The sequence below is a fragment of the Parambassis ranga genome, chromosome 5 (genome assembly GCF_900634625.1).
Source record: "Parambassis ranga chromosome 5, fParRan2.1, whole genome shotgun sequence".
NCBI classification, from domain to species: Eukaryota; Metazoa; Chordata; class Actinopteri; family Ambassidae; genus Parambassis; species Parambassis ranga.
This window is the reverse complement of record NC_041026.1, coordinates 26,758,688-27,020,589: the sequence shown is the minus strand read 5'-3', so window position 1 is coordinate 27,020,589 and position 261,902 is coordinate 26,758,688. Positions and strand designations below refer to the sequence as shown.

Below are 261,902 nucleotides of genomic sequence, written 5' to 3'. Positions count from 1 at the left end.
TTCTCTGCTGCCGACACAGCAACAGTGACAAAAAAAAACTAATAATGTTACTTCATAGTAACAGTGACAAACAGGAAAATACATCTCCAACTATTTCCTGTTGCTTAACTCTTACATACATACATACACACATACAGACCTTATTGACAATTAAAGAAAACACCAGAAAATCAACTGATAATCTGATTTACTTAAAGGAAAACAGGACTTAAATACATAGAATGTATGTTTAGGACAGAGTTCCAAAGTTTGTGTTTAGGTGTAATTTGCATTCTATGTGTAGCTGCCATTATTTCTTCTGTACTGTATAGTGTATGAGTTGTAGCAAGCAATATGAAAACACACAGACACATCCGTCACTGTTTGACCTACATCCACAGTGTTGCATTCAATGACCCCTTGGCTCTCCAAGCCATTAGACTGATAGGTCCAAAGCTGCATACAAATACTGGGTTGCACCTTTACACACATCGTCATCACATTTGGCCACAACTGCAAATAATAAGAATATTAAAAAACTTTAACTGAAATTGAAATTAAAAATTGAAACTAAAAATACATTCAGAATTATAAAAGAAAAACTTTCTTCTGCTTATTGTTGCTTTTTTTTGTGTAATTGCATCATCACCATAGTTTTCCTAAAGGATTTGAATCTTCAGTGTGAGCTGTATATTCTCCATCCTTTCATAGGATTATTGCAGCTTTTTCTATACTGTTGTAAACACAATTGTCTGCTTTAATTAATGAGGAAACCCCCAAATGTATGTGCAGTCTTATGAAGGTAATCTAACACATAATCTGAGCTCTTTCTCATTCTTTACTGGCTTGATCTGTATGTCAATACCGGATCTATGAGCTCAGCGGAGTCCGACAGCCATGTGTCTGAATGTATTATCCTGTTTTGTTGGTGTCACGGTGATGTGTTGTGTGGATTAAGGCCCCTGACTTGATGGTGTGTAGTTACAAATTAATTGAGGATCACTATCAGTTACGTAACAGCCTCTCCACACATACCCATGCACACAACAAAGTAATTAGCTTTCTGTTAATTAGGTAATTAAGCAAATGAATAGGAGCTCCTCTTGATTTCCAAAGGGGGGATGGATGGCTTTCATACGGTGTTTTTTTCCTCTGACTGCTGGAGGCTTGTAGCATTCAACACGTAATGAAAGGAAAGGGACTTGTGAGGGAAGTATACAGATAATGACCAGTAAAGAACCGTTAAATGAGAAAGGAAAAAAAAAAGTGGGACGGCACTAAAGTTTCTTTTTTCAAACTCCAAATGCGAATGTCTTACAGTAAAATGTAAATTTTTGTGAAAACTTCCAAAATAACTACCTCTATGTTTCTGTTTGTCCATGGCTTATTTTAAACACATTTCCACACTGCTTTCAGACTCTCTGATCCAATTTCTTTTTTAAATAATGCATAATATTATCTTACTCTTAAGTGAATGTTATATTGTGCAATGATAGAACATAACTGAGCCTTTCTATGAGAGTGCTGTACCTCGCTTTCCGTACCATCCATAGCGTGCAGCCATGAGTCACACTTTAGATAAACAGATGATTTTCCCTCTGAAATCCACACACACTCATTTTAAATAATCATTTCTAAAAGATCAAAGATCTCCAAAACAGTCAGGACTAATTTGTGTGTTTGTGATTCTTTCTTTTTCCATTAATCGGCCCTTCAGGTTTACCTCTTTAGAAAAGTGCACATAAAGTGGTTCATGTTATATTTTCATTACATGATCAATACTTCAGAATCTTTCAGTTGTCACACTAAATATGTACACTAATATTAAGCCATCTTACAGCATTAAAAGACAGAAATATTCTACTTTTTTATTTTAAAATTCTACTTAATTGTTTTACAATATTATTCACGGGGCAGCAAAGAAAAAACACTTTACATATTTTAAGTGAAATAAAAGTTGAACCACAAATTCTGTATGTTTTTAGAACTTTAAAGCGTGTTAATTTACAGTGCCTATGCACATGAATAGGGTGTTTCTCATATAATGTCTGTTTTATGTTTTGTTCAGCACAGTTCATGTTAATTGGGAACAGATCTTCAGGACAGATGTGCAAACAGGACAGTTTCTTAATGCCAGTGTTTATAACAAACAGGTTTGATGAAGTGCTTGCTTTGACCTGCATCTTCTTTTTAGTATGCGAGTTGTGCAGTACAAAACCACAACTACCTCATTAGATGTTTTATTGAGATAGTGTTGTAGAAATAATGATTGTGTAGAAAATTATTTTTTGATGGTCATTAAAAACACACATTTAGAGCAGTGAGTTTTCATGCAGCAGTTTGTCTAATTAAGGTTCCAAGTCTATCCCATGGAGATGACTGGTGTCAGCTTAAATTAAAGAAGAACAGAAGCTCTTCCCCAATCAAGTGTTTTTTTTTCCTCTTTGTAGCTGCTGCAAACAGGGTCAGCTATTCTTCCCTCTGATCATTACAGCAACGTTTCCAAACTGCACAAACTGCCAGCTGCTGAATAATTATCATGTTTTGACAATGGATGCAATCACTTTTGTGAGATGGTGAGTCCATACCGGCAATTTGTCTAACCGCTTCAATTGGCCATGCAGCTCAGAGCAGAGGCAGATTTACTCTGTGCCGGTTTTTTTAAATTTCTCACTAGTCCTGTGAATGTATTTTATTACCCTAGGGGACACACAGGCACTCTATAAAAACTAGGCAAAACTGTTCATGTACGGTAATAGCTCATCCTCAGGTACTGCACATCAAATCTTCTGTATTAGACGGTGATGTTTGGAGATCATAACTTATTTTGTGTGTTTCAGCTGCAGCTTATAATACAGAGATCTCTGAGGACGGTAAAAGCATTGTTGCTGGGTATTTATGTGTTTTCTATGTGAATATAACGTGTTTGTGAATGAGACTGTAATAGTTGGCTGTTTAAATTCCTCAAATCATTTAGTTGTTTTCTTGTGTTGTAGGTATAGAAGTCATCCTGGTTCCCTTGACAAAAAGCCAAAGGTTAAGATTGAAGTTTAGTTAAATGTATGAAGGGGGTTAAGCAATATTCACCATGGGTAAATATTTTAAACAAACTTACTTGGAAAGCCACTACTGCTCTGTTTTCCTAACCTTTACACTTACTGTTTGAGAGGTATGTTCCATACTGCCTTAGTTGAGACAGCGTTACTGTACAACTGAAATGAATCAGCACAAGATCCTATAAGACTGCGACATATTATACTGTATATAAGACAATATGCAAAAAGAATCCCAATAATATGAAGTGTGTTTTCAGCTCCATTTTATTTATTTTGCCTATCTCACTGCAAAAAAATCATGTTTACAAGGAAATAATGTCCCCTTTTAACTATCAACCAGTCCAAAGTTGAACTACAAAAGTGACATGACACAATAATACCAGAAGCACTGAGTTTACTGTAGCCTACACTGCAATAAAACAATATGTTAACAGGGTTAGTGAAGATTCAGTGATACAGTTGCAGAAAAATGGCCTCATTTTAAAGGGATCTGAAAAAACAGTACTATTTATCCACGATGGGATCACATTTTTAAAGTAACAGTACATCACGACTGTTAAAGCATGTCACGTCCATCTCGCAGGATGTTTTTGAAACATACAGCATCAACATAAACTGCTAAATACGGGCATGGCGTGACCCTACATGACCCCATTTAAAGCGAATAATGCTCCATTTTCTCAGCAGTTATTGTTGTAAGGACACAGTCCAGTAGGCAGGATGTAATAGAAGGAGAAACGAGTAGAGACAAGTACTAAAGAGCACCACTAGTTGAGCCAAAAATGTGCAGTATCTCCTCAGAATAATACAGCGAATAATCCTTGCCTCTGTTTAGGAGAGCAGGGGGTCTACTTTCAACACGTGTTGTGAGAGAAACATCTAACATGGTGAGAACATTCCTGGAGGCACCTTTCAGGACGGGTTTTGCTTTTCACATAAAGCTGTAAAAAACATTTCATCAAGCAAATGTACAGTTTCTGAGGGCCATATCTGTGCTGGATTGTGTTCTGATCCCCTGTGATGGCTTTATAACTGAAGGACATTTGAGACTGGAATAGGTAGTCATGTGCAATACTTTCAAGTGCTACCCTGATTTAAGTTGATGTACACTTGACGAACTTTGAAGAAACCGAATGGGACATTCACGCCATCCTAATGGAAAAAGTCCAGCTGAATAAAACACTTTTATCGTTAAGAAATATACGGCAAAAAAGTGCTTTGGCACTGAAGAAGCTGATTAAATTAAAACAAGATGTATATGACAGACATCTCAATTTAACAGTTAAAACATACTAGGTTTTGCTGTTATCTGTACATCAGGAATAAATTGGGAGGTCCATAGACTGTGCAGAGGACAGGACCATGACAGTGCAGTTCAGTATAGCAGGAAGTTAAATCCAACTAATGAACTTGGGATGAGATTTACGATGGATATACATTCTCTGAAGATTTCAGAGCTTTAGGACGCACGAGAAATGAAACAAGGCATCAGTCATTAAAAGTTATAAAAATATATTGGTAACCTTTTCTTGTTGAAAGCAAAATAATATCCTAGATACATTTGTGGACAGCGCCTTTGCCTCAAGGCAGGTATAGAGTTCAGGTTTTTTTGTTGTTTTTTTTTGTTGAAAAAAAGTGCAATACAATCTAATGTCTTGAGCGTCCCCCCTCAAAGGCATGATGTTCCATGTGAGCTGAAAAAGTCAAAGTGATTGATGGTCATTATAAACTTTTGAACTGCTTGACATAAATACAGTCCATTATGTATTCAGGACAGTTAGACCTTGACTACAGAAATAAGACTAAGTCTAATACTAATAAATAAAACCATACCCATCAAATATTCAGTTATTAAGAATATAATTGCAACAAGCTTATTTAAAAGGCAGCGACAACACTAGCGCACCATTTATGCAATGTGAAGCAGGTATGAATGCATAAATCATCCTCTGGTATGCCACTTAAAATATGTGAGGCTAATTCATTACCTACAATCTGTCATGACAGTTTCATCATTCTGCAATATCATATCAAACTATGCAAGTAGAAAAATAGTTATACTTACACTTATAAAAAACAGCTTTAAAAGATATGTATGGGAGCAACTCATAGACTTTCCCCAAGATATTTGCTTCGTTAGCAAGAGATGCATCTCTATTCCACACTTGTACAACGTCTTCCCGATCTCGGACGCTAACACTGACGCCAACGACCTCATCATCTAGAACACAAGAGAGGAAGCAAAACCAAGGCAGGTGTTGAAATACATCTTTCTGTATGGAGGCAGTACCAACATCTTTGAAAGAAAGCAAATTGTACCTGAGGCACAGTAATCTGCAAACTGCTCCCCAATAGTAGCAAGTAACAATTCTTTCCAAACTGCAGACTGAAACACAGAAAAAGCTCATTAGGAATACAGATAAGATATTTTTGTAAAACAGACAAACAGAACAGCACCTACACTGTTTTCTTTTGGAATTTTCATCTTCCATACTCCTCCTTTTGCATTACTTTCTTCTTCCCTGTTGGAGTACAAGACATCGAAGGCAACAAAGGAGAACAGAGTTGTGTCAGTTAATGACAAAATTACAAACATGGATAAATGTCCATCCTAATGAACTTTAAATGTAGTAAACTACTAAAGACTAACAGCATTTGTTAATATATACACCACAAATTATTACACAGCATAACATGTCATTACAAGGCAGATTCTGTATGCACTACAGTTTTAACTGTCTTCTGTTTATGCCACTGACAAAGAATATAAATTTAACGATAATAAACTTACCACAGTGGCCTCCGTTCTCCACGCATTAAGTGGTAGCTACATCTCAAAGGCAGGGCTGTGACTGGTGGGATGTTGTTATATACACTCCAGAACGTCTGCACAAAGAAAAAAAACAGACATGTCATTCTACTGTCTGATCCCTACTGTATTGTAGTTGTACAATAACAATATGCCAGGTAATGTACAGATCAATTACAGCTTTTATTTTCAAACTGTGAATTATCATCCATACTGAAAATCAATCTGTCTGTGCTCTCTGCTGGACAAAATATGTAATCACACTGAAGCCTGGTTTGGCAGTTCTGTTCTGTTTTTGTTATTTGTCTGCTGCCACATACACCAACATGTTAATCAGGCCAACACATTAGCCTGTCTGTGTTAAGCTGTAGTGCACAAGGAGCAGCTGTCTGTGAAAGTCAGTTTTTTGTACTCCAATTTTGAATTTTTTTTTTTTTTTTTGCTGCATTTTTGTCCTTTCGGAACAATCTGAACATTACTTTCTCATTTTATCCAAAACCGCATATTCATTTTACAATCACATGTGGAAAAACACTATAAGAACCACAAAATGAAAATAAACGTATGAGTTGTCGAAGTTACTTCCTTTTTAGATACACTTGAATCATTTCTGCAGCTTACAATTTTAAAAATGCCAGTTCCACTACAAAACCCATGTTGTGTCAAATTTTGCCAGTTTTTCTGGTTGCATTATGCTCCATACAAATACACCACAAATCAGTTTTATTGTTTAGCCTTAATGCTCAGTCCATTAAATAAACACATTAGCAGTGGTATTGTATCTATCTAATACATTAAAGCTGAAAATATAACCTGATTCACAAACCCTAAACATTGCAAGTTACATTAATGAAAGGTTCGCTGAGGAAATCTCTATCAAACAAATAGTAGGGATGTCCCGATCAGGTTTTTTTGCCCTTGAGTCCGAGTCCGAGTCGTGTGTGTGTGTGTGTGTGTGTGTCACACACGCAGCGGCTCATCGAGGTCTCGAACCAGGACCTCTCGTGCCAAAAGCGACTGTCATACCCCTACACTACAGGACACAGAACCACCCTGCACAGAAGGCGTTAACTTTGAGAGTCCTAATAAATATATATTCGGGTGGTAATGTCCGATTCCGATCGAAATCACGTAATCGGGCCCGATTTCCGATCACGTGATCGGTTTGGGACATCCCTAACAAATAGTGTGACCTACCTTCCATTCAATACAAAGGATCTGTGCATTATAGTGTGTTTAATATACTGTACCATGTGAGAAGCTGCTACCAACGTTCATCTACAACAACATACAAAAGCTATACATATGCCAGAAAAGATAAATAGCAGTCCAGTTTAAATTTCACTAGCACAAGCAGATTTATGTTATCATTAAACTTTGCACTGGATCCTCATGTTTCATGATAACAGGGTTTTGCTTTTTCCCACCAATTAAACTGTAGCTTTAAGCTCCAGTGACATGCTCATTCCCCTGCATCATGTAAGCTCATCTCAAACCAGTCTGACTTTTAGCCAAGTCATGTGCTTGATCTTTCTGCTATTAAGATGATGAAGATCTCTAAGCTCACATCGAAGCTCACCTGAACAGTTTGCACTGTGTAGATCTTCTTCAGATTAGATTCACATTCAGCAGCCGTCGTGCCCGGCAATGACCTTAAAGGACAAGAGAAAACGGTTTTAGCCAACACTAGAAGACACAGCAGTTTGTCTCTTTCTCTCTCTCACACACACACACAAAACATGGTCAAGGTTTCTGATTTTAATATGAAAATGACCTTTATGTAGTATATCAAATCTATACTGATTGAATAGTTTGCAGTGTAATTACACTACAGTGTTAACAATATATCTATTGAGTAAAATTACCTTTGATATTAGCCAATCACAGATACCAGTGTGTATACGCTGATGCAGAAAAAGATGCTTGGGTAATTTAGAAATATTATTATTATTATTATTACTATTATTATACGGTTTGCATGACTCCACTGCTTAACAACAGTAGATTGTCTCACCATTGTACCATGTTGGAGCATACGTATATATCCACAAAACCAATTGCTTTTCTTTCATAGAATAAAAACCATTTAGTTTGTTTTGGCATGTTAGCAAATGCAGCAACGTGTCAGCACAGAGCAGCAGGAGTCACATTTCACAAGTGACAAGAAAATGGCAGAGGATATGTTGTCCGAGAGAAATAAAAAGGAAACCCAATAACATTAATGAACTGTCTGATGAAGACCAAAATCAGGCCTGTAGTGAAATCTGCATCTGAGTTATTGGAAGACCTGCTGTGAAAGTAAGCACTAACATTATTGCTAAATATCTTTCCTTGTAAAATTGTAATAGGTACCACTGTTGTTGATACAAGTTCATTAATCAGCGGGACAGTTTCCTCACAGAGGGCATCCCCCTTTTAAGCCCTGTAGCAGCATCACAACTATTTTATGAAGTACAATCCATGATGAGAGTATAAAAAACAATGAGCCCATGGCTTTTAATAACACTGTCCCTGACAACCATTATGTCCTCCTGCTTATCACATCAGTTATATAGTGAGCTAGCTAGCTAGCTTGCTAGCAGCACATATTTGTGTGGTCGTATTTTTTCTTCATGGGACCATTTCTATATGAGCTCATTAAGAGTGAGCTTTTGGGTCAGTCTGAGTAAACAAATGTTTTTTTAACCAGCATTATCATGTACAACTTGTACAACATGTTTAATTAGATCCCATCAGGGGAAATCCAAGTATCTGGTAGCATCCAAAAGAATCAAATTCAATAAAAACAATATTACAACACACAGTTAATGATTATTAATGATCTAATATGTAAAACGTTTCAGTCCTAATATAGAATGATTGTTGACAACTTGGTCTCTGTGCCATTCAATGTTGGAAACCTTTACAAACAATAAACAAAGCATGTCATGACCTCATTATGTTTAGGATGCATTTTAATGACAGCTGGAGAGGCACTTTGCACCACGGAAGGACTCTGAATAGATGACAGTTTTTTAGAAAATGGAATCATGTCACTTTCACCCTTAAACCCTCACGACCCCGCTGCTGCTGGGAAACTAACTTCAGTCGCCTGTTCGCTGAAGAGGGAAACTTTTCCCCTCCGAGTCATTTCTTAGGGCCACAGCGCAGCAGCGAAAATATGAGCTGTCCTGTCCGCGCTGTTAGGATGTGCAAATAAAAGAAGGTCATGTTAAACGCAAACACTTCTCCCGCTACATTTAGCTCCTGGAGGCCTTCGGAAAAGCTGTGGCCTTGAATGATATATTTCCCTGCATCGTCCCTGCTCGTCCCGGGGCTCGAAATTCAAAGACAATGCGGAAGAAAGAGAAAATACCACCTGTCCAGCCAAAACGTCCAAGGTGAGTGCAGGGGGAGCGTTGTCGTCTCGTCTTCTCGGTGTTTCTTTGTGATGTTTTCCAACTCTTTCTCGTCGATGTCAATGCTGTTTTCAGAGGAAACTGTCTGGCCGCTCAGGCCTCCTCTGTCCATCTGGACAGCGTCTGTGTGACCCGCGGGAACCGCCATTTCAGCAGGCACGAAGCTAAACCTTTACCTGGTCCTGTATGAATCCCCTTAATAAAAACACCCGGTTTGGCTTTATCTCCAGATACAGAAACACACTACCGCTTTTCCGCCCACCAACCGCTGACGTCTCTGCGTCACTGCAGAGAGACGCCGCCGTTGGTCCACCACACAGATCAGGAAAAAGAAGTGACATCTCACTCTGAGTAGATTTAGGAATACGCAAAGCGATCTGCGTCCCAAATCACGGAAGTGCAAAGGATATCTAGATCTGCAGAGATACACGTAAAGAACTGCGAGGCCAGAGCACGGCAGGGTGTGGATTTAAAACGAATTAAAAGATGAATCATGAATTGCAGTAATATTTTATTATGTATTATTGTTCTAACTGATATCATAAAATAATTATTGTGCTTTTTTTGTTTCCAACAAAAAAAAATGCAAATATACATGGAAATTAGCATAACTTGTTCAAGGGATGACACTAAATATCACCCATCATCTTAGATTTGTGTATATTCAAATCATGTTTTGTGTGTCTATGCTTTTTGTCTGGATTAACACAGCAATCATCCTAGTATACCTTTTTGGATATTTTTAACCTTTCTTGTTGTCTTCTAACGCTGATGCGAAGAAAATTAGGCATACGGTTAAATCACTTTTACTTTCTTTGCCTTTTGTGAACATTTCATTAGGCCATATTCTAAGGCTAGATACAATGGAGTGGCATGCAGGCCTGACACCAAATCATCGCTTCCAAGCCCTTTAAAGAATGATATCCTGGTGCACAAAGAGATGGCCACCTGATTATTACAGAGCTGTTTTGTATCAATACAAAAGTAGAACTGTACATGTTGAAGAGCATGCTAAGAAAAAAAACACCTGAGTGAGTCATCTCTTCATTACACTATCTTCAGTCTCAGACTTTGGTTAAGGTACTTTTCAAGCTCAAACACGCCAGGTTTAGGAGTGCAATGCACAGACTCAAATTTTATTCAAGACAAATGTATGATTGGTGTGTAGATAGGTTGTTTTGTTTTGCAGGCAGTTGTTCAATGAGCATTTAAACACAAAGCATTCAAGGAGTGAGGTTTCAAACTTTTCTAAACAGATCTCAATACTAGATCTCAAAATCTGTGCCACCTCACAAAACAATTATGTATTCACAAAAAAGAAATGTACACATGCAGATCCTGAAATATTGTGTCTAAGTTCAAGCCAGCAACATACATCTATCCATTTGATAGGTGGATCCATGTGACTGATTTTGATTTAATATTAAATGTTCCTTTCAAAGCACTTCTTCTGACATAATGAAGCTCCAGTGTCAGAAGGCCACATTCAGAATGATAATAATAAAAAGTTACTCAGCTTTGATCAAGCTTGATTCTTGATCAGTTTAAGTCCCAATATGTGAGCATTCACTCTCCTGATATATCTGTAGGGCAGCTTTGAAGAAGTACAGTGTGCGTGTATGCCTGCGTTCCTTTGAACTCTGCATGAGGCTGGCTGCAGCAGGGGGTGCTGGTGAATCACTGCAGCAGCAGGTGCAGCCTCATCACATGGTGGCAGCTGTAGTTCAAAGTACACATGTCCTGCTGAGATTCGATTATTCAGAAACCTTTAATATGTTGACATGAAATATTCTATTTGATACTGGGGCTTCCTTATCATGAAAAGTCACCAGGTGGTGCTGTTCAAGGCTTTTTTGTTCCTTTTTGAGGATGAAATCATTTTCTAAGTGGTTCAAATCATCTGCCATTTCTCTTAAACGCATCAAATGACCTACTTTGTCACACTTTGTGCATGTGTGGATATGTTGTGTAGCCTATAGGCTATGTATAGCTTTGTGTGTCAGCTGTAGGAAGCCCTTGTTGGTGTGTATGTTTAGACAGTGCTAAGCCAACAACATTTAAAGCACTATCAGGAACCAATACATGAAGATAGAACAGATAGTCCCTGATGTAAACTAATTTGTGTCAAATATTTTTATTACAAGTCACAATTTATAAATGAAAAAGTGTATTGTAAATTTTTGTGTTATAGAAGTGACAGGTGTTCATAGTTTATTGCTTGTGCGTATACAAATTACGTTTTTCTGATACATTCTCTTATGTTATAAAAGTACATACACCTGATCAAATGCACTTCAACAACATGCATATTCACCGTTGCGCAGTGTTAGTAGAGGAGATCTGTCAGCCTGTCACTGCTCGCATCAGTGCGCACAGACTGCCTTCCCATAGATCGCAGCAGGACCTGCAGATGAGCCTCCTGACTGATCCCAGGCCTGCCTGCTCCTGCTCCACTACATGCAAGCGGACGTGCGTCGCATAGGCTAGACGCTGCTGTGCGAGAAGCACCGACAGACCCGCACTGACGCTCCCACCACCTTCTGCAAAGCCTCTGACCTCCCCTTTTCGGCTTTATTTCTGTTTTTGTTTGCTTTAATTTAACATCGTTCAGTGGATGCGGGTTTTTTTTGCGCCATGCAGCCGGGTAGCGCTGTCTGCTTTTTTATTCTTCCAGACGAACGGGAGAACTCCGCCATCGGTGGAAATTGAGATGTGTTTTCGGAGCCGCTTGTCTGAACGGACGCCTACCGAGATGGTGCACAAACCAAACCCAGGCTCCCTCTTTTCAGCGAAGGATGGAAGAACAGACAGGGTGGCGTTTTACACCGGACACGTATGAGATGAAGGATAAGAAGAAGAAAAAAGAATTGTTAAATGATTTTTTTTGTTTGTTGGTGGGGGGGATTACTGCACACCGGGATGGAATTTATTCCTGTGTAGTTTTTGTGTGAGAGGGGCGGCGGATCGTGTCGATTTTATATTCCATTCAACCCTGGCGGGATGCACGGCTACCGCTCGTCGATGAATTGATGTGGGAATACACGCTACCTCGGCTGCATAGATGGCAAACACAAGTGAGTTTGGGGAGAGCAGCCCGTCCTTACAGAACTATGCGTCCACGGCCTCTGCGGTCAAGCTGGCCTCCCTGGGTCTGATCATGGGCATCAGCCTGTTGGGAAACGCGTCGCTCTCTCTGCTGCTGTTGAAAGACAGCTCGCTGCACAGGGCTCCCTACTATTTCCTGCTGGACCTGTGCCTGGCAGACGTGGTGCGCTCTGCCGTCTGTTTCCCCTTCGTGATGGCATCGATCAGCGGCGGCTCCGCCTGGCCGTACAGCGCTCTCAGCTGCAAGATTGTCGCCTTCATGTCGGTGCTATTCTGCTTCCACGTCGCCTTCCTGCTCTTCTGCGTCAGCGTCACCCGGTACATGGCGATCGCCCATCACAGATTTTACTCCAAGCGGATGAACCTGTGTACGTGCGTGGCGGTCATCTGCATGGTGTGGACTCTCTCCGTGGCCATGGCGTTTCCTCCTGTTTTCGACGTGGGAACCTACAAGTTCATCCGTGAGGAGGAGCAGTGCATCTTCGAGCACCGCTACGTGAAGGCGAACGACACCCTGGGCTTCATGCTGATGCTGGCCGTCATCGTGGGGACGACGCATGTGGTTTACATAAAGATGCTGTGCTTCGTGTACGACCACCGTAAGATGAAGCCGGCTCAGCTGGTCCCGGCCATCAGCCAGAACTGGACCTTTCACGGCCCCGGAGCCACCGGACAGGCCGCTGCTAACTGGATCGCCGGCTTCGGCCGCGGACCGACCCCTCCGACGCTAGTGGGCATCAGGCAAGCATCGCACCCCGGCAACAGGAGGCTGCTGGTACTCGACGAGTTTAAGATGGAAAAACGCATCGGGAAGATGTACTACATGATCACACTGACCTTCCTCATTCTGTGGGCGCCTTATATAAGCGCCTGCTACCTGAGAATATTTGTGCGTGGGGCTTCGGTCCCGCAGCTCTACCTGAGCGCTGCGGTGTGGATGAGCTTTGCTCAGGCGGGAGCGAACCCCATCATCAGCTTCCTGTTCAACAAGGAGCTCCGGATGAGACTCAGAGCCTGTTTCTCCTGCTGCCTGGGAACACAGACACCCATGGAGCCATACTGTGTTATCTGAACCCACACTGGCCCCTAAACAGTACTGCCAAAGACTAACCCATCTTATTTCAGAATGTACACAGATGCTGTGTGTGCATACATGCAGGGATGCTGTGGATAGGGGGACCAACCTCACTTTATTTTACCATCTATTTTATCCTGACAAAACCTTATTATGGAGTAAATTCATATGTCTGATCAATATAGGCATAATGTGATGCTTTAATAAAACCATAGTAAACAGTATTGGAGGTTCTGCCTCACCAGATTTCATCATGAGAAAGCCACCTTTGATTTTATGCCTTTGCATGAGCTGTAGGTGACATTCATTCCAAACATAGGCCATGTGACCAACACCTGTCAAGTTATTTCCTACCTTCTGTCTGGAGACATGTCGCCCTTTTCTTCTAGCTATAAGATCCAATCCAAAATATTACATGAATGTCACTTTGACTCTGTTTGTTTGACATCACACCCATTTGAGGTTGTTTGCCCAGACTTATGACAGAGACACTGCACTCCACTGACTGGACTTATATCTGTGACATATACACTCATTATTTGGATACCACAATTGAGATTCAGATCTCAGTATATTTTTAACAAGGGTATAATGTCACATTTGTAAATAGTGTAAAGCCCTATTTTCCCCATTTCCTTCTGCTTTTTTAACCTGTTGTATATTTCATAATCCACTAGAGTTCTTTGTGTTAAACAAGATGTTAAAAGTCACTTTAAAAGTATTTTGCAGATTCTTCATGTTGAGCCGTGGGTTGATTCACATTTACCTGCAGGATTACAGATGGCATTGTTTTTTCTATGGATACGGACACTGGGACTGAAAATCTGAACAACTTTGGTGTTTTGAAAAGGATGTTTGCATTATTTGTATTTCTTAGCAAATAAATGAGAAATGGATGATAAGTAGTTTGGACTCTTATCATCTGTTTTCAACAAGATGTCATTACTGGAACTATTTCTTTTTATGAAGGATAATAGCTTACATAACATTTGTAACACTTATATTTAGTTTAAAAGAATAAAACTATACATCTTTCCAATTGAAGAAAATGGTGAGTTGTACCCAAATTATTACAAATTGCTGCAAAGGGCATGAATGGATTTGTGCATTTTTCCTTATTATGTACATTGTGAATATAGTGCGCACCATCTCTATTTCAAAAACATGAGGACTCCCATGAAATAGTTACAAAAACAAAATGAGAATCGAAGCAGCAGATGTGTCAATATTTTGTCCCTATGGTTAGAAAACAACTTTTCATTAGCCTCCTAAATATACACTTCCTCTAAGCCTTCCACTGTGTAATGCATAAAAATCAAATCAATACATGTGTAAAAATCAGTGGTGTGCCCCTTTAAATACAGGGAGTTTACATTGTGCATGTGCTCAGTATATTTTTGGCTGATTGGACAGTATATATATGTGATTTAATTCTTCTCTGTTTAGTTTTAATTTCTAGTTGTGTGGATATAGCTTTAAAACAGACCTAAATCTGAGGAAATTACCAATTAAAAATGAGCCCATAAGGTGTTTTGAGGACTCTAACCTATTTTAATCTGGCTGTGTTTCGGGGTATTGTTGTAGCGATAGTGAGAGAGTTTTCAGACTGCACATCAGTCAGAAAAACTGTAAACAAATCAGCAACATTCAAAAGAGGAAAACTAAACGGCAAGGCCATTTTGCTTTAAGTGAGAAGAATTAAGCTTTAGAAGCTGAATACCTCAGGTATGACTCTTGCAAATTCTTCTTTCATCGTAGAAGGTTTACATTTAGAGTTCATCTGCCTTTACATGTACACAAACGTTATTCTTAACCACAATTCTGAGTACACAGAAATAATAAATAGCACTTCTCTGTCAGCATTCTGTCATGAGGTTGAAGTGGAGAAAAAAATGCTCTTTAAACCTGACAGTTTGACACCAAGCCTGACATTTACCACCAGTGCTTCCTAACACTAAAAAAATCTTCTGTCAAACTAATTATAGCAATATGTCAGCATCACGTCAGATTGTCAGTGTGTGGATATAGCACCAAGAAACAGACATGCTACAAGAAAAGTTAGTTAACTTTAAAGGTTAATGGTTTGATTATCCTTTATAATATTCATGGTTCTCAACAGAGCACTAATCAGACATGGATGTTTGAATAGGTAGTTGCATGGTATCTGCTTTGTAATCAAATCAAACTCCCAAACCTCCTTTTCACTTTCAAAGGCTATTTATTCAGTAATTACTGAATAATAATTACTAATTGACTGAGCATTGATTATAAACAGCAGCTTAAAGCTTGATCAGTTCTCTCAGTTTAATCACTGAGCACATTCTCCTCTGCCATACAGCACCCAGTCTCCTTCCAGTGCATCCATAAACATTAGCATCACAACACGCATGCTTGGTCCTGGCAGCTGGCTGAGCCCTGCTGCCGGCATGCTGAGGTCTCACAGTATAATGTCTGCAGCTGCACGAAGATCCTCACCTGCACGTGCTTTCGTGCAATACAAATGCAGGTGAGGGTATTTTTGGTACACCGCGTTGACTTCAGGGCACGCAGGCTCTGCTGCTGGGATGCTGGGGAAATGTGACTCTATTTCCTGGGATTTTTCCTGTTGGCTATGTTATTGACCTTTTCAGTCTTTTTAACTACTAAATGACCTCTGTAAAACTGACTGGACTTTTAAAAAAACACCGGCTGGACAGCAGGAAATGTAACTTTTTTGAAAAAAAAAAGAAAAAAAAGCTCCAGAGCTCCAGGGTTGCTTTAACCTTTTTGTTGAAAGTCCTTCAACATGGTGCCTACAGGTGGCAACAGTTTCGCTAAAAGATATCTACAATGTGGTTGAAGTGATTGAAAAGGCAGGTGCATCTGGTGCCTTCCTGTGGTCCTATGATTGTAGTACATGTGAAATCTGTTGCTTGAGTAAGAGTCAGGTCTGACTGAGAGGACAAGAAAACTATGCATGCACACACAGTGGCAAAAAGAAATAAACAGAAAAAATACCCACAGCCTATATTTTACCCTTGAAATGGTCCATGGTGTACAAAAATGAACCCCAGCCTACTACTACTAAGAACTACTGACTCCAAAAAGTAATGTCTAACTAGATGTAGCAGGGTCATTTTCTTATTGATTTGAAACATAATACAAATGCTCTGATTGTAGTTGGTCCTAGTAGGGATACACACCCTCAGAGGAACAACAACATATAACCTTTTACACCGTGCCATTATTTATTTAGCTTCCACCTGGCAATTGTGCTGTCAAGGACATTAACATAAGCATGCCTGATATAAGCAGGTGCTGCTGATGATCAGTACATCAAGGACTGATCATCAGCAGCACCTGCTGCAGCTCATCTAATTAAATGCTATGGAAGCAGTGAGAGTGGACGCTGTATTGAACATGTTTTGCTAAATAAAAGATGACATAGTGAGAAAACTTATATGATGTTGTTCATCTGAAGTACTTGCCTCACACTAAGACCCACTATGAGTGGGTATTAACTATTAAACACGACTGTATTTGGAGTGGTGTCACCTCCTGCAGGACATTAGAAAGATGCAGTGTTTAAGGCACGTGGAGTCAAGTATCAGACCTAATTCCCCCCAGAATGTACACAGCCTGTGTACATACTGTTCATAGGCAGCATATCCAAATCTGGAAATAAATGCAAGCGAAATCAGCTCTGTTACTTCATGGAAGCCTTAATGAGACTTTAGTAATGGAAGTAAAGGAAGCCATCCATGTTAAACTGGAAAATAGAACAGATATAAACAGAGGAAAAAAGAGGTCTATTTTCAGTTTACTCTCTAAAAGAAAAGCTAGCTGTCACACAGCATGAGTCATTGACAGGTTTTTCTGTTCTCAACGACTTTATACTCCTCATTCCGACTGTTTGAATGATCTACAGCCACTAAATGGCCAACATCCATTACTAAAATCTAAGATTGATGTGAGTCATTGCTTCACTGACTGGACAAATCTAATTTTAGCCTCAAGCCTTGAATAAATGTGTGGAATCATAGTGTAGAAAGTGAAAGTAATGTCACACTGTTTCCTACTTTTATAAAGACCCGTTGAAGGTGAATGTGAGAAAAAGCCCAGGCTCTCTGTCATCTTTTAACTCCAATTAAAATGTTCTCACTTAGCATGTCATTTCATTGGCAACACAAAAACAAGTGTTTCCCCTCATGCTTCCCGAAAGGGCAACTGAAAGCTCACAAAATAAATAAAATAGAATAAATATCAAAAAAAGATCAACATGGCATAAAAATAATGTGCAACATCAAGTCTTGCAGTAAAGCATCAATTTTGCATAGTAAAACCAAAATACAGCCTAAAGTGGTAACATTTTGCATATCTTTATTTATTATACATATTATAGTATATATTTAATAAGTATATAATTTATTACCTTAATATATTTCTATTTCTAATTTTCTTTCTGTTTTTATTACTTACTTACTTACTACTTACTTTTTTGTTCCTTTGCACCATTCTCTCCACTTCTTAAAGGCCATTTGTTCCTTGTAGATTAATTAATCTCTAGTTGTTTTATTTTATCTTATAATCTTATATTAAAGATCAAAAAGTACAAAAGACCCCAAGTTTAAATATAGAGTTTAATTTTACATGAACAAACATGGTGATTATTACTTTATTAAATATATCTCTTTATTTCAAATTAAAAAAAGAAAGAAAAGCAGCTTTTAAAAGCAGGTAAAATAGTCACAGTGCAGGTAGCACACAGTGTCACTGCATGTGTCGGTCCTCAGAGGTAGTAATCTGGATACTTGTATGGTGAGAGACATTTGGATTTGCCCTCCTCTATGGTGATACAGGACAGATTAGGCAGGCAGGGACACGTATGATGGAGTCTTCTCCCAAAGAAAGGAACCTGGAAGAGATAAAGAGAGGAGGCATAATAATAATAATATGATGGAACAGTTTTTGTGAACAGCCTCTGACCTCTATTGTGAATTTTTAAGGGGTGGATCAGAGAGTTTAGCCCTCACCTTGTGGCTCATAGGGTGACAGTCGTCTCCTACCTCTCCCATGGGCGTACACATACGCAGGCTCCGGATCCACAAACTCACCGCACAGCACATCCCTCCACCACACTGGGAGTCCTTCTCACAGGCCTGCAAACATACACATGTCCACACAATTACACACACACACCTTCCTTGGTGTGTGTGTCAAATGAAATGAAAGATTGACTCTGTAATTATTTGTAATAATTACATAATGCACACATGTGTGGAGTGTAATCAAGCACAATTATGTGGTAATTTGTATATCAACAGTGAGTTTAAGTGAGAAATGTGTTAGCAGCTAAGGTGTGACATACGCTACAGGCTGATAGTGAGAGTGCTTTATGCTAATGGTGGTGTGTGTGATTACACCACCAGTCATACTTCAAACAGAACACTGCAGGTTTTGCTGTTGATTTATGGTTTCCAGTGCCGCAACGAGAAGCGTTGAGTGACAGCTCTCACTTTGGGTGAGATGAAGGGAACACAATGAAAAAGGAACAGAAGTGATTTCATGTGACAGATGAGGATGAAAATCACTTAGTGTTTAATGGCTGCGCGCACCTCTCTCAATTCACATCAGCGGCGGCGCGAGAGAGGGCTACACTGACAGAAAAGCCTGTTTTATTAGCCAGTTGTGGATTTAATGTATTTTTTATGCTGTTGTATAAAAATTTGATTTGGATTGCAAAATTATATTGCCAAAACCTCATTGGTTGTCATGAGCTGATGATGTGTATTTATGGACAACACTCTGCTATGCTGTTAGAATCCCAGGCTGTATTATACTGGGAGGTTATGTTGCAGGTCAGAGAAAATATATTTCTATTTTATAGTTTGTTACATTTTAACATTTTTAATGTTTTAAAGCACCACAAATTTAACTCATGTAATAATGTGGAAGATTATGTTATAATATGCCTCTTGCCTCTTTGTATATCAATGTTTATTGTAAAAAAAAAATTAAATTATTATAAATAATAATAAAAAAGTGCAAAAATATCTTTATCCGTTGTAATTTTTTGTTTTTGTGTTTGCTTTATGTTAATTTCATAGCATCTATGATGGTATATTTCCCATAAATAGCAATGCATGTTTCAATGAACACCATAAAACAGCATGCATGTGTCCTGTGAGGTATGTCCCTGCTTCCATCCACTTACCCCTGTGATGACGGCTGAAGATCCCTGCGACACCATCAGCAGGGAGAAAAGCAGCAATAGGAAGGACCTCATGATGAAGAGCTTTCTTTGCGTTTCCGTGCCCTCCAGGGTGAAAAGTGAGGATACTGAGACTGGAGGACTTTTCTGCATGTGCATCCGTGACAGAGCGAAGAAACAAATGGCCTCCAAACTGGAGGAGGTTTATAAACCCAGCCCGCCATTCAGAATCTCTGTTAGTGACTCACACACTAAAAAAAAAGAAAAAAAAAAGACCAAGGTAAACTTTGACACAGTAACGCCTTTCAATGTCCATTCCCTTCATCATCAATTCATACTCAAAACTAAGCTCATTGTGCACTAAGGTATGCTAAAGCTCAAGGATCAGTGCAAACGTTTTCTGTGTATTCCATTATTTTCACCTTTTCAGTCTCCAAGGACACAGTTTTGAAAACATCCTTTCAAAGCTGATAGTATTCAGAGTGAAAGCTGCTAATTCATGGCTCCGTGGTACTACACTGACACTGAAAACAGGCCAGTTTCAATCTGTGATTTTTGATTACCGGTAATAGTGGTGGTAATTTATAAGATAAATACTATAAAAAGAAGACACATCAGGGTCTTATTGGCATCATAAAGGTGCCTATAGTGTATATATATATATTACAATGATATCTACTATTTTTAATTGCTGGATAAAACAAGACATCTGATGAAAATTAGTGTTTTTATGGCTTTCTAGCATTTTTCAGATTGAAAGACAACAGACAAGTTGAAAAAAGTGCAGATGTACTGAGTGAGCAACCTGTGGAATGCAATCGCCTGGAGTCACATTTTTGACCAACAGCACCTCGTATGTGGCTGACTGACATGGCCAATCAACTCTTTGTGAGCTAAATCTGTCTTCATCTCAGTTTGGCAGACTGACAATGACGACTGAGTAACACAGAAAGACAAGAATCCAGCATGAGATACTGTCCCATAAATGCCCTGTTTCATCTGAAATGCAAATCCTACAAAGAAAAGTTTATGTACACAGACATGCTGGCAAAAAGTTTTTATTTTCAAGCTGCCCATTAAGATACATGTATTTTGACTCTTCATATGTTAGAGATATACTGTACATTGTTGTTTTGCCAGATTTCTTTCTTACAGCATATTAGGTGAAGAAAATGAAGACATGTGTGATTTATAAGTGTGCTGTTGTGAGTTTATATTCTTAAATCAGAAATGTCATTTAATTTATTTCATTAAGTGTTTTCTTAATTTTACAAGACCACAGAAGAATCCATGTTGCCATGTTTCAAGCTTAACAACAGTAGTTTGGCCCAATCAGTGTCAGTGTCTGGTGAGGAACTACGTACATGTACAGTGGGGAAAAAAAGTATTTAGTCAGCCACCAATTGTGCAAGTTCTCCCACTTAAAAAGATGAGAGAGGCCTGTAATTTTCATCATATGTATACCTGAACTATGAGAGACAAAATAAGAAAAGAAAATGTAGAAAATCACATTGTAGGATTTTTAATGAATTAATTGGTAAATTCCTCAGTAAAAGAAGTATTTGGTCACCTACAAACAAGCAAGATTTCTGGCTCTCACAGACCTGTAACTTTTTCTTTAAGAGGCTCCTCTGTCCTCCACTCGTTACCTGTATTAATGGCATCTGTTTGGAGTCGTTATCAGTATAAAAGACACCTGTCCACAACCTCAAACAGTCACACTCCAAACTCCACTATGGCCAAGACCAAAGAGCTGTCAAAGGACACCAGAAACAAAATTGTAGACCTGCACCAGGCTGGGAAGACTGAATCTGCAATAGGTAAGCAGCTTGGTGTGATGAAATCAACTGTGGGAGCAATTATTAGAAAATGGAAGACATACAAGACCACTGATAATCTCCCTCGATCTGGGGCTCCACGCAAGATCTCACCCCGTGGGGTCAAAATGATCACCAGAACTGTGAGCAAAAATCCCAGAACCACACGGGGGGACCTAGTGAATGACCTCCGGAGAGCTGGGACCAAAAGCTACCATCAGTAACACACTGCGCCGCCAGGGACTCAAATCCTGCAGTGCCAGACGTGTCCCCCTGCTTAAACCAGTACATATCCAGGCCCGTTTGAAGTTTGCTAGAGAGCATTTGGATGATCCAGAAGAGGATTGGGAGAATGTCATATGGTCAGATGAAACCAAAATAGAACTTTTTGGTAAAAACTCAACTTGTCGTGCTTGGAGGAGAAAGAATGCTGAGTTGCATCCGAAGAACACCATACCTACTGTGAAGCATGGGGGTGGAAACATCATGCTTTGGGGCTGTTTTTCTGCAAAGGGACCTGGACGACTGATCCGTGTAAATGAAAGAATGAATGGGGCCATGTATCGTGCGATTTTGAGTGAAAACCTCCTTCCATCAGCAAGGGCATTGAAGATGAAACGTGGCTGGGTCTTTCAACATGACAATGATCCCAAACACACCGCCCGGGCAACAAAGGAGTGGCTTCGTAAGAAGCATTTCAAGGTCCTGGAGTGGCCTAGCCAGTCTCCAGATCTCAACCCCATAGAAAATCTTTGGAGGGAGTTGAAAGTCCGTGTTACCCAGAGTCAGCCCCAAAACATTACTGCTCTAGAGGAGATCTGCATGGAGGAATGGGCCAAAATACCAGCAAAAGTGTGTGAAAACCTTGTGAAGACTTACAGAAAACGTTTGACCTCTGTCATTGCCAACAAAGGGTATATAACAAAGTATTGAGATGACATTTTGTTATTGACCAAATACTTATTTTCCACCATAATTTGCAAATAAATTCTTTAAAAATCCTACAATGTGATTTTCTGGATTTTTGTTTCTCATTTTGTCTCTCATAGTTGAGGTATACCTGTGATGAAAATTACAGGGCTCTCTCATCTTTTTAAATAGGAGAACTTGCACAATTGGTGGCTGACTAAATACTTTTTTTCCCCACTGTAGCTGTGGTAGGACAGTGAGGTAAGATCACCTGGTTGTAACAACCAACCAATCCTCAGACAAGTAGTTCTGGTACCTGCCTGCTTTCACTTTAAAATTGTGAGGGACACATTGGGGTCCTTTCTATTATTATGTTACTATACCTGCAGAATGTGGGTGATATATAATATAATACAGGACTGTTGTATCCACACTAACACACACACACACTGTAGTTTCCTCAGTGCTTGAGGTTATTTTCTTATGTTACCAATTTGTTCACACAGCTAGAGTTTTCTGGTAGATACCCTGTTGGTGCTCTTGTGGACAAGTCTGCATGGACGCAAACGGTGTGTGTGTGTTCACTAAGGCTTGCCTTTCCCCTCTGACTGTGAAATGTACTTAAATTTAGTCTCAACATCTAATTTGTGCAGCTTAGTATTATTATTCACAATAATGTCACAGTGCAGTGTTTATACTGTAATGATTTACACATACACCCTGGAATCCTCCACCCTGTGCCACTTATTTTAGTCAAGTGATTTAACCACCACTTTCATCTCATTTTCCACTCAAGGTTAGTCATTAAAACACAATTGGTTAAGTTTAAAATGTGCTGCAGACATAAAACACAATTCCAATTGAAATATATTGGTTTAAAAAATCATGCCTGCCTCCACAGAAAAATGAACACTTCATGTCATTGTGCATAAAGAATTCAGAATAATGTGACTTGTGATTTCGTGTTATGGCATAAAACTGGGTTGTTATATATCACCACAGCACTATCACAGCATTGCCTCTAAAATGAACAGCACCTATTACATTGACATTATTAAAAGCTTCCATTGACACAAATCGCTGCATGGAAGAAAGAGACAGCAGCTCCAGAAAATTCAAATGTGGAGAACAGGTGAGAAAATCTTACAGCTATATGAGCAATCTATTTTCTGCCTTAGGAGGGCAAAAGAACAGAAAGGGTTAAAGAACAAAGTAAACACAGAGAAAAGGAGCTGAGGGGAGAACAAGAGCCTGTATGAACAAAGAGGATCCGTCTGGTCTGAAGTGAAGCTGCACATCAGTCAGTTATTATCTGCCTGATCACATGGTTTTGTTATTATTATAATTATTTGTAGGTATGATATGTTTTAGCATTTTACTTCAACTTTTCAGATTAATGACTTCCTAAATCTATTTATAGCCAGAAACATCATCGACAGATAGCCAAATCCTTTCAGTTTTTTTAGAGGATCCCTCAGTGTCGGGCAAAGTGTTCTTTAAGAGGTCAGTTAAGGCATCAGTGGTTTAAAGGGTGGCCAGAGGAGTCAAGACAAGAGTGTTTGGCAGCTTGACAGGCAGTTTTTCAGAGATGCTTTGGCAGTATGTGTTTTTACACTAATGGTTATGAGCTAATAAAGACAGAGAGGTCTTACATTGTTGTCAAAAGAGGGCTCCCTGGGCTGCTGACTCAGCAGGATGGTGGTGGTGGTGGTATATGTCAGATTTCACAGGCTTCAGCCCAGCCTCTATCATCTACAATCTCATTTGCACCACATCCATGTGAAGGACACATGCCAGTAGATCATTTTCTTTGTATGAACATCTCATTCTTTCTGCTAGAGCATGTCATCAGAGGATCAGTTCTTTCGGATGACATAATGAAGCATGCCACGCTCCCAGCGGGACTCCTCCCTTTTTTTTGTTTTTTAACACATAAACAGGCCAGCGTCGCTTGCTAACATAAATCGATATAATGTCTCCCACCCCCCACCCCCACCCCATTCCCAGAGAGGGGATTATGGAGGAGTGTGGATGAACATGTGGTCACAGATGAAGAATTACAAATTTGCTTCAAAGTCTTTGTGGAGATTTGACATTCTGTTTTTTCGTTTCTGCCTTTCCTTGCCTTGCTCCACACATATTCGGCTCTCATACAGTAGCATAAAATTTTGTCCTTGGCTGTCAAAATAACAGCAGAGGACTGAATGTACGAAAACTGAAGGACGTGAGCACAGCTGCCAATTGTGTACCTGGGAAAATGGTTTTCTTTCAGCATGGTGAAGTTCAATGTTGACGCCATTTTGCCTCTACACTGATGAGGAATGTTGTCGTAATTAAGCTCAGATGTTGTCAAAGGTCCCTCCTTTTAGCATCTACAGTATTTCACACAGGCATCAAGCACTCATTATCTGCTCTCTTTTTCTAGTATGTTTTTATACATAAATAAACATATTTGATATTTTCCATCAAGACACAAGGTCACAGGGTATCCAACCCCTTTTGTTCTCGCTGACTGTCCCCTCTACACACCTCACGTGGCAGTCTAATTTCTATTCCTTTGTGTCAAAATAGCACGCATCACCTTCACATTCCATCTCTCCGAGTTATTCTCTTGTACAGTATGCCATTACATGATGTCTTGACAGTCAAGGAAGAACTAGAGAAAAACTTTGTGTGGGTTGTAGCTACAGTTAGCATGCTAACCAGCTAACCCCAGAGTGTTCCAATGTGTAGTATCACTTTGTACCACAAGATCATACAATGAGTCAATAACCCATTTAAATAGAGCTCACACTATATAAAAAAGCAAACAATCAGCCATCTTTATGTTCCTTTGTTTGTCTTTGCTGTCTCAGTGTGTGTTTTCAAAGAGCAGACTGGACTCACAGTTTCACACAGACATTGATTTGGTTCTGTGAATCCTAGAATCCTAAAATTGAGCTGTAAACAAAAGGTATTTGAAGCCTGGACTCCTAAGTAAAGGTCTCTGTAGTTGGACCTTTGTAGCTTTATTTGTCAGCCAACACAATCATATGTTCCACTAATGCACAGTAAAATAATGTATGTCCGAGAGCATGTGCTGTTCATCACCAGCCGTCACTGCACACTACACTTTTTTTCTACAGATTGTAGATTAGCTTTAATTTAATGATTTCAAAAAATAAGAATCTTTATACAGTGTTGGTGTCAGTGAACTGAGCAGAGATCTGCTGGTTCAAAAAAAGGCTTTTAGCTTTTCAGTGTGTAAAAGGAACTGCACCAAAGGACACTATTCAAAACTCAATGTGAGGAAGGTCTGTAATTATCTTTTTTTTTTTGAATTATTTATTAATTTATTTATAATTAGGTTTTTATCTGCCTGGATGTGAGTCAGTTGATACGGGGCTATGTCAGAAGATGAAAAAGCCGGTTCAAACACATTTTTATCAGGAGGAAATGATACAGTTTCTGTAAAAGAAGCAAATCACAGTGAGTTTGTTCGTCACAGTATGAAATGACATCATGTTTATTTTATTCTACGGCCTTCAACTTTTAAAAAACAAACGGAGTAAAGGAGTTCACTTGTGAAGAAGACATCGTTAGTGTCATCGTTACTAAACAAGTAAACAAGCCCAACATGCTTCAGATGTCTCGTTAACTTACAAAAACAGCACCGGTGAAAGCTGCGGATGCTCATTATCTCCAACTACTTAACATGCTGATTTTATTTGTTGCAACTAAGTGGAGACGCAGAGGTGATTTTGATGTGCCTGGTGACCAGTGACTCAAACTCTACCAAAGAAAACTTTTTAATCAACACAACTTCAAAAAGTCTTAGACGCAGGAGGCTTTTATTTTAAATTTTTGAAGGATGTTTTTGCTTGTTTTTCCTCCCCATAAAACAGTGTAATACCTCGCCTTGTGTGTGAACACTAAGTAAGTGCTGGTTGTCATTGGCAACCACTGAGTGTGATTTGATTCTGATTCTTGGTGTCAATTAAAATGGATTCCACATGTCTGACATATCTGACACAGCTGACCCCTGCTAACTGGTTTTTGATGCAGGTCATTGTCTACCAGAGAACAGCCGTGAAGGGTAGGTGGGAGTCAGTCAACGCCATTTTTTTAAAAATCCTTATACACATACCACATACTTTCTGTGCCACAGCAGAGTTGGTTCAAGCGATGAATTGTGTATCTTGCTGGCTGTGTGTGTCATGAAGCTGCACCTTCCACTGGTTCACTATTTGCAGCTGGTGCCATCTTGTTTTGTATGGGGGCATTACCATTTTTGGACAAGAGGGTGTGGCTGTCAGGCTTTTATTCTTAATGTGACCTAGTAAACATTAGCATTTTAGCAGAACAGTGAGGATGCAACTCCACAGACTTTAGCTCCAATATGGCATCCATAAGCAATACAGTCATGTGACTGTGGTGTAGTTCACTAACAGCGTAACATTAGGTTTTTACATCTGGTAATATATTAAGGTTTCAAGCGGCACTTATTTGTAAAGATTATCTTAAACTAATTCATTTTTTCCAAGACAATATGTGTGACACCACTTGTGATCTAAGTCAAATCATGGCAAATCAGAATTAGGATTCTCATGAGAATCTGTTGTCACCGCCTCTGATGTAATTCATTCAAGTGACAAGGGTAGAGTTAGGTCCTTTTAAGTTAATCAAAACAAGTGCATGATATGACACACACAGTTACAGAGATGTACTGAGGCTTGTGGAGGCATGGTCAGTTTCTGTGTGCTGTAGCATGATGCTAACAGACAACGACATAGGAAGCCTGTATGGCCCCTGGGCACTGACACTTCATGACATGAGCCAGGTCATACAAAGGCCCGGGTAAGTGTGATCATGATGGATCAATCCTCACAACGCAGCAGGTTTCATGCAGACATCGTCACTACTGGTGACAGCACTGATCTGAACATGGCAGGATTTGAAAAAAGGATTTTTCAGCCTACCTGGAATATGGTCATTCAATCCTATTTATAAGCAGGATTTCAAATGTGACTTGAAATATTCAAAATACTCATAATATGGCGGTCCAGGCTCAATGAGTGAAATCAACACTTGGCACATGGGTGCATAAGCTCCAGTGCATCTCTAAATGATGACACAGCTGAGCCCTGCATCAGTAATGAAGACTAATTATGGCCAGGGGCTTCATGACCTTATTCTGTAACAACTGAGCATATAGATGGCGTTCACTGTAACAGCACAAACAAGCCTGGGACTTCCACATAGTTAGCAAGCATGGGAGGACCAATAAGTACTGTAACAATAACACACAACCACCAAAGCCTGGTTCACCCAAACACTTTTTATTCTTTAAGCCACAGAGATATGACTGATATCACTGTCATAGCTTCACCCAACCAGTTCCAAGGCATCTTCTGTTTGGCAGTGTCATCTATCCACAGCCAAACCAGCTCTGACTCCAGTAAAAGTTTTAACCTTTAAAATAGCCTCAGGTGACTGCCAGTACAGTCTCAGCTTGTCTATCATAGTTTGCCTGAACTGCAGGGAGAGTATTTGAGGATGCAGACCACACGCTCTGATTTGCCGGTACTAAAACACAGAGCTGGAGTGCAGACATGGGTCAGTCACTTCTTTGTGGGGAAGCCTTTAAATGTCTGTCATCCTTCAGGACCATTGAGGTCCTGCTCCTCATCTACCTTTGATCAGTTTGACTTTTTTTATATTTTGAAAAATAAATACAGGTTTTATTCCTTTGGCTCCCAGTATGTCAGAGCAACTTCATTTACCAGCATCTTTTTCTCAGTGCACCTGGTGTCATCACCATCATCCTCTTTGACTCACCAATGATGTCTGTGAGATTTGTCACCCTGGCTGCCTGCCTCTCCCATAGGCAGTATAAGTCATAAAGGCAGGTGAAAATGGCAGGCGACTATGTAACCAGAGCAGCAAGATGGGCTTTTCCTGAAACCTTCCCCTTTTTACATTATGCCAAAACCAGCCATGACTAAAAAGGGAACTTACTGCAAGTGAACACAAACATTAACAGCTCAGTGTCAGGGGACTTGAACCTCAGACTTCTGAGTGAAAGTCCATTGTGTTGGACCTCCTTTCTCAGACTTTTGTGGCTTTATGGGCCCCATGTTCAGATGACATTGGGCATACTGTATGTTCTGTTAGGATGCTTACTGGCAGTTTTGAACCTGACAAGATGGATTTGTGATCTCTCAAATCTCACTGTCAAGGTAAATGAACACGGACTGCCATCATAAAACCCCACTTTTTTCTGTGTATAAGCTTGGATCTTCTTGTCACCCTTTCCCATACATTGACACATGCCCCGGGATAGGAGATCAACACCATGAATCCTGGATAACAAGGTGCTCCTCTGGCGAACCTTCCCTAATCCTCTCCTCCTCTGCAGGGTCAGGGTCTCTGATGGGGAACATGAAAGCTGTGACTGGATGATAGTTCGGTTGTTGTTGTGTGTGTTTCTTCCTCTGTATCTGGGTAAATCCTTGGAGCCTGTATTTATTTATTTTTTATCTTACTCGTCACATCTAGTAATGGGATCAGACACCCTCTACAAGATGTTTTATCCCTCGTCAGACATGTTTGTTTGAGGAGGGATAAAAACATGATGCACGGCTCTATCCTAAGAGGTTGTGCTGCATGTCAAACATCCTTTCTGCATCCACGGGGAGAACTGGAGCAGCAGCTACTGTGTATAAATATGCAGTCTGGTCTATAGATAGCTCCACTGGGTGTTAATGAACACTGTGATTCATGTATAGAGCTACAGCAGCTAGGTCTGCCTTCTTAATTACAGAAGAAACACCACACTTCACTGCACAGCCAGTTGTAATGGGAACAAAACAAGACTGGAGCATATGCACTGGATGATGAGAAGGGCCATTAAAAACTACCTCATTCACTAATTTCTGCTTTACACTCTTAATACTCCAGGACAATTGGTGCAACCACCAAGCACCCAAAAAACTGTGCCTATTGTTTTTAAAATGGATTTTGGGCCCATCACTTTTTTGATTCATAGTTTGTTAAAATGTTTTTTAAAAATAGGCATTTGGGTAAAAAGCAAACACACAATGAAATAATATTGCTCACTCTGTAGTATCTTGTCTTAAATTGTATTAAACAGCTGTATTTCTGAAACAAGGTAAGCCAGTCTAACTGTGTGGAGTTTCCTTAGCTCTCCCAGTGTCTTCTACCTGGATTGTCCAACACAACCCTCTGGGCTGAGAAATGAAGCATCAAAAACTGCTGTTTCGCTATGGCTTCTGGGGGATGGCTCCAAAAGTGAATCCTTTCCCAAATACTTTCATGTTAAAATGTTTAACTTATAGCAACTCAAACTCAAAGTGACGCTCCTGGTATTTTCACAGTTTTACCTGTGGTGTCCATTTTAGCTTCTATCAGGAACTTCTGGATATTAAAACCTTGGTCACAAAAATTACCCAAATGTAGGACTCAAACAGGGTAACGCTGGCAGACTTTCTTGATTGTGTCAGCTGAAGTGGCTGTGAGATGGGCAGAAGGTCAGTCTGATTAGTGAAGAAGAACGGAAGCTATCTAACAAAATACATGAAATCACTGAAGCAATATTATAACTGTGCTTACAACAACAAATGTTGATGAAGATTCTCAGTCATCCAGGTCATCATACGTAGAGAAGATTGAAGCAAGGCGTCTGGACTTGTAGAGTTTTCTAGAAGACGTTTCGCTGCTCATCCAAGCAGCTTCATCAGTTCTAACTGTTTGGTGGGGAAACATGGTTTATATGTGGTTACAGACCTATGTGGGTGGGTCTGGGTAAAACTTTAAAAAAACTTACAAACAATAGCACTAAATGTTTCCATACTTACCTGTGATGTTCTGGCTGACTGGGCCAGGTGTGTCTAACGTTTCTAAGTTTCATAGTTGTCATTTCTGAATGGATTCTTACAGTGCAAAAACCTGCTATTTTAGGCCATGCAGTCCCCCGTGCAACAAGGTCCCCAAAACACTTACAACATGTGAAATAAATCAGTCTAAGGACAAACACAGTGAGAGGTGACAGTGAGTGTGCTGGTTCTGTTTCAGCCTCTTCAGCTCTTCAGATCAGTCTCTATTTCTGAGCTTCACTGAGAAGTAAGCTGTGTAAAATGCATTATTTATCTTGAAGATAAATCCAATATGTAATTACTATTCATTTTTAAAATGGTTGCTTAAATGAATTACACATTAAACCTTGTGTTTGGTTAGTTTTAATGTTTCCTTGAAATTCCTTAAATTTAAGAGACAACGCTGACATGATCTGACATTATGTGTCACCAAGTTTTCGGGGCATGCAATTTGTTCCTTGCTGCCCATTCAAACAAATTTCCCTTTGTTCCTTTAATATTTTTAGAAAGACAATTTCCGCCCTGTAGAAGGGCATCACATATATTATGCAAGACGCCAAGAAATAGTACATTTCCTTTCACCTTTCATCTTTGTGGCCAATTTGATCATTCATTTCTATTTCTAGGAAATTCTTTTTATTTAATGAGGACAAAAATGTCTCATCTAAAAAAATTCATTTTTAATTTTAACTGGGTTAAAAGTTATGTGTTTTTTTTATTCAAGGTAAAAAACACTTGACACAATTTAATAATGTTATCCAACACATAACCGTTGCACGCTTCACACTCCATTCACACCATTGTGAAATAAGGATGACTGATTCTATGTGAGAGTTCTCACACCATTTAGCCAAGTATTCCACCACACACCACGAATGCCTCACTGCTATCCCATCTATATGATGTGAGTGTTCATCCCTGCCTCAGATGTGTGGACTTTCACAAAAGCTATAAGCTATTTTTTGCCCTCTGTGACCTGATGGATTAAAGGTTAAGAGGCTGACCATGAACTGCAACACGCCAGTTCTGATTAAGCTAGTGACCTTTGTCACACCTCTGCTTGTTTCCGGTCATGTTGTCTCTCCTCTGTTTGAGGTGAGAAGACAAAGGCACAACAAAAACTGAAAAAAAAACACTTGCATCCTGTCATGCACTTTGTACAAGATTTCTAAGTTTTTGAACACAATAATATGAGACTATCAAAAGACATTTAATTAAAAGGAGTGTCTGAGGCAATTAGGTTCATGATGCATTATGATGTCATAAGGGGATAAACACTGCCTGTCTAGGTACACTGATCACTGCCATCTGGAAGCTTTACCAGGTTTTGGGTGACTGTAGCGATCAGAATTGTTGTTTCATCTACAAATCATAATCAATAATTATGATCTATAAGCTCTGTATGAACAGTGGTTGATTTAGCTATCTTCAAAGGCTAAAATGTCCAGTATCCACTTCACACAGGATGGGCTGAGACGGCAGCACAGGCGGGATCAAAGATGCTCAGAAGGCACACTGTCCCTGTTTCTCACACTCACAATGACACGTACAGCTTTGTGTGTAACCCTGATATGAAAAACTCAAAGATAGCTAAGCGCATATATGCCTACAGGGGAACAGCTGACTGCTTTGTCCTGATTCTCTGACAGAAGCAGCAGCCTGCTTGGCAGATGTGCCAGTCTGACAGTCAGGGATATGAGTATAGACAGGAGAAATTTAACGAAAGGGAAGTTATGACAGTTATTTATATTTTTATGTCTGCGCTTTAAGGTAGAATGGCACTTTATGCTTTTTGGCTTAAATCAGAATAGCACTATATCTTTCCTGACAGATGTCCATGGATGTAACGTGGCAGGACACACACACACACTTACACACTCTCCTCTCTGCTGCTAAGGTGATGCGACACTTGGAAACATATCAAACAAGAACTCCCTCACTCTGCTTACTACATCAAAAATGTGTTTAGAAATCTTTGAAGTCTACAGTTGTTTGGCCAAGCTTAATACAATGTAAACAGATGTTCACTGCTTCAAAAACCAGTGAGGAATTATTTAGATATTTACATATATTTTCAACACACATAAGGCTAAATCAGCATCTGATGAGGAGCTAAAACAAACTAATATAGAAAGAGGAATAAAGCCTTAATACATTTCAGTCAGGAGAGACCAAGTAATGGAAGGTACAAATTCATTCGATTATGTACAATAAAATGTGCCTTGGCATATAGATCCTGATGTCACATCATCCGAGAAGGGGGAAGAAAGGGAGGTGAAGCAGACAAGGTGCATTCCCCCTGGGGTCTAGACCTGGTGGTGGTGGAGAGGAGCTAGATGAAGGTGAGCATCAAAAGCTGACCTGGCCTGGGCCTGGGTGCCTGCGGAGGAGGAGAGCTGAGGGTTCGATCTGAGTAGAGAGGACAATTTTAAATATGATGCTCGAACTTGATTGGCTGCATGAGCAAGGACACTGATAGGAGAAGGAGGTGCTTCTATTAACCAGCTGACTAAAGCCATAGAGGTATGAAAGCAAGGAGGGAGTGAGATAATAGGAGAAGAGCGAGTGACCCAGGAAGCTTGATATGAAAGTGAGGAATATAGAAGGTCCTCCAGACTGAAGTTTTGCTATGCTCCATTAATATATGTCTGTATTAATAATAGATGACTGCATCATCCATGAACCCAGAGTGATATATTTATATATAGTTCTATTTACCCTCCAGAATGAATAGGCCTTATAGATTAATGCACATATTATAAATTACAAACTACACTTGCTCAACTTAATGGTAATGTTTATGTTAGCAAATAGCTGATGAATATACTGGAGGAAAAATAACAGCTTTACTGTATAGTTGTTATAGCTGCTATTAAGGAAGCCATATTAGAGAGAATAGATGGCAAGAGGCTATATTGTTTTTACTACCAAACACTAATATTGTATACAACATTGCGTCCTTGTGTATGTTTGCGTTATATTGTATATGGACATAAGTAGAGGGTGTTTTTGACTCCTCTCCGTTCCGATTGGCTCTGAACTAGATGGCAGGCCAGTGATTAAAGACCCAGCTCTCCGTTTACTCTTCTCAGACTCTGCATTTCACCTGCTTCAGGGCAAGGCTATCACCTCTAATACACTGCCTTCCCTCCGATGATAATCTGACTTCCTGCCTTTTTGTCACTGTCACCTTAATGGCCCTTGTCCCATTCGTCAGACTCGCTTGTTCCTGCAAAACAACTCTTCTGAGTACAACGTCAACCAACAGTGTCTTTCCAGCATTTTCCTTGAATAAGATCTGAGTTTATTCATGTTCTGCAGGAGGTAAGTGCTCCTCGTGTTTTTCTTTCATATTTCAAAGGGATAAGTGCTCTGCTTCACTCGATGATGACATCTCATCTGAGGTCTGAATTAATTTCTTTGGAAGAGGCCTTCAAGGACAGCTGAGCACAATGACCTGAAGACACAAGGTCTCACTCACAAGATATAATTGGTTTAAATAAGCAAGGCCAGAATTATTTCTTAATTACACACTGATCAATGTTTGTCCTCCTCCTAACATCTCTGTCAGCTGATTGCTTTTAGTGTTACTCTTAATTATATCAATCAATAAATTGGATTAAACACAAGGTGAGTTCACGTTTCATCCAGGCTCTGCTTCTAATTAGGCAGTTAATTGAACTTGGTTCTATTGAATTATAGGACATGACAAAGCTTCCATTTAATTAACTCGGCCATAGTGTTAATATAGGAACATAAGATAGGACTCTTTACAGCTATAGGAAATGTGTTTGTGTTCGTAGAGTCAGTGTATCAGCAAGTAGAAACATTGTTACTGTATGTATCAATGCACATAAAATGCAGATGTGATGCCTGTAGTCGACATCCCACCAGATCACATGGAAGCAAAGATGCGACTCCAGCACATTGTTCAGCTAAATTGCCAGAGTGCTCCTCTAAAAATAGGGCACACAGCTGAGAGCTCTGGGGGATGTGGCAGGCGGCAGGGGGAAAAAAAACTGTGGGCTTTCACTGAAAAGCAGGGGAAAAGACAGATTCTTCCTAAGCTTCAGGAGAGGGGATGATGTAAACAGCAAGCTACACACACAGAAACACATTTTCAAAATATGGTAGAAAAAAATAAGATATAAAGCTGAATCCCTCACTTGCCCTTCATATATGCTGAGTTTAGAGGGACGGAGGCATCCCACTGAGCTGCCTGTGGGTTGCAGGTTCAACGCAATTTGAGTTTTCAATTTCCAACCAAAAATGAGATTCTACAAAGCCACAGGAGAGCACAAGCACAGGAGCAGGGATGATATTTTTTTTTCTCTATCTCTCTCTCTGAGTCAATGTGAATCAAAGGAATGCCTAATGACTACATCAAGAGCCGAACTAGGCTTTACACTGCAGCTAATGTAATAATCACTGTTGATTTCTGGAGAGGAGTGAGCTATCCAAGAAAGAGACTTCTTTCAGAGCAGTGTAAAGGATACAAGGAGGGGATGTGGCCTATAAACAACACATAGAATAGGAAAGCACTGTGAAAAATGGATGCACACTCACAGTGGACTAGTTGACTAAAGATAAAGGAATCTCAGCCCATTCAAGGTTCCTAACAGTGTCTCAAGAGACAGGACAACAGAGTCTCAGAGACACTGATGAAGACTTTACTTTGAAGCTTTAGTTTTAGTTCTGTGCTGTTATAAAAAGTTTTCATTTTATCAGGGGCTCCACATTGTATTGTTCCAGAATCAGATGCAACTGAACAAGTAGACACATTGGAAGCCCCTGAAAGTTACAGTTTTATTATAAATGCTGTTCATTTAACTTTCATTACAGACACCAGTATGTGTAGTAGTATGTTTTTATGGTGTTTCAGTTATGTCATAAGGTTCAGAATTACACATATCTTATCAAACTATATGGAAATTTGTAGTTGGGTTAATCTACAATAGCGTGCTTGCTATACTAAAACATAGTATTGTACTGAAGAACTGTACAGCACCTATACTATGCCAGGCCATAATGTAACTTGATATAATAGACAATACTGCACATTGATGCATATAATATGGTATAGTATAGGGCAGGGAAAAGCCATGAACACCATACACTGCTCAAAAAATAAAGGGAACACTTAAAAAACACAATGTAACTCCAAGTCAGTCACACTTCTGTGAAATCAGCCTGTCCAGTTAGGATCAACACTGATTGTGAATCAGTTACAGCTGCTGTTGTGCAAATGGAACAGACAACAGGTGGAAATGAGGCAGTTATCAGACAACCCTTATAAAGGAGAGGTTCTGCAGGTACTGACCACAGATCATTTCTCTGTTCTTATCCTTTCTGCCTGATGTTTTGCTTACTTTTGCATTTTGTCAGTGCTTTTACCCCTAGAGGTAGCATGAGGCGGGGTCTACAACCCACACAAGTTGCTCAGGTAGTGCAGCTCATCCAGGATGGCTCATCAATGAGAGCAGTGGCAAGAAGGTTTGCTGTGTCTGTTAGCACAGTGTCCAGAGCATGGAGGAGATACCAGGAGACAGGCCAGTACACCAGGAGACATGGAGGGGGTCATAGGAGGGCAACAACCCAGCAGCAGGACCGCTACCTCCTCCTTTGTAAAGGCATTGATGCTATGGACTGGCCTGCCCATTCCCTAGACCTGAATCCAATTGAGCACATCTGGAACATCATGTCTCGGCCCATCCACCAACACGCATGTGCGCAACTAAAACACTGCTTTCAAACTACAGCTACTAATGCTTTCAAATTCTTGTGTGTGGGGAGCCATTTTCCCAAACAGGCCCTGGCCAACATTCTCAGTTGCATCAACACGGATGATTTACAGCTACATAACATGACGCTGCAGTACACCTACTGTATGTGTTGTTCTGCCTCCTGCTCATTTCCAGCATCTCTGCTGTGTCTGTTATTCAGTCTTCAGTGTTTTTTCTCTGGTTGTTGTTTGGAGAATTGTTCCTTTTTTGTCTCCGTGCTTGTTTTTAGTGATTTATTCATAGACGACTCTGGCTTGTAAAGCAGACTTCAGTCTCAGAGGATTCACTGCGCGAAGACAAAAAAGGTTGAATAAACACAAACATCCCTTGGATGTGATGCAACATTGTGACACAACACAGCAGAATTACTTTTTTTTAGTTAGCAGTGTTACCTGGAAGTGTGCCTCTGCTATAATAAAAACAAAAATTCAGGAAAACATTCAGGGATGCCAGGCGCCGCGACCCCCCCCCCCCCCCCATCTCTGAACAGCACAGATGTAGACAAAGTCTATTCATGTGTGTATGAGTTTTTTTATTGGCACAACCTTCAGCTCCTGCCATCAGTGTGTGATTTCATTGTTCTTGGCTGCTTCCCATCTCCTGGACTGCAAAGTGGTGTTGATACAGAGGGAAATGACCAGAAGGCATGACTGTGATGCCTTGCACAGCACTTCTCTGTTTGGTGATGAGCCAACAACTGGCCTTCTGCGATATCCAAACACCACTGCCAGGCAATTCACTGTGAGAGATTCTGTCTTCTGTGGGAAGTCAATAGTGTGTATGTGTAGATTTTATGTTGCATTTGTTGAATGTGAGGAGGTAGGACACACACATAGATGATGCACTGCTACAAACTACTAACAAGTGATCTAACTTTGATCAAAAAGGTATATCAAAAGACACTAAGAACTAAAGTAACACAAACCAGAGACAAAGACCAGAGTGGGAACTCTGGGACATTAAGACCAGCTAGAAACACAGTGGTAATGCACATGGACTAAATACAGCAGGTAACCAGACACAGGTGGAAATGAGAGGCAGTTATCAAGACAAGCCATATAAAGGAGAGGTTGTGCAGGTACTGACCACAGACCATTTCTCTGCTCTCATCCTTTCTGCCTGATGTTTTGCTTACTTTTGCATTTTGTCAGTGCTTTTACCCCTAGAGGTGGTGCTTTTGCCCAACAATGAGGGCAGCCAATCACAGAGAGAAAAGGACAGGATGTAAAACACATGAAAACTTGATTACCAGAATAAAACAGGAAGGACAAGCAACCAACAAATACCATTTTCACCGTCTGCAATGTAATGTTCCAAAATGATAGCGCCTTACTAAGGGGTTTATCTTTGTGTGCTTTCAGCCTGTCACTGTGGGCTTAATTGGAGATTAAAAAAAAACACATCTCTGGGGCCGTCACACACACACCTGCCACCCATCACCCTTGCCATGAGGGATGATGGACAGACAGAAAACTGAGGAGCCTCTTAAACATTTATCTCAAAGTGACACTCCAACAATCACTTTCTGTGGGAAAATTTCATCTGACATCACCTCCCCCGAACACTGATCCTCACCCAACCTCTGCTGCACCAGCCTTTACTAGAGAGCATAGCTCCATGCCCGGAACCAGCACTGCCAGCCAGGATTAAACGTTTGATTCACTGCCACACACACACAAAATATCAAGCTCTCATAGAACTGTGAGGCACTTTGAATAAAAGCAACCACCAAAAGGCAGCATGTTCATTTACATCCAGATCCAAGAGAGGAACAGCAGCCGCTGTGTTGCATATTTACTCCCTGAAAATTTCATGTTTCCTTAATTGACTTGGTTTCACAGCTTGCCTCACAGCCCCAGCTGACACCTTCAACCACTTACAACTGACAAAGACTGCCACCAGCTCCATATGCTGCATCTTGGCTAGATTTAGCATAAATGGGATCAGTGCATATACAGTATATACTGGCTGCTCCATATAGTTGCCACGAACACTAGCATGCATGCATGCATGTGTGCACTTTTTAAATGCCGCTTCACGCTCGGACGACGGACCAATTCCACCTCAGATACAGCTCAGCCAGTCAGAGAGGCAGAGCGGAGTGAGCTGAGGCCGAAAGAGAGAGAGAGAAAGAGAGGTGGGGAGGAAGGCGGAGAGAGAGAAACAGATGAATTTGGCTCCAGGCAACAGATGCCCAATTAACATATCCCCATAATTAGGATGATGTGGAAGGATGAAGATGAAGATGTAAGGGCACAGCTGTTGTTGTCCGTCTCAGGCCACCTTAATATTCATGTGACATTTTTATGATCTTTCAAATCCATGCTACACACCACGTCGCTGCTATGTTGCTCACCAACCTTGGTGCTTATGTTCATTAAAGATTATCTTATTAGTACAAAGAGGCTGAGCTCCTGTAGCTGCACTGTGCAGTGATAAAACACAGAAAAATGTCATCATGAATACACTTTTCCAGTCTGGTTGTGTGTTAGCATTTTGTATATTTTAAATCCCTTACAGCTTTTTAATATGTGCAAATGTGTGCAAATTTATACTTATGTGCCAGAGTTCAAACATTTGTAATAACATGGTTAAATGAAATTAGCAATGTGTGTCCTTTAGCACACACAGGGCGGGAAATAATGAAGAATGAATAGAGGCAACCACTAGCTCCAAATAGCTGTCAGCTCAGCAGCAAAAGAGCGAAGCAGAGTGCAGCACTCACTCGTCCGTCTTTGTCAGAAACTTCTGCTCCAGTAACTCCACCCGTTGCAGCTATCAGGCTTTTCTTTGTGCCCTTGTGACGCAGTGGCCTGCTCCTTCAACTTGCAGATCAATTATTCAGACAGCTTTCCTATAAATATCAGTTTGTTAAAAGCAGGAGATACACATTGTGCGTGTTAAGGGGCCCGCTCTTCGTGTCAGAGACGCATTACAGTACTTGAAGTTTTGCAAATCATATGACTATTTTGAAGCATCTATTTAAATCCGCCTGCATGCTAACACGCTGATGTTCAGCCTTTAGTCATTGCATGAAGTCAGATTCAATACTAGTTGTTACGTGCGCATCATTAATATGTCAGTATTTACCCCAACAATAACAAAGAAGTCATTGTGAACACTTCATGACATGGTAACATATGGTGCTGTGACCTCTGCACACAAGGTTTGTTTGCAAATTTTGTTCAGTAATACACACCCCCTCCCCCTGTGTCATTACCAAACACTGTAGAAAGAAAGAAAGAAAAACCCATACGTGATGTCACTCCTGCAGAGCAGCGTGGTGACTCCAGGTTTCCCTGTGTTGGACTTTCCAACACAGGGTTCAAAAAAGGTTCATGAGTGGACCTGAAGCGACCGAGGTTACACAGGCAGGCAATAATAATAATAATATTATTCATCATCATCATAATAATCATAATTGGATTTATTCCCACTGTAAAGTTTTTTCAACATAGAGGTTTGTGGGGATTGATTGTTTTTGAAATTTTGGCATCCACATTTCTAAACACAACTAGCAGTGCTGCACCGAGAGTAATAATGGTGAGCATTGCTTGCTCATCAATGCTTCAAAACTTGGCCTTTTGGGAGGGCATGGCCTCTCTCTCTCTCTCTCTCTCTCTCTCTATATATATATATATATATATATATATATATATATATATATATATATATATATATATATATATATATATATATATATATAGAGAGAGAGAGAGAGAGAGAGAGATATATATATATATATAGATATATATATATATATATATATATATATATATATATATATATATATATATGGATCTGTTGACCAGATCGGAGCGTTTTTCTGTGTGGAGAATGCACAGCATAGTTTGACGTGTTAGCTTGCTAACATTTGCAGTGATTGATGGGAATGCCATAAAGTTTACAGACATCATCATAATCATTTTATTTCATCCTGAGCCACTTAATTCAAACAACAACCTCAATGATTCAGATTTATATTAATATACAAAGATAATAGGACTAAATATTGCCACTTTATGGCAATATCTTGTTTGCAAATTTGAATCAAATACAAATATTTTGATTCAGACAATTTTTGTGAAAGTACCAAAGACAGGTGAGATATTAAAAAAAAAAAAAAACATGACAAATGAGGAGGTGCCTTTATAGAGAGCCTGTGAAGGTTACAGAGAATGGTATGAAAATGATGTGAGTCATTTCCTACAGCCTACACAGTCACCTTGGGCTTACTCAGTACCTGGAATTACTTTTTTTGTGACGTGTCAAATCAAAAGTATACACCTTTGTTTTGCATTGCACATAATCAGATAGAAAGGGTAGGTGGCACTTTCTCTGCTGGCAAGAAAAGGAAGGACAGGATGACAGACTCACCTCTGCTCTGTCTGGACACATTTTAGAAGCTTTTTAATTGTGTAGTTTGTTTTGTTTTGTTTTTCTGGAGGTGGTGAAATATTCAGGGCCTGTGTGATATTATGCTTTGATGATGAAGCATGGATCTAATCATTGAGTTTAGGGGATACTGAAAAAGCTCATGTGCCATCTGACAGCAGCTCCGCTTTACAGCCAGAGTGCTGTCGACAGACTCATAAGTGGCACATAATGATAATTAACACCCCAATTAGACATCTGCTGTGTTTCCAAGGCTGTCTTGAGAATAATGTGTTTACAATTAAGTGGAGAACTCAAATGAGCAAAGAGGCACACATCATCCCTCCTTTTAATGGCCAACGTTCAACAAGAGGACAGATTTGAGTGCGACAGGTCGGCCCGTATAGCCTGTGATGGTTTCATAAGTGGAGGCCCGGGGAGCTTGTCATATCTGATTAAAATGGAGGGAGATGCTGGGGCCAAATGAGCTGGATGGAGCATCGAGCACCAGGAGCGACACTTTACCACTGGGTGTCACCACTGATCACATCATATCATCACTCCTCTCCACCCCCTCTGACAACTCAATCAATGGTCTAATTGACTGGGACCAGGGCTGCTGTCACAACAACAGGGGTCCTGTGCTGAGGGAATTGCCGGGCTGCAGCACAGAGTCACTCAGAGATTTAAAAAAAATGATTTGTAGCTCAGGAGCAAGGATGGAGTTCATGGCAAATACGCTCTATTTTTTTTTCTACGACAACTTCAACCACAAGATGGCACAGTTGGACTATAAACAGTAGGCCACTCACTCTTCATTCACACTGTTTTTATCTGACACCAGAAAGTTTTTACACATCTTCATCAATCTCTGATGATTTTTGAGGATTTTTAAAACCTAGAATGTGCTGTGTGTTCAGATCACACCTGAACAATAGAATCCCTGTATCGTCCCTTCGTTCCTGTATCGGGCAGCAGGAGTCTGTTGCTGAAGCTGCTTCTCAGTTTTTAAATTGTATTTGAGTCTAATTCCGACCAGTATCACTCTTTAGGATTAGCACGCTTCATCTCATTTACACATTTTCCTGCTGATGTTTACCTGAAACCAGGTCCCTGCATCAAATTAAAATGCTGGAGTTCCACAGCTGCAACATGGATGTCTTTAATCCCATTGATTTTATTTTTTGACTCTCTATCTTGAATCGTTTCCCTCTTTATGCTGTTTTTTGATGCAGGGGTAGTCTGGCTGATTGCAGGCTAAGCTCAGTGAGTGAGCTCCCAGCTCTCCTGCTGTGCTGGATTTCCACTGGTTGGCGGTGAAACAGATACACGGTATTTGACTGGCTGAGCCTCTCCTGCGTTTGTCTGTCTCCTCCTTTTAAAAGCCTGATGGGCAGAGATCTGCCAACTAAGTCATGTTCAAGGAAAAAAACCCATCTGCCAGGTATTCTGTCTGCATACAGAAGTCAGACACAAAGACACCTGAGGTGGCACCCATCTGCCGTTTGTTTTTTTATGTTATAAACATGTAGTTCAGAGCAAATATTGTTCCAGACTTTAATGGAATAAGTAAGATCCATTAAGAAAAACTTTACCTTTAACCCACTTGTTTGTGTGTTTGAAAGGATGGCTGGCTGCTGGCAGATTTATGAGGACCTCGGTGTCCAGTCACTGCTCATCCATACTGACGAGCCCTCTGTGGGCTAAAAATATTCCCTGAGAGATCACACTTTCCTTTGAGACCAGCCGTGAGGGGGGAGGAGATCCCAGAGGGGATGCAGGAATTAGACTCTCCCAGCAGGCCTGCAACAAAGCTGCCCTTTTTAGCCTGACCCTGGTACTCCCTAATATAATGCATGTATGCATAATCCCTGTGGGTAAATCTGAATGGAAAAAAGGAGAGAGATTTAAATACTGTGGAGGTCAGGAATTTGACTGAAATAGTATGATAAGAGTATGGGGAACATTGACGTAAATGTGACCTGTACCAGATTGATGAATGTCTGAAATTGGAATTGCTTATTTAAGCATGTTTTGTGCTTATTATCAGACATGGTATTTCTTGTAATTCGATATTTGTTGGTCCCATTTATTTTCACGTCTACGCTTCCTTTTAACTCTTTGGTTGCCACATGATTGTCCTCATTTTTACCCATTTTTAATGAATTTTCTCTCATAATCTTTCTGCTGCATCTCTGAATTAAATAAAGAGCGAGCTAGCAAATATAAACACATTTGTAGTCTGGCTATATTACTATAATATAACTCTTACCCATCACTCGTGAGATGGATTCTACTACTACACTACCTCAGCTGTGGAAACCTGTCAAATGAAGATTGTCCAGTTCTCATGATCAACAGCATCATCACCAGTGATTATCTACTTCCTGTTTTTAATTGGTCTGCCCTGACAGAACTGATAATCTCATTGGATGGTGATTATGATGGATATTTTGCAACTGAATCATGGTGTCTTGGTCCGCTTGTTTGATGTGCACAAAGGTTCAGATAGACACACATGAACGAACGAATCATACCAGAGACTACTTCAGACTACTCACAGCCATCATACATGCACTATATTGAACGAACATAGGAGATGTTCAGCTCAAATGAAAGCAGTGTGAAGTCAGTACAGACAGACTAAGTCAATCAGAGTGTATTAATGGTGTTTGGTTAACGGTGTATCTGCTGTGGCTGGCTGCCTCCCTGTTTCCACGGCAGCACGAAGAGGCAGAAGTGCATAACAGCACAGCAGCCTGCTTTCACATTCATAGAAATCCTAGCCATTAAATCCCAAGAATGGAGGTGAGTTCCAATGCTGATGAAATATATGAGAGGAGCCAAGGCAATTTCTATCTTTAAGCCAACAGACACTGCCTTCACTCCATTCTGTCTTGGCTCAGCTGGGGTGTGGTGAGGTGAGGTGTAGCGAGGTGATGTAGAGAGAGGTCGATCGTTCTCTCTCTCTCTCTCTCTCTCGCTCTCTCTCGCTCTCTCTCTCTCTGTAAGTCCCCTGCATCTCAATCAGACTGTGAAAACATCACTCTGACTGAGTCTGGGAGGGAAGAGGGAGGTTGGCTGTCTGGCTGGTGATGTAAACAAAACTGAAATTCATGAGTGTTGCAAACAAAGCTGAGCTACAGTGTTATGTTTGTCTCACCCCTAAATCTACTTTACAGTACATCACAAAAAAGTGTGTCATACACAAGTCTTTGGCAAGTTGAAGCGAGAACGTAAATGACTGGCTGACTCCGAGGAGGCCCACGGTGCTCTTGTGGGCGCAGCAGGAGAGGCGCTCAATATGCAGCGTCGGCCGTGCCAGTTGGCAACAGGGGCGCCAACGCCTGGCACAGTGCGCAACTCTTGTAGGTGCTGACATCTTCAACAGGATTGTAACATCCCGTATTGCCCTCATTCTTCCACCCCCGCTCCTGAATCCAGACAACCATCCTCACCGGAGCCTGAAATAAGACTGTGGCTCGTACACAGACTGCGCTCTATCTCCCTCTCAACATCTCATTATGCTCCCTGCTGCAGAGAAGTGGGCTTTTTTTTACATCTACCCACAAGCCTCGGAAAATAATCACGCAGCAGCAGCCGCTACGGCACTTTTCAATCACACCAGTGCATAACAACCACTCACTTGTGAATTAAATGTCACAGCAGAAGCCCCTTTATTTTGACTCCCCTCAGATTTCTAATCCCCCCACCCCTCTTTCACCTCCTCCTCTGCTTCTTCCTCTTCTTCTTCTTCATCTACTTCGCAGTCTTCATTATCTGTCGCTGTTAGAAGCGCCGCAGCTGCAGCGGGCGGCAGCTGTGCCGTGTCTGCTGCAAGATCAGAAGCTTCCAATAATCACCATCTTGAACTCAGATAAACATCAAGGTCTTTATGAGGCTCTGACAGGTGAGGCTCCTGTAAACAGCAGATTATGTTATCTGTGAGGTGATAAAGTGCCACCTTCCTCCTGATGTCTTCCTCATGTGTCAATCTGTGAAAGATGCTTCATTTAACCACAACTGGTGAACAAAGTGTACACTCAGCTCCGCTGCTGCACAAGCCAGTCATAGAATGTGCTGTACTTGCTGTGACGCTTGGTTCAGAGGCTTCCAGGTGTTTAATTTGACAGACACAACAGCAGCAGCAGGAACAGCGGTGTAGTTGCAAATGTACACTGGCAGCACAGGTTCCCAAGCTGAGAAAAAAAGAGTTGAAAGTCATGCTTTCAGCACTTCATTATTTCATCTGTAGCTCAAACACAGAATGGCAAAGCTGTCAAACTATGTTCTTTAGGGGCTAAGTAATCTTGTGATGTGAATGAATTCCTTTTCCACTGCTGTGATGGTGTTTGAATTCCAAAGGGAAGGTGGAGAGAGAGGGAGTAAAAAAATTCTCCTGAAGCCCACGGATTGCCCCAAGTGAATGAGTTCACGTTAAGCCCAACTCCAGTTCCCCTGGATCGCTCATTAGGAGCTTGGCTGAGCACTCAAGGTTTTGTTTGGATGGCTCCCAAATGGAAACACAAGTTTGGAGCGGTGCCAAGCTGTCAGCCCAGTGCATGAGTTGCAGCGTGAATGATGGCCGGCTGCTCGGATAGAGCGGTCCTCCCCGGGGCTGTCAGTGGAACAAACTTTGTGTCCAAATGAGAAAAGCACTAATCACTCAGAGCAGTGTGATCTGACTCTAACAATTCAAATTTGACAGAAAAACATCTGAACACAAGGCCTTTTAGATATTCTGAGTAAAGCCCTATTAGGCAACAATTTGTATTTTTTATGACCTGGCAGTATTACAGTGCAATTCCCTTTAACATCAACGTCGTAAACGCCCGTTACCACAAACACCAGCACATGTGCATCTGTTGATAGAATTGGAGTTGACAACTTTGCTAAATAAGCTGAATATCAAGCAAGTGCGACAACACAGAACAGACAAACTAATATTACTCAGTCCAACAGCAAGAGGGTGAGCCAAGCCCGTCATTTAAGCATATATAGATATATAGATCTGATGTTCATGGTGCAGATGAGGAATGAAAGTCATAGTTAATATGTTATGTAAATGGCCAGCAGCACCTCCAGCTGCTGTCAATTGTTTGTATTGCCAACTACTACAATGGTAAAATACAGAAAAGAATCTGCATCCTTAGTGACAATGATGCTTGTACCAAACACCTCGTCCAGTCACGCCTTTAAACATGCATGATGTACTGCCCTACTGTTTTGGCAAATTTCCATCACTTACACCAGCAGCCTCAAGATCAAACTGGCTTGGATCCAATACAGGTGTTTGATATCCCATTATTGCTATGATGATATATTTTCATCAAACTTCATTTTTCATCTGGTAGTCCTCAGATTTGATTATAATCTGGATTTTGGTTCACGGTGGATTTAGAGTTTGAAACCCTCAAAGTAGAGCAATGATGAAGTATTAGGAGCAAAGCTAGAATGGCAATTTCAGAAGGAATTGTTAGTGTGTCATAAACAGGTTTTATAATTTGACTTTGGAGCCACGTTTCTAGCTGTAAAACTGTACGAGGAGGAACGTCTAAAGAAGCGATGAGAAGAAAATATGAAAGGGCCACATGAAACTTATGTTGATACCAGTCTGGTTAATTGCTTTGCCTATGTCACATGCTTCGTTTCTCCGATTGGTTGTATGTCTGTTGAATTGTGTCAAGAAGCAGTTTATTTATGCAGCCCCCTGGAAATCCAACTGGACGCTAGTTAGGATGGATGGCCGGTGGTCAGGTTTTTGTAGAGCTCTAATTTCCTTTTTTTAAACTTGATTTTTGTGCAGATAAGTAATACAGACACAGCAGCAGGGCCAACCTTCCTTTCATAACCATAAACAAAAGTCACATCAGTCCAAAATCCACAGGATCATCACACAAGATCCCTGTTTGAGATTTCTATTTAATATTATAAGCACAGCGAACAGAGAAGTTTTATTTTGGTGTTAACATTTTCCACATTACCTTTCTAACTAGCCAGCTATATGGCAACAATAACAAAAAAGCTCTCACTTAATCTTCATATAAGCTCTCAGCAGTTTGTCTTCCATTCCCAGTGAGCACATGATACCTTTGGAAAGCTGTGTGTGTGACCTTTTTTAGTAGGAATAAAAACGTCAGCTTATACGTGGAAAAGGTTGATGTTCCACCAAAAAAAAAAAAAAAAAAAAAAGTGATCTACTTTTTTCCACAACTTCACTTTTGTATTCCTGCTATCGTATTGGACAGCATGTTGGAGTCTATTTGGATCAAGCTCAAGCTCTCATTCCTCCATCCCGGCTCAGACTTTCACTAAGGCTGTTGCAACCGCACTTATTAGGAGATTAAATGGATGGTGCATCCCACGCTGTTTGATCCTATTAATAATTAAGCAGGGTGAATATTATACAGTTCACATACTTAAAACATGGAGTTCAGTGGGTAGGTCAAGAATGATTACACACTGCAGGCTGACAGGCAGCAAGGAACCATTTGTTCAGCAGTAATTAGACTAAATTATAAAGTAACCCAGCCCTGTTTAGAGAGAGGAAGACGGAGCATTCAGGAGGAGACGCAGCATCTATAAGGAGTTAGTTGCTCTGATTCATGACTGATCTAAACCTCCAAACCAAATAAAACCGGCAGCAGCTGTCATATTTAATGTATCTGTCGTCTAAGTATGATGTAAAAGTGGTGTCAGAGAGCAGCGAGCCGGCCCTGAGGGCGAGCTGTGACACGTATCAGAGGCTGAGTTTTTGACCTCCAGGTGAAGCTTCTTTACAAGCTTCCCAAAGCTCAGAGGTTCATCAATAATTTACTGCACCGCCGGTCATGTTAACACACACCCTTAAGTGTGCTCATTATGTACCTCACACAACACACACATTCAGCGTGCACTGACTCGAATATTTGTTCACACAAACAGTGAGGATGGAGGTTACAAAATGATCCTCATTCTGTTGGTGATCATAACAAAGAGGGCAATTGCTCCTGCGATGAATTCACAATGAGGCAGATTTAATGTCAAATATTCCAAGGATTTGCCTGCCATTCCTTTTCTGTTTAGCTCTTGGCACAAAATAGAAAGAAAATATGCAGCAGCTGTAAAAGAAAAAAAAGTCCTCCTACAGACAGACTGGGAAAAAAAGAGAGAGGTAAAGTTCTTCAACAGAGATTTACTGTTCCACTTTATGAGCAGCGAGGCTGCTGCTCAATAAATCCTTTATCATTGTGCTTTTATTGGGAGATTTGATCTCAGCAGACAGATGGGGGGCAGAGCTAAAAAATCCATCTGACTTGTGTTGTGTGTAAGGTACAGGACTGCACACTGGTTAACTGATCATGTCGGTGTCATAATGCTCACTCGTGTGGGGAGTTATCTTCAGAACCACAGTTTGTGCCTTCACGGGCTCCAGTGAGCTGCGGCGTGTCACCGAGTGTGACTGACACCTCTTTATGATCTAATCACAAATACACCAAAGAACTGTTTCGTCACATGTCTGTCTGTAAAATAGACATGGGAGAAATGAGCCATCATTTCTGCCTGGCCACAATTACACAGCGCTGTTTGCAGAGAGAGATTCATTCACTTTAGAATGGAGGTCGATGTCATATTGATTGATAGGCACCAAATAAATGGTTCTCCTTCATTTGTTTATAGCTGCAAAGGTTAAATAAACACTGCTGAGTTTCTCAATATGCTTTTTATATGCAGAATGACAACAAGAGTTCAGAACATCAGGTTCAACATAAAGTTATTATTTCTGCACTTGTCGAACGATGGAGCTTTTTTTATATATTGTGCAAAATATAATTGATCTTCCTCGAGCATATTTATGCATTCAGTTTTGTACATGATGCAGAAACCAAACTTGAAAAGACTTACTTGTGACAACGATGTACAAGCTTTGTGGAACATGCTGCAGGCTGCTGCCAGTCATTGGCTGAAATGATGCAATGTTTTCCTCATACAGTGAATTCACTGCTTCAGTGCTTTTTTCTGTCAAAGAACAACAAAGAGTTTGAGACACTTTTTACAGTTATTGTGTAAAATAATAAAAACACATCAGGAGAGACGAGAGGATGGTACAAAATCACTGTCATGCTGCTGGTTAGATCTGGTCTGGTGGGAGGTGGGCTGTCTGTGCACACACCTGCCAGATGTTTATTAGTTAAATGTACAGACTGAAAACAGTACAATTTTCTAATTATTAACACCTGATAGCTGAATCACTAACCAAGACAAAGCTTTCATTATGCACAAACGTTCATATATGATTTTAAACCCACTTCGTCCTGTACTGGACCAAAGGGGTTTGGAGCCTAAGGTGTCAAAAGACAAGAGGCAGCCTTCATCCCGGACAGGTCACAGGGTAACAAACTGCCAGTCACACACACACACACACCTATAGTCAATTTAGAGTCCCTGATTAACCTAACATGCACATCTTTTGGTAAGTATAAGAGTAAGCAGAGTACCCAGAGCAAACCCACACAGACACAGGGAGAACATGCGAACTCCACACAGAAAGACTCCCAGCCAGATTTCAATCAGGGTGACAGGGCTAACCACTGTGCTACCCATGAACAAACATTTCATGTTAATAAATGTCTCTGAATATGTCCAGAGAACTGTTTTGATTTGTAGGCAAACCGAAATGCTGCACTCAAAGCATTTTGGATAAACAGAAGAGACAGCAGATCAGTGATCGATGACAATAATGTTAATAAAGGAGCCAGCTGGATGGCTACTGAGAAGGCAAAAGATCAGAGCAGAGATAAAAACAAAATCTACAAGGAGCCAAAACTGGTTTATGTTTGTAAAGTAAACGATGAACTGGCAAAAAGGACATAATGAAAAAAGTAAAATAACAAAATCTAAACAAAAGACTTAAAAACTAAACTGAAACAGACCAGATAACCAGAGAGGAAACACACAGGGGCATGAAGGCAGGCCAGGAAAAGAAAACAGACAGACACACTGACAAAGGCACTGGACTAAATACACCAGGTAATGAGACGCAGGTGGAAACAATGAAAACACAAGGAAACTGTCACTAAACAGGAAGTAATTAAGCTAATACAGGGACCCAAACTAATAAATCTATACATCATAACACAACAACATATCACATCATAACAACAAGAACCAGGTTTAAAAAAAAAAACCATAAGCTAAAGTTATTTCTGGGACGTATGTATTCTGTAGCTGTCATGAACACTAACAAGTGTTAGTCTGCTTGAATTTAGGGTACAGCAGCACAAACTGACCCTACACCTCCCTAAAGCTTGGATCAGCAGTCCATCTGATGAGGATCCCCTGCAGATGCTTTGCTGATGAAGGTGTTCTGCATTCAGCACTGACTGCGCTGGCTTTGGTTAGAAGCTGGTTTCAGCAATCAGGCAGAGCCTCGGGACGACATGTTGAGCTGCTTTTAAAAAACTGTTTGAAAAATAGAAGGCCCTTTCACAAGAGCACCGCCTGCTGTGCTGAATGGGCTTGCTCTGATTGGCTGAGTATGTGAATGCAAATTTTCACTGCACAGATCTGTAATGATGTTCCTACAGAGCTCTCATCCTTTACCATCACTGGTTGCCAGGGTTTCACTGGCCTACATTCATACTGTCATGTCACATGTATGAAGCTCGGGAATAAGTGAGCCAGATCATCACTTTATCCCGTTAGACAGTCATCCAATATCGTATCAATATATTCAATATATAGTATTGGTAGATTTCTATGAAATGCACTTGTTAAACTTGATCCATAAGTTTGACAGTTTACAGATGGAGAAGTGTTGTGTTGACATTTCCTCTTGAACTGAGAATAAAGATGAGTGATCTGAATCTGTTGATGATGTTATTTGAACTCATTGTTTCCGGAAGACGAGCACAGGCACCACTGTAAACATCAAAGAGACTGTGGCTGAAAAGGAAACATGGCTCACTTCACCTTCTGCTTCACACATTGCTGCTGTTCTGCATTAGACCTCTTAATTTCCTTGTCACACAAAAGTAGTGGTTTCTTATCTGCAGATGTTTGAACCCGTCCTCAAACATATGGATGTGGTGTGTGGCAGTTTTAGGCTGTCAGAGGGGTCGATTCTAGCCATCTGGTCATACCTCGACCCGAATGGAAACTGATCCCAGAGACGCTGGGTGTCTGCTGCTTTTTTCGAACTCAAAAGAAAAGAAAAAAAATGGTGATGGTGAGCCACAGAAATTCAGGTCAAAATTTCTCTTCCAAAATCTATATTCAAATGAATTACTGACTTCCAGCCTGCAGTGCTTGGATACCCTTTGTAATATCTGAGGTTGAAACCTTGTGATCAAACATCATAATGTCTCCCTTAAATCTAATGCCAACTTGTTCCATTTTTACTTCATCACATCAAAAGCCATTTTATTTTATGACTTGAAAGCTACCTTTTTACGTCAGGTATTTGCCCTTGATACATGAGCAGAGACCTGAAAGCAATTTTCTTTTTATTATATACTCTCATTTATCAATCCAAAGGAGGAGATTTTCTATGCTCCATCCTAATCGGCCCTGGAGCAGGTAGGTTAAGTATTGGGCCTCAAGAATACTTGAGAATACAGTATACAGTATATATATATAACCAGAGGTGCAAAGAATAAATATTCTGCTTGTGTCAAGGAACTGTTATTAAGTAGTGTTTGCATCTGTCCAACAGGTGGGTTAGGGAGAGACAGTATTAATTGGCTAGAATGAGCTGAACGTATTGATAAATTGGTTATTAGTAAAAATCAACACGTCCCTGTGGGAAGCAGTCACCGGTTGGAGCTTTTAGACGGTGCATTAGACAACTGCAAAGCAGCCTCAGGAGGGAGACTATTGTCAATATGAAGGCTCCATCAAGTCATGTGTCACTACACTGAGGATGCTTCCTCTCTGCTCTACATCCTGGGATATCTCAATCAATAGTCCTATACACATTAACGCAACTACAGAATAAATAAACAGCATCAATAAAAGGACACAGAGCAGGCAGAAAATAAATAACTTTAACAATTTTATTTGTGAAAAACTACAAGCAAAATTCATAAATAGACATTTCTATTTGAAGCGGAGGAAAATGATCAGGTTAGCCTATAAGCGCAAAGTCGTGCACATGCCAGAAACATGTATAACACTATAAGCTAGACATGGAGCCGTGATCTGCTGAAAATGCTGCGTACATTTCCACACCAGGAACATAATGTGACCATTTCACAAGGGGAAACAATGACACATCTGCTATAAGTTAAACAGAAAAAAAAAGAAAAAGAAAAAAAAAACTAAAACTGGATTAAACAAAGAATGGATTATTGTACTGTCCCTACATTTTTTTTGTTCCATTTTTTTTCTTTAAAACCGAGCAATAACTTCAAAAGCATTGTACAAGACATTGTTATAGGAAGAAATGAGTTTGTATAATACACTTAATTGGAAATTCACGGTTAAGGTTATAGTACAGTCAGTAAACAAGCATTCTATATTTGGGTCTCTGACAAACAAAGCTAAAAAATGTAACCATCTTTACACAGTAAATTAAGGTTACTGGTCGCACACAAGAACAGAACTGCTTGCGCGGGAAGGAAACAGGAAACAAAAGACTTCAATGCCATTATTCATAGTGTTTGCTTTTGCACCTTTTTAAAATTCTATTTACAAGCAATAATTCATATACTCAGCAAATGGCCATTTGTCAATAATTTAACAATGAATCCTTTCTGTTGGAGTATTCAGTCAAGTGAATGTGGTTGCAGATAAGGCAGGTGAAAAGATGGCTTTTTAGGCCCATTTCTAATAGATTGCATTACAAAGCAAGGTTTCTATTCTCAGTAAAAATTGGACAAAAAAAACAAACAAAAATTTCCCCTCTGATCCAACAGTCCCACTATTTAAGTTCTCTTCACATTGCTTTTCCTCACTTTGAACACTGATTCCATATTTGTATGCAGTAAAGTACATAATTACATATTAACCAGAGCAGAAAAAAGACATAATCTCCCGGACTTGAAACATTGCTTACAACACACATATGATTATCATCCCTACGTGTGAAAGTCGACCACCCATCCCATCATTTAGAGGGGGCACGTTAACCTCAGCTAAACCAGTTCTAAAATCTCTGAGAGCGGCTCAGTTGGTGAGCTGGGACCTCTGATAGGAGGGGCTACATGTGCTGTGGTGGTCCAGTAGGGGTGAACGGGGGTCTTACTAAATCTTAGATCCAGAGTTACCCACCCGCACCCACACTGCACGACGAGGCAACATCCACCGCCGCCGCGTGTGGAGCTTTTTTTTTTCTTTTCTTGGAGACATTCTCCGCCCATATTTAGCCATGCACAGAGGTGAGTGGACAATAAGAACACCATTTACATGGATTATATTAGTCTTTATTTAAACTGTTATTCATCTCACACATTAGATAATTGCATTTCAAATTGTTATTCATCTGTCTATGTATCATGTCATTATGAAATTCCTTTGGTCCTTCAATAAATAAAACTAAGATATCATATACACATTTATTCTTTATACAATTTCATACAGTTAAAAGGAAATTATGTTGGTCTAGTATCAGCTAAGGTGAAAGTGAATTAAAACCCTTAAATAAGCCTTGCTGTTAAAAAATTGAATTGTCTTCTATTAACTACTGCAATATTTTTTGCCTTCAATGACAGGAGTCTTAAATTAATACAAATAAAAACAAGTCAATTGAATTGTCAATCTTTGTAAATTGTTCATGTCTGCTTTTGTTTTCTGGGTTTAAATTCAGGACCACAAAACAAAAAAACAAAAAAAAGAAATTATGAAATTGATTCACAACTTGACACAACAGGTCTGTTTTACAGTTCGATATGGTTTTACCAAGTGGAACTGTGTGTAACCATCCTTCAGCCACAACAGAAAAAACAAAACTCTGGCTCCAGAGCTGAGAGAACAGCTCTGCCTTCGGCCAGAAAACGCAATATTTAAGTTCGGAATGCAGAAAATATCAACAGCTTTTAGTGTTTTACACAACAGCCTACACTGTACAGTTATGGACATAAGATACTGTATAAGAGTTCTGCTATAGCATACTAAATCATAGACAATCTAGTTGAAAGAGTCAAGTGTCTGAACTTCAGGTGACCTTCTTCCGATGCACAGTGACCTGTACAGAAAAGTAGACGGACCTGATGGAGGTCCGGACAGTGTTCAGAGTGAAACAGTGTTGTTGAGAAAAGTGAATGAGAATTTGATTCGTCAGCACTTTGTCACATTAAGTGAAAGGGCAATCCCAGATCCGCAAAACCGCTTCACAGTGTATCTAGCACCAGTGTGTGTGTGTGTGTGTGTGTGTGTGTGTGTGTTGTCCTATCATTTTCAAACTGTAATAAAAACACTGAAGGAACGATCGATCGGCAGAGCTACACAGCAAAGCGTCAACATAAAAAGGAGAATATCAAAGTATACAGGTGCAACAGGTAATAAATAAGGGTAATAATAGTTTAAAGTTATTAAAATGGTGGTGGTTATTGTGCCCAGCGGAGAATTCTTCTTTACAAAAACAAAACAAAAAAATGTCGACTTGGCCTCACATCCACGTACAAATATAAAACAATACATACAAGTGTCTGGATGCTACCGCAGGGGGGATTTGGGGTGGGGGCATTATTCCGTGTAGCCCAGCTCTCCTCGCCTGTGCCACAGGTGTAAAACCATGAGGGTAATTCCCAGAGTGGGATGTTTGTTTCCCCAGCAGGCACACCACACTGTTCCTTTGAGACAGCCAATTCCTCTCAGCATCCTGGGGAGATCATGGAATGGAGGCAGGACAGCGATGGGAAAGGTGAATTCTCTCCCCCTATGGGATCCATAGTGTCCAGAAACATGGGGGGGGGAACGAGGGAGTGGACCAAGGTGAGCGGGTGAAAAAGGAGGCTGGACCTCAGAATGATTCGTCGTGTCCCACAGAGAGGTCCCCTTTAGGGGTGGAGGCACGCGACGAGCCCTTGTCCATGCTCTCGGAGCCGGAGCTCTGGTGCTGCTGTTCGGAGCCCGCACTGGATGTGATGGTGGATGAGGATGTGGAGGAGGAGCGGGTTTTCTCCTTAAAGTCTGTTATGATCACTGTCACATTTCCTACGGTGATAGCCAATTGCTGGGCGGTGCTCCGGTCAATGTTCTTCAGTTTGGGCCTGGGGAAAAGAGACAGAAAATGTAAAAACAAATATTAATAGCCAGAAATGCCTACAATAATATGTGTGTCTCAGCAACAACAAGGGGGAGGCTTCCAGCACTGTGGGGGTGGTTACACTAAATTGCTCAATTCATCGAGTGACACATGAACAGTCAGAACAAGTGCATCAAACGTAAGAGTGGGTGTTTAGTGTAAAAGATCATTTGTGAATCATTTCAGGTTTCCCACTAACCTTGTGCTGCATGACTTTCTCTAACAAGATATGCTGTGTTGTCACAGAAGTGAAACCATGTGTTCTGACAAAGTCTGAGTAGGAGAGAGTGCTACACACCTGGAAATGTGAGAGTTCTTGTTGGTCTTGGTCACTGATTTGCCAGACTGTATGCTGTGTTTGTCACTGGGTGGACTCTGATGGTTGTCTGATTTGGGTCTGAGGGAAAACAAATACACATCAGTAAGGGTTAATAGCAGCACAGCCAACAACCAGAAACACGTGAGCAGCCTTGACATAGACACCTGCTCTGACCTGGTCTTTTTGCTGCTGGGCTTCTTTGTGACAGCTGGACTGATCTGGTCTTTCTCTCCGTCAGGTTTGTCTTTGATTGGTTGCTCCTTGTCGCTCTTGTCCTTCTCAGGGGTGTCTCCCTCTGGCCTCACTCTTTCTGGACGCTCACCCTCTGGGCGCCCTTCTCCAATGGCTCGTTCTCTTTCGCAGTCTGGGCGCTCCTTGTCTGTACGTTCGCTCCTCTCTCTCCGTTCCTTCTTGGGCGGGGGAGGCATCGGATACTGCTGAGCCACCTGCTGGGCAACCAGCTGAGAGTTGATCCTAGGTTTCCTGTGGAGGAGATCCAAGGCACAAACATGGATTAGCCTCATAGCAGAGCAGTGAGCTGACTGTGGCCATGCACCACTCACACTACAGCTGAGAACGAGAGGTGAGTAAACCTAGAGGCCAGCATAGAAAAGGGGTTGCTGCTCCCAGCTGCTGCAGAGGTGGGTTTACGCAGCCACTTCCTGGTGAAGCAGCTCTGTTTTGAGGGTTAATCTCATTAGCTCACGGCTGTAATAAAATGAATGCACAGGATCACAAGGTGGGACATTTGCAGCACGTCACTTAATTCCTCTAATCTGATTATAGCAGGGTTGGCCCCATTTGTCACAGACTGAGATTCAGTTGGACATGGTGCTGCAGCTCTGCTCACTGAGCTCACCAGCAACCACAGAACCTTTCTGACTCATTTTATAACACACTGTAAATAATCACAAATCAATCAAATCAAGTAACTTTATTTGTCCCCTGGGGGGAATTCAAGGCATGTGAGCAGTCTGCACAGTTAACACAATAAGCAGCTGCTAGGTAAATTAAAAAAAAGAATAGAATAAAGCCATAAGCTCACTCTTGACCAAATACAAGAAAACAAGGAAGATATATGTCAAATGCAAGTTTGATTGTCTGAAAACTATAGTATAGCAGTATAGTGCAACACCTTTGACCTGCTACAAGCAAGCAAGAGCATCATCTCCCTGTATCAGCTGTGATGAATAGAGCCTGAAATTATGAACCAAAATGCTCACCTGTCCAAGTAACCTAGCCAACAAACACACCTGCAACATAATAGACACCAGCTGGTGGCATCTGAAGAGATGCAGAGGACCTTGGGGGAGATGCAAGGACAACAGCAGCCTTCCAGAGACTCAGCAGAGACCGAACTGTAGCCAGCAACACAGATAATCACAAACCAGCACTGGGCAAGCATGGTGAGATGTAAACCACAAGAACGCTCAAACACACAAACATGCACTTGAAAAGCCTAGCATGCAAACAAACAGCTTGGCTCAGTGCAAAGGCTGCTCAGGGGGGTTCTCAACGGGAGCACAAGTTACACTAACTGGGTATATTCAACCTTTCCATCGTCAATTCAAGTTTTGGCTGAAAGCATTTTGTGTAGTACCAAAGCAGAGCAAGACACCTTGAATTTTAACTGCTTCGGGAGACCTGTGGTCAAACGGAAAGTCTTGTAAATTGTAGAAACTGCTGGTCTAAGCATTAATCTAGATAAATTGTGTTACTGCTAGACAATGAAGCTCCGGTGTGTTAGAGTGTCTATAGTGGTTTTCAGATGTCCACTTAAGTGGTTAGCTTCAGTGCTTGAATTTGGCAACATTTACTGCCAGTCCAGTACTCTCATTTCTGCACTTAAATCCTGACGTGTTTGTCTGACTCTCCACTGCCTTATAAATGCCTTGCATTCAGTCAGCGTTTTGGTCCATTCCGTTTCTCAGCTGCTCCATTAGGCGCCTTGTCCACACCGGTGTATTCGCAAAAGTTTTTTATCATATGGGCATTTCACCCACACGGATCCGTCATTTAGCAGCTTGAACACAACTTCACAGAGTGGAATCAAAATGCAGTTTCCATATTTCCATGTAGATGCTCCATGCGCAACTTTTCTGAAACGATGACGCCACAGCTCCAACTCTCCCTTAACCTGCATGTGCTCACTCCGACAACAACAACCTACCTAAGTTGTTTTTGCTTTTACAGCAAAATCTTCTGCAACATTTTTTAAACTAAAACAACTTCGTCTGTGTGTTTGTGGCCTTCTGCCTCCTGCTGTGACTAATTACAGACTGAGTCGAGGGGCTTTCCTTGACTGGGGGGGTGGGGGACATGCAGCTGATCAGAAGGCAATCAATTGAGGTATAATAGAGCATCATGTTGTAATGCTCGCACTACACTCCAATCGATACACCAGCTGTGGCGAATGCTGATGAGCCCTGGGCTGTTGATCCAGCATCCATTAACTGCTGAGATTCTCTGGAGCCAGTTTTTTTTCTACCTGCTGAACCTTGTGAGAGGCACCCTTTGGATGTGTTCAGTTAGAAGTGAAAATTTCTCTCATTCCCATCTATCCAATTGCCAACCTTATCCTTTTTTCCATCAAATAGATCCTAATTCCAATCCAATTTACACTAATTACCCCCCCCTGCTGAGTTTTAGAAGTCAGCCCTTATATGTTCCCTAAGTCAGCCAAGCTTTTAAATACATGAGGGATAATTAATCATGATGAGTTTACAGTACTGGACTTCGAGTACATGTCTGAAAACAAATGTCACATAATATTAATATCAATTCCTTCAAACTACTGTATACTCTTTAATCATGGGTTTCCTTGTGTTACCCCCATTCCACTGACCCATTAGCTGATCCCATGGGAATTCGGCAGGTCCCTGGAGTACCACAGATTTCCTGAGTGTCAACATCTTGTGGGAAATTACCGACATGCCACCACTCAGAACGTATGAGAAATAATTTGAGTTTTAAGGAGGCACAGATTGAGCTACATGAGAAAACAGCAGTTATCCAAATGTACAGATGATGACATGTACTCACCCACACATACTCTCATGAAAAAAAAAATCACCAACTCACAGTTGAGAGTAAACAGTTAACAGTTAACAGTGTTAACAGATAGGCATTCAACAGGCCCAGAAATAATTTTGTATGGCAGTTCGGAGCTGTTAGAGTGATTGATTGACTGATAAGCTTTGCGTCTCCTTAACCTGTTGCAAAGTTGATGCCCTGGTCAGAGCCTGAGATTTGTGTTAGCAGCAGCAGTGGCAATAGGGGCTGCTGTAGTAGTTAAGCAGTGATTCTGTGCCAGCTGTAAGTCAGCCATGAGTTGCTGCTGGCATGATAGAGCACAGTGCGCTCTTGGTCCCATTATTTATTTACTGACCACACACCATGACTTCGCACTGCCCTGTAGCTCATTAACATGATGGAGTTAGTGCATCACACTAGTCAGTAAGTAAATTAGTAGGTAAGTGCCACCGTATTTCTTATATCAAACAGTGGAAGCCCTGAATATCTCATCTGAAAAATGTTTATGTACAAATTTACAACAGTTAATTCATATATTAATACTGAACTCGATTGAGTTTTTTTTTTAAAACAACTGGTTTAAGTAGGACCCATAAATATAGCACAAGAAGTGCTGAAAACTATACTGGTAATAGGAGCGGAAGTCAGTTCCATACTCCAATTGCAGAAATTGCTCCAACCTCCCACTACTGCCAATATATTCCTGGAAAATCAGTGTGTGTGTGTAGCTGTCAAGTGTGTAAAGCCTGCTGTTGAATCATTTCCCACTGTGAGGGCTTACAGCATATTACCTCCCCTTCGCACAACAATAGGCCTTGATTGACAGGTCCTCCTATGCTTGCCCCTAAATTCCACTGTCTGGGGGAGGGAGGAGTGGGGAGACTCCCTCCACGGGAAGCCCTGAAATAACTATCATCATGCTTAAAAGCTCCTAATTCGGTCAGACTGACACCCATAGTTAGACTGCTCCAGTCAGCCTGAACCGTCACAGAGACAGACACACCTCTGCTCAGCTGGTGCTCGCAGCGGTCAGGAGCAGCCGATACTTGCCAGGCAAGCGCAAAAGCTGAGGCTGCTGTTTCGGGGGAACTACAGAAACCAAAAACAATGAGCCTGAGCACTTCATGGTGAGACAGAGTAATGAAGAGAGTGAATGAGCGATGGAGAGTGTGATAGAGAGACGAAGGAAAGCCCTCATTAACACAGCTCTTTTATTTGAAGTGCTGTGTGGAGGACAAGCAATTATTTCCTGCCAGGCTGAGTGAATGCAGTGGCAGACAGCTAAACGAAAAGGAAGGAAAGAGAGACAGACAATAGTGTTGTTCGATTAAGGACTGCCCACTAAAGAGTGCAGACTATTAAACGTCACCCACACTCTCATTCAGACTTTGTAAATAACCACAGACACAGGGAGAAATGTGAGCTTTTTGTCCTCAGTGATCCACAGAGAATCCTCTATTTATATACATTCAGTAGAGAGCTGGTGCCAACCTCCCCACTGGATTGAGAGACCATCGCAGCCTCAGCCTGGAGCACATGTTTCAGATGCAACATGTGAGACAGAAGCAGGCCTTTAGTATGATCACATCCCCTCCCCGTGATGCACTGGCAAACTTCTAACTGATGATCTACATGCACTCGTCTGTGTCAACACTTGCTTCACGCCTTGATCATTGTGTGGAAACACACGATTCCCTCCCCTCCCCCTACCCGTATGAATAGTGACAGAGCAAAGCTGCCTGCGCTGGTATCAGCTGGTAAATGTATTGTCCTATAGATGAATGTTGAACAGCCTCTCCACTCAAGTGACTTGAAGTATGTCTGAGATGAGCATTCCAAAGCCTAACACATTTAAATGGGCTAATAAAAACTTCACCTAAAACAGGGGTTGATTAAGTCTTTTTAAGGAGCTGTTGCCCTGACAAAAGCAATGTCCACTGGAGGTACACATTATTAATCAGGGATGCCTCAGAAATGTTTATGTTCCATACCAATACCGCAACCACATTGAGAGCAATACTGATCTAATACAGTCTTTTAACTAAACTGTTGATTTATCTGAATGAACTTGATGCTTCTATAAACTGCAGTTATTATGGTATCCAGTGTTGATGCAGCCCCTAGAAACACTCACATTTCCTAAACTCCACTGTTTTGCCTTTGTCTCCCCTTGAGCTTGAAATAACTCCATACAGCTGACAGGACAACAGCACTGCTGACAGGTCTCACGTTTTAGATGCTGTTCACATGACGCTGCTGTCAGTGACATATCTCTCTTCTCGACATGTTGTTTGAAGTTTTTGTTAAGTATTTATATGACATGATTATTTCACATAGGTCTAGCTGGAACCAACTGGAACTAGGGTTCTCTGAGAGGAATTTGAGCTGAAGTGACTAGTGTAGTGTCATCATCTCCAGCCAACCATGGGTAAGGTTAATGTGTGTGAGTGTGCTGAGGAGGTTGTATGAGGATAGCACCTCGAGAGTAGCCTGGGGCTATAGCTATTCTCACTTCATTCCCACTACCCACCGGAGGCATTAAGCATTCATCACTTCATCTGCCCCTTACAGTCAGGATTTTGAGGGCTTAATGTTACTGTCACTTCTCCCCTTCGACCCCCCACTCCTAGGTGCTACAATTAGGGTTTTAGGGGCAATTACAGATCACTGATTTGTGGAAGCAGAATAACTGATTACTGATTGAAAGACATGTGAAGCAAAAATACACTCTTAAGTAAAACATTTGTAATAATAATTTCCATGTCTGCAAGTGATGTGCTAGTATCTTTTCCACCATTGTAACCTTAAACATAATCCAAGCCAATTTATTCTCAATTACCATTCCCAATGCACAACTCTTATTACAGGATGTTGTTTCTTTCGGGAGCAGCACATAGTCGCCAGACTAGCAGAAGAATGACTGAGATAAATATGTTCTCTGACCAATGCAGTTTTGTCAGGTTTTAGACTGTGCTGTGTTTTCAATATAAACAGGGACTTCAATTCTTACATCATCTGATTGGCTCTGATCGGCCTTTTTGAAGACAGCCAATTGGAGCCAGTATCAGCCAATTATGATTGGTTCCCGATTGATAAAAGCCCCCTAAAATGAATGAATATCAATGTAATTAGGCAGTAGGCTTGTAAGTGTTAACACAGAAATTCAGAAATCATATTGTTTTTTTTCCTCTCCATGCTGTTTTACATGCAGGTCTATTTCTGGAGGACAACTGAAGCCCAAACTGTGAAAAGTGATTGTGATTGTTAAGCTGGAACATGCATTAATTTCTTGAACCTATTTGATCACAGCTTCTGATTCACAACGAGAAGCAGAGTATTAATTTTATCAATTACAGCCATAGACAACTGAAAATATACATGGAAGAGTTGCTATTCTGTTCACTGGTGGCCATGGAGTGATGCTGCATCTCTTTGAAGAGTGCATATTAACCAACAGACACTTGTTTCAGTGTAGCAGAATAAAACACTAATTAGCTACAGCTGATATAATCTACCACAGGTGACAGCGTTCATTTTAACCAAAGAAATAAACAGTGAGCCAATGCTATAACTAAGAATATGCAAACACTACCACAAGTTCAATTCTGTTTGCTTTAAACAATAACAAAGAGACAAAAGGTATGATTTGTTAGCATCTGAAGACCTAGAAATCTGGCACTTAAAGGCTGTTGGGAGATTGTTTTTCTACTGCCTCAGTGTGAGAGACAAGACAACTGCTGACAATACAGAAGAATTTAAATGAAAAATGTCTTAACTTGTGTAAAGACTCCATCTTTACGAATCTTTCAATAAGTGACCTTTCAGGATACAATCTGCAGGCAGACTGACAGCTAGTCACTGCAGAGGCATTAAGCACATATGAGCTCTTTCCATCAACAGTACTGTCACATTGTTCAGCATTACTCATTTGTTTTCATCTTCTGTGCTACCTCTGCATCACTTTCTACTTTCTCCCCTCTCCACAAGCATTATACCCACCATCATGGCCTTCCAAATGCTGCAGACTTTTTAAGCAGCTCTCTTATTCACCTCTCTTTACTTGGTTCTTGTATGTGTACGTTTTCTGTCCCCAATCGCCAAGTCTTCTCTGCTGTCCTGCCCTTGCTCATTTGATTTAGTATGAACAAAGGCTGGTCTGGAATTTGCTCAACAAATCATAAAGCAGCACTGCCAAAGGGGACACGGCACCTACACAGCAAGCTCCCTTGTTTTACATGAGAACAACATCTACCAGGCAAACAAAAACCGGGAAACCTTACACCCAGGGGCAACATTTAAAATCTCTGAGGATTCAAATCTACCAAACTGACTTGATTCAACCTGAACCATGGCCTCTTAATAATAGTCAGGGCTTGGCTTGAGTGAAGGAAAATTGTCAATTCTTATTTAAAAACACACACACACACACACACACATCTGTAGCAAATGACAGGTAAAACAGTGTTTTTCCCATGGATGGATGGTGGTACTGGTGGGGCTGTCCAGTCTCCTGCTCCCTGGGTAATGATGCGCCTCGGTCTGCTTTCACCCCTGGAGACTCTTGGATGAGTGAGCACAAACCCCCTTTCAGTGTATGTGCGCACACTGATGTCCAGACGCTGCGCTATCCTCTGTCCCTTTATTCTTCTGGTTCTCTCTATGTCCTCTTTTGGCCTCTTCTTCTCCTTGCTCCTCAGCTAGTTGCAAGTCTACACTTAACTCCCTCACTCCCTCTCTCCTTGTCCTCATATGCCTTTTTCTGTATTTTCTTGAGACTCTCACTCCCTTGCTGTCACACTCATTTGCGTGCTTCATCTTTTTACTGAATGGGAGGAGCCCCAATTCAACAGCTCTCTCAACATTTCTCTGTTTTGTCAGATTGCCAAATTGGCTATTGTATTTAATCACTCACACACTGCCAAATCCCATGAAGTAATTAAGAACTTTTAAATCTGGCAATTAACATGTAAAGATTAGGGCTACCCGCTTGTGCTTAGGGCTTCGGTGCAGATGCTGATAATGCTGGATAAGCAAAAGCGGTTTCCTCTAAGTGGGGGCAGGGGGTGGGCGAGGAAGTGCGGATATAAATTGAGCGCCAGCATGTCCCTCTTATGTAATTCCATTATCCAAGACAATTTGCCTTAATGTGACAGTGGTAGAATCCACGGATTATAATGACTCTATTCCATCATTGTAAGACAGACAAGCACACACAGACAGACACATGCAAACACACAGACACAAACTGCAATCATTTTTCAATAACTATACTTGAACACAGGTGCAGTATTACTACTATTTTTACTACTAAAAACCCATACTATATAGTTGAGTATCATTTATATTGTATCCATTTCGGTTCTGTTTATTAATAATTCAGTTAATTTCAGTTATTTACATACTTGCATGATGTGTAGATGTATGGGTTTCCTCAATGGTCTTATTATAAAGCCCCAGACTAGATGCAACAGCTATAATATACACGAAATAACATAACCGACTTCAACGGTGATCAAAAGGAAACAACACAAGTCAAGTACAATCACAACTGGCTGTTAAATGTTACATAGGCCTCTCAATACATTTTATTTAAACACACCAACAAGTTTTTAAGCATGTCACCATGCTTAAAAAGCATGTCATATGTATTTTTCACTAACTTCTGATTAGACCCGTTTCTTTTGTTTGTCTATTTACTGTGTGTTAAACTTAACACATAAATACTAGTATAAAGTAAATGCTTTGTTTTGACTTCTGTTCAAATGATGATTATAAAAATGTGTATTAGAAGAAAAGTAAGAACATTTACTGCTATCAGTATAATAACTTAGGTTCTGTGGTTTTGCAGCAACTAGAGCTTCTGGTAAATTGCAGACTATTTAATTTATTTAATCAAGTCAAAGCAGTGCATTTTGTTAAGACATGTATTTATTCTGTTTTATATAAAGCGGACATGAAAGCTACTTGAAATGGTTGACTACAGAGCAACAGAGCGCAGCACAGCAGTCAAAGACTGAGGTACCTCAAGACTTCCTGTGATCCCCACCATCAATCAACTTTAGAGGGCTCCTAATGGTTTCTCCCTGGGCCCCGGGGCTGCCAGAGGTGCATACCAAACACCACCACAAAGCAAACTGATGTATGGCAACACAGTGTCACATTCACACAGCGATCAAGTTTTGGTGCCAGAAACATTTAAATATGATAGCATCAACCTCACAGTGGATGCAAATGCAAGCCCTTCTCCAATTACCAAAGAAGAAGACACTTAATGCAAGGGCTGAATACTTGGGCTACTTGGACTTGTAGATTAGCAGTGGGGTCAGGTGCAAAAAGCAGGAGTGCTTTCTTGTTTAGGAGTCAGAGTGGCAGAGGCTAGATTTAGCCTACTTGGGTATCATGTTTCATCACTGCGCTGGACTGGGTCAACAGGTTCGTTAGACTGTGCTCGACTGGGAGAAAGGGGCCTCTCCCTGCATGCTGATACCACAAGCCAGAGTTTTGCTCTCGTTAACACACATTCTTGCCTCCTTTAGCATGCATCAGAACGACATAACCCTAGATACCTACTGCTGGCAGGAGACAACGTGTTTATTCAAGCTTCACCAGAGTGTGAGCCACTATCTATCAATCACTGTCATCAACATGCCTGTGTGCACTGTGTTGACACCTGTAGAACCAGCTGTCGTTTAAATGACTTAATGTTGGGTAATGAATTCAAGCTGCAGAGATAAAAAAAAAATATTTATCTGATTTTTAATTTCAGTTTTTGGTAGGAGAGACTGAATCAAATTTCAGTTTGCAAGCACATTAATGTGAAAACATCTGCTCAATATACCTGTGGTGCCAGCATCTATTCACTAATAGATAGAGGTAAATGGTTAACTGTGATGCTGTCCAAAACCTCTGGTCAACAATTTATTTTACATGACCACGACACAGAAAAAGAAATCCATACTTGAGGATTAAGTAGGGCTGTGCGATTTGACAATAAATGATCGTGAAGGATTTGAACGTATCGGCGATCTACCAGAACAGACAGATCGTTTTATCGTCCATAGAGCACGTTCTATTAATTGCAGTTCTATGTTCGCGCAGGCGCATGAGTTTTTTCACTTGTCCAACTCTCAGTGCGCTTAATGTGAACACGACCAACCAGTGACAGCCTCCCTGTTAGGAAGCTACGGCTGAAAACGAAAAGAGAACGGAGCAACTGGTCCCTAAAACGAACTCCACCTTCATGTTCGGTACTGTTTCTGCCGGCAGCAGCGGCGCGTCTTCTAAGCCTGTGTGTGTGTGTGTGACGTGTGTCGCAGTGGAAGGGCCGCGTGTAAACGAATGTATTATAATGCTACGAGCGTGTACGTGCCCACCTCTCTGAACATTACCAGCTCGTTATATTCAGGTTCGCTGCTGTTGTGCCGTCAGCAGCTCTTCTACACCTGTGTGTGTGTGTGTGTGTGTGTGCGCGCAGTGGGAGGGCCGTGTGTGTACATCTATGCAGACAGAGGCAACAGCTGACCAAAAACAAAACAATAACGCAGGCATTTGATGAAGAGGCTCCATGAGGACTCTAGTAAACGGTGGACAGAGCTGACAGCAGCAGCTCCGTTTTTCCTTAGATATGATTCCCATTAAAGTTTGATCATTTGTTTTAAATCACATTGAACTTTAACGTACTTTACGTTACGTTAATACTTTACAGAATTACATTAGTCTTCTTTTTAACTTATTTGAAATAAAACTTTATTTTGTTCTGTAAGTTATTTAAATTTTCATGTTTATTGAAAACTAATACTGAGTGCACGTTATCAGAGTTGTTGTTTGCCTTTAAAATCTACTGATAGATTTTGAGAGGTGACAGAGTAGGCTACCTGACGTCATTTACACAGAAATATGCAAATTAGTGTCAATGTAAAAACAAATTGTGATAAAATCGAGATCGTGATTATTAAAGAATCGTGATATAAAATTTTTGCCATATCGCCCACCCCTAGGATTAAGTAAGAAGTGCCTGAGAATACCCAGCTTCTACATCAAACAGCGCCCCGACACTCAATCCTTTTATTCAGTGCCCTCCTCCCTTTATATTCAATCATGTCACACTGATTACACAAATCAATACACAAGCTCACCCATGTTGTAGTGAATACAAATTGATTATCCAAATCAAACTACAATGTTGACTCCTACCAGGAGTGTGGAACTCTTAATTAGTGAGCATGTGTCCTCATGCATAAACGCACATTCAATGTGAATCTCCACATAAAAGCAGTGAGAAACATCCACACACAGCCTTAAGTGTAAATCATTTAGCTGAGAGCATCTTGCTTCATCCCATGCTTTGCCAGAATACATCAAACAGTGAAGAAAAGATGGCTAATTAGTACTCATTAAAATAAGAGACAGTACCACAACTACACAACTGCATTAATCAAAGGTTAACCATTCAGATCAAACAGGAATGTGTGACAAACACTCCGATGATGTCATGTGCTCCAATATACCAAATACAGGCAACTGGGCTGTTGTCAGCGGGCATGGCATGGCAACATGCTCGTCTCTGCTTCCTGCTTTCATGCAGCGTGCTCAGCCTACATCATCAGCTGTGATCTTAAGCTACACGCTGCTGGGAAAAGATCATGTGGGGGAGGGGAACAAGACAAATAAGACTGAGCGCAATTTTTTGGACTCTCAGTAAACAAGAGCAAAGTGTGTTCTCCCCATCTGTGGTGTGCCAGGAGTGTCAGCCGAGCCACTCATTGTAAAACCACAGCTGGAAAGGTTAGAGTGCAGGGGACTTGTCAACAAACCCACAAATGACTCATCTGTCTCTCCATGTCATCATGCAACTGATGACATGAGCAAACAATATGCACATCGTGGCACATGCTACTTAACATCAAAAACATTCCTCAGAACAAAAGAAGTAGGCGTCAGAATACACAAAACCGAAAGGGAATCCCGTGACATATTCAAGTTATTCAGTAATTTTGTCTCAGTTTCCCATAAGACAATGTCTTCCACTGACATCTCAACATTAATTCTCAGTTTAGCTTGGGGAAAATGTCTGGGACACACAATCTTATAAATGGGAATATCTGAGAAAAAAACACAAGTGTATTCACTCAGCCGCTTCATGAATAAAGCAAGTTTGACACTAACAGAGTTTTAAAAATGACAAATGTGAGACTTTAAAAAGGAGAAGATGATTGTTAAAAAAAATGATCCTCCTTTCTGTGTCACACCAGGTTGGGCATGAGATGACATCATCCCTAACTATAAGAAGAAAAGGTCTGATGGCTTCTGAAATGTCAAAATTGCCCAAATGGCCGTCTCTACTGCTGATTATTATAACCTAAAAAAACGTCATAGCCTTACTGTACATCAGCCTGATAGCCAGTACATCTGACTTATGGTAGACCATGAAAAGAAACTGCAATCCTACAGGTAGGTGAAATGATCGCCCGCATTCACCTTGTTTCACTTCAAGAAAAAAAATCCATCCCTTTTCATTGATACTCTGTTGATGCACTGTAAGCTGTACAGCCATCATGAAGTATGGTCCCTCTTCCCCACCCCATCCCCCCTCTGGCTAGTGAAGCAGCCAGCCTACCTAGACGAATGCATAAAAGCAATGTAATTTTAGAGAAACTACGAATAATCCAGACAGCGGCGTGAGATATTTGCAAGATTGTCCATCAACAAGTCCCCATTCGCTCACAGACACATGGGCTGTCGATCAAAGTTGTCATTCCCATAAACTGCGATGCGATGCTGCTGCTGCAGCCGGGCGAACAGGGGGAAACGAGACGCTCAGACGAAAGGGAGAGAGAGGGAGCGCTACGTTACCTTGTGGATGTGCCCTTCCTCACATCGCAGATGCTGCATTTAAAAGCCTCGGCGGTGTTCCTGAAGGTGCAGACGCTACAGTCCCAGTATCCGTCCTCAGCGGTCTGTTTGGCTTGTCTTTTTGGCCTGAGACAAATGTTAAGGTCAAGTTAGTTTTTACAAAAATCACCAACATATTTCATTAATTAACAAGAAAGGAGACTGTGACAAACATAACCAGTTGTCTAAAATACAAGCTCCTTAGGGCGGCACGGAGCATGGTGGTGTTGTCATTAATATTGGGTTCGAGTCCCGGCAAGTAGCTCCTTGGTTCATAAATCTTCACAGTGCCGGAGCGGGCGACTATCCACTCCGTCCGATTGTATCGCCAGCTAGGCTAGCAGGCAGGCAAGCATTGCTAAAAATTTCGGCATCGAGGCTTAGCATGTCGGCTAACAAAACCAATATCAAACAATGGCCATTTCGACATTGACCCCCAAAAGGCTTCGCCGAGACGGAAGAGCGTTTCGGGGAATGCCAGGCGTATCCTCTGAAAATTTTCCCTTTGTCTGTTAAGTGACTGGGTTGTAGGGAGAGAAGCCGCCATAGTGACTGCACTATTCTAGCTAGCAGTGGCATACCGACTGAAAAAGGGAGAAACGATCCCTGCGTGAGAGAAACGCATCCAAATATCGAGCCCAAAACGTATAAAACCAGCCGAAATCGACAGAGGATGATCGCATTACCTGGTAGGGCTCTTTTTGTCGCCCATAGTGAAGAATAGTCCTCGAAAATAAGAAGAAAAAGGGCCTCCTTTAATTGTCAGTGAGTGTAGTAGGATCCAGATAGAGCCGCTGCTGAAGCTGTTGGCAGACAGGCTCCACTCAGCGCTGGCTCGAGGCACGGCGACTGACTGCACTTCACCACGTGACCGGCGAACAGCCAATCACAGGGTGGAAGGGTTTAAAAGTCTGGATGATATTTATGGCTATTTTAATAACTACTAGAGATATTTGACAGACCTCTTCTCAACCCACACACACACACACATACAGATTGCAAGGCTGATACCATTCACAGTTCTTGTGATAAAACACATGTGCAGTCAACTTTTAAAACGCATTTTTTAAGTGCAATGAGAATAAAAAATAGGTAAAAAGGGACAATTAAAAAGAGACAGTACAGAGACAAATAAAAAAAAAACAATGATACTTGTATTACAGGCTTGGCAAAAGTGTATCATTATTAAAAAGAAAGGGGTTGACCATGGAGGGAGAAGCATGGTACACACAGGGATCGTTTGCTCCTTCTGCAAATTCACAAGTAGCTGTCGACAGTTGTGTGCAGTGCCTGGGAGCGCTTGAGGGTTAGATGCCCTGCTCAAGGGCACTCGAGCCCTGGATGCTAAAGGAGGAATAGCTGCTCATTCATTCTTGCACACCGTTTGAAGTATTCAAACTTTAGTTTACAGTAAGCAACTGCAAATAATTAAAGGTTAATAAATACATTATAATTAACACTTCAAGTGTTATTGCTGGTGTCCACAACTAAGTGACTTGACAACAAAAGCCAGTAAGCCATAAAAAAAGGACAGTTTTCAGACACCTTTATGGTCAGTCACACGCCAGTTCACTGAAAGACGATCCACAAAAACACCTTTCCACCACAATCCAATCCACACCAATACTTCTCATAAAAGTAAGGATCTTGAGTTCTAAGAGGCTCCCTGTATCATCATAGGCATTTCTGTACGCAGGTTTAATGGACACATTGTCCTATTATTTTCCCTGACAGAGACACATCCACAATGTCCTGTTTGATTCAGGACTCTAATAAGACAGAAGACTTTCCTTCACCCAGCTTTTTTTTTTATAAGAGAAACTCTGAATCGCCCTGTTACCCTCCTGGCTCTGACAGGCTGCGTCATGGAATGTGTTGGAGCAAACACTTGCACGCCTCCACTCTGCCCAGGACAAGGCTCTCTGTGGGGGAGACCAAGCGTGAATCATGTAGGCTCATTAGCTGCTCTCCACGACTCCAGGTCCTATTGTGAATCCCTGGCTTTTTTTTCTATTTGCAGTGAATATCCGTGCCTCCACGTTAGTCTGCCCTCCGCCCAGTGATTACCTCTGCTTAGCTCATAACATGCTGCTCTAATTGAGCTTCATCACGGTGGCCTACTGATAACTACAATTCAGTCAAAACAACATTAAGCCTTGCTTCGCTGGCTCTGTAATGAGTTCCTGGGAAAACTGCTTTTTTGTCTTATACCTAAGTTGTATGCCACTAATTTTCAGAGTTCATTTGTATTCATAAGATGAGTCCTTGCAGCTACATATGATTTTTTTTAGAAACACATAATATCTGCACAGACTAGTTAATTCATTGATACAACAAGGGATGAAGGGCATATTAAGAAAGACATTTAGAAACATTTACCGAGAACAGCTGGCCTAAAGGTGGGAGAAGTGTTCCTCATCAACTACACCCTAGAGCAAGGCGCTTACATTACTTACAGACGATTCACAAGACAAACAGTTAGTCCTCATTCATTATTTATGAGAGGTGAGTAGCTGAGTTTGAACAGCATGGCATTAAGGTGGTGAAACAAATCAGAGGTGAGATACACTGAAATCTTTTTTGTTATGATGCCAAAGACAGTCATGCCAATCATATGTGTGCGAAACTGCAAAATGTAATTCCACAAGGCTCAAAGTGACTGTCAGACTGTTGGTTTACTTACAATTCAAACCTGCTCAGACTCAATCTGACTGCATCCCTCATCTCAAACAAGCGTTTTTGTTTGAAGCATGAAGCAGCCTTGAATTCCAATAACTCCAGAGAGCTGCACAGTGTCTGACAGTAAAAGATTGAGGTTGTACTGCTTCTAGGCATGAATGTGTAAAAATCTGGGGTTTGGAGAAATCACAGGTTCAGTCTCTGCTGCAGCCAAAAAAACATCCAGCAAATATCATCATCACAGTGTGACAGGACAGACGAGGCCCAGCACTCCTGGGAAATACAGACATATTGGACATTTCTATACCCTCTTATTTAGCTCTAATGTTAACATTCGATGGAGAAAGGAGGGTACATTTTATGGAACAAATGGGTCATAGCACACTCAGCCATCCAAATTCTGTTTTCAGTTCTATACAAAGAATTAATTTTGGTCTCTGCGGATTCAGGTCAGATTTCCAGGAGCCAGTACCAGCAGATGCAGAATAAATTGCCTCTGGACATATTTGGATATTCATTCAACCATTAAGAGAGGGGAAGCATGTGGCAACAAGTGTTGACTAATGTCAACCAAAATTATCCAAAACAGCATGGACAGTAGGAAGTAGGGGAGCTGCAGGTGCTGCACTCCCTGATGGGGAAGCATACCTTCGCTGCAGACCCTGGCACCCCCTGCCGAACATATCTCCCTGTGCGCCTAAGCGTGGAGCAGAGTAGGTGCACCAATGTTGTCAGTTTTGCTCTTAAAGTGTGAAAATCCAAGGTGTTCTTATCAATTCTGGAAAGCAGCAAGGTCTTGGACAGTCCAGTATAAGTCATCGCATGAAGCCCACCCCAGTTTTGGATAAATGGTTACGACTATTATACGATAGGGTTTGTAGCAAGTAGAACTGGCTGTGAAGGGGAGGGATTCAAGAACCATTTCCTGGGGAGAGTTTTTTGCAAATTGAATGACTATGGCTGCCCAGGTTAAATTGGTTAGAAAGGAAAATGCATTTAGTGCAAATGGTCAAGCCCAAAACAAAAAAGAGAGAAGAACTGTCAGCTATCGCAGCGAAGTGACATAATTCAGGTTAGGAGTGCACACTTTTAGGCTCTCGTGGAAGGCACGCAGAAGAAACAATCAAGAAAGAAAAATGTGTTCCTACCCTGGTTCTTTTCTCACCTCTGCTCAGCTGGCATGCAGCCTACACATTTCTCTGAAAGGCAGAGGATCTTTGAGGCAATCTGACCCTCCAACAAACACAATCTTCAGACACCATCCTGTCACAGACCTGCGGTTACCATTCGCCCCGTATTACCCTTAACCACAGTCTAACCTTAGACATGTGTTTTAGCTTCCCAACCACAAGCATTATTAGCCACAGTTTTTTTTTCTCCCTAGGTGTCAGAATGCTTGAAATGAACTAGTTTGTACAAATGTGTCATCCAACCACATCTTAAGAGAAGAAAAAAAAGAGAGACAGTGAAAACCCTGCTGTCAAATAGTGCGGTGAGACGTGATGGGCGTTTAAATGGGGATAACGGCACGCACCATCTGACAGTTTTTCCTCAAAGGCATTCACGGTGCTGTACTCATTTTGCACACATGAAAAGTGACACTGTGCCACAGCTACAGTGTCAAAATGGTACAGGGGCAGGGTATCTCAGACACAGCATGAAAAAACTAACACTCCGGTTTACGGTGAAAGTGATGGTAAAAGTCATGTTTGTAATTAGTGTCTTTGCACAGCAGCAAGTACAATGTCATAAATAAAAGAACAGAGATAAATTCTCTTAATTCTAATAATTAGAGTCAATTTAAACTGAAGGGCTAACATGTTAACAAGCAGGATCCCATTCTTGTAGCGAATGGCTCTTTTGCAGCTTTAAATGGAAGAACAAAAATGAATGAAATTTCCATGAGGACCCCACTCAAAGCTCCAGCAGTAAAAGACAAGAAGTATGTAGCAATTAAATGTAGTGTAGAATAAATCTGTTCAACACACTAAAAAGCCCTCTTGTCTCAAGTACCTCACTTTATATCAGGCATCCAAACCACCTCTGCAATTTTGCAAGAGGAGCCTACTGTGTAATTTCAATATGTCAGTGAATCATTTATGTGGGCACATGCAGAAAGATGCTGAGCCACCCAGGAGCACAGAGGAGAAATCAGATTCTCAACATCTCTGTCAGGGCTATTCTGCTCTCTTTACTGGTTCCTTGAAAACATTCAAAAACTGAGGAGTGGAGATAAGATGGAGAGAGAGGAGCGAAGCAGAATTGGCTGCTCCAAAGGCACTGGGACCGCTAAATTGAAGACACCTCCTCTGTATTTCTGGCACTGATCCATTCACAGAGGAGAAAGTATACTGATAATTAATCATCTCTTTAAGAATTAACCAATAACATTCCCCAGTCGATACGCAGGCTACATACATACCAGGAGACATACATACACAGATCTTATAAGTAAGATTGTAAATGATTTGAAATGCATTTATGTGTGAGCTGCATTTATTTTTCAATTATGAACCAAGCAGGAAAAAACAGCCTGGTACACGAGCTTACCTGTCACACTGACCTATTAAGAGACAGTGTTCAGGCTCATATTGTCTTGTCTCTTATTGTCTTAATCTACCTTAACTCGCAGTTAATGCAAATACAGGCAAAGAGGATAAATGCAAAAGGAGCTGAGGCCGGTAAGCATTCACAGAACCAGGAAGCTTGCACTGTGAGTCAGCAGCAGTCTGTCACTCAAAGCAATCATGTCCTCAATTATGTGAAATGTCAAGACTTAATTTAATTAAAACAATTCAACCATTGTTCAGTTGTTACAAAAGGGAAACCAGGCTGTTGCTTGGTTTTTAATGCTGGACCAAACAGGAAGCAAAGAAATGGTGAGTGACTCCTGTTTCATTTTTTCCACTCTGGTCTATTTCAGACATGGCATTACTGGCTTCATCATCTATAGGTTAGGGTTCCCATTGTAACATATGTATATCTGATAGCAGCTACTGTTACAATGGTTAGATCCACTTGACCTTGCACCCCAAAGATAGTGCCCACATGAGTCCGCCTCTGCATTGTTCTCTGTGTAACTCACCGCATTTATCAAAATTAGTAGCAGCATTGCCCTTTCTTCTTGTAGATTTACTGCTTTTCCTCTGACCTGCTGTCTGCTTTCAGAGAGCACTCCTGCAATGTTAAACAAATTTACTCTTGTAACAGGCACATAACAGCCCTCCAATGGCTCTCTCACTACTCTTCACTGTAATGCCGGCTTTTCAATGAAAGCTTTCATGGATTACCAATAAAAAAAAAAAAACGTACAGAAGGAGAATCTCTCCAATGTCATATGGATAAGTGGGGTGAAACAGCCCACTGTAGAGAACAAGTTTCATTGCAAAGTTTTGATGTTGGTGATAAATGATGTGGAATAAGCTAATCATAGATTTCTTTAGTAAATTAATTTTTAATCCTCTTGTTGAACTCTCTTTCTCATACATACCCATGCACAGACTCTCCTCCTCTCATACATAGTCATGCACACACTCTGTCTCCCACTATTATCTCCATCTTTCTATCTCTCTCACACACACACACTCGTAGACTCACAGCCATCTTCATTTCCATTTCCAGTGCCGAATGGCTGTGGTCTTTGCCCGGTCTTATGTGCTTGCATGTTTGTGTGTGTTTATGTGTACTGATTATCCGGTGGTCAAGCGCCGGTGGAGCAGTGGGATGTGTGAAAGTGTCTAGGGGAATATGAGGCAAAAAAAAAAAGAGAAGAGAGAGAGAAGGGGGGGGGGTGGGCGGTTGAGGACACTGTTTCCTTCAGTGGTGGAATGTCTTCATGCATGTTCCTGTTTGGAGAGGCTGCTCACGGCTTCCAGAAGTTGGCAGGAAACCACATGCTGCTTACACTGGGGCCGATAAGGAGGAGGAGGAGGAGAGAGAGAGAGAAGAGAGTAGGGAGGAGGAGAAGAAGTCTGGTTGTGGTTTGAAGGGAGAAAGATTGAGAGAGAAGGAGGGAGGGGTGCTTTAGCAAACTTTCAGGAAGGTAGATTATCCCACGAAACGCTGGCAGAGCTTCAGCTTTTGTGCATGCCTGTGTATGCGTGCATGTGTGTGTTGAGGGGAGAATGAGGGTGTGTGTGTGTGTTTGTGACAAAAAAGCAGCTCCTTCAGCTCACTCAGCAGTGGAGAGTTTCAATGAATCCAGGGCAGGCTCCACAAAGGGCTACAGAACAAAAGGCCCGCAAGCTGAGAATGTGCAGCGTAGAGGCACGGCCCAATCTCACGCTTTGTTAACTCTCAAACATAACACTGAATAAAGACTAAGACAGTTACGCCTCACTTGTCAATTACCTATCTGTTGATTAAAATTCTGACAGCTCAACACCTCAGTCAGAGGCTTCGTACGACTTCTGCTGTTGCTGTCATGGTTATGACTGCGCTGCATGTTCTCAAAGCTGAATTATACAGCGTGGAGGTTGTGTCTCAGTCCTCAGGTTCAGTGGGACGACTGAACAGACGTACAAAAGTTACATTTTGATGTCACTCACTTTTCTTCACCAGCTCTACCATCACTTGCACTCACAGAGCGGAGAGGTAGATTTGAAGCACAGAAATTTAGTCTGCTCAATTTAATCCATAATTATAATAAAACTGCTGAAGTGTTTGTGTAGAGTTATGATTTTACCGGGCATACTTTAATTTAATTTCACTTTATATTCTAATGAGAATGTTATGAGATGTTTTGTCCCTCTGGGGGACCTCATATTAACCAATAATCGTATGCCTTAATTTATTTGCTAATTATAATTTATAATGTGAATCAACACAGAGAAAATGTATCCTCAAAATATCTCATCATACATGCGAATTAGGACACAAATATACTTCTATAGAGTTTCTTGAGCCTTTATGGTGTTATTCTTCTTTGCAAAGTTTATTACAGTGGATCAAATAAACCCTCTCTTCTTTAGATTATTTTAATCTTTGATTGAATTAAAGGGTTGACACAGATCACATGATTGAGTCCACATTTGGATCCTGTTTATCTGACTGTATGAGCCTTATTTTAGCCTTACAATACAACGGCATGGACTGAACCCTGCATGTCCAACCACACTGTAATTCCCACAAGTGCACACACACACACACTTGATCCAGGGGATTATAAATCACAGGCACTTGGGAAAGGTTTCAGCTGACTACGGCTGGTGTTTATGGTTTTCTATGACTGAATCCAGCTGTTTGGAGCTGCACAATGCTCCGAAGAGGTGCAGTCAATTTGGCAGATTAGTGTATTGACAGATGGTGGGCCATCCATCCTGCAATCAATATGTTTTATTTTAATCCCTTCAAATGTTTACTCAAGAATCTGGATGCAGAATACCTCTCTCTTTCTCTCTCCAGACTCCATGTGGCTGTTATACTGTATTTACGCTCTCCTATTATACCTCCTCCTCCTCCATCTTTTTCCCTCCTGCTTGGAATGACTTTCTGGCCGTCCGCGCAAGAAGCAACGCTGGCTCCGAAAGTGCAATGGGATATGCAACCCCCGCCTCCCACCCCCCCGCCCTGTCTCTTCCTCAAGTAGGGCAGCCAAATCAAGCAATCAGACAAGACATCCATCACTATCCTATAGGGTGGAGTAAATGACCTTGATGCAGTCTTCACACTCAATTTCAGATACCCTTGGGCTCCATTATGGGGAGATTTAAGCAGCGAGTGCGCGGCCGGCCTTCATATTTGATTCTTACGATACTAGAAGTGATAAGTGTGTGATGCAGCACAAGAGAAAGAGAGTAATGCAGGAGGTGTGTGTGGTGGGTGGGGAGTGAGTCAGCAGGTGATGAAAGCAGCAGAAAATTAAGATGGAGTAACAGCAGTCCAGGAGATGAGAGGAGGAGATGGTTGAAAATAGCTGTAAGAGCGTGCAGGTAGAAGCTGGCTGTGGATGGAAGAGGATAAATTGCTTTTCAAGGACTTTGTAACACTGCTGAAAGAGAGCTCTACCTCAAAAACCAACAGTAGGCTACTCCAGGTAGAGTAGACGCAATATGAAGGTAATTTTCAGGCGCAGTCTCAAGAGTGATCCATCACAGTGGAAGCACATGAGTGAATTCAAGCAACTGTGAATGCAAATGCCGATGCTCTCTCTCTCTTTTTCTGTCTTTCTGCACCAGCTGATGGTAAGGAGTGTATGAATGGGTAAGAACTCACCCCTCCCTCCTCCTCTCCCCTCTCTAGCTCTTCTCTAGCTGTTGAGGGAAAAAAAACATTTGCACAGATGAGCAAATGAAAACATGTTTGCATACCACAGGAATTCAGTGCCAGACATTGTATCCATTATGATTCAAACAAGAAAGTGACTCCACATAAAAACAAACATTTTTGATGTGAAGTGGTTTGGACAATAGTTTTCCTTTAATATGTCTTCTTTAATTGAGTGTGTGTTGTTCCCTGTGTTCCTTGCAGTCAGCAGGAATGAGCTGCTTCAGCACCGCAGAGATGCACGCCGCTCCCCTGGGAGTTCATTTGAGAAACACCACCTGCAGGTTTGAGTGGCATCATTAACAAAGGTCAGATGTGCTCACTGTGAAATTATACACACATGAATTTCTCATTGACTTGTTAATACACCTGATTTCCTTGCCCAGGGTGACAGTTTGCCCTTTGCTGTCTGCCAGGGGGAGCACTAGACAAGAGTGCACCACGCGCCTGCCGTGCATTTGATTTAATTAAGATGCTGCTGATAACACTTTACACTTGAGTTAAGCAAGCATGTAAATAAAACTAACATCATTAACGAAGCGAGCGGCAAAACAAGTCAATGAGGGACATAGCTACAGTGGATTGTTTTTTGCATCAATCCCTGCTGCATGTTCTTACCTCTAGGAAATGCAGAATTTAGTAGCCCTGCTTTGTCTAACATAAATTTATTATTTATTCTGACTTTTGCTCTAAGCCAAGTGTCCTGATATGCACTCTGAAGACAAGCTTCTATTCACCAGTGTGGTTGAACAAATCCAGGCTAAAATGAAGCAGCTGAAATGATCTTGTTTTAAGCTAAAGTCATTAGATTTGACGACAAAGCAATTTTTAATAAATAACTAACATCTTCATCTTAACATCTTCAATAACTAAGGTCTGAAAGCGTCACATTTTGAAGTTTTGGCTGTTAAAAGTGAAAAAAAAAAAGAGAGATTACTGTAAAAGAACCCTGACACAATGAATCCATTGGGACACATTTGGCAAAAAAAAAAACAATAGAAAAAGCAGGAGTTTGTGGTTACCATGGTAACCATGACACATGACATGTTTCAAAAAACCTAGCCAAGTTTTTTTTTCCTCAGCCAGAGAGCATTGTAAATATACCGGAGCAGGGGATTCATCCTCTGGAAACCATGCAATACAAAAACACCCCTGTGAATCTGCATTCCCATGGAGAGTTGCTGATCCTACAGAATACACCCATCAGCTTACACAGTTCTCAGATATCAGGTCATAGAGACACCTCCATAAAAGAGTGCACCCCCTCCTAATGATCCCACATAATATGAGCAATTGATGGTTATAACATTGTGTGAAAGGCTGTCATGAGGAGAAATGCACCATTAAGACTCAAGCAGCTGTGTCAGATCAGACTTTTACACAGCCCGCTGCTTTGTCATGTAAGAGAAGGTTGTGGCTTGTCCTTGTCTAGTGAAGCGAGTGTTTGCACAGTGGAAACAGGCCCAGGGCGGGCTTTGTGTGCACTGCACTCATCCATGTGACTGTAACATATAAAATACTCCACAGTGCTTCTACATAACTGCTCTGTGAGTAAGTGTTAAATGTGGAGGCTCGTGTGGCTGAGATGTAATCATGATAATGTACTGGAACCAGGACAGACCCAACAGCACAGCACGTTATCACGACAAAGGACATGAAATATGACTCGTTCTGTGGATGACAGGGAGGAAAATATCACAAGGGACAAAAACTGCGTAACTAGAAGACGCCATAACACAAGAAAAAATGTGGGCGATTATTTTCACTGCTTTAGAGATGTTTCTTAGCAATGACTCTCAAGGCAGTCATGAGCTGGGGTTCAGGCCAGGTTAGGGTTTATAAGGGTGAGGATTAAAGCTCTATCAGCTCCTGGAGGGCAGGGTGGCTGTTTTGTAAACTGGTCTATCCTAAGACCCACAGGAAAAGAGCTTACCACAGAGAACAATTTTGCTTCATTAAACTGATTGATCTGTTTTAATTAATTGGATAAAGTGTATTTTTAAGGGTCTGACTCAGGTTTACAAGTAGTAAAGGTATCAGTAGGCCAGAGGTTTTCCTAGACCACAAAGTTCAAACCAAAACCCCTTTTACACATGAACTCTTGTTAAAGAATCACATTTGGACTTTAACCGGTGTGTCCTATTCACATGCAGCTCTCAGCGGGTGGCTCTCTGGGTGATATGGGTGGTGCCTCAGCAGCTGCCGTGATGCACAACATAGACAGCTGCACATTTAAAAGTCTACTCCTCAGCCTGCGGATTCTGCTCCAGAAAAAAAAAAAACCTGCCATCATCACCACGGAATGAATCAAGGACCTGTGTTTTAATTCAGGCTGTCCCATTTCACAGGGTCCTTCAAAGGCAGCTGAGAAATGCAGCCTTCTTTTCCCTGGTAATGAATGGATCCTTCGTGAGCCAACCAATTCCAAGATTTAATGCTTGCTTGCTTGTTTGAAAGGCAGTCAATTTTCCATTGCAACCAACAACTGCAGCTGAAAAACCGGGCCTGATGTTACAGTATATACGAAGGCCACGCCTCTGTCAATTATCTCTTTTGGAAACTTTATTCAAAACCTGTGATCATCCATTCGAAGTCAACAGACAGCTTCCAAATGTGACATGTTTCCCATAGAGCTGAGTCTGAATCAACATGCAGCTTCTCTTAAATACTGTTGCTAAGCGATGTGATCAGAAGTGGATTTCCAACATGATGGCCACATCATGTTATTGCCATTTTTTACCTCCAAAAATAAAAGAAATAGCCTCCCTTCTACCTGTTTGTTACAAAACTCACTTTCTGTTATGTTGTCAAGTAATGTGTAACAATGATGTCAAACAGACAAATGATACAGAAAACTGTTGACAGCAGGACAACATACTTTATCTATTAGGCTCTAAATAGACATCTCACAGTTTGGAGGATAGCAAGATGGTTTTTTTTCTTGAAAACTCAAGGTCTGCTCTCAATTAGAGGCTGTCACGATGCCTTCTGTCACATTCTTGTCTGCTCCAACAGGCTGGATAGTTGTGAGCTTTGCCAAGCTGTATATTTCAAGAATAGAGCCATTAGCGGGTTATCTCTCCTCTTTGTCTCTTCTTCACTCCATGTGTGTATTCACAGAATATTTCTTCTGCATGTACACATGTGACAGTTAAAGCATTCAGGTCAACCTCTAAGCTGTTTTACTTTGATAGATTTTTTTTTTAAATCCGTAAGGGGCTTCTCCTATTCAGAAAACCCTAAGCCACACTAGCTGCATCCCCTCCTCCACTTATGCTAAGCTAAGCATATCCTGCTAGCAATGAAAACACATTAGGTGTAAATCATCAGTGCATCATTCATCCGCTTAATGGCCTCATTTGCATAAGTATAGTTGTGTTGTGGTGATTTTGGTGCTGGCAGCTCACTTTGCTTTTCATTACTGTTTGTCCCACTGCAGATTCAAATAAATGAGAGCGCTGGCTTGTTCTGTATAATCAGCATCTGTAGTTGGAAAAAAGTGACATATTATCTCTTATTCTAGGACTCTTGAAGAGGGTCCTGTCGTGTTCTGATAAGATTCATAACAGAACACGCGGCATGTCCTCATGTTACCCCCCCAGGCTTACAGGGGAGGTGTGTGAATGAGTGCGCATGGTGTGTCGACACACTAGTAAATCCACGAGCGATGCTAACATCCCACAGATGTGTGAAGGCTGGAGTCCCCTGAGTCAACCGCAGAGATGAATGCTGTGTGGGTGGGCAGGCGCCTCATTGATTTTTGCATTGGAAAGATTAGTGCACGTTAGAGTTACGCACAGGGGCTGGGATGTATTAAAGAGGAACATACACTTTTAGCCTCTCTCTGTTCAGTGAGATCAGAGGATGGTCTAGATCAGGCTGTGAACAGATGCATTACCAAAAATACACATCTGAAGTCTCTTTTGATCTAATAGGGCATGTTAATGTTATTAAAGTGAGAAAGTCAAGGATGAAATAAATGCATGTGTTTCTAATTCAAATCAAGAGACTTATTTCAGCCTTCTTTTTAGTCTTCAGGAAGAGTGACAAAATGCTGCTTTCATTTGTACAGCCTTCCTTTAACAAACTTTGTGGTTACCATGTGGTTGTATGTTTGCGATGGTCTCATTGATCTTCCTCTTCCTGATCAGTTCTGGTCTCGTATTCATTGACAGACAGCTAACAGAACCTTTTTCATGGCAGACCCTTTGATTTTTCACGGTGAGGAAAGTGTGTTAAAGGTCTGTGTCCACATATGTACCATAACTTTTCAAGTGCATCTCATCCCATTTCAGTGCTGCTATGCTGTGTGTGTTTCTATGACAACAATGTAGTCGGACCTCTGATCCACACAAAAAAGAAGAAAAAAATCCCAGTGATTTTATTGTAGGTTTTCCCTTCAGTAGAAAAAAAATCTTACATGTTGGATAAAAAATACCACATTTGTAATAATACATCCACCAGGTACGACACATGGTTATGTTTATGCTAATGGAATCCGATCATTGGAGTGATACTACTGCAAAAGTCCGTGTTGGGCGGAAGGTTAGGTTGGTGGGAGTCATGTGACACAGCAGACTTTTATTCATGAGTCTGAGGTTCGAGTCCCCCTGACACCATGGACTGTTTTGTTTTCACCCGTGGTTAAGGTTCAATTCAAACCAGTACAGTCGCACAGTCACAATTTTTAGTGCCCATCGCTATGACTCCCAGTCCCCCATGAACACACAGAGGTGCGGAGAAATATGCAAACATGTTCTGTTCTCAAGGACTGAAACATTGAAACATACATTTTCCTGATGGGGACGGGCTGAACAATTCACTGGTAATAAGACCAAAACCACGAATTTACTCAGATAACAGGCAGTCAGACAGTGATGCACATGGGCTTAATGCTAACAATTGTGCAGGTCATCTGGACACTACTTGCAGCCATTGACCAATTTTCATTCACATGAATGTGCCATCATAATTCAATCTGGTTTCCAGTCTCCTTAATACATGCAGAACATGTTCAGCCTTTTTTCATAGCCATTCAAAATCATGTACTAACTTCGAGACAGAGGATAATGGCTGGCTTCTTTCTCTCCTCACTCCTTGGATCATTTCCAGAAAGACATCAAGGGAGGGGTTTTCACATGCTGACAAGCATTTCAGTTGAAGTGGAGGTTTGTAAAGCAAACCTCAATGTAAAAAAAATGCAAGAAAAGAGTCAGATCATTCCTTGCAGTACTCCTTCAGAGAGATCAAAGTCCCTGCTCAGCACACACTAGGGCACCTTAATCAACCTCTGGACCAGATAAAGGTCACTTAAAGCAGCTTCTCTCCCAGGGTTCAAAGGACAGCACCTACTTGTGTACAAGTAAATAGATCCAAGTACAGGCTGGTTATCTGATTCCTTTCTCTTTCCTTTAAGTGCTGACTCACAGAGCTCGCAGCCTGCCTGTAGATAATTCTATCCACGTTATCGTTTCTTATCTGATCTGACACTGTTCCCCGAGCCTGACACAACATTAACACACAACATGCATATTTCCTTGCTCTGATGTCAAGGCAATCGAGCGAGCTGCCACTCATGCTACGGCAGATGTGGATGTCAGAGCCACTGCACCGCTTTCTGTAAACCTAATGACTCTAAGTCATTTTCTGCTCTTTGCTCTCTCTTTAACATGAGCTCTGGTATGTTTCATTAGCCTCAAGTCTTTGATGAGAAGCAGCAGGAATCTTTCCAAGAAATTAGAAAGAAAGTGTAAGTAGAAAGCTCAGACGGCGTTCTATTGCTGACAGTGATTTTTTTCCCCTCTGCTTCTCCTCCTCCTCCTCTTTTAACTTTCTCTCATCTCCCTCTCAAACCCTGGTTCGTTTTTCTGCGTTGATGCTGCGTGTCAGCTGGGAGGCACGGCACTGTACCACACAGATGTAATCTACACCTTTACGTGCCTGAGAACAGCACATGATCGTGGCGGGCAGCTGATCCATGACATGCTGACAGGATTGGCGTGGTGACACGTGGGTATCTGCTTTCATAGAACACATCCAGGGGAGGTTAGGGTTGCAGGAGTGTGGTAGGAGGCATGCTGCATAGGTGTATAATGCTGTAAGGTTAGAAAGACCTGGACATAGAGGGAAAGGAAAGAAGGCGACGGAAGTGAGAGAATTTAAAAGACCAGGGTAAAGGGCTGAGAAAGGAGGAAACATGGCAGGATGGCTTGCACTGTCGACAGCCTGCGCGTTTGTTTGCTTGTCAACACAAGCACCAGAACCAACACTGCCAAGAAAATTTAGCAAAGCAGTGGAGTGTGTTTTATGTGTCAGAGGCTTATATCTGTGTCAAGATCCTGCATGTTATCTGGAGATGCTCAGGGAGCATGAGGAATCCTTGCTCTCCCTCTGACATCCATCATTAGTTCACGCTGAGGGTAGAAACATGGACTGAAAGGTAACCTGCCCAAGGTTCTGCCCACAGGTTTCACCTCATCAAAGAATCTGCGTGGTGATTGTTCAGTCTACCGCTGCTCAAAATGACTCTTGATTTTGATTTCAAATCGTGCACCGCTTCCTTTCAGGAGTCACAAAAGAGGCCACACTTAGGTCCGTGAAAGCAGAGCAAGAAGGGAGGCGAGCATGCAGCGGAGGAGAGAGCGCCAGAGAGCAACAGCGATGGTTTGTTGTTTCCAACTCCCCTAGCACTTAGAGGTTCCCTCCAGCACAGTCTCTCGCTGAAATATTAATCGTGTTTGACAGCTGTTTTAGCTAGGAAAACAAACATGAGACCGGAGATTTTTTTTTTTTTGGAAAGCATACGCTTGAGTGCGGACTGGCTCAGAGAAGGAACAACTGTTGTGGACAAAAGAAGGAACAGGCTGGAGACAGCGCAATGTGGAAGCAGCCTCATTAGAAATGTGCTGTTGTTTACCAGTGTGAAACGATGACAGCCTGTACTGTAGCTCAGCTGCCATATCCATTGTAATGCAATAAGCTTGTAGTTTACAGTCCATGTTCACATATCAGCAGGTCAGAGTGGAGCCCTGTGAGCGCCTGTTCTTCCAGCTAGCTAACACTTTAACAATGCCCCTGCAACCCCAACGCACTTAACAAGGTGGTAGGAGTGTGAGACCCGAGCACACACACACATGCACACACACGGCTCTAGCATGGCAGAGGCAATTTGCAGCATTAAGCTGCCTGATAGCACATGTCCACTGAGAGTTAGGGAGTGATTTAACGGACATTGCTCACACCAATTAGAGTGAATCAGCCAGGCAACGCAACTGACGACAAGTAGATGCCGGTGCTGTCAACACAAGAACCACGCATGCTAACACACACACAGTGCGGATAGGGGGGGTTTGACTGTTTCTTTTGTGATTAAGAGCATGAAAATAGACCATTTAGATAATCCCTCCCTGTCAGCACTGTCAGCCTGAGAGACACTGACACATCCCCTGCACTCATTCCCTCATTACCATACGCCAGTCATTTCAAGAGGAACCGACTACAAAGCCTGAAGACTGAGCTGAAGGGATCGGCCACCTGCTCCCTTCTCTTCTTGCACGTCAGAGCCGCGGCTCCTCGTCTCTTCACTGGCCAAGCCTGGAGTGACATGACACAGTACGAGGGCCACAAAAAACGAGAGCCGTGGCGCACCAGGAGCGTGAAAAAGGAGGCACACAAAAGGATTTCTATTTGCACGCCCACTGGAGGAGTCAGGCCCTGAAGAGCACCTGATTCATTTCTTCTGGAGGGCTATTAATCTTTTGAAGCACCAGAATCACTTTGCCTCTCAGGAACAGGAGAGGAGATTGAGTTTTCTATTACAATCAAGCACAGGCGGCATGTCGCAGGGAGAAGGGGGCAGTGACGACAGCCTCCTTGGCGCTGCCTTTTCCCTTTTAAAACAAAAACAAGTGAAGGAAAGCGTTGTCACATTAGCAAGATTCTTTTTTTACGTGTTTATTCACAGAAAATACACGGCAAACAAGGTCAGAGTGTATGCACCACTGTTATAGAAAAAAAAAACACTTAATCTTCAGACACTGAGTTCATGTGTTAACTGGTCCAATTATCTGCTTTATACATACAAATGAGGCCATTTGACAGTCACATATACTGTCAGAGTTATGTATAACCTCTGTCTGTCAGTCCATATTTACTGTTTATCAGTCCTGTTTCTCCTGACCTTAAAAACATGTCATTTTTAGATCACTTTACCACTGTGACCTTTGACAACTCATTACCATTGTGCCAAATCCCTCATGATGTTTCTGAGATTTCACACCCACAAGTTAAAGCAAGGTAAAAAAAAATCATGACCTTATGACCACCAAAGTCCCAGTGAGTGTTTGCATTGAATTTAAAGTATAGGAGAGTTACTGGCTGCACTCACGTGAATTGAATTCATGGTGACCTCTGAACTCATTATTTTCATGACATCACTATCTCTCCTCCTATTAAATATTTGTTTGAAATTGTGCCACTTTACACTTAATTAGCAATTAAGTGTTAACTTCTCATGAATTCGTCCTGATGGATGTGGGGTCACACAACCTTTGTTCACCACAGTCACCAAGTTTATTCTTGAGGTCATGTGAATGCTTGCACCAAATGGAAATCAATGCTGAAGGGCCATACAAGGGACAAGTTGTACATTTTGGTTGTGTCACTGAATGTGCTATTCCTGCATTGGGAAAGAGCTAAGACAGCACACACTACCACCTTTGAGGGTCAACAGGGGAAAACTTGCTACACGAGTAAGGGGCTGATTTATCAAATTCAAGTCAAAACAGAGCGTAGACATCACATTAATTACTCGTATAATTTATATGCAGAGTTCGTTATACCGTGGCTTCACGTCTTGAAAAATGTCTGTCGCTGTAAGAATATTAATGTGAAAGAACCAAGTGAAGTGGCCGTGGAGCCCCCAGTCAGACTCTGAGACGGCGGCACTAATGGAGGAATATGGAGGCCACTTTAAGATGAAAAACGGCAACAGAGCCCTGTGTCACTTAATCAATGTGAAACCCCAGCAGGGAGAGGGGAACCACTGCCTGCGGGGCCCTCGCAGTCCCAGGACTCGTGTCCCCTAGCAAAAAAGAAGGCGATTTTAAATGCGCAGACCTTCACGGAGTAACTCATCTCAGTCACACAGATGATGGCGGTCGCTCCCAAGGGGAGTGTTGCAAGGAGGATGTCTCTTCTTGGGAGGTGCTTAACAACAGCATCTATCTCTGTAACACAATACTGCAGACACCGCCTACCTAAAGAGCCATCAGTGGCTCCAGAGCTGCCTTTATTTATGCTGGATGAAATCCCTCATGAAAAAGCCTGAGGCAGTGCTACATCAGTCATTTCCTCAGCCAGTGTAACACATTAGGAGCACAAAGCCTGACAAATTCTACTAATTTGGGTCATTTTAGTCCTCAATTTTGCTCCCAACTTACAGTAATCAACTGAACTCCACTCAGAGGACATAAAAAATTAAAATTTACTTCCCTGCCTGCACAAATTTGGATCCTGCTACAGCAGAGAGGACGGTGTGTTGTGTGTAGACATCTTCACGCCTGGCCTGGCCAGAGTGTCAGTTTGCGTCCTCGTCCAGGACTTTTTTGCTGCTCTATCTGGCAGGGTACCCTTATCTCTGAAACAAACTGCTCCCATGCAGAAGCTTTCTCACACAGCCCCTCATCTATCTGCCTGACATGTGCTTCCTTGTTTGTTTTCTCTCGCCTGTTAGACGCGGCCGATGATATTGAGCTGTGTCGGCGGCGCTCCTCCGTTCACACCAGATGAATCAATCACTCCTGTGCGTGCTCCGCTGCCCTGTTTTGTGCAGACAGTCTTTTCCACTTCAATCAATGCTGGTGCTTTAGGAAGGGGTTAGTGCTTTTCCTGCTATTTGTTAGGCAAAGAATAGCTCCCTTAAAAGTAGCTCTGTCAGGCACTTTGAGTGGTGAGTGACACACAACAATGAACAATGACAAATGTAAGTTCTTCTTGTGTTTATTCTAGCCCAACATGGATATATATGCAGACAGAAAGTTTAAAAAATGGGTCTGGGTAATAAAGATCTACACTGGCAGATTACTGAATGGAGCTCACAGATGCTGTTGAATCGCATTCAATAATTAAAAAGGAGCAGAAATAATTCATAGAAAATCAAACACAATATGTTCCGAGAATATTTGTACTTCTAGTAGGCAGATTGGATAAAGAGCAGACAGCACAGTCTGCTGTGATTATCATTCTGCTGAAAAGAAGCTAAAGATAGACACATGCTCATTGCAACACTAGTATAAACATACATTTAATTAGTCTATCAATTCATAAAGATTATTAAAGGATATTTATCGTAGTTTCACATCAGAACACACAAAAAACGTACATGACTTACAAGGAGTTTAACAGTTCAAATTTCATCAAGGATCAAGGTTCTTTTTTTTTTAAATTAGTCTCTCCATATCCAGATCATCTGGATCCTCCGGTGTCTGCACGATAAGCAGGGGGTTTCTCCGAGGACTCGGCTCCAATAAAGTCCCATTGCTGCTCCTCACAGATGTTGCTTGTGTGTTTGTTGCAGCACTGCTCAGCTGTGAATGGTGACTGCTGTCTGGTGAGATCCTCAGCTCCTCTGCCACCCGTTCCCCCAGCTCTTGGATCAGCTGTCTGGAGCCTTCTGGGGCTGAGGGAAGGGCGTCCACTTTCCTCTCTTCCGCTGAGGAGAATGCTCTTGTGGGTGCCTGGGGGATGGGAAAGGGAGAGGGAGAGGAGGTCGGCTGTAGAGGGTGGTCCTTAAATGTCTCTCCTCCTCCTCCTCCTCCTCCTCCCTCTTTGGATTCAGTGCAGCCTTGCTCTTCATCCTCAGATTCTTCGCTCTCACTGCTGCTGCTGCTGCTGTCACTGATAGCGCTGCTGCTGTCAACGCAGGATACAGGAGCGCTCTTGGAAGCTCCTTGCTCTTCTTCCTCTGCCACCATTGTCGCCGCCTCCTCCAGCTCATCGAGTTCCAGTTTCAAGTGTTTTTTCTGCAGGGTAGCTTTTTGTAACGTCGCTGCCAAGGCTGCCACCTTCTTGGACCTGTGAGGATAAAGAGTGAAAACTTGGAAAATCTGGGCAAAGGGAGACATCAAACAACGACTTCATCACTTGATAAGAGAGGCACAACGGCTGACTGATCGACTGATTCTGCATACTAAAAACATAGCCACAGGATAACCATCTACAAATCTAATAACCATTAAGCAAATCCCACTCTAGTATGAATGCTAAGTAGACTGCGATTTGCAGAGGCAGTGGGGGCTCAATGAAATATGGAAATATGGATGTTTAATAATGTAGGAAGATGAGCGCTGCTGATAGACTGAGCTCGGGATCTTCTCCTCCCCCCAACCGCGGCTCTCTCTGTGAGAGGTGATAAGAGACTGAGAGGGATTACTGACAGCGGCCCCCCTTCTTCTTAGGCCCACACATACAAACACACACTCACACTTTCACCTCAGCTTATAAACAGACTAAGCCAACTGCTGCACACAGTGCAAAAGGAGCTCAGCATGCAATCATAATATCTAGAATACAAAAAGGTAGGCTGCACTGGCTAAAACACAAACACTTTCTGAAGAATGGAAGCAGAGGCTAAAGAAAGACACAACACAAAAGTCTGACTGCAAGACAGTCAATAAAAGTCTGGACAAAGTGACTGCAGGCTGCAGCCAAATGTCTCTGAAGATTAAGAGAATGCTCTCAGTACGCAGTACATTAAACAATGTTCCCGTCCCATCACTTTACTTTTATAGCTGTGTCACCACAGAAGACAACAGACGGTTTCAAGAGAGAAAAGGTGTTTTATTGCTGATGAATGTCCTCCTACAAGGCCCCGTTTGTGTAAAGCCATCAGATTGTGCGGAGGCCCCCGCCTGCACATTATTCACCCTGGGAATGCTGGCCATGCTGCCAAAATCTTAAGTGGTTGCTATTCGTCCCCCCCAGTGCTATTAGGGTGTGTGTGCCGCCCCCATTGCCATGGTGATTACGAAGTGACCTCTGTGGGTCACTGCGATTCAGACTGTGTCCATTCAGAGTGGGAGAAAGTGTGTGACAGCTCTGCTGGTGTGTGTATGAGTAGAGGGGGTTTGTATGGAGGGGCTACTCTTCCGCTGCCATTCATATTCACACACACACTCTGTTCCTGTTGCCCTCTATGGCCCAATTAACCCACTGCTGAGCACCAGGATGGCTCCTCATTACCGTGTAGTCCTAATGAGCTCCCTATTCTGGTGGGTAAAGTGTTTAGGGAAGCAGCATGTAGAGGCTGTGCATTCATTTAGGACCTTAGGAGGAAATTGGTAAACAGATCTTACAGTTTGCTGCATCACACATTCTTTTCTGTAGACAGAAATAAAAACAAGGGGTTGGGGGGGGGGGGGGGGGGGGGGGACGACAGACATAAGCTTCTCACATGGACCTTTATTCACAAAGGTTTCTCACACAACAAAGACAGCCAAACCAGCCGGGCAACTTGCCAGCTCAGAATCCCAGAAAAATTCCAGAAACATCTTTCTGTGTGGTTACAGTGCCGAGTGCACCTTGAACAACATCTCAAATCTGTCAGCTGATTAATCGCATAATTAACATAGAATTAACACATAATAATTTACCTAATTTAACAAAAAAAAATTAATAGCATCTTTTCAACACCCAGGATATGATAAGCACATACTTCAGCATAGAATTTCCTTTGCTTACTCAAGCATGTTCATTCTCCATGGCCGATTGTCTTCATTCATCACATAATTCGTCCTTATGATTAAAAAAAAAAGTATCTTCAAATGCAGTTCACAAGTGCACATTTTGTTCAAGGTTATTTCTCAACTTGGTGGTATGTTCAACTTCTTTGTACACAATTTCTACCCAATATTCACTATCCACCTAATCTTCACCCAGGTGGGTTTAAGTCAGGCAGCCACTATAGAAATAAAAAAAAGATTGTCAGGCTTAACCGCGTGCATTACAGGAAATGAACGTCTGTGTAGCCAAGTCATGCTACACAGTAGCATGTTGCACAGAAGGACTCAGGAATCTGCCAAGCTGTCATCCTTTTAGTTTGGACTGCCAAAGTGGTTCAGATTCTTCCCTGGGACACTATGGAAATCTGTACTAAATTTTACAGCAATGTACATATATATATATGCAAGTCTAAATCTAACTGGTGGATTGACTTGCCAGTGCTGTGATCCATAGACCACAGAAATTAGTCTGGTTAAGTCTGTGCAGGAAAAGTTGATTTTCCAAATTGTACAGTAGCACATAAATGCACCACAATGGCAGAGTAACATTACAGTCTAGACAAGTGCTAGAAATGGCTTGCCTCACAAGGGTGGCGCTCTATGTGTGAACACTGCAAACTGCTGCATTCTGTGTGAAAGTCACAGCAGCTAAACAGCTTCAAACAATGACAAACAGCTTTTTTTACACACTCAGGAAAGGATACCAAGACATTAATATATTATCCACTGATGATGATGATGAGTGCGAGCAGCTTGCACAGAGTCTGTTCGGGTCCCAGGGTCTATAAAACCCACGTGAGAGCTTCCTGTAGTGAGGCTGGGGCAGAAGAGCCTCCTGCAGCACAGCCACTTCAAAGACTGCCCCGTATACTCTTTCCCCCGTGGGAAGTCATTATTGAGTTAGCATTGGAGAGGCGCGCTTGTTTTCCCTCCCCTCCCTTGCTCTGTGGTGGGAGAAGCTCAGCCTGCGGTGAACACAAAGGCTCTGTCCAGGAGGGGGAGGGATAATGTTGTACACAATCCAGTCATTACTACACCGCTGTTGTGGCTTGCCTTCATTAAACTAAGGAGGGCAGATTTTTCAAGGTTGAAAAACTTCTGGCGAGACAAAGGCGCCTCCATCTGCCAAAGTCTTTAGATGAGAATAGAGCAGAGAGACTGTATGTGTGCTGTCTGTGTCTGTGAAAGAGCAGAGCTAAATTACAATCTGACATTTCTTTCATCAGGCTCGTGCTCCCTGAAAGAGCAGCTCATTCAGCGCGTCTGTGCTCTTGAAAACATCTCAGATAAAGCTTGTCCTCAGATGTAGAAATCTATGTAATATAAGCACCAGATTTCCTCAGAGTAACTTGTGAGTGCATCATTCACTGGCTGCGGGGGATAAGAGCACACACTGGGAGATGCGATCCGTCAGTGTGACTGAATACTGGAACAGTCCGAGGCACTGGTTGCCACTACGATTCCAGAAATGAGAAACAGATGTATTAATCCAAACAGCCAATGTTCGAGTTCTGACTTACAGCTGCTTCAGAAAGAGTTACAGTGACACTCTTGTAGTTTATAATTGCCATAAATGTGTCTGACTGTCAGGTGCAGCATGTTGGAGAAACAGTGTTTATTCCATAGCGAGTCATCATTTTATTTGATTTGGCAGATATCGGATTAGCAATATACCGGATGGCTCCATCCACATCTCATAGTTAAACAACTACAGGTTTTTTTTCAGCAATTTCATGTCATCAATCCTGACAAAAAAGAATCGTAATGACAGGGTGCCAGATGAGAAATCTTAAAAATTATGAGGATCGCTCAATCTGCCACTGACATGTGTTGTTCATCTTACCGCCCCGCTGGGGCTGTCATCTACCATCCAAACCTCAATAATTAGCTTTGTGAGTACTGATATGTCATTCCCAACAGTATCCATGTCCAAATCGACAATATACACCCCAGCTTGTGATAAAAACAGAATTATCCATGAAGGCTTTTTGTGGCGTTGGCGGGACATGAAAGGGAATGTGGGATCATTCTTAAAAAAAAACAAAAAAAAAACAAGCCTTAACTGACAAGGTTCTGTATAAATTCCCACATCATCATTTAGCTGAGCTGAAAATTTTAACAACACACAGTATGTTCAGTATGGCAGGCTTTGGTCTGGTCTGTGCTCAGAAAAGTCAAAGCCCTCAGGCTTGAATTTGAAACATCTTTTCCAATTCTTCTGGTCCGAGTTGTACGCTGCTGTTGGGATTGTGGGATCTTTACAACAAACTACTGATATGTTCAGCTCTTACTGTATCCTCTCTCACCCTATGATTTATGAAATCAGTCAAGTTTGAATGCATTACTTAATTCGTAGTCTTACTGCTATATTCTTCTGTTACATCTCTTATTCATCTCTCTAAAATGTGACAGAATATTAGGCACGCTTGTTTAATACGCCTCTATCTACACCCTTTGAAGCCGTACAGACAGAAAGAAACCCACTCTAATCAGCTGCATTAACTGGAGTGGCCACTCCAAACATGGGTAGAAGGAAATTATGCAAACACAGTAGTCTGTGTTTAAGATGAGACTGTGTATTCAAGACAAAAAAAATCTGGAGTGGCCTCATGCTGAGAGGAAATCTGTACTACTTATCCCTGTTAGCTTGGAGACATTTGTGTCTTTGTTCTCCCCAGCGGGGCTTCTGACGATCTCCTTCAGTGCTGAGGCTAACATCAGATAGAGCAGCTCCATTATTATTATCTGGGAGTGTTTGACAGTTGTTTGTTGCTGCCTGGTGGAAGTCCTTCACAACAAACAGCTGAATGTGACATCAGCTGTGAGAAGCATCGCAACACAGAAATGGTGTTTGATACCAAATCTGTGTCCTCAGGGAAAATGACACAAGTGAGATGTGCCCTCAGTGGCTGATAAGCAAATCTGAGTAATAAGATTCTTGAGCTTAACAATAATCCAGAGTGGTATAGTGAGGTGAACTGTAGCTGTGCTCTGCAGAGTGAGTGGGTGGGTGGGATGGGGGAGTTAGTGGGTGTTGACACCACACAAGCCACTTTTTGCTCTGACCGCAGGCCTTAGCCTACACAAACCGACCCCATGCTTGACCTCGTTGCCCCGAGACGCTCCCAGCTGTTAGTGCTCCAGATGCTTTTCCCTGTGGGGGAGCTGCTGTCAGAGCTGCAGACATCCATTGTCGCAGGCATAATGCTGAGGATGAATGAAACGAGGGAGGTGGAGAGGGTACACACAGGCACTGAGAGCTGTCTAGAAAAAGAACTTCATTTTTGGCCGTTTCCGCTGTTGTTTTCATGTGGTGCTGCACACATGCTTTTATACCGTGCGCTTCATTTCTACGGTGAAAACAACACCCATTGTTTTTGAGGACTGCTCACTTCACACCTACCATTCACAATTATTCCAGTCTGTCCATTCAGCTGTTATGGTGCAAGGCTCAGCCTTTCCCTAAACCATTTCTTGTCACATTTCCAGTCTTTGGAGTAATGTGTTATTGTCCTTTTCACACATCTTATAGACAATTGACACAAAGAGGGAGCTTTTTCTTCCTTCCCACTAATGACTTCATCCTTGTCTCATACTAACCCTGGAGCACATCATTTGTTTGATGCCATGTTGTTTTTTTCTTACTAGAATTAATTGACCCAATTAATAAGTTTGGGTGGGCAGCTTCAAGTGAACTGGCACTGAAAGGGGGAAGTTGTGGCCCTTCTGATTTATCTGGAGCTCGTACCAAAACAACACCAGGCTTATAAGCTTTGTCTGTGCTGGCTGCCGAGCATCTACGTTGGCCTGTCTCCAAGCCGTTTGATAAAGGGAGGGAAAACAAAGACAGAGAAAGTGAGGCGACTTGCTTTTTTTTTTCTTTGCAGTCCAACAGCTCTGCAGGGGTTTTTGGCAGCTCAAGACCTTCAAAAGCATACACTGAAGCTAATGGACCGGAGACGCTGATGCTCCATTTGGAATAATACTCTCTGCTAACAATTCAGAGATAATTAGGATTGGATGGGTGTGCGAGGGCCAAGTTAAAACAGTTTCCAGCCCAGGAAGTGCGTGTTAAATTCCGGATCAGTGACCAGGCTGATGAAAAACAACACACAACAAAAAAGAGAAAAGTTCCACATTAATGAGGCAATGTGAAGCGCAATGTGCTTTGAGGTTGCACTCTTGATTTCAGTGCGCAGGGGTTCTGCTCTCACACTGAGTGCGAGAGCAAGCCTGCTCTGCTGCTTAAATCATTGTGAAGCCTTTACGAGGTTGTAAATTTGAGACTGATGTCTCGGCAGTCAGAGGAACTTTAGGAGTAGAAATGCATGTGGGACAGCAAGGAGATTAAATAAATCAACTCCCCCCCAGCCAGCAAACATCTATTAATCGCTGTGTCCATCATGTGCAGCTGATCGCGTCTGTCTTGTCGGCAGCAGAGATCAACAGGATACAAGGATTGCGCCGGTGGTATAGATTACATCTCATCTCATCTAACCGCCTGGTCTCCCAGAGACGACTCACTTAGCGGAGGATGACAAATCCAGCATGTGGGACTATCTCACAGCGAGAAAAACAATGCCTACACGATCTGTCATCAAACCTGTTAGATGACAAAAGAGCCGCCACAATAAACCACATGCATGAGAGCGGAGGTTGGTTTGGTTTTGCTCTCCTGTGCTTTTAGTATTATACCACAAACATAGCTTTAACATTTCTATCAAGTGTGAGCCAGAATACGCATACTCGAAGGACAACACGTCTATTCATGCTTGGTTGCTCTCTCAAGTGGCTGGAGGTGAGAGAAGTGGTTACACTACTCTGCTTTTTCACAACATGACAGCCTACATGAGGTGATAAAAACCTGCACTGTCTTTTTTTTCTAAAAGAAATGTAACAATTCAATCACAGGGTCAGTGCCGAGGGAGTTGGGGCTAATCCATTTAATGATCGATGCAGGGCAAGGTAGGAGTCAGCATGTTAGGTCAAGCTGACATTTAGCTCTAACGAACAGCAAGAGGAAGAAAGAGAAGGAGGAGAGAGAGAGGAAGAGGTGACCCTTCACCAGAGAAGAGACTGATTGAGTTTTTCAGCGAGTTGACAGAGCCCCAGCAGCTCCCTGTGCTTATAGAAAAGAGTTTGTGTCTTCTCTCTGTCCTGTTAACCCAACTGCTAGAGTTCTCATACACATAGAGATTCCAGCATCTGCAGCATTTTTAAGAGCAGAATTCAAGACTTCTGCTGGAAAAATGCAGAAATGAGAATGTGAGGAAGAGGTGGGGGAGAGACCACTAAATCCCTACAGACCTTTTATCGTGTCTGCATCTGGGCGCTGAGCCTACAACATCAGGCGCACATTTTTCAACTGGGCTTTTTCCAGACGAGCACACCACTTGGCTGAACTCTGGCCAAGAGTAAAACAGAGCTCATTACTGAGTAATGTGCTTGCAGGCTCACATTTAAAATGTGTAAGTAATTGTTAAATATGAACAACTAACAGGAGAGGGCAATCGGATCGCTATCATTTGGGAAGAAAATGCAGATTTTTGCACGTTTGGCTTGTGCTGGTGGAAACTTACAACCACGGACCATTTGGAACCCTCATCTCACACACACCGTTAAAAGTTTCATATGGACTGATTCTGCCGAGTGCAGCTGGCTCTATTAAAACTCATTGATGGCACTGATGACACATGATAAGGGAGACGAGGCGATTGCATCTGGCTTTGTCATGCAACTGTCCCTGCTATGACAAATGACACGCTTAATCCTCTCCTCTGAAGCCCTGATGCATTGTGGGGGCTGAGTGGCACTCAGGTGGCAGGTAATTCCTACTAGATGAAGGTCTCTGGGATGAGGTGTGTGTCTATGTGTTGATGTGTTAAACTTACTTGACCTTCTGGATCCAGATGCAGTAGTCTGTGATGTACAAATCGTTCAGTATGTAGGCTGGGTCATTCTCTCTGAAGACTTTGTGGATATTCAGCAGACATTTGAGGACGCAGGCTTTCCCTGAGTACAGGAACACAGTGCGGCAGGCAAATGGAAAAACAGTGTTATTCGTGCTCAGTATTAAGGATGACAATGCATTCCAGCTGCTGGCAGACACAGCATGCATCTAAAGGCTTGCAGTCATTGTTCCATACATAAAAGCCAAGGTATGGGATCAGAGGAAAATCCCAGCAGGCTGCATTGTAATTTGATCCTTACGGTTTAGGAGAAGTTAAGAAGTGGTTTATCACAGACAAAAGAGCTAAAGAAGACAACTATTTCTGGCATTCAGTCTGTCAATTTAATGCTGCTTCTCCTCAGACTCTGTCAAGAAATTGTTTGCCTTGATTTATCAGAAATAGCATGGAATGTTTTTGATGATCCTCCACATGACATCAATTCCACGCATCCCTTCAGCTATTGTGCAGCAGCCTTTTTTTGTATCTGTTTCGCTTGTGATCTGACAAGATTTACAAACTTAACGCACATCAGCTAATTAAATCCAGGAAGTGAATGAATTAGATCATTCTTCCAAGTATGCACAGTACGAAGGTTACTTTAGGTCAATGAACTGGCTTGTTTATTTTTATTTAGCACTCCAGAAGATGATTTACATGGTTGTGTCCATCAAGTTATAGTTTTAACGCACAACCCAATGGACTTGTAGGATGATGACTTGGAATAACCTTACAGAAATGAATCAAATCACATCACTTCATCACATCACCTGTTTTGCAAGGTCACAGTAACCTTTCACCTCATCACCTTTCACAAGTGAATATTTATGCCACTTTTGAAATTCCCTCAAGGCATTCCTGTCATATTTGTGCTCACAAAAGTGGAATAGAACAACCTGAATACATAATATGTCGGCTGCCATGGCTGTCACTGGTGCAGAGGCATGAAAACCCTGTCTAGTCCTAAAGAAGAAGAATCCTTTCCCTTCTTATTCATCTCTATCAGAAGTTATCCAGTCTTAAAGTTTTGTTACGTACATCTGAGTGGGAACAATCAAAACCTCCTCATGTGAAACAAAAATGTGGTTCTTACATATAATCTACTGGTGTGATAAATGTATTCATAATGTAATTTATGGTTTTGTAATGAGCAGGAGACATCCTGTGGAACATTTGGCCTGTTTATCTACCAGTTACTGTGGGCTTTTAGTCATGATTGACACTTGACACCTGATAATTATTTTAGCAAGCATGTTGGAGATTTCCACACCACAAATACATCACACATGCAGAACTACAGTCAATCTGCTGTTGTTGCTGACAAATGGCTTTCCCTGAAGTTTACAAGTCAAACTGCCGCAGCCCTTCTCCCTCTAATCAAGTGTATAAATAGCCTCATGATGTGGCCAACGATCCACTGAGGGCAAGAGAAAATGCTCCTCTCATCCTCCGCAGAGCTGGTTGGCATTGTCCAGAGACATTCCAGACCAATCAAAATAAACAGCGCACTAAGAGTGAGGAAAACCTTAAACAAACATTTGGTTCTCATTTAAAGCATGGGATCGTATGCAGGGACAGGGAACCCTGCCCTGAAAATCCAGGACTTGGAACATGTGAGGCAGACTTACTTCCAAGATTTGACTTTTAAATGAAAAAGTAGAGAAAAGGTTGTTCTCTGCATTAGATCAACATTAGGATAACTCACAAAAATGCTCTGTGAACAAAGTATCTTAATTAGGTCAGTGAGTGGGGATGGATGTGTACTCCAAATGTACAACAGTAATTTATAGCTGCTGAATGGGCAGCCATGCATAGCAGTGGTGGGTGTGAAGTGGACCCAAAACAAAAGCATGCTTTTGACCCTACCCTCAATTACTCTTTCCATATCTAGGTCAGAGTACCTTATTTGACCTAAATTTGGACTTCCAGAAAAAAACAAATCCACATTTGCGAAATAGTGAATGAATGAACAACTGAGAAACATGTTAGATGCATCTGTAACAAGGGCCACATCTGAGATCTTGTGTCCTGTTCTGTCTGTCTCAGATCACTACCCAGAGGTCCTGCTCCACACTTCCTGACTCAGATCCCCTTCAGGCTCCCTGCTCCTCTGTATCTGCCTGCTGGCTCTTTAGTTCTTTAGTCACAGTCACTAAGGAAGCAGGTGGAGGTGCTCCTTGAGAATACTCGCCACACTGCCAGAGGGCTGCTCAAATATTTACCCCTGGATAACATTTCCTCTAAGGCCTTAACCTGTGTGATGCCTTTAATGGGTTTGTTTTACTAATACCTATGAAGGTTTGCTTTTACAGCCACTTTAAATGAAGTGCCTCTAAAATGGAGCATTTCCTTTATCCAAGCAAATTAATTAAGAGTGTGAAGGAATGCTAAGAGGTAACACACCCTCAAACACATACCAGGCCAAATTAGTGTAGTGTTACAGTTCATTAAGAAAAAGCTGTCTTTTTCATTTTTTGTTAATAAAAGGTTATATGCCAAGAATAAACATTATCGAGTAACTTGTTTCTTTCCTTTTTGAACCTCTGTGTATTTAAACAGAGACACACTAATGATGCTTTTTATCATCACTTGGCTCTAGTTCTTTGAGATGAAACAATTTCCAGGCTTCAGCTGAACAAGCTAAATCTTGTTTTGAGATAAAAGAAAGACTGCGACGGAAAAAGAGTGACTGTAACTGCCATTTTCCCAGGCTCGCCTGATCAACTCATCTTCCTGCTTAATGAGGCGTGGAAATGCTAATCTAGAGCTTAAAAGGCCTTTAATTTGCTGTCATTTACCAGTGTTAAAATTATTCGCGAGCTGGATAATCTTAGCCCTCACACGTTCCGAATATGTTTACACTGCTGACTTTCAGCTGTCTGCGGGGGCTTTTGATTTAAAGATTACTCTGGGCTTCGTGATATCAAAGTCAACAGTCCGTTTTCTGCTAATCCACATTTTGCTGCCCAAAGGGTAGGAGCCCAGCCACTCTCCTGCTTAGCTGGAGGAATAATACTTTCGCACGGTCGCTGTGGTATTCTCATGAACCACTTTCTCTGACCGTCAGACTACTTCTGCCAGACACGTGAAGAAAGCCTGCTGTCTATTAGGCTGCCTTTTCAGCAACTTCCACCCACAATCGTGCTGCATCCCACCGCTTGCAGGCATGCAGCAGACTCTATCTGACTGCACACGCTGAAACACATTTACATACGAAAACACAGCTCAGAAGAAACCACAGGGTGGACGGAATCAATTAACACTAATTAGCAAAGATCATGTGTTCACAGTGGAGAGAAATTAGGTTTGATTTAGCTTCTAATTTTAACCCAAAAACCACAGAACCCACAAAGACACTCCAAAACATGTGACAGACATTAAGAGGTCACTACCAGTTTGCAAAAGTGGAACATTGTAAGTGTTAAATCAGTGTTTAGCCATGTGTGTGTATGTGTAAGTTTCTCACCTGCTTGTAAAATCTTTGTTGTGTCACGCACCGCTGCAGAGACCAAAGAGAAGTGTCTGTAAAGTGGGTAACACAAAACCCTCCGTCCAAATGACACAAGGACGTCTTGCAGGGAGCTGTAGGTCTGCATAACACAAGGATACACAACCAGACAAAGTCATTATTCAAGGTGAGAAAAGAAGCGGGAGAAACACAAAGATGTTGCCGGCGGTAAAGGCTTCAGCTCTCCCAGCCACTCTGACCCAGAAGGTTTTCATCCTCTCTTTTTCCTAGGTTGAATACAGCATCTCATTTGTGTGCATTGAAGTTGATGGAGGTCTAATTACTCCTAACAACTACTCATTTATAGAGCTGGCAAAATAGGGGCTTGCGACTCTTAAACACCTCTGCAGCCCTGGCTATTAATTGCTTCTCTTTAATCACTGCCATCGCTCTCTGATTTTCTCTGCACTAATGGACACACACAGCGTGGAGACAGAAACAGTGATTTTTATCCTGCGTTTCTTCCCCCTCCTTTTCTTTGTGGCTTGTTAAGGATGTGTTGCGAGCTCGCGAGTGCGTGTCATCGGGGATCATGCTCTCCCTTGGGCTTGTTTAGTAGGAGTATAAATAAGGTTTGCTGCTGCAAGGGGGTGGGTGGGTGGGCGACTCAGTCACACCAGCACAGTCGACTGAGGACAAGTAAACATGAAGCAGATGGAGGGAGGAGGGATGGGGGTCTGTGTGTATGAGGGGATAAGGTGGTGGTGGTGGGGGAAAGAGGAATGTTAGGCATAAGCGAGACAAGAGAGAGACAGCTACTAAGAGAGATAGAGAGGAAAATGGAGAGAGGAAGCAGAGCTGATATCAGCGGTGACATACAGACAGACGGACGGACCGTCAAAGACGGAGAGGAATCCATTGTAGAGCAGGATGTGAAGGGAAGAGGAGAGAGGGAGCCGGGGTTGAGTGAGGAGCCCTGTCAATGGGAGCTGACAGCTTTGCTGACTGACTGACGAGCAGTAAAGGGCTGCCAGGCAGGTGAAGACTGTTCTTTACTTCACTGTCACCACTGCAGAAAAAACTACTACCACTCAAACTGTGGTCAAGGTTGGAGCACCCAAACTTCTCCAACAACTCTCACTTGGCTTAATTAGAACTAAAGCATATCTTGATCACAAGTGGTGATCACACCCAGCACCTAATGAGGACACTCTGGGATCTGATCACTAACAATAGATTCTCATGTGCTCTGGGACACTCTGGGTGTGTAGTGCAGTGTTAACTCAAACGTGCGCCTGACATTAATGAAGGACTGATCATTCTAGTTCATCATCTGTCTTGGCAGATGGTTACATGCATGTTAAAAAGTGTGATGAAACAACAACTCAAACCCCCTAATGAGTATCAACAGACACTAATACAACACAAACCACCATTAAGCTGTAGTGTCAGTTGAAATTTAAGCTACAGTTCAGTACAGTTGGTTCTACAAATATACGTTTTATGTTATGGTATTACAGTGACAGTGCGTCTACAATAATCCAGATGTACAGTATCTAGACACAAGACGTGGACTTGAAGAGGTCTATTTGCCCCATTGTGGTAATAAAGGTGGCATGGTTTCTTCTTCAACCTGACCTCACACCCATTCTGAGCTGTCTAGACATTTTAAACACTCCAGCATCACACAAACCAAGGCAGAAAAAAAGGCCTACCCTTAAGTACGGCTGCAAAGATAACATCTTTGTTTTACATTTGTATGTGAGTATGTTGCCTTTCGCAATACAGGAGCTTGTTCTAAGAATCAATGTTTCTGTGTCATTTAAATTAATGAGTAAACTGAGGACCCCTCTCAAATATGAACTGAGGTGTGATGTAAAAAAAGACCTGTTGACGTTAAGAGTTTGATCAGCAGTTAGTTAGATTACTCAGCTTTTTTAGATTTGCAATTAGTCTGCATTCATCTGAGACTGAATAATACATTGTATCAATCACACATCACAGATCAAACCACCAAGTAAAATCTAAAAACATAAAAAGGTCACTTTGACTATACAGACACATCAGCCCCACAATAAGTGGTTGCACAACAGAACAATGTGGAACAGGATAACACCAAACTGCAATTCTTCTGTCACAATGGTTACACCCTTTCTATCCCAGATGCAGCCCATCATCTGCCCCAGAAGGAGGATGAAGATTAACTCTTTCCTGTTGTTTTGGTGTGTCAACATGACCAGCAAACTTATCTGGAAACACTGGTGTGGACAGAAGGCAGGCTGGCAGATTTGTACATGCTGTTTCTGATGCTATTCACATACATTACACACTGAAGAGGCTGTGTGCAGACCGCAGACCACACACAACCTAACATGTGCTCTTTGAACTGTGCACACTTGTTGTGCAGGCTGTGTATTTTACATTACAGTTACAAGGTCTGAACACAGACCTGGACTGCTTTTCAACAAGCACATATTCTGTATGTTTAATACAGATATGCACCCACCAACATTTTAACACTCACCTAAAGAGACTTTTTACTCTAGTCACTTTATATTATATCCAACCTATAAAACATCCAGGCTACCCACCAGGCAGAACAAAATTGTTTAATAGCTGCTGCTGAGCTGCAAGCCTGGGAATTACAAGAGGATAACAAAAGAGACATTTTTAGTTATATACGCTGTTGTTATTTTAATGGCTTGTAGTTCAAGAAAACACAAAACCCAGAGAAAATAATGACAGGATTACATTCTTCACTGATCACTGCTTCTTGGTTTTATATATACCCATTCTCTGAGAGAAGGATCATTTCTAAGATCAGCATGTCTGGTTTTTAAAACACCAGTTTTTCAGTGGGCACAGTGGAGATGAGTAAGAGAAAAACACATGGGCGATAGAGTACAAGATGCCCACCTCATTTTGTGCAGTTCACAACCAGCTTGAGGAAACAAGGACAAAGTGCCCAAATAGAAAAAAACCTGTGCAAAAACTGAGGAGGTCTTAATATTTCTGGACATATCAATACTTGACACTAGTGATAAAAATGAAACTGTGTTTTATGTGGTTCCTTTTTCATTTTCCTAATTGATCAATTAAACAGCAGCCTATAAAACTTTCAGCAGCCTCAGCTGCTCAGCGACTGCGTTTTGGCATCAAGCCGAGCTGAATTTTTACAGGCAAGAAAGAGAAAATCAGTAAAGTGCAGCAAGTATGATAAGGATCCAACCAACCCCAAACTTTCCAAAGCAAGGTGGCGACAAGACCTGTCAACGTTTGTAGTGAATACACATCTGTAACTCATGCAAACCAGTCCCATCTGTGCAGGGGAACCCATGTAAGGTCAGCCACAGAAAGTTTAAAAAACTAAAGTGCTGAAGGCCGCTGCATGCTTGCAGTATAAAACGAATACTGTACAGAAGCAGATGCACTCTATGGATGACACGTACTGAAAATGTGTTTATTTATTTCTACCTTATCTAAACACACAAGTTAATGAGGGTCAGTCACTGCTCTTGCTGTTTTGTCACTGTGTCAAAACCAACCTACCTCCAACCAGCAGAGAGTCCCGCTGAGTTTTCTGATGGTCCACGGTGACTCCACCTGCAAGGAGGAAGGAAACCACTCATCATCTCAATAATAGCAGACAGGAAATACTACAGAGCGTACAGTCTAATAAATTCTGCCTGGACAAGAGCATAGAAAGCAGCTGCTCAGAGTTCTTTTCACGGTTAAGAGCTTGCTACAAGGCTTTTGAAATAAAGTAGGGGATTTGTTCTGGCTCTCTCCATACTGTATATATATCCCACGTGGAAATTAAAATGTTCGCCTATAACAGATTTTGTTTTCATAGCTTTAGTTCAACATTCTGCCGTATCAAATACTTAACACCTGCTACAAAGCGTTTTAGAGAATGAAATCAGCCAGTCTTTCTGCAGCTACCTGAGAGGAGTGACACAAAGAGACCTGGACTGAGCTCCAGGATCTGCTGATAATCTCTTAAGGCTCTGAGTGAAATCGAAGGGGGTCTAAAGGATGTGAGGGCTTTGTCACCCAAAGGCAAACTGCTCTTCACACTGACACACACTTACGTTGTGCTCCCCATCTGTAGAGCGCACTTCATAGGAGTAAGCCAGCAGGACATCCACAAGGCTGAGCCATGCTTGATGTCGGGACGTCTTGTCCAGCAGATAGGAGCAGTTGGTGAGTTTTCTCAGCTGCTCTTTTTCATCATCGGTAAATGACACAGCTGATGAGGGACAAAAAAGAATTTACAGTAAAAAGATATGACAGTGTGGTATGTGTAAACTTGTGGTAGAATCCATTGGCAGGCGTGAGAAACAGCCTTAGTGGTTAGATTGGGGAGGACTTACTTTAAATGAGAAGTTGATATATGACTTCAGAAACTTTTCACAAGAACTAACACATCATTTAAGTATGCTATTCAGCCACAGGAAACAATCATTGTCACATCAGAAACACACTGAAACCATCATGTATCAAGATAATATGGTACATGGTGTCACTGCAGGGATAAACAGCTTAATAACAGTGGGTTTAGTGTCCTAAGTCTTAAACATTATGTCTCCACTAATCCGGATAAATAGGAGATTTTTGCTAACCTCATGTTTTTTAAGAGAAAAACAATGTGTGAGTCAGGCTAAATGTGCTGTTGTAAAACAAAAATGCCTTATCTAAAATTCACACTACCACAATCTGTCACAGATATACTACAAGCTTATGAACACACCAGTGCTACAATAAAACTAGATAATCTTTTCAGCCAATGGGAACTCATGGTTGTGTGCAAGGAAATTTAAGATGCTTCAGTGGACTGCAAGGACAAATCTCTGTCTATTTTCCCAGCTTTTAGAGAGAATAACATTGGACCATTATTTTTGCAAGCTCAGGTTGTTTGTGTCTGAGAAAACTGTGATGGACACATGTTTAACATGGAACAAAGGCCTTGTGGGAGGTATTTAGAACATTTATTTTTCTGTTTTATTGGTAATTTTTTTTTAAATGTAATTTCCTGTTACTTACACAAGTGAAGCTGTTTGTGACTGGAACTGTCCATTCTAGCTTAGAGTCAATAACATAATCAAATAATTGCACTGGATGGAGGCTCCAACTCACACACAGTGCAGAATGGAACTCAATAAGTTGACAGACAATAGCTTTGACAAAAAAATCCAGGAAGAGTTTTTCAGCCTCTCACACCACAAAATCAACACAGTGAAACAGCTGGATTTGTCTTTTGTTTTTGTTACAGCACAGCATGAACAGGGTTTTCCACCTATACAGTCATATGCTGCTAAACTAAACATTCAAATGTAATATAGTATGGTTTTGAGGAAATGTTTCTCTGCTATTACAAGCACAAATGAACTATTCTGTCTTGTGATGCAGTTGTTCAGGAGCATGTCAGAGATATAAAAAGGAGCCATACAGTCCCAATTAGATTGAAGAAAATTAGCAGAACAGCTCTGCATTTGAGCAATGTTGAGCTCCTTTTTTATTTGGAAATATCTGAAAGCCTTTTCCTTGTGCTTTTGAAAGATACATCTTCTAAATGGGGATCTGTGGCAAACCTAATGGGGCAACACAGACTTTAGTCCCATTTAAGCGATCTGCATCATTCAGTACTGAAAGGCAGGCTGACTGTCTGCAGCACCGTGCTGTAACTCAGCAGCTTATAAAACAGCTGAAAGCAATTCCTCTCTCTGCATGAGAAAAGGAGAGTCCCTGCTCTGCACCCCTGATGTGCAAAGTGTGTACTGGCTGGAGCAATACACAAAAACATAAGCACACTCGATACGCACATGCTGCGCTTCAGAATGATATCTACTCTGGCTGCGGTGGGAACTTGGCTCGGCTGTGAAGGAGATTCCTGCTGCATTACGTCAGGTTTTTTGCTCTCTGCAGACGCTACCCGAGTCCCTCGTCAGGGCAGCTGCAGAGGGAGAGCACAGCTGAGCAGTCATAAAGATCCGCCAGCACCGTCTTCCTACAGGCTCAGGTTAGATGTGTTGAGATAAAAATATAACACATAAAATTGGCACAAGAAATTGCACCGTCATTTAAGAGAATCTCCACCGAGCATCTCCCAAAAGCACTATGCCACACACAAGAGTAAGGAAGATGTTGCACAACCATCTAACATTTTGCAATAAAATATTCACTCTAAATGCAAAATCTGGACCCGCTCTCTTCCATGAGCAGTCTCATGATGCTGATTTATTTTCTATTAACTCTGCAGACCTAATAGATTCTCCCACCAACACGTTCATTCATCTCCACTAAGGAGCCAGTCAATTCAAGTGGGCATTTGCACGCAGCGTATGAGGGCTTCTGCTGATTGCAAATTAATTTCTGACCTAATTCCTCCAGTTGGAACGGCTGCCTGGCTCGTCACTGCTCTCTACAGGTCCAGATGGCCCGATGGCATGGAGCAAATATGCTTCGTCAAAATGCTGCTGAGGGTTGGAAAAACGCTCCCAGAATCTCACCAGCGCTAGAGGTCAAAATATGACCTTGCAAGACAGATACGGTTAAAGCTGTGCATACACACTGTGATCGTGTCAAGCCGAAATTACATATAAATGAATGGGCTGCTCAAATTGAAAAGTTGGGAAGCCTAAATCAACAGATCTAAGTTGGTCAGAGGTCAGTTTTCAAAGCCATAACAAAGTGCAGCAGGTAGAGAGGTCAAACTGTCAGGACCATTTAGGCTGGACCAGTGCATTAATACAGGCCTGCAGTGGACAGCTGTGGCATGTCAGTGTGCTGGTCCTGACACCAGAGAGCACAAAGGGGCCGGTTTCTACTTCATTAGCACTTATGTCCACATTCATCTGTCAGGTGACATTATATCACACTTAGCAGAAGTGAAGGAGGAAGAGGAGGGGGATGTGAAAACCCACACAGAGGACTTGTAGGTCTCTATTTGAAATATATGACAAACATTTAAAATCATGAGCACACTTTCAAGATTTGACGGCAAGATGTTTAAATCTCTTGACTAATGCCGTTCTTCACACTCAGCTGAGGCTAATGCTATTGGAGCTGTCAATCAAGCCATTAAGTTTAATATGGCCCATTTATCCACGCCTGGGCTCCTGACTGAGCCACTCTGTCTTTGAATGCAGAATGAGGCGGAGGAGCCGCCAGGGCTACAGGGAACCATAATGTTCTTCGGAGGCTAAATTCAGACTTGCAGCTAATGGCCTCTGCATCGCTGGCTGATGGCTGCTCGTCAGCAATCACACCCTGGTGCTGGTCAAAACACTACCAGAAGCGCTGCCTCCTGTGATAACGCTATCTGTTAAATCTAAATCCTCTCTTAAGCATACGACACCCATGCACTATTTGTAAGCTGTGAGCCATCAAGTGTTGGAATTAGCAGGCTGTTAGAAGAGCTGGATGGCACAATTAAATAATCTCTCACAGTGACAGGCTTCACAGGAGTCACTTTGAAAGAGGCTTCAGCCAACAAGCAGTACAACTCTGATCTAAATGCATGAGCCATGGATTTGGCAATTGATTGAAAAAACTGATTAAAAAAAAACATCTAAAATTGTGTTTTTTTTAGTTACTACACTCTGACTCTGCAGTCATGGCACTCCCAATGCGTTTAATCTGGTCAACAGGCAGTGAGGCAGTGATTAGAGAAGGTCCAAGTTCAATCTCCAATAATGACAAGTGTCTTTCCTGTTGAAACACCCCGAGGCACTTTGGCAGAGAGTGCAGCTCTGTGGCCATCTAGCTGAGGGTTGTCCTTCTTTTAGAGGAAAAGGCTTGTGTGTCCTTGGGGGGGGATTCATATATTGTCAGAGAACAATGTCAGAGTTTGGCAGGCACAAAGCGCTTGCTTGTAACTCTGTACATACAATACTTCAATCAATGGTATTCAAGGGAAATCTAAAAGAACACTACTGGGACCAATAAAATGTCAGTCAGACTAGAATATTTTGGCTAAACAATAAACAATGCCTGATTGTCCTCCCAATTTTTGCAACTTCATGCCACCTTCTGGTAGCCTTCAGCAACTACTTTATGGGTTACTTGTGATAACTCAGGCCAGGGGTGTCAAACTCAAGTTGACAGGGTTTACACTGCTGTGCCATGTGCTCCCTCTCCCCCTTTCTTTGAATAAACGCCACTGTAGCCCTAAACACAATGATTTTGCACTTATCACTCACTATTATTAGTACACACATGAAACTGACTGTATGAAAAACATATTACTAAGATGTTATCCTCTTTTTCGTTTTTCCTCTGGTCTCCCTGTTTAGTCGGGTAATCACACTTGGGATTATTTTCCTTTAGGACGCTGTCTTTTTTCTTGCACATCAGGCAGGTCTGTTTCTACTGAACTCCCTAAAATATACTGTCCATCTTTGAAACTGTGTTCACCATCCACTTTCCGTTTTACCTTTGATCATTGCCGTTATTTTTGCTGCACAAAATTAATCATTTTTTGTTAATATTACTGGTTTTATTCAGTGGAATGTTGTGACAGAAATTAAATTCTTACATTTACAAAAAAGATTTGGGCCGGATCACATATGTTTTGGACATCGTGGTGCGGGCCAGATGGAACATTGCAGTGGGCTGGATTTGGTGATTTGTGACTTAAGCAAATACAGCTTTATATTTCTACTTTAATACATCCCAGAGAGAAATGTTTTCATTCTAATTTATCATGCAACTTTAGCACAAGACCGATACAAAACTTTAGCACAAAAAATGTGAAACAATGAACTTTAGCTGGGAACTTTAGCTTAGACTTTACAGATTATGACAGAATAACATAAACTCACCAGATTCTCCATCTTGCTCTGCAGAAGGAATTAACTTTGCCCACCATGGCCTAAACATGAGCAGACCCTTTATCTCATCATCCTCAAACAAATCAGCCCTGCAATGACACATGGTTGTTAGCAGATATAAACTGTACATGGGACTGTGTTGTTTGTTTTGCTTTGGTTAACTTACAGGTAATGGTCAGAAGAAAAGGCTGAAGCCTCAGCTTCAAGACGTGCCAGCCTCCTCTCTGCTGCTGATGTTCCTTCTGGGTTCTTGAGGTCTATCACGTCACTGAATTCTTCCTGTCATCACATTTGCAGCATGTTAAATCAAACTATATTTTTATGAGTTCAGGAAAAGTTAAAGTCTGGAAAGAATCATCCAGGAATTTACTTGTAATCGTGCAAACACTCCAGATCTCTGATTGCCAAAGCCATATTTCTGCAGGGTTCTCAGCTCCTCCTCAGTCCGCTCCATGTAAGCCTCCTGCTCAACCTGCCAGTCAAACTCTTCGTCGTCTTCCTCTTGGTCAGCTCCAATAGTTTCACTACATTCTTATGAAAAGTTACCAAGTCACAGTCTATATTTAACCCTCTTCCCTACCCTTATGCTCAAAACAACTTCACATAAGGTTAAACAGATCTGACCTACCCACGCTCATGTCTTCCACCAATGGTTTTGCTGAACGGGAGCCTTTATGTGCGAGGAGAGATGTCAGCATCTGAAGGCCCTCAAAGTGCTCTCCAGGTGTCTCTTTAGGGACCCGAAGTGTGAAGAGACCTACAGCAACACGGGACATAAAAGGGGTAGTAACTATCAAAGATCTCCTGTTTCCACACAGGTCCATATAAATACAATCCATTTAACACACACCAAGTGTAAAAAGGTCCAACATTAACCAACATGTTTTTGTCATTGATTTTAGATAATAATCAGATTATATATTTTTTATGGAATTATTTCAGCCAGGTAAAGATAATGGGAGAGATGAAACTCATCATTGTGCTGTGGGCTTGAATGCGACATCAAGTTGATCTGGAGACTGAGGTCAATTGCTAGCATCACCTAAAGCGGAGTGACGCAGATGGAGGTCGCCTGCTGTGAGAACAAGGTGGACACTAGTCCTGAAGATTTAATGGAACAGCCAGAGACTCCAAACCTAGTAGTACCGATCTATGGACATCCTATGGCTATTACAAGACAGGAAAAATGTTCCCCAACATTGTAGATTAGTCTACTTTAAAGTTTTTTTAATCAGGATTTTAGCGATGATTAATATTCCCTAAAACATTTAAAATGAGAATATACTTGCCTCTCTTACTACATACCACTGCACAACCAGCATTACTGTAGTGACTGGTGACTATACAAAATTGCCTTGTTTAAAAAAAAAAAAATCAGATTGCTACATGTGATAATCTCAGAAAAGCTGTTTAAGAGCTGTTTAACAACATGCCTGAGAGGAGATTATAACATGAGAGATTACTGAAGGCACAGATTTAAATCTTTTTACACCAACCCATCTCTAATCAATCAGGCAGTCTGTGCATGCAATGCTTCACATTAAGGAGCTACTATTAAAACTAAACAGGCGATACATGATTGATGGCTTGAACGATTTAGCCACACCGCAGAGATAATCTGATGGTTGCCTAAAGACCTCATAAAATTTCAAAGCACCCAAGTGTTACAGCTTAAAAGTGCTTGACAATAGTAGCTGACTAATTGCTTGAGATGTAGGCCTTGCAGAATGGAGAGCCTGGAAGAGGGATCTTAATGATTGCTCATTATAAGTCTAAACAAGGACACTCATTAGCGCAGCTTTATTAGCAGATGTTACTGGCTTATTTAGACACAGCCTGTTAACTGGGGCCACGCTGACAGACTGATTTGAGGTGTCAGAGTCCATAAGGCAGTCATCTCCATAAAGACATAAAAATTACAACTGACTACGTGAACCAGAAAGTCAAAGAAAGATCATACATGTATGTAGGGAGACATGTACACATTATGGCAATAGCCCTTAATTGCTCGTTACATAGTTAAAGTACATCCCATGTGCACTTCCACTGTCGCTCCAAAGAGAGCTGCCTGCAGGCTGTAATCATTATGACATTACAGATGGATCTAGTAGCCCTTTAAATGGGATGAAATTATATGATCAGTTAGGCTAATTTTTTATGGCTGATTGACTGAAGCAGACACTAAACGCACCCTGAGGACCAATTATTGACGGCCATGCCTCAGGATCTTTAAGAGCTTGACTGGTCATCAATGCCATACAAAACAAACACTTTTTTGCTATGTAGCTGCTCCAGCAGACATATCAATATATTATACTGGAATCACACCAAACATTTTCTACTGTAGGCATAAAACAGTATTGTTTTATCGACTTTTTATCATCTTTCTCCCAAAATAAGAAATCCCTTGCAAATCACTCACCTGCGCTTCACCCGTGTTAACCAAACTGTGTTAGCTGATATTTGGCACTAACAAATAACAAGGGGAGAGACTTGCTAATGATTAAGGTGAAGGTGGTGAAAAGGATGATGGTGTACCATTTTGCAAGAACTGCTAATCAGCACTTCCTGTAGACTGTGAGTTTCAACAACACATTGTCTATCTATACAGAATCGAAAATAAAAACTCCCACACCACTCAGGTATTGCGTCATCTCCCCTGACATTATGAGGGATATGTAATTATGTCGGATAATTACTATACGTTGGATAATTATGTCTATTTCAGAAGGTTGAAGAAAGGCAACTGGACTTGAAGATGTTGAAAATAAAAATGACCTAAATGACTGAGAATCTTCATCAACATAATTCTGTCTACCTCTTCACCTTTTTTGTATGTATAATGTATTTTAGTCACCAACTATGACAAATCAAGAAGGATCAAAATGCATATTTTTTATGGTATATATTTACTATTTTAAATATGTTACAGGTGTCATCAATTTTGCTTCAGCACAATGAGCCCAAACATAACCAGAGTCATAAAGAACCATCTTCAACCACAACCAGGAGACCTGAAACAAATGTGTCTGTCTGGGCGCTCAGACATTCATACATTCAATACATTGTGACATTTGTGTGATAAATATACTAATAATAGTCTTGCAATGGACAACAGAAATGAAAACCTGTACTGCCACACAACTCTGAAGGTCTTTAACTGTAAGACACATTTATATTTACCCAGACAAGTTCATTCCTCTGTCTCAAAACAGAGATTGCACTGTCTGGGAAGGAAGAATACCAAAGACCGGGCACAGGTTTATCCTGATGATGACGTCTCTGTATGCTGATTATCCAGTGTTATGAAGACAGAGTACAGATTTATATCATTGATGACGTCTTCATAACTCAGGGCCACAGACTGTTGTTGACACATAGTTCATGAGAAACCGCATGTGAAGTAAACTATTAAACACTCTACACAATAAGCTGTGACAAATGACCTATGTTCTCCTGTGCCAATGGAGAAATGGGAAGAAAGTCTAATGTTAGAAAGGAGGGAATCATTTTCTACAAGATGCTAGCAGCAACTAACTTTTCAAGTAACTCAAACTTTCGCATGGTGCTGCAACCACAGCATCCTAGGTTCAATTCCAGTCAGAGACATTTATGACATCTTATCTTCGCTGAGAAACTATTCAGTAAAGCAGAAAAGGTTACACTACTTTTAACAACCTCCATTCAGCACACAGAATTACAAGAAGGTCTGGGATGTGGTTCTGCCTCACTACTTATAATCTACAGCTCCATATGCCTGTTTACAGAAAAAAAAAATGAAAACCCTTGACGGGAGAGAACTGTTATTCTCAAAAAAAGATCCTGGAAAAATAATTTTCTTCTGTTTTTATTTCACTATGTTGACAAACCCAGAACATGTGGAAAATATCAGATCCTCCAACAGAGTGCAAATTTACTTTCTCTAGTCTCATAGAGTGCTGATATTTCAGGCTCCATTTGCTTGAGTTGTAATGCAACATCTGTCATACAGTTTGACTACTGGTGTGTGTGTGAGTAAAACCTACCTTTATCAATGTCAAATGTGGCCTTTTCTTTTCCATCCTCCACAATTCTTCCAGGAAGAGTTAATCTGAAAAAACATAGTAATTTTAAGAGTAGTCCAATGAAAAAAATGTAAAAGAAAAAAACTGAATAGAATTGAAGTCAAACATAGTTGGTGCTGCTTAAACAGTTAAATCGGTGTGTATTTGTTGTTAATTCACCTTAGAAAGTAGGGTTTTGCATAAAACTTGAAATCTGTTCCATCAATGAAAAGATCAAACTCTGATGTTCTTGTGTAGGGCACACGGATGCTGAGGATCAGGTAGTCTGGATCTTGGCTCAGGTCAAACGCAGGAGTTATCATCATGAAGAATGGAGCGACACACCTGTAGCATCAAAGATAGATAAACTAATTATACACTGGATTGAATTGCATGTCAGCAGTTTGCCAGGCTGTAATGAGCCACTTGACTATAGCGTGCCACCTGGTGGACGACTCTGGTAAAAGTTGTTGATCAGACACATGACAGTGAAAACTGTAAACACAGTTTAACATTACTGTTTGTTTGCTACTGCAGTAAGTCAGAAAACGTGTCTTTACTGTGGTCTATTGGTACATTTTAACTCGCCCTTTTAAGTCTCTTGTTCAGCCAGAGCTTCCTGCAAAAACTGCATTAAAAAGTCTAATCATTTTACAGAGTCTTGCTTATTGACTGGCATTTTTAAAACATTCGTAAATACGTTTTCCAACTCATAATGACCAGTGCTATTATAAGGCACAAACATTAACTCCCAAAATGCAACAAATGTGTGTTTAATAGCCTTACAATTTACTGTTTAGGCAAGCTAATATAGCGATGTCACTGCTAGGGTCTGAAATTTAACGGAAGTTCCTAAAGTACAAAATTTGTTTAAAATAGTGTTATTGGTTAAACTTTAAACAAGCCGAATTTAGCTAAAGATCGTCAAAACCATAAGTCATTAAGTGTTAACCATTCAGGCCAGCCAGTTGTCTGTGATTTTGCACGCCAATCTCACTGTACAGATTTTCAGAGGAAGTTCCGTTTATGGCTAGCTCGCTACTAAGCTAAAGCAAGCTAACACATGATGAGTCTCCTCGTGTGTCTCGACTAACAGCAGCTAAGCGAGCTGACAAGTTACACCAGCTAACATCACTTATATCCCTTGTCATGCAGTGAATGTGGACTATTTGAGTCACTATAAATGTCAGTGAAACACAGCACGTTGATTTAACAGCTACTCACCCAAAACAACGTGTTATCCCAACAAGCTGCACTGACTATGTGACGTACCATCCATATTTTACCGTAATATATAGTGGAAACGGGCTTAGAAATCACTACATCAGATTGAAAAAGTTTTACTGCAACACAGACATGTAATAAATATAGATTATGTTTCAATATATTAGCAGATGCCATATAATTAGTATATGCACTTTTAATATTTTAAGGGACAACATAGATAGTTAAAGTAATAATTAGCCATTTTGTTTATATTACTCAGATGTCTGAATTTAAAATTTGACTTTTGGCTATGTCTCTTTGTTGCTCTGTTCGTGTAGTGTGTGTTTTTAAATAGCAGTGAGACAAAAGAAAGTTTGAAAACCTGTATTTGTTATCAACACTCACCAACTTAGTATAATTTAAACAATAAAATACAATTATATGTATTATGGTATGACGTGTTCTATATCATTAATTCGACCCTGCGCCTACAAATCACACTTCTTCTACTACATTGATTTTTATGCGGTACTATTCCCATCATTATGGTAAGCCTGGGGAAGCCACGCCTCCCCTGTGTAATCCTCCATGGACGATGAGAAGCAGCTCTCCGCTCTCCATCATCATCTGCAGAAAAATGCGAGCGGGGAACGGTAACAAAATGTCAACTCGGACTGCTCTCCCTCCGCCGCAGACATGAGCGGAGCCCCGACTGCCTCCTTCACGCGCAACAAGTCGCTTTCACTATGCGGATCCATTGCAAAGTAGTTGTGATCGCCGTGTGTTTCGGAGTTTTCTTACTTTTGTACTTTTTGGGGGGCAACGCCGCGGACGATCCGCTGTTGAAAGAAGTTGGACGAGAGCAGAAGGACAGCAGCTCTTCCCCGCTGCCCTTCGGACGCGATGTTGTTGCAAAGTTTGCAAGGAAATCATCCTCCGGAGTCGGTGTTCGTCCGGAAGAGCCTCTCAGGGGACGAAAAGAGGGGAAAGCGATTAACAGAGGGGCCAGCGTGAATGTAAAGAGGTGAGGGGAGTTCAGTTTCTTTCTCCAGTGTCGCCTATGAGACAATTTCCTCCTCCCGTTTCCAAAATATACTTCTCATTCTCATCTTTCCTGTCGCTGGGAAGTTGAAGGGAATGTGTGGGCTTTGGTCATGCCTTGAAACAGATGTGCACCCCCTATTAAAACTGTACATATTGTGCTCAAGGACGCAGACTTCACAATAGCCTGATCTGTCAGAAGGACACTCCAACATGCATATGAGCATCATCATGGCCGCGTTTGATTTCCTTTTTATAATTCCTCATTTGTTGGACTGTGAATCACGCTGTTGCAATCAGCAGCTCAAATATCAGTCTGAAATGTGACTAGGGAGCATGACTAATGTGATTAGGTGGAAATGTTGGCAGGATTTACAATGAGGACATCAAACACTAACACAACAGGGTGATAAATCATTACCTGACCTGTGCATCTTCATCATTTGACCCAGTTTATTGGATGTAGGCCATCCTCTCCATCCTTGGCTGGTTTTTAAAGGGGTAAAGGTCACCTTGAAAGACACAAATTACAACTAATAGGGGTTACAAATGTACACAGAGTGGACCAGCATGACTAAAATTTCTGCATCAGCGTGGCATTACTGAAAACCACTCAGGACGGAAACCCATCCTGTTCAGCCGTTACTTCTCAAAGTCTGCCAAAAACTAAATCTGAGTGGGTGTGAGCAGCTTCTCAAGTGTGAGCGGTCACATAGATGCTGCACACGCACCCACAAATGACCGGATTAATTCTCCATCGCATCACAAGCCTCCTAGACAAGAGGCAGACATATGTCACCTTTTTAAAGGATGGAAGCATTTTTTATGATGTCATCCAGCTTTCTAATTTTGGCCTCTCCTGGTTTCCTGAATGCCAGTGATGCCATAATGGCCACGATGTGGTGGCAGAGATACCAGCACTGCCAGCAGCAGGCAGTAATATGTATTCCCCTTCGGAGCCGGGCTGGAGGATGGGGACACTGTTGGGTAGATAAAAGCCATCAAGGCGTTACATTGAGAAAGGACCTTTGCGTCCTCGCAGAAAACCACAGTCCTCCACGTGTGCTCGGCGCTGATAAGGAAGATGGGGTGGAAGGGGTCAGCGGTGGCCGTTGAAAAAACACTAACAGGTTGGAAAACGCTCAAGAGTGACTGCTGCGATTAGGGGAAGCATCTTGCCTAAGCCCGCACAAACTTTCTTTTGTTTAATACCTCAAACAATATAGGGTGTAGTTTCAAGGTAGAAAAATAGATGATACCTCCTCAGCTTAAATTCATTCATATACACACACACACACACACACACACACACACACACACACACACACACACACACACACATATATATATATATATATATATACACACACACTCCACCAAACTGTGTCTTATATACCTATTCCACTGCTAAATCTGAGCACTGGGCAGATTTCCTGTGCAGCTTGTTTAATGGACAAACATCCCTGTTTCTGCTAATCATATCATTTCCTCTTGACACATCACACTGTTTCCTGTGGCCAAAAATAGACAGAGAAGAGACAGCCCCCACCCCCCAACACACACACACACAGACTCACACACTTTAAATACAGTATGCTCTATCCTTGTTATGTATCACTTCAAACAACAAACATTTGCATGCTGGGAGGTTTTGCTACATGTCACTGCTTTGCATACATCATTGTTACCAAATCACATCATCATCATCATCATGATTATCATGTCATAATTTGGATGGATGTTCTCACAATTAATTCCCATTTTTAATCCATTCGTTTAACAAATCACTAATAATTCATCTTAGAAAGAAGCTTCAGACTGTAAAACGGGACATGCAGTTCTGTAGGAAGATACAACTGAAATATTTTATCACAGCCTCTTTAATTAAAATTCATTCAAAATGTGCACTAATAAGATTTTGTAAATAAAATAAATAAATGACCTAAAGCGCTGGAGTCCTCAACACAACTTGGAAACTGAAATTAGTTAGTATTTGCTACCAGTGGTGATGTGACAAAATATCATTGGTTTTCTGGCTGATCAGCAGTCAGCCTATAGTCTAACAATGGGCTTCCTGGAGGAAATAGTTAAATATATACCCTTTTCTAAAAGATTGATTTCCCTTGTGGACACGTGTAAACATTGAATATATTCTGCCTTTTGACTAGTATGTCTATTTATGAACATGATTGTGTTGTTTTATGCAAGAATTTATTTTGCAGTGAAAAATGAGCCCAAAAATATGACAAGTGTGGAAAAAGAAGTGAAAATGTAATTAACAGTTGGTTGCATACCCAAACAGAACAAATCTGTAATCCTTACACTTCCTGTTTCCTCCTTCACTGTGATGTCTTCATTACATTCAATGTGTTCCAGCAGCACAATAATGCAGATATAACCCCTATATCTGGTTTGGCTACATTGCATTAAGGCCTGCATCTGCAGGATTAGATTGCTGTTGATACTTTGTATTGAAGCAAATCCGCTGCCCTGTCACTTCAAATATAGTTAAGCAGCATTCTTGGCAGTAAAGAAGTCACTCTCACAGTGCCATTATGCATAGCTATAAAAATGTCATCTTGCATGAGTGAGCACACGCACTCCTTAGAGTGGTCTGAAATCTCCCTGCTTGCCTGTGCAGCCTGACATGGTCTGAGAGGGTGCGAGCCTCATCGGGGGGAGTTGTGCCTGTCTGTCTCTTAGTTTGGCTAACTTGCCTTTAAATTACTAGTGAATGAGTCATTTAGTGGGCTGAGGCAGAGACATGGAAGGGGATGGGCTGGGAGGAAAATCCACCATTTCTAAAGGGCAGGATTTGAAAGTAAAGGTTTTACTGGATGGAAAATAAACCTTCTGTAGCTTTCACAAACACTAGCATCATTGTCATATAAAGATGTCAGACATTTGCTTTGTATCTTCTCTGGGTGTTAACACAGTTTTATACCTTATATGTGTTTGTCCAGCTTAACACAAGCATTGTGGCACTAAACCTGTCATACAGTTTGCTTGTGTTTACCCTTCTAAATAAAATAGGTCATTAGCATTGTGAAACATTGGCATCTTCACAGTGTGTCCTACAACGATCAGCTCTGGACTCTTCTCAATTTATATCCAGAAGCTGTCCTAACACACAACAACTGTCCCACCGCCAAAGCTTTCCCCCCCTGGAACTCTCGAATTTAGGTTCCAACCTAATTAGAGAGTGGATTAAGCTAATGCAGCTTTAATTATTTGGTTCTGAGGGAGTCATCGGTGAAAGACAAATGTGTTTTACTTGTTTAATATCGTGAACGGCAGACTAGGCTACCCTCTTATTTAATGTGCTGTCTTTAATACATGCATATAAATAGTTCATCTATCCTGACGTCTTGACATTTGCATGCTGATTTAAAATGAAAACAGGTTTTCTCTTGTGTGAGTCATCCTTAAATGTGATCTACTGAAGTTTTAGCAACTTTGTGCAAGTCTAGAATCCATTATTAAAGCATCTCATGGTAAAATAATGTATGTTTCTGTAGAACCTGCTCCACTCGCCCTTATTCTCTGATCACCTAATGCTTTTGACATCCACTGCTATAAAGCGAACATGTTGGATACGCGTCCACCAAATGACCCAGTTACATATTGATTAATTAAAGCGCCTTCAAGGTGTTTTTCGTACCCTGTCTTCCTCACTCTGTACATTTTACTTTGACATTATCTTTAAAGGTTTGCTGTTTTCCTCCCCTCCTGACATGCTTTGAAAGGGCTGGCTGTGGTGCTTTGTAGGCAAAGGGTTCCTCTTCTGCTCACTATGCAGCCAGTAATGAATTCAATCCTTTTGTACCTCCTCTGTGCTTTTTTGACTGCTTCCACATGCAGGGAACAGTGCCATGACACAAACCATCATGTGTGCAGCCAATGATTTGCGCAACAAAACATTTTCTTTTTCTGTTTTGTCATCCAATTTTATGCTGAACGCATTTCATTTATTTTGCATGACTAAGTGCAGTATAATTGCACTCTTGTAGGAGATATGGATTGCATTTTCTGTGGGAAAAGAGGAATGTGTGTTCAACAACCTTGACAGAGCATCATCCTTTGAAGCGTGGCAGACAGATTTCTCAGCACCTTCTCGTTCATCCTAATCTGTGGTTCATCATTGTCCCCCAGCCATGCAGAAAACGAAGTGTCACGCTTGGAGACTGCCCTGCAACCCACCTGTCAAATTTCACTCTTCTCTCTTCCTATCCGTTTTTATGGTCGACTCTTCTTCCTGCTTCCTCCAGACTCAGAGGAAATCTGTGCCTTTTTGAATTGTTAAACCCATTCATCTGTTCCACATCGAAACAAAAGCTTCTCTGTTCTTCTTTGTGTGTGTGTGTGTTTTTCCCACTCTTCCTTACGGCTATGACAACATTTACGTTGAATATGTTTTTATTACAACCAGCCCCATTCAGTGTGTGTGTGTAGAGGCCAAGTAGATCATGTTGGCCTTAGTTTCAGGCTCCCCTCTTTAGCACCAATGTTTCCCCATCACAGTGGGAGATACTCTGCTCTGCCTTGTTTCACCTCAACAACAGCACTAACTCTGCAGAGAGAGCATTTTTTTTACATTAGATAAAGGCTTTGAACATGGAAGAACAAAGTCCAGTGGGACCTCACAGAGCTGCAGAAGGGGAAAAGAAGTGGTTGTGTGTGGAGGTAGTGTTGTACAATATACAAAGGCTGACACAAAAATCCTCGACTTTGCACCGTGTCTGTTCAACAGGAGAGTTATGTGCTACTTTTCTTGGAACAACTCACTAGTTTCCTCTTGTCCTGACGCTCTTAACAGCCAAAATGAATTTTTCTAGACATGTTCATAAAGTGACATGCCATCACTGCTCAGCAGTGACACATTGACAGGTTAGGCATAAGAGACCGGATGCATTCGGTGGAAAATGGCTTAATATTGGCCAGAGGCATTTTGCCTCAGCATGCTTAGCTGCTATAGCATTAAAAAAAGCCATGTGCAACAATATGAAGCAAAAGGGAAACTTTAAGATGAGTGTTTGGAGAAAGAGGTATTAATTATTACCTTTCTTACAGGGCTGACTCTTCCCCACCATGTCAATAAAGAACATGGGGCTAAATAGAGGTATAATTTGTACAACAAATGGCATGAACTGTACATACTAATGATAATACCACAAACTGTCAGGTCTAACTTAATCAGATGTAACAGTGTCAACCTTGAAGTGTCCACAGTGGTCAAAGTGGCAGTTTCAAATGACAGTGTGTGCTTCAGTGATTTCATTTTGTATGCATGTTTTGACTCGAGTGTACTGTAGCCCATCTGTTGAGTACAAATTGCTCCACAGCACACAGGCTAATTTACAAGTGATGAGTGAGAAACCAGAGTGAAACCAACTTTGCGATTGTCAGCATTTCTGAACCTCTGCCACATTCCCCCCCCCCCACATGTGGCCTTAGCCAATTTAGATATGGAAACATGTCTGGATGACATGCACATTCTTTACTTTTTGTGGTGTTAATAGCGCCAGTCTTTATCTCTTTGTCCTTTATCGAAAAACATAATATACTAGCATGAGTATATCCAGTTTATATATATTGTCTTTCTGTACATCTTCATCTTTACGTGTCGTTTCACTTTTTTTTTTTCTTCCCAGCAAGGCGCGGAGTAATGTGGGCCGACCTGTGACCAGGCGCACCCGAGCTGAAGAGGTCATGCACTTGGCCGTTGTGGCCTGTGGGAATCGTCTGGATGAGACCCTCACCATGGTAAAATCAGCCCTCCTTTTCAGCCTGAAGAAGATCAAGTTTCACATATTTGCGGAGGACCCCTTGGCCCTGCAGTTTAAGGAAAGGGTAAGAAGCCTTTTGTGTTTGCTTTTAGAGGCTCAAAATGTATATTTAGAGTGCACGGCGGCAGTATTTGCTAAAAAGGTCGTCTACTTCTTAATTTTGATTTAATGCAGAACATGTTAAACACTCCTCCTCTCTGTGTAGTAGATGAGATCATGATCAGAGTACTCCTAAGACTCTCTCCAGCATGTAACCCTTTTATCTTAAAGTCGTGGCGCATAATATATCACCCTGACACCGCTTTTTCTCCAACACTGTCTATCCCTTTAAAGTCACCTTTACAGCAGCACTGGCGTAACTTTGATTAGTTCCACCGATACTGTAACTAACAGTCTATTAACATGACTTCAATTAATGGACTTCAGATATCCTGATTTACCTTTTAAAAGCTGAATGCCAGACCCGTAGCCTGCCCTCATGTGCAATGAATCAATGCCATGTGCAGAAAAAAAATCCCCCTGTGGATGGCAGGGAGTCGTGGTAGTTGAGGCGCTGATAATGAAGCACATATGCTGGGTTTCAGCAGCTTATGACCAGCCGCAGTGTTAGGAGACATGGTTGGTCCCAATCTTTTTTGATCTCCTGTCCTCGTCAGCACAATCCCTGCCAGTTGCTGCCGGCTCTCTGCCTCTTTTCAGGGCCAAACTGTTAAACTGGTGATTACAGAGGGATTCAGCGCCTAACAGGTTGGATAACAGGAGCTTCAACGATACACTGAGGAGTACAAGATGGTGCTTTTTCCTCGTTTAGACTATAGCCTTTTAATAAAACAACAGCTGGCAACTGCATGTGTTCCACAAAGAAGAACCACAAAACATCACAAAACATGACTTCATTGTTTTGCAGGCGAGAGAGAGCGAGCTTAGCTTTCACTATAATTATTTCTTTCTCACACACTCCTCTGCTTAACATGTGATATGATGATTTACTTCCACAGCTGAACCAGTGGCCTCGCTCTGTAACTTCCAGGTTCCAGTACATCCTCTACCCCATCTCCTTCTCTGTGGGGAATGCTGACGAGTGGAAGAAGCTCTTCAAGCCCTGTGCTGCTCAGAGACTCTTCCTCCCTGTAAGGCAGGCACTTCGCACCTCATATCCTCACCATGCTTAATGTAGTTAAGAAAAATGGCATTAATCCAATTTTAGTTTCACTAAAAGCAGTTTTCTCAGGCTTTATTTTGCCAATGGTTGTAATTAATTACTTGAGTGATTATTGATGATTTAACTCCCTTTCTGCTGCATTTATTTTAGAAATAAGCACTCTCCAGAGGCTGACTCCAGTAATTTCATCAAGTGATGCTTGTGTCTGGATATTGATTTTCTTTTTTTCTGCCAGTGTTCACTGAAATAACAACCTGCTTACTTACAATGTAATGGACAGATTGCTGGTCAAACCGATCCATAGGTGTTTTTTCTCTTGCTGCAAGGAAATCAATGGATGTTCAGTATTCACTTTATTAGAAACACCTGCTGAGCACCTATTGCCTCTACAACAGTCTGAATTATTTAAGCAGTGGATTGCTTCCTCCTTGATTTACTGCCATGGTGTACTTCCATAGAAGCTGTAGAAATCCTAATCCACCTGTTTGTTAAAGTGTGCTGTTACGCTCCCTTACACTGAGCCGTCAGCCTGGCTTCTATATGCCCAGAATCAACTCATTATTAGGTTAAGACTAAGACTATTTAATTTTTCTACCGTGCAGACAGCGCAGTTTTATCAGCAAACATGGGAAGTAATTATCTCATCTCATTCTTCTTAGCTGACAGTGAAAGTCAGCATTTTCTAGGCTACAAATTCTATAAATATCTGAATTCTGTGATGCTCTTTACCAGCTGATACTGACTTTTTATTTTTCATTATCAGTGAACTTGGACAAATATATTCATGAACTTTATTTAATGTGTACATCTGGGTCAACAAGCAGTTTGAGCGGTGGTATCGATGAGTCAATGTACCACTATTATATTTGAAACTGATTTTTTTAATCAAACGTACTGATTAAAATTGTGTTCCCAGGTTATCCTAAAAGATGTGGATTCCTTACTCTATGTGGACACTGATGTCCTGTTCCTGCGTCCTATGGATGACATCTGGAGCCTCCTAAAATCCTTCAACGGGACCCAGCTGGCAGCGATGGCCCCGGAGCACGAGGTCCCTAAGATTGGCTGGTACAGCCGCTTCGCGCGGCACCCTTTCTACGGAGTCACAGGAGTCAACTCCGGCGTCATGCTGATGAATCTCACCAGGATCCGCAGCACACTGTTTAAAGTAAGGTCAAAACATGCGGTGGTTCTTATTTCCACACACTCTGATCAGTAAAAGGCTAAACTGAGCTGCAATTTTTCCCTTTTGCATTCTGAAGAGTTTGTTTCCTTGAGCTGGAGTCACAGGCTCAGAGTGTCTGAGTGGGCTGTGATTGAAGCTTTCTGATTACCACGCCAGCCTCACAGACGTCTGCCCTCAGAACTCAATTTAGCAGCTCTTAACACTGGCAGCAGATTGCCAGTAGAAGCTGGAATGTAAATGCGCTCCTCCTTTGATGGTGTTTTAAAAGACTTTGGTGTTGGCATTTCAGAACAGTATGATCCCCAGTGGCCTGTCATGGGAGGATCTCCTCCATCCACTCTATCAGAAGTACAAGAACCACATCACCTGGGGAGATCAGGACCTCCTTAACATTATCTTCCACTACAACCCAGGTACATTTTTAATTTAATTTAAATATCACGCTGTGTTCATAAATGCATTTTGAAATACTAGTCAAAGCAACATGTTGACATACATTGCGCCTTATTTCACTGTTGATGTACCAGTCTGCATCATGAATCTGGCTCAATGCACACACAAGGCTGCGGCTGCAGGCAACGGCAGACTGAGCGCCAGCTGCAGCAGCCAGATGTGGGCATTAAGTGCGCAGAGCCGCAGGCGGGGCTGGCGCTGACGATGTTTGCTTGACAACAGAGCTGAGTGGGGTGTTTGTTTTACATGTTAAGGCTTCATGCTCTGTGCAATTCCCAGAGGAATATTCATGCTATTTCATCAGCATGATTATGACCTTTTGCTTTCTGTGATCAGGAAAATATTGATTTAAAAGGACTCAAATGGAACTCTTGGCTTGTGTTCTTCTTATATGTTCTCCATATACATGGGAAAACGCATCCTTTATGAGACTAAATAAGCCCTTGTCTCCATCTGGCATATGTAAAGTGAAGTTAGAATTAATGTTCTTTTACGTTTCTTCCTCCTTAGAATGTCTCTTCATCTTTCCTTGTCAGTGGAACTACAGACCTGACCATTGTATGTACGGGAGCAACTGTAAAGCTGCTGAGGAGGAGGGTGTGTCCATCCTCCATGGCAACCGTGGTGTGTACCATGACGACAAGCAGCCGGCGTTCAAAGTCGTCTATGATGCAATACGTGATGTGAGTATTCCAGTAGGGTCTTAAAGAGAGGGTTCTGGAGGAAGAAGAGGTTTGGGCAGGAATTTAATACTACAACCTTAGCATTCGAATGAGTATGTATTATATTAAATATACCACAAGTGTCTGCAAAAACACCGCCTCTTCATGGGTGTGACTAACATTGATGATGGCTGCGTGTCATTCCAAAGCATTAAGGTTAATGATATTAGATGTGCTTGTCCTGCTATCACGCAGCAGATTTAAGACCAAAAATGAGAGGAGCATTATAATAAATAGTACATGTGCCATGTCCAGTGACACATAATACACACCTTAGCCTAGCTTACCCTAAAAATGGAGGAATGAGAAACTCTTAGCCGAGCCTGGATATTTGTGCCAAAATGGACTGTTCCTTTAACAGCTTCCTTCAGCTATGACTATTCATTGTGTTATGCAAATCCTGTCCTCTTCCTCACATAAAACAATCTGGGTCTGTTTTTAAATTTAGAATTTGTTTTCTCCGGCAGCAGAGCCGGTTCCCCCTCTGCTCTGCTGAGATAAGCCTCTTAAAGATGAGCCGGGTCATAATTTATGATTAATACAGAGCCCCACCCCTTTCCCTGCTGACAGAGTTTGTAAATACCATTTAGCATGTGATATGTTCCATTAAAAAAAAACTATCAAACTGAAATGGCTTTGGAATCAACAACTGACACCGGGTGATGTCTCCGTCTTTGCAGTTTCCCTTTGAGGACAACATGTTCCAGTCACTCTTCTACCCCATTCAGACCAAATTCCTGGACACCGTCAACACCCTGTGCGGTCGGATTCCTCAAGTCTTCCTCAAGCAGATAGAAAAGACGATGAAGAAAGTGTTTGAGGATAAAGTGGTGCGCCACGTCAGGCCACACAAGTAACTGATGGAGATGGCGGACTCCCTGCAGAGCATGTCTCGCCTCTTGAAATAAAGCTGGTGGATGTGCGCTTGCAGTTTTATCAGCGCCTCCTGGAATAAGGGTCTTATGAACATTATGATCCTGTGGTGATGGGTAATAAGCCTGTGTATACAGAGGTAGCATACAATGCTGCTCAGTGATGCCACACAATAGGTTTGCCTTTGTTGCCATTGCCGTTCTTCATTTTTTTTTAACTCTTCAGAAAAAAAAGACTGCATGGTTTTATATGTTGAGAATAATGTACGTATGAGCTCATCTCAGAGAAATGTAAAAACAAAAGCATCTGCCTTCTCTTTTTGTCTTTGTAATCATTGTTAATGTTTCTCATCTTCACCATTGGGGAGCCATATACCACAGAAAGGCAACTTTTGACATGTTTACTACTTTTAAGTAGTAATCTCATAAACCACTCCTCTAAAATTGTGAATGTTTTACCCACAAATAACTTGAAATGTGAGCCTGTGTGAATGAGAAGATAAGTCCTTGATCTGCAGTTGTTGTCAAATGCCACTGTCAGTATTAAATAGCACAACAGATTTTTAAAAAAAGGACGACTTGTGTGTTTAAATACAGAATGTTGAAATGCACTTTGAAGGGAATATTAGGACTGGATGTTTTTTTTTATGTAATCGTTAGATGCTACACTGTCTGACTGATTTAAAACCAAAAGTGCTGGCATTTAAAAACAAAAGTGACATAATACAGCTGATGAAATATATATATATGTGTGTATATATATATATATATATATACACATATATATTCAATTCTGCCATGTTTACTATTAGTGTGTGTCTGGGAGGGCATCTTAGATTGTGATGCGGTGTGTGTGTGTGTGTGTGTGTGTGTGTGTGTGTGTGTGGTGAACACATGGGTCTTATGTTTTAATGTTACTTCTAAAGTGATGTCTAAATGTGTCAAATCATTCAACTTGGAAACAGAAGATGTGTTTCTAAATAAAACAATGCAATGTTCTGTGTTCATTAATGTGTAAATGCAATGTGCAAACCTTTTTAAATTAAACTGTGTTAATCACACATTCAGAGGAAGCTAATTAGTAGACTTGTTAACATGCATTAGCTTATGTGCATACATACATTATTTAGACATCTATATTACATAATAAACAATAGTATAGTTTATATTTAGCAAATGTAATTCAATTAAGCATTTCTATTTGTTTATTAATTATTATTTATTTTTTTACAACTCCATTCATAAGTTGTGCTGCGCTTCCCAGTGCCTGTTAGTGAACAGGCAGTGACCTCACGGCGCCATATTAAAATGCTCCCTCCTCTTTGCCAGTGAGATTGTAGCTTAGCAGCAGCTAGCCACCAGTCTGCATTTTACATCCACAAGACTGACAGAGGGCAACGGCGTGATGGAAATTGACTCGCTTCAAGAGGCTCTCATAGGTCATTTAAGCTTGTTTCGATAGGTTTTGTTTTGATTGAGATAGTGAGATGTATTTGTGTACTAGAAAGTGTTTTATTACAGAAGTAACCGAATTGAGCTCACAAGCTAATGTCGCTAGGTAGCCGCTACTCAAGGCTAGCGCAAGGCGAGCGTTAACATTACAAGCGGTTTCACGGAAATGGTTAGCCGTCTGTTGACTACATTAGCCAAGAAGGAAAGCTAACAGAATAAGATGCCTTTCTTCGATCCTACGAAGGAACTTTTGTTGTCTCTCCTCGACATTCGACAATGAGTTCACTGATATGTTCAGCTATTGTGAAGTATCTGGTCAGTGTCACCGGCTATTTGTAGACCACAGTTTGCCGGCTACGCTGTCGCGGCTAACTCAACATGCTAGCCAGTGCGCTAAACTTAAGCTAGTTGCTGCTAGCAAGCGACCTAGCTAGATTGGTTATGTAAATAGCGAACGTCAGTGAGACAATGTGATCGTCGCCGGAGACCTACTATTTGACTTTATTTAGATGTGGCTAAAGCAGATGATAATAAAACATGCAGGTTCAGTGGCAGGGTTATCCTGACCGAGTTAAGCCGGGTACATCAAAGGATGATCACCAGATCACTACTGGCTGTAATAAAGTGTGCATTCATATTTTTTTTTACTGGTGATTCATTTTCTCTACTCAGATTTCGATAAGAAAGCAAAGAAGGAGCCATGTCCTCTTCTGGAACAGTTTCTATGCCATATTGCCAAGACTGGAGAGACCATGTAAGTGGACACAGCAGGCCTGATTGTTCCTACTATCCCACATGCACGTCTCATTCTAAACTGATTGAACATAAGTTCATTACTTTTGTATATGCTGCTTGCTTTGTGGAAGAACTTAGCAGACGTTTTGTAGGAAAACTGAGAATTGAAAGTATTGGTACTCTCAGACATTCATAGAAGAACTCGGTTTCATACATTCAATCAATATCTCTATTTGTCTAAGGTCTAAGTGTAAAGTCAAACTTTTATTGTCTTTTTATTTTCAAGGTATCAGATTCGAATTATTCTCTCCATTTCTTCCAGGGTTCAGTGGTCTCAGTTTAGGAACTACTTTCTTTTTAAGTTGGAGAAGGTGATGGATGACTTCAGAGCCTCAGCACCTGAGCAAAGAGGTCCTGCAAATCCCAATGTGGAGTCAGTTCCATTTGAAGATATGAAGGAGAGAATCTTGAAGATTGTGAAGGGGTACAATGGGTAAGTACCATCCTGAAGCAGTGCATTTCTGAGTGGCACAAGAGTGAAAAATATTGAAATGAATGGGCATACAGTAAAATCTCTGGATTTGTTGTTAGGTATATTTGCATTTAAGAATCTTGTGAGAATACTAAGGGAAATTGACAAGCATGTGTGACAAAAGTTGTTACTACCCTCATCTGAACATTTGTCTTTAGGAGAACATAAAGACAATAATGTGTAATGAAATTTTGTCAGAATTTGGGGGGGCGAGTTCATGACAGCATGGAATGTACATTCCTATGAATGCTGATCTACAGGAACGTACTCTCTATAACAGGGGTATTCAACTTCAAGTTGAGAAAATTTCTCGAAGCAAAGGTCTGAATGTGTGTGTATATATATATATATTCGTATATGTTCATGGCAATGCTGGAAACACTATCGCTTCAGACAGATTTTTAGTTTAATTTACTTAAATTGAACAATACTTTGCTACATATCCACCTCTCCGGATAACATAACTTATGCCAGCTACAATTTTCAAATCTCATTTCCATTCAGTATGCTTGAAAATAATCTGTAATCCTGTGTTTGGGTCCTCTCCTCCCTCATCCTCTTCCATCCAATAATGGTTATTGAACCCTGTACTAACTTCTGAATGCACTGATGTACCGTTCTAGGTCACAGAATCTGTGAATGCAACTTTCTTTGCATTCACACAGGTACAGCAGAACAAAGTGGTGAGTGTGGGAGTGCAGAGGGAATTTAATTTGTTGATTTATTGAATATCTGCGTGACGGAAACAACCAGACTGCAACCTGCATGTCTGAAAAATCACAACATTATTTTAAGACTATTTAATCGTTTTCCGAACGCATACCTATTTATAGAAGCTGCCGGAATGCCGTACTTGACCGTTCTGGTCCACTTTAAAGGTAGGGTAGGAGATTTCATTCTGATGCACCTTTTGTTAAATTAGTGTAACTTCTCTTTACAATCCGATAGCAACCGCTTAGTTCAGCAGTTTTGCTTTAAAACAAAGAATATTAATCATCTGTGGAAGCTATAAAACGCTAAAAACATCAGCCAATCCTACGAGGCGCACCTGCGTATAGAGTTGGCTGGTTGTCACTCTCTTCCTGCTCTGCGTGCAGCAGAGAGGTACGTGGATGATGGCCGAAGTCACAGACTGGTTGGGAGGCGTGGCTTCGGGGTGAGCTCTGAGAGAAAGGGGCGTGTGTTTACTTTAGAAATCTGGCTGACTCTCACTGAGTTTTCAAAATCTCCTACCCTACCTTTAACCCTGGTGTATTGCTGTCTTTCTTTTCTTTTCTCTTGTCTTTTCACGTGTGTGACCTGTGTGCAACTTGTATTGTAGTCGCAAATCTTACCACCTGAAATGCCCAGATTTGATTGGCTGAGGGTTATCACGTGGGATGGCTAAACTCGTATGCAATTGGTCTGTACGTTTCCTCATACACTAAGCCACTACTGTATATCAATAAAAGCTGCGGCAGTTAAAATAGAAGCTCCCCGGTTTTAAAGAATAACTTGCTGTTTGGACTATAAGTTCGGGTCCGTATGGGACGGCTTCTGGGTCCGGACGCGGACAGCGGTCTGCCAGTTGGTGACCCCTGCTCTATAATAAGAACAACTACTCTGGTGTGCCTGCAGCTGTCAGTATCCACAAGGGAGTATTATCCCAGCATTAGTGTTCCACATAAGGACTAGATGAAAGGACAGTAACCTCCTAAATGACACATTTCCTGTTCACTGTGTGATGAAGTGGCTGCTGTTTTTTTTTTTTTTTTACTTAGAATCCCTTTTACGATTCAGCGCTTGTGCGAGCTGCTCACAGAACCCAAGAGGAACTACACAGGGACGGATAAGTTTCTTCGAGGGGTAGAGAAAGTAAGTTCTAAGAAGCAAAATATTAATCTTACTAAACTGATACTCATTGTCACTGATTTGGTAAAAATTGTTTTGTTATAGAATGTGATGGTGGTGAGCTGTGTCCATCCGACTTCAGAGTAAGTGTTTGATTCAAATTGAATAATATAAAATATGTTCAGGTATGCTTGTGTACAGTGTGTATGTATATATTTGACAGTTCCTGATGGCTGAAGATGTTCTTTTTTTCTTCCTTTGCTTTTGCAGGAAAAATGGTTGCAGTGCTATCAATAGAATGAATGGAGTGATGCTTCCCGGAAACACATCTGCTTTTACAGAGAGGTTGAGATCGTTGTCGTAATATCAAATCAATTCAATTAATTCAAAAAAATAAATAATGTAATTGTGTAATTTCACTCATTGTTCCCTTTTTGGCCGTTTATTAGGAAAGTGAATGGTCCAGGAACTCCTCGGCCATTCAATAGACCCAAACTTTCTCTGGGCAACTCACTAGCAGCTAATGGTCTGCCCGACAGCACAGACAACACAGACCTCAACACAGAGCAAGACTGCGACAAAGATTCCAGGTATGTCAGAATGTAACACGGTAGTAAAAAGTTTTCCTCCCTACTGAGCTCAAAAGTGCTGGCGCATCACACATCGATGTGTTTCTTGCTTCCTTTTCAGCGAGGTCTCGGCGTCGGAAGGCTGCCCAGGGAGCTCAGTGAAGAACAAACACCCTGACGAAGAAGAGGACATGGAAGCTGAACAGCAAGAGGTGAAGAGACTTAAGTTCAGCAAGGACGAAGAGGATGAGGAAGATGAGGACGAGGAAGAGGAGGAGCAGGAGGTGGACACACTGAGGCCTTCGAATGCCACTTGCCTCTCAAAAGAAGCAGAAGCTATGGTCCAAGAGGAGGAAGAAGAAGAGGAGGAGGAGGAGGAGAAGGCCCCATACAGCAAGGAGAATGAAGCCTCTAGCAGTGCAGCTGCCACTGAAGACCAAGGTAGTTTTCCATATGTGCTGTGTATGTCGGTTAATGTTTGTGTGCTAGACATTTCATTGGCCACACAAAATATATTCACTAAGTTTCATGGCAGATGTCTTCAATTCAAAACATTACTTAAGGTTGTAGCTGTAGCTTTGTTAGCAGAATAGGCATGAGGTCATTGAGGATGATGTGGCATTAACCGTTTATTACCCATTGGGGGTGAAATTCATGAAACCAAACCATTCATGCACTGAAATGCATGGTTTAACTGAAAGTATTAAAGATTTGAGTTTTTGGCTCATTTTCCAATTTAAGCTAACTTTTTTATTTCTCCAACTTAGTGATACCTTGTTATATTTATTGCAATAGCTGTTTCCAAAGACAGTGCAATGATAGAGTGTTTTAAAGAAGTAATTACCATTACTACTTTGCAGCCAGTTCCTGTGGTTTGGATCAGGGAAAGACTCATAACTCATAAGGGAATGCTCACATTTTCTAGGAGGACAAGGGTTTACATGGTTAAAGATTCTGGCTGCTACTTACATTTTAAATGACAAAGTTGCGGTCTTGAAAAAGCTGATTCCACCCAGGGCTTACAGTGTGATTTCTGCTGTCACAGTTTTTTTGTGATGATGCGACTGTATTTGGCTGTGTAAAACATCAAGTTCAGCTAGCCAAGCTGAAATTTACAATGCAACATAGCTGGATTCTCTTCAGAGTCTAAGCTCAATTTGAAATCCATCTTGCCAGGGTAAGACAGTGGTTGACCAAAGAGCTATTTAGTAGCAGTGTCTGCAAGGGGTGTGTTTTAGGTTGCTATAGTAATCTGGTGGAAGAAGTCTGGTGAAAAAGTCAGTCACCTGCCAATTTTTTGTCTGCTCTTTCCAAACAGTTTGTTCAACCTTTTAATGATTGATAGGCCTTATTTAATGGTCAAATGGCTCATTTGATCAAACTAAGAGCAGATCATCATTTTGACTCACAGCTATGGCTGCTATTTTGGGGATGGATGTGACAAAAGTTAAGACTTTTATTCTTGTTGAATTGTATTGCTGTCAAAAAATCAACCAGCCATTCATTAGTTTGAAAGTTGTCTGTAAAGTGAGAAACACCAATTGACTTTGTTTCAACATATTTTTCTACTTTTTTACTACAGAACCAACTAGCAGCACGCAGGGTGAAGTGTGCGCAGGCTCAGGCCAGGAGGCAGAGCAGGCTGAGAGGGAGGTGCCATGTGGCTCCGAAGAAGAGGGCAGTGACATGGATCAGACAGAGCAGCAGGCTCCTGCAGGTGTCCTAGAAAGCCCAGAGACCAGCAGGGACAGTGAGGAGAGCAACAGTGACCCAGTCAGCAGCAGCAGCAGCAGCAGCAGTAGCAGCAGCGGTAGCATAGAGGAAAGTGCAGAAGCAGCCAGAGAGGACGTAGCTCTTGCCCCCTCCAGCAGTACAAGTGAACCTCCTACAGAGGGCGCCATGGGAAGTGCCATCTCAAACACTGGGACCACTGAGGAGCCTATGGAGCAGGACTAGACTGAAGGCCCTCCTGCAGCCACGTGTGACCATAAACCAGCTTGTCCTTGAATCCAGCTTGACTGACACTGGGACTGAGGACAACTGCACCTCATACACAAAGACAAACGCCTCGTCCTGCTTCGGACACTCCTCCAAAATGGCTACCTGGCATTGATGTGGGCATACAAAATGTTTTTTTTCTTTTTAACTGGAATATTTTATTGATCTTATCTTTTTTAAGTTTCCCTTAAAAGAGGGTTGGTTTTCAGCAGCCTTGTTGTTGGCTGTTTGTTTTCTTTTGCATTCAATGGGGTTGCTTGAATGTTGTGGTGGTTTGGTTTTTTGCGATGCCACTCACTCCAACCTTTGTGACATGGTGCCAGGATTGGTAGTTTTTTTTTTTTTTTTTTTTTTACCCAAGAGTAGCACACTACCATGGTGAGAACAGAACCACAGCAGCTCTTCCTTTGTTTAAGAACTTGATCAAATATGAGCTAAATCCACCATTTCTGTTCTAAAGGGTCTGAAATAGTTAAATGACCTGAACTTGACAGCCCACCATGCGTTACTCCTCCGGGGTCTTCAGAACACGAATTCTTTTAAAATTCACCCCTTTATCCTGGTGGGAGGGAAGACTCTTTGTTTTCATTGTGCCCTTCTCTTATTTTAACCATACTTCTGCAGTGATACACTACCAATCCCACTGAACAATACTATGACGTGCTACCTTGTAGAAGCGTCCTCTTGTAAAATGGTATATTTTGGATGCATAAAACCAACGTAATAATTTATATGATCATTTCAATTCAATGAGTTATTTTGGAGTATGTTTTTGTTTCGTCTGCCAGTTGTAGTTTCCAAAACCAGCTGTAAGTACAAAGACGATCGCTTTCTTTGTATCGTGATGTCACCACGTTGTGTCACCGACTGATATCCAGAACAGTTTCTGGTTCCAGTTCTACACCTGTTTCTGCAGCTGTACTTTTTGATATTTAGAATTTTAAATTTCTGTAAAGTAGATTTTTTGTAGATTGTAATACAGTATGTGTTCACTGCCTTTGTGAAACCATATATAATTGTATAATTTCTGTGTATACTGAATGCTTTTGCTTTCAATGCGGTATTCAGAAACAGCAATAAATGTTAACATTTTTATGTGTGGTGGTCTTCCTTACTTACTACATAGCGTTGCATTTATTGTGTAAAGCCTTTGTTGTTGAAATCCTGGAACGATCGTTGACGACATTAGCAACGACATTAGCAACACCTGTTAAAGTAAATCTAGAGGCCTGTATAACAAACATATCGTCAGCATTTTGAATGGAATCTATATATGTGGGATCACTGGCTGAGCTAAACAAACAGACTCCATGCGTTTCTGTAAATTTACAATTACAGGGATACTAAGGGATTACTTGTTAGATTGCATGCTGATTGATATGTTTATTTACATCCACAACAGTACTTCATAATTGAATTTTTTTTTTAAATATGGACATTTGGAATTGATGGGGACAACATAATGTTTGGAAAAAAAACTTTTAAAAATAAAAGTTGGGATGGCAATGACAAAAAACTTGAAAAGCTAATTAGGTTAAATACCCAGAGGTCATAAAAAAGAGCATCCCAGGGCTGAGTTACTCAGAAAGACTGCGCAGGCAAATCGTTAAATAATCACAGGAAAAAAAAATATCAATGTGAAATTGCAATAATTAAATCATTTCGTCTTCTACTATTTATATCATCAAAACTTTCGGAGAACTCTGTATCCAAGAAACAAGGGTTACAGAGTGTTAAAAGAAGATCTGATGCAGTGGTGTCAACCATGACCCATTTCTAGCATTTTATAAGATCTTAATAGTATAAATTCAAAATAAGCCTATATGTAGGAATAATCAACCTTCACTGTCAGCATCTGATGGTCTTTGCACTATTTCTATTACAAAGCATGGCATTCTGTTTATTTTTTAGATTTTACACAGCATCCTGTTTTTTTTTTTTGGACTTGGGGTTGTATGTCATGTGAAAGTGGGACACAGCTGGAATACTTTTTGCAGCCCAGGCCACTCATATAATGATGGCCGCCAGATCTCTGCAGCAGATGCAATAATATGACCTGTCAGAGCAGTAAAACACACAGGTGGAACTAATCACATTAACAATGGCTTTAATCAGTTTATGTGTCTCAGTAACACATGCCATGCAGCATGCGTGTATAATACCAATGGCCTTTAATGAAATGCAGCCGTTCTGAATGTTGTGACACCTGTGTTTGACGGGATATTCCACACTGTTTAATCTTCATGTCATTTGTCTGCATTGTGACTTGTTGCTTCATATTATTAGGATCGACAAACCTATTAGATGTACGTCTGTCTATTTGTAGATGATGATGTAAATTATCATCTGTCACTGCTGAAATTTGCCCAGGCTCTCTGAGGAAATAAGGAGTAGACAGCACTAATCCATGGTGCGCTGTTTAAACAGTGGCCTTTGAAGACATTGTCTCATGGGAGACAAATGCCAGGTCAGGAGGGATATTAAAAATCGCTCATTTTTAAGCTATATGAGACAGCAGACAGAGGAGGACTTCTAAAGGCTTTCAGCAAAAGTGACCAGTTGACTCTTCACTTGAATCACTGTGGTTTTCAGCGTTACTCTTTATGTGTCATTACTGTGGAATTTTCTTTGGGCTCTAAATTATATATCAATGCTGTCTGCCTGCTGGCAGATGAGGAAAGCAATGAGAAAAAGCTGCCTCTGGCCTCCCTGAAAAAAAATCTAATAAAATTAAATGGAAGGTGAATGAAACCTCACAGGGAAAACCTGTGAGACCAACACACAGGGTAATGATTTGTTTGTGGCCCAAGGTAGAAGCAGATGAGTTGTACAGTCTTTATTGCATAAACATGCAGTACAACATTCTGAGTGACATTAGACTCTCTTGTCTATTAGCACTTATGACCCAAGGAGGTCTTTGAGGTCATGGTGACCAGCGAAGGGTTAAGAAGTGGGCCACTAAGTTTAAATATGGCTTATTCGTCACCTTCAGACTTCTGTGCCTTTCTGCCATCACTGCTGTGGACGTCTTTCTGGAGATCCAACACTCCAACTTTGTACACTTGGAATAACTGTGTAAGGACCTTACCTAATGCCACATGTTGCTACTAGTGTATATAATTATAAAGTAAAACCTTTGATGAAAGTGAAGCCTTTGATCAAATTCCTCAGCACAATAACTATGAAATTAAACTTCTTTCCTTTGCACCCTGGACCTTCTTCTGGGCCCCTGGGGGCTTGAGTTTTATCCCTTTCCTTCTGCCTCAGGAGAAGAGTCAGTGGCATATCAAATCACACTAATTGTCTTGAGTCATCATGTTAAGTGGAAGGACTTTGGTGTTGGACACACTTGGTGACATTGAGAGGATTAGAAGAAGAAGGAATCTATCAAGTCTGACAGAAGTCATTAGAACATTCTCCATTAATGCATCAGTTGTGAGATTTGAGCTCAACAGGATTTAAAATGTCACAGACGGAGCAGCAGCAGCAGCCATGTCCTCTTTCACAGGTCACATGCAATTCCCATGTCATCCAATAGAGGGTATTGTTTAGTTTCTCAGCCGCACCAAACATGCTCAGATTGCCTGCCCTGAAATCAGAATGCAGACTGAGTCCTCCTGTTGCTGCTAGTGACACATCCACTGTGCCTCCTTATAGCTGCTTTGAAAGCACACACAGACATCATGACCTCCCTCGACTCCATCCAGAGCTGTCCGCAGGATGACACCTCCCCCCCCCCCCCCCCCGGTCTGATTGTGCATTTACACTGCCTGGGAATGCTTGTGAATGAATGTGAAGATGACATAACTGTATTTTCTTCCCCCCCTCCAGATGTTTGTTTCTGCCATGGCTCGGGTTTAACCTGTGACACATTTATCACTCTCTTCAAAAACCACCGGCATCAGACTCACTCCCACACGTCTCAATTCTAACATAAAGATCAGAGCCATCTACAACAAGCTGCTAGCTACATAAGTAAAGAATAAGCTGAGAAAATGGGTTGCTTGGAGGATCAAATGGGGGTTTGGTGTCAATGTCAAGCTGCATGATTTGGCACACAGCAGGGTCCAACATTCTGAACTCCCCTGACAAAATTACAAACAGCAGTGGTGGGTGGGACACTGTTCGGTGTGTTGGCAGGCTGGATCAAAAAAACAAAACAAAAAAAACTTTATTAATTTCCACCTACTCCAAGAACGCCTAAAAAAGGAGGTCGTGGGGTGGTTCAACCACAGGAGGCCCCCCCCAGACAGACTTCATAGGAACCACTTAAGCAAAGAGGGACAGCGAGAAATACTGTGAAAACGGTAGAGATTGAATTATTTTAATGTCCAGGCTCCAGTGGGTTTGTGGAGTGGATTTTTATGTGGCTCAGTGTGGGGGCGGCACAGTCAGTGGGCACAAACCTCAGGTAGCTGCTGCTTGGATTTCCACTCTGCTGTCAGGATGGCATCATCGCAGAGAAAGAGACGGTACAGGAGACGGCTTTGATTTAAGCAGTCTATTTGTGTCAGTCCCCATCAGCATCCACTCTCTGATCAGCTTCAAGTCCTGTCAAGTGTACGGCAAGGTGGGAAATTGTGAGACATTACACATTATGTGAAGTGGTGACATTTATGGTTGGTTATAAAAGGCTGGCTGTAAGCCTGGCTGGGGAAATTAGGTCAGAGCTAAAAAGATGGTGTCACACAGAGGCTCTCAACCTTCAGACAGGCAGCTTAGTCGCACAGAAAAAAAAAATCAAACAAGTTTCGATTTCGAAAGTAAACACACGCCCCTTTCTCTTCCCCGAAGCCTCACCTCCCAATCATGGACGCGCATTACCTGAAGACGAGCTGCGGTCTGTGACTTCGGCCATCATGCACGTACCTCTCTGGTGCGCGCAGAGCAGAATGAAAGCTCCTACCCTACCTTAAGGACCAGAAAGAAAGACACATGGAACTACTGAGTACTGCAGTTTTTCTGCCTCATGACATGTATTGTTACTTCAGAGCCAGGAGTCTCCGTTTTATTATTATCATCATCATCATCATCATCAAACATTGGTTTCCAGCCTTGTGTTTTGGGCCTGCAGAGATTTCTCTCAATGCTTTAATTTATCATCTTTAACCAGTATCAATACATTATCCATTTTTAAGTATAAGAACCTCTCCAGTATTTGTCAGCTTGTATTCTTTCTGTATGTTTACTACACTCTAATCAGGTACACTGATTGACTTTACGCACCATGTTGGCTGCACAGGACCCGCCTGCTCTCCTCTCAGCCACTCAGTCTAATGGCACTGAAGGATCTTGTTTATAACCGTCCTGAGCTTTTAGAGGCCATTTCCAGAGGAGCGACCTGCTCTTTGCGCTGGGTTGTAAAGAGTGTGAATGGGAGACTAATAAAGGTGCAATTACAGCGATTGTGTGTGTGTATGCATTGAGTGGGACTGTGTGTGAGAGAGGTTGGAGTGCGACTGGTTGCTTGGATACTTTATGATGATGATAATGGATTGTTAGGCCACGCTGAAGAGGCACACAGGAGAGCTGCAGACTGAGCTGCTGACGCCTGTCCATACAAAAATCTGACATGGGGAACTCAAGTAAAACGTAAACATTATGAGAAACTGACTTGACTTGAACTCTTTACAGTACATTTTATCTCTTTGCTGAATGAAATGAACTCTTGTCGTGGCCACTTAAGCTGTATTGATTTGACTTTCAGCTGGCAGAACATAAAGTTGAAATGTAGCTTGTGAGAACATACCATGGTTGGTTGAAAAATGGCTGCTGTAAGAGGCAAAAATAAAATAAAATAAAATAAAATAAAATAAAATAAAATAAAATAAAAATTCACAAGCACATTAAACACAGACACCTTAATGTTAGCAGCTTGTCGTACCCTTAATCAGTATGCAGGAAATAAGTGTTACTCATAGACACCTGAATGCGTCATGACACATGAAGCGGTACTGTAAATATTAAAAGGTTGACATCTAAGTAGACTGAATCAAGGCTTAACAGATAAATGAACTTCAGCCTTACCTCATGCTCTCTAGGGACATTATTAAAAGCTAATGGTCAATAAAAACCCTACAATCTGCACACATACATCACAGTGTGGCCACATATACATGATGCACACAGTGCTGTCTGGTTGAAATATTTGAGGACAAATAAAATAATAAGATGGCAGTTTGAGCTTGATTTTCTTTCAGCTCCTGAAAGATGTTTGTATCACGCTGTGATTATTCTCTTACTCCACTGGTGCACAGAGTGTTGGGGGGGGGGGGGTTAATTTCATGAAGCACATTACATCATAGGCTCGTACAGACTCAAAGTCAAATGCCAATTAATCCTTAGATCACAAAAAAAGAAGTCTGATGCGGTCAGATGAATAATCTGGGGATTTACTTACACTTTAGTGGTTAAAAACTATGAGTAAGGAGCTTAGCATAGCCAACAGCTACGTTTTACTCAAAGTTACAGCATCTGAGGGATCCAAGTGAGTGGGCTTGTTGTGAAGGCCACCATGGGAGCTGTGAACGGATGAAATGCAGTCCACTGAAGCCAAAACATGCCAATTAGAAACACAGTGTAACATTTGTCCCGCGTTAACAGAAATGTGAGGCAGTCATTTGGTAAATGCTCTGTAAATGAAAAGGCTCATTATGAAGAACCTACAACCAACCAAAATATTGTTAGCCATTTAGCTTTACTAGTTAATAATGAAATATGTGCTACTTTGCAGCTACAAACACCACAGGAACAAATCCAGATAAACCACAGACACATAAATCTGCTAACAGCCTGAAGTCTCCTGGTGTAGTTTTGATGTTTGGTGTAGTTTAGAACTTCGATAAGGGGTCCTATAGCCCCATTCTTCTTTGGTGAAGCTACCCCAGATTTCCCCTGGGATGGACCCTGGTCTTTAGTACACTTCACAGATTTACCAATCACATATAAGTTAGGGCTTTGTGTAGGCCAGTCAATACTATTCACTTTGCTCCACTGGAGGTAGTTCCTCACTAGAAATAAATGGCATATGCTAGTTATGTTAGAACAGTAAATGGCAAGTAAGACCCAGGTTTTTTGCTTCTTTCATGTTTTCAGATGCACTGAAGCATCCCCACAGCACTATACTGCCACTGCCATGTTTGACTGTGTGAACTGTGTCCTTTCTTTCTCCAAAGGCAACATCTCTGTGACCTTCTAGTTTTATTTTCTCTGAGCAAATGACATGCTTGCCAGTACTTAACCTTGCCCATCACACACATCTGACCAGGAACAGAATCTCTTATATTGATGAGCACCATCATCAAAGCCACCAGACTGCATTGACATAAACAGTTTCACTGGAGTTGCTGATTGTTTTTTCGATTCTGTCATCACTGTCAAAGCTTTCAAAATGTTTTGGAATCTTTGACCTTTCTGGTTTTTCCAAAGTCAGCCTATCAGGAATGTGATGAATGATGATGTAGGTGTTATCACGCACTGCCTGAGGATAGGATAAATGCTTTGGATCCTGTGGGTAATGTGGTGGACTGAGTGTCTTTCCCTCTCTTTCTCTCCTTTCTTGCTTCTTTGCCGCCATCCTGCTGACCAAAGACCATAATTTGGAATGTGTATAATGGATAAATTAGCCGTCAGCCTATAAATCTGTGGAAAAGGGAGCCACAGAGGTTCATGCGATCTGACCCAGGAAACTGTGCAGTGAGAATAGTTGAGCAGCAGTGGGAGGACGGGCCACTGTGAGTTACGGCTCCACTGGGCCATAAACAAAACACAAGCAAAGGAGGCCTTTGAAGCTAACAAGACCATGCAAGGGTCAAATACGTAGTTAGAGTCATTTAATGTGTCTTTGGCATTCAAAGAGTTGGCCTGTATTTTGCATTCATAATGGAAAAAAATGTGAGAAGGAAAGCTGGATTCCATGCTGCTTCTCAGTCACTACGGTGCACATGATCATGAGCTTCATATAAATGGTAAGGTGACACACCTGCTCTTCTGGCTGAGAGGGTAATTGCTGACCTGTAAGTCAAAGACAGAAGCAGGAGCTGCAGGTGACACATTTCACAGCACTGTGAAGGCTGCTTATAGGGTTAAATACTGAAGTCATTTTTAAATCTGAAGTTTTGATGGTTTAAGACCAAATGCAAAAAGTAGCATTCTGCTCCACCTCAGTGTGGTTTGAGTAAGATCCCAGGATTTGGATTATTTATTCATTATTCAAATAGGCATACTAACTATGAAACAAGTTTGACAGCAGGATTTTTTTAGTGTGTGTTTGTTGGCTTTAGCGAATTATTTAGCTAGAGATAAGTGGAAGTGGATGGCGGTAGGGAACAGGCAGTTATCATCACTTCAAAAAGCTGCAGTAGTAGAAAATAAGGCTCCAAGGTCACATAAGAAACCACAAATCTGTAGCAGTCATAGAAAATAACACGGAAAGACATCACCAAAAAGGAAAACCCACACATTACAATCAAAGCTGGTTAAAATATAAAGGGGAAATGTGAGTGCAACTAATGGCAAACAAAAAAAGATAAAAACTGAATGCAGACATTAACACATAAAAAATGAATACAAAACAGGCATGAAACAACAGTGAACACAGAACACTGGGAGAACAGGCAGCAAAACAGAGGCACGGACAGCACATGGGTTAAATACAGCAGGTGAGGGTAACCGGGCATAGGTGGAAACAATGAGGGCTGATCAGCCAATCACAGGAGAGGCACAAACACAATGACATGAAAGGGAAGTCACACAGTTACCCACAAACAAACCAACATTTCAAAATGTACTCATTTAGATAAGAGTGGGATTAACATTTTCAAAGTAGGTAGTAAATTAATTAATACTAGATACTAGATAGATACTTTATTGTCATTCATGTACACATAGGAAAACAGTGCACTTTGAATGAAAGTGATACAAATAAATAAAGTGTCCAAGTCCAATGTAGTTGAATAAAGTTACAAAAAAATAAAGATAAAAACAAGTAATAAAATAGATTTAAACAAAAAGTGTCAACGTTTGGCAGCAGATTATTGGTAAGCCCAGCCCAGCTGTGTATGCATGAATGTGAGACCAGCAGTTCCTTATTAGAGTTCAGCAATCTTATGGCTCAGGGGGATGAAGCTGTTACAAAACCTGTTTTTTCTGGTTCTTACACTGCTGTACCTCCTTCCAGAGTTTAGCAGTGACAGGAGCCCATGGTGTGGGTGTGTGCAGTCTCTGATAAGGCTCCTTGCTTGTGACAGACAGCCTGTATGTCCTATGTCCTGGATGGATCCTGGATCCCAAATTTTGGGACATAAACTAAGTAATGGACTGGGTTATGTTAGCAGTGAAGGTTACCATAGTAACACTGGCCTTTATTATCCATAAGTCTTCAGTGTTTATTGTTATAATGACCCAATATACAATATTGAACAGGGTGAGTATTAAAACATCAGCATGTTCAAACTGTCTTTTAGCATTAGCAACATTAGCGTTTAGCTTAAGGAAAAGCCTTGATGGATGGAACATGATACAGTCCGCCAGCTGAAGACATTATAAAAAATATGAAATATGAGTGTACATTGTGTAAAAACATATGTGTTCCACCAGCTGTGTCTGAGTAAGCCAGTAAAAAAACAAACAAACAAAAGAATAAAACTTTGCTCTGACAGCATGATATTATATAAAAACATGATGTTTTACCTTCATTCAAACTGATAAAGCTCCTGCATGTTGCCCAGGCTGCTGGTAAACAACATGTTCCTGTGTTACCTTCCTGCCATTAACCATTGGAACGCCTCTCCTTTGTTCCATCTCATACTTGTGATAAATCAGAATAGCTGCTGTATTTTTATTATGCATTTATTGTAGTTGATGTATTGGATAGGCTGCCTCATCTATCTAGAATGTCACATATGATCTTACAGCAAACACCGTCTGGATTGAAATAACAATCTGTAAAAACACAATGAATAAAGCATAAATATGTTGTTTTCTTTACACGTAGTTTTCATTCTGTGGGATGTACTTGATTAATTAATAAAAACAGGTCACTTCATCAGAGACCTTGTACAGTACATAACATTTTTGTTTGTACCATTAAGTGCTCCCTTCCCTTCAATAAAAAAATTATATAGTTTATAAAAATCATAAATCTGTTGAATACAGTAGCTCTGATCAGTCATGCTTGTCAAGGTCAGAATGATTTTTTGGACCCACTAATTAAATGAAAAGAAGAATTTACTGCCTTGAGATTTTTTCATTCTCCAGCTTTAATATCAGCAATATTTTAGCTGTTAAAGTTTTGAGGGCGCTCCCTTTTTGACTGATGTTCAGACACAAAGACTGTGGTTCAGCATTTCTTTCTGTTTATCCAGCAGCTTGTTGTTCTTTAATCCGCGCTGTGAGATGTGCTGAAGTTGCTAAGGTGATGGTAGTGCCTCTTATTTTAATGTAGGTCATGTAAGTGTGAGGCAGTGCACATTTTTATTTACAGATCACAGATGTTTCCTGAGAGCTCTGCTGTCACATGTCACGATGGGTTTTGTGACTGTGTAAATATGGCATGCTGAAAGGTGTAATGTCCAGGTTTTATCACGCAGGTACAAGTCTGTGAAGCAGCATCAGGATCAGACAGCAGAGAAGCCGCCTCCTTATCTTTTAATGGATGAGTACACTGGAATGTCGGCCTGTTCTCGATGACATTTAAACTGATGAGTCCTGCTCTCCAGCACAAACATAGTCAAACTGGTGGAGAAAAGGAACACTTTTATCCCAAAGACAATAAAAACACATCTGCTGCTGCTGGTGGTGTGATGGAGGAGGAGGAGGAGGAGGAGGTGGTGGTGGTGGTGGTGGTGGAGCGAGCCAGAATTGATTCCTGCAGATTTCAGTTTGCCTTGCATGCCATATTGTTATCTCCTATTAAAAGAGTGTGTACAGAGATTTGTGCGCAGACATAAATCACAGGGCTTGGGTACGGTTAGGCTTAAGGAGGAGTAATCAATTACACTCTAGCAGACATGGAGGAAGAGGCTGAGCTTGCACCCCTGGCTGCTCTTATTATCATAATCACCCCCCCCCCCTTAAGTGATGCAGTCTCAGAGACAAAAGATAAATACATGAACTATCCAGCACAACTAATAAAACAAACTGAAGACAGCACCTCGCCATTCATTAAGGAACGACATGTTAGCTCACAATTTGTCAGGCATTAACAATGATGCTGAAATAATGTAGGCTGGGAGAAACAGTTTGTACTTAATGAGGTATTTATGCTGTACGGATCCCACCACCTTATTCACGCCTAAGTCAGCATAAAATTCAGATGAATGGCTTTCTAACATTTGTTTTGTGTCATCTTGAAGGGCCTGCTAAGTCAGAGGAGTCTCCATAGACCTGCCTGTTAAAATGATCAGTTGGATCAGGGGAAATAAACATGTTTACAGCCTGCTCTGCTGTTTTATTCATGCCTATATATTTTGTTATTTTGCTCACTTGGGTTGAATCCTACTTACAATTGTCCACGTAAAAAAGGATAAGGACAGGACTTGCCTGAAAAATTAAGATTTAAACTTGATGACCCCTAAATATGATGCTCAGAAGCTATATTTTTACACTCAAATATCACAATATAAAGCCACAGGTACAGCAGAAAAAGTCCAAAACACACCAAATAATGATGAAATATTTAATGTTAGCATGTACAGCAGTGGCAGCTGCTGTGTTATAAAGCATGTATAACATTTAATTTGGCTCTGGTTGTTTATCTAAATCTGTCCATTTAGTTGTGAACACTCTCACATCTCTCTGTAGCTTGTTACTGTGACAGATACACATTAATGATGCTATTTTATCAGTTAAGCTAAAATATATATTAATTTGACCATGCTATCTGTAAGTAATACAGGTCTGTATATCTAAACGCACGTTCCTCTAAGTGTTGGCACCTCATTAAAAACAGGAGGTGATATGACAAAAGTGTAGCGGCAGAGTCTAAGCTGCCTTAGTCCGCAGTAATGAGGCACTGAGCTGCTAATTGACAGATCATATGGGACAGAGGGTACAAGGCCCCTCTAACAGATGGTCGGAGTCAGATAAATAAACCATTAGCCCAACAAGGAGATGTCGCCATGTGAAGGAGCCGACTGCCAGCATCACAGTGTATTATGTCAGATCTTAGTTATGAGCTGACTTTTTTTTTTTGCTAAGGAAGAGCAGTAATAGATAATGGAGGGACGCCATTACTGCAGGAGGCGAGGATGTAAATCTTTGTTGTCAGTGTCAGATCTGGGCGGCGGGTATCTCTGCAGCCTGGAGTGTTTTATGTTAATGCCGGGCCTCTTGTGCTGTTTGCCCTACTTGGGTTCTGATGTGAAACACAGACAAGGCCAAAAGACTTGGACTCACCTCAGGACTTCTACTATTATTAATTGGCATTAGTTGGCAGACATGCATAAACAGATGATTCTGTGATTTCAGTCAAGACTTTTCTTGAAAGGGAGTTATTGAGCTTTTTAATACCACTAGTGAACCTCTACATGGTGTTGTGTGAGATAGTGAGACTGGCCAAAAGGTGCACCAGAAGGACCTGAAGTGAAACCGGGTGTCTGTTCTGCTCTATAAGAACTGTATGTAATTCAGCAGGTGATACATGCACTAAGCAATTAAGGTAATCTGACCAGTTATTATTGGGATTACACCCATTAGATTCACCAGTAACTGGGTTGTTTCTCAGACCAGTAGAACAGCAGCAGTACATTCATTAGACTCGTCTCTAATTAAGATAAATGACAAATTCCAACACCTTGTCAAAGCTTATCATATATAAAACAATAATTTATTATTTCTCTCATTTTACAAGACATCAAATTGTGTGGCTAACTAAGGATTTGTTAAACTGTTATTCCGGTCAATACATGAAACCCTACAAAAGCGACTACAACGTGTGCTGGAAGAAACACTTAAAAACTCAACAACGTGAGAAACGTCTTTCTCTAAATATACGTACATACACAATGATATCGTTATGATGTTCTCTACATTATGTAACAGATAGTAGTACACCGCTGGTGGTATTTTAACTTTGGGGAATCAGCACTGATAAAAGAGATATTTAAACAAAAAAAAACATGAATTTGATACAAAAAGAAAAATATCTTTTTTTTTTAATTTACAAAAGTCCTTTTGAAAACGGTTACGTGTTCTACCTTGCAGGAAAATAGCATTGTTTTCATAAAATGCATTAAGTATGCGTAACAGTAAAATACTGATAAGAGATATATATGTACGAACAAAATAATGTAAAATAGTGTAAATGCTGGCTGTCTATGTATGGCACACGGTTTTTACACACTTTCAAAAACCTTCCAAAAAAGTAAAATATTGTGTTTTTGTTTCCAAAAATATCCAAAAAGAGCAAGCAAAAAGGTAGAAAAGTTACTGAAAAATGTTCAAAAATCATCCTCATACAGTAGCTATGTCCGATTCATGCCTCATGAGTCCAATCATCTTTTGAAGAACCTTCTCTTCACTGCAGTGGGGAGAGGGAAAACGTCCAGAAAAAAAGTGTTTCTTATTTCATATTTACACAATGTTGCCACATTGAACGAGGCAGGAATCTCTACCCCAGCTGGTAGTGTCCTATGTACAGTCCATTACACTCAGAGCAGGCCTCAGACTGTGGTCACAGACAGCAGGGAGTTGTAAACCCTTGTGCCATCTGGTGACTTGGTACCGTGGGTCAACAGTTCCTGGATGGTCATCCAGTTGTCAAATATTTTTTTATTCCTCTTTTTCATCATCTTTTTGTGGCTGAGTTCGATGATGTTGGGCTCCTTTTTGTCCTCCGGGCAGGCCTGCTCCTTCAGACAGTCAGCTCGGCTCTGCTTCATGAACTCGCGGCGCTGCCTCTGCTCCTTGGCTCGCAGTGCCTGCTGCTTCCTCTCTTCCTTGCTCCAGTAGCGGCCCATCTTCAGCTCACTTATGGCATCGTCGTCCGTGGTCATGCCGCTGCGCTCCTCGTGAATCCGCAGGGCTCGCTCCCTCAGCAGTTTGTCCCGAACGGGCCGCTTTGTGATGTAACGTGTGCCGTCGCTGCGGATCTTCACCTTCCATTCCATCTTGGGCTCCAAGTCGCTCGGAGTAATGGGGTCCCGGCACATGCTAACCAGACTCATTTGGCTCTGGGCGTACTCCACAGCTGACTTCTGCTGGATCAGCTGCATGTAGCTCTGGTAGTGCTGGGCATGAGCGGGGATGTGAGCGTGCTTGTAAGGTGAATGCGGCTGGGAAAAGTTACGCCCGCTCTTGCTAGACTCCCCTAGCTTCCTCCCCTTGCTCTCCGCCTGCGAGGCTCCTTCTGGATCCTTGGAGGAGCCTCTGCTCTGGCTGGGGCTACAGACCTCTTGGACAGGGGACAGGAGGGTCTTGAGCATCCTTCCGTTAGAGCTGGTGGAGCCAGAGGGCCCAGCAGTTCCTTGCTCCTCCACTCCTCTTCGGAGTGAGTTATCTGGAGAGAGCTCCAGAGTCAAAGGGGTGCTGCGGCAGCTCTCACCAGTGTTGTAGGCACTGGAGCTGTCCTTGTCAGATTTCTCCGGCAGCTCTGTGATGTCTGACAGCTCGTGGCGACGAGCATCTATGCTGGTATTGTAGTTGCGGAAGCCGCTGTTGTGGAGCATCCAGGACTCGCGACACTGCTCCCTCAGCTGCTGCATCTTGTGAGCGCGAACGATATTCAGGCACTCCAGCTCAATCGTACGCAGCTCCTCGTTGAGCAGCTCCAGCTCCTTGTCCACTCCCTCCTCCTGACCTCCTGCCCCCTGACAGTACAGTCCCTGAGCTCCACTGTTCCTCATCTGACACTTCAGCTCCAGGAGTTCTCTGAAACGCTCGCACTCATCAGCCGGGATGCCCAGGAAATCTGTGTCGGCATAGTCGGCGGAGATGAATGACTCGCTGCTGAAAGGCAGATCGGTGCTGCCGAGGGTGTCCTGGCTGTAGGTCAGCTTTCTGCAGCTGCCCAGTGTGTTGGAGGCCGTGGTGTGGTCGTCGCCAAGGTTCTCCTGCTCTGAGCTCTCGTCGTTTCGTGTGCTCTCATCTGTGCGACCAACGCCGCTGTCCTTCTCATGGTGGTTTGAGAGCAGCGTGGCGGTGTCAGTGGTGCCCCCATCCTCCTCGTGCTTCTTCTGCAAAACAGACACAATGATTCCAATGAGAAAGGACAAGCAAATAATGCAAGACTTTTAAATGATCCTTAGCTTTACCGTATGAAAACACTGAAAACAATTGAACATCTGTTACTCTGCAGACCTGGCTTTGCCAAAATAATCTACACATGAACATATGTGTTTGTGCAGATTGATTGTGTGTGTTCACCCTCATCATGCTGTGCACATGTGCTCCTGCATTAGCATGTGTGTGTGTGGTTACCTGCTGCAGCATGCTGGCAGTGAACTGCATGGCCTGATGGTGCTGCTGCTCCAGCATATCCATGTGGAGGTCATCCAGGAAGTCATTCCTGTCATCATCCATCCAGCCCTCGTCCAGCTGAGACACAGCAGAGAGAAGAGACGCCTCGTTAGGTGCAAAAATTCAACCGTACAGTTTTCCATCTGCTATCAAGACTCTGAACTTTTTTTTAGGCAATGAAAAAAAAAAACTTTTGGTGACCAAATGAGATTTTAACACAAAATATCTTGTTATTGAGCTCACACCTATAATTATGTGCTAATTACCTGGATCTCTGGTCTGGCCACCAACAGAGAGATATTCTGGTTGCTCTCACTGGTCAGCAGCGCTACAGCGTCCTCTCGATTTTGGATCTCAACACCATTGATCTTAATGGAAGCAGAAAAACTATTTAGGAACTGTTTTTTGTTTACATTTAACAAACGCACACAAAAATGTAAATGTAATAAATAAGAATATGATAATTTGTTAGTAATCATTGATCAAAAGTTAAAGTTTAATGTTAAGATCCTACCTGTATGATTTTGTCACCTTCTCTGATTCGGCCGTCCTTTGCGGCGATGCTGTTTGGATCAATCTAAAGTGAGGAGTTGTGTTAGACTTATGACTCAGTCAACATTATCACTGCTGTATTTGCTTACAGTGTCACCCTGCGACACATACCTCACTAATGTAGATCCCAGCCTCGTCCTCATCGTCAGTCCTGTAACAGATCGTCAGGCCGAGCTTGTCTTGGATGTTGGCTCGGTACAAATCCACCTCCTGGTAAGACACAAATTAAATCCACACACCTGTTGTTTCTTTTTTTCAGGACTGTGCAGAAAATGGCTGTGCGGACAAACTAAATGTATTGACTGTGAAATGGGATCACAGAGCAACAGCGATCCATCAATCACTGTAATGAATCTTTCAGCTGGACGCAGAGAGGCCATTGGCTTTCCTAGAGGCCCACTGACAGAATGAGAGATGATGCAGTGGACTGCAGACGGGCAGAGTGCCATTTTTCACTTGTCAACACCTGTAATCTTACAGATACAGAGAAAGATACCAGCAGCGCCAGTCTATGAGGGCAGAGGACAAGCTCGGCCTGGGTTAAAATAAGTGAGTCGTAGCTAAACCAGGAAGACTACTGACTTGAAAGAGAAAAAAATCCAGACTATATGTTTACTCTTCTGCTGAGAGTTAGAGAAGACTGAAATAATTCTGTTCTGTAAATAGTAGCTGTAATCAGCAGATAGTTTAGTTAGCAAAACACAAAGCATGGCAGACTGCTATATAGGCTCCTTCCTCCTTTCTTTTCTTTAGCTTTTATTTAGTCTATACAGTACTCATCAGTGTAGCTTCAAGCCTTTGTGTCTAAATGAGGTTAAATGTCTGTAGTTTCAGCGTGGAAACTTGGAAATGTTTGCATGTCTGCCGTCTTCCTTCCATGGGTATTATTAATATCAGGCAGTAGATGGTTGAGGTTTTAATAGGAGGGGGTTGGAGTTGGTGGAGGTCACTGAAGGTGCACAACAAAGGTTTGATCATGGCCTCATCTTGCCTTTGTTAGCATCATCAGATTCATCACTGCAGCCCTATTATCTGCGCCATCTAATTAGCCACTGGGCCTCATCTCCACTGCGTAGGAGCCCAGGAAGACTTATTAGGTCCTGTCACTAATAAGTAATGATGTCACCGTTGTGCATCTGCTGGAACAAACTAGCAACTCGATTCCTGTCTGGCTTACATATCAGTGTCTGTATGTGGGGAGAGAGCTCCATCAATAACTTTGATAGATCAGGACTTGCGGTCGCAGGCTAAGCATTTGGACTGGAAACACTGAGGCGACCTCAGGTCTGCTTATGTCGCAGTGATGGTCTTCTATCCAAATTTAGATCTTTACTGAGAGGACAGAGGGCATGCAAGAACGAGGATGTTGTTTTACCTCATATTCCAGCTCCTCACGCTCAATGTCCTGTTGTATGCCCTCCAGGAAATCATTGGGGTCGAAGTACTCGTGCCCAGGAGCATGTCTGAAAAAAAGAAAAAGAGCGTAAGACAAATTGAAATGCAAATTGAACACACACGCATTTAAAAAAGGAGACAACGCATTTGTCAATTTGGACTTAATTTTGCCTCAGAGTTTAAAAAATAAATGAGAAATAGGGAGGAAGTAATAAGAACTCAATGAAGAAATCACTCTTGAATCAGTTAAACTGAAGCTACAGGCGGTCACAAATCACAAATTAACATTTTGTGTTATTAATTTGACTTGGAAATCAATTAAAGAAATCACTATTATTCAATAAAGTGTAACTGCTGCTAGAGCCAGGCTCTACAAGCTGCAGGACACACACACACACACACAGACAGAAGAGATGCAATTTAGGAATATGCAAATGCAAATGAAGTATGGTTTTAATGTGGCTGTGTGGCCTGGAGGAGCCATCATCACCCATAAGTGACAGGGACATTTTCCCCTGAAACGTCAGTCACATCACAGCGGTGTGGTCTGGAGAACAAGATAAGGTGTCGCTCTCTTTAATAACTATGGAGGTGAAAGGTCGGATTGTGTCTGAGTGACCTTTTTAACACTGTGGAGATTTGACACCTTTAAACACCATCCGTACTGCAATTAAATCACTTTCAGGTAAGCTCATGTAAGTTGGCACTTACTCCTCTGGAAGCAGATACTCCTCCAGCTCTGTGATTGGGGGTGAGGCTGGTGGCAGCTTGGTAAGGGCCATGATGTGCTGCAGGGTGATGTCTGTCTGGGTGCTGATGTCTGAGACCTGGGTGTCAGCGGCGGGGCTGAGCAGTTTGGGGTAAGGGGCCCTGCGCAGGACCTGGACCATGATGGGCTCCTTGGCGGTGCGGAAAGCTTCCACCGCCTGGTCGTGGGTGGCCTTAGAGAGGTCCTTGCCGTTGACCTAAGAGAGGAAGCAGAGAAAAAGAAAATCATGTAAATGATGCAGAAGTTTTTCTTCGTTAATCTGTGTTCTGCTATCTCCCTGAAGAACACAATCATTATACCAAACTGATGTAATCATTATCTCTGATGATGAGCACTGTGCCCACACAAACCCAGCAGCCTAAGAAATGACTCATTACTGCCTCAGCTTGTTTTACAGGGTCATCGTTGGACCAAGTAGAATAAGACCTTAATTAGGAAGCGTCTCTCTTTAATTAATCAAGGTCTTTAGCTGTGGCTTCATGGAGGAGCCCTCATTTAGCTAAGTAATTTCTCAGCAGAGGATAAATTCGACCTCCTGTCTGAGACAGTGGAGTGGGTGCCGGGCGTTAACCTGAGATTAATTTGAGCAAAAGGCCACGGAATGTCTCATAGAAGAGGCTAATTAAGTGTGGTTGAGCCACTTAAAGCCTGTGTGTGCTGATGACAGATGAACACAGACCCCGCCTCTCTACAGAATGTGTTACCAGATCCAATGAGACTTAAAATGAAATGAAGACTTAAGTCTGCACACACATCTATGCTGTCCAAAATGTCAACGCTCAGTTCTCGTTCCTGCCAAAATGTCAGCAGAAGTCCACCAAAGAACCTTATGATGCAGATGAGCTCATAACAACAAGAAGAAGAAGCCTGGTGGACTTTATTAACTTGTATTGCATCCCTACACTGGTGCTCTGCTTTATCTGGCTTTACACAAAGCTGCTGTTCCACTTTAAATCACCACATCACAGGGAATTTATTGGCTTGTGATTCTTGGATGTGTTGATAGCATCTAAACCTGGGGTTCTCACAGACCCCTCACACATCCTCCCCTTAGAACAGATCCACTTTCTGGCAGGAGCCATGTAGTATTGGAGGTCATTAGGTGTGTCATGAATCCTTAGCGTCCCTTCTCCTTACTCCTGACATCTAACACACATGCAAATCCGTGTTCGAGGATTAATTTTCTGATAAACACATGGCTGGTTGGCGAGCCAGCCCCGCGGCCACGGCTGCCTCATTCCAATTCATGGCATAGTTTGCAGATTTAGATGCGGTCCTGCACATCAGAAGTAGCAGCAATATTAAAACACCTCCAGGAAATGATGTCCGTATATGTACAAAACCCAAATTTGACCTGAGCTACGTGAAGACTGAGAACGTATGTCTATAAAAGACTACATATAGAAGGCAAAGGCATAGAATTAAAAGATGAAGGAGGCAGAAGAAGGAGGAGAAGTCAGAGGAGGCTGTGTGCTCACTAATAACCAGAGCAGATTAATGCTAATCCTGGGCCTGTAGGATAATTGGATCATCTCAGTGGACTTAAAACTTCTACTTCCTCTACATCAAAAGTTGGCCAAAAAAATTAATAGCTCATATATTTGCAGTTAGCCCTGAATAATTCCACTCTTAAAAACATCATCACATCACAGAATATTAATGTAAAAAGTCCAGATGGGAAATAAACTAAAAGTTTAAGGGTGTGATTTGACAACATAAACCAGCTGATACCCAGAATAAGCCTTCCTAGGACCTCACAGCCTATCTTTGTTTCCCACAGCGAGCCATGATGCTGCACATCAGCTGAGGAAGACAAGTTCCTTTGTGCTTTCTTCTCCCTGCATGTAGGCTCCAACAGTCAAACCTGGTTGCCAGGAATCCTTAAGGCCACTTGAAGGCAGTGAACCAGAGACAAAGCCTTTAGCCCCGTTCTTGTTGAGCCTTGAGCATTCTGCCTCAGTGCCCTCAGTGGGGGGATTCTCCTCCCAGTTCTGCAGGGTGAGTTAGGTGGGTGGGGATGAGGGGTGGGGGGAGTCCCCCCACAGCCTCCATTCACTTCACTCACCTCTGACACGGAGCAGCCTTTTTGCAGCACACTGGGAAAAAACACACAACACTCCCCCTTAACATGATACACATTGGCCCGGCACTGCTGAGCTATCTGGCTATGCCATGTTAAACCTGCGCAGTCACAGTTCAGCTGCTGCAGACGACTCCATTTACACCAATCTAACGCTGCTTCAACAGGTTCAAAATGGCCTTAAAAATTCACCTTCACTTACACCAAACACTCTCACTGTCATTTGTATTGACAGAACGATGACTGACACACAAGATATTGCTCCGTCAACCTCTGGCACATCCTCCAAGAGAGGTCTCTGTTAAATCCATTTTAATGACAGGAGGGCAGCAAGGCCCTTCTTAAAGGCACACTAATCAGGGCTAAATCTAACGTCTGTTGTGTTGGTGTCTGGTGAGGAATTTACACAGCTGTGGCTTTGTTATTCACTGCCTTTTTTTTCTTTAATTAAAACATCACATCTGACCTCTACAGCAATGGTTTGACTGACAACCGGTATCCTCTATGTATAGGATTCAGCAGAGCAATTTAAAATCTAGGTTCTCCTCAGTGCTTCATGTGATTGCTATGACAGTCTTCAGCCTGCTGGGGAATAATTAGGGGCAGCAGGGGTGAGCTGAGCAGCGAGCCCCCTGTGCAGTATCATCTCTGGAACGCAAATCAAGCTAGATTGAGATGTTGATGCTGTGTGTATGTCTATTCAGTGATTGCTAACCTGCTGCCAAAAATGCTTATCTACAAGGCTCATTTGCTTTCATTATTGTCTTTGTATTACTGTATTACGGTGGATGGAGGCTGCCTTGGGTTTTCATTTAATCAGGAGTTCTCATTGAAATCGAGCTTCATACTTTATGAGAGTCATGATGATGAAACAGGGGAAATAGTCATTATGAAAACGATAAATAAACTTGAATTTACTGTTTACCCTGCCCCTCTGCTGCTGCTAGAGCCCTTTAAAAAATGCTGCCCTGATACATTTGGCTCACTTCTACCTTTAAAACTGTCACCAGTCACATGCGCCCCTGTCCTAATCACTTTCATACGAGCTCTGCAGAATAATAACTCAACGTAACATTAGTCTTTGATACGGCCATTCAACCACCACATAATCCTTTAATAAAAAGAGGAACATCATTAAAGAGCCAGTGTTTCAGTTCCTTGGGGAAACGCGGTGAGGTGAACAGAGTGGAAACTCTGCCAGGCACACAGTGCCATTCACAGCGTGGCAGAAGGAGCCCTGGGAACTCCACTCTATAGATTAGTGTTTCAAAAAGGGGGTTTGAGAGCTGGGGCGCCTGCCTCCTCTTTCTGGTTGGATTCCCTTCTTAGACATGTTCTTTAAAATCTCTATTTCGGAAGAGAGACAAGCACTAGATAGAGAGATTGAAGGCTTATTTTCATACGTGTTTGAGTGGCAGTCTGAATGTAGGTCACTCTACTTCAACTGCACAGTTAATGCCTCCTTTATTTCATTTTTAACAATAGGAACATTTTAACATAATCTCTAAACTGTGTTTTTAAACAAACTGCATACATTGTTCTTTTGACTGACCACACAGAAAACTCTTCATGGTGAGAGGCTTGAAAACACAGCAGCCTTTATTTACCACAGTGGGCCAGCTTACAAAGAATTACAGAACAAACAGCTAAATACTTAATGCTGGCTGAAAGAGACACCACTGTTTACTTTCACCTAATCTGATTTAAGCATGGGACATTGTGTTATCCACAGCTGATCAATTAAGAACCCAAATCACTTCCATTGTGACTTCCGCAGCTTCTTTCAAGTCTAATGAGCCCAAATGAAGGTGTGAAGGGTGCATCAGAGAGCTGGTGGAATAATAAATCACCAGTATCACCTAAAAGGATGAAGGGATCCTGCGTTAACATTTCAACACCAAGGACTCACAACTTAATCGGACAATAATAAACAGACAACCTTTACAAGACTGGCACATCTGAGGCTTGGCTGAGCAGGGAGTGGACAACATCACCGTCTGACCCTCAGAACAGATAGGAGGACATGGACACAAAGTAAAAGCTGGAGTTCACGTGAAAGCTAATATCACCAATTTTGTAGGCTTCATTAACACTGTTATCTCACATCTTCTCTGTCCAGCTAAAACACACTGTGCTCAGTGTCAGGGCTGAGTCTGTTTGTCCAAGTCAGCAAAGTCAAGTTTGCTCTTAAAGCGGTCAACCACACAGTGCAGAGAGGGAGCAGAGGCAGCACAAACAAAATATGGAAGGACGTCTAATGGAAGTCTCCACAGAGACAACAGCTGCTCACAGAGGCCAAACATCTTTTACTACGTACAGTTCATCTTCAGTTCAATTCATCTCTTTAGAGTATGAATAGATATGCACATATATGTAGAATTCTTTCACGATGGATCAGCTTTCAATATGCTGTCAAAGCTCAAAATCACTGCTGGCATCCCTGCTATATCGCCAGGATCTTGTTATGTCTCTGTTGTCCCTCTCTGTCATTTGATGTTTGTGCATGTTTGTTCCTGTCCTGTCTACCTCTTCTTCTCCTTCGCCCGGCTGACTGTCAACAGGAAGGTTCTGCCTTATGAGCCGGGTCCTGCTCAAGGTTTCTTCCTGTCCTGCCACTTAAGGCGGTTCAGGCTCTGGGTTTTTGTTAAGCGCCTTGAGACAATTCTCATTGTAAAAAGTGCTATATAAATAAAATTGAATTGAATTGAATTGCTCTAGACTCACAGTAAGTACACTGTCCCCCTGTGACTGCTCCCCTGTGACAGCCAGACACCTGCTCCAGTGTTTAACAGATGTGACGGCACACCAGGGCTGATCCTGGCCGTTATTAAAAACACACAGTGTCAGGCTCCAGTGGCCGCTCCCTGTGCTGGTGATCTCTGCTTTGTCTCTGTACGCCGTCTGTGTCAAGCCTCATTACAGGGGCCGGGACTGGAGCTACATCTCTGCAAGTTCCCCTTCTTTTTGATAACTGCTTTGAAGATGGGGGGTCTCTGACAGTGAGACTCGGGGGGTAGGAGGATTTATGAACTGTCTTGTACGAATATTTCCATCTCATTTTTCAGTCTGTCTGGTCTAGAAGATGTCACACTGAGACCATCTGGCGTTATGACAACTTGGCTTCTTGAGCTGAGCATGACATCTTTTGCAGCCTTCAATCAGAAATATGGCTAATTAGGCGGTGGCACTTGGAAAGCTTCAGATAGGAAATGTTCCAGCGGGCTCATTTGTAAGCTTCAATTGCTTAACAGATCAATCGCTTTAAGATGCTGTTCCACTGCGAAGAACAGAAGACAGAATAAAATCGACAGAGAAAGACAGATACTAAGAAAGCAAAGGATTTAGCAGACAAACAATAGCACAGATCAGTTCGGCACGGATCAGAGCCTCAATAGCCGGCTTGTGCTGAGGCTCTAATTAAACTCCGGGCCCTCCAAGAACCACAGCACGGCGCCACGGCCATTACAGAGTGCTTCTGGAGAGATTAAGAGCCCAAGGACTGTCAAACAGAGTTTCCAAGGCCTCCACCTAAAAGTCCTTGACAAAAGCAGCTGAGCTTACATCTCCACATGGTGCTTACCTTTTAGCTTTGAAGAAAGAGCCGAGGGGTCCACTGCTGTCAGAGGGGTCAAGTTTAAAAGGGAGCAGTGAGCTTGCTGCAGCTCGGGCCTTTAATGATCATAACGAAAAGGGAAAACACTTATCGAGTGTTGTTCCAGTATAACAGACCTTAACAATGTTTGATCTCTACTGACATTCAGCGCTGTAAACAAAAATGAAGACAATAATGTATTCAGATACAAAAGCTCTTAATGAATTCCATCCAAAAAGGCTGCCAGAACTAGCAAGTCGAGCAAGCGTTCCTAATCCTGCCAGAACTGCTAAAATGCCCGGAGGTAAAAATATGATTCACAGTCTGTTGACTTTTAGTAAACAGTGTAAAACCATATTTTTCATGCTTTCAACATGGGACTTGGAGCTAAGGTGTTTAATGAACTGGAAAGATTTCAAGTGTTCGTGGATTATTAAGTCTTTAGAGAGATGACGAGTAGAGAAGAGCGGGTGCTGTGCCAAGCTCTCTGATCAAGAGGATCTGTCTGTATTATCAGAAAGGAGGAACAGAAAGACAAGCCGGGGATTTGCACACACATATGGTATATGCTGTACATATGCATTCAGTTGAATGGTTTATATATGGGTGCACTGACCTGACGCTGCTTTGTGAGTGTAGTGTTTAATGAGCCTGCAGCCCTGTGTGCAGATCTCTGCAAACAGCAGCTGAGACAAAGTCTTCATCTTCATTGTGTGTAGATCTCAGAGATGACAACACTGCTCTTTTTGAGCATATACTGTATACTCTTATTCTAGACTGGTAAGTTTTCCAAAGCAGCCCTGCTGAATCAGTACTGAAGCACAGTCTGAATCACAGTTTTTCAGACTGGCGCTTGGTGCTCATCATCTGTGACAGCTGTAATTCTTGGCTGTTTGAAGGTGCGGGGAGACTTGTTTTTAGTTGTCATGAATTTATTTCCTGTCTGGCTGCAAAACAATAAGTCACAGAAGCCTTCAAAAACCCTCCAGGGCTAACAAAACACCTTCAGAACATGAGAGAAAATAAATGTCAGCCTATGCTAAAAGCAAAGGACTGTGATAAGAGTGGCACTGGTGACTCAAAAACAGTTTTTGATCAAACACAAAATGAATGCTGTGCTTTACAAACAAACCACGTAGCAGTCTGCTCTGTCAGACACTGTCTGTCTGCACCTGGCCATCATTAACTAATGCTCGTAGTAAAAGGTTACAGATCCAGCTTCTAGTAGGATGAGACTAATGATTAGACACAGGAAGTGTGTCAGAGGGTTCGACCAGTTGTATCTGCTGTGTAATGTGTAACCTGTGACAGACTGATCACTTTAACTCACTAATTCTGGTTAAACTGAACTTTAAGATTTAAAATGCCAGTTATTTTAGTATTTAAACAGGACCTGCACAGTACACTAAACAAGAGCTCCTCAGCCTAACTTGACTAGTTAACCTCCTTTCACACTGGATAAGAAGACCCACTATCTGGTTTTGTCACTTCTTTTGCATTCAATAATAGATCAGATGTCATTGGTATCTATAGGTTCCAGCTTTGATTGACAACAATGCAATAATGATACTGTCGACAACCTTTTGAAGTATTTCTTACATCTCCATTAAACCATAGACTGTATATAAACATGGACAACATTACAGCTTCCTGAAAGTGAGTTCAAAACATCTTGATTGACCACTAGTGGTTGGCTGCAGTCAGTGTTAATTTTGTTGACGAATCATTTTCGTCATAGTTTTCGTTAACGACCTTTTTTTGCTGATAAAAACGAGACGATAACTAAATAAAAACTAACGCACGGTGCCAAAAACGAAGACGAAATGGATTGACACTTTCGTCAACGAATAAAAACGAGACGAAATTATTGATGGAGACGAGATCCAATCAGAGCAAATTTTGTTTGTGGAAAGGGAGGGACGAATCAGGAGACGGCGGCAGAGAGCCAATCAGAAGTGCTCTCTCTGTGTAAGGACGTTGCGCCGCGATGCTGGAAGAAGGCGTCCTCATGCATGGTCACACAAAACAGGAGAACAGACACACAGACACGTTTAATTTCAAGACAATCAAGGCGGTTTACAAACCGTGCGGAGCGACTATCAGCGGTAAAAACAACAAACCTGAAGCGACATTTGCAGACGAGTCATCTTAACTTCCGTTCAAAGATACACGTGACAAAATCTATAAATGAAGACACCGCTGCTGATGGTTTTACAGCATGCGACCTGTTTCTAAGTTGTCACTGAAGTGTTTTGCTGTAGTTATGGAGGATTCATGAAGAAGGTCATGACTGAACAGTGTATTCAGGGAGAGCAGCTCACTGTTCACTGCTGCTTTTGTGAAAAGGTCATAGCAATTAAATAAAGAGATGTTTGTTTCAAATAACACAAGTTAAAGCTGTGCCTGTTTTTATTGCACAATCAAACCTTAAATATTTCATGAAAAATATATATCATAGAATTTTAGTCGACTAAATCCACGGCAGATTTAGTCGACTAAAATTATTTGATATTTAGTCGACTAAAACTAGACTAAAACTTGATGTTGATGACTAAAACGTGACTAAAATCAAATGACATTTTAGTCACAAGACTAAAATAAAAACTAAATCCGAAATTGCTGCCAAAATTAACACTGGCTGCAGTATAGGTCCTCCCCTTCCTTCCTACATTAGTATGTGGGACAAAGATCCAACTAAAAACTTAAAGTACTCCTCAAATGTTTTTTTTTTCCTGAGAGATTATGACCTTATTAAGTAGCCCTTATCACAACTGATCTATGTTCAAATGATCAATATTGTATTTAATTAGTTATTATTAGTTACCAAAAAAAAGAGGAACATCAGCAGCTAAGCTATATAAAAAGTTGAGGAAGGGGTGTTTAGGCAAAACAGCAACCATGTGGCTTCACCTGTTGACATCATCTGTGCAGGCTTTAGTTCAAAGATGGCATCTTTTTCAACAAGGCAGCACCTAAAAGTGAGATAGTTTAGCCTCACCTACTCAACGTGGTAGAGCCACATCATCCATTTTTCTATACAGTTTATGCATCCAAGTTACACTTACACATTGTTCACTTGACAGACTCAGGTGAAAAATACACTCTGGTAACAGGGACAGAAAGCAGCATGAGTTTTATTATATCCAAGGCTTTTGCACAACATCTAAATCAGTCATTCTATTATTCTACACACAGATGATTCTGATGATGACTTTTGTAAAATTATAAAATGAATTCTCCAGGATCATGTCCCCAGAGATCATGAAGAAAGTGGATGATGTCCCACATGGTTGCCGGGTAAGCAGAGGGGACAATGTAAACAACGACCAAGGCATGAGAAAAGCGCCAACAGTTCAATGTCTGGGTGGAAAGAATGCTCCCTGATAGTCACAAGCTGTCCACCTCTTTTCTTACAACTCTCAGATTTATTCCTGCCATGTAAAAACAACTAATCTAGTGGTATCCTGATACAGTCCTGTAGCCATGTCTCTGTAAAGCACAACACTAAGCAGAAGCTAAGCAGGTCTATCTGATAGACATGTTCCCTGTTTACTGACATTTAAAAAAGCCTCTTCCATGAGCACCAGTGTTGCTCCTATTATATATATAATCAGTTTCAGTTCTTCTCTGCTGTCTGACAGGACAGATGATGGGTTTGTTTTAATGCAGCCAAGTGACAAAAGATCTGCACGCTGACTTAAAGTCCAAAGTAAGGATGATCAGAGCAAAGTAGGCCTGCAGAAATTGAAACTCCCCCAATATTAGCACCTGTAATCCATTTATTATGCCCATCTTTTCTTTGAGACAACCAAACCCTTTTAGTCATCTTCTCCAGAACAGACTTGATCAAAGCCAAAGCATTTGCAGGCACAATGTCAGACTCCCTCCTGTTATCTTCCCTGGGAGCTGTTTTTTTAAGGGAAGAATAATGAGCAAGCTCCACAGAGCTTCATCATTACGTTCATTTAAAGCAACCACTAGCCACCCGGCACCCTGTGCAGTAAATGGAGATGTAATTTGCTGTGATAGGAGGATAACACTTGGCTGGGGACCATTATGGATGAAAAGACAGAGAGAAAGGGGGAAAAAAAATTTTTTTGAACATGTTACCAGAAAACCAGTCCACAAAGACGTCTGTCAGAGCTGCACGCTGACTGCTGTCAGGAGGGGGGGGGGTCAGTGTTTTCACTGACTGCCACTTGAATCTAAGATCTCAGATGAATAAACCAGAGCCTTGAGTGTGTTGTCTCAATTAAAGTTGACACAACAGCAAAGAGACACAAAGAACAGAGATGCTGGAGGGTTTATTCTGGGGTTACCACATGCCAGTCACGGAGCAAACGACACGCCAGCCAAATTTCACTCCGATTTCAAATGAACCAGCTTTTGCTTTTGTGTTCTGTTCTACAGAGAGATAAAGTACTGTTTCTTTTCTTTAAAGATTAAGTTGCCTTTTTTGTGATATAAAGTACTAAAAAAATGCTGTTATCATTATTTGCCTGTTTGTAAAGCAAGACCAGTCCTAAGCTTTAACACAAAGAAAACAAAAACCAAACAAAACAGCGATTTCTTTTTGTTTTTCCAAGAAGCTCAAACCATAAAATTTGTGAAAAGAAGAATGATAAACAGAGCCCTGGTCTCTCCTATGAACACCCCCCCATGTGTTAATGATGCATCTACAGCACAGCCTGCTTTATTTTCCTTGGTGTGAAGAAAATGTGCAAAACAAGCAATCGAGTGTTAAATATAAACTTCAGCCAAAGTCAAACAGGGGTTAAAGCTCGGAAAAGCTCTGAATCAGCATTCAGTTGACAATGAGGAGGTGGGCTGTGATTGGCGCACACTACAGCAGACGCATTGAGAGAGCTGTCACCTCTTCATCAACCACCACCACCACCCCCCCTCCTGCCCTCCACTCCTTTAAGAGCAGCGCGCCACCTCTCTCTGACCCCTGCGGCCAGAGTTCAGGCTGCTCAGCTGCGAGAGCTCCAGCCGGCAACAACTCCACTCCACTTTACTCTACTCCCACTCAGCCAGTGACCCCCCCGAGACATGAAGCTGCACTTCAACAAGTTCCTGAAATACTAAAATGGACAGCAGCTCCTGCCAAGATTGCAGAAAGTGCAATAAAACACCTTAAAAAAGAAGCTTAAACACCTCCTCCTGATGTTGGAAGAAGCTTGGTAACAGTACCTGGCAGACTTCATAGAGTAGTTTATATTGCTCCTCAGGCTTCTGCAGAGTACAGAGGCTGCATCCCATGGTGGAGGAGATCACACCATCCAGGCTCTCCCTCTAGCCACACAGGCAGAAGATATCTCCTTACTTCTTCTTCTTCTTCTCCCTGTGTCCGCTGTCTCTTTCTTCCACAGCCACACAAGCACTTTAGCCGACAGGACTGACTTCCCCCCAGCTTGTGGCAGTATCTCTCTCGGCTCAGCTTCGTCCCTCTCACATACTGCCCCCCCTTGTTCCTTCCTTGCCTCACATGCTCCCTCTCTTACTCTGAGTCGCTCTCCAAGCTTTCTGCTGAGCTTCAGGAGGCCGGTGCCAGAGCTCAGCTTTATACACCCCTTCATGTTTATTAAGCAGCCACTCATTGATTATTCATGAAGCAGGGCGAACTCATGAATGGGGTTTACCACAGAGGATGACAGCAAGATGATGTCTCTTAATTAAAAAGCATCATTAGATGTATTGTGTTCAACCAAACTGAGGCTTTTGATTTCATGATGAGACAAATATTTTTTATTCAAAAGTCTCCAGTTCTGGACTTTTAATTTGAAAAATTCAAACTGGACTGAGAAAGCCTTCCTGTCCGACAGCAGATTTAGGGCTACATATTTGGGACTTACACGTCCAAATCTATGCTCTGCAGCTTTATTACAGCACGCCCTTTCCGTGTCCCAGTTAAATTAGCACTTGCTGACCTCTGGTATACTAATCCAGTAGAAACAGACACTGAGCATTCTTTCCTCATGTATTTCTCTCCAAATACACAAACCCAGAGCCAACAAAAACAAATAAACCAGATAAATATTTATGCTGGCCCTCTCCAGCGCAGCCAGACAAACTTTCCCCAGCGGAGCTTCTAAGCGTAGTGAGTTCTCTTTACAGTGTCCACTGCCCTGTGAGTAGAGAGCGGCTCTGGCTCCATAAGCCAGCCCTGGCATCCGTCCTACTGTTTGCCCTTGTTCCATGCAGGCAAGCAGAGATAAATGTCCTTTAGGGGTGACAAAAAGGGCAACAAAATCTGTTGGTACCTTTATATTTCTGCAAGTAGAAGACAGCTGAAAGATTTCCCCATGTGATACCTTTGTTTATCTGCTCAGGCTCACAATGCAAAAAAAAAAGAAAAAAACGAAAAACGAAAAAGGATTGCTTCAATTAAAGCCACGGTGCTAAGCCACATACCTGGATAGATTTCATGGCGGGAGGTGGGGGTGGTCCTGCGGGAGAAACCCTGAACGTCACTGATAATGGTATTTCCTCTGATCTCTATCTATCAGCACTTCCACAGCTCGACAGCTCGGGAGAGCCACATTATTAGCAAAGCTCTGAGGTTTCCAGGCAGCTGTCGAGTAAATTTTATGTACATTTCTTCAAATGCCTCAGAAAGCATAGAGAAGCCCGAACAAAACTAACTAAAGTTTTTTACTTATTACTGTTACTATATTGATCTTAAGCTTTTTTTTTTAATTCACCTAATGTTAAATTTAATAAGGAATACTTGAACTGGGATTTCACTTAATCTGTCTTGTAGCATTTTCCCACAACCTTAACCATACAGAATCCTGGACAATGTAAAAAAAAGAAAAGAAAAAAAAAAAGAAGGCAGAGGGAGTGATGAAGACAAAAAGTGGCCTCAAGCAAACAGGGTTATCGGTGTGAATTTAACATCCTTCCTTATAACTGTGGGCTCTGCTTGTCTCAGCGCTATGGGCTCCAACTTTCATCCTGTGTAGCATGAAAACTAATTCTACACTCACACATTAGCCGTATACTGTTGTGCCTGGGGCTGGGATCAGTGGCGAGTTTGAGCCGCACTCTTGCTCGGCTAATCTTTCTTTCACACTGAGATTATCCCATTCACAAAGTCAAAACAGAGACAGTGCTCTGATAGGAACAACTGTACCCAAAGGTTACGGCAGCTGTAGCAGAGAAAAAAATGTGCATATTAATGAACAGTAAGCAGCAGTGAAGTCAGCTGAGGAGCTGTTCAGTGTCAGAAAGTGGTCTGTCAGTGTCCGGGGATATCATTTCGTCGTTGCTGATTGAATATCTTGCCCTTTCTGCTGAGAAAACCTCTCCCCTCCACCCCTGCGTTGGGGTATGATATGTTGCAGAGCTTCACCTTTTATTCATTACTGCTCCAGACATGACACAGTATCAGAGGATCCTTTCTCAGTGTCTGCGAGATCAAATAATAATAATGTCATGTGGTTTGTAATAATAAACATCAACATTCGGATATTTCAAAAACACAGACGCGAAGGTTAGAGGTCACCACATCCCCTCCCAATTACCAGTGTGGTGCATTCAGAGTGTGTGGATCCTGAGCATTTGATCTATGCCCGGGTGAAACATTCATATTCATAGAGGCAGCCTGGTGTTGTGTCGGTGTCCCACAGGGCCTAGTTTGATAGTCATGACTTTAAACTAGAGCCACAGTGGGATCAGGTGGTGATCACAGCAGTGTACACCATCTTTATGTAGTTTATAACTCCATAATGCATAGTCTTCCCTACCTCAGGGCTCATTTATTCCCTTTACACAACTTCAGAAATTCATAATTACACCCCTAGCAAAAGCTTAAAGTTACTAAATGGATTGTAGATTTTAAGTAATTTTTTTTTATTAGAAGACTAATTGGCAAAAAATGCCTTGAAATTGCTTGTTTCACAGAATGTGTCCAAGGACTCTGTGTAATGGCTCCACTGCAGAGCCAGTGAAATGTATGTATGTAACCCGACCACAATGTTTCATCCTAGCATGTGCCAAAAATACTAAGTCTAGTCATCAGAAAGGATTTTTTTTAAAAAAAAAAGTTGGACATAAGTGGGTCTGCAGAAGGTGACGACGTGGCAACATGCAAAGAAACTGGACACTGATGGCTGAGAGCGATAACACACAGAAAAAAAAACACGATGTCCAGGTCGTCTCACACAGCTCTAATGCACCGTCCAGATGGCAGGATGAGAGGACCAGAAGGGGGAAGAGGGGAGGAAGATGTGGAATGATAGAGTGACTGGGAAAAGTAAATTGGCTGCATGTTGTGAATCCCTATGTGGAACGGTCTAGTTTGTGTCTGGTGTATAGAATGTGAATGTTGTGTCCAACAGCACCAGGATGAATTAATGTCACTTCAGACTTTCCACTGTCCTCAACTCTATATATGTTTTAGTGGTAAAGGAGCCACAAATGCTGACTAACATAAACAGGAGGATGCTTACATTTTCGAACATGGCTGGAAGATGTCTGAAGAGGGATTACTTTCTGGTTTGTAATGGGTGTGAAGGCCAATGTTTGTGCACACATGACAAACAAAAACAGGGACGAGCTCATAGGAATAATGTTCCACTATGGCACTAGTAGTTTAAATCACCACAAACCACCTTAAAGAAGCCATTATGTAGATATGACAGGCTGATAAAAACAATTGCACGTCCATTTTTATACATTAGGATAAGTTTACTGTTTATCCAAAGTACCACAACTTCAGTCAAACCAGCTTTTTTAAGGTTTTGGATATGGATTTGGACAGTTTCCATTTTTATGGCAAGACAAATTACTTTTTACACAACAAACAGGCTTCCTGCAGCCTTGTGAGTAAATGCATGTACAATCTTCCAATGGACTGTACCATGGTAACAAGTTCTGCCTCCAACTGTAATGGCAGAGAACTCTAACCCTAAACCATGATCTTTTTCTAATCCTAAGCAAATGGATTCGGGGCCTTAACCTGACCAAACCTGCAAACAAAAGGAAAACGTTCAGACACAAACCAGACTTAGAGGTTAAAGTCTGGACACCACTTCCTCCATTCCATTTTGGAAATCACTGTCAGCCGACTGTTTTTACATATGAGGACATGATGGCAAAAATCAAACCATCAAAATTATATGCCCAACGGAACAACAGTCAACAGGTTTGGCCCAGCACGGACAGTGATTAGAGGGCCTCCGCTGAATTTCTTTTGGCCATAGCTTTGTCCTCCCTCTTCATATCAGTCCTGTAATACAGAGGATATGAGAGGAGAAGGAAGCTGTAATACCACTGTGTTAATGTAGTTACCAGATGAGCAAACAGGAGTGGTGAGAGAGAGTTGAGTGAGCTAACACAAGGGATGTTAGAAGAAGGTGTGAAGAAGACAGAAACGTGAGACAGACACGAAGCCCTCTGAGGAGGGAACGGGGCACAGATAGAAACTAAATGTGTGGAGGAGTTTAATGAGTCTCCAGTTCCTCTCAACTGTACCGCTGGGGCCTGAGCGTATGAGGAATCACTGTGTGTGTATGTGCGTGTGCACCCACCTCTGAAACACTGGGCTGTGCATAATTTATCAGACAGCTGTCAGCTTTGTACTCCTATTTACTTTGCAAGCCAGATCCTGTGCCAGTAGGGACTGCAGCCAGAAGGAATGACAGCCACTGAAACTGTCTAATTGGAGACTCAAACAACTAATAATGCCATCACTATCACTTCAGTGTAATTACTTAAGTATACAGGGATGTTAACAGGACTGATATGCTAAAATGCTACGATAATACATCCTTTCAGAAACCAGAAGCCAGACACTGCATGACGCTGGATATTTTGGGAGATTTTACTCCCCCCAGGCTGTTTCCCATTATCAACAGTCTGATAGTAAAATGCACATTATTTTGCTCAGGGCTGCATAAAATCACTTTCATTTTTTAGAGTTTGGAAAAAAACAGCTCCAGGAATTTGTTGTGGTGTGGTCACTGAGGTGGTATGCACAAAATATTATGTGACAACAGCAATTATCAGATTTTGTGTGTGTGTTTACACTGTGCATCTCGCTGTCTCTCTCTCTGGCAACATCTGGAAAGATTCACCACTTAAAAAAAGGTTGTCAGGCTTTCCACACAAAAGCAAACATCACTCACAGAGGAACTTAAAAATACAGCTTTGTAGCTTTCTAAAAAGCATCAGAGCCAAGTGGAAGCAGGGCAGTATGAAGGTAGGTTTAAGTGTATATGAAACGGTGTTGGTGCAGACACATTAGCTTCTGCTGTGAATATGTTAACCTGATGTACCCTCCAATCTAGCAGCACCTATGAGAAGCCTGTATTTAGCTCCAAATAATGGCATTAAAATTACCACCTAACCTTTGCTACTATAAAAATGCCTCCACCACTGTATGATGGCAAGGTATAAAAAAATACTATTTATGTGCTAATTATCCAAATGCCATGACATTCCTGCAATAGGTAACTCATGGCGCTTGTCAACACAGTTATTAGGAGGGATATTAAAAGCAGTTCATATTTCATCCCCCTCTCCCGTACTGAGAGCAGGGCTTCAGGACTGTGTTAGTCCGCTCAGAGGCTTCCTGTGGGGCTCTGCCAACGCTGCAGTCTGAACAGAGGTCCTGTCACTGTCTAAATCCCCCCTGAGCCTTCATCACTCCTGGCTGCTCCTGCATGTTGGCAGCCAAAGTCGCAAACAAAAGTCTCCAGCTTCACTGGGTGCGGAGTGAGAAAGTGTGGGTACACACACACAGTGGTGAAACAGTAGGCAGAGGCTGGGACCTTACAAAGTGAAATGGATCTAGAATGAAATATAAGTGGGACAATCAGATAACTAAATAGGCTAAAGATACATCTGGACACCACTACAGTTGTATTGTCACAGTTGAGAATTTCTCCAAAGACACAGAGTCTCAGAAAGTGGAGTTGGTTGTCTATTATCAGGAGATCCCCGTCTCACCTTTGTTCAGACATTGAACCTTAATGGACAATGAGAGATGTAAAGACTATAAAGCACATAGATAACAGCTATATAAATACAGCAGATTTTGTGTGTAGCTTAGAAGCGGCAGAATACATTATGTGGCTGGAAGAGGCTTAAGGGTCAGAGCTGATGGCAAGCGGAAACATTTGCCCTTAATGATACAGGCCATCTATACTTGTAACCTTTAAAACATGCAACCACAACTACAGCCCCATTCAAGGCCAGAGAAACAAATCACACTTTTTAGGAAAAACCACACCAATCCTTATGTTTCTGACATGTAAAAAAAGGTCTGTGTAAACTATAGACTGCCATGTTGGAAAAAAAACAAACAAACAAACAAACATACCAGTAATTTCAGAACAATGCTCTGTAGGTAGTCAGGAGGTGAAGCCAAATGGAAGCTGTTCGAACAATGCACTCACCCAATTCACACTGAGCACCACCACCTGAACCTTTTGTGTTTGCGCTGCTAAAGCGTGAAATTACATTCTTCCTTTTTTGCCACCATAATTAAATATGAATGCATAATGAGCATTTGGATGCAGCTCAGCCTGATAGAAGCTAGGTAACCAGACACTAACTTGAAGAAGGTAGTGGTTATAAGGCAATGAGTAATAGAGCCTGGGAATAACTGACCCTCTTGACAATGTGTACACTATGGCAAATTTGCTTTACTTCCTGCAGCAGAAAGCAAGAATACATCAACCTGTTGGAGTGAAAGGTTCCGGAGAGTTATAGCCTTTAGCCTAATTTCATTACATTACTGTGCTCTTCTGAGTGAAAAGCTTTGAGTGAGAGCTGGGGTCATTGAGAGGTAAGTGACTGACATGTTGGTTGACATCACTCAAACGTCTCAATACCCAGATGGACAGGCCCACTTAACTGCACGCAGCCTGCTGTAATAAATGCGCCCACTGCCCCAAAGGGGGAAATATTATGTTTTACACACATTCCAGATTTTAGAAGTCCACAGGAAATTTGATGAAATTGCAAGTGATGCTAACTGAATGTCTTGACCAGTCAGTAAATCTCTTCACTACGTGACCCCCAGCCCATTAGTCAGGCCGACACGGTGACCTCGAGGGCCTTATGGGCACTGAGGACCTACTCGCAGCATCCCTGTTGTTTTTGCAGAACCACTGAGCAATATCAAAGAGAGATGTCCGCTGCTCTTCAGATGTGTCAGGCTCCACTAGCTGCCAGATGACACGTACTAAACATCACTTTGACTGATGGTTAGCACTTCATGTGAGGCTGAATAAACCATATACAGAGGTAGTACACAGGCAGGATGAAAGAGCTTTCAGCCATGTCAAAGTTCTTTATGCCTGCTCAGATTTATTTCTCCCTGGAATACAGACTACAGAACATCCAAATATTAAAAGCAACAACAACATTTATTGTGGTTTGGATGAGTGCTGTCTCTTTAACCGTGCTTTATAAGGAGGTGTGAAACCACAAGTTGTACATCAAATATCGTCATTAACCCAGAAATCCCGCCGGGTACCTGAGACAATGTGGTTTGATGATGAAGGCTGACCTTTCGGATTAGATGAACTACAAGATTCACTTTCTCCATCACAGTCACTTTGAAAGTTAAATTGTCTTTGAGAAACACATAGGTGCACAGATACGGTGCATTCGACTTATCTGTCCCCGCTCTTTATCCTTTATCCATGTAGCCTCAGGGTAGCAGGGGGTTTAAAAGATTACAAGACTGCGGCGATCTGATTCGGGAGAAAAAAAGGTTGAGAAGCTCAGGCTGCAACTGGTTTCATATTCTGGCATCGTTCTTAAATTGAATTTGGGGAATAATATTCAGATCAAAGATGATTTTAGTGCTAATTTGTAAAAAAAAACTAATGTAAGGGGAAAAAACAGTGTTTGAATCATGCAGGATTTTCTATCTCTGATTATGCAAGTAGTCTGTAATGAATTAGATTTTCCCAATAAACTTCTCACTAATGCCTCCCATGACACATCTGCTCATGACAATACAAACCAGGTTTGCCCGAAGAAAATGTAATTACCAACTCCCAGGAAATGCAAGTGTGTACAATGTCCTTATTCTCCACCACTCATCCAAAACAGCGAGGCTTTTAACAAGGGAAATACTAATGCCATTAGCTCCAAATGGAAAATTAATTTGTGACATGTGTCAATACAAGTACTGAAATGATTGTGCAAAGTGGTGTTTGGAGTGCGAATATGAGCATTTAATGTGTCAATATATTATTCGGCAAAGCGTGCATAGAGTTGTAAATTAAAATGTCCTTTTTATTTTTCCAAATGAACACAACTACTGGCGATTTAGTGTGGCTGAAAATGAAGCCTTGTTTTGTACATTATGCGGTGCAATAATGGTTGCGACAGGAAAATAAGAAATGTCAATAAGAGGCGAGGGTTGAAAACACTTCTGCTTCCGCCAGTGGGCTCAGTAATTCACATCAGCCTGGGAATTGGGAAATGGCCCCAAAGTGCAGGGTTCTCGTCCATGCTCTGAGCATCATTAACCCAAATATAATTTCTTGAGTACCGTTTCCACTAAAACATCTTCAGAGGGAGTGTGTTTGATTGAAAATAATGAAAACTGCAAATTCAGCCTCCTGTATAGCCCACTCCAACACCACCACCACACCACCACACTTCTCAGCACCCCATTCCCTTCCAAATGGAAGAGGAGAAAAGAATGCTTTTAAGGAACCCAAGCCTGTAATTTCCATCTAGTTCCAGCTTCATTTGCACTGAAGCAGCCTGAAAATGCTGCTTCTACAGAACACAATACCACAGTGATGCTGAGAGGAGCCAGTCCATTAAGGGAGAGGGAGAGAGAGAGAGAGAGAGCGGGGGGGGGGGGGGGGGGGGGGGGGGGGGGGACAGAACTATCTCCTCTCTGATAAAGAGCAGGCGAGCAAGTGGAGGGAGACAAAAGAGTAACAGAGGGGAATGGTGGATGAAGAGTAAAAGGGAGAACAGGGACTGGGGGTGGACATGCACGGAAAAAGGAGGAGTGAAGAGACAGGGAGAAGGCTGCAGTTTAATGAGGAGACAGTGATTTTAGGAGCGATCTGGGGTGGGGGGTGGTTTGATCTTTGACCTCTCAGATCCCTTGGTGCGTGTGAGAGGGCTGAGTTCAGACAGAGGATTAAGGTAATCAAGGGTAGTAATGAGAACAGAGCACACATTCATGAGCCTTGGACACTCCCCGAAAGCAACAATTATACACCTCACCCACTCCCCTCTATCTCTCCTGTACCCTGTACCAAGACATCATCTTTGCCTGTGGTGGTTTACTTCAGAATGACAGAAGGGGGCCACTACAGACAGATACTGATGTGTGAAATAAGGCCCAAGGATAACCCCATCTCTTCGTTAATGGGACACTGTAGCCTTTGTCCTACTTTACAAGAACATGTCTTATTGCTGGCACTTCAATCAAACACAACAGAAGTGGGAAGGTGGAATGTGGACATTTGGGAATAAAACAAAAGTGTAACCATTCATTAATAAGCAAATAAACAGTTCTGTATTAGAAGACAAATTCTATTTTATTATTTTAACAAACAAGGATGTACTACACATAATACTCTGATAGAAGCCAAGGAATAATTGCATGTAAACACCATATTACTACCTAATCTATCAGAACCGATGAGGCCATTTGGCAGCAAAATATCTTCAAGAAGCTCAATATCTTCAAGAAGCTCAACAGTCCAGTTGCTAAGAATGCTCCAAACTTTTTACAGTACCACTAATGGAGAACTTTTTGGTGTAGAAAGCATGACATGCCTCTACACAGCTGAGCTACATGTGTTTGCTATGAGTCCAGTCTACAACAGTTCATGTTGCTAACATAGAATTCACATAATTAGATCCACCCCATGGATCAGTCCCATTATTTGATACCCAGTCTAGCTATTTAGTCTAGGAACACTAGGATCGATGTCCACTACTAGTTTTGGATCATCCCCTTAGCAGTTACCTTGTTCTTTAGAGCGATAGAACTTGGAAAATGTATAGACACTGGACATAAGATCAAGAAATGTTTGCCATGGCTTTCAATTAGCCATCCCCTGTTAGGGTTAGCACTTTTACTGTGGTTGGAATGAGCAAGTCCCATAAAGAAAAAGGGTATCCCCAAAAATCTTAAAAACAGAGGATATGTAGACCTAAGTGCAGTAAAGGTATAGCAGCCTTCCTGTGTCCCAGTAGACTCCCTGACAAGCCCTAGATTGAGCAGGCACCTTAAAAGGTTACGCTCAGTCTGCAGCAGACTGCTGGAACATGACCTCACTTTGAGGTCGGCACAATCCCCTTTTCAATCGCTCCAAAAATCCCAGCTCCTCTCTTAACACCTACAAAGGGATGTTTAAGTCCTCATAATGAGGATGCCACATGCCGATATCATCTTTCACAGGCTCCATCTGACCGCTGCTCCTGTTGGAGTCACGTTCACTGGTGCACATCTCTGTCTTTTTTTAATCACATGTTTTCAATTACTCTAAGAGCGCACAGCGCCAAGTTGTGCTGTAATTCAATAAGGACACAAAGAGGAAGGTCGAGTGGGTGGGACAGCCTGGCATTGTCCTCTGGCAGCTGAATGACAGGGGTGAGTTTAGGACCTTGGAGCACACAGTGGTTACTTTGTACCTGTCAGTCAAGCTGTGACACAAACAGCCTGCTGGGGTAGTCGAGAGGAGAGGGAGGTGAGAGGTCCTGGAACCACATGTGACTCTGACCCCCTGCTTAAAACAACAACAACAAAAAAACCCCACTCACAATAAGAAGGGCAGAGCAGCTGGCTGCCGCTAGAGTGTAGGGATGGACTAATTTCAACAACAGAAATTTAAAAAGGCAGCTCTTGTTTAATTGAAACCATTGCTTACCACTCAATGGCTGACTGGTCTTTCACTTTCACTGAAGTTCACACTCTTTCAGCTCCATCTATTTCTGTCAAAGCTTCACACTACAAAGTACTGCCTCTTCAGTCTACTGCTGACTACTTCCTTATCTACTGCTCTCAGCCAACACACCATCATTCAGACTGCTTCGAGCCAGTGGACGTTGCTCGGCCTGGAAAAAAAGATCGATTTTTTTTTCTCCAGCTGAATGGTAGAGGTGAAGAGGTATTATGTGCCAGTCACAGTTGGCTGTGCTGCCAGCAGGACTGATCAGCTGAGGACAGCAGCTCACAGAGGCTGATGAACACACTGACACACCTGAGGATCAACAGCTAAATGTGAGAGAGTTAATGCATATGTTCTGTATATATCTACATGTATTTTGATTTTAAAACCCTGCATGCCTGATCATCTTTAGATGGCTATTTTCATGCTGCGAGGATACATGAAAATGATTTTGGTACAGATTAAGTGAATCAGGCACCACAGGCCATGACAAAAAGGTTGATTTTTACAGCAGTTCCTTTGCTAATCCCTTTATAAAAATGGATTGGTTCAGTCAGGGTAGAGAGTGGTGTCACAGCTGTCTGTGGACTTGTGTCTCGTCATCTAACAACCTATCAATTCATTTCACAGTGTCTGAGTGGTATCAGATTATATGGTTAGAGGCAGATATCCTGAGTGGGTGTAGGTTCGGAGGCGAAGGGGAAACTTTGGATTGGCGGAGTATTTCCAATGAAGTGTACTCTTGTTAGAGAGAACAATCCTTTACCACAGCTTTTGAGAATGAGCCTAATTCTTGAGCTCTTTAAGGGAGTTTCACTGACTTGACAAAAAGAAAAAAAAAAGAGCTTTCACTAAAACTTAATGTCAAACAGAAAAGTAGGACCAGCCAATATAAAACCGTCAAAAAAAAGCCAAAACAGCAAGCCAGAAAAACAAAAGAGATTTCTGGATTTAACTCATGTCTCTCCCCTTCTCCTCCTCCTCCTTCATTAGCCAACCCCCTCCCTCCTACAACATTGAGCCACAGGTTGACAGGGTGTCTCACTAACGCCTTTACTTTGATGCGGTTCGCCTCACCACACAGAGGCTTCCAATGGGAGAAAGAGGTGAGCAGGGAACACCATTAACCAACCTTAGTAGCTCAAAAAGACAAGGCATCAGAAGATGTCTTAAAGTCTTAATTTGGGAACTGTCCAGAATATGGTTTGTTAAGGTTTATGTAGGCTGGAAAAGAACAAGGACTTGTCCCTTAGATTCAGCAGTAATAAGGTTAACTTGCCTATTTAACTCTTCAGAAGCACCTTTGTGTGTGAATTTGAGAAAGAGACCATCAGACAGGCAGCAACTGAAAGGACAATGACAATGAAGCTAATGCACACACTGGGCAAGACCCCAGTCGCCAAGGAAACACAACCTGTTTCTGACCATGTCACCATGGCAACCTGCATCCCAAAAGTGTCAAGGGCTCTCTTCAAGGAATGACATCCAGTTGTTAAACATGGCAAAATACAAATATACTATTGTGCTGCTTAGTGAAGAATAAATGAGATTTGTCATTAAAATGCTGAGGTTACATAATCTACACTAACCCTCTGAGATCACTCTTTCATCTCTGTCATAATCTGCAAAAATCGTTTCCAATTAAATTTTGAAATATTAGAAATGATGCCAGCAAATGCCCACTAATTCTCATATTTTCCTTCTGTAAGAATGAAACTGATGCTCATTGGGCAGTCGGCATACATCGGGGGCCTTGAACTCTGGCTCTGGTGGCTGTTCAACCAGCTCAGCAACACACAGTTATGTTGTGCAATCTAAGCCAGGCAGAGAATGTGATTTACTCCATCCAGTGGGCTCTAATGCTACTCTTGATGTGTAATGAGTGCGAGGGTTCAGGTGAATTTTGGCTCTCTCTCTCTTTGGTAATAAGATTAGTGGTTCAGATGGGAGTTAAAGGGGCTGAGGGATGGCAGAGCTCTGTGTATATGGAATGTGTGTGTAGGTGTGTGGGTACATGCGTGCCTGTGTTACCATGCATGCCCCAGTGGGGCTGATCAGCAAGCACAAGGGCAGAGATTAACTCCTGATTACATCACAAATCTGCCTCGAGCCTCTGTCCTCTGAAAATACATGCAACACTGAGATCTGTATTGTAGAAACAACAACGGATGTCAACCATGCACAAAAACACATAAGAGATGTGTGCATGCACTTACATTCCACAGCTAGATAGGGGGAATAACAAACAGCTTGCCTATACTAAATAATCATAATAACCAAACTCCAGAGGCCAGAGAGAGTTCAACTGCTGTCCTACAGTCCAGACTAAACAACAAAGAACCACAGAGCGGCAGTTCTCTCCTCTGACAGAGAGGTCATGTAATCTGAGAGGGACGGACAGAGAACCACCTGAGGGTTACGTCCACAAGGTCAGACCATTCACAGACGAGAAGAAAGAAAAAAGAAAACAGATCAAGCAGTGGCAGTACCAATCTCCCAACCTTTGTCACAGCATCTCCTTTCTACAGTATTCATACGTTAACCCATCATTCACCACACCTCGGTGTGAAATGTGTCCCTACAGCTGAGCTGAACATGTATATATGTTAAGAGTGCGTGTAGATGTGTTCTGTGTGAAAGCTCCTACAGGTGATTTGTCCTCAAACACAGCTGGCCTCTGTCTTTGTTGCTCCCTGATGAAGAGCAATCAATCATTTATCCTCTCTGCAGTGTGCGAGGTTGAGATTTCAAAGCAAATACATATTCATGTATCTCATTACAAGCAGACAGGCTGAAAAAATGAAAGGAGCCTCCAAGTTTTTTCTCTCCTAAAAATCACAGGAGTAAGGAGACATTGTTTTGTGAGAGGGCTGTGGGAGCAAATAAGGGCAAAGAAGAGAGGTTATATGTTGAAGAGCTCTGAGGGAACTTTTGAAGAGTCACATCACCACCTACTGGTCATATTCCACACCGTGTGATTGATGCTTAGTAAAAAAGGAGCCTCATGTTCAAAGCTTTCTTTTTCTCTTTCATGTTACACAGAGAGACTGTAATGCTTTTTCCAGGTGTCCAGTAAGGCAAAGAAAAAAGAAATAAGGATGGAAGGAAAGGAAATGAAAAAACATAAAACTAGACAGGCATGAAGAGGGGGAGTGTGGCTTTTTCCAAACAGAGAATTTGTGGAAGCAGCTTCTACAAGTGGCCTTATCCTACAGAGCTGTCCTGCGGGGGAGGAGGAGCCACAGTGGTGTTTACCTGCTAGATTCTACAGCACCTCATCAATCTCAATGTGGGCCTCACACCACCCGCCCCTACTCCTCCTGGCATTTCATCACTCCTCCCTCCCTCCTTCTGTCCTCCTCCCATCAAGTACCTCTGCAACATGTGTGTGTGTGTGTGGATGCTCCAGGAGCCCAGCTGGTAGTGGGAGGAGAGAGAAGAGGAAAAATAGCAAAAGAAGCTTAGGGAGCTGGAGCCATGGCTCCAGTCTAGCATGACTCAGGCTGGGTGCATCCATGCCCTTGGGGGGAAACACACACAAAACACACTTCTCCCCTCCCTCACCTCCTTACCCTCCGTAATCAGTATGTTCACTTTCCTCCCAGCTAACAAGCGTTTCCACGTCTCTTAGCCCAGCTGCTTGGTGCAGTAATAACAGCTGTGACAGGAGGGCGACTGGAAAAGCATTATTGCAGAGTTTGTTAGGGATTCCCTGCACAGGGAGTCAGGAAGAATGATCAGTGTGAGGCTCTGCTTCAGAGGCTCTGCTGCGCTGTGGACATCAAAGAATGCGAAGTCCGGGAGAGAGAGAGAGAGAGAGAGAGAGAGGGAGAGAGAGAGAGAGAGAGGGAGAGAGAGAGAGCGCAGCAAACTGGACAACATGAGAAGGGCTGGAGCCTTTACAGCCCCGTGGGAGATAGCCCACCTGTTCAAACAGCCAGAGCTATCCTGAGGAAATGAAAACTTCCATCTCTGCAGAGCTGTGCACATCCCGCACACCAAATCCCTTTCACTTCCTCACTGGCTTGCTCACTATCTTCTGTTTCCACAGCTGGCTCCATGAGCGTCTCTCCCTGCCTATCTGCACATCTACACCCGGCACAGAACCAAATAAAAGTCCCTGGATGCATTGAGGTGGAAAATCTAACTCTTAAATGTCAATGTTTTCTGCAGTATGTTACATATATGTCTATAAAAGTTCAGGTATGCAGCTGACTTAAAAGTGGGTCACGGCAGCCTGTTCCAGTGCAACTGTAATTATTCACCAGCCCCCTCACATAGACAGACAGTGGAGATTTGAACTGGCTGAACCTCTGTGTTCAGCTGGGGTCGAAGTCCTAAACAAAGTGGCATGGATGGTTGGCAGCAAGGAGGGGGGACGGGGACAAACATGAACTGTGACTGACCTTGGCCAGTCATTGCTTAGGTCACTGCTCACACTGAAGTGTGGGATGACTCTCCGGTCAGCCTGGGCCTGACCCATCTGACCCCAAGGAACTGTTCTCCGTGTGTCATTTTACACTGGTTAACTAGACATAAAACCAATCTCCTATTACTGCATCTGAAAGCGTGCTTCTGTGTTCTGAAGGACTTTTATGATGTAATAAGTGCAGCTGTCTCTCTCATAAACTAGTTCATCAGGCTATGGGGAAATACAGTAATTTACTTTGTTGTTCTGTTGGTCAAATGGAAACAAACTTGTCTTGCAAAACATTACCCTAAAGCAAGCGCAAACGTCTCTCAGACTGTGAGCATTAACCTTGAGTCTGTGTCTCTTCCCAGCCAGTCTCGGCCTTATCAGCAGACTCCTGGCGTCGGATGGGGCAGACTGCTGTACCTGGAAATAAACACCACCTTAACTGCACCCATCACCATAGCGATACCCTGAGGGAGGGGTGAGACCAATCATATACCTGACAATGAAGGAGCAGTGGGCCAGTGAGTGCCATCAGCCCATTATTTATTTTTTTTAACAAGCGACTAATATACTCTTATACTGTCAGTGCTGTCTGTTATTACTGGCATTCACTAAGTTCTCTCATCTGGTGACTCATGCTACAGAGCAGGAGGAGGTGAAGAAGAAAAGGTGCTGTTAATATATTCTATCACCTATTCGCTTCACCGCAGGGTGAAATGCCTAAAGCTCTGGGTGTCAGACGAGGAGGAGTATAAACGATCACAGCCTCGGCCGGTTCCTGCACAATATGACAGCAGAGAGACATTCACTTTTTTTTTTCAAGCTTCCACTAGAAACCTCAAATTACACCTTTCTGAGGAGTCATAAATCAGAGCTTGTTGGTTAAATGCTTTTGCGTCAGACATAAAACATGAGTGTGACAGGTGAGGAAAAGTGAGTCAGCCAGCAAAATGAAGAGAATGAATGTAACTGTGCTGGAGAGTAAAAAAACATACCAGTGACATTCATTCCTTTCAGCGGGGCATTATCGTCTCTCACAACTGTCATTGAAGAGTGAAAAAGATTGAGGTTGTAAGTGCACACAATGACCACAAGGGGTCACTCCAACCCTCCAGTGTTCATTGAACGAGGGCAAGGACAGCTGGATGGGAGTCAAGAATGATCTTCACAGAACTAAGCCTCTGTTCAGATCCAAAAGCCAGGAGCTCCAGCAGGTCGACCTGTGCCGGCAGCAGCTCCAGTTACATATAAAATGCATATTTTAGGAACATATAAACTGCCACAGCTGGCGCTGAAACTTGTAAATCCCTTCTCATTTGTGAAAATATCTGCCAAAATATCCCTTTGTCTTGGGATTATTGCTGTTGTACAACTCTAGGGCTTCTTTGCAGAACAATGCAAAGATAAAGCAAACACAGAACAATACACCACCAGCCTGCATGAGTATTTAAGTATGAGATCTGCTTGTTTTGGCAGTGTGACAGGCCACACCTGAGAGGAGGGAGAAATGCTCAACTCTCTCTGCAGATGTTGGTGACAAATTTATCTGTTTTACTAAAAGACACCAAGAGAACAGTAGAGAAGCTGGGAGGTGGGAGAGCAGAAAAATAGACAGTAAGAAAAAAAACACTTGGATGTTTAAAGTCCTTTTGCTGCTCCCATGAGGCACTGCAGAGGCAGCAATAGCACAAGGCTCATGGTTGACTTGGCCCATCACGGGTCCATTCGTAGTTTTCCAGGAGGGAGACAGGAAGCACCTGGGTCCAAGGGCTGGAGGACAGCGGGGGCCAGAGGGCCCCGCCCATCCCAACACATCATCAGCTCGACTAAAGGGGTCCTGTGCAGCCTCTGCAGCTTTAAACAGTACTCCCTGGCTGTCTGCGTGTGTAAACAAACATACCTTCCCCGAACGCAGCGCAGGGAAGTACGCTCTTTCATTTCTGCTTCAACCCTCAGGCACAGAAAACACTGAGGAAAACGGCATGCGGCAGAACTGCTGCCTCTGAGACCTGCCTCCTTACAATAAAATCTTCAATGAAATAAATGCTTTTCCTTCAGCTGGGATGGAAATGCAAACTCCTGTTGTGAGCTGCCACTAGTAACACGAAGAGAAAGACAGCTATGGATGGAGTTTAGTGTGTCATGGGCAGAGCACAAAGGGCTGGGTGGGAGCCTCGGGGGGAGCCCAGCCTGGTGGGCACTAGATCACATTTTGGTGACTGTGTGGGTGCTCCTGCTTGGCTCAGTAGGGGTTGAGAGGCTGGCCACACCAGCCAGAGGCTAGTGGCCAAATGTAAACAGCTAATTTTGGCGGTGAGACTGAGGACCTGCTGTAATTACTGCTGGTCATGAGAAGATGAATAGAGATTTAGAGAAAGGGAGGAGATGAAGTAGAAGAGGAGGAGAAAAACAGAGGCATGAGGGATAGGGCAAAAGGTTGGGGCGGGGGCATGGTTCCAACCCTCACATCGATCTTTATCTATCACAGATTCCCAGGGAAAGAACGCCCGGGGCAAGGAGCGCAGTTCACACCAGCGCTGCACTCTTAAGTCAAACACTTCTTGTTACATTCTCTGTTCCAGAGGCCCTTGGCAAATCATCTCCAGTTCTACAGAGAGCCAGAGAGCTGAAAATGAAGTTAGTGGAAATTCATTTTCCTGTTAGAATGGAATCACATTAAAATGGAGAGAAAAAAATCTTGTCTCCTGATCTCACTGCCTGTGACCTGAAGTGCCTTTAAAGAAAGCTCTGTGTGCGTTTATGGCTGAAACGTCTTCAAGTATTCACCAAGCTAACCTGGATCATAAAGAAGAAAATGGAGCTGCACCTAAATATTACACAGACTTATGCACTTATTTTTCTGCTGTTTACATTAAGAAACCCCACAAAGCTAGCCAATTAGCGCTTCCTTTTTTTTGCAGCATGTGAACCTTGATGTGAAGAGAGAAGCAAGTGGGGGAGTGGGGAGGGGGGGGGATGCTATTATTTTTCCTTTTTTTCCTTTTTTTAAAAGGCTTCTACAGCTACTGGTTACTCTTTAACTTTGAGTTACAACTTCTGTGTGAATGACCCTCTTTGTCAAACATTTCTCTGAAACAAAGAGCATTTGTCCACTCTCCAAAAGAAGTCGGGAATATCCTTCGAGATTTATTAAACTAACTTTCTTGACATTTTCCAGTACTCTAAGGTGATTGTTTGGTGGAGCCCACCAGTTTAAATAAAATGATCTTCTTTTTTATCAAATGTCTTCCTGCCAATAATCCATTACCAAATCTCTTACTGTTCCACACATACCTTTATGCATAGGTCAAAGGTAGTAGCTCCCCTCTGTGGCTAAAATGTCCTCCTTTAAACCCTGCTAGGTCTTCCTCCTAACCCGACTCTGATTAACAAATTAACAAGCTCGGGAACTCATCCAGGTAGTTGTGCAAGAATACGCGACCCAACTGTTGGGGGATTAAGACTCCTTTATACCCAGATTACACAGCACTTAGCCCCCCTGGTGGAAGAACTAAAAAAAAGGAGTGTAGGTTTGTGGGGATTCAGAGAAAGGAGGGTGGTCAGGTGTGCCCTCGCAGATTAGCGCAAAGCTCCTGGTAATGAAATAAAGGATGACCGGCACTCACTCTGCCACCTTTGAAGTCCGATCAGACCGGGGGAACAAAAGCAACCCCCCCCCAAACCATCAAAAAGGAGCTCCTTGAGGAGCAGGATCCACACACACAGTCTCAAAGAGGTAAGCACTGATAAGGAGAATCTGGATGAAAACCACCCAGGCTTGAGTTCTCGCTTTCTGTTTGTCACTCAGCCTCATACAGTCCTCCTTCCTTTGTAGCCACAAGTTGTGTTGTTCTTAACTCCACAATCTTCAGTGAGTTTTCTGGTTACAGAAGCATGTGTGAGAGGATAAACTTTTTTTTGATTGCAATTTCTGTTAGTAAAGGAGACCAAATACAAGGTCAGGAAAGGTGCCCCAACATCAAATAAAGCATAAAAAAACACTGTAAATGCTGCAAAATGCAGGAAGGCTTTATTGTGTGTCTAACTTGATGTAGGGTGCAGCCCTGGGGCAAGAGGGGAGAGGTAATTGAAAAGAAGAAGCCTAGAGCACAGAGAGATGGGGAGAAGGGAGGCGAGGAGGTAAACACAGGGAGAGAGGTGAAATGTGCGTCAGAACTGTGGCTTGGGGCTCGCCTACCCAGCAGAGAGGGATGCTACTGATGGACATGTCTGACATTGTATTAACAAGCAGCCTGTGGAGTGCACGGCACACACACACACCAAACCACATGCACGTGTGAAAACATAGCATGGCACACAAGCACAGACATATTTGTATCACCATTCTTGTGGGAACCTTCCATTGAGTTGACCAGTGCTAGCATTAATTGCTTTTGACTTTACCAGCATTAAGTAAAAGTGTCACCATGACGAGTACCAAACTATGCTAATGTAACTTAGAAACTTCAAAGTGTTGCCTACAAAAATGTGATGATCAAACTGGGCCTGTATTGTTTGATAGACAGGAATAATGGGTGCATTGTGGGAATTAGAGTCCAATGTGTTTTTGCATCAACTTTAACCTAAGTGGAAAACAAATCCTCCAACTTGTTTACCACAATGCCTCGGCCAGAAAATTACCAGCAGCAGTGAGGACTGGAAGGCTTTTCAGTTCACATTTGTTTATCTTTCCATCTTTGCAAGGACTCCTGGTTCTCATAAAGGCAGACAATAAACACACACAAACACATTTTTCTCTCTGAGCAACTTCCACCTGATCCCAAGCTTGGTTCAGTTGCCCCATGAAGGGTTTAACATTGGATGAAGGCTTCTCCAACCAACCCCCTGCCCTGAGTAAGAGAGGAATGCACCCCAGTGTGTCAGACGCTCGGGGTGCGAGGGGGATTACACAATGTACTAGCGGAGGATTTGTATCCAGTGAACAAGGCTCCCTCCAGCTGTGTAGCAGTCCAGTGGGGTTAAATTAAAAGGGAAGCTACACAGCTCGCCGTGTTGGCACTCTCGTTAAAACCCAGGGTTTTTCACTTACAACAACCTGGCTCATTTTCAAATGATCTTCTCCCAGATAAATGTCAGCGACCCCCATATTCATTTCTAAGAGGCTTTAACTTGTGATGCTTCACTGACTCTTGAAGATAGATTTGGCAGTTTTGAAGGGTAAAGTGGCATTTGAGCCAGTAAATGTCAGACTGCTGCCAGCCAGTTACGACTCGCCATCATTTTACATTGATGCCCCCCCCCATCACCCTCTGCCTCTAGACCTACAGATGGCAAGGCGCAGCCATCATTTGCCCTGATGAGCTGGAGCTGCTGGCTCATCATAAGCCAGAGATGTTAATTCCTGTACTTCTGACCCTTTGTGAAAGTCGTCAGCTGATCAGCCGGCGAGCGTCTCCGCAGACTCCCGGCTGATTGAGGGGATTTTGAGAGACAGAGGAAGAAAAACTGAGAAAGAGCACAATGCATAAATAAAGTGTGCACAGAGAGCGGTTGATGAGAAACACATGAGACAACCCAGAGGAGAGAGGAAGGGCTGCCAGCACATTAGTCACTGGTGGGGTAGATGAAGCACAATCAGAGAAGCAGATGGCACTGGAAGTGTTGGGGAGGTGGGGGTTGTGAAAGGGATGACATGGCACAACGGCACCCCCATCACCTTCCACCTCCTTCTTCTGATCAGATAAGAGTGAACTGCTCCCCCAACCTGGTCTGTTAGTCTTTTTGGTGACCTACTTCATGATACTTTCCTCTCTAAATAGTAACAACTATATCAGACTTCGTAACTTTTAAAAATTCTAATTCTAATTCGTGCCTTCTCCTGAGATACAACTACATTAACAAACCAGACTTTTACAACAGGATCTCCGTTAACTGATCCCACCATGACCTTGTTAACTACTCACATTCTCTGCAAACACCAGCCCGAAGCACAGCCTGGATTTATCAGTCTTAGAAGAGCCAGGCTGTGCGCTCTTTACCAGCTGATGTTTCATCATGGCTGCTGTAGCCCTTGTAACCTCCTGCTCAACCCATCCACTCTGCTGTTCTTTTTTTTTGTTTTTTTGTTTTAACTGGCAGCCTGGTCTACACCAAACCGCAGAAAAACAGCACGAGTTTAGAATAGAGAGTGCAAATTTAGTCTATTTGACAGCCATGTTTCTGTTGATCTTCCAGAAAAATACTAATTTCAGATGATTTCATTGAGCAAATGTGATCATAACTGTTTATAAATACTGAGGGGTACCTCAAGCTTTGCTTAGTTGTAAACCGTAAATGCAATTGAGGGTAGTTAGCAGCCAAGCGAGGCTGAATGTGATCCCTATCTGAGGTCATGACTGCATGGTTGTGTGTAAGAGAGAATATGAGAAAGCCAGCAGAACTATCAGCATTTAAGGATGTGTGGTCGGGCCAAAGTGGATGAAGGTTTGGAAGGGAAATGAGGTTGAATGTGAGACTGCACAACACGCTCTGCTCCCCAATCCCAACAGTCGGGTTGGCTGGTCTTCCAGAGAACCGAGTTCAAATGTTCTATTTAACCCGAATACACACTCAGCGCGGCCTCGTGGTGATGCAGCTGTTTCTCCTCAAGAGAAGCAAACCTAATGGGTAAAACAGTGATGATGTCAGCCATCACAGGCAATGCAAGGACAGAATTTGGTCATGGAGGAATGTCCATAGTTTGAAGTGTGGTGGGATCAGAGGTCAAAATGTTGAATCTTAAAACAGCTCTTTACAGCTGCTACTCCTGTACTTGGCACATTAGTCTGATTGAAAAGCCATGTTATAGTAAAGGAATCATTTCCGCTTTTTCTCTTGAGTTTTAGCATAGACTACAACACTGTGATTTACCATTCTGACTCCTGAGGCTGGACAAACCTTTTAAGTGCCAGTGTGGGATCTGTCTCTGTGCTTATAATCCAGCAATAAACAGGACTTAACTGAGAAGAAAATGTGTTCAATCTGTATGATAAGGACGTCTACAACTTCCCAACAATGTTAGTGTAAACGCTCTTATCTTTAACAGCCCCCTGTCGTCTGCCCCCTCCTCCGCTGCCTGTTGCTCCCAGGATGTGGTCGAGGTCAAGGAATGGCAGGTGGGTTATGTAAACTGGGGTTTACAGGGGTGTGTGTATGTGTGGGTGTTTCAGTCTGAAATTGGTGTTTTTTTTCCAAGAAAAAAAAAAGACTTTCTTTTCTCTTCTACGTTACTCCTTCCTTTCAGAAATGTAGCTGACAATTTGGTCTAAAAGGAGACTTTAGTTCGACAGTAAAAAGGCAAAAAAGGGGGGTCTTAACCTTCTTCACCTCTATACTAATGCCTCAGCTCATCTGTTTACGTCAGCACTATTAACTTGTAATAATCACAAGTTGAAAGTTATTCTTTAGCACTAGCTTAAGGATTATGCAAAGGAGTAAGTCAATACAGGTTAAGTCTCCATTATCAGGCAGCCAATTCTCCTCCTCCTCCTCTTCTTTTTCTTCCTTCTGGCACTAAACTGCCAACGGTAAGTGGCTCCTTTTGTAGAGCCTGCACCACAGAAGCAGGAGGGGAGATAGCATCGGCCTGTGCCTGCAATCAGCGGCCGGGTCTGACTGACGCGCGGCATTATTAGCATGACATAGGGTAAGGAATGGAAGCTCCCGGATTACAATTTACACATTATCTTCCAATGCTGCTCAAGTCAAGAGTCTGTCACAACAACAGGTGCCCTAGGGATATCACACACACACCCACACAGAGAAGGGGTGTACAGAAGGAGAAAAGGATAGAAAACCAACATTTGTGACATTTTTACTCACTTGGCAGTGTTTTTTGTTAAGCACAGGATATCGCTCTTACCTGCAACGAGACAAAAAACAAAGAGAAAGAGAATGTTAGTGTATTGAGTGCAGAGTGTCTATGTCACTTGTTGGGCAGTTGGTTTGGTTCATTCTTCTTTCCTTCAGGGAGACAGAGGACGAGTGGATGTCCATATTTGGCCAACTGGGTGCTCTTGTAGACGGGCTCTGTTTAATAACAGTGCCTGGTCGCAGCTGGTTGGGCCAATGGGCATAATTCCTCTGTCTCCTCTCAGTTAACACTTATCGTCAACAAACTCATACTAGACACCATGGATTCTGCAGTCAACATAAATAAAGTAAAATAAATACATGCCTATAAAATTTCACCTGCAGATGGCACTGATATGATCTGTGTATACTGTAGGAAGACAAAACAGTGTATATAATAATGTATAATTATTGTGATGAGTTTTTTTTTTTAATGCTTCAGAGTAATGTTACAGCAGCTTAGGGTTATGCACTCCCTCTTATCTCTACTGAGAATGTTAGTGTCTTTCAGCAATGTTTTTGTTTTGATGGTTTGGAAATTTATCTTTTTGGCTTCATTTTCAGCAGAAGGCAGCATATTTTTCAGCTGAACCTTACTGTAGAGAACCCAGTGGAAAATTTTGCTGTTAAAGAGGCAAATATTCCTCAAAGGAGTCTGCTGCAGAGCTAAGCAACATAAAAGGAGAGTGAAGGTCGAGCTTATAGTCAGAATGTGTCCAGAATCACAACGAATTATACTATAGCAAATATATATGGAGATACAATGCTCATGCTGTGTTTAGACCTGGAGGTGCAGAACGCTGCTGCTGAGAAATATTGCTGATTATGTCATATTTTGTTGTCATTAGTGGGTCATGTTTCGGATCTACAATTTGTACTTTCTGCCATGTTATGTTGCCATGTTAACCCTATGATCCCAAAAAACGATCAGCACGTTTGAAAGATGTGCTTTTTAATTACAAAAAACACACACCACAATTATACTGTTAATGTTAATTACTGCCAGACACTGTAAAAACAGAAACAAAAAAATAATAATTCCACTTGGGTACTAAATAAAATAAAGCTTAAAATCTGTACCTCATTAATTTAAAAATTATATAAAAATAATAATTTTAATAATTTTCTTCTCTTAAGATTCTGTAGAAACAAAAAGTCTGCAATTCTCAGCACAGTTAGGAAGCCATCAATCACATCCCTATGAATAGCAGTCAAAAAAACCTAAAGGTTTTGCCTGCTCTACAGGCTTTCAATAGTTGATGTGTTAAGAAATTCAAATGTCTGGATTTATTTATTCAAGACTTTATATCTTTGCTATGCTACACATGTTTGAAGTATTTCTACATATAGCCACGATTGAGCTGTTTCCATAGAGGTGTAGGTCTTGTTATGTTATGTTATGTTAAAAATGTGACAGGAGTGACAAATGCCAGGAAACTGCTTGAGGTTAATGAAGATATAAAAAAATAGAAAATAGAAAACTAAAAAAAAATCTAAAATCTGCAGAGATTAAAAGAAAGGTTTTACAAAGCAACAATATGCCTCTAATACAGAAGGCATACAATTCATGAGAGCGGGGCTGGGTTTCCTCTTAATTCCCTGTCTAATTACTCCTCCCCACTCACCCCAGGTCAAAGACCCGGCAGGTCCCACTCTAATCCGTCTCCTCGGCCCACTTCAAAGGGCCCTGATTACAGGGAGGAGAAGAATGGAGCAAAGAGAGACAGAGAGAGAGAGAGAGACAGGACAGGATGGAAAGGAAAGAGGGAAGAAAGGAAGGAAGGAAGGAGGGAAGGAAGGTGGACCAAGCCAGAGTGGAAACATATCTTGTCTGTCTCTGAGCTGTCTGGCGTGTGGGGTCCGTCCAGCTCTCTGGCTGGTGCTTCCTTACTGGCTTAGCTCAGACCTGGAAGGCACGAGCCATGTGGGACTCCATTCCAAATCTGCTGCATTTGAGGCACACACGCGCAGATATGCTCAAAGCCCTTCCGTTTTTTTTTTTTCATTGTCACATAAACAGCAGACTGATCCTCAGTGCGGCAATAAAACCAAGCAGACAAATGTAGCATAATGGCAGTACTGTTTCAGCAGACATCTGCGTTTTTGAACATTTTCCAATCTTCCACTGAGACTGTCTAAACTTTCCCATCTATTACATGATTTGAGGAGCCAATGCCTTCAGAGAGGAGATAAGGGGGCAGCGCAAGCACATCAGGGGGAGTGGGCCAACATTTTCCAGAACAAAAGACTGCTATTATCATCAACAAGTACATCCTGCACAGCGTGTCTCTGTCTACCTGAGTTTTAATCTACTCAATGTCCAAGCTAATGCAATAATTAGCTGATGACAGAGGATTATTATCATGTCTGCTTCTTGGATTTTCTCTTGAGTACCAGTCTGTGCTTCCTTCAGGCATTATGACAATCACTGCTGCCCTTTCACAATATACCAAATTGTACTGCTTTAGACACAAACAAAACATCACTTCCACAAGATTTTTGTGGGGAAACATCTTATTTTTTACAAACTGAATCACTGTTGGGTTATTTACTGTACAAAATCAGCCGAGAGGAGCCAGATGTGTTGTGAATAATCACATAAAACTGACAACTTTTACAAAACCCAAAAACCTGAGGGGATTAAATGGCGAACAAATCCCTGCTGCCGTGCTATTTTTCACCTCAACAATGCTCTAAGTACTCTAATATATACAGTTTTTCGCCCACTTATGGAGGGTCTGGAGGCTGGAGAAGTTGTTAAGTATAATTTCAAGGAAGGATTTTAAAGAAGAAACAAGGGAGAAAACAGATGAGGGGAGTAAAGGAGAGCAGAAGAGGGAGTGAGAGGAGTAGGAGGACAGACTTTAAAGGCCCCAGGCTGTCTCTCTCTCTCTCTCTCTCCTTCTCTCTATGCTGTGGATGATCAGCGGCTGGAATGAAGCTGGCCGCTGGCTAGACGCGTCTGTCCACAGGTTTAAATTTAGGCTGGATCAGACATGACGCCTCGGCCCTCGCCCTTGCAGCCAACCGACAAGTAACTTGTGGAAGCCATCGCTGACCACAATATCGTTTTCTCCTCACCTCTCGACCATGAGAGACGTGACCACCCAACACTGAACTGATGCAAAAAAAAAATCTCCACTGATGATTTCTACGTTTCGCTACAACAGCTACATGTTTATGACGCTCAACTCTTGTGTCTCATTTTAAGCAATTGTGGTTCAAACTGCAAGCACACTTCCCGCCTACAAATCAGAATCTGAATATACTGTATACATTATACTTTAAGTTCTAGACCACTAACTAAATTTCCACTGTATATATAAACAGACAGAGGGTGGTTCTATTGCCAGCTTTTCTTTGTGTTTGCTCTGACGACACACAAAAAGAAAAATCAGCCATACTACAACCAAAGACTCAGCAAACAACAGTTCAGGCCGAGGTACTGATAATAGTGAGATATCTTATCAGCGCCTCTGATGTGGAAAGTCTGACCAGCATTCAAATCAACAAATAAGGCCTAATTGCGGACGGGCTCATTCATGTCTTTGAGGTATACACATCTTTTCCCATCAAGAAACACGAGGGCCGGAGAGGATCTGTTTACAAGCTATTACTCACTTCCCTCTCTCGCCGGCTTGCTTTTCCACATTGTGCTATCGTTTCTGTAATTGTGCCTTATTTTGCCAGAGAAGATAAGGGAATGATGAAACGGGGACACCGCCTCTCATGTAAACATTTGGATGTGATTTTGGCCCATGCTATCTTAGCAGGGCTTTTTCAGTGTCTGTGTGTCAGGGGTGGGGTAGGTGAGGCAGAAGAGGGTGGGGGGTGGAGGCGTAAACCTCCAACGGGAGACGAGCCGCGACCTTCTCAACAACAACTGAGGAGAACAGACAGCGTGGAGTCTCTGCAGCTGTTTCTGCACGGCCGCAGAGGGGAGCTTTTAATTGAATGTGAATGCAAGTTGCGAAGGCTTTTAATTTGGCCTTGGTTGAGAGAAGTGCACACAGGGAGGGTAGGGTAGACAGCCCCTGCCTCATCCCCACCATCACATCCAGACCCACTTCACCTCCCTCTCCTCCTTCTTCTTCATTGTACACATCACACGCCTCTAATTACCAGGCATGGGAAAGCTGGGAAAACAACAACATTTTATAACAACAAGACACTGTGATGTGGAAGTTCAAGCTGTAACATCCACTGAGCCAAAAATCAAATTAGGGAGCAGAGGATGAAAAAAAAGAAAGAAAGAAAGCTCAGCTGTGTACTTGCGTAATGAGGAGAGGGGCGAACACGTGACTGTTCCTGTAGAGTAGGAGGGGAGAGGTGGGGGCTGAGGTCAGTGTGTGCTGGCTACATTACATTACAGGCCTGTCTATGTAGTTAAACAGCTGTAATTGTGTGATAACACCAGGAGAGTGGTGACGTGGAGGAGCAACAGCAAGGGAGGGCTTTGACTCCTCTGTCTGTGTGTCAGCCACCCTCCCCTCTGCAGAGAACGCTTGTACCTCAGTGGAAAACATCGCATGAGGAATAGATGGGTCATTTTTTGATGCAGGAGCGAGTAGGTAAGAGAAGCGAAAGGACAGAGGGAGGTGGGGAGCTAATAGCCAGAGATAACTGAAGCTTCCATCAGTGACTTCAATTCTGGATTTAATGTCCTTGTGGGGAGCATGCTTCCATGAAGTGCTCGGCCATCTTGCATGCACTTGTACTAAGTGCAAATGTGGAGCAACAGCCAGTTCTGTTTGCTTTCTTCCTAAAATATGGGACTGCTTAATGTCATGATGAGCCCACTTTGTTGTTGTAGCACCCCCCCACTCCCTCCTCTGTGCGTATGTGTGTCCACACACATAACCACACAAACACAAGCAGACAGGCGGAGGGAATGCGAGCCCTGTGTACCCATCCATGAAAAGCACACATACTCAACACTCCTCCACACTGCCGGGTCCCGAAACAGAGCACCTTTTCAACAGACAGCACTAACTCATGGGCTTGCAGTTAAACTGCCCCAGGCTATGGCAGTGGTGTGAGGGCCAAAGGCATGTAAACACCAGACGACAAAGAGCAGACTGACCAGAGTGCACACTTCTGTCATTCAAACCCTCTTTACAGCCCTGTTCCCACAAGCCGCAGAACTGTGCTGGAAAACAATACGCTTACTTTGCATCACTCACATTCTGTCAAGTTAGGCTGACTCGGGCCAAGCCGAGGGGATAGTAAAGCTCCATACTGGAGGAAGGGGGGAAAAAGGCCTGTGCATGAACTCAGTGGAATGCTGCCCTGCTCGACAGAGACAAGCCTTTGAGGAGTTTTGAGGTTTTTTCAGTATCAGTACAAGAGAGGAAAAAATAAAGCATATCTCTCAAGAATGATGCAATGGCTTGCTACAGAAGGAAAAAAAATCTTTAAAGCGTCATGCGGCATTTGTTTGGACCTATTTCAAATTACATCTGGAGATGTTTAAATGTCATTAAAATATGTGCCGGCTGAACAGGCTGGGTTCAAATTACAGCCCCAAAATGGCTGGTGAAACAGGCAAGCCTAGCATTGCTCCTCAACCAGTCCACCATTGGGCGACGTGGCGTTATCAGTCAAACGTTTAGGCTGCGGTGGTGTGAAAACTGGTTTAGTGGGAAAGTAGATAAAAGCCCTGCTTCCTTGTAAATTTATGTGGACGAGAGCAGAGGTGGAGAGAAGGGGCAAGGCGGTGGGGGAGAGAGAGAGAAAGGCAGTGATGGTGGGTGGAAATGATCGGGAGCCTTGGTTCTGTGTGAGTGTCTGTGTGCGGCCCTTGCCAAGAAAAACACTGCCTGAGCAGTGCTGGGATCTGATTTCAGCATGGAGGCATGGCAGGAAACTAGTTCCTCTTGGGGGGTGGGGGGGTGGTAATGTGTATGTGTGGGGAGGACTGGGGACGTGGGGGGTGGTAAAACTTTATGTCCTCCCACAGAAAAGAGATTCAGAAAGAGGACAACCATCCACAGCAGCCATCCAGCTGTAATGGCTTATAGTCAGCATTTGTGTAGGTAGCACATTTTCACCCATATAGCTACGTAACCGGTCCTGTCCCTGCCTGTAACACTTTTCACAGTGAGTCAGGCACGAGTCCCCAATGCAGATCCTCATGCCACACAGAGGTCAGCTCAGTTCAGAGCCTTGTATCTGCATCTGGATCACAACTGCACTGATGGAAAGCCGGAGGGATACTACTCAGCACATGTGCATGGAATTAGCTCTGGCTACACGGTGTTCAGAGGCTTAAAAACCCTTTGTTACTTAGCCTCCATGTAACACGCTACCCTACATATGTACAACAGTCTTGATCTTATTTGTCACTGGCTTTGTTTTCACTGTTTCTAGGTAGCTTCGCAATGACAGCAACTTTCACTGCACTCTGTGGTAGCAGCAAGCCGCTGGCACGTCACCACAGGGGCCGTAACTACATACAAGTTGTACAAGAGGAGTTGCAGGTGATGGAAAATAAAGCTGCTTTTTCTCAAAGGGAGTGAGGTCTGATGAGGTTTCCTTAGAAATGAAGAAACTCTAGTGAAAGGGAGAGAAGCCTATTTCAGAGGCTTATGTCAAAGGAAAGCAGTTTCTTACATAAACAAAGCAAGTACTCTCCTGCTTTTGTTATTCTAGCACCATATTTTGTGTACATTTTCTCACACAGTAAGCTACCAAGAGCTGCTCGAATAGTTTGTTGTGTGATTTCTCACACAACAAAAAGTTCCATTAATGAAAGACATCTTTCAATACAAGCTATATAAAATGGGGTTTCTTTCAAAACTCTGAGAAATATTAAAGTATGTCTCTACAAAAGGTTTTTGTTAATGCTAAACGTAGATGAAGGAAGAAAAATGCAGTGATACCGCAGAGGTAAAAAACATTTGGTATGTGCAGATTTTATAATATATCGATAACGGTTCAATTCAAGGCCTAAACTATTCTAACACAGGAGCATGAATCTGACCTAAATGCACTGTGAATTATTATCATTTAAATATTTTGGTTGGTATGCTTGTCCATCTTGATGTTTGTTGGCACATTTGAGTGGAAACTCAATTTCAATGTTTGGATAAGCTGGAACAGTCTGTGTATTGATTAAGTTAAAGAGAGAGAGAAATGGCAGCAGATGGAAATATTGCTATTATGGTTTTGTGACGTTTGACTGCTGCATCATTTGACTGTAGCCTTCTCCTCTGCAGAGACCTAATAGCACTAAGGTGGATAACTAGACATACCAGAAATATTAATTTACATTTATTTGTTTGACATTTGGTTGAAAGATGGATTACATCTGGCTGCTGCTTCAGTAAAAATTAGTAAAAACACTGAAAAATACTTTAGAAAAACAAGCAGTGTGAGCACAAACAGAGATGTCTTCATGGTTAATAGCAATCAATTAGAACACAATGTTTAAAATTTAACAAACAACCTACAGCTCAGCTCTTTTTCCAGCACCACTGACAAATATATGCCACAAAGCATTAAACATGGAAAGTGTCCCAGCCAGGTCCGTCACTTTTTAAAGCTCCCTAGTAACATTTCTGTTGTGGTTTATGCTAATTACAGGAGGCTATGCTGTCACTTTCAGGTATGTGTACCTTTCTGCACTTTTCAACACTGTTGACTAATTTCTCAAAGATATTAAGATCTGACATGCTGTCCCTGTCATAAGATGCTTGGTATCTAATCTGGCTTCTGTGTTTTCATTATTTAATATTTGCACTAACAACAAAACTACAGACTCAGTGTGCTGGCAGACCTCGAGGGCACAGGGGGCAAAAAACAAACAGGGAGGCCCAGCCAGCAAACACAAACACAGCCAGGTTGCTCTTAGCTAAAGCCTCCAGTGTCACAGCTTCCACCACCAATATCCTGCCCCCTGTTCCCCATCCCCAGCTCCATGCTGGACGAACCAAAAGGTGGATGTAATGACGCCAGATGTAACCAATCACGCTGATAAAGAGCCGGGCCTGCTGTGGACGGACGCACAGCTGTGGGTGCAGCTGTGCACGATTGTCAGGCCAGCATGGTCGTCCAGAGAGAGAAACAGAGGGGGAGAGAGAGAGAGAGAGAGAGAGAGAGAGAGAGAGAGAGTGGTAGAGAGATGAAACAGTGGTACTGTCCTAAAATAATCTGCTTAGATCAAACCATTGACATCCCCGACAGATTCATCTTCCACACTCCTGTCACTTTAAACCCAATAAAGACTGCAGTGTCTCTGAATTCTCCCTCTCTTTCTTTCCTACCCTCTCCCTCTCTTGCTCTTCCTCTTGCACCGAGACTGAGCCTGCTCAACACATTAGCAAGATATCCTGTTCTGACAGCAGCTTTAATCCAAAATCCAGCCATCATGAAGAGTTATGCCATCGTAGCGAACTGCGGATTTGAGAGATATAATACAAATCAAACCTAGAGGGACATGGGGGGAGGAAGAATGGGAAAAAACTGCAGCGTATAAAAACAGCGACAAGGTTTGAAAACCAGAGGAGCTCCGAAGTCGACATGTTTGCATTTGCTCTAAATCTGATTAAAAACTGAGACAACATTTTTCTGAAAAGATGTGAAAAACATGCATAGACTGCAACAAGAGTTAATATTTTCATATTCAGCATGTTGTTACAGAATCTGAAAAGGTCAGATGAATCCCTTATGTCCAATCCACTGCCACATATTTCAAGGATTACTAGCACCTAAGGGAGCCTGAATCAAGGCAGAGGAAGCAAGGCATTAAAAAAATCACAGTTCTCAAAATAAATTTGCAATAATGCAGATCTACTTTCTTGTTTACTAAAAAAGTAAAGGTTCTCTGATGGTAAGTAAGGCACAGTGCTCATATCCGTCCTTGGCCTTAAAAATGGAAAGTAGCGCAGGCGGCTTGCTTACTTTTCCTCCTGTGTTTATTTTCCTCTTGCCTTTGTCCATCAGTCTCCTCTACTACTGCTTACAGGCTGTGGAGTTCAGCCATTTTATGAGCCATCTGACCAAATTAAGATACAGAGAGAAGGAGACTGACACAGCAGCACGCCGCCAGACATTTCAGATAAAGTCATGTGAAGTTTCCAGAGAGAAAAGCTTAAACTCATCTTAAATCAACTGACACCAACAACTGTTTATTCATTTTTCCATCCTCTCAAAAAAATTTGTATTTAATGAAGCGGCGTGCAACCTCTCTGATGTTTTCTGTGTGCGATTTTCCGAAAAATTAGAGCACAGTAATACACTTCATCGTCAAGCCAATTACAGTGATTGTCGTGTTGTTGCTTTAATCTAACTGAGGTCATTATCAGAGTAAACGCAACCTGATTAAAAAATGCCTCGCTTTCTGCAGCATCTTCTTCACTGTGTAAATAATTAGATTTATTCAGATTACCTTCAGTTTTTTTCTACTTTCAGCAAGTAGGGACAACAAACATCTCTACTCAAAAGGAGATATCTATGATCATTTTTACAACAGCTTTTTGTAGTTATTGTTAGCACACAGATTTAATTGTCCTCCTCCTCAGGCTTGGTGGTAGTAGGACAGGTTTTTAAAACAATAAAGGTTTTAAATAGCTGAAGAAGAATCCTTAAAAACAAGCACCGCTTCTTTTTCCTTTTTTTTGCTTAAGGCTTTTGGCAAATTTGTGCAAATGTCATTCAGATTGCTCAACACTGACTCAGTATCTTCAGAATTCAGGCTTAGGGTGCACTAAAATGTTGCACAGAGAAATTGGATTCCGGACCGAGCTTTTTTTTTTTTTTCTTTCTCCCTCAAAGGAGCTGACGCAGCTTCAGACCAATCACACAACAGGCGTACTGTTGTACGCTTGGCGAGCTCTTGGCCACCACTGGGCCTCACTGAATGAATGTGGACCTTTAGGAGCAAACCACACACACACACACACACAAGCACACATATCATTGGAAAACAGTGTACACATACAAAAGTCAGCTAAGGCTTTTTTATAATTAAAACCCCATGTCACATGGAGGATGTTAGGATGTGAGCAGCACACTCACAAGTAGTACCACAGCCACACACCATGTCTTACGCTGTACGACAATCTGTAGGAGGAAATACTTCAAACATTTAGACAGGACCCTCTCTCACGTTCAGCCTTGCAGCTAAAAGCAGGCCTCCGAGGTGTAAGGATACAAATGACCTAATCCAGGATAAACATATAGCTGGGCAGTAGAGAAGAAGGTTTATATGTCTGCTCTCTGGAGCGAACAGCATGCCACTGTTTTAGGAGGCAAACGACCCAGAGTGCCTCCTGGTTGCTCCTCGTGCAAATAGAACACCAACATCTGAAAGCGGGGCATATTAATAAAGACTGTTTATGAGCCATCGCACTGCCTCTTGGATATATGTGTTTTTTATGCACTCAGCACTGGTTTATGCAGGTGGTTATCAGTGTAAATCCACATGAAGGCATGTGCAGGCTGGAGATGAAGTTACACAGCCGTACACTCATCAATGCTATTAGTTTCCACCAACGCTGATTGCTTTGACACTTCATGCTGCCCGAGCGCGGTGATAAAAGAGATCGCTTTCTAAAATGCCAAATTAAAGGCTGATATACAGCTCCTCTTTCCGAGGCGAGGTATCAATGCTAGGCTGAGAGCGTGCGAACCAGCTGCAGACTTGTAATTTCAAGATCCTGAGGACGATAACCGAGGTCTTATGTCGTCAAAATACACGCACACACACACACAGACTATGCTGTAACATGCAAGAGTGGTCATGAAGGAGCAGCGTTTACTGAGAATAGTAGTGACACCTGTTAGTGGGTGGGCCCTGTCCCACCAGGGGCTCCACCAAAAACAGAACAGCAGCCGGACATCATGTTAATGTGACTCATACATGTCATGTCAGCTTTGAAAGAACAACATACAAATTAGAAATGCAACAGTTTTTCAGATCAGTTATACACAGCTTTGCTCTGCATGCTGCATGGCCAGCCTATAGCAGCTAATGTTAGCCAAGCTCAGATAGATATTACTTCAGATCTTAAGTTCAGTATTTAAATCCAAGTACCAACAGGATCAGACACTCACACAACACTTGGCCACACTAATCAATATTTTCACATCAACAACGGGTAAAATGACTATGTGCAGTGTGAAAGGTGAGAATCCTACAGAGAATTACTATCAAACTCTGCAGCTGCATGAAGATTTCTAGTCTTATTTAGCCTTTAATCACTGCTTTGGTTTACTAGCCTGTCATTATTCTCATTGAAGCAACCATTGTTGACCAAAAAGCCCTAAACAAACTCACTGTACACTGCCTGTCAAGTGCCAAACAACAAAATTAGCAACCAGCTGGTGAATTTAGCAGCAGAACTCTGCTGCTGAATCAGAGCCACAAAACCTATTTGACCACTAGATTTAAGACTAACTATATAGTTTATATATTAAAAAAATGGCAGTTATTTTGATCAAAGTAAATTTACATGTCCCATTATTCCCTAATTTCCTCTGTGCCATATGCTACAGCACAACACAACTACATTAGTTCATTGTCTGATATAAAAATACATTTTCAAAAATATCTAATTATCTCTTTTTACTTTGTTAATGTGATTTCTGCTCCTGACTCACTTTTGAAGGTGAACATTAATCCATTAGACTTCAACTGGTGTGCTTTAGACTGTGCAAGTTGCTCATTTTCAAGTGGCAAATCATTCTGTAGGAGGTGCTGACGTTGTAACCATGGCAACTGAAAACAAAACAGAGATGTTTTCTAAACCTGACCATGTCAATTTTGATCTCAAAACTTGATCTAAAAGACAAACAAAACTGGATCGCAAAAGTGGTCTTCTGTGTTCCTCCTCTCTGTGTGGCCTTTAGGTGACCTCACACGAATGAGAACAAATGACCTTTCACATCATATATGTGACTCAGCATGATCCAACATATGACAAAATGAGTGTGAATATGTTGGGGGAAAATGGGTTTCCAGGGCATATAATCATTCTCCAGTCAGGACTTGAGTCAGCAGTGCTCAGGCTGCTGAAGTTTTGTTTTGCAGTTAGAATTTGTAGGGGCAGTTCAAAAAACACTAAAAGAGATTTAGGTCATTACTAGAGCCACTAAACATCACTCTCCTTGATCTGACTGATGATGTCTAACTCCAACAATGTGACCACACAGGGCAGGGAGATATTAATGATGTCTGTAAATACACCTCTCCCTAGTCCAATCCCACACACTCACACACTCACACACACCATCATCATCATCATCTGCTTCTTCACTCAGGCCTGAGTCAGTCCACTGGGATGAGCTCAGCTCCAGCTGGATGCTGAGGCAAACTTTAACTCAGTGAGCCTTTCTCCCAGCTCAGTGCAGACCTGCATTGCCAAGTTTAACATGGATGCCTGCTGCAGCACCTAAAGCAGAACCACTCTAAATCAGAACTGCTCCTGAGAAGATGCTATATTTCATTTGCATGTTGATTCCAGCCACTTTGGGTTGATGTAGGGAAACAGAGACTGTTATGTGCAGCCTGCTATTGAAATTAGAATGGCTCATCTGTGTGGACGTGAACACAGCTACAGTACACAGACCTCGGCAAGCTGCCCGTTCTCTGACTGGGCCGGCTTTAAGCAGATTTATAGTCTCTGGTGGGAGAACAGGGGGATTTTGGGTCTGGACCTAAATCATGACTGAAACTACGAGGAGCTAATTAGCAGAGCAGTGGAGCAGCAGTCTGGGGACTGTGTGGTTTTCAGTAGGTCCACCACTGCTGAGCGTTCTGCCTCATACAACAAACTCCTTTCTGCTGTGATTGGTAGCTAGCAGCAGTGTAAAGTGTGCTGAAATCCACGCTGAGCTTTGTTTGGAACAGGGCTGCTGAGTCACCTCCAAGTCAGAATTTCTGATGACAGTGAAGTAGCCATCTGGGCAGCTTTCAGTAGGCATAGCACTACCCAGAGAGCTCAGAGCTACTGGCTGTTCATGGTTTGGACAAATGTGCGATGTGCACTGGGACTCATATCTGCATGTTGTTAAATAGCAGCAGGCCTCCGCTTAGTTCAGCTTGGCCTCTGAGAGGAGAGGAAACCAGTTTTTAGCTGCACTGCAGTAGATTTTGTAAAGTGGGGAGAAGAAATCAATCAAATGATTTTCTGTACACAGCAACAGCTAGAAAGACTGGGTGTGATAGTACAGAAACCCCATGCACTCTAAATCCAAATTATGATGGCATAAATTGGGTTTCAGGGTGCAAAAACTGAATGCTGAACTCTCCAGCAGATTAGTGAAGCCCTGTCTTACCCATGAATGCTAAAACAGAGAGATAATGACTGCACACACCCGCCCTGTAGAATGCACCAGTCCCCATCTCCAGCACTAAAGCCAGGCCCACACCACATGCTATAACTAAGCAGCATGTGTGGGTAATTTGCAAGCAGTTGATGTTGATTAGCTGGGTTATGACACCTTGCAACCTTGGCTACGGCCGAGCACATAGACACACACTCTCCAATTAGCCCTGTGGCGTTTAGCTATCAGGCTTTACGTGGGCCGTAAGAGGGAGTTAAGTGAAAAGTCTACAAGGCTTTACTAAGGCACGCATGCACACACACATATACACAAGCAGGCATAGTTGCACATGCATCTGTTACCCACTCTCTTGTTTTCTTGAGTGTTCATGTACGCTGCTACTTGTCTCTACCAAACTAAAAACTCCACATCCACAGCTAATGATGTGTACAGCATAATGAGTGTGAAGTGTTTTTTTTTTTTATTATTACAATATTCACAGCTCCACTCCAAACTGCTGTTATCCCCTATATAAATGAAATATGAACTCATAACAGCTAAATTGTTCTTAGGGAACTTTGTTTTTGCAGGCGGCTGAGAGGGTGAGGTAATTCAATCCGTCGCTCTGAGAAGTGGTGTGAAACAACAAGAACACAAAGCTAAGCACTACCTGATACCACAGCTTCAGCACTTTACCAGCTTTTTGTTACTAGTTGCAACTTCACTCCAGTTTGAGGGTGAATGTAATTTCTTTGCTTTTCTTTTGTTACTTTATTTTTCAATATTAGAAAGCACAAGTTATTTAGTTCTGACTGTGCAGCGATAATCCAGCTATAGTAAATCTTGTGATATCTGGCAAAGCAGTGTATACACATCAGCATGCAGCAAAGACAACTGCTAGATCAGACTGGTGAATCAAATCCCAGTGGAGTCGAGACCAGCAGTGGTCACCCCACCTTGATTCACATCCACACACATCCATTACCGTGACAAGAGGTAATAATCTAGCTACAGTGCTCAATGCTTTCTTGGCATGCTTCGCGGACGAGTGACAGATTTAGTACTGTTCTTGGAGCCTATGCAGCTGAAATGACTTAATAAAATGAAGCTGACATTTTGAGTATTAAAGTAGAAGCCTAAAGCTGAGAGGTTGGAGTGGGGACGCCAGGACTGTTTCCTATCCAGTCGGACGTGTGCGTGAGTGCACTGAAACCACCAGAAACTGATCTATAATGCTACATGCAGTAACTGTCAGGACCTTTTTCTACTGGAGCTAAGAAATTACTATGGATTCAACCTTGGCAACCACTACCAAGTTTTCAAGTGGGCTTCCTGTGTGGGAAGCCATGGGCCGACTGGAGAGACCCAATGAAAGATGAGAGAGTCCTTCACAGGAGCTAACTCCACCATTTTGGGCCTAAGTGTTGCATCATGATAGAGGGGCCTGTTTGTCCAGTTTGACAGTAATGTTAAGAATTTTAGTGGGAAACACTCATAATCAAATTAATATTCCATTCTATGGTAGACCTGCATGTGCAGTAAGTATTAAAACCCTGGATAAGCTTGATAATAAAGAGGGAAGAGGGAAGCGGCCAAAATGACTTCACTTCCCAAAACTTCCTGACTTCAGACAACTAAAGCTCAAACTGGCTCACACAGATATGGAAACACAAGAACAAGAACACACACAGACATAAACCACACACAAAGAAGATTTAGTTCCAGATTTGAGATGCCAGCAAGGTCCAGCAAGGTCCAGCAAGAACAATTCCTATCCAGTCCTGTGAGTTTTTTTTTATCTCACCAACAAGCTCCACCAGTTATCTGGTGAACACACATACACCCCCCAACCCCCCCCCCCCCCCCCCCCCCACCACCACCACCACTACCACCACCTACCAACCCCACCCGTCCCTGCTACTCTCTCCCTCCTAGACATGCTCTGATGGAGAGATAAGTTGAAGGTCATCCTGAGAGAACAGAGGCTCTGCTCAGGAATGTGTGGAATGACACTCTCTTGTTCTGAGGACAAAAAGCATATCAGAGGCTGGTATGGTGTCATATGGGTGTGTGTGGGCTTGATGACTCGATTTGGGAGAGCATGCAGGGTGACACGCAGAGTCAGCACCTATTAACAAGGCCTATCACATCATTTTACTTTGTGAACAATGCAACATAAATTACACTGGCAGTCCAAAAGCCAAAATCATTCCCAAATTGTCTTAATTGCAGCTGCTAATGCAACCAAAGTATTTATTCTGCTGTTAAATTCTCTGAAAAGCAGTGAGACGGAAACTAATAAATATAACTGGGGAGAAAAATAGGACGCATATCGCTTTAAAAGAATCTTGTATGTAAAAATAATAAAAAAACATAAAAGCCTTTCTCTTTTTGCCAAGCTATTCCTTTTCCAAAAAATGTAAATTCCAGATTCTGATATCACATGAACTTATCAAGAACCACTGACATCAAGCTGATGAAATATGAACACACTGCTGCATATCTCCTTTGAAAACTGATGTTTGGATAGGCAACAGAACACAAATTTCTCCCGCCCTACAACATCCATTAGTTTTAGGCTCATTACTCATAACTATAAAGAGATCCAGCTGATACATCAGGAATATGGACATAGTGATAACTGAGATCTCTATTGGCAATGTGAGTCTTGCTCTGCTCATACACATTAATAATGTGTTTGCGACATGTGAGCCTCCCAGCTGCTCCTCTCCAGAGCAGTGGAGGCTGGATGAGTCAGCATGTGAGCTGGGAGAAAATGAATGTGGTTGCAGATCTGTTATAGACAGTAACCATGCCAAGTTCACTGCTGACATATTAAGATCCAATAACCACCAAAGCAAGGACAATTTTTATGGAAATCAAGGTTTCAGGATTGGGAATTAAACATGATATGTCATAGATTATCTACAACGTTTCCATCAGCAGGGACAAAGCACTTTTTTTTCCTGCAGACTCATGTTTGATTTATGATGAGAGGGATCAACTCTAATGACTTTTTAACATTCTCTGGTGTGGCTTAAAGGAATCTTGTGGCATTTTTGATCGCAATATGAAAATGACTGCAGATTGGATGTGTTAGATGCTTCCCCCATGTAGTGAGTGCATCCAACAAATAACAAACAACACAATATCAACCTCAATCCTACAGACAAGGAGTGAAAAAAGCACAGTGCATAGCAAAGCATGGCAGTAGCATGACTCATAATGGCATTCAACAGCCACACATGGCCAGACTAACCATATTTTATTTGCTTTTAAAGCTGAAAAAACTAATATTGTTGGTGTCAAAGTGAAGTCAGCCCCTGTTACTGACCTTCCATTTCCTCTGTGCTCAAACGATGGACGGGGTCCATTTCTAAAGCAAGTCACCTAATCTGACAGCTAGTGACCCCCTTAAAATCCCAAAATACTGTGTGTAACAGGGAAGAAACACCTCATTGATTGCAAGCTAGGTGTGCACTTCAAATCGCCCATGTAATGTGAAATGAAACGGGTGCTTACTTCGAGGATTGAAAGTCTATGAGCTGCATAGGCGGCAAGATCTGTCAGTTTCATTTTTTGACAGGTTGGAGCTCTAACATAAATATATGAAGGTAACAAGGCCAGTATTGAACCAAATATATTAACATAAAGCTGCTTTTTAAATTAATTCTTGCACGAGGCCTGTTTGTGTTTCTAAGCTGCATTTACACTTGATGTCAGACACCGGTCTGATCCATCTAAGACAGGCTGAGGTGTATACAAAAAAATGTGAAACCTCCACTGTTTACCTGTAACTGTATGGTGCACTAATGGAAACCTGCCTCTCAAAGCAGAACAGAATATGGCATTCAATATTGTGACATTTGGTTTCTGGTGAATTCCTGCTGATAGAGGCCACATAGAGGGCTCTCCATTGCTTTGGTGGTCCAAATGCTACCAGCCTTTTACCACACTCACAATGGACCACACATCCAGCTCAAAAGGAGGAAACATCGGGGCTGAAAGTGAGCAGTGGGTCAAAAACTGGACCAGACTGGATGTGCTTAGATAAGCGGAACTGGAGGGAACAGCCCCCTTTGAGCGATACAGCAGACAGAGAGTAGTCAGACAGCCTCCAGGCACTGCAGCCTGTGAATGAACCAGCAGGAGTTGGTAGAGTTTTAATTCCACTCCCTTCTTGGTACGCTTTCATATTTTCTGTCTTCAATATGCTTTTTTTTCTGTGCTCCAGATGGGAACCTGTGCAGGAATGTTTTCTCAAGCTTTCTCTACGGTGACCAGACATACACCATCCCCTCCTTTGTGCCGTCTTGTTTTACAGTATACAAAGCTCCTTTCAGTACCTCAACACAATCTCTGTACAGACTTGACATGCTGGTGATGTCACACTTGTTAATCAGCGTACAACTTGCCTCTTTAGCACAATCTTTCACAGCGGAAATGTTGCACCTCAAAAAACTTGTTCCTGTTCTTTCTAACAGCCAACATTTTGAGCCAGCAGACTGCAACCCAGGAGATCTCACTTTATTCCCTTATTTACACTTCAAAAAAAAAGAACTCCAGCATTCTTTAAGCTTTTTAAACAAACATGTTAACAAGCTGGCTCTCTGCAATTTGCATTTTAAAAAAAAACTGCATTTACTTGTAGTTTTTTCAGCTCATGCCTGCTAAAAGTATGCATATTTCAAAAGGATGCTTCACTGTAGAACCTTTACATGGGTCAGTAATATTATCTGCGGATGTTCCTTCCAGTGTGGTCCAATCCTCCATACTGAGCAAGCTCAAAAACATGAGTCATGCTCATTGAAATTCTTCAAGCATGTCCTTTTTTCCTGCAGCATCACACTCTGGGATTTAGATGAAGACAAAAAGTTACTGGGCCTGACTATAGCAATACTTTGCTACTGGAAAGATGGACTTAAATCTTGACTGTCTGCAGAGTAGAGAGGTGGAAAAAAAGACAGTGGTGCCATAGAAAAAAAAAAAAAACCCAGAATGCTCTGCGCTTGTTACCTTCATAGTTCATTGCTAGGAAAAACAGCCAGTTAGAGGCATTAGCAGTTTTGTAGGGTAATTAACCATTTCTGTTACCCATACTGTCCATTTTCGAACGTTACAAAAAGGTTTGTGTTTTTCTGCTGCATCTCAGCTCCTAGAGCTTTTTGATCACTTTCTCCTTGACATGCCTCATTTTTGTCACTTGCCTCGGGCTTCTCCTTTAAGACACGCTTGTTTACAATTTACACATCAAGCTCTGGAATGAGCAGCACAAAGGCAGGGATGTTTTTGAGGAGGTATAAAAAAAGCTTTGTTGAGCGAGCAGGCTAATTGACTAAAGTGAATCATGTGTTTGTGGGCGAACGTTCCTCCTCTGGTTCCAGCTGGATGATTCTTGTTCTTGTGATGAGGGGAGTGCTGCTCTGTGTGTCGACTCTTTCCTCTCTCGTGTGGGAGCTGGACAAACAGCTCAGTCAGGTGTGAAAGCCTCTGTGTGTGTGTGTGTGTATGTATATATAACGGTTTCCTCTGGAGACACAACAACACAGGAAGCAGGGTGACAACATAACCAGGTGATGCAGGTTAAAGATTACTGTAATCCCGGTTTAAGTGATGTAAATAATATGCAGCATACGGAGCATCAACCTTGCCTTTGGCACTTGAACCTCTTCACATACTTTTCTTTCCCACAGTATGCAAAAAAGCAAAGTTTATGGAGAGTCCTGAGGTGCTAGCCCACAGACACACGCTGGGAAAATCACACTATGCTGCACTTCATTACCAGGGTGTACTTTTTAACCCGCCTGTCAAACTACAACCCTATAAGCCTTTGCTCGTGAAGTGTAATTTTGAGTGAGAACCCGCCTAATTGGAAGATCACAATAACCCCATTCTCAGTGCTTCAAAAGGATGACACTCACTTTCCCTCCTTAAAAATCCAGACTTAATATTTAGCTGCAAACATTCCATATTTGGACACACAGACAAGAAGCGAAGCATCAAAACCACCAAGTTGCATTTTTTCCTCTGAGAGTCATACTTGATTAATCAGAGGTTGGGGGGTAGGGGGGTGGGGGATAAATGTGTGCTCAAGATGAGGAGAGAACCATCTGAGAAAACATTAAGAGACACTAAAGGCAGCAAGAGAGAGAGTGAGTGTGAGGTTTTTTAAAGTCAAAAGCAGCTACTTGTCATTTAAGCATGATGGCACAGGATCCTATTGGAAAAGGCTGAACCAGGAGAGTTATTTCAACGCCCCTCACCGCTGAGTGAGTGGAGTCTCCAGTCTGCCCCCCTAGAGTTTCTGCATCATGTAATTTAATTCATGGGCCGCAAAACACAGCCGAGAAAAAGCGAGAGGGGCTCGAATGGAACGGAGAGAGACATAACCACAGCAGTCATTCACCAGTGATGGTGATTTTGTGTTTTTACTGCCAGACAAATGAGAACATTTGAGAAAACATTTCCAGGGATTCTAATAGTGGAGTTAATCACTTTTCTTGTATGTAAAAAAAGCAACCCCAAGAATATGAGCTGAGAGTTTCACTGCCATACTTATTACCAGGGGTGGCCCTTTTTATAGTTCCTTGACTTTATGGTGTTGGCATGTTCTTCTTAACACAAAAGGTGAAGATTTGTTTTTTTAATCCTGCAGAGCCACGTCTTAGCTATTCTCAGCGACGTTATGCTTACATAAATGGATTGTTACAGAAGTGCAGAAAAAGAAGTAAAGTCAGCTTAGACTGCCAAGGTGTACTACTTATACCTATGGTGTGTGAGGCAGCACATGAGCTTGCTGAATAATTGATTTAGAGCCGCTTCTTGGATGCAAGATTAGGTGAGGACTATGTGTCCTAGAAGGATCTGAACCCTTTGATCCTGCCACCGTCGTCCCAAAGCAGTCCTGTCCTTCATCGCTTCAATACTAAAATAACCTTAACACTTGAAAGCATAAAGTTCACTGCTTGCTGCCAAAAAAGGACAAACAAAACAAAAAACATGGCAATTCCAACTTTCCCATGGCCCTTGAGTGCACCATATCTGGTGTGCAACTTTGAATCAAGGCTTAAAATTGTGTTTTTTTTTCAAAATTATTCTAATTTAACCATCTGCACTGACAAAATTCTGTAACAATTTAATAAATTTAAAAACAATTCTGCACTCCCCCCTGTGCAACCAGGAAGCCATGACTGACTGTCTTGTAAGGTCTGTCAGGTATTGCCTAATCTGTAGGCTTCAGCTCCTAAAAACTATTTATACAAGAGGGAAAAAAACGCTTTATTGAGGCTGTAAAAATGCAAATCTCTATAGCATGTGAAGGTCCCATTTTTGATAACATCTTTGTAACTTTTCCAACTTTATTTTTTTCTTTTGTGTTATTTTATAACTGCATTGCAGTGCACTAAAGACATGCTGTAATCAATTCTACTTTTAGCCATGATTATGCTCAATAGTGACTGGTTAGAGGCTTCTGTGAGTCGAGTCAGAGGAAGGTCACAGATGAAAGTGGCATTTGATCAGATCTCCATCAGCCTGCCCCCTAATGTACACGCTTACATAAATATTGACTGGATATTTTTTTGAGGGTCGTGTAAATTGTTCGATGGGAGAAAAGAACAGAGATTGCCGGAGTGTGCTCGTCGGAGTCCTCCAGGCTTTGAACATGTTTGAAAAGTGTTGACTTTCACCACTTGATGAATCGCTCGCTCTTCAAAGAAATCCAGTGATAATGAACCGTGTTCGCCCACTTGAATGAACGTGTAACGTACATGCTGATGTCTGCTAGTTCAGTGCAGCTGCGGGCAAAATGAAACTCACTAGTGAAGGATGAGAAAGGTATTTGTCTACACACATTCTGAAGGAACCTTCAAAAGGTTGGCTCAAGTACGGATTTGTATGTTTGTCTTAAAAAAAAACCTGCCTGATGACTCCTTGACAAATGATGTTGTGCAAATAAATGTAAGCCGGGCCTGTGTGCCGCTCTGTTCCTAATGCTGGAGATTTCAGAGTTAGAAGCGCTCAGGAGGAGAGTGACGATGAAAAAAACACTGTCTATTGTTGCTCACGTTTTGATGCTAAATCTTTCAACAAAAGGTCATGAAGTGCAGAACATTTGGTTCACATCAGCAAGGTCACGACCCACGCAGGGTTTATTTGGACCTTTGCACTAAAATAATCACAGTGCCCTGACTTCTGCTGTGACAGACATTAACAGTCTGGAACCACTTCTCTATTTACCAGACCTAGTCGTGAATGTTTCCTAATTATTGTTTGAATCATGTGAGTTCTGGAAGTGGAAATGTTTCTTATAGAAGGTGAAATGCTTTACAAGGGGGGAGGGAAGGAGCGTTTGTCAGTGTTATGCTCTGTGGTTGTGGTTTGTCTGCAGGAGCGTGTCGACTACTTGGAGGTAAGGGACTGGGAGGAGGTCCAGATGAGACAGAGAAGCTTTCATTTTACCTTGATGTAGAGAATTCAGCCAAGAATCCAGAGGAGAAAAAAAATAAAAACCTGCGGCATGTCAAACAGAGAGAGAAGACAGCAAATCGTTGACAGAGAATCTACAGATGTTAGGGAGCTTGTCCTGGGTGGCCGTCTCTGCGGCACTGGCCCCATGTTGTGTAAGACTGTTGTCTCTGAGCAGACTCGAGCAGCAGCCGTGCTGTTCAAACAGCACCAACTCAAACTCTCCAAAAATCAGATAACGGCCTTGTCTTGATGCGCCAAGGGACAGCTGGGAGAGGGATTACATTTCTTTGGCTCGGATTCAAGGAATTTGAGTCGTGGAGCACAACGCACACCCTTTACCTGCAAAGATACCTTGTCTGAATCTCCAAACTAGGACAGCCAGTTAAACACTACAGCTCATGCAGACACTGAAGGTTCATACGTAAATAACTGTTTTTATTTCATCTACTCTACTCCTGAGGAGAGCTGGCGATTTTTTTAAAAGTCATAAGCCCAAAAATAAAGGGCCTTGTGTAAGATCCGGTGTGTGTGGAAGCCAAGCCCCGGCAGTCAGCATGCCTCTGCTGAGAGACAGCAGCTGTTGGCCTGATATAGAATGGCTGGAGAGCAGAGAGGCCACACTGTTAAAACCAGACTTGTTCCTTCACATGCTCTCTCTCTCTCTCCTCCTCAACAACTACATATCGTCTCCTTAAGGAAACTCATGTTCTCACTATTGAGGCAATTTCACTTCCACAAAGTGATTTCAAACATGCCGTTTCCCCCTTAGTGTGGCCCAATTCTGCTTTATCTACATCAGTCCTGCTTCAGGTGGCTGGATTCCTGAGCTCTCCTATTTTCCATGTTGTTTTTTTTTTCCTTCTGTTATCGCCTAAAGTGCATGTCCTGGCATAATAAGGCTAGATGATGCCATATGATAAGAAAAACAAAGGCGTATCTGGTGTAAATCTTGGTCCTGTCTGGGAGATGGTGGTGACCTTGCAGGTTAACTTTAACAAACATAAACAAGAGGACCAAAAAGGACAAATGGACACAAATCATCCAGTCTCTATTTTATAAGGAGTATAACCAGACTCTATTTCAGAAAATAAAACCAAAACAAAACAGAAAAAACAGTGTCTGCGTACCCTGGAATAAATTTCCATCTTCCCTCTTGGCACTTGCAGCCTCCTTCCATTTATTTTCAGGTCACAGAAGAAGAGGAGTGTGGAAACTGCAGTGACAAAAGGTTTAATTTCTCTGTATTTAATAGTAAGCCCCAGGCAGCGAGGCTTATGGTGTTATAAGCATTAAAAAATGAGTCTACAATGGACTCACAAAGAGCTATTGTCTGACCAGGATAGGCATGACGTTAGAGACATTAGACGTTAAATTACACTCCTTTACTTCTCTTGGCCTGCTGACTTTCTGCTTTAAGACTACTGTTTTCATAAGATGTCAAATAGGGAAAATATTCTCTTTCAAGTGAGCTGGAACTCTTACTCAGGGGGATATACTTTACCACCTGCACATATCAATCACACCAGAGTACAGCTAGAATACAGTGGGAAGAAAATCTGCTTGGATCTTACTCCAAGATGCAGACAAAATGGCTGCCACTGTGCGTCCACTGGCATACCTCCCTGATTAAATGCTGCGTATGTTCTTGCTGAGGTTCTAATCAAAGCTCCCCTCTGTTAGCGAGGAGTAAAGGTATCTTTATTGACACCTTGGCGTTGACCTTGGCTCGGGGCTCAGTGCGCTCAGCCGGTGGTCCTGGGCTTCTCTCCGAGCCTGCCAGTTATTTTCTCTGCCTGAGAACTATCATGTGCCATAATCTACAGGAATTTGTGGATACAGCCTCTTTAACCTCAGGTACAAGGTGTACCATTTAAAGATGCACAGCGGGTCAGCATGAAAAGAACAGTTAAGTTATTAAGCATATGCTTCCAATAAAACTGATTGCAGGCTGAAATAACACTAAAAATTATAGGTGCTTCTTTCAGGCTAAGCTTACAAAAATTTAGCAATGAGAAAAACTTCAGTGATACAGAACATGTGGTATATATCACAGCATATGCACAGGTGGGATTAGAGCAAAGGGAAGTGCGCACTTGCAGGAAGAACACCTGCGTATTCTCAAAGAAAAAGGCGAGTATCCAGAGAGAGCACACTGCACTTCCCACTATAGAATAACTCATCCTCTGAGGGGAGGAAAAAAAATAAGACATGAGCAGGGATGTCTGAGGGAGGTGCCTGCAGAACATCTCTCTCTCTCTCTTTTTTTCCCTCCTCGTCCCTGAAAAGCTTGCTCAATGAGCCGGCTCCAAACCATTCCTCCAGGCTGTTTGTCAAAAAGGAAAGAGGAAGTCTTGAATGAGACAGAGGGGTAACACTTGAAAGGGAACATCTCTCTCAGGGGAGCAGGAGAAAAGCCAGAGCAAAGCGGCGTAACAGAGACGGAGGACCACGCTGATGAACAATGTTTTCTATTTGCACACATTTGCATGAGAAAAGGTGGTGCAGCAGCAGCCAGCGGTTCCACTAGCTTGCTGGTGAATGGATGGGAGCCACTAGACCTTCTCAAGAGAGTCACGGGGACAATGGGAGCCGTGGCGACTCTAAAGCGAGTTGTGTTGTCAGGATTAGACGGTGGAGTGGAGAAAACATTTTGATAAGAGACGCCAGGCTTTTACTTCTTAGCTGTGGCCCATTACTGCCAGTCCAACCATGAATCTCACCAAAATGGTGAGCACTGTTAGGAGCTAACACCATTTCCAATCCAGAGGAGTTAAAAAAGAGCAGGTGTGCTATTAATTTGCACTACAGGACTACTGTAGTAAAATTTAAAAAGTCGAGGCACATGTACAACAGTTTTTTTCTTTTAACCCAACGTGTGTCGATGTGTTCTACTTAGCCCAGATATTACTGAACATCTGTCATGTACAGGAGGGACAATTATGTACGGTGATGTCAAGCCTGTGTGTTTTGCATCTGTTCAGTCCTAATGGAGCCTTGCAAAAGGAAACCAAACATCTGCTGGCAGCAGTATCAGCCATGGCTGCAGTGCTGCAGTGTGTACTGTCTGATTAGGCTCACTTCAGAACAGCTTCAGACTCGATCTGAAGGTCAGGCTGGCACAGCAGTGATACTTATCGAAAGCCATTTGGTACTCTGCAGGGAAATGTCATGCAGTGTGCCATGTGATATTAAAATGAGATTGAAATGTGCTTTAAAAAAAGGATTTTCAGCTTGCCACCAATCCTTCAATATCTGACATAGGATGAACTATTCCATCAAAAGATATGATTACATCTAAAGTCATTAAACATCATGAAATATCTGTCTTAGTTAAAAATTCACCCAAAAAACATTTTGCACTAACAAGGTCTGTAAAACAACAATCTGTAAAAAAACAAAGATTCTGCACTCCTTTATGGACGTAGGGCGCTATGATTGATTCAGTTGTACCTAGAAATCTGTCGATGAAGACTCTCAGTCATACAGGTCATATTCATTCGAGGCAAACAGACTTGTAGAGTTTTCTTGAGTCAAGAAATAAGAAAGTCCAGCTGCCTTGCTTCAACCTTTTGAATACCTAGAAATCACATCACAAAAAGTGAGTACGTTTTTGGCAGATCTGCTGGTTTACAGCAGTGAATGTGGAAGGAGTGCAGTGAAATAGTTTATCTGAGTAAATTAATCTCTCTTTTCACTTTATAACTGTTACACTTGATTGTGCTGTTCCCATTGAGGACTCTAGACTTTATACTTCAGTAAGAAAATAGCATACAGTGAATAAAACTGTGACAGGACTAAAACCATATACATAAACATACTACACCTCCTGTTGGTAAAACAAATACCTCTGAAAACATACACTTTAATGAATAGGCAATGCAATGGCTAAATCTAAACTAATGAAACGCCAAGACGCTGGGAAAGAGTGCACTAGACTGCTGAACACACTGCACAGCTCACCACACCACATTCATCATTCGTAAGCGTCGTCACCTGCTCTACAGTTAGGGCAGCAACATGATGCACATCCCTACCACCTCGCAGAGAATGTAAGGCTAGAGCGCAAAGAGTTTAGATGAATGCTAAAATCATTTACTATCCTGTTTTATTACACAGATTCCATCGAACCCTGGACTCCACTTTGATGATGTCCAGTCTCGCACTATTTTAAGTTCAGGGGAACCATTAAAGTTCGATACTTTGAGACGTTAAGATAAGATGAAGTGCTCCAGGGAGGCTTTAAGAACTTTTCTGTTGCACGAATGATGTCATTCTGCCAAATCCTACTGTACATGATTAACAGTGAGTTGCGATTAAAGTCATACAGAGTTGTGGGAAAAGAAATGAAGTCCACTTCATCATCTCACTGGAGCATCGAGTGCAATGGTTCCATATGAGAGGAAGACAAGCACACTCTGGCACTTTGATTGATGAGTGAAATCTATAGCCTATAATCTGCCGCAGGGCCGAGGTAGAATCACACGGTGCCACACAAACCACCTTTAAATTACTGTCAGCATATAGCAATTTCCATAGAAACAAACACACGTGTCACAGTGTCTGCCGCCAGCGAAAAGCAAAAGATGGAATCCGTGTAATAAAACAGGAAAGTCCCTCTGTGCATCGTCACGCTGTTGGCACCGGTCATAAAACAGACTCACGAGGATCCAGTTGTCGTGTCAGGCAAAGATACAACTATATGCATTGTCCCACTGAATATCTGCTACTGTACAAAATGTACAACTCAAACAACAAACAAAGCTGCAAGCATGTCAGCATCTTGTGATTTATTCTTAAGTCTGCCACTGAGGCTCGGCAGCCTGCTTTTTCCACTTAATTGATTTCCCGGCATGAAGCACACCCTCACTCACCAGTCCCCATTTAGTTTTTATGTTTGCCATAAAGCCACTATCTATCAGCTCTAAGTGGAATTCACAGCCTCTATGCAGGCCTAATGTTAAGCACTCGAAGTTTATTTGACAAAACTACGAAGGTGGTGCATTTTACTGTCTGCTGACAGTTTCTAAGACTGAGAAAAAAATGAGTTGGAAAAAAAAAAGATTTCTGGCTCCTCTGTAAGCATAAAGATTTACAGCTTCTTAAAAAGTACTAACACAAAGTCTGTAACTGTGGTTGACACAATGAGGGATAAATCTGGTGGAAAACTGTCATCGCTTTCATTAAGCTGCTGGTTTTAAGACTCTTGCCACTGTTGTGACTCTTGTGAGATTTTTGCTGTGATCATCTCAGAGCTGTGCTGACACCATGTTAGCTACAGTGGAATATAAGACCAGAGGACACGTTGTGCATGTATTAAACTGTGACCACTCAATTCTGTGTGGAGTGAGAAGATACTGCTCCTTGATATACTATATAAAATATATAGATATGTGATAAAAGCTGTATTCTTAGCTGCACAGTTCATTTCAAGGCTGATGTTGTTTTGGAGTTTAGGAGCTCTGTAAAACTTTTAAGGCAACATGAACAGAGAAGTACCTCATGAGCCCCCAAAAGCAGAATGGATTCATAAATAGATTCATAAATCTAAAAAACAAAAAAAAACACACGGAATGAATTATTAAGGAGATTTTAATGGTTGTGAGACCTTGATATGTTTCATGTAAATGCTGTTTCCTGGATCAGATCAAATGCTGGATTAATGTATTGTTAGAAAATACTAGCTGTGGATGTGTGTGTGATCATCTCAGTCTATTTAAGACTTTTTATTTTGTCAGAAAATCAACCAGATGGAAACTTGCCTGTTTCACGCCTGCCCTGCTAGACAGCAAGACAGCGAGAGAGACGGTGGCAGCAACAGAGTAAGAGAGAGAGAGTGGGCGGTGATTAACATGCTAGAGTCAGGATGCATTTCAGAGGGGCACTGGGAGGAAACGACGGGCCATTACAGCAACTAAGGGTCTGTTAATCAGCCTATTAGGGTTTAATTGAGGGTAGTTAATTAGGAGTCGGTGGGCAGTCTGTCCTTGGGGGTCATGAGCTGACATGAGAAGCAGCTGGCAGAGCAACTTGAGCCGATTGTAGCTGATCCATTTACACAAGGCCTGTGATTGATTGGCAGGAAAATTGGCCTTAATTACACCTGTCTATTTCTGCCCATTTCAAACCTTTTAGGAGCCATAAATTAACCCACAAGCTCCATTGAATGAGTAGCTGACTGGGACTGTGTTGGAGCAGAGCAAACACATTTGCAGTGTGCCCAGACTGTATGTCTCCACAAAAATCATCAAGCGCCGGCTCGCCTTTGAGGACACAAGCTGAGTGGAAAATACAATAAAGAAAAAAAGGAAAACACAGACAAAAGTAGCTTTCTGGCTGGAGAGAGGCGTGAGCTCACCTCACACCACTGCTACACCGAGACGACTCCACATCTTAAAAAATCTGATTTTTCTCCCCCCCATATGGCGCAGTGGAAAACAAAGATGTGCTTGTCCTTCCTAAAACCAGCTCTGCATAGGGCAGCGGCTACCACCAGAAGCTGATTATGGACTCTTTAAAGTTAGATTTGATTTAATGTCCTGCTCCTTGCTTCAGCTGGACCACGGGGCACAGGAATGTGGCTCACTGCTAGGATTGGCCCGCTTAGCCTGGGGTGGATTCATCCTGTCTAAGAGGCCGGTCGGGAGCAACAGAGCGGGGCCACATTCAGCTTACCCATCTGTGGAATAAACACGGTGGCTGCGCAGGGGCCAAAAATCCAATAAAGGGCCTGACAAAGGCCTGTTTCTTGCCTCAGAATGCCAAACAACATGTGATCCCCCTTAGGGAAATAACGTCTATGTCTGTTCCTCATAGCCCTCCAGGTCAGAAATAACACCTGAGGACCTTTTGGCACATGTCCTGCTGAGGATGCCATGTGCTGTGACAGCTTATTAGTGACAGTGGGATCTGGCAAATCACACTATTCTGTGATAAGCTGACATTTGTTTATCCAGGAGGAACCTAAATTCACCTTAGGATATGACAAGTGTCAGAATACATGCTTATGTAAAAAGCAAGGCTCAGAGCAATAATCTCACTGTACAATGAAACTTTTTGCCATTGAAGGCACAGAATAACTTTGAATATGTGACTAATGACAGCTGTTTGCTTGTATATTCTTTGTTGAAATATCTGACTCCTTCTTGTTTTGGATGTTGGCAGTTAATGGAATAAAGGCTCACAAGCTTCAGACCCTCCTCCAAAACAGCTCACTTCACATTTCTGTCAGTCACTGCTAAGTGCTATCTGGCTGGCTTTTTACGTTGTCTCTGGCCTGGTGACTTGACACTTAAAGAGCCGCGGGGAGGTTTGAGGTGTTTAATGCTTCACTGTGGGTGATCTCGCAATTCATGAAGCAACTGACAAGTAAGAAACTGCAGATGTACTGCCTTAAAGAGTCCTCGTTTTCACGAAAACATTTTAGTTGCAGTTACAAGGCCCATAAGCTGTAGGTAAAAGATCACGCTGACGTGGGTGTCTCAGGACCAGTTATATATCTCTGCTGCAAATAAAGCAGCTGCATTTAGAGCAGCCTCATGATTTGCATTTCACACACATCTGATTGTGACCCATGCCATTTTTCCCATTCCGTTCTTCATGCAAGAAATATATTATGCATCTCAAAAAGAGGTACACCTCCAGCTAATCCAACTTTTTCACCGTCTGGTGCAAAAATGCCTGCTATTTTTGGTCCACATTGTAAACCAGCTTCTCAGCTGACACAGTCCAATTATCAATTCAAATGACATCCAGTTTATACGTGTCTATAAACATGGTCTTAACTGGGACACAGCCCTGCTGGCTATCCACCCCTCTGACCCAAAAAAACACACACTAAGCCTGACATGTCCGTATATGTCAGTTTATTTTAAAGTAGTTGTTGCTGTTCACCCTCTGCGACCTAAGAATGTTTGCTGAGGATTTACAAGGCGACATTTACAACAGCAGCCCAGGCGTCTCCTTTCTCTTCCTATTTTCACATGTAGAAGCCCTCACAGAGAACATCCCCTTCAACCTCACAGTGTCAGGATTGTGATATTGGGTTAGGCGTATTACACAACCACTGAGGTTTGGTCGTTTTTTTGGGGGGGGGGCACACAGTAGCAAAAATGCTGGCAAACATTTTCAAAATAATGTGCAAATACTCAACTATCTAAAGACATGATCAGAGAATAAACCAGGTCTACCGACATGAGCCCTTATCCCACTGTGAGACTGAATCAAAGCGTATTTATTAAATCCCGGCACAAACACAGACAGATCCTGACCAGAGTGCTAAGATTTTTTTTTTCAACTTGGAGAGGGGCTAGCGAAAGCAAACACAGCTCGAGAAAAAATGTTTGTCTGAACAAGGAGGTATTCATGTACTGATTCATACCAGCCTATAGCTCAGTTAGAGGACAGCCATCTGCTATCACACTCCCCCGCTAAGAGCCTGTTATAGAATGACGAGCCATGGTTCGTCATGTACATGTTACATCCATATGGACTTACTGGAACTAACACCTCTGCTGCAGGAAGAGAAAACAGCTTTCTGCAGCTGTTGACAGCGCTGGCTGCTCAGGTGTACGGGCTTTTCACTGCTCCATGTAATGTGATTGTCCTTTTACAGAGCAGTTGATCCCCATAGCAGGGTTATGCTATGGCTTGTGAGCTGTCAAAATTATCACCTCTGTATGCTTGTAAACCAGGTTTCATATGTTGTATAAAAGATAAAACATTTTTTCCCAGCTATAGTGGAACATGAGCTCTGGGCTGTGATGCAAAAAAAATAAAAAAAATAAAACATGTTTCTGGAATGTGTCTTTAAAGCTGCATTAATCTATATTTTCCATCCATACAGTGGACTAAATATAAAGAATCAAGAATAACCACCAAACTCTGCAATCTGAAGAGCTCTGTGGAGCCTTTTGACCTCTTTCAGCACACTGTTTTGGTTTTCCAGCTGGCAACTCTGCTTTCAGCAGGTTTGTTTACAGCTGCAGGAGGCAGCTGTTTACAGTGAAAAAAGCTCGCTAAAAGCTACCTGCGAAGCAACAAATGACAACCATTAGGATGTGCCAGTGACACTGACTAAACGTGTACATTTGAACGAGTGCAGTATTTAGCAGCTAATGAGTGAGACGGTAGGGCTAAAAGTAGAGTGACTATTGGATTTGCATTCTTGAATGGATGACTGGAAACTTGACTCTAAATGACTGCTGATGTATAAGGGAGGTCTGTGCGGGTCTTTTCAGCTAACCTGCTGCTCTAAAGTATACTCTGGTGACAGCATGAATCCTCATCCTAAGATAACTTCAACCAATCAGACCAACAAATCACCAAAGATGAAACACAACCTAGTAGCATGTCGGAGCACAATTTCTGCTTCCTTAGTAAGAAAATACAGTCAAACTGACCATTGCCACATGAAAAACACACCGATTACTGCCAGCAAGATATTGAAAGATATCACAATGGGTTCAGGGAGTTATTGAATTAGTCAATTGTTTCACTAATGATGACAGTAATCAATAGTTCCAGCCCTGATTATGATAGAAATCCTCATGTTTTGTTTGATATTCACTCATTCTCAAAGCAGCGATTCTGAAAAGCACTATGGATTTAACAGACTAATAAAATATATAATTCTGCATCTTTTGTACTTTAAAATCTTGTAAACGCTATAAATGCGGTTTTAAATCTATGTCTGTCAGTACAATGATGTCATACAGTATGTGCCTGTAAAACAATACTTCCTGAGGAGCGATGAGAAACCTGATTTGAGTGCTGCTGTACATCGAATGCACTGTGCCCCACATACGGTAGGATGCTAAATAGGACACAGTTACAGGCTGTTGGTTTCAACCCACATGTTCAAAACATGAACATGAAACTGCCTGTAGGCGCTTGGGATTCATTTCCTTTGATTTACCACTGTTAAAACCACTAAGTTCACAGACCCCATCACCTCAGGTTAAAGATACAACCCACACAAATTGTGTTATGATGTTGCATTTCTCATTGTGGTCTGAAAAAAAAACATGACTTGGAACTTTTTTTTTCTTCTGTCAACAAAGAAGGAGTCTTGGAAATACGAACCGCCGCCATTATCAGATTTCCCATCCAAAGTGGTATATCAACTCTGAACTGTCTATACATTTCTGTTTCAATGGTTGAATGGTTTATTTTGTTGCGTTGTGTCTAGTAATCCCTCACTGTTGAAAAGAAAAGGTCACTTAATAGGGTGCTTTGCTATCTCCTTAGGCTCTTCACGTCCTCCGTGCTTATGTGTACTCCTCTATTGGAAAGATTTCATGACCTCACCTACAATAGCTCGAATACAAGACAAACACAAGTGTGGCATTATCCTACAGCAAAATCTGCACTCTCCTTTCTGATAAAGGGTGAATGGTTATCTCGGCATTAACAAGATACCTTCTCAAGTAACCAAATACAGCAACATCTGGCCCATTCACATGAACACATCCTTCTTGTGCACACGCACATGCACACACGCCCAGGCCAGGACATGCACACAAGCTCATAAAGACACAGCAGATGCATGCGAAGACACACACTTTCTTGTGACATATGAGCTAATCTCTCTTCATGCATCAGCCAGTGGCCTTCTTGGAGTCCCCAACATGTGAGTGAATTGCTGCTTCAAGCTTTTGTTAGTGAATCTCATTCCAGATCTTGAGTTGCAGAGAGCATTAAGACACACTGATTGTGAAAAGATTATGACTGAGGACTAACATGTAACATCTTAGTTATGATGCATACAAACAACCACATTATTTAGGCTTATGCCATCCAACTGCATGAATAAAAGAGAGGATAGAGTGATCAACACAGTCCAGATGTTGGGAGTCTTCTCTTCTTGTAAACACTTTCCACAAACATCTCTGTGAGCAACGAGCTGGTCAGAATGCTCAGGGGCAATTTCACTGAGGTTTGACAATAAAGCCTGCGACAAACCATATTTGTCATCTTGCGGCACGCAGTAATACACACTTGTAATCCACATAAACCTCCCGTTTCAATGTAGCCATTGTGCAAGATCCTGGTTGACAACTGTTCCATAAAAGCCACCTTTGTGATGTTGAGTTCTTCAACGCATCCCTCAAGTTGACCTCAGGTTGAGCTGGCCTTTCCACACAGAGAGAGGACGCTACACGGCAGCTATGTCATAAGGGATTTGTTAGCTGGGAACTCTCTCACTCCCAAAGCAAAGACAGACAGCGTCGCCTCAGGTTTATCTCTGTCTTTCTGCAGTGATGCCCCACTTAACAAAGCCTTGGCCTGAGAGTTGATTGTATGTTGTAATGTCTGCAGAATTTACTTTTCCTATCTGAAATAAAAGCTATTCGACAAGTCACATTTACCGCTTTATGTCACAATGATTTTGTGTTTCTCCACAGTGCCCTTGTACATGTCACATACCTCTATTATTCTGTCATGGACTTGAAGGCCTCCCTCCTTGTCCGCCGGACCTTTCTCTACGATCTTGGATACAAAGATTCCTTCATTCGAAGTGTTCTCATTGTCGTCCTGTGGGATAAATTGTCGTTATTTTCTGCCGATAATAAAAGCACAGTGCTGAGATTGTTTGGAAGAATAGCACAATAAATCTCTCAATAAAACTTGGCAAGCCCTGGAAACCCCGTGCAGACATTCACCCGAGAGTTTATGAGTCTCCCATGCTGCTAATTCACCCAAAAACCAAAAACACACCTCCCACCAGAACTTCTGCAGCTAGTGCTATAAACAAGATGAACTAAGTGTAGTTTGAAGATTTCAGTGAATAATCTGGAGATTATACCATCAGCATTTTTCACAGTTTTAAAGCAGATACCTTAAAATCTGGAACACCTAAAAAAAACTACCTAGAAGGTTCAACACCACTGAGTGAAAAAATATGACTTTTTGCAGTTAGGGTGAAATGACCCTTTAATCCATCCCTTCAGTTTGGACTTAAGGATTAGCTTTAACTTGCTTCCCAGTCCCAGAGGGTTAACCCTGGCCTAGAAAAAGACATATATATTTACATATTGACATGTTAAGGTGACACAATGCAGTCAGCATCCAACACCGTGGCCATGACCTTAGATTTCTGAGCTACTAAGACTGGAATCTGTTTAAAACTGCACAAAACATTGATACGTTTTGCAACTCAACTGCTGATCATTTTAAAAGGATGATTAAAAAAAGAAAAACTCAGAAGTCCCAGTTTCATTAGCATCATGTAACATGTTGTAAATTCTGCAACATGCTTTGCTTTATCACCACCACCAGCATCACCTCTACCTTGAGACAAAGTAGAGACCACAAAACCTGGTAGCTGATTGCGCTTACCAAGCCATACCAGTGTGACAGCCACATGAATAGCTTCTTACACAGACTGTTGATTTGAGGCTAGAGCCGGGAAAGCAAAAGCTGAGTATTATCTCTGTTTGATGCATGATTCTGTCACAACAGCGAGGCAGGTTGCAAATCTGTGAGGCCAGGGACGGACTTTTTAGCATTTTTATGTTGCAGATCTTTTTCTTTTTTTATAGTTTCCCGCTATAAAAGAGTTTTACTGTGATAATCTATGTCACTACAGAAAAGTGCGTCACTGTGGTTGTGGAAAAACAAGCCCATAACAGCGGAGCGCAGACCCTCTGAAACAGATACGGGCAGCACCATTTCAATAAGGTCCTCGGCTGCAGAAAGAAGCGCCATGTATGGAAGATAGAGCTGTAACCAGTGTTGAGATATTTTCAACCCTTCACTCAGCAGAGCGTGTGGCATCATTAATGACTTTAACTTCGGAGCCTGGAGGCAGAAAGTGGCTGTGAAAGGTTCAGGCTGGGATAAAAGACCCTTTCCTCTCCTCTGTGTTTACCTCACCACCAAAATCCCCTCAATTAGAGACAAAACAACTGCGGTCAAAGCCATAATCCCAGATTTAACTCTCATAAAAGTAATTATAGTTTTTTTAATCTTTAATGCCAAATCCGCTAAACCAGACCAATATATAAACACAATAAAACTTGATAGATGCGGTCCATCTATCCACAGACTAGAGAACACATGCACGACTGTCTAAGTCGTGTCAGTCAGTACAGAGAAGGCTTGTGGTGCTTCCAGTATGTGCTATTCATTCCTGGGTTGCCATATGACACTTGGCTGATCACCGGGGGGAGATGAAACCTCCAAAACACTCGGCTTTCAACCTACCGCGCATGGCCTTCCTCCTATGATGTTAAAACCCAGAGATCCTCCCTCACGAAGAAGGACAACCGTCATGCTTTTAGTCTCGCCTTCCTACAGACAGACAGAAGAAAGACACGTGAACAGAAGAGATGGCAGCAGGTTATTCATAATAATCATTAACTCCAGGTGAGCGTCAGAACGATGGAACTGAGTACTTAAACGGAGGATCAGGATAAATGGGTAGCAACCTCATTAGCAGAAGACATACAATTTCTAAGAGAGGTGAGAGAAGCTTAATGATACTGGCGTGAGAGTCTAAAAGAGACATTTGTGCCTTTATAGCACCTCTTACATGTCTTCAGATAATCGGATTTCTGGGAAAAATGTGTAACTGTTATAGCATCTACTGCTTCAGCCAGTAGAAAGAGTACTTTGTCAGTCTATAAAGCTAACACTGCTAACACTGCTAACACAACTAGCCCTAAGCACCATGGGAAATATATATATATATATATATATATATATATATATATATATATATATATATATATATATATATATATATATATATATATATATTTGTTGTTTTGTTTGTTTTGTTTGTTTTGTTATTGTTATTTGTTTTGTTTGTCATTTAAAAGATATTTTTGCAAATTATCACAAGTTATAAAACTCTAATAAAAAAGACTCCACACCCAAAATTTCTTTTAGAACACAGTCATGCATGCTAGCTCTTACTGAACCACCAAACTCTGCTGTAGCTCACAACATGACCCGTCTTGTAGCGATTTTCATTTTTTTTTAAACACCTTTCCCTTCGTTCTGCATTTTGAAATAAAACATGTCAATGTGAAAGCTATAACGTAGAATGCAATCCATTGAGCAATCACTCTATTGAGTAAGTTTACTACGAATATAATTAAAATCTTGGTGGGTAAAACTGTTCAGGGATCCTTTAGAAAATGTAAATAAAAAAGTGTTTTATTATCTGATTATATTTGTCGAAAAAAGACCATTAGGACTACTATTAGTTTCCAGCCCTAATGTTAACCCTTCCATGAGGCTTAACAAGCCCAAATACCAGCAATGACCAGGTCAGAGAAGAACCAGCCCCCCTTCCCTCACACAAACTGTTGTCCTATGTAAATTAATACACCGGGGGACCTCTTACTCAGAGGCAACATGACATGAAAACCTCTGGGAAACTCGCAGAGTCAGCCCTTAATCTGTTTTTTTAAGAAGGACTTAGAGGGGGAGTTATGAGGTAACATAATTTCAGCTGCCACTCCAGTATGCTGCGACACATAGAGCCTAAATATAAAGTAGATATTACTGGCATGTACAGTGATCCTGACTGCCGTATAGGCTAAAAAGACCATGATGTGCGATTCTGGAATGTGTGCTCCTGCACTGTGTCACGGCAGCATTAGCGACACATGCTTCCGAATTATAGCGGCTAAAGCCATCGCTGTCAACAACGAGACAGTTGATTTTGACAAAGTAGAGCGATCCCTCTAAGTTACACCAAATCTGCCGCAAGCCTCAAAACAAAGCGGATGGGTTTTAAAGGTGTTTTTCGCATTTCATCTGCAAGAGCCATTAAAATGAACTCGGAGTAATTAGGAAGTGTGTTTTTATTTCCACATCTGCAAACACTCTAGCGAAGCTCTAATCCCTTAGAAATGAAGTAAATCTCTTCAGGAGGCTGAGCGTTCACTAAAACATCAGGTGTGCCTAGGTGATAAAAAAAAATATCCTTACAAGCACAAAAAGCAAAACATCATCATGCAGACATCATTTGGAGAGAGAGAGGGGGGGGGTGCTTATGGGAGTTATGTCAAGTAAACAAACATTTAAGTTTAATGGAAAAAAGTAAGTGTAAGTGAGAAAAGGAAGCAGTGAAACTTTAGTCTGCTGCTCACTGGTGACTTGGCACGCTCACGGTGAGCCTTCACCTCAGCACCCGTCACACTTTCCAGGCCTGTCCTCCATCAGGCTGCCTTTCCTCTGTCTACCTCTTAGCACTGTGTGTCTAATTATAGTGTAGGTAGTGTGATGCAGAACAAAAAAGGCAAAAATATTGATTTTACAAACCACTGGCATGTGATCAGGAAGCAGGAACTCAGTGACCTTGTAATCTAGGGCATTTCGGTATATTAAAGGAGGTTGTACGGTAGATTACAAATCAATTAGAGGTGCTGTTACGCAGTGAAGCAAAGGTATGTACACAAAGGAACCAGAGGCCTGGTGCTTTTCAACAAACAGTCATCTTCATGATGGCTTTTATAAACGTTATCTGTGTCATATTCAACCCACACCTCCCTACATTAGTCTGTTAAATGATATTGTGCTTTGCAGTTAGCCCACAATTAGTCTGATCAGATGACTGCCCCAGTCAGAATCAGGAAAGCTACTTTCATAACAGCTAAAAGAGGAGACTTGGTTCAAAACAGAGATCTGAGGCTGAACGGAAAGTGTGACAGACTGAGGTGAAGCAGACACACAGATCTGAGATTTTTGTTTTTGCTTTGTTTTACTGCTCTCTTCCTGGCTCACTGAAGAAGTTTAGTATTAAGTACTATTATTGGAAACTCCAGTCAGTTATTCCATATGCTCGGGTCATCCTGATCTTCCTCACAGTCTCTGACTGCTTATTAAAGAAGATGTTAAAATCCTCCATCTGGCTCAGGAAGCCTGGACTGAGAGGACTCCCGGAAAAACAAAGTGCTGCACGTGTTTAAAATAATGGCCCATATTCAGTCTTTTGACAGCGATCTGAGGAACAAATACGTCATGAGAAGTATGTTTATATTTGAATTGTGAAAAGCAGCTAGTAACAGATACACTCCATTTCCAAAGTTCCAGTTCTGTGGTATTATGCATGCTGGCTCGCTAGCATGGCTTCAAAGGATCACACATGTTGATACCTGGGTCTTTCCTCAGATAAGTCAAAATATCCCCTATGAGGAATGATTAATAAGACGTAATCTGATTCCATAACAACTGATTAATGACGTCATCCAAAAAGGAAGTGAAAAACCACAAGCCTAATCCCAGTAGCTTCAATTCGTCCACTGAGGCTCACCAAACAACCCTGTTCACTGCTCGACTGGATGCAATGAAAAAGCCTTTTTACATAACCACATTACATAGTTGTTATCGACAGTGAATGATTTCTAAAAACAGTTCTTCTATGTATGCATTAACAGAGCCGCACCGGGAGACACACACTGAATGCCATCTGCATGGTAGGAACTGCCATTGTGAGGGAAAGCAAGCTTCTTTATACCAGCATGAGTGATTTCATGATTTTCCCTCATCGCTGCTTTTAATGTGCAATTTACCAGTCTACTGGAACACATTTTTTCTGGGAACTGGGCCCATAACAAAAAAGACAGGCAGACAGATAAACAGAGAGGAGTGAAGTCTGTCATTTAAACAAGATAAACTGAAATCCTTCACCATCAGCAACAATTCCTCCTCTTCTTGGACAGATTATAGGCCTGATCACAACCTAAGCCCTCTCTTCTGCTGATCACAGCAGCAGCAGCAGCAGTGCAACCACCATACACTACCCAATTCATTAACTAACTTATGAACTCCAACATCCTTTATGATGTTGATAATTGGCCATTAGCTTGTTAAATTTGAACCATAAAACATCCTTACACTGGGGGTTCCCTGGTGTAACAGCAGCTGCCCTCACATGTTCAGGTCTATCTTTTTATAGCACAGGCTAGTCTAAATGTCACGCTCAGCCCATTATCACAGCATCACTGAAACACTGGGACTTTTTTTAAGGTTTTTCAGCCACTCAGAGACACACTTTAGGCTCTTATTGGCTCATACAACCTTAGTGCCAGTAACTCTGCTGCTGCAGCCCTGATTCTAATTTGTTTTGATTGTCTCGGTGGAGAGGGCGAACATCTGATGACACAAAGCCTCAAACAAGCACGCTGCGAGGAGGTAATATAACTGGAACCTTAGGCTCTTGTTGTGTACAGAACTGCAGTAAATATTTGGCCCTCCTTGCTCCCCCACCCACCCACCAACCCACCCAACCCCACTGACTGCCAGCTGGCCAGAGGCACAGCTGACATCCATGTCTCTAAGCAGACAGCCAAGAAACAAACTCCTGAACACTGCAGAAAACTTCCAAAACTGTGCAAAAGAAAACAAAGCGTTCAACTTCTGTTGTCATCTGAGGTTAAACTTAAAGAAGACTGGTGTCCAAACAACATGGAGGCCCAATAAAAAAAGTGACATACTGAGTCCCACACTGCAAGCCAACAAGCTGAGAAAGATATTTTACAGCCTGTAAAGCTGGAACTGGAACATTTGTGTGTGTGTGTGTGTGTGGGGGGGGGGGGGGGGGGCACAACATGGAAGTCAGTTAGGATAAACTTTTTGCAATCACACATCACATTTTCTGTCTCTTTCCACAGAAAATGTGGATAAGACACAGAGGAGCTGCCTCAGTGCAGAAACGTTGCTGCTTACCTGGCAGGAGAAAGCCACGGTTTTAGTGAGGGAGTCGATCCTCTCGCTGTACTCGGTGAATTTCTTCTGATATTTCAGCGCTGTCATCTGCAGCTCGCTGTGCACGGCGGAAAGTTGTGCCAGGAGGGACTTCTCCCTCTTGTTGGCTTTTATAGTCTGCTTCTTGAGCTCTCTATCCAGGATGAGGATCTTGCAGTGCAGCGCGCTGTTGTGCGCCTTCAGGGCTCTCAGGCAGCAGTGGCTGTTTAATTTCTGCTCCTTATGGGTAAGCATCAACCCGCAGCCGCTCTCGCAAATCCCCACCGGTCTGTAGTCGCACGTCTCCCGCATGTGAGCATCCATGTCCCTCAGGTTGAGCACCTCCTCGCATCCTTTATTCCTGCACTTCGCCGGGGAGTACTCGCACATCTCGGCGTGCTCGGCCAGATGCTGCAACTTTACCACCGCATCGCAGCCCCTCGCGTGGTTGTCACATTTGATCTCCAGCTTCAGGATGAGGTTTTTTAGAGGCAGAACGTGGTTCAGCTCTTTGGTGGAGATCCTTTGACATTTGACGGGGCAGCTGCTCTGCTGGACGACCCAGGGTAACACGCAGCCGGAGCAGAAGACGTGACCGCACGGAGTCGTCAGCGGGTCCTCCAGGACTTTATTGCACAAGTTGCATTTAAAATCCGGGTCCACGGTCCCCTTGAAGCGGTCCAGCTCGAATCCCATGGTTTTCCAAAGTCCAAATTCAAACTTGTGGACTCCCCACCCCCGCAGATCTGAGTCGGAGCAGTGGGGCGTTTTTAGCTGGTCATTAGTGGAGCGCTTGCAGAGACCGACTAGACTACAAGCTCTCTTCTCCGTCTAAACTCCACTAATTGACCGAGACTTTTGGTGCGTTCAGGTGCTCCTTGTAAGCGTGTCCTTTAAAGTTAGAAAAGTTATAAGTTCAAAAACTTTCACGGAAAAAAACATACAGGCTAACTTGTTTTCTAGTTAACAACATTCCCCTATTATATCCTGTATTTTCTGACGTGAAATATGTGATCATTGTCAGCTAAGTAAAACAGTCAAACTTTCCTACTATTCTCCATTCACGTGATCTAAACCGTAAAGCGCCAAAATTCTGACAGTCAGTGAAGGCATCTTTCCTTAGGCGAAAGTGTTGAAGAAGTTTCTACCGTAACTCCTCTACTAATGGCGCACATGGCGTTCAGAGTTTAGGTTCAAATATATATCCTGCTTTTTCATGAAACATTCAAAGAGTTAAAGAAGAATTAAAGTCTGTCTAATCGTGCTCACCTAATATAAAATATTAGTATAATTTGTGAAAAGGCTAGTATGAGAGGTTATAAACCTGATCTACTAACTAGGCCATATATTTTCCTACATATTTGTGCGGTCTATTGAATAATATAAATAATATAATTGACCTTACAATGCATATAAGTCTATGAGTTCTATAAATTCTCCAGCCACATATTTCTAGATAATAAACTGCCAAATTCCAGTACATAAGATATTTACAACATGGTGGGTGAGCGTTCAGGCATGCACAACACTTGTGAAAACAAGCATCTTTGGAAGGACATTACCATCATAACCACAACTGAGACTTTCAAGTTCCAACAGAGATGATCAGTGATCAGATGATACAGTATGAAATTAATATCCAAGACCCCAACGTGGAACTTGTATTTGAACCCTTCACGGCACTCTTTATGTAAAGAAAGCACGATATTCCTCTCTTTTGGACACACTGATTTGAAAGCATTTTCAGTCCCAGCAGGAGAGCAGACTGAATGTAGATTAAACTCCAGTGTGTAAAACTGCCTGTATCGAGCAGGCAGAGATGCACAGCCTGTGCTGGTCCTGACCCTGTCTTGATTAGATACCCATTCCTACAGGTTGCCTCCTCTTTTCGGAAATCCAGTTTTATGCAATGCCATGCTCAATAAAACCTTTCCATATGTGCATTATCCAGAACTAAAAACAAGGGCTTATCAAAGACTTCATGGACAAAGTGTGACAGAGAGAGTCTGAGCTTGCGGGTAATCCTACACTGATGTTATGGGATAGCTTAGCTGGGGTGGAAGAAAAAACTCTCTGTGCAGAACACCTCAGAGATTGTTGTATTGTGTATATACAGCATGCCTCATGCTCATAGAGTGGTTACATTTTTTTCTTAGCAGGTACTCTTGAGGTTGTGACATGAGTTTGTAATGTAACCTTTAACACACTCAGTACATAGTGTGTCAAGGAAAGTTTATGTGGATACAAAATGAAGGAGATGCTGTTGTTTCCCTTTAGCACCTGTTTCATTGGTAAGTTTTCACAGGGTAATTGGATTTTTTCATGTCGCTGCACATCAGCTGTTTATTGTAGCCATATATTATTTGACAGTTCAGAGCTTAAGGTAGCTATCAAGTGTAGTGTTATTTCTTTTTTGTTGTTTTTGTTCAGGGTAAAACTTGGAAGTCTTTTACTGGAATACTGTGTTCACGACTGCAGAATGAAACCAGCAACCTGCCAGTTATACTCTGGGCCAACCTACGGCCTGTGATTTATTATTTCAGTCCAGGAACAAACAACTTGCCCGACTGTGTATGTCTGTTTACTGTGAGAGTCGGTTGTTTGGTCTGCCTCAGTTTGCTCTTAAAATGGAGTGAGAATAAATAAGCAGACTGTGTCAGGGTCAGAGCGAGCATGAAGCCAAGAAGTTTTTGTATTTTCATGGTACAGTATACGTTAAAGAAACTGATATGCTATCTTCAGGCCTGGTCTGCTAAGGAATGTTTTGTGAATGTGAAGTGGCAACGGGAGCGGCTTAAACTAGTCCACGTAGGGTCCAGCCAAAAAGACAGACAACATCCCAGTGGAGATAAGAGTTAATCCCACTCCTTCAACCTAAACTGTGAGTGAAGGATCAGGACAGACCAGACTTAAATGCTCCCTCCAGACCTCAGGTCAAATAGCACCAGGAGATAAATACCCAGGCAAGAATCTATGGCAGTTCTTTTGCCCAGTGATGCCAGCTGATTCTCATTTAAAGGTATAGTTTGACATTTTGTATTTATTTGTGCTCAACATTATCATTTTATTATTGAACAAAGACATATTAACTATTACACAATGTGTGACCCCAGTGTAGTCTTAAAAATGTACCCAATTGTTCCAGTGCCACCATCCATAATCCCAACAAGCAGCAACAAAAGACTGCTGTCACTTCACCTTGCTTCTCTGTACTAATCAATCAAAAACGTGAACTGGAAGAGCCAGGACTGTGGTTATAAGCAAAGCCTCCCTCAGCCTTGCTCCTCTTTGGTCTAACAGGTCTAAAAGTGTCTTCATTCCAGATGGATTGGAATGTTCAGAAGAGATGCAGATGACAGATCAGTGCTGCTTTCTATGTGCAGGGGTGTTACTGCTGTCAGAGTGCAGGAAACACTGTAGAAAAACTCCACTTAGTGAAAATTTAGCATCAGACCTCTAACTGTGCTGATCATTTTTTTTACTTACCTAGCTAGCAAGCTAGGTCTATCAGTCACGCTAAGCCGAAAGGTGTCTGCAGCTTAATGTTTAGCTACTAAACCAAGCTTTACACAAAATAACTACATTTACCCAAAGCTGGAAGTCCCTCGGTTTTAGAGCATGCAAACTAAAAATCTTGATATTTGTTAATATACAGTATTATACTTAAGATTATTGTATCTGCCACATAAATAAATACATAAATAATATGAGCAAAGGGGTGTGTGTAAAGTAATGGCCGCTCTGAGTGACATGCATGGAGTGGTCCTGGTTTTCATTGTTGAACCTTTCTTACTCAGAGCCTTTGTTGTAAAGCGACACAGAGATGTTGGTTTAAGCACGTGTGATGAGGGTATTTTGTGTGGCTTTGGAGTCGGGCCATTTAGTAATCATCACCGCTCTTCTTTAGATATGTCAAAGGCATGAGGGCCATGTGGGAAACTGCAAAGATGAGTTATTGCACTTTGGGATGGCCTTTCATGTTGCACTGAAACATGATGTTCTTACAAAAGGAATACACTATCCATCTCGCTGTGGTTTCCCATGTGCCTGTTAGTCCCTCGGGAGTCAGTAATATTGTCAAATCTAAGTCTAGCCCCTCAAATGATTTATACGTCAATAGTACGGTTTGTTTTTCTTATAAACATTAGTGACTTATTGTGCTTTTCACAAGGGGAGTTGGAGGTTTGTGGCTGTGGCGCCTTGAGTGAATGAGTAACTTTAAAGGCTGTTTGGAAAGGTCACAGGGTGACCTTACGGACAGGTTGGGCTCGCAGCTGGGAACTGACAAGGCTACAACTACAACGCTACTGACAGATGGTGTAAACCAAACAACGGCTCCGGCCTTGTTGATGTGTTGTGACAGAGAACAGCAGTTCAACCGCCACAACATTCTCACAGGCATAAACATGTACATGTGCGATGTGTAATGATTGCACAACTCAGGTGTCAGCAACGATGTGTGGCTGAAATCAGCTCTTAATATCTATCAGGTGTGACGCTCCCAATTGATTGCTAGCAACGGTTTGCCACATCAGCAACCCTTCACTAAACACAATTGATAATCAAATGAAAAAAAAATGAAATAGATTGACAGCAAAGATAGCAATGTGCAAAATATTTGCTGCTGCCACAAAGATCCTTATCACAGGTGTGTAAATGAAGAAAAGCAAATAAATGTCTTGCTTTGCTTCTCACAGCTGCCTGTTATGAATTCTCCCAGGGAGGGTGAAAACAGGATGTCAGGCCTGGTTGAAACCCAACTTATCCAAAAGCAAAACTGCACAAGTGGAGAAAATCCCCATTTTATATGAACTAAGTCAAAGTCTCACAAGAAAATCTGACCTAAACCTACAGTCACAAACAGTAGCTAATTAAAACTTCATGGCAAAAAACATGCAGACTCTGTGCATGAAGTTTCACTTTGGACCAAACAAAAATAAATATGTTCATACTTTTTAAGTTGTGATGATTCATTTAAAATAACCCATGCCTGTGACTTATTAACACAAGTTGATAAATCATCATTTAAATATGACAAGCAGCCAAGTTTTGATTCTGAGCAGCATAAGCAGCTGTAACTTCCTAGTGTCATCTCTATACAATTCTATGGTATGTTGCTTTTGTAAAGCCATGGAATGTTCTGGCCACCAGTTAAAAAGTGAATAGAGTAGCATACACACAGCATCAAAGTTCACACACGCACGCACACACACACACACACACACACACACACACACACATGAGTACTGATAATTTAAAATTACATGTTTTCTACCTGAACCTTATCTACAGAGTGTGTTCTGCTATACATCTTTTACAAAGCCTTCAGCATTTTTTTACAGATGGACTAGCATAATGCATTAGTTACAGAGGTTTTCCAAGGCACAAGTGTGCAATATTAGGAACAGATGAGTCGCTCTACAGAGGGAGAGGAGGGGAAGGAGGAGGTTAGGAAGGCACTTGAGAATCTCCAATCAAAAGTTCCTTTCTGAAGCCTGTGAAGCACTGCTGATTTTCTGGAAGCGCTGTTCCCACTGAGTCCATAAATAACATTCAAAGTATACTGCACATCTTATCTCTGTGGCTTATTAAAGAAAAAAAAGAGTTTAAAGATAAACCACACAGAGTTTAAAGGTTCTGGATGAAGCACATTTAACGCTTAAGAACTTGCATTTCTTTTTTCACTAATGATTAAAACATCCATCTTTGACTTATTTGGTCCATCCATCACTTTGATTAACAGCAATATATCAAGAATGTGTTTAGATGGTTTCAAAAGGAGATTACAAAGTTTCATTCAGACTGTAGAATTCCCACTTTACCATAGTGTAGGATGGAAATCTAATGACTCAATTTGATGGGTCCAAAAAAAGATATACACAAGATACACAATTCTTCTATAAGAGATGGCAGCTTTCCATATCTGAAACTGGCAAATGCAACAAACTAGCTAATGAACATATGTGCTGCATGTTACTGATAACAATTTGCACAATACTGTGTACATATAAACACTACAGCAACATGTCAAAAAGGTGGAGAACTACATCCGCATTGCACAAATCGACAGAAACATTTGAATGCTAATGTTGGATATGCAAATATGCAAAAACCTGCTAATGCACTACACTTGCCATAAAAGGTGAAAATCATCACCTTTTCTCCTCGTGACTTGTTTTGGTTGCCCCCAAGTGGGCAATAAAAAAAAATCATGCATGTATTTAGTGGCATTGTATCCTGCATCCCAGTTACTGCATGATTTAACAGGAGTTGTGTATTCAGTGAGCAATCTGTGGTGTTGGAGAAGCTGTTCTTCGCTCTCGCTCTCACCTGAAACGGGGTGACAGAAGGACTGGAACTGCAGATAAAAGCTGCTATGCTGAAAGCTTGTTGATAATGAGAGCAGCGACCATGAACCAGCAAGCTGTGACTATAGTGTTGACAGGTTATCCAACACGCATAGTTCACACTTACACGCTCTCAACAACCAAACATTCATGGCATATGAACACAGTTCTTTTTCACTTTTTGACAACGAATGATGTTTATACTATAACACCAAAAATGTCACTAATCACACTCATGTTAAATCCAACTATAGTAACATTAAACCATTATATTATCTATAACATAACGCTCTTTTAGAGGCTGAGAAAAGGGTTAAATCTAAGTGCAATCCTTATCAGTTGCTTCAGCTGTCCCAGCAAAGAGTTTTATGAGTTCCTACAGAAAGTGAAGCCAGATTTCAACTCAGCTGAGACAGATGATCTGACGGCAAGAGAGGAAGTCAACTTTTTATGCCACTCATTCACCACAGAGTCTGTAGGGTCTCCATTCAAGGGCCACTCCACCTCCATTTATGTCACATCATATGTGGGCGACTGCTAATGAACGTGACAGTAAATCCTCTCTGTTGAGCAGACGCTGGTACACGAGATGAGACACACGCAGATGTATTACAGTTTTCAGCTCTGGCATGCAATTTTAATGTATCTTCAGCAAACATAGACAATTCTGAATATAGTTACTGAGCACTGTCAACATTTCTGGGCTCATATTATACAAGTCTGCAGCTCATTACATCTAAATATGGTAATACATACCAATGTTACAAGACAAATTCTGAATATAAACAGACTGCAAGTTATTATATCTTAAATATTAAATCTTCCTCAGCCACAAAAAATGATTCCTGACTCCACATTAAAGGTTTTGGCTTCAGCTCACTTCACATTTGTCTAATCCCCCAGGTGTAAAGTGGAATTGTGTTCAAAATGGGTCAGTTGAAAATTAATATTTGGATATCCATAAATTTACTGTGCAGAGTGGTTTTTCACAGCTAAATGATGCATTCATACTTCTGGGAACTCAAAGAGTAACCTTTGTGACCTTTTGTCCCTTTTATAAAACTGTGATGTGTTCTTCAGGGAGCGTGGTCGTCAAGAAAATGAAAATATTTGTTTCTTCATACTCAAAACGACCTATATTAATATTTTCTGAGAAACTTTTTTTTTTTCTGGAGACATGGAATCTTTTCATCTGGTATACCACTCTGAGTTTGTTGTGTCGCTAATGTCCCAATGTATTAATAGGCCCCGTTCATACTTGAGAAAGTCAATCCAGCTAGAGTGGCATTGAATCCTGATAGCTTTTAAGCTGGATACATTCAGACCTATTTCAAACCTGGCTATGACATATGCGTGTCTGTGCTCAATCCAGCTTAACCCGGCTTCTTCGTTGTCCTCCAAACTGCTAGGTGGCACCTTGTAAAATTCAGAGTCCATTCAGGCTGCGGAAGGATCATGTGCAAGCATTTATTGTCCCATATTGTTCGTTTTTCAGACCTGAGCCAGATATAAACTAAGCTGGCTAGATCTATCTCGGAGAGGTGGATTGAAATCAATCGGGATATATCCAGATTTGCGTTGTTCAGACTCAGAAAACAACTATCCGGATATGGCCCGAATCCCGCTCTAGCCGGATTGATTTCCCCAGTGTGAATGGGGTCTTGTCAGCAATGGGATTATAATTCAATACACACTGAGAGGTCTTGGACTCTACATTAGTACAAAGTTCACTATTATTCAGTGGTGCTGAAAGACAGAGGCTGGTGCTAAATGTTAAGGTATAGCTGCAAATTAGGTTAAAAACCACATATAATGGAAGACTAATTGCAGCAGCTTAAGTCAACCTAAAGTATGAATATTCACACATCAGTTAACTAAATACAGTTTAAAAACACGTCTGGTACCAGGTAGAAAATACTTGCAATGTATAATACCACAAGACATTTACATTGGAGGGAAGCTGTGCCAATATTTACTGGTGTAAGTGGTCCACTGATTGTATTAAAGTAAAGTGACTGAAATGTCACCATGTGGGTGCGACTAGTGTGTTACCCCAAGGCTGTAAACCTTCTGGTGAGGAAAAACTCCACTTGACACAAATGTATACGAACCATTATTAGCTTCTCACACCATTAGGGCAGAGGTTAGTGAGGACTGTTGCACAGAAATATAATCATTTGTAATGTACTGGTTGAATAGTTTGAGTTACATAAACACAACTGATCCTTAGCCCTCAAGTTATTTTTATTTTATATATCAAGAACCACATTGTAAATTGATAAATCATGCTGGTAAACATGACCACAGTCACTTCTTCCGAAATCATTACAGCCATTCATCTATATATATATATATATATATCAGTTTATTCTCTGTGGAGTTTCTCCGGAACATTTCAGAGAAGTGATTAGTTAAATAAGAATCATACATTAAGGGTTTTTTTTAAGGATAATGAACTGACAGTGTCTTTATTGTGTATTTGATCTAGGACAAAAACAAACAGCCTGATTGGAACAGCCAGCACAGCAGAGAGTGGGGTTCACTGAGGGATAACTCAATATACACGGAAACAAGGCAATGGTCTGTGTAAGTAACATTAGGAGCTAATCGGAAACAAGTCCCCTCTAATTAGCCATTACCAAAATAACAGACTGAGGTCATAGTTATTGCTTTCCCTTATGGGAAACACTGGTCTCTGCTTGACTTGATTTGAAAGGCTGCTGAAATGAACTATTTTTAGACTTACTTTTAACACATGCCCGCATAATGAAGTGTGTTGTCCTATTCTCTCTGATGTTATTGACCGTCAAGCGAATTTCCTAAAATACTGATTAACATGGCGATTCCTGTGTTTTTATTTATTTTATAGTTCTTATTTCTTCCCGTGGCAGTTGTTATTGGAGATATCACTGAGAAAATGAAAACGTCCAGGGATGTGATGATGTTTGGATTAACTGTTGATTAAGCTGTTGGACGACCCCTGAGGAGCTGTTTTCTCCATCTTTTTTTTTTGTCTGTGAGCAAAATGATGCAGCATGAAAAAAGTGGGATGAGGTAAATTCACTCTGACTGTCTAAATGTGATGAATGTTGTAAAGTTGCTCTCTCATATTGCTGGCACTTTATAAGAATTCATTTATTCTTTTTCTAGATAGGGAGCTGCTCATACACCTCTCACTGTCCTACTTGAGATGCCTTAGAGGCAAATACCTGAACTCCATTTGGTCCAAAGCAGTCTTTGCCTGCCAACGCCGCCGCCGTTGCTGCTCTACCTGGCCAGATCAGATGGGAATGGAGATAGTGTCTCTGCTTATGTTCTCTGGAGCAGAGTGAAAACAAACACACCTTCACTCCACAGCTGAAGACAGCCTTCCTGTAAACGCTGTCCTAGGGAATAAAAAACTAAAAAAAAGAAAAAAAGAAAAGCCCACTCATTTTTATTCGGTTGTGTTTTAGTTGTACTCCATTGGAACGTGGTGCAAGATAAATCTCACAAAAGGGAGCAGTGTGTGGGCCGGGGCTCAAAATAACACACTGTCGCTTTGGTTTAAAAATATTATGTAAAAAAATATGTTAATTCTTTGTACAAAACATGAGTATCCTATTTAACATTCCAGCTTCTGACCTACTTGTTACACGCAAATGAGCAAGGCAGGAAAAAAAAAACTTCTGTGTTTTGCTGAAGAATATAAAAATATTAACCTTGAGGCTGTCCTGGTTTGCATCTCTAAACACACAGTGCATGTGTTCAGAGTAGAGGAAAATGTGATGATATGCAAAGTGCAGTCAAATAACAAATATGAGAACAAATAATAATCTTATACATAAATGGGAAAGCTGAGTAATTGAAAAACAAACAAGGTCAGAATAAATAGGGCAGTGGTCTCCATTCATTTACATATAATATGACTATATTAAAACTGGCATGAGGGAAGTCTGCATTGTAACGAATTACCCAACCAACCACTGCTCGCCAGAACACAGGGTCAATTTTGAACTGAAACAACTACTGTTTATTTTGCAATGCATACTTCCATGGATATGCTAATACATCCATGCACATTTTTCAGGCTTTACACTATGGTAGCCACAAAAATGAGTTTTAACTCAATGACTCAATGGTAGTCTAATTTAACCACAGAGAGGTGAATGCTGAATTTCACAGCAGGACCAACTGTCCTGTCTGAGAGCACACAGAGAGTAGGTGTGTGCATGACCCTTGAATCAGGTTTAAAATTAGATTCAGGCTACTATGCACAGATCGCACTATTTCATATATATGATCTGGCAACTTATCATAAACCCAACAGTGTACAGACAAGCTCATATTAATTACTATCATTAGATAAAGATTGAGGAACATGCAATTATAAGAGACTCCCAGGAGAAAAAACAAACAGGAGGGAGCTGGGAGTTGGTCTGAGAACAAAGGCAGGTATATCGCTCATTTGCAAACTACGTCGAGCTATTCCAATGCATTGTACACAACTCGTGCCAATTTTCTACAGATTCCTGCCTTGGAAAAAAAAAGAAGTGAAAAAAAAACGCTAAAAATGAGGACATGACTTGTAACTTTCTGAACACAACAGAATAACTGTGCTATCATTCTCTTGAGGTCAGTCATACAAGATGCCAAGCACAAACAAAAAATCACTTATCTATGTCTGGATTTATTTGGTCAGTTTTTCAAATATCACCACAGACAGACAAGATTTTGACATTTTCAGAAATAATCAGTAGGAATGATTGTGCGATGGTTGTGTGAATGTTATGATGGTTGTGTGAGTTATCCAGAAACAATTTTGGAGCTGAGATGATGATGTAGGAGGCATAAATTGCAATGACCATGACTGTCCATCCACTGTTCTGTTAGAAAGACAGCAATGCGTAGATGATAAGGAAATTATATTTTCCTTGTCATTGCAGCGTGACTCTGAGACCTGTAATAACAAATACCTGCCACGAAGACACATCAGCAGACACAACTGCTATTAAAAGTTTGTGTTTGACAGGTAAGAATACAAGGGAGGGAGGGGGGGGGGGGTTGTTCGGATCAGAATTATATGATAAGACAGCTTGAATGCTGAGCTCAGCTCCGGCAGAATGAACACAGTTCACAGCATCACAGGTCCATCGGGACATCATTAGTAACTTTGAGAAATGCAGCTTGAATCACTGCTGTGCTTTTTTGAAGCAGGTTTTTTTTTAAATGATGCGTGCAGCCCTGAATCAGTAACACATTTTCAATAACACTGTAATATATATGACACCTTTCGGACACACTTCAGTAGTTTTGTTTTCCAAATAGAACTTATGAGCATGTAATGAGCTTGATAATGATCACTCAGAAAAGAATATTTGCCTTTTTTGTGTCTTGCGTGCTTGAAATTAAAGTTCCATCTGACTTCTTTTTTGTTTTAATCAAGTCACGTAATTAACACATTCATATTCATGATCCCAAAAAGTTACTTTATGCAAGATATGTTTTTGATCTATAAAATGGGATGATATGTTGAATCTTTGATGTTCAGTATCTCAGAGTTTTTGCTGTTTCATTCACCGCAACGACGGGCTGTGCGCGCATGGTCCATCTGGCTGCCCCGACGCCCTCCAGGTCAAAATGTTGATTCTGCAGCGGGTCCAAATCAGTGATCTTCAAGGAAGACTAAATAAAGCATTGTGCTGTAATCCTTTCATGCCACATATAATAAAGCTTGGAGGCTGCACACACAGTCCTCACACCAGATGGGGCTTAAATGCCTCACATATCCTGCCACTTTTATCTGGACGTTCTCCAGAGCAGCTTTAAGTTGGCCCATGACGTCATGCTTTCTCAGTGCTGTGGCTAGAGGAGTGATCCTGTTAAGAACTGTGTCAATTTGAAAGTGCAGCCAAACCACAAGAAAGGTATGACTTGGACATTAAACTTGTTTTTGCAAAGTGGAACAGCTTCCCAGTCCGTCTTACAAATAAATTCACTTTGTTCTTGGCTTCTATAATCTGGATCAATTTCAACAAATTAAACTACTGTGATTGACAACTGCAACAGTAGCTTCTGAAAACTAAAATTTGACTTTATAATCTGGGAACAATGCCTATTTGATAATGCAAGTACAGTTACATAAGATTAAAGGATAATGATTAAAGAAGCATTTCTCCTGTTTTCTCAACATTGAAAGATAAACAATTGTATAACGTCCGTGTAGGTCAGAGAAAATAATCCAAAGAAGTCATATTGATGTCATCGGGATTACTGCAGTTTAAAGAATAAATGTCAGAATAATGTTGGCTTATATAGCTTCAGATCTTGTTGCTCATTCAAAGCCAATGTTGGTATGACTGTCTGCTGCTCGGTTCACCATCCATCCAGCCTGGACAGAGCCTCTAGCAATATTTCCTACAATCCTCTGACTTTTCCCTCTTACCAGCATGAGGTTGACATTTGTGGTTTGAGTGAAATGTCTTTCTGGTTGGATTGCCACGAAAATCTGTACAAAAACTAGAAATACCACTTTGTCCATATCTGTCCAGATTCATGCATGTAATAAATACAATGATTTTAACTGGGTGAATAAAGCTGCCTGTGCTGAGTAGCTATAACTTTAACCCAGGAGGATAGGGTTCATGTCCCTTCTCTCATGTAAAAGCATTAAGACTGTCACTTCACTTTCATTTTCACTTCTGATTAGATTTAGGAATTAAAACCATACCTAGACTTCGCATATCAGCCGTTACCTAATACCAATCCAGCCAGTGAACTTGTTGTCACAGCTGGCCTTTGTTGTTTCTCTCTGTGTTGTGGTGATTCAAGTCTTTTGGTATGCTGCATGTGCTTCTAATGAATGATGCAGCACATCTTGTAAACATAAAATAGAAGCGAACAGATCATCCCCATGGATTAGCCCCATGACCCCACTACCTGATCCAGCGTTGAAAGTCAATATCCAATATTATTATCAGATCAGTGCATCCCTACTTGAATTTGTCCATTTTGGCAAATTATCTGTGCAATCTCTGGGAAAAAACTAGAATAAAAAAATCAGACATTTGGACCACCCTTTGTATGATTATCCCACCACAATGTCTCCAATGTGTGTGCCTCTTTAACAAAAAGAAAGAAAAAAATCATAATCAAATGTTTAAAGTAAACATTGTACTTGAGTGTGTCAATAGCAATAGATTGGCTGACCATAAATACAGAGAATACATCTGCATGTGATATAATTCCATTTTGTGAGCAAACAAAGTAAGATATCATATGTTGTTTCAGTTATCAGTCCCAGTGCCAGAGCTAGTCATTTTTCCGGTAATTTCAGGCTTGTGGGTTTCAATGATTCACTGTAGGGAGGGTTCATCTTGGCTCAGGAAACGTACATGGAGATAGCATTCATAAGCTCCTTTTAAAGGGTCTCATTAGATGAAAATTGGTTCATGTAAGCCTGACTTAGACACATTCTTCCCCCTGTTGGATATGAATAACATACCTGCTGGATGCAAATCAGGGTTTCCTCACAGTAGAGAGGATTTACTGGGCCGAATCATAATTAGGTCATTAGGATTATTTACACATATCCAAGCAAACATAGCATTTTATTAATAGTAAATTTGCCCACAGTGTTCAACATGACTGGAAAAAGTTGATGCAAATTATATACAAGAAAAGGACCATAATACAGCCTATTGTGGTAGAAACAATATTTTTAATAATAACAATAATGAACCATTTAATTGTTAGTTTTAAGGGTGCTACCATGAAAAAAGAAAAAGAAAAAAAAATCACACAAGTGCTTGTCTAGTTCGCATGTCAACTCCAGATACAGGCAGAAAAGAGGAAAAGTGGGCTTCCTGCAAAGCGTACAGTTCTTCAGCATGGATGCTGCCCTACAATTAGTGTTTGAGATTTGGCAGCTGCACGCTTCGATACACCCCCTCCTCCCTCTTCTTTAATCTGCTTGTGCACGCTGAAAACCACTTCAGCATTAAACCACAGAGGACATGCAGAGGAAAGATGTGGAGTCCCAGCGGTCAAAGCCTCATCATTAACCTTCTGGGACGGCACCAGCAACAACTGAACGCTGCCGCAACTGTCCACTGTTGCTTAGCGATGGACAATCAACTACACAAAAACAGACACGCAAGTCTATCAAGGTTCTGCTTTCCACTGCGATGAATTGTAAGCAGGAAAGTTTTCTGACAAGTGTAACCGAGAGGGCAAACATTTTAGAGCTGCTGCACACATTTCATTAAAAAAAGAAGCTATTCTGTTTTGTAAACAATATTTTCTTGTTTGTGTGTGTACAGCTTCGGCAGCATTCTGGAGTGTCTTTAGGATGTACCCAGGGTTAACCAGACTGGTGAAAGCACCAAACCTCCAAACCAAGAGTTTGTAAACTATCCCAACCACACGTGTAGGGTTGGGCATCTGTTGCTGAAATGACCCTGTCATGTGCTAAGCCTCGGGGGTGATAGCATAATTAAAAGGGCCCTGATGAACACATGACACGGGTTCGAAACTTCCTCCACAAATCTGCCAGAAAAATACACTGAATGGTTGAAGAACAGGGTTTTTTGCTTTGCGTGTCACACGTGTAAGCTGCTTGCTGAAGGAGCAGGCAGTGAGCAGGATTGGATACGGGGCTCCCAGGGACCTCTGCTGCATGGCATATGTGTTCTATTACAGTTCATTTCCAAACATTTCTTCAGGACTTGTGGCTTCACAGTCTGCTTGAGAAGGAGGATTAGGCCCTCCTGAAATTGATTTATTTCTGCGCCCTAACTGTTTATTAAATATAATTGACCATCAAAGTTGTCACAGAGAGGAGGAGAAAAAAAGGAGCTGCTACATGTACCACAAAAAGGAGAGCTTTCTTTGAACAGCTATTTATCTAAGGAATGTCTTAGTTAAAGGCCAGACTTTGAGGCGGAAAATAGGTCATATTTCAACCACTAATACTACCACACTTGGTGGCTGCAGGATTAATTAGAGCCAAAGTCATAATAAATGTGATTAGTTCTCTGAAGTGACAGAGGCTAGTGGAAAGTGCTTGAAAAATGGACTGCTTAAAAAAGTCATTAAATATCTAACATGGATGCACACTCTGGTAAAAAGCTAAAAAGAATTTTTACTCTTCAGACATAAGGTCATTAAAAAGTGTGACAAGGGGCGACTGTTTTATTTAACAAAGGCGACCAAAGTTAAGACGGGATCAGATCCCGACTGCCTCACATCAACCATATCAGCACTCAGCGTGTCACAGCCAGGGTGGTCTGATCACCATTATCTGTGTCCTAAACAGACATGTCTGGTGTCTTTTAAATGTCACAGAGATGCTAGGCACGCTACAAAAAGGCCAAATGGCTTTTTTTTCATTCTGTGTAATAAGCTGACAGTTTTAAGACAATCCACTCTTTTTTTTTATCTCACAAAGACTAAATGATCAAAGCTATTAATTTAAACTAATAATGCCTATTGCTTATTATGCTCCTATCGTATCACTGATTGCTGGCATATTTTTACCCTTCCAATAGACTATGACTGGCAAAACATTTAATTACTATTTGGAAGAGTGTCCGTGGAAATGGAAAGCAAGTGCAAAAAAGAAAAAGAAAAAAAAAAGACAAAAACAGCCAACATGTAATTTAATGTCAACAATAATGCTAATGTTAAAAACCTTGTTTACAGTTTTAAGACTAAATTTGTCATGGATTTTTTTAGCATAACAACATAAACAGCATTGTTTTGTGCTGCCACTTATTTTGTTGCTATTTGCGAGCAAACAATTGAATACTAATGAATTTCCCATTACACCCTGTCTCTGCTTTATTTGGATGCAAATACAGTGGAGTGTGTTTGTCCTCAAAAGTTTGGGGTATTCAAAGTGTGCAGAGTTTACTGAATTTGAAGAAATATCTGCATAATGGAAATAGGGATTAGGAAGTAACAGAACAAATAGGTAAGTAGCTAGAAAATAACTTATCCCAAAAAGTTCAGAGGGAAAAACACTCTGTCTAACAACTATAGTCTGTGCAGCGGGGGTCAAGAGGTGCAGCCACATTGTTGCCATTTCACTCCCACATCTAGCACAAACCAACTTTTTGTGTAGCTTAGCTGCTCCAATGGCTGCTGACCACTATGTAATTCCTTCTTTTTTTAGCCCACATTAACTGATAAAATACAAATTGAAACAATGAGCTTTTGAACACAGATCAGTGTGATAAGAACTAGCTAACAAGTTATAAACCCACTTTTAGTAGTGTTAGTCGTGTCTGTCTCATCTACTAACGTGGTGGAGGTAGGGTTTATGTGTGATCTTGCCTGCTGTCAATTACCAGGGGGCCTCACTTAGGGGAACTATCATGTCATCCATCTTTAGGATGGACACATTTGTGACACCACAACAAACTGGGAACTGAATCCAATGTGAATGTGAGTATGTATGTGTGTGTGACTTTTCAAAGATTGTCCATGTAAATGTCAGGGGGGTTGTGAGACGGAGGACACAAATGCAGACTTAGGTGAAAGCAAACTCAGAGTTTAATTCAAGCAAGGTTCGGTACGCAGGAGTTCAGTCCACGAGGCAGAGGTAATCCAAAAAGGCAAAGGCAAAATGCAGTAGTCAAGTCCAACCCAAGTCACACACAAGAGCATCCAAAACTTACTCGAAAACACGTAGGGAAAAAAAACACAAGAATCCAAAACTTACTCGAGAACACGTAGGGAAAAATCACAAGAGCAGAAAGGCTACTTGGACGGCTGTGTCGCATGGAAGACTCACAAAACGAACTGGCAACAAGGGGCAGGAAACACACAGGCTTTATACACAGGAGGGCGGGAAGACAATTGGACACAGGTGAAGCACATTAGGGCAGAGCAGGTAATCACAGGTGGGGGAAGGGAGCACACATGAGGAAGGGGAAGTAAACAGAACTGAAACACAAGGGGAAGATCGAGTTTCAAAATAAAACAGGAAGTGACTAGTAAAACAAACTAATACAAACAGAAAATGAACTACAAAATAAAAGGCCTGGCTGAAACCATGACAGTAAAAGTATTTAAGCATGTGAGTAATTGAACATAGCTTCATGCAAATAACACTGAGGGTGCGTATTCTGTAATCTGTGATGAAATACATCCAAAAACTAAGCCTCCCTATGCTGCTAACATTAACTCGTTAGCTTATGCTTCATCTGTTATGTAGTCCATGCATCTACAAACAAGGGAGATAAAGTTGGTAACAACACATATTGTATTACCGCTAGAGATGGCAGAAAGTAAACTTTTATTTTATTACTGGCAACTGTTAGAAAGAAGCCCTTGCTTTCTCCTCAGTGTGTCCCTATCTATTAAGTGAAGCGTGCAGCGTGGTTGAGAAATGAAGGTACAAAGCGAGACTATCTTTAAATGGTTGTGTTCCATTAGCAATGCCTCCCCAACGCACAGGTAAGGTCGCTTAGATGCTGTCCTGTTTGTGTGTGTGTCTGATTGATGAAAGCTAATGTGCCTTTGGGTCGCATTAAGAGAAACACAGACAAGCTGCAGAGAGGCAGCACTGTTTAACTAACACAGGTATCGTTAGGCAGGAATAGAGGCAGTGAAAGTGATGAATTGTGTATTGCGTTTTGATGTTGCTTGCGTGCGTGCTTAGCTGTGGCTCCTTTTTTACAGTATCGAATTCTGTAAGTGGAGGAACAAAGTCTGAGCAGAGGTATTGTGTATGTCAGAGTGCACTATGGCTGGTCAGACTGCAAGTAAAGTTGAAAAATTGCGCTGTCCTGTGTTTGATTGGTGACATGAGTTGAAGTGTTCCTGGTGTCCGTGACAAGCTGTAAGCCAGTGTCCTTTTGCTTGCCTTGTGAAAACTCATAAATTGAGTTAAGGTAAAGCCAGGTTGCTCTTTGAACAGACTTACCACTCATTTTCCAATCTTCCTTCAATTTTCACCGAGTCTCACACAGTTAAACCATGCTGACAGTAGAATATCTGTGTGCTGCCTTTGAGTAACACAGCAGTCTCTTTGGTCTTAAATATCTGCATTAAGGACACATGACCGAGGGGACAGTGGATCCTTTAGATCCTCCCTTGGTTCATCTGATGTGGTCAGAATGAGCCACTTACCCCTTTAAAGAACTGCCAGAGAAAGGCACATTCGGTTTCACACAGTAATGAATACCAACAGGACTATGACATTTGTTGACAGCACGAAGAGTCAGTGTGATGCATCCTTATCCATCATCATTATCTGGAGTTTTTTTGTGTCTTTTTAGTAGTTTCCCCTCTTGCCTTCAACACGGTAGCAAACTGAAACTCTAATGATCTGTGTCATTGATGAAAGCTCCCCACATAACTGAGCTGCAAGCGATTTCTCAGAACACTGACTCTCAATCATTTCCAACATCTGGAACAACTATGGAATACATAAACAAATGGGCTGGGGTGGGGGCTGGGTGCCATCATCACAAGGAATTCAAAGGAGAGAGGGCCAGTTAGACATGGAGTTAGTTGAGTTTACAACATGGAATGTAAACAGGACTGACGGATGGGTCAGTAAAGCTCTTTGTTGTCCTGAGGAAGTCTGGTCAAGAGCTACAGGACCCCTGCTAACAGGCCCATATTATAAGGATATGGGATCTCTGCTCTGGGGAGAGCATTCTTTTGCTCGTGCTGCGCCTTACATTGTATCAAAGTAACATCAGAAGCTTTCCCCTGTTGGTTTTCTTCCCAAACGCTTTGACCTATTGCCTCTTGTGCTGCTGGGTTTGTAGATGATGTACACATAATGTTCAAACAGAGCTTTCCTCTTTTCTAAGGCTTATTTCAAAGCTTACCTCACTTAGCCATGCTCAGGGCAACTGCCAGGAGACTTCAGTGAAATAAAGCAACGGAGAGACATTGTGCGTCTCTACTGCCAAGTTGGAAATGATGGATGGGAACATGTAATGACATGGGATGATGAAAAACATTATTGTGGCACTTCAAAAGGAATAACTACATATAAAATATAAAAAAAAATCAAACAAATCTACAGGTGCTGATTAGAAGAAAAAAAACTAGCAAGTCTTTTCAGAATGAACAAAAGAAAGCAAATCATAAAGAAATGGATGACATTCATGGTTAGTCTGCCTGTCAGTCAATCACCTTGGTCCAGACTAAAAAAATCCTAACTATTGGGTTGGTGTTCATGAAATTTTGAACAACTAAGGACTCCAGATAATAATGCCTACTGAGTTTGATATTCCACAGTTTTATATCTGGCACCTCCTTTCATTTATCCACTGTCAATCTGTAACTACTGGGAGGATTGGAATACATGAATTACCACACAGAGGACACATCAAAATGAGTTTAGTGATCTCCCAACATGTCCTTCACAACTAAAGGAATGCTTTTTTATGTATGTTAACAAAAATAGTTAATGCTAATGACAATTTTGCACTTCAAACATGATAAATCTAAGATGAAGAGTGTGGTAAACAAACATTATTGTTAGCATTGTACAAATGTGGCTAAAGGTTTTGGTTAGCCTTAATCAAAACAAGTTTGTTTTTAAAGAGACAATATTAGTAACTACCGGCTCAATGGTGCAGCTAAAGAAATGTGTTTTACGTAATAATTTAAAAGTTCTAATCTATCATTTATTGTATTATTACAGCCCGTGGTTAACTTGTATCTAGGGATGTCCCGATCAGGTTTTTTTGCCTTTGAGTCCGAGTCCGAGTCATTTGATTTTGAGTTTCTGTCGATACAGAGTCCCGATTCTCTGTAAAGGCGGTAAATAGGATTTCAGACTCATCGAGAGCAGCTCATCGAGACCTCGCACCAAAAGCAACTGTCATACCTAGGCCTGTCATGATAACAGATTTTGCTGGGTGATTAATTGCCAAGAGAAATTATTGCGATAATCGATAATATTGTCGTTTTGAGACTATGTTCAACTAATATAATGATAACGACATATAATGCAAGTACACAATTTCAAAGATCAATAAACTTTAATTTCTAAAAAACATTTAACACTGGAAAGGCCCCCAATCATCAATATTATTATTATTATTATTATTATTATTATTATTATTATTATTATTAATGATATTATTATTATGAGTAGTGGTAGGCCTATTACCATGGCTTATCTGAGCATAGTCAATGGAGTTAAGTCAAACCAACTAGCATGTCATGAGCAACAGAGAGCCAAACAACACGCACTCTCTGGGAGTGGGCTCACCTGTATGCACATGTGCTTGCGTGCGCACGCGTTTGCGTTTGCATGTGTGTATGCGCATCAGGCCGCTGCAGACAGCTGCAGTGAATTTTACAAACGCCACGATGTAGACAGAAACACATAGAAACTGACAGCAGAGATGGCACAAGAGGACTGGGCAAGAGAACTAGACTGGGTGGCGCTGCAGCTAGTGCCGCCAGTGAGAAGGCAGAGAACTTCACTCGTACAACGCGCACTCTCTCTGAGAGCAGGTTCTATACATGAGCATGTTTAGTGTCGTATTGAATTGTGGCAAAGTGTTGAAACGGTGTTGTGCAGCTTCACAGCTCTCTGTGTTGCTGTAACGTCCAAGCCCTGCAGCGCTGTGACGCACCGTGGCGACGCAGACAGCGAGCTGACCTTGGTCTGCTCAGAACATCCCGTAAATGTTACACAATGAGTTAAAAAATAAGAACTACCTGTTGATTTGACACATTTTAAGACAGAAGCCGCGGGCCATATAAAGTCCGACGGCCTTTATACGCTACGACGCAGACACAGAGCCACCCTGCACAGAAGGCGTTAACTTTGAGAGCCCTAATAAATATATAACCAAGTCCTGATCGGGAGATAACATCCGATTCCGATCGAGTCTGAAATCACGTAATCGGGCCCGATTTCCGATCACGTGATCGGATCGGGACATCCCTACTTGTGTCTAATCTTTTTTATCTGTTCTAAATGTATTTTTCAAATATGGATTGTGTTTTTTTGAGGGCCGTAGTTTGTGCTCATGAAAATTGTCGAAGACTACTGACCTGACATGACAGATGAGGGGTTACACAGATTCATCTTGGAAGTCGCCCCATGGAAACTGAAAAGGGGGACATAAATAACAAAAATACTGTGAGTTGTGACTGGATGAACTATTTTACCAGTAATACCTAACTACTGCTATTACCATATACAGTCATTACACCTATGGAAGCAAGGCAAGATGGACTGTCACTTGATAAAGTAATGTTACCAGCCTGGAGATATTCAGGCCACCTCGTAAAGACCATACCTATGACTAAATTTTAAAACTGTAAAAAAAAAAACACTAACTACGGTAACTAAAATAATACATTTCAGCACTGCTGCCACCATCTGCTATGACAGCCCTTTCTACAAAGCTTTGTCTTCTCTCTACAATCGCCAAGCTAAGCCTAGCCAAGCCAACATCTTCAGGCTTATGCATTCCAGAGCCTGTTTTCTAGTGGTAGAGAACTGTTTTGGTCTGAAAGGAGGGCCACAACACAGAGGAAAAAAAAGACATGTTTATAATTTCAGCCAACCTCACAAAGCTACAGTAATGGCTAAGTATTCCAAAAACTGTAATAATGTGTTCTGGTAAATATGTGAGTTGAAAGTTGAATTTTCCTTTGTGTGACAGCAGCCTCACATTAGAACCTGAATGGAAAAAGATGTATTTATGTGCATAAAGATTGGGGTGCTAGTTAAATACCCAGGAGACAAGCTTTCATGTCAGGAGCTAATTTCCCCTCCAGATCCAAATCAGTTCACAGGGTTATGTAAAGTCTAACCCTCAGGATGACATATTAAACATCAAGCTTGGGAGAAATCAGCATGCTGGAGGGAAATCTATCGCAGATAGTTTTTATTGTTTTGTTTTGTTTTGTTTTGTTTTGTTTTTTTTTTTAAGCGGCTGCTTCTTCTGTTTGGATATCCTTATCACAGCAGTGTTTTTGAGAAACATCAACGCTTGCTTGTTCCCAGGCCAGAAAATCAAATATCTTATCTGTGTGCTGACTGTACGCTATCCACACACAGATGCAGGGCTGCATGCGGGAGAACCGAGGCACGTCTCCTCCTGCAGCCTCAAAGCTGCTTGTCAGGTAAGAGAGATCAGAGAAACAAGAAGCCATCAGTCAGGTCCTGACCCGTTTAATGAGACATTTCTGCTCCAGAGTGTCACTGATATGAATGATGACTAATGTTGAGTGTCAATGCCCTATTTGGTTGGCCTTGTCAGAAAATGTTAAATGGGTGCTAGAGGAGATTCAGATTTACAGGGTGGAGGGGGTGGGGGGAGTGATAACACAGCACCCCAGAGGTGATGTGTTGTGCGCAACTCCACTGTGCATAACACAAGATTGTATTTTGAACATTATGCACACATTAATGATAAAGTTTTAGTATTGAATCACAGCAGAAATGTGTTTCCTGCTGATTACATGTGCTTTATAGTGCAAGAGCAATTTAGTACTTGCACAGAAAATCCCAGCATTAGTACTATGCCCCATAGTGTGCAACCATTCTAAAGCACAGTTCATTTTTGCAGTGTGCTTCCACAAATTGTCCTTCTGTTATTTGTGAGACGTTAAAAAAAAAAAAAACAAAAAAAAACCACTTTCCTCACAAAGCATTTACCTCCTTCCACTAGCTGTCATACAGACTGGTGTGTTCTTTTATGTAATAAAAAACACACTCAGATAACATAATTATGACACACAGATTGCACTAAAAGAACACAACAATGCTGTATGTAGACATTTGTAAAGCCATGGATTCATTTAAGACCTACTCAATTTTAATCACAAAGATTGGACAGTTGTTTTAATCAACATTATATGTTGCTGAGGGTGCACCGACATGTCCCAGTTACATCCTCAGCTTTGTCTGGTCAAATAGGTAACGGCCTTTCAAATGATTCTGGTGAAATTTTTCATTTTTCTTCCCCAACTGGCCCCCTGCTAAATCTAAACACATAGTATGCCTGACATCAAATACGCAAACAATGTCTTGTGTCAAGAGGAGAGGAAGCAGAGACAATTTGAAACAGATGTGGAGAGAGTTTGAATTGCATTGAATGGTTGATGTGGCGGTTGACAGTAGCACAGAATACAGATATGGGACGAATGTTATTTATTTACAGTTTTATTTAGACCTCAAGTAGTGTTTGTGAGGCTTGTGTGTAACTCAGCTTGCCCAGAATGTAAGTGTGAGCCAAGAGAACTTGTGTCTCACTGTCTCACAGTATTATTCTAAAACTAGGGCCTAAAAAAATATATAAACAAAAGTCGCATGGGACCATCTATTTTAAATGTAGGGGCATGGCTATTGTTTTTAATCATTGACTTGTTTTGAAAAATGCCACCCATGATCAACACCACAAAGTAGTAATTTTCAGCAGATGTTCTCCGATGCCTCGTCCAAGTGTTTGATTTGGCGATTTGACAGAACTAAAATAGAAAATCTATTACCAGCAGTGCAAAATCTGGACATCAAGTTGTCATTTTTTTTTATAGGAAGTGTTTTTAGAAGTACTTCCCTTTGATCAAACATCAATTCTAGTCCACTTTGCTGGGTTGTGAAGTCATTTCTCTCCACATTATATTCAATTTTCTTTCAAGCTGAGGGCTTGGAGCCAGAGAGGCGTGGTGAGAGGGGATCAGCATTTTGTCATTATGTTAATTCCCTTTGTGTCTATGTCACAGTGCAAATACTGTATGATTTTTCATTTATTTATGTAAAGTGTTGTGTGTGTGACCACAGTTACATCTACCCCTTGTTTATGTCCATAGTTTTTATTCTGTTTATCATAAAGGTATGCTGTGGACCACATGTAGCTTTACATTACCACTTATCAAACATCTTTACAATGAAAAGACTGCTAGCAAGTAAATGTCAACTTAAAAAAGATTATTTGTCAGCTAAGAACAGTGTGCATCTTAGGGTTTAATGAGAGCAGTCTTAGTAGACATACATTGTAAATGTGTTAACAGTCTGAAGGAGATTAGCTGTTTATTCTAAGATGTTTCAAAAGTCTGAGTCCAGGAGCTGTGGAGATTTGATTGGAAGCTGACTCATTAACAATAGGAAATAGCAATATCTTGAGGGTGAAACTTTCTGAAAGAGATTCAATTAGTGCAGGCAGGTTATAGGAGCCAGAATCTAGTGATCATTACTGGTTTTGGCACTTTAAGATATTTACTACTTGGCTGTGCCATTAAAATATTGTGTTACTATCAGCCTACATTTGCTTTTGCTTTATCTTACATGCAACTTAAATTGATTTTTATTTTTCTCTGATTATTATAAAAGCTGTGCCGAGACCATGCTGAAGATGGCACATCTCAGGATGCTGCCCTTCGATTGTAACACACCGAAGGACTGTAATTTATGTAAATGATCTTGTCACCATGATGCCATGGAGCTTAGGGACAACAATTTCCCATAGGTGCTATTTTGATATCATGAAAACATTGCCTATAGCTTTGAAAAAATGATGTCAAAGGGATGTGTAAATCATAGATATCTCTATGACTTATGTATTACTTAATTACTAAATAAGTCACAGACATGGGGGAATGTATCAGGCTGTACCTCTCAGAACCATCAATTGAACAGACAGTTGAAATTTGTTTGTGAGTGCACAACACAAATAAAGTGTTGTATTGTATTTCTCACTGTGTTTCTTTTGCTAAACATTTGGAAAAGCTATATCCATACAGCTATATATCCAAGTTTATAATTTCTTGTATTTATTATATTCTATGAATACCAGTACAGTGTCTGCTTTATTTAACAATGAAGAATAGCAGGATGTCTGTCTGTCTATCTCACTTGGTGAGTGACTTACGATATACTTTGAAGTGTATTGACCAATCAACCTTGTTTTTTTGTGCTTGACACATCAGAGGCCAGATGCTAAAGGTGTTGATGTTGCCCAGGCAGCTTTAGCCATGCAAGGTGATGTGATTCCCACCTTGTAGAACAGCATCTGTTCCTGTTTAGTATCAGTGCTTGCAGGTTTTGATGTATCATAGTGTTAGCAACCATCACACCTTTAGACTTGAAATATTAATTCAACTTGAAGTCAGGATTGAAGATGTGGTTTGAGATTAAAAGAGCTTTAGGTCACACAAACTTTACTCCCCTCATTTGGGACACAATGCAGAAGCTGTGGGTAACCATTATTCCTGTCAGCTGTCACACTGCTAAAACTCTAATGCAAATTGCTGTTTTGTGCAGAGATGTTATTGTCTTGTATTGTGTTACACTACAGGTCAGTTACCCACTGGGAGTATAACAATGACTGAACTGACCTGAAAGACTGCAGAGAGGTACTGACTGTGGCCCAAAACTGTCTCTTTGTGTTAGTCTGACCTGACACATTTCACTGCGGGTCATGGTGCTGATGAGTCGGAAGCAGCAGGAGCATAAAGAGCCCGAGCGATAGCTTCCAAAATGTCTCTGTCCTTGACTTTGGGGATTGTGTCAGTGTTGATTCATTGTGTCATGCTAGCTCGTCTCATGACATAAACCTCCACTGCAGCTGCTGTTCTTTCTCAGACACCACCTGGGTCGTGTCCTCACCGACTTTCTGACCTCTGGCTCAAACTGCCACTGGGAAGTGGACAGAGGCTGCTGTGTTTTTGTACATTACAGTATTTTGTAATATAATAAGCTGTATTAGGAAGGAGGCTGGCCTTAATCTGCGTTGACATGTTTTTCATATATGAATGAAAATTTGAGTTGAAAAACAAGCAACATTCTTCATGAGCTAAACAGCCGCATTTATTAGAAAACCTTTGTAGGGTTTTAAACTAAGAGAAGCTTAATCAAAGAAGATTTGCTGCTGTTCCTGCGCTGAGGTTTGTACATTTAGACATCCAGGTCAAAGCAGTTCCTACATCAAGCTCCAGCCACCTCTGCTGAGTATTCGCATGTGAACGGAGATTGGACAGAGTAAAGACAGCTAAATTAGAGCCTGCAGATAGCGGTGGAGGGACTTTCCTCTCAGAATCAGCAGGGAAATGAGGAGTTAGAGAATCAGATGGAGTAGATTAGCGGTCCAGAAGCCAGCGCGGCTGGGGAAAAATGTCCCTCTGATGATAATGAGTCTAACAGGGCATCCACTACACCCTTGCTGCCACTCGCCTGCCTCCTCATGAAGTAGCAGGAGGTACTGTCTAAGATACCCAAACTGTATTCTGTATCAGGAGTCGTGTTGTTGCTGCTTGTGCTGCAAATATTTCTCTTCCAGGGGTACTTTACAAACAGTCGTGCTCAAAGCTGTTTTTGTGTATCGCTCAGACTCCCAACAGCGTAGGACTGACACCATCCAGGCGTTGTTTACACATCTGAGAGTCTCCTATCAGATGGAGGAGGGTGAAAGGAGAAAAGACACAATGTAAAGTGGAGCTTATCAGCAAATGTGCTGTGATTGTGACAGGGCTTGTTCTCTTCCCTCCTGGAAGGCTCTCAAAATAAACAACTGCTGACCTAAAAGTATTCTCCCTGTCATCTCACACATCACATGGCACAGCCATAGCAGAAGTCCACAAAACCACTAAATTACATACCTAATATTCTCTCTGCTGGACTGAATGCTGAATGTGAATGTGTTGTGAGCGAAATATCAGCAAAACGTTGAGAGCCTTAGACAAGCAGGCACCAGATAATTGAACGTCACGACTCAATTAAACATGTTAGGCATGTCGGCGTAGGTTAGCGAACTTTGAACATAAAAAAAGAACATCTGGAAGAACATGGATTCTTCACATAGGTCTTGCCCTAGTGTTGTTATTTACAAGTCTGCAAGAACAAGTATTGCACAAGCCAGTGTGAGAGTGCAAGCCCCATAATTGCCCAAACCACTGGAAGAGGAAATGTAATCATATACAGAATACAAATTATGGCCCAATAAAGATTAGGTAACAGCATGAACAAATTAAAGTGCTGTGAAAACGGAAGGATTAGCGCAATTACACTCTCTGACATGAGTCTGGGCTGAAAAACACAGAGAACAGGAAGGCGGAATCCATAAAAGTGGAGGAGGAGAAAAAAAAGGGAGGATTGTGAGGAATGCTGGAATCCCTTAATGCACACATCCAGTTCAGAGACACAAAATAACAACATGTCTGAACAGTTGGAGGACGGCCTCTTCCTGCAGGGCTGCAATAAAAATGAGCAGAACACAATAAAGAAATATCAAGTAAGAAGATAATGTTTTAAAAGGGGGGGGGGGCATCCGCTTCATGAGTCAAACTGGAGTAGACAAACGTACTCTCTATCTTATCTGAGCCAAGTTACTTGATGAGCAGCCTCTCAGATGATGAGGAAGCTCGGGGAAAAATAAAAGCCTGGCTGGCATGGAGCCAGTCATTTGTTGTTTCTGGAAATTAAATTAATCAGTTCTGCACAGTTAGACAACAAGAAAACCTTTCCTATCAGCAATGGTAATGACACTATATTGCCTTCTATTTACATTTGTAACTCCGAGCACTATACTTGTGACTTTATGACCAACCACATGCATCAAAGCTCCTTTAAAAAAAAAAAAACACCTACATTTTATACTTTGCCTGCTTTGTTTGGCTGCAGATGCTGACAGTTATGAAAATAATTACCGTGGCGGTCAGATGATGGCAATGGTGGCGGTTACAAGTGCTGATTAGGATAATGAGGATGATAATGATGATACAACTATTAGAAGAATTAGCTGGAAGGAGAAGAAAGGAAGACAGGCACAGGGTTTTTTTTGCATGACCTCATATCATTAAGGGCTCATATGAAGTGTTCAGTTCAGTGCTTATTTGCGCAAAGGCAATTATTCTAAAAGGTTTTGCACAATAATGAACAAAACAAACACGATAATTATGTGACACAAGTCAGGTTGTAATTTCTTATATGACTTCCTGTTATTTGGAGCATGCAGCAGCAACACAGCTGATTTCAACTAGAAGTTGTGCAAGAAAAAAAGAACTGGTTTTCACAAGTTGACAGAAAATGTGTAATGAATGAACATCTGTCTCTCTTTGTGAATTGCATGCTGCTGCCTTTAATCAACACAAGTCCTCACACTGCAGTACATTCTGGTTACTTGCCATCTTGCTCTCTGGCCTGGTGAAAATGACAGAAAAGCAAAGTTTTAAATGGCCCCAGTTAAAGGCAAACAGCAGTGAACCGGATTCACAGGAAAAACAAAATCCTTCCTGCATGCTCCGCTGAATGGCTGGAACAGGAGGACGCCGTGACTGGTTTTCATGTTCTGACCCTCTCTCAGGCTGAGGCATTTAAGCTCACGCACATCCTTCAGAAGTTCAAGGGGAGAAAAAGTGAAAGGAAATCTTAACACATGACCCTCTTAAAGGATACGCCTCAACTGGCCTTTTGTATTGGCTTCGCTTGACAGACACCAGGTGCAGGATGAAAAATTCTCTGGGGGAGGGGGGTGTGTGGTGGTAGGGGCGACATTAAGATTGTAAAACCTCCAAGATTACATCAATGACTGCAAACCAACGTAACCGACAATTTGCAGAAATGTCCTCAGTTCTGCTAAGGAATCAGCAAACAACAACAATACGTACATCTTTTTAAATAAAAAACATATTTTTATTAAAAATATTTACTTGTTTACTTGACATCTGCTGACAACACAAATGCAACAATGTTGGAGATAACAATTAGTAGGCTAGCAAGTAGGAGTTAGCGTGTCATTACAGATGATTATGTTCATTTTTACTGTTAGCAAACATGAAAGGTGTGCATAAACACACAATTCGCTTCACATCACACAACTATAACTGACTATACTTTCTCACAGGACACTGACTGGCCAGTCAATCAACCACTTATCTTGATTTTATGATATTAGAGCTCATGAGCTTGTGAGAATCCAGCTTTACATGTTTTGTCTTTTTGTCACCTGCCTGTTTATGGATTAACCAAGAGTCAGGCAGAGTCAGTCAATGCAAAGATGCAGCCAGGTCCACTATAGATCAAGAAACCTCAAGAAACCTTTATTAGTCCCACAATGGGGAAATTGCATACTATATTACTTATTACATACTATATTGCATTGCATATATTGCTGAGCTTTCTCTCATCTGTCTATTCACAGTCTATGCTAGTATGCCCATTCTTCCTGTTGACTATGTTTATACCAAGAACATTAGTATTAGATTTAGTAGGATACCTTTCCCTCACAGCAACTCAGTACTTTATACTGATATAATATGAAGACTATTAATATAGTTACATTTCTTTAGACATACCCAATATATCCGAGTATGAAATTCAAATCTGCAGTTAAAATACACAGGAATACAAAAGTAGCCTGAAGCTCAGATGGTGTTTTTTCCACAAGTATGCTCAGTAACATTTTTTATCCTCTTTTGAACAATATTCACAATAGTTGCATTATCATTATTTCCAATATTTCTTGCACAGAAAGTGAGGGGTTCAGCTAAAACATTTTCAGAGAGATTTTCAGCAATCATCTGACAAAAACCATCAGCTAAAGGGCGAGCGCAAATGCACACACACACACACGCATACACACTCCAAAGAAGAAAGACAGGCTCTAATAGGAGATAATGGATTCTGGGTCAACACCTGGTAATCCTTACATCAGAGAAGGGGAGGGCCTTGACATTTTCCAGAAAGTGCCATACAACATTCCCATAATAAGAAGGTCAACTTAATTTCACTAAAGGGGCAGACTGGAACAAAGGGAGTACACAAACAGAACACATGAAGCCTGTAGATTTAATAAATATTAATTAACACATTACTTCAAGAATTCACAGCAGAGCTGAAGTTGTTAACATAAATTGCATGTTTTCATCTGTGGCAGCTCCAGCCGCCGTTGGAAATTCTGAATAGATTTTCTAATCATCGGGTTGGTGATCTGAAGTTCTAACCAGATAATCTCGCTTTGGCAAAAAAAACGCTGAAATGTTCTGCCTCAGCTGCGTTTATAGGTCGGCTTTGGTTGCTTGTGCACGTGTGTGAGCGCATGCACGTGTTTAACCACCGTCATTAAATGAAATAGCATATGCAGGCAGTGTTTCAGTGTTTCTCTATTTATAGACGTGTAGAAGAGGATATGGTTAAGTTGACCCAAAAGAACTTCTCCTTCGTGGATATGTCTGTTCTGTGTCCAGAGACAGCACATTTTCAATTCAATCCCTTTGTAGGCAAACTGAAAATCCTTGTGTAACTCAGATGCCAAATTAGAACAAACAAGCTTCAAAGGACAGAGAGCTTGTCATCTCAGCCAGTGTGCGGTGTTATTTTCAGTCCAATCTGATTGGCTGTGATACAGAGGGGCCAGAGTGAGAGGCCGGAGGAGATAGAGGATTCCTCTGTTCTGACTGTGAGTCTGGCAACACAATAACGCCCCCTGCTGTATGACCACTCTCACCCCCCACCCCCACCCCATCAGCCCCACTCCACCCTCTCACACCACACACCCCTCTGCCCTTAACACTCGTGACCTCACGAGTGCAGCCGCTCTTCATGTAGACCCATCACAATAATGAACTCCTCGACCTGTCGACCCCTTCTTCTTTACCACACAGACTCTTACAAGAAAAAAAAGGAGCTGTGCATTCCTCACGGTTTGGCCTGGACAAAAAAACCCTCCGAACCACATCTGGTTTTGCTTTGCTGAGATCTCTCCCCACATTCAATTGGGTCTTAAAAATACGGTTTCAAGTAATAAATGGAGGGTTGTGCTGCTTATTTGTACACTGTACGATGAAATTACAAGGACTGTAATTGGTTACTTCCATAATTGCATTGAAAGTAATTTATGTAGTGCCTTAGGGACGCCAAATGAGATAAAGTTGAAATGATGATAGCAGTACTGTAAGTAAACATTTATTGGATCTTCTCTGCAGATCCTGTCATTTCAGCTCCAGGAACATTTGTGCAAGCAAGCACTGATGGAATTGGTTAGGGCGGTGGCATGCTGGAGTGAGCATGAGTATATGTGTGTGTGTGTGACAGTGGGCCGTACTATTATTAGAGAGCCACTGGAGGGCAGTGAAAGAACTATGTGTGACAGGGAGGATCATCACTGTTCAAGTATATGCATGTAAGCCTAGCAAACAATCAGCAGGGTGTGAAAGAGAGGTCACGCATCATTGGCCTAGAAACACAAACATGGAGCTGTGCCTTGTACCCCCCTCCTCCGTCTCTCCTTGGTCTCTCCTTTCTCTGTGCTTTCCCATGTTCCACTGCCATGCAAATTCAGACTTTGATAGACACATATGAAATTGGCTTTTGTTGTCTGTGCTGTGATACAACAGGTAGAGCCTCATACAGCATATGATGTGCAGAAGAAAAAAGGCTGACAACCACACACTACTGATGATAGACTTAACTGTATGGCCATGTCTGTACAATAATAACGGGCTTGTTGCTGCTGTTTCTCTGGGGGCCAGTTCTTTTGTATGTAAATTAACTGAGGCAATGGTAGAAGGAAAATAATCCTGATGAAATAATAATAACATAACGGAAGCATGCAAGTTAAACAGGCGTAATGCATAACAAGATGGCTGCTCTGTCATCAGGCAAGTATGGCCTTTTGTGATGATTGACAGGAGCACCAAATTTTTTTATTAGAAGCTGCTGTATCTTATAATGGAGAAACACACAGAAAATGTTAATTTACAAAAGCAGCACCTTTCGAAACTTAAAGAGAGATTGTAAAAGCACTTTTAGATCACATTCCACACAGTTGACTAAGGTGAGTGGACAAAGGTGGCTCCACAGCATAAAATATTAAATGCTGGTGAGGGGAAATTGATTTAAAAGTCAGAGTGTGTTGTGGCATGAGAACTGTGGGCTGCTGGGTAAACTAGATTCATCTCTGAAACCTGTGCAGTCAATGCCTAAATCTCTTCTCATGCAAGGCGCCTGAGAAGTGTCTTTTTTGTGCAAATCACTGCACATTGCTTAATCATCAGCTCCGGTCATGTGCCAGCACTTAAAGGTCACACATGGAACGACCTAAACTTTCATAAAAAAAAAAAAAACTCACTCTGACAGCAGCAGACAGCTGATGAAGTTGACATTTTTTTCCTTAGCTGTCATTCACCTGTTTATTCACATTACATCAGTGGGTCTCCCGTGTGTATTATAAAGTTCACAGGTAGCATTACTGTCCTTCTCCAGTCTTGGCTAACCTTGTACTTTCCCACCATGAAATAGCGTTAGCATTGATTGCTTCTCAGATATCCTATAAAAAAACAAAATCAAATGTACTCCAAATCTGTTTAGTTTGTTTTGCTTGTTTTTTTATATTTGAAATTAGAATGCCCCCCCTGGGGACAGACTTGTAAGAAGCCCCCCTCTGGCAGAAAGGTATTGTTTGATCTATTTACATCTATTTTCAATTGATCTACTTCTTTGTGTTCATTTCAGGTGCTTTTCAACTACAGGAACCAACAGATGCTCCGAGGGTGGTCCGCATGTTTCCATTGAAGTAATCTGTAGATTACATTATATATTCAGGGCTTTTTATCTGTGAAAAATCTACAGACAATCAGGCAAACAACAGATAAGCAGTATTATAATCAAAAAATCCCAACATGTCAGATGAACAGTAGTAAGAGGGAAGAAGAAACAGGAACTGTCCCTTAATCAGCCCAGTCAGTGTTTCGGTGTCAGTCTCACAAAGTGGCATATTACAACAATACATCAATTTTTCTTGAATCAATTTGTGATGTAATAATTAAGTTACACAATCAGAATTAGGAACTATGTACCCAGTACTTTGTTTTCTCCTTCTGACTTTTTGTTTTAAACAGCCTTAAGACAGGCCTTTAGTTCCTGCAGAGGAATAACACTTAAAGCACCTGGTTGGTTGAGGTCCTCTCACATCTCTTTTTGTTTATTGATTTGTTTATCTTTGTGATTGGGATGAGTCTTTGCAATTATTGAAATTACTTCCTAACACAAAATGTTGCCAGATCAAACAAAACTCTAGGTGTCTGAGGTGTGAAGGTGAGGTTGGAGCAGGTGGGGGCTGTGTCCTGACAGGCTGCTCCGTAACCTTCCCATGCAGATCACCTTATGCACCTTGTGCACTCAATAACCTACTAAGATATGAGAGGATGCATCCAGCAAATTGGGTACTGGAATTTAAAAAAAAAAAAAAACTCAAACTAATTATATGAGCCTGGCTCAGTAATGTATTTTGGTCATCACAGCAAATTTGGCAGGAAAGCAATCAAGTCACAGCTTTCTAATGTGGATCATAACATCCTGATGTCCTTGAAGTACAGGGAAATGACAAACAAGCTGCAATTCAGAGGATTATTATTGCTCATATTAATATGATTCCACTCATGGGAAAGCATAAAAGTTTTTGTGAGAGACAAAAATCAATCAAAGGCAAAGATATAACTGCATGCAACTTGGATTTCTCAAATGTAAGCTAATGGTGGTAATGGCGTTGGTTTGGGCACGGGCCTCACAGAGAGAAATCATTGTGCAGTGCTATGTGTATCTCACAGACAACTTGGCCAAATCAGCAGCTACGGATTGATAATGGTGCCAAGAGGATATCTGAGGGCCAATTTGCTGAAGAAAGATCCGGCATCTGAGCAGCTGATCCCTTTAGATAAGAGCACAAAGCTCATTTTCAGCTCCTTACAAAAATATTTCAACCAACCCAGCCTTTTTTGTTTTTCCACATTACCATCCCAAGGTTATTGGAAGAACCATCACTGTGCTGTTTACAACTAACAGGTTTAATGGCTAAGATGACCTAAAATCCATATTTAGTCATGGAGCAGTACAAGACAGATGAAATCCAATGCGTGCAGAGTTGTTTACACCCTAGCTACTTCTCTGGGTGAGAGAACTATAAAATGTTTTGTAGATATTGCATAGCAGTAAATCATATATAGACTTTAATCCATTATGTTATAAACATTATGCATTATTATGCAGTGGGATCTATGTATTCAGGGGAAAAAAAAACTGCAGGTTGCACATTTTTATGCAGTCTCAATTCTTCTGTCAGATCGTAGCAAGGTAGAAAAAATAAATAAATAAATAAATATAATAAATAGTCTGAAAACTCAAGCTTTGACATTTACTTTTAGCTATATAGATGCCATGTGCTGTTATATAACCTGCCATAGTATTGTGTATATAAATCTACCACTCTCTCTCTCTTACATATATACACAAACACATTTTAAAAAACTTAGCTACAACAGCCAAGGCAAATCTGTAAACAGACATGCTGTAATTAACAGTCTGAAAAAAATGTGTCAATGTGGACAGATGTGTCATTTGGAGGACAGACTCAGCCTACATGTATCAGAGATGCCAATTACAGCCTTTAACCCTCTATAAATTAAAATAAATTGGCTATAAAAAAGTTTTCTTTTCTAACATACAGTGTGGATAGAACCAGTGTTCAGAGGGAACTACCCAAACCACTCCTGCAATACAATCCTCTCCATCCCCCACCTTTATGATCACAACAAATGATAATTGGTTACAAATATTATTTTATATGTACTTCAATATCTTGGTATTAATAAAGTATATAAAAATTCTGCATTAATTTCATTAATTCTTTGCTTGCATTCATTAAATACATACTTTTTTGAGACATTATATAGGATTTTATTTTATCTTACACTGTTCTCAATTACAAACTATATGTGTTTTATATGTTATGTGTTGTTTAAATAGCTTGAATGTTATGAAGAGTTACATATTTCACAGAGCTATGTGACAGCTCGCTGGCTAACTGCCCTGCTGCCCCTCAGTTTTCACAATTAGACAGCAATTGTACACAATTCTACACTTCTGCACAATTTTGAACATCAAGGAAATGTCAAACACATTCTTCTACACTGATTACACATACAACTAAATATGTGAAGCCTGTTTTAGCCAGATGCATTCATATTGGAAATAGGCTGCATGCCGACCAAAGGTAAATACATTTTCAAAACCTGTTTCCACAGACGAGAAAACAATTACTTATAGCAACACTAATACAACAGTGTAAATCATTATGACTTGATAATAGAATGATGATAAGACTGAATACACCAGTTTAAAAAGTGTGTGTGTGTGTGTTCCAGAAGCAATTGAAAAGGAGGCAAACATGTGGCCAGGATGTCAACTATCTTTTCAAAACACTTTCAAAAATTTTTCACGTATACAGATGGTGAGTGTGCATTCAAAAGATACATTCAAAACATAAATTCTAACGGCTGCATGCCTTTACCCTTGAATGTATTCACTGCAGTTTTCTTTTGCTTTTGGTTCTTTAAACGTGTTTATGCTGCCAGTGAGAGCCCTGCATTGGATGATGTGTAATTTCCTTTCACTAGCTTCCATCTTTGAAGTGCCATGCTTCATCCCCTACGCCCCTTTGAGAATAGAGTGATGAAAAGGGAGAAAACAAACCGAGTTGTGCTAAACATTGGTGTTATGAGCGTGTCCTCCACTGTGTATACATATGAGAGAGGCTGAAGAAAGAAGCCTGCCTTTGTGGATATTCATGAGAAACCCTGCCTTGACCACACAGAAACCCTACTGGTGAGTCCAGATGATACTGGTTTACCAATGCTCTTTGATCATACAAACACAGGATATGGCTGAGCTTCTACCCCTTTAACATTTTATCTCAGGCTGCTTTAAACGGAGCCTCTGCTGGCCTGTATCGTGCATCTGCCATACTATCAATCTCCCCTTTTTTTCTTAACCAGTGGGGGCTGTCTGCAAGATGAGCACAGAGGCTCAATGGAATAAAACTGTGAATTTGTAAGTGGCTGAGTGGGTGTGTTTGGCTACGTTCACACTGCAGACCTTCATGCTCAGTTCGGAATCGCTGCTTACATCTGATGTTCTTGGATCACCGTTGCAGTCTATTTTAGGATGTATCTGATACAGATATGAACTGACAGCAATGTCAAAAAGATGAGAACCCAAACATGCTTTATATGTACGTATACATCTTCTGCTTTGTGTGGAACATTTTTTATTTTTTTGTTTTTGGTACTTTAACCTTTCACCCCAACCAACCCCCATTCTGCATTCTGATACTAATCAAGGCAGACAGTTTGCTGAGTTTGCATATGACAGTTTAATCAAGCATTCTTATTGTTATGTGAAATCTACATATAAGCTTCATGACCTTCAGAATAGATGTTTTTTCCAATTTCCAGTTTCCTGTTATTTATTGTTTTTTACAGAAATCTTTATACAGAATCTTTTACAGAGAAAACTTGTTTTCTCTGAAAACTGTAGGAAAAAAATCTCAAATACAGGGGCAGCTTTGTGTTATTCACAGCCTGTACAAGTCATTAGATCAGTGTCATCTGTCAAAAAAAAAATCTAAATTGATGTTTTTCTACACATTGAATGCTGTCTTTACTGGCAGACCAGCCTGTGCAGGGATGTGTGTGTGGTGCACATGCAATAACAGAATGTGACTGGCCTTGCCTTTACACCCGATGAAGTCCAAGCACTGAAATGTAGGGCAGAGCTCATAACCTTTCGACAAGCTGAGTTAGAGCACATCAAACCGGCTGTGCTTTGGCACAGTTATTGAGAAAATGTGAGGAAAGAACTCCTCCTCTATCTTTTGAAGTCTCCAAATTATGATAGAGAAAAAAGCCCTCCCAGGCCTGCTCTGATAAAGAGAAAGAAAAGATTGAAACCTTATCGATTTGGGGTTATTTGAAGGCGGATATAAAATATCCTGAGCTGAGAAGTCTCTGGGAATGCTGAGCACAGTGGCTGAGACACTGGATTCCTTCCTACTCTTGTCACAGCATCCTTCTGTGCCCTGGGCCTCCTATCACCACGCACCGTGGTGCCAGCAGTTAGTGCGACAGCTGGTCTCCATGCTTTTCTTCCACTCTTCATCCCAGAACACCCAGCTACTATGTTCTCTCATCAAGTCCTGTGAGCCAATCCGTGCTTTCATGTCCTGACAGCTGACAGCCGATGCACTTCCACAGATGCTCGTTTAAATCATTCATATAGCTCTCTGCTGCTGTAGATATATCATGCTACTGGAAACCACTGAGATGTCTGTTCCACTCTTTGTTTTTTAATTTGCCAGAAGTAGAATTTGTAGATCGGACCATACCTAGTTCATTAGTCAGACAGTAGGGGAATTGTGGTGCAGCCGCCTCCATCAGCTGTAATTCAGATATGACACAGCGCTCGTAAGCCTGATGAAGCCTTGGCTCATAGCAATAGGCTGAGAGGTTCAGGGAGATTGCCTACTGCAGAGTCACGGGGCTTTGGTAGTTTCCACTTGATTAAGCCCGACTCAATGTGCTCGGCTTTCGCTTTAATTTAAAAACGGCAAGGGGAAAAAAACTTAATGAGAAAGTCAAATTCATAGATATGATGTAATTGACTTTGCTGAACATCTAGGAATCCGAAGGAGTTTGATTAGTGAAACCTAATCACACTTTAATTAGTGGACTTAGACTAGATACAGCATCCACTGAGGATCCTAAGGAACAGCGGATCAAGAAGGCGGCAACAGACAGACAGTGATTGAGATATCATTTATGTTAACATCTCCTCCTGCTGCTCTCCATCTCTTCTTGCCTGATTTGATCTACTTTCCAATCTCAGATTCTCTTTCACCATCACACACTCTTTCTTGATTGCAAGCGGCTCCACTAATAGAGTACATTGTATCTCGAGCTGCTGCTGACAGCCAAAGAAAACTCTCAGCCTTACACTTATCTTGTCATGATTTTTCCGCTCCATCTTTACCTCATGTTTGTTATATACCAGCCTGCCTTTCAAGGTCCCCTGCAAGGTTTTTTCTGCAGCATTGTCTGCTCCTGTCTGACAATTTCTATTTTGCCAGTTCTCATCTCCTCCTTTCTATCAGCTGACGGTTCTCCAGAGTAGTGATAAAATGAGCCATTTATCACAAACCGTATTTTACCTTTCATTTCTGTTTTCTGTGGTGATTCTGTTTTGTTCTCACAATGAGGTACTTAGCTTATATAAAAATGATGGTGTACAACAACTTAGGTCTTATTTCAGTTTTGAAAACATCTATCTACCAAAGTTTTCAAACAGACCAGATGACATATTACAACATAAAAATGAGCATACTTCAAATATCAACCAACTGCATCTATTTACAAAATAATTTTTTGTTATTTTAGGCCTCATAAATCTAATTCCTAGACATATCAAAGTAAATGATCAATGAGGCAGACCACACGCGTGCAAATATATTACCATATAAAATAATACTAATAATATCCAACTCCACAGCAGCCGCAGCCCACAAACACAAATATTAGAGGGAAATATGGAGTTTCACAGTGCGGAGCACACACATATGCGCACACACAAAACTGTGTTTCTAGGCAACGCAGCAGTTATTGACTTCTCCCTATGGAAAGTAAGATACAACAAACACAGAGTTCGTGGTTGCACTCACCTGTATGAACATCATTCTGAGGCTTACACTGCATGGGGTCCACCTCTCTGCTTCTTCACTCTCAATACCAAACAGCCTGTAAGCAGTCCCCACTGTGGACTAAGATTTCAAACATGGAACTGTAATGTTTGAAACTGTGGTGACAAAAGCACCTGTCTATAAAAGCAGTTTAGCCATGCTCACCTCAATGAAGATCATGTAGAAGTCAGAGCTGGAGGTGTCTACACTGAACACCCCGGCATTTGGTTAGACCCATCCTGCACCTGTTAGTCAAAAAATATTATTATTATGTGCATAAT

The 261,902-nt window shown here is 41.7% G+C and overlaps 8 protein-coding genes across 10 annotated transcripts; 3 read left to right on the top strand and 5 right to left on the bottom strand.

Annotated features, from left to right (window-relative positions):
• Positions 1 to 3,299: 3,299 nt before the first annotated feature.
• Positions 3,300 to 9,547, bottom strand: LOC114436035 (eukaryotic translation initiation factor 4E type 3-like). Its single transcript, XM_028406081.1, has 7 exons — positions 9,203 to 9,547; positions 7,424 to 7,496; positions 5,827 to 5,921; positions 5,497 to 5,557; positions 5,355 to 5,421; positions 5,101 to 5,256; positions 3,300 to 4,729 (listed from the first exon to the last, which is right to left on the bottom strand). The coding sequence occupies exons 1-7, from the start codon at positions 9,388 to 9,390 to the stop codon at positions 4,683 to 4,685; spliced, it is 687 nt and encodes a 228-aa protein (XP_028261882.1). The 5' UTR covers positions 9,391 to 9,547; the 3' UTR covers positions 3,300 to 4,682.
• A 2,756-nt stretch (positions 9,548 to 12,303) lies between these two features.
• On the top strand, positions 12,304 to 13,682 carry gpr27 (G protein-coupled receptor 27). The gene has a single exon (XM_028406547.1). It carries the CDS (start codon positions 12,304 to 12,306, stop codon positions 13,417 to 13,419), a length of 1,116 nt encoding a protein of 371 aa, XP_028262348.1. The 3' UTR covers positions 13,420 to 13,682.
• Positions 13,683 to 18,190: 4,508 nt separating this feature from the next.
• Positions 18,191 to 19,836, bottom strand: prok2 (prokineticin 2). Its single transcript, XM_028406548.1, is given in 4 exon segments — positions 18,191 to 18,316; positions 18,435 to 18,560; positions 19,616 to 19,806; positions 19,809 to 19,836. Coding segments are annotated over 4 exon segments (471 nt in total).
• A 32,912-nt stretch (positions 19,837 to 52,748) lies between these two features.
• On the bottom strand, positions 52,749 to 68,668 carry rybpb (RING1 and YY1 binding protein b). Its single transcript, XM_028406161.1, has 5 exons — positions 68,523 to 68,668; positions 67,798 to 67,923; positions 55,087 to 55,395; positions 54,892 to 54,990; positions 52,749 to 54,558 (listed from the first exon to the last, which is right to left on the bottom strand). Exons 1-5 carry the CDS (start codon positions 68,546 to 68,548, stop codon positions 54,309 to 54,311), a joined length of 810 nt encoding a protein of 269 aa, XP_028261962.1. The 5' UTR covers positions 68,549 to 68,668; the 3' UTR covers positions 52,749 to 54,308.
• Positions 68,669 to 87,210: 18,542 nt separating this feature from the next.
• On the bottom strand, positions 87,211 to 113,116 carry shq1 (SHQ1, H/ACA ribonucleoprotein assembly factor). The gene is made up of 12 exons (XM_028406708.1): positions 113,053 to 113,116; positions 112,009 to 112,173; positions 111,811 to 111,875; positions 108,414 to 108,542; positions 108,156 to 108,316; positions 107,952 to 108,064; positions 107,777 to 107,874; positions 103,046 to 103,203; positions 102,504 to 102,557; positions 98,973 to 99,096; positions 95,450 to 95,570; positions 87,211 to 87,852 (listed from the first exon to the last, which is right to left on the bottom strand). The coding sequence occupies exons 2-12, from the start codon at positions 112,152 to 112,154 to the stop codon at positions 87,219 to 87,221; spliced, it is 1,803 nt and encodes a 600-aa protein (XP_028262509.1). The 5' UTR covers positions 112,155 to 112,173; positions 113,053 to 113,116; the 3' UTR covers positions 87,211 to 87,218.
• A 516-nt stretch (positions 113,117 to 113,632) lies between these two features.
• gxylt2 (glucoside xylosyltransferase 2) lies at positions 113,633 to 125,126 on the top strand. The gene is made up of 7 exons (XM_028406274.1): positions 113,633 to 114,058; positions 119,727 to 119,925; positions 120,860 to 120,991; positions 121,940 to 122,191; positions 122,499 to 122,622; positions 123,173 to 123,345; positions 124,065 to 125,126. Exons 1-7 carry the CDS (start codon positions 113,781 to 113,783, stop codon positions 124,239 to 124,241), a joined length of 1,335 nt encoding a protein of 444 aa, XP_028262075.1. The 5' UTR covers positions 113,633 to 113,780; the 3' UTR covers positions 124,242 to 125,126.
• Positions 125,127 to 125,571: 445 nt separating this feature from the next.
• On the top strand, positions 125,572 to 132,467 carry ppp4r2b (protein phosphatase 4, regulatory subunit 2b). The gene is made up of 9 exons (XM_028407029.1): positions 125,572 to 125,695; positions 126,381 to 126,462; positions 126,766 to 126,936; positions 128,736 to 128,829; positions 128,911 to 128,948; positions 129,076 to 129,150; positions 129,255 to 129,395; positions 129,496 to 129,815; positions 130,957 to 132,467. Exons 1-9 carry the CDS (start codon positions 125,662 to 125,664, stop codon positions 131,328 to 131,330), a joined length of 1,329 nt encoding a protein of 442 aa, XP_028262830.1. The 5' UTR covers positions 125,572 to 125,661; the 3' UTR covers positions 131,331 to 132,467.
• Positions 132,468 to 144,169: 11,702 nt separating this feature from the next.
• On the bottom strand, positions 144,170 to 223,630 carry pdzrn3b (PDZ domain containing RING finger 3b). Of its 3 annotated transcripts, XM_028406225.1 has the most exons (10): positions 222,786 to 223,630; positions 218,310 to 218,396; positions 216,531 to 216,638; positions 149,487 to 149,740; positions 148,756 to 148,843; positions 147,492 to 147,590; positions 147,343 to 147,405; positions 147,095 to 147,196; positions 146,790 to 146,906; positions 144,170 to 146,545 (listed from the first exon to the last, which is right to left on the bottom strand). In XM_028406225.1, the coding sequence occupies exons 1-10, from the start codon at positions 223,497 to 223,499 to the stop codon at positions 145,034 to 145,036; spliced, it is 3,144 nt and encodes a 1,047-aa protein (XP_028262026.1). In that variant the 5' UTR covers positions 223,500 to 223,630; the 3' UTR covers positions 144,170 to 145,033. The 3 variants fall into 3 exon arrangements, with proteins under 3 accessions (XP_028262026.1, XP_028262027.1, XP_028262028.1); XM_028406226.1 differs by lacking the exon at positions 218,310 to 218,396; XM_028406227.1 differs by lacking the exons at positions 216,531 to 216,638; positions 218,310 to 218,396.
• Between the last annotated feature and the right edge of the window lie 38,272 nt (positions 223,631 to 261,902).

Bases quoted from the DNA above. Each gene is read 5' to 3' on its own strand.
- ppp4r2b (XM_028407029.1), top strand. From the start codon at position 125,662: ATGGAAATTGACTCGCTTCAAGAGGCTCTCATAG. The intron at 126,937-128,735 runs GTAAGTACCATC...TTTTTTACTTAG, and splicing joins ATTGTGAAGGGGTACAATGG to AATCCCTTTTACGATTCAGC. The intron at 128,949-129,075 runs GTAAGTGTTTGA...TTGCTTTTGCAG, and splicing joins TGTGTCCATCCGACTTCAGA to GAAAAATGGTTGCAGTGCTA.
- gpr27 (XM_028406547.1), top strand. From the start codon at position 12,304: ATGGCAAACACAAGTGAGTTTGGGGAGAGCAGCCCGTCCTTACAGAAC.
- gxylt2 (XM_028406274.1), top strand. From the start codon at position 113,781: ATGCGGATCCATTGCAAAGTAGTTGTGATCGCCGTGTGTTTCGGAGTT. The intron at 120,992-121,939 runs GTAAGGCAGGCA...TTGTGTTCCCAG, and splicing joins CTCAGAGACTCTTCCTCCCT to GTTATCCTAAAAGATGTGGA. The intron at 123,346-124,064 runs GTGAGTATTCCA...CCGTCTTTGCAG, and splicing joins TCTATGATGCAATACGTGAT to TTTCCCTTTGAGGACAACAT.
- rybpb (XM_028406161.1), bottom strand. From the start codon at position 68,548: ATGGGCGACAAAAAGAGCCCTACCAG. The intron at 55,396-67,797 runs GTAACGTAGCGC...TCTCCTCCACAG, and splicing joins AGGAAGGGCACATCCACAAG to GAAACCTAGGATCAACTCTC. The intron at 54,559-54,891 runs GTGTGTAGCACT...TCTTTTCCCCAG, and splicing joins AAGAACTCTCACATTTCCAG to GCCCAAACTGAAGAACATTG.
- LOC114436035 (XM_028406081.1), bottom strand. From the start codon at position 9,390: ATGGCGGTTCCCGCGGGTCACACAGACGCTGTCCAGATGGACAGAGGA. The intron at 7,497-9,202 runs GTGGTATTTTCT...TTGTCCTTTAAG, and splicing joins TGGACGTTTTGGCTGGACAG to GTCATTGCCGGGCACGACGG. The intron at 5,422-5,496 runs GTAGGTGCTGTT...TCTGTGTTTCAG, and splicing joins AAATTCCAAAAGAAAACAGT to TCTGCAGTTTGGAAAGAATT.
- pdzrn3b (XM_028406225.1), bottom strand. From the start codon at position 223,499: ATGGGATTCGAGCTGGACCGCTTCAAGGGGACCGTGGACCCGGATTTT. The intron at 147,197-147,342 runs GTAGGATCTTAA...GCTTCCATTAAG, and splicing joins AAGGTGACAAAATCATACAG to ATCAATGGTGTTGAGATCCA. The intron at 146,907-147,094 runs GTAATTAGCACA...GCTGTGTCTCAG, and splicing joins TGGCCAGACCAGAGATCCAG to CTGGACGAGGGCTGGATGGA.
- shq1 (XM_028406708.1), bottom strand. From the start codon at position 112,154: ATGATGATAACTCCTGCGTTTGACCTGAGCCAAGATCCAGACTACCTG. The intron at 107,875-107,951 runs GTAAGTTAACCA...GTGTCATTGCAG, and splicing joins TTTTCTTCTGACCATTACCT to GGCTGATTTGTTTGAGGATG. The intron at 102,558-103,045 runs GTAAGTGTGTGT...TCCTCCTTGCAG, and splicing joins CTACAGATGGGGAGCACAAC to GTGGAGTCACCGTGGACCAT.